The following is a 286,508-nucleotide window of genomic DNA, read 5'->3' as shown; positions in this document are numbered from 1 at the left end:
ACTAGAATAACAAACAATTTTTTGAAAAGAATAAAATGGGAGGATTTTGAGTCCATCATATAGCTATGGTAATCAAAACCATAGTATTGCCAGAGAGATACTACACGTAGATCCATGGAACAGAATAGAGCACCAGACTTATACTCACACCAGTACAGCCAAGTGAATGTTTTTGCAGAGGTGAAGGAGCACCGCACAAGTAGGAAGAAGAGTCTTTTCAACAAATGGTACCAAAGCAATTGGATATCCACGGGGGGGGGGGGGGGGAGACAGAGAGAGAGAGAGGAACCAGCCTCAGCCTAAATTTCATACCTTACACAAAAATCAAATCACAGTGTATCATAGCTTTAGATGTAAAATGTAAGTGTAAAACTTTTAGGATAAAATGTAGGAAAAAAAATCTTTGGGATCCAGGGCTTGGTGAAGAGTTCTTAGACGTGACACAAAACTCATGATTTATAAAAGAAAAAAATTGACATGTTGGACTTCATCAAAATGAAAAACCTTTACTCTGTGAATGCATCTATTACGAGGATACAAAAAACTCCAAACTATAGCCTGGGAGAAAAGATTTGCAAACCATATATCTAGTGAAGGACTTGTGATGTACAGAATATGTAAAGAACTTTCAAAACTCAAGTAAGAATAGAATTGAGAGTCCAGAAGTAAGTTCTTACATTTATGATCTATTGATTTTTGACAAGAGTGCCAAGACAATTCAGTGGGAGAAAGGACAATCTTTTCAACAAGTGGTGCTAAGACAACTGGGTATTCATATGCAAAAAAGTGAAGTTGAACTCCTTTCTTACACCATACATAAAAATTAACTCCAAGTGGATCATAATCTAAATGTAAGAGCTACAACTACAAAACTCTCAGAAGAAAAAACAGGAGTAAATCTTCATGACCTTGCATTAGGCAAAGGCTTCTTAGATACTACACCAAAAGCACAAATAAGAAAAGAAAAAAATAGATAAATTGTATGTCATCAAAATTAAAAACCTTTGTGCTTCAAAGTACACTATTAAGAAAGTGAAAAGACAACCCATAGGATGGGAGAAGATATTTGCAAAGCATATATCTGATAAGGGACTTGTATCTACAATATGTAAAGAACTCTTACAACTCAATAATAAAAACAAATCATCCAATTTAAAAGTGGGCAAAGGATATGAATAGACATTTCTTCAAAGACGATATACGAATGGCCAGTGAGTGCAGGAAACGATGCTCAACATCATTAGCCATCAGGGAAATGCAAATCAAAACCACAATGAGATACTACTTCACATCCACTAGGATGGCTATAATCAAAAAGACAGAAATTAACTAATGTTGGCCAGGATGTGGAGAAATTGGAACCCTCGTGCTTTGCTGATGGGAATGTAAAATAGTGCAGCCACTGTGGAAAAGTCTGACCTTTCCTCAAAAGATTAAACATAGAGTTACCATATGACCCACCAATTCTACTCCTAGGTGTGTACTCAAGAGAATTGAAAACTTATGTCCGCACGAAAAAACCACACAATTTTTCATAGAGGCATTATTCATCATAGCCAAAAAGTGGAAACAATGCAAATATCCACCAACTGATAAATGCATGAATAGCATGTGGTATATCTGTATATTGAAATGGAAAGGAATGAAGTACTGATACATGCTACAATATGGATGAGAAAAAAAGTCAGTCACAAAAAGCCGTATGTTGTATAATTCCATTTATATGAAATGTTCAGAGGAGGCAAATCCATAGAGGCAAAAGTAGATTAGTGGTTACCACAGCCTGGGGGAAGGGGAAATGACTGTTAACGGGCACAAGGATCTCTTTTCAGGGTGGTAAATATATTCTAGAATTAGTGGTGATGGTTGCACAACTTTGTAACTATACTAAAAACTACTGAATTGTACACTTTAAAAGGATGAATCTTATGAAACGTGAATTATATCTCAGTTTTAACAAAACAAATCTCAACAGCAAAATAAAAAACTAACTAGAAAATAGGCAAAAGACATGCAGAGACATTTTACCAAAGAGGATATGGGGATGGTAAATAAGCCCATGAAAAGATTTCCAATATCAGTATCCATGAAGGAAATGCAAATTAAGGCCATAATGAGATATCAGTACACACCTATTACAAAAACTAAAATAAAAAATAGTGACAACACCAAATACTGGCAAGGACGTAGAGAAACTGGATCTCTCTTACATGGCAGGTGGGAGTTGAAACGGTACAGCCACTCTGGAAAATAGTTTGGCAGTTTCTTAAAAAACTAAACATACATTTACCATACTATCTAGCAATTGCATTCCTCAGCATTTATCCCAGAGAAATGAAAATTTATGTGCACATAAAATCCTGTACATGAATGCTCATAGCAGCTTTATTTCTTTTTTTTCTTTTTTTTGTATTTATTTATTTTTATTTATTTATTTTTTTAATTTTTTGTTTATTGCAGTAACATTGGTTTATAACATTGTAAAAATTTCAGGTGTACATCATTGTACTTCTATTTCTGCATAGATTACATCAGCAGCTTTATTTCTAATGTCCCCAAACCTGTAAACAATCAAAATTCCTTTCAATAGGTGACAGTTAGACAAACTGATACATCTACACCATAGAATACTACTCGGCCAATAAAAAGGAATGATCTACTAATATACACAACTTGGATGGATCTCAAGGGCATTAAGCTGAGTGGAAAAGAAAATGAATGATTTCATTTGTATACCTTCTCAGAATGACTAATCATAGGCATGGAGAACAAATTAGTGGTTACCAGGGGTTAAGAATGTGGTAGGGACAGGGAGTGGGTTTGACTATAATGGGGCAGCACGAGGAACATCTTTGTGGTGAAGGGATAGTTTTATATCTTGATTACAGTTGTTTTTACACAAATCTACACATGTGGTAGAACTAGACACACACATTGTATCATGTCAGTATCCTGATTTTGATAACTGTACTACAGTTGAAGAGACTACAGTTATATATATATATATACACATATGTAGCCATGGGGGGGAAATGGGTGAAGGGCGCATGGGATCTCTCTGTACTGTATTTGCAACTTCCCATGAATCTATAATCATTTCACAAATTTAAAAGAGCAAGGGAATGATAACCACAGAATTCAGAAAGTTTACTTCGAGAAGTGAAGAAGGAAAATAAGCACGGGCAAGAGAATCAGAAACACTCCTTTCGAAGCTGGGTGATGGTTCCTGGATGTTCATGGTAGTATTATGCTTCCCTATGTTATATGTTCTGTAGGTCTCAAATACTACGTGTTAAGACTATAAAGACCGTTAAATTGGTAAAATTTCCAGGTTTTATTCCTCTGTGGGAGAAATTGTATGGTTAGGGCTGTTTGTGGATTCGGGGGATGGTCCTAACGCCCAGGACAGCCCTCATGAATCATCATACCTGGTGCACCGGTGAGGCTGGTGTTCCTCTAAGTGGATGAGCCTAAGGATACTTGAGGTTTCAAAGAATGTTTCACCTTAAAATCCCAAAGCCACATCTGGGAGTTCACTCTGGTTCACGTGTGAAAAGCAGCTCCTGATCCTGGATTCCATACATTCGTTTGGGGGCAGCATCGTTACACAGTGACTCAGATTCAACTGAGAAGTCAAAATTTATGCTGCTGTGAAGCAAAGTCTCCCACAATCCCACGGTTTTTTCGATCACTTTTTCCATGTAAATTCAGAATCTTATCTTTTCAATTTCAATTTCTTTTATTTGACTAGCCTACCAAACTCCTGGTCTTTCATAGATTGCATTTGGGTAAAATATTAATTAATTTTTCATAGTTCAGTGTCGTGGAAATTTGATTATCACACTACCAACCGTTTTATCCATATCTTTCATGAATGTAACTAGATATTTTCATGAGTGTTATAAATGAGAGTCAAGTCCAGAACTTCCAGCACCCTCATTGTAGTTTGGAATTAGCTCATTAAAACCTTTTTCTGAATTCAACCATTTTCAAATCTACCAAGGAATTGTCATTCATCCTGTGTTTCTGTAATTTGTCCACAAATATATTATGAGTAGTTGATGACATTAAGTTATGAATTATGAATGCAAGATATTTTCCTTAAATAACCTTTATGAAAATATCATTCTAAACATATTTTAAAAACCCAGGGAACATCCAACTAGATATCAGAAAGGAGCACACCCTGCCCTCTAACCAGCACTCACCGTTGTCATAGTGATCACGGGGGACCTGACACTCTCAAACTTGAATTTTCAGTGGAATTATTTTTTCCATCCATTCAGGAACATTTATTTATTTACTCATTATTATAGAAATAAAAATTCAAACTATGCAGAAGGCTGAAAAGTAGAAAGTAAAAGTCCCCTGAATTTCCACCGTTTCCACACCCAAAGGATAACCGCTAACATATAACAGTTTCTTTTGCATCCGCCCAAACCTTTCCTACAGCATGAGCTGCATCAGGCAGATTCTTCCTGCTGCGGGCAGTTCAGATGAGCTCCACCATGAACACGAAGAACAGCACATTGGCTCAGGTAGTTGAGACACCCAGAGGCAGGGCTTATTCTGTGTGAGGCCTCATCTGGATGCTCAGGACTCTCACCAAGACCAGCATTCTCTTCCTCTTCCTGCTCTGCTCTCGATGGGGTTGTCATCTCATCTCGTGTAGCTGCCCCTGAGGCCATGTGTCTCCTTACTCATGTCCAGCAGGAAAGAGAGAGCACTTTTTTGTCCAGCATTTCCAGCAGATGCCCTGAAATTCACTCGGGTTGGACTGGCCAAGGTCACAACCCCCAAATCATTATATAAGTGGATTTGTGCTGCGCATGGATTCTGTCGCTTGCTTTTCTATTTAATCTACCTTGGACATCTTCAGCCCATATAGCTCCACAACGTGAGCTCTGGAATATGAAGACACAGGGAGAAAATGTCTAAGATAACAGTGTTAAGTTAGACTGCACGAGCCAGTGGGCAGTTTACTGGGCTGGGAGCTATGGCTTCCCGTCTTGAGTGTGCTTATAAACCGGGCAACCCTCTGTACCTTGGTTTCTCAGGTGCAAAATGAAGGAATTGTTGGACCACATGATTCCAGCTCATCTGTCTCTTAGAAGAGAGAAATTGTTTGGGGCATGGGCTAGAGTAATAAATCATAATAACTATGTCGTAAACTAGACGGTGGTCCTCAACTCTGAGTTATTTTACTCAAACACACAGTTCCCAATGGTCCAGGTGCCCTCTGGTTAGGCAAGGGACTTGATATCTTTCCTTTTCAAGGACTGAGATGTTGTCAGAATGTCTCACTTGATCCTTCAGCCCCTCTTGGGTTTAATTTCTATCCTGAAGTAAATGTTTTTCCCTCAGGACTTCTTGACCCTCATCACAAAGTAGTTTGTTTTATTTATAATCCAGGATTTAAAGCCGTTGACCTCAGGCTCACACAGTCCAATACATGGATCCGATTCTAACTGCTTGGGAAACAAGGCGTGTACAATCCTAGAACACATTTGCCCCACAGTCTCTCCCTCTCTATCCATTTTAGAGTTATAAGAGCCAATTGCAAAAGATCTGTGGAAATGGCTCTTTCCTTGGGAGGAGGAAGAGAACCAGTTCAATGAGTTCCAGGAGGAAAAGGGTAGTCTGAGATAGATGGTACGAGAACACCAAGAAGGCAGGAGGAGCATAAGTTTGAGGGCACCTTCCTCGAAAATACCCAGCCCAAAGAGCTAGGAATTGGTTTTAAAGGAAGTTCATGCTCATTAAGGATGAATTAAGAGAAAACAAGGAAGTTGAGGAGCAGCACATGAGCGGCAAATGGCCAAGATAGCTTACCAGGACCATGTTTTGTCACACGGGCCCATTTCATTATTGGTTCTCTAGGACAGTCCCTTAAATATAAGTGTGGGATAGTGGAAAGAACATGGATTTTGAAGCCAGGAGGTTATAGGTTCAAGTCCTGTTTTTGGAATTCGATAACTTTGTTACCTTCTGCAGATAATTTAACTGAGGTTCAGAGAGGTTAAGCAAGTTGCCCCAGGTCACACAGCTAGAAAGAAAACTGGAGAGGTGTGACTGGGACTCTGGTTTGTCTCACCCTCAAACCCATGGTCTTCACATAGAATGTTTGGCTATACCAGCCCGGGTGTACATTAACATTCTACACCTGTAATAATATCACAACAATTGGAGTTTCTTTGGTGACAACTATAATAAATAGTTACTGACTCAAGTATTTATATTAATGTCTGCAAATTTACTTGAAACACCATACATAAAAGCACCAAGACTGAATCTGTGTATACTTAGGGTGACATACAAAGAAGAAACTTCATTTTTTGTGCATGAAGCTTTATGTAAATATATCTGAAACATAAATCAGTTACATGCTATTGGCTGCAGTTAACAGAAAACCTAATTTGGATTTGTTTAAACCAAAAAAGAAATGTGAGAATACTCAAGTCACTGGCCGTCTAGATTTATGGTTGACCCCAGAGTGAGTGGGCTTAACCCAGGGGTTCCAGCTTCATGCCTCTTGGCTCTCAGCTGTGCTGTTTTGTGTGTTGGTTTCAGTCAACATCCAAAGGAGGAGAGAATGTCTCTTTTGGAACGTCCTTCCCGGTAGACACACAGCACACCTCCACTTGTGCCCATGGGTCTGGCTCTGTCACAGCCAGGGGGAAAAGAAGCAGTTCACCTCACCCCACCAGGGAGAGGTTGGAAGACGAGGCGCCTGACCAGGGACTTGGCCCTTCTTGACCCATTGCTGTGGCCAGGGAATGCCACGCATTGATTGGCTGAGGCAAAGGGGACGGGATTAGCCAATATCACCTCCTGGAGTCAACCTCTCCTGTGGTAGACAGGCTGAATCTGGAGGGGAGGCTTCTGAAAGAAGATGAGGTGCTGCAAGGCAGGGTTGAGAGAGGGTGTACGCTGAGCACACAGCACACCAACTGTGTCCTCCCCAGACGTGGGATTCTAGTGGAGGGTAGATGCCTGTGGAGAGGCATAAAGATGCTCTCTATTTCAAGCCACTTGGTAAATGGTTAATGCAACTTTTTTTGTGAACTGTGACAAGAACAAAATTAAAGAACAAATCTTGGGGAGGTTTTAGAAACTTTTTTTTTTTTTTTTTTTTTTTGCTGAGGAAGACTGGACCTGAGCTAACATCCATTGCCTCTTTTTGCTTGAGGAAGATTGGCCCTGGGCTAACGCCTGTGCCAATTTTCCTCTATTTTGTATGTGGGACACGCCACAGCATGGCTTGATGAGTGGTGTGTAGGCTGCGCCTGAGATCTGAACCCGTGAACCCCAGGCAGGGGAAGTGGAGCATGTGAACTTAACCACTATGCCACCAGGCTGGCCCTGAACCTATTTTCAATTGAATCTGATGTTGCTTTGTAATTTGGCCCCCATACTCACAGAGGGCAAGGAGAGACCAAAGAAAGAGGCAGCCCACTCCAGATTGGTAGATGGCAGGTTTAATAAGTAAGGGAACTTACTTACAAGGTTGGTCTTGGGCGGCTGCAAGATGAGTAGATCCCACATCCACCTGCCAGAATCTTAAAAGTTTAATATAGGACTTAACTGGGTTCAGCCACATACACAGTCCAGATGGTCTCAACAACACCTTGCTCTCTCAAGGCTATGTCCTTGGATCAGCCCCCACTGTGGGAATGGTAGGCATAGCATACATTCCAAGGAGAGGGAGGGAGTGAGGAGCCTCCAATTGCCCGGTCCAGCGCAAGGGTCAACCGGCAGTCATGTCCTCTTGATTACCTCCTCCAACATCTTGATCGTTATATTCTATAATCCACTCATTATACTGAGTGTGGTTGTGCTGGTCACTGGGGACACAGAGATGAGCAACACGTGGTTCCTGCCCCCCAGGAGTCTACACTCAAGTCAGCAGGATCCTTGCTTCTATACGACACATGCGGGATAGTAGCACCAGCTTCCTGCATAGGCAGTCCCTCTGTTTGTGGGAGGCTCTGAGCTACAGTGGACCCAGTTAGGACCCAGTTGCCTAGGTGCTAAGTTACCTACCGCTTACCAGCTGTGTGACTCTAGGCAAGTTACTTAACTTCTCTGTTATTTGTTTCTCTTGTTGTATATATATGTGTACACACATACTAAAAATAATACTAGAACCTTCTTCATAAGGTTGTTGTTGTGACTAAACGTGTTAATAAAAGTGTTTGGAACAGTGAGTGACATTTAGTAAGTTCTCATTAAATGTTACTGTTTGTTGTTGTTATCATCATCATTATTATAATTTTATCATTATCAATGAAGGAATTCTTTATTCAGTGAGACCAAGCAAGATCTCTGGTTTCAGCACTGGTAGAACTACCACGTAGAGAGGGTGGCTTGGCCAAGTGGTTCTTGCTCTGCCTCCCATAAAGTTCATCTTCCTGTTGAGTGGGGATGTGTGTGTGTGTGTGTGTCTCTCTCTTTTATTGTAGTAAAATATACATAACATAGAATTTACCCTTTCAACCATTTTTAAGTGTACAGCTAAGCGGCATTAAGTACCTTGACAATGTTGTGCAACCATCACCACCAACCATCTTAGAACTTTTTCATCTTCCCAAGCTGAGACTTGTCACCATTAAACACTAACCCCCCCGTCTCCCCTCCCCCCAGCCCCTGGAAACCTCTAACCTACTTTCTGTCTCTACTAATTTGCCTATTCTAGGTGTCCCATATAAGTGGAATCAGACAATATTCGTCCTCTGTCTCTGGCTTATTTCACTTAGCATAATGTTTACAAGGCTCATCCATATTGTAGCATATGTCAGAATTTCATTCTGCTTTAAGGCTGGGGTGAATACATACATTTTACATTGTATGTGTAGACTACATTTTGTTTATCCATTCATCTGTTGATGGACACTTGGGTTGTTTCTACATTTTGGCTATTGTGAATAGTGCTGCTTTGAACATGGGTGTTTACATATCTATTTGTCCCTGATTTCCATTCTTTTGAGGGTATACCCACAAGTGGAATTACTGGATTATATGGTAATTCTATGTTTAATTTTTGGAGGAACCGACAAACTGTTTTCTCTAGTGGCTGCACCATTTTCCATCCCTACCAACGATGCACAAGGATTTCAATTTCTCCACGTCCTCACCAACACTTGTTATTTTCCTTTTTTTTTGATAATAGCCTTCCTAAAGGGTGTGAAGTGGTATTTCTCTTTTTTATTATGCTGCTTCCACACTCCAGCCCTCACCTTTTATTTTCAATACTATACTTTTTATTAAATATCAAAAAGTTTTACATATGCTAATTCTTTTGAAAGTGTTTTTTTGCCTCATAAAAAATGTAAAGCAATCCTTTTCTCCCCAGCTTTATTGAGATATAATCGACATATAACATGTAAGTTTAAGGGGTGCAATGTGTTGATTTGATACATTTATATATTGCAAAATGATTACCACAATAGCATTAGCCAACACCTCCATCCGTCCATTAAGTACCATTTCTTTTTTGTGGTGAGAACATTTAAGATCTACTCTTTGGCAACCTTCAAGTATAACACAATATTATTAGCTATAATCACCATGCTGTACATTAGCTCCCCAGAACGTGATAATCTTATAGCTGGAAGTTTGCACCCTTTGACCAACATCTCCCCATTTCCCCCGGCCCCTGGTCACCACCACTCTACTCTGCTTCTCTGAGCTCGAGTTTTTTAGATTCGACATATAAGTGAGATCATACTATATTTGTCTTTCTCTGTCTGACCTATCTCACTTAGCATAATGCCTTCAAGGTCCATCCAAGTTTTCACAAATGACGGGATTTCCTTCTTTCTCATGGCTGAGTGATATTCCATTGTATATATATATACCGCATCTTCTTTATCCATTCATCCATTGATGGACACTTAGGTTGTTCCATGTCTTGGCTATTGTGAATAATGCTGCAATGAATATGGGGGTGCAGATCTCCCCTCAAGATTTATTACTACCCATTTAAAGCTAGGGCCCAAGTTTGATTTCCCATAGCATAGCCAAAGTAGGATGGAGTTTTCAAAAAAACCTTGTTACATATCAAGGAGAACAGAAGAGAAAAACATGAATGTACAAGAAGTAGAAAAAGAGTTCAGTTTACAAAAGGTCTTAGTTTAGCAGATTTGCTTAGGACACAGGCCCTGTGCCATTCACTTCTTTCCTCCCCAGCCCCAAGAGGCTAGCATGGCTAGACAGACTGTTGACATGGGTTCCTATTTCCCTGCTCCTGGCCCGTGTCCACACGGAAGACATCACCAACGGCCCACAGCTCAGCATCTTGGGCACGCTGAGTCGCTCATCGCCTGGCCAAGATAATGATCCTGCTTTATGTGCCCTGAGGCCTTTCCATTTGGTTCTTGTTTCTGGTTTGATAGACTTTTCTCAGTCCCCAGACAACAGGCAAAACTTCAATAACTGACACAATGAATTATCTCACTCTTCAAGTAAGACTCAGTCCACAGGATAAAAGTGCAACAGGTAATGATACCTACCCATGTGCTGCCCACAGCATCCACACAGTAGACATTATAAGCGCATCACAGTTGTAAGATGAGATGTTGGCATTCTGCAAACATCTGGGAGAAACGTGAGCCTGCTGGGTTTATTCTCCCCAGTGTTCTCCACTGTGTTTCAGTTATCTGTGGCTGCGTAACAAACCGAAAACAGTGGGCTAAAAAGCAGCAGCCGTTTATTTTACCCATGAGTCTGGGAGTTGACTGCAGCCGCTGGCTAGTCTTTGCTTGAGGTCTCTTATGAGGTGGTAGGCACTTGGTGACTGGAGCTGGAGTTGTCTTGAAAGCCTCTTTAGTCACATGTCTGACACCTGGGCTGGGAAAATTGAACAACTGGGGCTCCTCAGGCATCTCTCTGGCTCTGTCTCCCTCTCGTCTTTCCACAAGTGGTCTCTCCAGCATGGCAGTCTCAGTGTAGCCAGACTTCTTATATGGCCACTGAGGTCTCCCTTCACTGGTGGTTGTGACTCTCTGCATTTCCTATTCAATACCACCACTTGGGGATGAAGGAAAACTGCTAATACTCGGATAAATAGTGTGCAATAAAGACCATAGCAGTTTAAAATCTGTATAATTAGGAAGAGAAAGTTCAATGAGACATTCAGTATGTAAGATGCAGCCAGTCTTTGATTGTCTATCAAGATTTTAATGTTGCTGCTTTACTTCCTGAGGCATGAGCCAAGGACTTGTCCTGGCAGGGCCACAAGGGGGGAAATCTGGGCCTCCTGAGTATTCAGGAGCTGGCAATGACCACAATGGGAGGTAGGAGAGCAGGGCGGTGTGATTTGGACTCCAGCTGCCTGAACTTAACTCCCAGCTCAACCCCATACGCTGTGGGCTCTCAAGCAAGTTTCTCAAATCCCTCTCAGCCTCCTTCTCCTCCTCTGAAAAATGAGGATCATAGTAGCACCTACCTCATAGCTTTTGGGAGAAGAGATTAGATATTTCACCAAAAGCACTTAGAATGGTGTCTATCACAGAGTAATGTTCAAAAAACAGTTAGCTATTATTAGATTCATATAAGATTCATATATGATCCTAGAACTTTTTCCAAAAAGCATAGGATTTTTATTGACAACTTTTGGCCTGATGTCCCCCACTCTCAGAAAACATTGATGCACATACACATGAGTAGACATAAATAGAAAGAAAAATGAAAATGTTCAGACAGGTTTGACACAAAAATTCTCTTTTGGCAATTATGAAGCTATAAAAAGAATGGAAGCAGCATCAGTCTTCTCAACACATTTCCAAAACCACAAGGTTCAATGAGAAATCACAGTGCAGACAAGTACTAAGAACACTGGAAGCTCCTTTGCACGGCCCTCTGAAAGTTTTGGGGCTGAATGCGTTTTGGGGCAGCAAGAAAATTTGTCTGGCAGGATTGTGCAAGTTGGAGTTGCCAAGACTGAAACAAGAAACAAACACACTTCACCATTTTGAGGAGGCATCAAGGTTGAGCTTTGCAGCTGTTGTCCTGTATGAAAGAAAATACAGGCCCCTGGCTAGAAAATAATGGAATGTAATTACGTTATGATGAGCTGGGAGAAAACGGCAAAGAAAAATTGTAATGCAAAGCATGATGGATGCTGCTTGTCAGTGGGAACTGCTGGAATGCAGCGGTGGAGCGAAGCGGCATGATCACTCGTTTTCTCTGCCAATCTAGCAAGCAGAAATGTAGCAGCGTACCACATCTTTTTGTTTTGTATTTTTTCTCTACAATATTATGTCAGGTTTGTAGAAGGGATTGTAGAGTCATCGATAGCGAAAATAAAGCGCATATACCACTTTGAGGCACGAAGCTGTAATTCCGTTGAGTAGAAATTTCCTTTGCTTATTTATATTTTAAAAATTACGTAGGAGTCTTCTCTTAGGGTCATTTACGTGATCACAAACTATCCGTCTTTGAATACATGGCTACCAGGTAGTGTGGATTTTCTATACATCGAGACGGTGCTAATCACATTTAAATCATGATTTATGTCACAGTCGGGCAGACCCAACTTAAATTATTAATCAAGGTGACTCAATTTACTGTTTGTTTCTTCTGCAAAGGGTGCAGTCTAGTGGTTTGGTTTGGTGGTAAGTTAACGTTTTTCACAGAAGTAGAAGGTGTATTCTGTTTTAATGCAGTATTTTAATTTCATATATTTTCAGATTAATTTTATAACTAAATAAAAAAATAAGTGATGATTCAGGTATTTTAGCTCAACCAAATTATTCAAAGTGTATTCTTTTAATTTATTTACAGGGAAATTAATAATTTCTAATTTAACAGAATAACCATGGATATACAGAGAATATATTTGCTATGCCATATTAAAGAAAAACAGTTAATATATGAACCATGTAATCAACCATTTTGTTTAACAGAAATAACAAACGTATATTAAACGTGCAGGTGTATGTTTTAAAAAGAAACTTTGGAGTCCAACATGTGGGGTGAATTGGCGGCTGAAAAACTGGAGGCCCAGAAACCAGTTAGGACATTATTTCAATAGTACGGGAAGGAAGCAAGGAGTGCCTGGCCCCAGGCATCGGCGGTCAGTTGGGAGCCGTGGGACAGCCTGGTGGACAAAGAGGAGAGGCCTCTGAGTGGAGCGGATGAGGAGCACTGGTACAAGTCGTGTGACGTGAGGCTGGATAGGATCTTTCACACACGACAGCAGTCAGACTAAAGTCTTGTTTCCAATATAATTTTTCTTCACTAGGAGTTGCTACTGTGCTTACAAGTCAAATCACGGGGCTGGCCCCGGGGCATAGCGGTTAAGTGCACATGCTCCACTGCTGGCGGCCCGGGTTCGGATCCCCGGCACACACCCATGCACCGCTTGTCAAGCCATGCTGTGGCAGCGTCCCATATAAAGTTGAGGAAGATAGGCATGGATTTAGCCCAGGGCCAGTCTTCCTCAGCAAAAAGAGGAGGATTGGCATGGGTGTTATCTCAGGGCTGATCTTCCTCACACACACACAAAAAAAGTCAAATCACCATCATTATAGTACTTAAAGATTCTAAGTGTCCAGTGGCCTTTATTAATATAGTGTTTAGTGAGTGCTTCCCCTCTCTGTGCTGGGTCTCTTATCAGTTCATCTAGAAGTCTATAATTTTTAAAAAATCACATAATCCTAGTTTTGTTGACTATTTGCATATAAATCATTCACATTTTATATGTATATGAAATATATTTGCATACAAAACATTATTGGGAGAAATTAAAGACCTAAATAAGGGGAGAAATATACCATGATTATAAACTGGAGGAATTGATTTAGTTAAAATGTAAAATCTCCCAAAATTGATCTATAGATTTAATCTGGTCCCAATCAAAAGCCCAGCAGACTCTTGGCAAAAATTGATAAATGGATTCTAATATGAAGTGCAAAGAACATAGAGTAGCCAAAACAATCTTGAAAAAGTATAGCAAAGCTGAAATATTCACACAGTCTGATTTCAGGACTTACTATAAAGCTAAAGTAATCAAGAGACAGCATGGTATTGGTGTAAGAATGGACAAAGGAATCAGTGGAATAGAACAGAGAGACCAGAAATAGACTCACACACAGTCAATTGATTTTTTAGCAAATGGCACTGGAACCCAATTTTTAAAAATGGGCAAAAGACTTAAACAGATACTTCAAAAAGAAGAAATACAGCCGACAGGCACGTGAAGAGACACTCACATCTTAGTCACCAGAGAAATGCAATTTGACACCAAAATGAGGGCCCATTATATGCCCAACAGAATGGCTAATATTAAAAAGACTGACAATATCAAGTGTTGGCAAAGATGTAGAGCAACTAAAACTCTCATGTGTTACTTGTGGGCATATAAAATGGTACAACCACTTTGGAAACTGGTGTTTTCCTATAAAGTTATGTATACAACTGCCCAGAAATCCCACTTCTAGGTTTTTAACCCAAGTGAAACAAAAACATATGTTCACGAGAAGACACACAGAAAAAGGAGTAAAAAACTGGAAACAACATAAATGTCTAGCAATAGGAGAAAACAATTTGCAGCATAGCCATACAATGGAATACTAACCAGTAATAAAAAGGGACAAACTACTGTATGTACAACAGCATGAATGAATCTCAAAAATATTATGGTGAAGAGAAGAAGCTAGATACAAGAGTATACACTGTATGATTCCATTTATATGAAGTTCTAGAGTGGGCAAAATAGTCTACAGTGACAAAAATCAGAGCAGTGGTGGAGAGGGACATCAGCCTCATAGTAGAGTAAATTGTTCCCTTTGTCTCTCCCCTCTAAGTTACAACCAGTCAGACATCCACTGACCAAAAATAATTCTCTGCATGGCACACCAGAATGCCTGAGCGATCCATGCATCTATACATCTGAAGTGGGTGGACTGGATCTCTGGGAGGCAGTGGAACTAGGGGAGTAGCCCCCTCCCACTCCCCTAGTCGTGGCAGTCCAAAACATGGATGCTCACACCAGCACACATGCCAGCGACTGCAGGCTGCAAGGGCGAACACAGCACTTGTAGCTTGGCTCCTGCCCCCTCAGCAGTGGTGATGGGTGGTGCACTCGTCTTGAGGCTTTGGGACACAGAGTGGAGATGGCAAGCCATTCCCCTCCTCCTCCCCTGGCAGTGGTGCCAGTCTTTCCAGCAGTGGGGACAGCAACCAAAACACAGATTTCCCTGGCAGGAGCAGGGTGCCATGACCTGAGGTCTCAAAAAGCATGCACCAGTGGCAAGAGGCTGCAGGACCAGGAACAACACTTGCAGCTTAGCCCCTGCCTCTCCCCCAGCAGTGGCAGGTGGTACCTGTGACCTGAGGATTAAGGGACCACAGCAGAACTCATGACCCAGCCCCCAGTGGCGGCACCTCTGACACCAGCTCTACTAGCTAGGGGCTGCATATGAGAACCCAGGCCCCTGGCAACAACAGTGACACCCATGAACCCAAATGCCCCTGGCAGCAATGCTACTAGCACTCCCAGATAACCCAGGAGCAGCAGTGCAGGTGGTGCATGGGGAAGCAGCATCTGAGCCTGTGCAGAGCTCAAGGAGAACCAGTGGGGTAACAAGAGACCTAGGTGACCCCGGAAGCAGCAGAAGTGCTCACAGCCTGGTGAACCAGTGGCGACACCTCAGACTGAAGCAACTTGATAAGCAATAAGGCACCAGCAACCTCAGAGGTATGAGTGGCACAAGGAAGGCACTGATCATGTCTCTAGCAGAGGTAGTGGAGGGTGGAAAGTACAGGCTCTCAAACACAACCAGCTCAGAACCAAAGTAACCAAAGCTGTAGGCAAATAAGAAAGGTGGTTACTACCACGAATTTACTGTCAGAGGATCAATTCATCAAGTACCATGAAGAACCACAGTAAAACTGCAGAACAGAAAGAGAATGATAACTCTCCAAAAACCAAACTTGAAGTTACAGAAGATCACAATCCAACTGACAAGAGAATTCAAAATAGCTGTCATGAAGAAACTGAACGAGTTACAAGAAAACTCAGAATGACAGTTCAATGAACTCAGGAATAAAACTAACGAACAGAAGGAGTACTTCACCAAAGAGATTGAAACTCTAAAATAAAAAAATCAAACAGAAATACTGGAGATAAAGAACACAATAAATGAGATGAAAAATAAAGTAGAAAGCATGAAAAATAGAGCAGACCATATGGAAGAGAGAATTAGTGAGCTCAAAGATAGAAATCTAGAAATGATTCAGGTGGAAGAGGAGAGAGAATTAAGAGTTTTTCAAAATTAAGAAATTCTTTGAGAAATATCTGATTCAATTAGGAAAAGCAACAGAATGATAATAGGTATCCCAACAGGAGAAGAGAGGGAGAAAGGAACAGAAAGCTTATTTAAGGAAATAATAGCTGAGGACTTCCCAAACCTGAGGAAGGAACTGGACGCGCAAGTACATGAAGCTGATAGAACTCCTAATTACCTCAATGCAAAAAAGACCTTCCCCAAGGTCTTTTTGGGGAAGTACATGCCTTCCCCAAGGCATATACTATCAAAAGTTAATGACAAAGAAAGCATATTAAGAGCAGCCAGAGAGAAGAAAATAACCTACAAAGGAACCCCCATCATCCTTTCAGTGGATTTCTCAGCAGAAACTACAGGCTAGGAGAGAGTAGAATGATATATTCAAAATACCGAAAGACAAAACTATCAGCCAAGAATACTCTATCCAGTGAAATTTTCCTTCAAATGTGACAGAGAAATAAAAGCTTTCGCAGACACACAAAAGCTGAGGAAGTTCCTTGCCACTAGACCTGCCCTACAAGAAATGTTGAAGGGAGCCCTCCTACTTGAAAAAATAAAAAAGGCAAAGGTTTACAAAACCTTTGAGCAGGGAGGTAAATAGACAGAACCAGAAAAACACAGCTCTATATCAGAATAGGTTAGTAAACACTTGATTATAACATAAAGACTAAAGGGAAAGAAAGCATGAAAAATAACTATGACTACATCAATTTGGTCACAAACTCACAACACAAAAAAGAATAATTTGTGACAACAAAAACATAGAAGGGAAAGAGGAAAAGGGTAAAACCTGCATAGGCTAATGGAGATAAGATTCTGTCAGAAAAGGGACTATCTCATCTATGAGATCTTTTATACAAACCTCATGGTAACCACAAAACAAACAATCAGAGCAGAGTCACAAATCATAAATAAAGAGAAAACTGAGAAAAACATCACAGGAAACCACCAAAATGAAATGGCAGACAGGAATATATGGAAAAAGAAACTATGGAAATATAGAACAACCGGAAACAGAAGACAAAAGGGCAGTATTAAGCCCTCGTATAGCAATAAACACTCTAAAGGTAAATGGATTGAAAAAAGACACAGAGTAGCTAGATGGATTAAAAAACAAGACCCAACAATGTGCTGCCTCCAGGAAACACATCTCAGCTCTAAAGACAAACATAGGCTCAGAATGAAGGGATGGAAGATGATACTCCAACCAAATAGCAACCAGAAAGTGGGTGTAGCTATACTTCTATGTGACAAAGCAGACTTCAAGACAGAAACGATAACAAGAGACAAAGATGGGCATTATGTAACAATAAAACTGTGCAGCCACTATGGAAAACAGTATGGAGATTTCTCAAAAAAGTAAAAATAGACATGCCATATGATCCAGCTATCCCACTACTGGGTATTCATCCAAAGGACATGAAATCGCTAATTCAGAAAGATATACGCACCCCTATGTTCATTGCAGCATTATTCACAATAGCCGAGACGTGGAAGCAACCCAAGTGCCCATCAATGGAGGAATGGATAAAAAAGATATAAAAGCCATAAAAAAGACAAAATTGTGCCATTTGCGACAACAGAGATGGACCTTGAGGGTATTACGTTAAGCAAAATAAGTGAGACAGAGAAAGACAAACACCATATGATTTCACTCATACATGGAAGATAAACAAACACATAGATAAGAACAGATTGGTGGTTACCAGAGGGGAATGAGGTGGGTGAAGGGCAAAAGGGGAAAAGGGGCACGTATGCATGGTGACGGACAAAAACTAGACTATTGGGAGTAAGCATGATGCAGTCTATGCAGAAAATGAAATATAATAATGTACACCTGAAATTTACACAATGTTATAAGCCAATATGACCTCAGTAAAATAATTTTTAAAAAAAAGAAAGAGGAAAAAAATGAGAGCAGTGGTTGCTTGAAGTGGGGAGGGTTGATTAGAAGTGGGTATAAGAGAACTTTCTAGGGTGGTAGAGATGATATCTTGATTGAGTGTTGGTTACACGGGAGTAGATATTTTTTGAAATGTATTGAATTGTACACTAAGATCTATGTATTTCACTGTATGTAAATTTTACTTCAATAAAAAATTTAAAAATCCCCAAAGAATAATGGTTTCATCTAATATTTACATATGAAAGGTCTTTAGAAGTTTTCTGATGTAGATCTCACATTAATAATTTAGGAAGCACTAATCATTACAGTTCCACATATCAAAACTAAGAAAACATGGATGTGACCAAAAGTGTTTCAATTGGTAAATTTTATTATCAAACACTTGTAACTATATGTCAGTATCTTCAATGTCACCCCATCCTCTCATTTGCTGGTAAAAAGGTCTAAAAACCTGCTTTCTCCGGGCATTATTTCCAGGGTTTAGTAAAGGGGGAGGAATTATAATTCTCTTGATACTCCTGACTTTAAGTCTCTGCTTCCACTGATTTTGTGGTCTGTATCCTGGATTTTGCTTCCTGTGCTCTTTGCACACTGCTTCTCTTCTTGGGACGACATCCATAAACCAGTGCAATGTTTTCACTATCCCAAGCACCACTGATTTAAGGTTGCGTGTAGAGCCTATTTGACTGAAATTTTGAAGTTATGGAGCAGTTTAAAATCACAATATAGCACATCAAATGATAAATATGCTTCGGTGGATCTTTCGTCGGTCATTTTTCACATTTGACATCCGGTGTCTGACCATATTCTGGGCTTTCTCCTTTCTGCTTCTAATATTTTCTCATCTCCTCTCGAGCTTGCTGTAATCCCCAACACTCCTTCTCATTCTGTAGTTTCTCTCCTCACCAGTCTAGGCAAGACTCTTGTCTAACTTTTGACACGTCAAACAGTCCACTACAGCATTTTACTGAGATCCTTGAAAAGGATTTTAAACTAATGAATATCCTCCCCTTCACCTACTTCCACACAAGGAAATACAGAAAATTCTCACAAATATCCTCCCATTTGAAGAAAAGTAGATGGAGAATGTGACTGTGCAGCCCCAGGAAAGAGCAAAGGAAAACCTTGAGAGTGGGAAATCTTACCTGTCACCACCAGATCACAGAGGAGACCAGAAGCGGCATGTTCCAGGATTCTTTGCTGTGTGGAGAAAATGGCTCAAAGCCCACAGGCATGGGACACACCTTTGTGAGGGTGAGCACCCCAGACACAAGACGCTGAATGAGTGATCAGAAGAGAGAGCAGCATTCAGTGCCCCGGTAAGGGCTTCAAACAACTCCAGGTGGCTCAGCATTGCCCCCCACCCACACCATACATGCCTTCAAGTCACACAAAATTTATATATAAAACAACTCTTAGGCTACAGATTGTGACTCAGAGGGGAAGAAAAGTGAGTGTCAGATCAGGTGGTAAAATATCAAGGAAGACCTAGCCACATGATAGCAGAGCAAATAGAAGATCTGGGCAGATGGGTACCATCATAAGCATGTGCAAGATGAAAAGAAATAACATGCAGCTATGCAAGTTCATAACAACAAAAATGCACAAAATATTGCATGGAGATAACAGTCAAAGAACCCAATCTGCAGGAAAACATAATCTAAGGAACAGAAGAAAACTTCCAGAGGTGTTTCATGATATGGAAGAACTGAAAAAAGGATATGAACCTGATAAAACTACCTCAATGCTCGGGTAATAATAAACAGAGGAAAAGGAAAGAGATAAGGAAAACCAATGAGACTCCAAACACTATTACAGATTTAATAAATAATTTAGATAGAGCAATAAATTGACTAGACATATCTGGAAATCAAATTCCTAATCAAATGATATAGAAAAAAGCTTTGAAATAATCACAGTAATTTCAGAGGAATAATACAAAGCGACTAAAGCAATTAAGAAGAAGGTGATAGATTTGAAGGAATGACAAAATGAACAAACAGGATAACTAGAGTCTCTCAAATACAGAACCCAAGACATTGAATACAAAGAATATTCATAAATATAATACAGCAAAAGAGCCTTGTAATGGAGGAACAACAAAATCTTCTGCTTATAGGGGCACATAGTGTTTAGGGGGATATTTATCCAGTTAAACACCTTAGACTTTGTTAAATTATTGAACTTCAAGACTAAAGACACAATTATTCTTCAGGCATCCGGATGGATAAACAAGTCATTTATAAGGGAGGAAATCAGCCTGTGGATTTCTCTACAGCAGCATTGCCAGTAAACATTGCAGTGGAGAAATTCTGGTAATGTTCTGAGGGGAGGAAACAGGGACCCAAGACAACCATAGCCAGACAGAGTTCTCCAAGTAGAAAGAAAACAGCAAGTCATACTCAAACATGAAAGAATCCAAGAAATATTGCATATGGCACTTCTTGTAAAAAAAATGACATGGGGCTGGCACGGTGGCATAGGGTTAGGTTCCCACCCTCCGTTTTGGTGGCCCAGGGTTCGCAGGTTCGGATCCCGGGCACGGACCAACGCACCTCTTGTCAAGCCATGCTGTGGCAGGCATCCCAGATACAAAGTAGAGGAAGATGGGCATGGATGTCAGCCCAGGGCCAATCTTCCTCAGCAAAAAGAGGAAGACTGGCATCGGATGTTAGCTCAGGGCTAATTTTCCTCACACACGCAAAAAAATGACTTGACAATAAATAGAACCAAGGATGAGATTTAAAAAAATTTTTTTAAACTTTATGTAGTAAAAAAGGAAAAGGTCAGTGTTATGTGTTAAATTCATATAAACACAGACTAAAACTAACAACTGGAGAAATGTTTACGGAACTAAATGTAAATGTTATAACACTTGACCAAATAAAATGAAAATATAGCTAACAAAATGTTGGTGGAGAAAGAGTTGTAAGAATACAAATCTTCTCATATTTCATAGCAAGGAATCAATAGTTTTTATCCAAAATTGAGACACATAGGTAAAAACATATAATAAATCCAAGTTTCTAATTGTTTTATAACCTTAGAGAAATCTTTTAGGGACATCTTATGAAAAATTTTTTTTCTGAAGTTCAACAATTCCTTCAATTTCACACAAATTTGCATTCTTTTGTTAAAGTCAAATATTAAATACAAATCTTTCAATCTGTATATGTCTCTAGACATATGTCTGGAATGATATTCACCCCAAATTTAACACAGTTTTCTTTTTCTGCTTGGTGGGATTTGGGGCAATTTTTTGGTTTTTGGTTTTGTGTTTTTTTTGCTTTCTTTTAAAATGTTTTCCATATTTCTTAAATTACTTAATTTTTATTTTTCATTTTATGAAAACTTTAATAATTTTTTGAAATAAATATGGGAATGACCAATGCAATTTAGAAAAGACAACAGCAAAGAGAAGTGACTTGCCTTATCAAATACTGAAACACTGTAAGGCCACTACAGAAATTAAAACAATGTGGTACTGAACAAAGAAGAGGTAACTATTTCATTGCAATAGAATGGCGTCCATAAACTGACTCATATGGGAATTTGGTGTCTGTTAGATGTGGCATATTAAATCAATGGAATTATTTAATAAATTCTGTTAGAAAAACAATTCTAGATATTTGAAGAATAAGTTAAAACACTATCTCATAACATATAACACAATAAGTCCTTAATACTTTAAAATTTTAAGAATTTAAAAAAGGAAAAATAATTCAAAAAAAGAAGAAATTGTAGGTGATTTCTGGGTAAGGTAGGACTTTATCATTATGATACCTAAAGAAGAAGAAACAAACAAAAATGGTGATAAGATTGACTACTTGAACTTTTAAATGTTTGTATGTGAAGAACCACACAAAAATGATTAAAATCAAATGTGAACTTGGGAAAAATTTTGCATCATATTTATATATATGTAATAGACAACTAATTAATATCTTTAATATATAAAGAATTTCTACAATTCAATAAGAAAATGAATGAATGACATGAACAGATCAGTCACAAAAAGAAAAAACCAAAAAAAGTCAAAAATGAAGCAAATATTTCATTGTACTTGTAGACAAATAAGTGCAATTTTAAAACTGTGGGATTTTTTTTTATATATCAAGTGGGAATTTTTTAAGTTGGATAAAACTCAACATAGATAAAGTTTCAGGTAATGGATACTTTTCTACGCTCTTAGTGGAACTACAAAATATACAATTTTTTTTTAGGGCAACTTGGCAGTATATTGTATCAAAACCTTAAAAATATACAGACAATTTTACTTTTAGGAATTTATTCTAAAGAAATAATTGAATATTGTGCAAAAAAATGTTGCAGCATGTTCACAATTATTGAGAACTTCTCCCCAACTGCTTCATGGAAATTCTTCAACCTAACCCAACTGACTGCCCACCATGAGAGATGGGGAAATTTACATCTTTACTCTTTTCCCTCTGTTTATCTCTTGCCATATAATTTTGTGTAAGTCCTATTATTTTTAGATTGCCAAGGTTTATATTATTTACATCTATTTATAATTGTGAATGTCTTCCATGCTCTGATTATAAAAATTGAAAACCGATAAACATCATTTACCACATGATGATTACGTAAGTATTCCTTCTAGAATTAAGAATAAGCTCCATGGGCAGAGATCTTCATCTGTTTTGACATGGATACAGCCCAAAAGCCTAGAAGAGAGCAGTGCCTTGGTACACAGTAGGCATTCAATAAATATCTGAATGAATATTGTTAAATACATGAAAATACTAAGTGGTATGATTGGATTCCTAGAAACGCAAATGTAATTCTTTGTCATCAAAATTGCTGCTGGAGAGATGTCAGAATCTAGTGCAATTCCTCTAAGTGAAGTTAGAGAATGACCTGGAAGCTCATCTAAAACGTAGCTTCCTCCCTGGGCTACTCCACCAGCCTCTCGAAAGAGCACATGGGAATTTGCATTTTTAATCTGCACCAAATGTGATTCTTCCACACATTAAAGATTGAGAACCATCATTCCGTTGGATCCTTTTATTTTCATTCTGGCCTCATTCATTTCTTCTGGGTCACATACAGCTGCCACAATTTGTTTTATCCCATGTGGTCTTTTTATTAGAGCATTTTTGTTTGTTTTGCTAGATTACATCGATTTTTTTTTAATATGAGGAATGAACTCTGAGTTCTTGTCTTTTTAGATGTCTTTCTCTTACCTTCACATTGATATAAGGTGTGGGTGAGTCTAGAATTCTAGGTTCCAAATTCTTCACCCCAGAACTTTGAAACATGGGTCCACTGTCACCTTGTGTCTAGTGTTGCCTGTGAAAAGTTTGGTGGAAAAGTCTAATTCCCTTACCTTCTAGAAAACCTGTTCTATCTCTCTGAGGTTTTTAGCATCTTGTCTTTACCTTTTTGTTCTAAAGTTTCACCAGGGTATGTCTGCTTGTGAGTTTCCACACACACACACATAAAAATCTTGCCTGGCCCTCAGCACTCTTTGGTTTGAAGACCTTCCTCATTAGAGCACTGGGCCAAAGGGAAAGTTGTGATGTACCACAACTTCTAGGCCAAAGATTGGCAAACTTTTTCTGAAAAAGTGAGTATTTTCGATAGTGAATGTTTTAGGCTCTGCCGGCCACACCACTGGCCAGAGAGTCTCTGTTGCAACTCCTCAACTCTGCCGTTGCAGCATGTAAATGAATGAGCAGTGCTGTGATCCAATCACACTTTACTTATGGGCACTGAAATTTGAATTTCATATGTTTTCACATGTCACAAAATGTTATTTTGATCTTTTCCAACCAGTGAAGAGCCATTCACAGCTTGCAGACTATACAAAACGAGGCAGAGAGTTGGATTTGGTCCACAGACCTTATTTTGTCCGCTTCTGCTCTAGGCCAACAGAGAAAGCACAATACAGCATTTTTTCCAGTTTGAGAGGCTCTCTTCAATGTATTTATTTTGTTTGCTTTGCATGTCCTTTTTTCTGCCATTAACATCCTCTTTCCTGCCCAGAGGTCCTTTGATTCTCAGAAAGTAGACTGTGTTTCAAAGGATAAGCAAGCTTGAGATTGTATATGGGTTATTTTGGTAACTCCAAGGGAGGAGCTTTATATGAATATGGATCCAACCCAGGCAGGCCAAGGCACTCCCATTTTACAAAATTATACAAACAATTACAATGAACAAAAGAAGATAAAGATCTAACCATATGCTGATCTTAGGTAATAGATTGCTATATCAGAAACACTTTTCCACAGAGTCTATATTTTAATGATGAAGTTGACTCGGTTAGCACTCCCACTTCCAATATGTTACCCATGGGCTGAACAGTATATACATTTATTATTTTGAAAATTATTTTCTCTATGTCATTGTTTCTTTCCTTTCCTTCTGGAATTCCTAATGGTTGAATATTGAACCTTAAATCTATCTTCTGTGCCTCTTAATTTTTTCTCTCATCTTTTCCATCTCTGTGTTTATGCTCTACATCTAGAGAGATTTAGTTGATTATATTTTCCATATCATTAACTTGGTATTCCTCCATGCCCATTATGTTCTCTGTGCCCACTGAATGTCTTATTTCAGTACACATATTCTAATTTCTACAAACTTTTGGGTTCAGATTATTCCTTTTACACAGCAGTAAATAATGCTGTGCACATTAATTAGAATGGATTATATCGCAAGTATGTCCATACTGTGGTCTCTAAATACCATTTCACACAAAAGGGAAACAAGGCTCCTCGGAGGAAAGGCTGATTCCAGGTCTGGAGCAGGAACTATGCAAGGTGAACCTGCAACAGCTCGTCAGACCAAACAGCAAGGAGAGCCACAATGATGACAGAGGTTATGTCTAAAGGACTCGGGAGCCAACCTGGAGAGCTCTCACTGACCAAAGATGGGACGAGTGGAGCATGAAGAAGGACAATAACTATGATGGATTGAAACACAAAATATGCTATAAAGAAATGAGTTCATAATAGTAAGAATATAACATCCTCCTTTGGAATATCCTAGGCAACCAATCATTTTTAAAGTGGCAGTAGAGGAAAAGAACCAAACATTTATCTTGCCTTTGCTATACAAACTGCACTTCCACTTAACCGAATAGTGACGAGGGGAAGTTTCTCGTCATAGATGTATTCCAGCAAATAAATGAAGAAGGGATGATAGAATTTGAAAGGTATCATTTTGCAACATCTAATGTATCAATGGGCTTTGTCAATGATCATCAATAGCTGCCGACATCACAAAAATAAAGACAACCAGACATGATGTGCCTATTGAAGGACGTAGACAACACTCCCTACGAAGTCGTGTTGCCCCCCACCAAATCAAATCCAAATCTGATAATGCCTCTAAATCTAGCTATCAATTTACAGAAAATACAGAGGACAGAGGAACATGTTAAAAGACACCATGGAGAGGCACTCAGAAATATCCAGACTATGGGAAATTCTGCCTGACCAACAACCCAATTAATTCTTCAAAAGTTAATTTCAAGAGAAAAAGTGACAGAGGCTGAACCTATAGATTAAAAGGAACTTAAGGGACATATCAACTAATCACGATGTATGTTCAGGAAAATTTGAACACGTATTGATTATTAGACAATATTAAGGAAATATTGTTAATTTTGCATATGTGATAATGGTGATTAAGTTTTTTAAAAGAGAGATACTAAGAGAATCTTTTACAGATACCTACTGGACTATTTATGGATGAAAGCTATGAGGACTAGAATTTGCTTTAAAATAATCTGGGGTGGGAGTGAGTGGGATTATTGAGGGAGTAAGATCAGCCACGTGTTGGTAACTGTTGAAGTTGAGTGATGGGTACATGGGGTTCATTATATAATCTCTCTACTTATGATAACGTTTGAAATTTTCCAAAAAAGTTAAAAAGCAAAGTCAAAAGACAATTGATAAATTTGGGAAAATACTTGCATTGCATATCATAGACAAAGGGCTAATCTGGTTAATGTATGGATTGCCTAGAAATCTAGAACAAAAAGAGGTAACAACTCAATTTTTTAAATTGCCAATTAACAGAAACAGAAATACAAATGGCCCTAAAATATATGAAATATGTTCACCTCACATAAGAGAAATGAGCATTAAATTATATAAAGAAAGCATTCCTCACATATCAGATTGGCAAAAATCCAAAGTACTGACAACATACTCTGTTGTCTAGGCTGTGGGGCAACAAGTCCTCTCATACAATGCTGGGGGAAGTGCAAAATGACATAGGAGAGCAATCTGGCAATATCCATCAGAATTACAAATTCATTTACCCTTTGACCATGCAATCCCATATGTATCCCATATCATACCAATATGCCCGACACACCTATGCAATTAAGCTTAATTTGTAATAGTGACAGACTGAAAAAGCAACCCAAGTGTTCATTTATAGAGGGTGGTCAAATACACTATAGTACATCCTCTGAATGAAGTAGTGTACAGCCATAAAAGAATGAAAAAACTGTCTATGTATTAATATGGGAAAAGCTCCAGGAGTATATTACTAAGTGAAAAAAATAATGGTATTATAGTGTAATGGGTTGAATTGTGTTCCCTCAAAATTCACATGTTGAAGTCCTAACCCGTAGTACCTCAGTTGTGTCTTTATTTGGAGATAGACTCTTTAAAGGGGTAACCAAGTGAAAATGAGTTCATTAGGGTGGGCCCTAACCCAATATAACTGGTATCCTTAAAAAAATGGGAAATTTGGAGACAGACTCACATACAGGGAGTATGCCATGTGAACATGAAGACAGCCATCAACAAGCCAAGGAGAGAGGCCTGGAACAGATTCTTCCTTCATGGCCCTCGGAAGGAACCAACCCACCAAATCCTTAATCTCAGATTTAGAGCCCACAGAACTATGAGACAATGGATTTCCATTGTTTAAACCACCCAGTTTGTAGTATTTTGTTACTCAGCCCTAGCAAACTAATACATATAGTATGCTATGTTTTGTGTAAACCAGGAAGGAAAATAAGTAAATTTTTTCATATTTGCTTGCAAAACTAATAAAACTGATAAAAGTGATTACCTATGGGGTGGGGAGGAGCGAGGTTGGGAGGCAAGGGTGGGAGCGAGACTTCTCAATATATCTCTTTTTATTTTTACTTTTCTATTTGTTTGATATCTTCAGTATTTTTAATGATTTTAGTACTTCCATTGAAGGAAGGAATGTAAAAATATTTTTCACGAATGAAGGGCAAAAACAAAAGTTAGATGCCTGGATGAGCAAATATCTCTTTTTATTTTCCTCTGATTTTTGAATCATGCAAGTATAGCACAGATTTTTAAAACTAAAATATATTTTAAAAATTTTAAATTAATTTAATTTAAAAATGAAAAATGAAAGTAAATTTAAGATTTATATTGTGTTTTCCTTTAGCATCCTGAATCATCTCTGATTCCTTCAGGCTCAGTTGTTTGGTTCAAGTTTCTCTCCGTCTTTCTCTTGCTTGGTGGAGGTTTTCCTCAAATGTCTGGTGACCATTGGTTGCCATGTGTGTTTACTAAGGAAGAACGATCCTAGTCAGTGTTGGTTCCTCTGCTGTGGGGCTCTTTCCCCCAATGCCAGATCCCTTGAAGGCTTGTTCTGTGTGAACAAGGAGTGGGAGCCCAGGGCGGGCAGAGGTCTTCTTTGTGGTATAGGTCCGGGAGCCAGTTGGCTGACTGGAGACCCTCACAGGTGCCACAGCAAGAAGGGTAGTGTTGTGGTATATCCCAGCCCTTGGCTGAGCTGACTCACCTTTTTCTGCCTGTATCCTTCCCCTGTGTCTGCCTGCATTCTGCTCTGCTTCTCTCCTTGAGAGCCTCACCTGGAGCCCTCCCCTGTCTTTGGAGCTCCTTTGCTGCCGGCAACTATGTTTACAGAGGAAAGAGAGAGGGATTCTGATGTTCCCACCAGTTCTGGATGCAGCTTAGATGCCCAAGAGTGGCTCACTCCTGCCCTCTGTACCTGTTGATATCTATTAAAGGGTTTCTCCCAGGCTCCCTTGGGAAGAATGCCTTTAAACCTCAGTGGGATCCATTGGACTCCAACTCCTTTCTCTCTTCCTAGAGTTCCCCTACATATCTGGTCTGCAGGGGGCACCCTTCGTTGTTTTCTAATGTTATTATAGCTCATAAATTAAAAAATAATTTTTTCTTCCTTCATTATGAAGTGATCTTGGGAAGCAGGGGTGGCAGGTGGGTGTGCTCCTTAAACAGGTCCCATGACTTCACCGTTACAGCATCCTGATTATCTCCACTCATCAAAGGTACACGTGTTCTTTATGTTCATTTGAGAAGACAGGGAAATGTAATATATTTAAGCAAGGTGTCAGAATCAATCAGTATTTAAGAAAAAAAAATTGATCTACGTATTTCAAGCAGAGAGGCTGAATGAAGGAAATGAGTTTTCAGTTAAGGAAGGGCTGGAGGTGCATCAAGGGAGTATCCGTTGGTGCCCAGAGACCAGGGAGTGAATGAAGATGCTGCCGCCCCATCAGTGTCCAGCGTGAGGTCTCTGTGGTGTTTGGGGGTGCCTGCTGGTTGTCTCTGCAGAAACTGAGGCTCCCCTTGCTGCTGCAAATGGCTGGCACCTGCCTTTGGTGTTTGGGTCATATGAGTGCCTCCTGCTGGAGAGACCCAGCTGGATCCCTGCTATCAGGGACATCTGGACACTGGGGCTTCTTGCCTCCTTCCACCCCTACAGTATAAGGGAGAAAAAGAAAGGCTAAAGTTGAAAGACCAAAAAGGACGGACTCCCCTGAAGCAACTAAGTTGCGTGTGGAATTGATAACAAGACATTAACAAGTGGATTGCACTGGGGGGTTCACCAAATAGCTCAGAAGCCAGACTGCCTGGTTCAATCTCTGACTCTCAGTAGTGCAGAGATCACTGTGCCTCAGTTTCCCCACTGGAGCAGTGGTAAGAGTAACACCTCCTAGGTGGTAGTAAGGATAAATGACTTAATTCATGCATGATCCTTAGAACAGTGCCTGGAACATTCATTCTTTTGATTACTCTGTCAACAATAGGGCATTCAGAGAAGTAATCCCATTTAAAAACCTTTCTTTTCTCATTTGGTGGTACTTGATTTTATAGAAGAATATTTTAATACCCTCTAGTGAAGTAGCTCATGTTTTTAAAGTCCATAAACTCCTGGGAAGTTTCTCTGAACAGAGAGCCACGTGATGTGAAACGTATATGACTGAATTATACCATAGACCTCTAGCTTTAACCATTTTGAGTATTATTTTTCCTTAAACATTTTTTTCTTACAAAAACTCTTAAAATAATAGAAATGGTAAGAAATTTTAAATTAATTTTTACCTATATCCTTCTCTCAAGAAATGGAAAATACTATGGATTAAGAAAAAAAGAAAGAAACAGAGACAAGGGTGAAGGTTTTATGACAGCTGACTATGTGGTAGAGAATGAACGTTGACCTTGGAACTAGAAAACTTGGATCCAAGTCTCAGGCTTGCCTTATACTGACTGTGTAACTTTAAGTCACTGAAATGTTGCCTAGTTTTATCTTCTTTCAGCATACAGTGGGAGGAGAATTGGACCAGGTGATTCCCACAGCTCTCCCAGCCCTGTTAGGTTGAGGTTAAACAGTTATATATTGAGATCTAAGTGATTTGTCAGGGAAGAAGGAGAATCCCCCTCTGCCCTTTCCCTTAAGGTTTTTATGGCTGGTCAAATAATAAAAAGACAGGTTATCAGGAGAAAATAATACCAAGTTTAATAACATGTATACATGGGAGAAACCAAGGAAACTGAGTTTCTCAACACAATGGCAGAGATTCTCGTCCTAAATACTATCTTCAGCTAAAGACAAAGGAGGATATTGGGGGTGGGGAGGGAGACAGAAGGGAGAAATTACAGTAATCAAGGGTATGCAGATTTAAGTCCTCTCCTTCTGTACTGATAAGAGTTTCCACAGATGAGGCCATCCCTGCCCCCCTTCTCAATACAGAGAAAGAGACACCTTTACAAATGGAGATTTCCCTTATAAATGTAAATGCTTGTCTGGCAACTCTTTGCAGGGCCACCTAGACAATGTGGCCTGGGAGAGACAGAATTTTTCGTAAGATGGGCTTGTTGGTGCCTTTACTAGTGTAACATCTATTTTACATTATATTAAAGCCATCATATAATAGTGGCTCCTTCCTGAAACAGGTCTTCTATGTTAAATTCTTTAGGCAGTTTGAGGGAGGTCAAATTTCCATCAGAGAAAATAATCAAGGTAAAGAGACATATTTCAGGGTGGCCAATTTTGATCTCCCATAGACTCAACCCAGAGATACAACCCCATGCATATGCATAATCAAGTTGCCCACTGATGAAATAAAGACCATTTGAGGGAAAGGGGTCTTGACTGGAGTTTCAAAGTCACTAACAGTACAAATGTTACCCCCTAGTTGTCTCCTGTGCTATGAACCACATCGTCTCCTGACCTGAGATGCTCAGCTGCTGAGAACTGTCTGCAAACAGGGTTGGTTTCATAATTAGCATGCCTTACTTTAAGAGGTCAAAGTGATGTGGGGCCACTGAGTCGTGAGTTGAAAGAGAATTTTCAGACACAAGCCACTCGTTCGTTCATGCACCTTTATTTTGTGTTCAGCATGGGGACAGGACCCATGGGCAGTAGAGAGCTGCATGGGGACAGGATCCATGGGCAGTAGAGAGCTGCGTGGGGGCAGGACCCATGGGCAGCAGAGAGCTGCATGGGGACAGGACCCATGGGCAGCAGAGAGCTGCATGGGGGCAGGACCCATGGGCAGCAGAGAGCTGCATGGGAGCAGGACCCATGGGCAGCAGAGAGCTGCATGGGAACAGGACCCATGGGCAGTAGAGAGCTGCTGCGTGGAAGAGTCTGTGCGGGGCCATTATATACGATTTTTAGCTATTTTACTATGCTATAGAAATGTCAAAAGAGAAAGTATTAGGTGGTCTGGTTAGTCTCAAAGATTAGGACATGGAGGCAGATGAATGAGATGTGTCCTCACATTCCAAGGTAAAGTTTGCCTCAAGAAACACGTAGACAGGAGATTAAAGTCATTGATTACCTCCTGAGGTAAATTCCTCTGCTCCTCTGCGATTGAGTGATGCAAGACTGAATGAAGTCTCATGGAAAGAATTGGAATTTGTAAAACGAGTCATAAACAAGGTTTCAGCCATGTCAAAGGTACAGGATATATTTCCAAATTTGAAATGAAAAAAAAAATTAAAGATTTTCAGTATAAAACAATTTTTTATTTCCAAAAAGATCTCTATATGGTTTTGTAAATTTCAAAATCTCCTGAGAATTTTTGTAAAGTATTTGAAACATGAAATGATTTACACACAGCTTTTCAGGAGGACTTACAGATCTCTGCTGCTTTGAGAATAGAATTCAAACCTCTTAGCATAACATAAAAGATAAGGCCATAATCTGGCCTCTGTTCTCCATCTCTTATCCTCATCCATCCTTCCCCTACCTCCAAAACTTCCCATTCTGGCCGTTATGGCTACCCCTAAGGACTGTTTCTTAGCGTCCTCTGTATCCGCATTGTCTAGCACATGGGAAACGCTCAACAAATGTTTGTTAAATGGACATCTCAAATTTGCTTCGACCTAAATTCAAAAGATAAATCCATGTTCCAAAGAGAGTGGTGAAATTCACAGGCTAGAGGGCTTTGGGAGACTAGTGTTATTGCCAGGGGCTGCCAGGTAACTTTAAATGATAAGAGTTCTTCAGGGAGCAATGTATTTGTTACCCTACAGACGTTCCAGGCTCGGAGGGGGAGGAGGCAGCCTGACCCAGTGGGCAGAGGGAAGTGCATTGGATTGGGGACAGGTGTCACTGCACAAGTGTTTAACACCTCATCAATAACTGGCACAGCAGGGACACTTGAGCAGGGTCCTGGGAGCTCCTGTCCACATCTGCTTGGAGTGTTAACCTATAGATTTTCCCCCAGCATTTTATTATGAAAATGTTTAAACATACAGGAAAGTTGAAAGAATTTTACAGCAAACTCCTGTATATTTATCACCTAGACTCTTTACTATATACTTGCCTTATCAGTGATCTATCCATCTACCCACACCTCTAAACATCAATCAAATCCAGCTCACAGTGATGCATTTCAGAGTAGGCTGCAGACATCGGTGCTTTACCCCTAAGCACTTCAGCATGAACATCATTAACTAGAGTTCCATATTTTTTTACTCTTTTCTTTTGAAGTAAGTTTACATACGATGAAACACCCCAATTTCAGGCGTATGATTCATGAGTTCTGACTAATGTACCTACCTATGTAACCAAGACCCTTATCAAGGGTACCATCACCCCAGAAATTCCTCCTTACTGTTCCCAGTCAAGCCTTGCCCCCACCACCACCCTCCAGAGGCGACCACTGTCCTGATTTTTGCACCATTGATTAGTTTTGCCTGTTCTGGAACTTCTTGTCGATGGAATTGTGCGGTATGTACTTTTTTGCCTAAGGCTTATTTCTCTCACCATAATGCATGTGACAGTCATCCACATTGTTGCATGTGGCAGGAGTCTGTTCCCTTTTCCTGCCAGGCAGAGTTCCGTTGTACGAGTGCACCACAGCTTGTGTATCCAGTCCACTGAGGGACACTGGGTAGTTTCCGGTTTGGAGCTATTATGAATAGGGCTGCCGTGAACATTCTTGCACAAGTCTTTGTGTGGACGTATGCTTCCATTCTCTTAGGCAAACCCAGGTGTGATATTGCTGGGCCATGGGTGAGGTGTATGTTTTGTGTTAGAAGACATTGTCAGACATTTTTTCAAAGTAGTTGTGCCGTTTTACACTCTGACCAACCAGTGTGTGTGAGTTTCAGTCATCCTATACCCTAACTAGCATTAGGTGCTGTCAGTATTTTAAATTTTAGCCATTTCTGTGGATAGGCCTGTAGGTTTTGGGTCTTGATGATGTCTGGAAGGTTCTAGGGGAGGAGACAGGGTAGCTTGGATGGGGTGGGCCCTTGGAGGGCTCAGGGAAACAGCTATTTACTACCTAATACAGAAGGAGTGACCACCGTGATCTGACTGTACCGGTGGGTCCCGTCCCAGCTAAAGATCAGCTCCATTTGGAGTTGAACAACCACAGATTTTTATCCTTGCCCTTTTACCAACTTGGGGTGTGACCTTGAGACTTTCCTGTAGTTGAACTCCAGTTCCCTTTCTGATATGTGAGAGGATGGAAATAGATGATTTCCAAGGTTCTTGGCTGCCTTTAAATTTAATAGATATACCATAACCAGAAGAACACAGTGGTTGTGGGGTACAGACTTCCTGAGTGAGAAGTTCCTGGGGAGAATGCATCCCAAAGCACCTGCCCCAAACTTCATGGGAAATTTGCCAGTGCCCAGGTTGGATTTGGTTTTAATCTGACCTAAATATTCAATGGAAATACTATTGAATGTAAATTTTTGGTACCAGGTCTTCATATTTCATTCAAGTTGCAAATCTGGTCTCTTTTAAAATTTTATAAGGAGCAAAGACTAAGAAATATACTGTTGAATTTCATGGGAGAAAGGACCTTATTTAATTTTTTTTGCCTTAAATTTGCCAGTTAGCATGGATTTAACTTACCATAAGACAACTCCAAATATTAGGCAATACTCTATTTTCCCAATGACAGGGTAAAAATAAGAAGTTTCACTTTTGTTAATTTGAATATATAAGCTTTTAGGGATGTATATTAATTAGTCAATGGCCTACTTATATAGTTTATTAATTCAGTTACACACACATTTAAAATCACATATTATCTAATATATTAATTTTGAAATTCTATTTTTCTACTCTCTCATTTTATGAAAACAATTTTATTCAAACATTCCACATGCATCTTTGACATCAGCATCTTTTTTGCTTTAATGTTGCTTCTTGTTATCTAAAGCAGATTTCCAAAAGCACATCATCTTTACATAATTTGTTTGAATAGCTCCTCCTGAATCCATGCAGAGTGCTGGGACTAGAAAACCTTCAAATGTTTTAGAAACTTATACTGGAAATTTTGAACATACCTAAAAGAAGAGAGAATAAATAATTACTAGCTTCACCAATTATAAATCAATGGTCTCTGGTGTTTTACCTGTACCTCCCCCCATCTTGGGACAGATTATTTTAAAGTAAGTCTCCAACATCCTATCATTCAACCCATCAACATCATCAGATAGCCCATGTTCATATTACTCTCATTGACTAATAAATATTTTTTACATTTAGTTTATGTGAACCAGGATCCATATATTCACACAGTGAATTTGGTTGATATGCCTCTTAGATCTCTTTTAATTTATGGATTCTCCTTCTGACTTTTTCATTTTTTTCTTGCAATTGATTTCTTGCAATGGGGATCCAGAGGACATTAAGAAATGGTCCTTAAGGGTTGCCTTAATGGCCAGAATGGGAAGTTTTGGAGGTGGAGGGGGGATGGATGAGGAGAGGGGATGGAGAACAGAGGCCAGGTCATGACCTTATTGCAACTTCTTGCAATTGAGGAAATCAGATCTCTCGTCCCATAGAGTTTCTCACGTCCCATATTCTGTTGATTACACACACTTGACTTCACCATGTTCTTCCATCACCTTTATTTCTGGTCAACTGGTAGTTCAATCAAGAGGATTTGGAGTGTCAGCCTGAACCATCAAGTTCACCGTTACTGTGTGTCCTTCCTGTCTTAGTAGTTACAATGATCTTTGCCCAGATCTATTAGGTGATAAGGAGCGGCAAAACGGTGAGGTTTTAATTCTCTCGCTCCTTCTTGATTTATTTGCTGGAATTTTTCCACAAGATTTTTCTCTCATTAACTATATGGTTATCTTAAGGCAGAGTTCCTACACATGTCTGATTTTTTCTATTTACCAGTTTTCAGAATAATGAATTAGTTCCCAAACATTCTCCAAAGATGACAAATGAGATCTTTTACATCAGTTTCATTTTGAACCCATAGGTTTTAAAATATGTTTGATGAGCTTCATCCAATTATTCTTTCTGATGATTTCTGGTATTTCTGATGATCAAATTGCTCCATTTTTGACTAGTGTGGGCCTCTTCAAGCTGGATCCTGAGTCTTTTTGACGGGACCTTAGGTATGACAAGATGTTGCAGGTTCATCTTCTATATTTCCTGTCCCAGATCTGGAATGAGCTGATTTCCAAAAATCCTTGGTCATCTCCTAGTAGGGAATGGCATTTAGAAACCACAGCCTGGGTACTAGGGGTATTCATAGTTACTAGGTTGGTCATTGTTTTTAGACATTGCTGGGAAATACTTTATTCTTTATAAGAGTAAATATGTTATGAGTTTATAATGATATTTTCCATTCAAATTAAGGATTACGGAGTTTTTCCTTAAATTGTTAGGTACTCTATATTTGTATATATATATATTATTATTATTTTTTTTTTTTGGTGAGGAAGACTGGCCCTGAGCTAACATCTGTTGCCAATCCTCCTCTTTTTGCTTGAGGAAGATTGTCCCTGAGCTAACATCTGTGCCAATCTTCCTCTACTTTGTGTGTGGGTCACCACCACAGCATGGCTTGATGAGTGGTGTAGGTCCACACCTGGGATCTGAACCTGCAAACCCCAGGCCACCAAAGAGAAGCACACTGAACTTTTAACCACTACACCACTGGGCTGGTCCCAGATATTATATTTTTTAACAAAAAAAGCTTGGTTTCTAGTTACATTTGTGGCACAGTTCTTATTTACTATGTGTGTACATACAGTATATATATGTATGTATATATGTGTGTGTATGTTTCAGAATTACACTACCAATATTATTACCAGCTCTATGATTATTGAAAACACTTTGAAGATTTCTTTGCACTTCTTTTATCATTAGAGCATCTCCCAGTGGGGGTGCAAATTACAGTTTCAAAGTCAAATCTCAAAACCAGATGTATGTCTAACTTCCATTCCTGTCCCTTCCAACTCATGTTGCCCCTACTTCATAGATAACCTGTTAGCTTTTGGGTTATTCTCTCATTTTTTTTTTTAATATATGTAATACAAGCACATATTTATATTCCCCATTTCTTAGATAAAAGGCATCTGATCTGCTATATATAGTGTTCTGTCCCTTATTGTTTTCAGTTAACATGATATCCTGGAGATGGCTCTGTTGCAGAAGCAGAGATGATTCTCATTCCTGTTTATAGGTGCATAGCACCCATCGTGTGGATCTACTCTAGTTTGTTCAACTAGTTCTGCTTCATGAGCATTTGGGTCGTTTACATTCTTTGCATGACAAGTAGAGCTGTGAAGGCCAGCCTGTGCACACGCCTCATTGGATGCAATGCATCTTCAGTAGAGACTCTGAGAAGCAGTGATACTGGTCAAAAGCTATATGATTTTCCCAGCTATTGCCAGATTCCCTCCATGGGGTAGTACCATTTTGCATTCACACCAGTGATGTACGAGAAGGCCTGTCTCCCCACAGCCTCATCAACAGAATACATTGGTTTCCTAGTGTAGTTTTAATTTGCACCTCTCATATCATACAGCAAGGTCGAGGTCTCAGAACATTTTTCTGGTGGCTTTTTAGAGCACTTTAGATTCAGACAGGAAGTATTATTTACTCCAACAGGGTGTCAGCTTGGCCTAATGCGATGGCTTGTAGGTGGGGCTCTGCAGTCCAGTGTGCAGGGGAGTAATACTTGGACATTTTGGAGTCACAGAAGATTATGGTTTTTTCATGCTGCCTTTTGGGGAGTGGGCTGGAATGTTTTTGCTTTTTCTTCCCCTCTCACCATGAACAAGTCCTCCACATCCTTTGAGGCACGGCTCAACCGTCACTCCATTAAAACTGACTTTATCTCTTCCCGCACACAAGGCACTCCACCTTGACCTTTCTTAGGGCACTTACCATTTTCCCTGTGGCGTCTCCTTTTCCGGACACGTTTTGTGTCCATTGGCCGTGAGCTCCTGTGAGGGCAGGCTCCTACCCTTTGCGTCCTCGGATCTTCCACAGCACCTTGCAGGAGGCAGGAGCTGCAAGTTGTCAGGGCAGGGATGAAGACTTGTGTGGGAAGGCTGAGGGGTCACAAATATGTGTGTCTGGGGAAGGCCCTGATCAGTCAGAGCTGTTGAGAGCTGCATTTCAGGCGCACGCCTATTCTCCTGAGCTGTTAGCACATCCACTAAAGAAGCGTTTCATCAATCTGCAGAGGAAGCTACTCAGGAACGCTCAGAAAGCCACCTGCTGAGAACATCACACTGAACAGGGGTGTTCAAAGGGTAAGTGTTAGGAATATGGGAATCAGAAATCTGGTCCATATGGAAAATAGCAACTCATTAGCATGTGTGAAGTATGGACGGGGGCGGGGGGGGGGGGGGAGGCAATGAGCTTTTCAATACCCCTGAGGGTTCTGGGCGTGGGGCAGGAGTGGCTCCAGCTACAGAGTGACACGCTCTCCGCCTTCTCATCCACGGGTCCTCAGCCTCTTGTTCTCTAAAATCAGATTCACCAAGACCATCTCTGATTTCTACTGTTTTCTAAGCAAGCTTCTCTGCTGGGAAGAAAATTGTACAACCCACTGACATGAATACTGCAGTACACTTGGCAATTATGGTTAGTTTAAAAAAATAGTGCCTATTTTTTCAATTATAAAAATAACACATGCTTATAATAGAAAATTGGGAAGTATTAAAAACTAGAAAGGAAGACATAATTATCCATGATTTTACTGCCGAGAACACCTACCGTTAACATTTTAGTGGATTTCCTTTCAGTCATTTTCTATGAATATTTATATAGCTGGATCCATTTTCTGTGCACACTCTTTTATCTTGCACTTTTAACTTAAAGTTATAACACGAGAATTTGTCCATTATGCATAAATATTGTAGATATTTACTATCTAGCTCTTTACTTAAACTTTTCATAAACATCAGTAAAATTAAAAGTATATATATTTTTCTGTTCACCACAGCAATAGAAGCTCATTGTAACAAAAAAATTAAAGATGACAGGAATATGTAATTTGGAAAGAGAAAATTCCTTATACTACATTTCCTCAGATATAATCACCAAGATTGGTTGAATTTTTTAGGCATATATTAATATTTGTATATTTTTATACACATACAATTTTTAATTTTTATTACTTAATCAGTACATTGTGAAGTGATCAGAAGAGAGGTGAGTATGCAGAACAAATGTGAATAGTTCCCGCCTGCCCTGCCTCAGCCCCACCCCCTCCTTAGAGGTGATAACAGTTCAGGATTTTAAGAACTGGATTTCTTCCAGTTCTTTCCCTAAGCGTTTATATAGATGTGTACATATTTGTTTACATATTGTTGATGGCTGCTTTTGCACTAGAGTGGCAGAATTGAGTTTGTGTGACAGAGATGGTATGCCTCCCAAAGCCACGTGACCTTCACCACTTGGTGTTACACCTATGAATATGTTCCTTTGCTTGGCAAAGGGGCTTTGCAGATGTAATTAAGGTTACTAATCAGTTGACCTTAGAATAAGGAAGTTATCCTGGATTATCTGGATGGGCCCAGTGTAAGCACACGGGCCTTAAAAGCAGAAGAGGAAAGTAGAGAGAGATTGGAGGCACAAGAGGGCTTGAAAATAGAGGGGGCCCCATGGCCAGAAATGGGGCCTTCTGTCCTAGACCACAAGGAACTGGATTCTGCCAGCATCCCAGATGAATGGAAGTAGGTTCTTCCCCAGAGACTCCAGATAAGAGGCCGGCATGATTGATTTTGGGAACGTGAGCTGTGAGCAGAGAATCCAGTCATGCTGTGCCAGTCTTCTAACCCACAGAGCTGAGAGCCAATAAACGGGTGTTGTTTTAAGTCACTACATCTGTGATCATTTGTTTTGCAGCCTAGAAAACGAACCCAGATACGTTTTGTATTGTAGACATTCACCATCTGGCTCTTTGCAGAAAAAATTTGCTGCCCTTGTACTGAAAAGCCCCCATTTCTCTTTCTCCATCCGAATTTCCCTTCACCTTCACCTCTTCTGGATGATTATCTTGGTGTGTGCCTCCAGATTCCTAAATAACATTCTCATATTTCTCTTTCTTGTTTTTTCAGTTTTCTTCCGTATCTAGTGATCCCCACTCTGAAACTCGAGTTTGGCCCTGCTTCCTCCTCTGGCCCATCCCCCTCCCTCCCATTGTTGTTTTAGCTTGATTTTGGTTAAACTGATTATCAGTATTCACATTATCAGGGCTACGGAAATACTATTCGCAGCTATGAAACTGCCAAATGTAGTAAACTCTAATTAAATTTTCTTTTCCTGCACAATTTTTGTTTTCCTTGGAGTTAATAATTGTCTTCTATTTTCATGTGCTTGGTTTTCCATGAACTTATTGCTAATTCCATCCCAAACTCTTTACCTATTGTCTGTATTTCCTCACTATACAGTCACACGCAGCAGACATACTGTCAGTTCATCTTCCCAAGGAAGTCTCTTCTGGAATCTTCCGAACCACTCCAATCTGGACTGCTTCACAGCTGTCCTTCTGGAATGTCTCCTAACATCATCCTGCTGATACTCTTCCCTTTGTCCCCACATTGGATCCACTATTTCCTGTATCCTCAATGCTTTCTCTTTCATGATTGAGTCATTTGTTTGAAAACATCCTCCAGGAGCTTTGAGAGAGGATGTGTGGGAGGTCAATTTTTTGAGAACTCGCATCTGAAAATGTCTTTACTTTACCGTCATACTTGGTTGATAGTTAGTCTGAGGAGAGAAACCTTCCAGGCGGGAAATAGTTTTCTGCAGGATGGAGAGGGCTGCTCCCCTGCCAGCTAGGCTCCAGTGCAGCTCTTTAGAAGTCCAGTGCTATGGTGGGCAGAAAAACGCCCCCACCCCAAAGACACCCAGGCCATACTCCCTGGAACCTGTGAGCCTGTTACTTTACATGACAAAAGGGACTTTGCAGGTGTGATTAAATTAAACATTTTGAAACAGGGAGATTATCCTGATGGGTTCAATATAATCACAAGGGTCCTCATAAGAGGGAGGCAGGAGAGGCAGAGAAGGAGATGTGAGGGTGGAAGCAGAGGTCAGAGTGGTGAGGAGCAGAGAGAGAGAGAGAGACTCAAAAATGCTATGCTGCTGGCTTTGAAGATCGAGGAGCCACGAGCCAAGGAATGCAGGCGACCCCTAGAAGCTGGAAAAGGCAAAGAAACAGGTTCTCCCCTCTGCGTCTCCAGAAGGAAGGCAGCCCAGCCTACACCTTGACTTCAGCCCAGTAAGATCCATTTGGGATTTCTGACCTCCAGCACTGCGAGATACTACATGTGTGTTGTTAAAAGTCATTAGATTTGTGGCTGTTTTTATGGCAGCAATGGGAAACTATAGCAGCCATGCTGTCAGTCTGCTTCTTCACCTTTTCTTCTCAGGCTTTCTCTGTCTCTAGAAGCTTGTAGGGTCTTTTCTGTCTCCAGCATCCTAAGGTTTCGAGATGGTGTGGCTCACTGGGCACTTGGTGGGTCCTTACAACGTGAAAACTCATCTTCTGGGGAGTTTCTTAGACCCCTCCCCCATCTCCCCCTACCCACCCCCTGTCTCCCCTGCTCTCTTTTTTCCCAACTCCTATTATTTGAACACTTAGCCTCATGGACCACTCCTATAATTTTCTTAAGTTTTCTCCTTTATTTTCCAAGTGTCTTTTTGTCTACTTTCTGTTCTTACTTTTATCTTCTAACCCTTCTACTGAGCTTTTCATTCCAGCCATCAGGATTTTAATTTCCAAGAATTCTTTTCTGTTCTCTGAATGTTAATTTTTATTACGTCCTGTCTGTTTCATGGTTGCAATATCTTCTTTTATCTTTCTGAGGATATTAATGATCTTTATTTTTTAGGTATTCTTCTTCTTGCAAAAATCTCTGTTTTCTCCAGATCACCATTCTCTATTTGTCTCCATCTTGGTCCGTCTCCACCTGCATTTTGGTCTCCATCTTTCATGTTAGAGCTTCTCCTCTGATGTTGTTCTCTTCACATTCAGAAATGGAACACTAAAATGCAGATTGGAAACCAAGGGCATGGCGGGGTCTGTCAACTTTGAGCTTCACTGCAGGGTGGTGTGGCTAGGTCATTTAGTCAAGGACGTCCCAGTGTCACCCTCAGATTCCATCCAGAAAGATCCACCAGTCTCCTGCCTCAAGGGGAAGACTTCTGGCAACTGTCAGGAAGAGGGCTGGGGATTTCAGCACCCACAAGACAAAATCTTTTCATTTTTTCAATATGACAACATTGACTTCAATTGTGCCTGCTGTCCCCCAGTCCAGAAGACTCACTTATTTATCCTTCAGCACAAATAAATCTCTTGTCTTTTGCTGGGTTGGGAGAAGGGCAATCACCACGCAGAGTAGGGAGAAGGTCTGAGCATCTGACTCTCCTCAAATCCTCCTCATCTCTGTCATCGTCACCCCTACTTCCAGAGGCGTCTAGTGCCTCCCAGTCCTGGGCTTTCGGGGATTCTGCAGGGTAAATCTGGTTGAGTTCTTCCATCTGTGCTCCAGCTTCCAAAGTTGTGTTTCAGTTGTCTCCTTTCCTGTCTCCTCTCCCTGCACTTTGTGACTTTAAAGACACTCTTTTATTATCATCTAAAAGGGGATTTGGAAGGAAGCAAAATAGATGTCTGTGCTCGTCCACTGCCTCTACCTGGCATACCTAACATGAGAGGCCCTCAAAAGAATACCTTTTTTAACATCTCTCTCTTTATACAACAAAATTCTTTCCAATAATAATCATGAAATAATAATAATAATAATTAAGAAAGAGCGTCTAGAAGAGAAATGCTGCAGACAGCGAAAATTTTCTTTTATTGAACTTTGTATATAAAATCATGTCAGCACACACACATACAAAAAACGAAAAAGCAATGGTTACTAGTTTTAATTACATTAATTTTAAAGGGGGAATGTATACTGCATTCACATTTGATTTCAGTGTTTTCAATTTTAAACAGAAATAAAACTCCAAGTCATCACATAAAAGAACAACAGAACTGAAGTAGACCAAGTTCCCTTTCTTCCTCTGTAAAATCACTGTGCCAGCATTGTTTACTTCGAATCTACTGTTTAAAACCAGGAACGTGTAGTACCCATGTCACAGACAGGCTGCAGATAGAAACCTAAAGACAGTGTAAATGATTCCAACTCCAGCGAATGGATGGGTCCTCCTGTTTGCCTATGGATCTTCCTGTATTGGTGCCAATTGTTTAACAGCGAGTTCTCCAAAGTAACTTCCATATGGAAAATAAAGTGTGTGTGTGTGTGTATATATATATATATATATATACACACACACACATATATATATATATAACGTCTCCATCGACATATGTCACATTCTAGAAGTTTCTTAAGTTATTTTTAATGTAAAATTTGTTGGCTACCTACTATACTCAAGATATTGCTAGTTGGAAAGCTGAGAGCTTTCACCTGTGTTTTCTTAATATATATATTTTTTATTTGAGTCCTCTTTGGATCATTTTGGCAATCAATGTTCACTGCTACTAGATCAGGCAATTCTACGTCATCTGCACCTGCAGTTAATCCCTGAAATGGGAAGTCCTCTCTAATGAAGCTGAATTGTGGGTTACTCCATCATCCAGCTGCATGAGAGTAAACGATTTCTACAAACAAATGGAAAAATAAAGGGAAAGATTTCAAATCCCCCCAGAGGCCTTTGCATTCTTTGGTTCTTCCAGCTCCTCCCACCTCCAGCAGCCAGAATCCTGACTTGTTGTCATCGGCCGCTTGATGGCTTTTGATCTCACTGGTGGAAATTCAAGTTTGTGTGAACATATTTTACAAGACAGCTGTCCACTTACTTTTCTGCCTCAGCTTCTGAACTTTATTTTATGTGCTATTATCAGTGACAAACCTGATGATGTCCACAAGGGAGGGGTGAAGCTGACAGCTCTCTCTTTCCTTCTGCTTCATCGACTGCCCACTGACAGTGCTGGGCCCACTGTGAGCAAGGGACCCTTGTGTTATGCACTGAATGTTTGTGTGCCACCAAATTCATATGTCGAAACCTAGTTACCCATGTGATGATTTTAGGAGGTAGGGCCTTTGAGAGGTGATTAGGCGATGAGAGTGGAGCCTCATGAACAGGATTAGAGCCCTTATAAAAGGACCCCGGAGAGTGAGCTTGTTACAGAGCAAGGGCTCAATCTGCTCGCCACAAGATAAAAGGCCAAGCAGGTGGTGGTAGAGGAAGAAATTTAATAAGTGATAAGCTAGCAAATCAGAAGATGGTGGACTATTGTCCTAAAAAAACATCGTAAAGGGGAACTGATTTGGAAATGACTTATATAAGGCAAATGGGGTTGAGAAGGGGGCTCAGGAGTGTCAGGGGACGCATGACCACAGAATGTTGGGCACCTCTCCTTAGCGAATCTGCTGAATGCAACATTTCTGAGGAATCTAAGAAAACCTTAGTTACTTCCTTATCTGGGACAGAAGGGACAGTTTGGGCAGAGGACACAAAGTTTCTGCTAACAAGTTATTCTTTCTACCGGTTACAGATTGGCTTGCATGCGTGTAGTTCTAAGCGTTTTTCCAAAGCACATTGTGAGAATAAGACGGGGAGGGGAGCATGTGGCCTTGGGGCTGAAGTTCTAAGAGTCTTCTGTTCAGGGGCAACTGGCTTTCATATTTCTTCATGGGTCACATGTGCAAATTCCAGGGGGTTCTATGTGTTGCATGCGGTGGATGCATGTCACAGGTCTGTGACCTGTGAATCTTACAATCAGTCATTTTAGCTCCTCAATGCACCTGCACGATGCTTAGTCAGACTGGGGGGCTGTCAGCAAGCTGCTCTTGTATCAGCCTGGTGTTCTGCGAAACAAGCTCAGAAACTTTGGTTACTTTGTTATCTTTGTGGGTACAGGCACGGTTTCACCCTAATCCAGGGAAACCAACTCCTTCGTCCTGGGTTTCAAGCTCACTCTCTTTCCTTGTGAGGACACAATGAAATGTCAGCCATCTGCAGCCCAAAGAGGGCACTCAGCAGAATCCCACTGTGCCGGCACCCTGACCTCGCACTTCCAGCCTCCGGAGCTGTGAGAAATAAATTTCTGTGGTTTATAAGCCACCCCGTCTATGGTACTTTGTTATAGCAGCCCAAATGGACTAAGACACCTCGCTTTTTTCTTTTTTTATGTAAATATTATATTTATTTTCTACATTGTCACTGGAAGAAGCAACAGATCAGCAGGATCCAGAAGCTCTCTTGAATATATTGCCTTCAGTTAACCCTCTTATATGTAATTCAGATTCTTTCCCTTCATAACATCTTATGTTATCCTTTATGGATTTCTTTGATAGAACATTTAATCAAATATTTGCATTCATTTGTTATGCTTATTCATCTCCTTTAAGCTAGACTAGTTCCTCTTCCTTTGTGTGTGCATGTGTATGTGTGTGTGTTTTATGACATCGACATTTCTAGAGTCCAGGCCAGTTGTTTTCCAGAATATTTCTCGATTTGAGTTTGTCTGATGTTTCTTCATGACTAAATTCAGGTCATGTGTTTTTTGGAAGGAATATCATAGAAGTGATGCTCCGTCCCCAATGCAACACAACAGGTGGCACACGATGTCACTTTGTCCCTTTATTACTCATGGTGGATTGATCACTCGGTTAAGATTTCTTGTAAAGACGCCCTCATCTCTTTACAAGAAACCAGGTTTTGAAATCCTTTCTTGAGGTGTGGTTTCTATCCTGACAGTTGATGTCCTGAACTAGAAGGAAAGCAAGCAGGTGTTGAGTTCCCTCTGTGGGTCACATAGAGTATCCCATTTAATTTGGCAAGAAGAATCATCATTATCCCCATTTTACAGATGAGGTAGTTAAAGCCAAGAAAAATAAGTGATCTGTTCCAAGTAGCACCCTAAGCGATATACTGGGATTCAGACTCAAGACAGTGAAAGTTGACATCTGCCTCATTTCCCTGCCCCCCATCCCCCTGCCTAGAAGTCTACTCCATCTCCTTAGTCTGGGGCAGTGGAAATGTGCTCATGACTTGCTTCTATATACTTGGGCAACCTGGATGCAGTGGAGCTCTTAAAACTTTGGCAGGCCAGAGATGTTAGAAAGTGTCCTGTAAGATAATGTCCGAAATTGTGCTTACAAAGCACATGTGATTGGGTCTGTACTTGTTTGTTACTTGCTGGCATTGAGTAACCTCTCACATCCTAACAATTCTAGTTTTGAGAAATCAAAAAATCACTATCAAGCCAGCATGTCAGAATAAATCAAGCAGAAAATGCAAGCCTGTTACATCACTTTTTCCCAAAGGCATTCGAGAGATCACTGGTACCACGTGCAATGGCAGAGGCAGCTAAGGGCTCCCAGTCTCCACTCTCCCCTTTTTTCTCATGGAAATAGGACCTCCCACTTTAACCTTGGCAGATGGCTGCCCATATGGCTGCCCAGAACAAGAACTACATTTCCCAGGCTTCCTTGCAGCAGCTAGGTCTATCATGTCATTATGCCACGTGAGTAATAGGTGCAAATTCCAAGTTGTACCCTTAGGGGGAAGAGACTGGTCCTCCCCTTTGCCCTTCCAGCCAGAATACAGAGTGTGAATATGTAAAAGTGGTAGGGGTGAATGGAGAGTGCACTGTGACTGTAGGTAGGGTAGAATTCAGAGGTGGTAAGGGTAGAATGTAGACAGGCAGGGTGAGCCCTGTTGGACCATGTGGCCAAGGGCCAAGCCCTGGGCAGTGCGGGCACCAAGCTGGAAAGACCCTGGGTCTCTGACACTGAGAAGTCTTCCTGCCAGCCTTGGACTGCTCATGCCCATACTACTATGTGAGAGGGAAATAAACATCTTTATTTTTAAAGCCACTTATATTTGGGGACATTTGTTTTTGAGGACAGGTGAACCTATGTCCAACTAACCCTCAAGGCCACAACCTACTTCATCTCTACCCCTGCTTTCCTTCCTCCTCTCACACTGCGGTTCTCTGAGGACACCCTGTGCTTCCACATGCTTGCTTTTGCGTGTGAGGTTTTTGTGTGCTGCTTCCTCTGCCTGAATCCCCGCCCTCCCCTCTTCTGCCTGGTAAACTCCTCCTCGCCCTTTGATACGCCACTCAAATACCCTCTCCTCCAGGAGCCTTCCCTGACTCTTCTCTCTTGCCAGGCAGGATTCATTATTTTCTCTTCTTTGAGCCCATAATAAAGCGTCCAAACCTCTGTTAGCACTTACTACGTGGTACCACAGTTATTTGCCCACGTGTTGATCTCTCAAACTAGACTGTAGTTTTCTTCAAGTCAGGGACCATATTTTGTTAATTTTTGCATCCCCAACACTGAATTTCTAAAAGGCACTACTAGATCTTTGGTGAACGGATGAATGAACACAGATGATATAATTACATGTATACCCATACAAATCCTCACTCTTCAAAAACGTGTTTCTTTCTTTACTAAGACACCACTTGTGAATAGCACACCCATTCCACCTACAGAAACTCAACGAGCATAAATTTGCTCTTGTATAATTTATCAACCATGGACTGATTACTCATTGCCTGAACACTTGCATTATAGGTTAGTCAGTTGTCCTTAGCTAAACAGTCCTGTTGACGGGCCCCCTGCCTTGGGATTGCAGCCACGGCAGAATTTTAAATCAAAGCCTCTGCTCAGTTTGTTTCCGTCTCCTTTCAGCTCAGAGCAGGCGATCTGGGCTGCAGCACCAGCAGTTTCCAGAAAATGCTCAGGCGTGCTCAGAGCTAACAAAGAGACGGGCGCATCCTCCTGCCCTGGAACGCGGTGGAGTTCAGGGCTTTTTAGGCTAGCGGGTTCTGTTCCAGGGGGGTCAGGTTTTGCTTTTCTTTCATTCTCTGCCAAATATCATACCAACTCTAGCAAGGCTGCAGGTGCATTTTGTACTACTTTTGTACCAGTGCTAATACTGGTATTAAAAGTTATTTTTTTCCTCTCTAGAAATATAATTTTAGCATTTTCTAGGTTTCGACTTGCAACATGTGTGACAAGTCTTGAAGCTGTCCCGCGTCAATGGCACTGTGCTGGGACTGAATCTACCCCCATTCTGAACGCTCCTTTAGGTGGTGGCCCAGATATTTATCTTGAATATCCTTAATTTGTAAAAAAACCTTAAATTATTCTACGAAAAAAATTCCACTGCCCAGCTTTATCCCCTAAGCTGTGGGTTTTAAAAATTGAGAGCATAGATTCCCTTCTCTGAGCATGCAATAATAAAGGATATAGGATACATATATATACTTATGTACTTCTCTGCTCATTTGCTGTCCCTACAGACAGAACATGAGCTCCAGGAGGAGAGGCGTCTTGTCCATTTTGCTCTGGCTGTCTCCTGGCACGTGGCACACGGGAGGGCTCAACTGGTCTGCGCAGCGACTGAAGGAAGGGTGTCTCCTCTGCAGACGTACTTGCTGCATTGCCAGTTGCTCCGAGTGGGGCATGCCTGGACTAATCTGGAAAGTAGAGACTTGTTCTCAGTGCTCGTCCCCTGGCTCTCTTCACTCCTGTCCTGTCCTCATCAGGCATGTGGCACCTCTCTGGGCCCCAGGCCTTTGCTCTCAGCTGCTGTGTGTGATGCACGCTGGCTTGTTTGTTTTTCTTTCCATTTCTTCCAGGTGTTGTCTCAGGTTAATTAGACTAACTAATTTGTCCATAAGATGGGCCATTCAAAACGCACCAACTATTTTGGAAAAGAATTAAGGTTATTTTCAGAAGATAGCATTTTAAAAATGTTTTAAAACCTAAGCAGGAAGGGGCTAAATCAGGACAGAGGCTTAAGTAAACAGACCAGGAAGGTTGTCAGTTTCTATGTAATGATGATATCTGGGGCAAGGAACTGCCAGTGGCGGGGCGGGGGGTGGGGGGGTACGAAGCGGGAAGGGAGGTTGAGGGCAGAGGGAGAGACTGCACATGGCTAAATTTTCAACTGAACACAGAGTCTCGTTTGTTCAAAGCCCTCACCATGTGCCAGGTGCTATTCCAGATACCAGGACGAGACTGACAAAGTCTCTATTCTCGTGGAATGTTCATCCCAGATCACCACTGTCCAGTGGAAATGGAATGAGAATCACAGGTGCAAGCCACATGTGGAATTTTAAATTTTCTAGTAGACACATTGACAAAGTAAAAAGAAGCAAATGAAAATAATTTCAATAATAAATTGTAGTTAACTCAAAAAATTGGGTTAATCCAAAATATTGTTTCAACATGTAATTAATATAAAAATTATTAATGAGACAGTTTACACTCTTTTATTAAAAAAATAAGCTACGTCTTCAAAATCCGGTGTGTATTTTGCATTTTCAGCACACTTCAATTCAGACTAGCCCTACTCCAAGTGCTCAATGGCCACAGGTGGCTGGTGGCTAGTGGCTACCGAGTTGGATAGTGTCATTCTAGACAATAAACAAGAAAATAAACAAAGTTGTAGTATATAATAAGTATGTTTGTAAATAATACAATTATTACAACATACACGTAACAGTAAGGGTGTCATGAGGAAAACTAAAGCAGGACAAGTGATAGAGGCTAAGGGAGCTGTTTGGCCAGGGTGGTCAGAGCAGGCCTCTCTGTGGACCGGACACTTGAGTGGAGACTGGAGGGAATGAGGGACAGAGCCACGCCAAGGCTGCAGAGAGAGCTTCCCAGGTGGAGGGCCCAGCAAGAGCAAAGGCCCTGGGTCAGGGCCCAGCGTGGAGCGGTCAAGCCATGGCAAGATGGTGCGTGTGGCTGGAGCAATGGAAGGGTGAGACTGGGGGAGCCATCAGGGTTAGGGCCGGCCCAGTGGAACCTCGCAGGCCAGGCAAGGAGTTTGGCCTACCGTGCCCACATCCTGTCTTCAGAGGACATGAATCCATGCTCCTGTTTCCTAGATGTTTCATTTTCTTCCATGTTGAAGGGTAAAAAGTCTAACAGCCTTTCCCTCATGCCGTCTTAGGGCATTCACACTTTAAGTGTGGTTTGTTGGCATGTCTTCTCTTTGGGTGTCCCTAAGGGTTTCTATATTACAGTGCCTGTCGTGGGTCCGCTGTGCTCTGGACACGTGGATACCACGTCTGGGGCTGGGAGGGGATCACACGCCAATGCACGCCACTGAAGGGCATTTCTCCCCGCAGAGTGTCACAAGTCACTAGCACGCCGTTTGAACACCTTTATTTTGCACATATCAGAGTCACGCTTAGAAAGAGGGTTATAAGTGCATTATCAGCTTTTCTCTGGGATCAGACGTTTGTCCTTTCCCTTAACCAAGGAAGCCTGACTTAACCACATCTTCTTTGTGCTGCTGATCAACTCCAGTCCCCATACTCTTGGAGCACTCCCTGGCATTTGCAGTGCTCCCCGAGAGCAGGGACCACGAGAAGCTACCCACAAAGCTGTGCATCAAGCGAGCATCAGCTGGCACTTGTGGGCTGGAGTGCGTGTCCCTGGGAGGCTGACTTCTGGGAGTGTCCCCTTCTGCTTCTTTCTACAGACTTCCGTGGTCTATTACAGATGCGTCTCCATCGCCCCTCACCTCCTCCTCTCCCTTTCCCAGCGCCTTCTCTTGTAATGCCGTTCCCCTCAGCCCGTAAGCTCTGAGCTTGCTCTCTGGCATCCCGGGGTCGGGAGGTCCATGTGGTGTGACCACCACGTCCACTTCCTGCTGCCGAGCAAGTTCTCATCTGTCTTCAGGCTGTCGGCCAAGTCATGCTCATCACTCTCCAAAAACGAGAGAATGTTTGAGGGTTCCTAGCCCAATGCTTGGAGATGACAGAAGCTTTATAAATGTTGGTTAAATGCGCATTTTTTTCTAGTAGTTTCAGAGTGACTGGGCCACGTGCTCCCCTACCTGAGGGGAGAGCCAGGATTCCTATTACAACAGACCTGGGGCTGCTGGGCTATGTGAAGACAACTTCTTTTAACCCAAAAAAGGAAATCCCAAATGTTACTACCCTGTACTAGCTTGGCCTGACTAGTGGCCCCCTTCCTACCCAGGCCACCATCTCCTCATGATCTGACATGGCTGTGCTACTTTGTTTCAGTACCATTTTTGGGACGCTTGCAATGCTCCCTACTGTTCTGGTTTAATTTGTAAATAAACATAGGAGTGTTTTAACTTAGAGGTAGAACCACACATTAATTCAAACTTTTTTTTTTTTTTTGTGAGGAGATCAGCCCTGTGCTAACATCTGCCAATCCTTCTTTTTTTTTTTATTTTTTTGCTGAGGAAGACTGGCCCTGGGCTAACATCCATGCCCATCTTCCTCTACTTTATATGGGACGCCGCCACAGCACGGCTTGCCAAGCAGTGAGTTGGTGCGTGCCCGGGATCCAAACCAGCGAACCCCGGGCCGCCGCAGTGGAGCGTGCGCACTTATCCACTTGCGCCACCAGGCCGGCCCCTAATTCAAACATTTTTGCACTTGGCCTTCATGATCTGCTTCAGGTGCCAGAATTTAAAGAACTTTGTCTCTTCCGGCGTTTTGTTCTCTTTGTCCCATGGCCAGGTCCCCCCTCTTTTCTTATGTCTCCTGAGCCTGGAGAGGCAGCAGCCTAGATGTGGGTTGCTACACATCTATTCATCTTCAGATTTGCATGTTCCTGTGTTGACATATCACATATGTACTGAGGCAGGAAAGAACTAAAAGATTTTAAAGGGCTGAAAGGGTTTCCTACTGGGATAGTAACAGGTCAAACATCATATTAGTCAGAACAAGTAATGTGAGCTGCTGTATGAGATAAAACCCAAATCTCAGCGGCTTAACACAATAAGAGGTTATTTCTCATTTGTTTCACAGCCCAGTGCAAGTGGGTGGTGGGGTTCTCTGCTCCATGCAGTCAGGAACCCAGGCTCTTTCCCTTGTGTGCCTCCACATCATCTTCTAGGTATCCTCCACTCTTTACCTGGCTGGCAGACAGGGCAGGAGAGAGGTTTTGTAGGTTAGGCCTGGCCGCGGCACAAATGACTTTCCTCCACATTCTCTTGGCCAGAATGCAGCTTTATGAGCCCCCTGAGCCGCAAGAGTGTCTGGGAAATGTAGTGTAGCAGTATGCCCAGGGGGAGGTGTGCTGGCAGTCTCTGCCGCAAATATGGCTTTAGGACATCATGTACATCACAGTGTCATCCCACGCTGCACAGGTAGGCGAGCCAGAAATGGTTTGACATCCATAATGTACTTGTTCTCAGGGGGACACTCTGCCTTAAGCTACTTTGTGGGAGGGTTGTTAAAATCCCAGCATCTGAGAGTCGGAAGGCACCTGAGGGCTCCTTGATACCAGTGGTTTTCTAGTAGTTGTATGGTTCTGTTTTTTACATTGAGATCCCTGATCCCTTTGGAATCTGTTCTTGGGTAAGGTGTAAGCTGTGGATTTAGTGTATCTTTTCCCAAACAACTAACAAGTTGTCCAGGGCTATTTGTTAAAAAGTCCATCTTTGCGCAGTGATTTGAGATGCCACCTTTATCAAATACCAAACTCCTAGATGTGCCTGGGTCTATTTTTGGACTGTCTGTTCTTTTCCACTGGTCTGTTAGTCTATTTCCGTGCCAGTACCACACTGTCTAAAAAGGTATGCTTTAATGTCTGGTGAGCCATTCTTGCCTCACCAGACATTAAATACTATTCTTGCATTTTTAAAATTAAGAGCTTTAGTATCAATTGTCTAACCCCACGAAGAAGCTTGTTGCTATTTTTATTGGGATTGTTTCAACTTCATAAATTAATTTAAGGAAAACTGGCATCTTTATGATGTTGTTATTCTATCCAAGAACAAGGAATGTCTTTCCATTTGTTTGCATCTTTTTTCTGTGCTGGGAGGGTGACTCACCCAGCTCCACGGGCACAGAAGCTCCGGCACTCGGGACGCTCCCAGACCTCACCCTATGTATCTCCTCATCTGGCTGTTCATCTGTATCCTTTATCATATCCTTTAGTAACCTGGTAAACATAAGTAAGTGTTTCCCTGAGTTCTGTGAGCTGTTCTAGCAAATTAATAGAACCTGAGGAGGGGGTCATGGGAACCTCCAATTACAAATAACTATAATAATAATATAGCTCACAGGTAAAGCATTTGCTATATGCCAAGCGTTCTAAGCACTGTAATGTACTAATTCATTTAATCTTCACAACAATTCTATCAAGTGGATACTATTAATACCTCCATTTTACTGCTGAGGAAACTGAGGCACAGAGAGGCTAAGTAACTTGCTCAAGGTCACACAGCTTGTAAGTTCAAAGGCTGATTCAGACCCCAGGGTCTGTGCCCTCAACAAGCATGCCTCATGGCCTCTCTGACCAAAACCAGCCAATTAAAAACAGACCAGGAAAAAAAAAATGCTATTGTTTAGAAAAGCTGTGTAGTGTGCTTTTTCTCCCCACTTAACCTTGCCTAGATTATCTGGAAATATCTGTACATATGTAGCAGTTTCTACATAGTTACTCAACCCATCATTGGACTTTCCCTGCCTGAACATAACCTCCACCTTATTTGCCTTCAAAACCCAGAACACAGCATTAGGTCAGTGGCATCTATTTCCAAAGAAGTCGAAAAAATTTTCTTCAAACAGCAAAGCAGAAAGATACACGTGTGACCCACTACTGTTACTTGCTAGCAGAGTCCATTTTATTTGTGCTTATAATGACCTCAACGGAATATTTTTCAGCGTGTATAACTTTTAACTGCTCCATTAACCAGATTAGCCAGCGGGAGAATTTCTCCTTTACCGCTGAGTGCAAATCTCGTTATAGTGATTGGGCCCAGTTACTAACTGCTGACATTTTGGACTTGCCAAACGCTTTTAAAGAAGGTGGCATGTGGGTGGGGACCTGTATTTTCATCTTTGTAGATTTGATTGTCCTTAATGGCCTTTCCCAACAGGCCTGGCCCTGGTGCTTAAATACAAAGCAAAAATAGCCATCCATAGAACGACTGTCTCTGAGAGCGGGAAAGGACCCTCGGGGACCACCTGGGCCAGTCTTTCTCCCGGCCAATCACGGGAAGCTGAAACCCAGAAGCGAAGCATCAGGCTGGTGTGAAAGGAGCCTGAACAGGCAGGTGTGGTGGGCACGCTGGAGGAAGAGCAGGGGAGGGAAGGGGCCACATCGACACCCAGCTCTCCCCCCAGGGCTCTTCCCTGGGTGTCCCCAACCTCATTTATGGCCACATCACTGACACTATGACTTTGCCATATCTATGCCGCACATGCTCTGTTATTTACTTAATATCTTCTTTAAATCAACTCATGTTTTAAACTTCATTTATTTTAAACGGAAAATGAATGCTTGCCACAAATTTAAGCCAACCTTACAAATATAATGAAGGAAAACACAGCCAAGTGGTTAACCTCTAGGGACATGAGGTTGCCTTTGTTAAGAAGGAAGACAGCGAGCTTGACTGTCTTCATTGGAGAGTGTCATCGGCATGTACAAGCCTAATCAAGACCTTGCTTTTTACTAATCAGAAAGATGAAAGAGAACTGAAGAGGGACTTTCTCACAAGGAAGCCGGGAATTATTGAATTCCCCAGGTGTCGAACACCGACGTCCACCTTCCCCAGCGGCCTTGGTCCACACACCAGTCTAAAGGACAGGAGAGAACATCGGAGGGGCACAGTCAGATTCAAAGGTTCTGCCACTTCCCCACATATGGCCGTGGGCAAGTAAGAGACTGTGCTGGTTCCTCAGCTCTCAATTCCACGTCAGAGGCCACTCACAGGGTCGTCTGTGACAATGGTGGCAGCATTGGCACTGGGACTTAACAATTTACCTCCCTGTTTTGATTCCAACTGATGCGACTTCTGTACGAATCACACTAAAAGGATTTAAAATTCACTCTCTTGTTTTTCCTGCATGACTCTTAGCGGTCAAGGAAAAGAAGGAAAGTGCCTTTGACCGCCACACCTGCCCTTCTGGTATAAAAGCTCCCAGTGACACTGACAACTGTGTCCTCACGGAAGAGGAAAGTGGAGGGCCGAGGCAGCTCTCCGGGGCCATTCTGCACCCACACACGTTAGAACTTCAGCTCACATTTAACAGCCAGCAGTTCTTTCCCAACCATGGGCAGTAGTGGCCCCAAATCTCCTATGCAGGAAGAATTTATAAAGAAGGAACTTAAGACTTCAGGGGAAAAACCGGGAAAAGGGGTCAAGGCAGAAATAATTTGGGGAAAATTTTTATATACATTTCAGTAAGATAGAACAACAGAATTAACATACCCTATCATAAGAATATTTATGACCTCTTTAGTTACAGCATTGGGTTCATCCTAATAATTTATTTGCTCTGCCTGCCATTTATAAATTCTTTTTTGTAGATATTGTGTATAATACAAAGTATTTCTTTTTTCCTTTCTCTCTGTTTTGGAAAAACCGAGTAGTCTTCCTGAGTAGGGAAAACCCCAGTTCTGCCCTCCTCTGTCTTTCTCCTTTACTTTTACACAGAACACTTCACTTCTGACACTTCTGTCACCAAATGTGTGTGGGTTTTCCCCACACCAAGCACTTCTCTGTGACACCAGCTGGATGTCCACGATTTAACTCAGTTTTAACACTGTCTACCGGAGATAGCGTCAGATCCCGCAGGTGAGGGGCTCGGGCCCACAAGACTGCCCCCACTTCAGATGCCAGTCACAAGTAGTAGGTCCCCAGGTTACCCACAACCTCTGCCCCACATGGCTACAAATCAGAGGTTCCCATGACTTACTAACCCTTGGATTCGATTAATTTGCAAGAACAGCTCATAGAACTCAGGGAAACACTTATGTTTACCAGGTTATTAAAGGATGTGATAAAGGATACAGATGAACAGCCAGATGAGGAGATACGTAGAGTGAGGTCTGGGAGGGTCCTGAGTGCAGGAGCTTCTGTCCCGGGGGAGCTGGGTGTGTCACCCTCCCAGCACAGGGAGGTGTTCACCCGTCCAGAAGCCCTCTGAACCCCAGACTATTGGGGTTTTATGGAGGCTTCCTCACTAGGCATGACCAATTATTAACTCCATTTCCAGCCCCTCTCCCCTCTCTGGAGGATGGGGAGGGGTCGGGCTAAAAATCTCAAGCTTCTAATCGTGGCTGGGTCTTTCTAGTGACCAGCCCCCATTTGGTAGCCAGCCGGGAGCCCATTCAGCATTGCCTCAACAGAACAAAAGACGCTCCTAGTGTTCTTATCACTTAGGAATTTGCAAGAATTTCCGGAGCTCTGTGCCAGGAACTGGGGGCAGAGACTATATATATATATATATATTCTATTATCTCACATGCTTCCTCCAGCCAAATTTTCACTGATTTTTCAATTTTTTGCCTAGAACCATTGACTCCCACCTCCTGGGTCCCACAGTGATTATAGAGAAAGGATAACTTGAATGTGTAAGATGGCAAATGTCATGGGTGACCTGCTGCATCAGTTAGCTATTGCTGCATAACAAGCCACCCCAAAAACTTAGTGGCTTAAAACAACCACCATTTATTTACCTCATAATTCTGTGGGTCTGCAATTTGGGGCTGGGCTCAGCTGGGTGGTTCTTTCAGGGAAACCAGTCTCAGCTGGGTTCCCTGATGCATCTGCAGGCAGCTGCAGGTCAGCAGGGCAGATCTGCTTCTGGGGATCGGCTGCTTTTCTGCCAGAGAGCTTTGGCTTCCTCCATGTACCTTGGTCATTCTCCATCAAGCTAGCCAGGTTGGCTGACATAGCAGAGAAAAGTGAGAGAGAGAGGAAGCATGTGAGGCCTCTTGATGCCTAGGCTTGGAACAGGCATAGCATCATTTCCACCACACTCTATTGGGCAGAGCAAGTCACCAGGCCAGAGCAGATTCAAGATAGGGGAACTAGATTCCATCTCTTGATGGGAAAAGTTGCAAAGTCATAATGCAAAATGGCATGGGGACAGAGCAGCGATTGATATAACAAACCTCCACACCCTGCTGAGGAGATGTTTCCCAAGCTCTGTCCTTAAAATCCACACTCAACAGTTTGGTTCTGCCTCTTGAAGCAGCCCAGCAGTGTGGAGCCCCAAGAAATTCAGTTACTCCCACTCTCCTCCAACCTCAGAGCATCTCTAGAAGGTTATACAAGAACCTGTAGGGGTGGTTGCCTCTGGGGACAGGGACCAGGGCACAGGAGTGGGAAGGAGATCCACAATTTTCTCTTAACTTTTTGGTTCTCACTGGAATTTTTAACACATGCATATATTACCTTAAGTTAATAACAGTGAAATGTTATTGTGCCCTACGTACCATGTGTCAGGCATTGAGAAAATGCCAGTCCCATGACATAGACAGTATTCCTAATTTTCCTCATTTTGTAGAGGTATAAAGAAGATAAATCACCTGCCCAAGATTGCACAGTCAGCAGAGCTGGGATTTGAATCCAGGCTGTCTGGCTCCAAAATCCATAGACGTCGCCACTGTGCTCTACTGCCTCACAAACGACGTTCTTATCATTAAATCTATTGGACTCTTTTCAGTCCTTTTGATTGACTTCTGGACAGTGTTGGACTCCATTGGTCCTTCCTTCTTAGAACATGCTGTGCCTTTGGATTCTGTGAAATCACACCTTCTGCGTCGTCCTCCTCTGTCTCCATCACCTTTGCAAATTCTCCTCCTCCTCCTTCTCCTTCGCCTCCTCACAAGGATCTCTCCTAGGCCCGCTCCTCCCTCCAGTCCACATTTCCTGGGCAATCTAATCCATTCCCATGACATCAATTACCAATTACTTCTAAACCTTCACCTCCATCCTGAATCTCATACTGCACCTGCTACTGCCCATCAGGCCTCTACTTGGATGTCCCAGAGAACTCAAAACTACCAGAATTACATGTCATGCCTTGCCTACCACCATCAAAACCTACCTCCCCCTTCATGTTCCAACCCAGTAAAACAAACCAGAAACCTGAGGGTAAGCGCTTTGGAAGGCAGCACAGCAGAAGGGAGGGCAGATGGCCAGATGTCTGCACCCCTTGATGGGGGCAGCCTCCCCCTATCTGCAGTGCAGACCACCACCAGGCCCAAACGTGGCCCCATGCTGCCAGCCTTTGGCCTTTCAAAGGATACTCAGAAACCAGCACTATCATGGGAAATGTCCTGATTTTTAAATGTTGGGTACTAATTCAAATATTTTGAAAGCACTGTACAGACCAAGCCAAATCTCCTGCTGACCAGATGCATTGCACAGGCTGCCAAGTCACACCTCTACCTGCTCACTCTCCGGAGGTGAACACATTCTCTCCCACAGATGGAGGGGCTATTTCTAGGCCACTCCTATGTCTCCAGCCTGACCTCTCTCTTTGGGTCCTGACCCACAAATCCAGCTGCCTTACAGGCACCTCGTGCTCAGCACACCCAACATCGTGGCACCAAATGACCACATCCCTCTGTGATTCAAGTGAAGCTGGGAATCTGGATTTGCATGCAAACCCACCAATTTTTAAAATTCGTATTAAAAAATTTTCAGATGAAAAAGTACTTTTTTCTTGGGTCAGATTTGACATCAGGGCCACCAGGCTGTCACGCCTGACTTAGTGCAAGCTGACTGCCCACCCGGCACCGTGCTGAGTGCTCCACAGACACGCTGTCAACTGACCTTCACCCCAGCTCCGAGGGGTGTTCACATTCCTCCCTTCCAGGTGAGGAGGCAGGGTCAGCGAGGTAGAGCAACTTGCCGGGAAGTCACACAGCTAGTCATGGAGCTTATTTCTGAGGCTTATGTATTTTTGCTCGGTTTTCTTTTCTCCTAAGTTTGTTGTATAAAGTCTTACTTCCCTGTCATTCACTTTAAGTACCATCTCTATTCCCAACCTCTATTTCTCTCTCACCAGGAGTGATTTACAATTGAAGTATATAACAATCAAAATTCTTGTGTTTGCAAAAAGCTGTAGATATTCATTCACGCACACTAAACTTGCTAATGAGAGAAACTCTTGCTTTTCTTACTGTCTCCTAGTTTCCTCTTTCTCCCTTTCTCCTCGCAGGTATTTCAGCATGTTCCACTCTCCTCAAGCCTCAGAGCATCTCTGGAAGGCCACACAAGAACTCTTGTGGGGGCAGAAAGATGCCACTTTTACTTGAATTGCCACCCTGCCTTTTCATCCTAGGCTTAGAGGCAGATCCCGCCAACCAGCACTTTTATGGGAGATCACTGTATCCAGAGTGATCCTGTCTAGAGAAACTGGGCCCTGATGTCTCTGTGGGCACATAGGCAGGCAGAGATGTGGTGATTTCACTACTGAAATAAACATCCAGATACAGGACTTCTGCATCTGCAAAGGCGGAGGAGATGTGATTTTCCCTAATCCTCCCACTAAGTACAACTAAAAGACCTGGATATTATATATAAAACAAACATAAGGAGACTCTGAGAGGTTAAGAGAAAAGGCAGACTCCCTAGGGAACTTGGGACCCAAGGAATGACATGGTGGGTTTTTGTTTTGCCTCATATATTCCAGACTTGGAGCTGAGAAAGCCAGCAACCCAGAAATGCCATGGGCACTGACCAAATAATACTCAACAAAAGCTTGCTCTTTCTAGCCAAAAGGCCAGGAGAGGGAAAGCGGACCAGGCCAGAAAACTTTCAGACATTAAACTTTCTACATCAGTCAAACATCACAGAAAGAAAACATGGCCCACACCCACAAAGGCTGAGTGGGAAACCTGGGCTTCTACTTCCACTGGGAAATAATGAGGCACCTGGCCCGCCCCGCTCCCCATCAACTTCCAGCCTGGAGCAGTGTCAGAGAAAGCCGGCTAAAACAGAAGGTTTAAATCAGATCCAGAGTATCACAACATAATACAAAAATGTCCAAGTTTCAACAGAAAATAAGACATCCTACTAAGAACTAGAGAGATTTAAAATGGAATGAAAAAGACAATTAATAGATGCCAACCAAACAAACAGAGATTTTAAAGCAGCCATGATAAAAATGCCTCAATAAGCAATTATGAACATGCCTGAAACTAATTAAAAATAAAAAATCTCAGCAGAGAAATCCAAGATGTAAAGAAGAACCAAGTGGAAATTTTCGAACTGAAAAATATAATAATCGAAATAAAAAACTCAGTGGATGGGTTCAAGGGCAGAATGGAGGGGACAGAGGAAAGAATCAGTTAACTGGAAGATAGGACACTAGAATTACACAATCTGGACAATAGAGAGAAAATAGACTGGGAAACAAATGAACAGAGCTCAGGGACCTATGGGACTACAATGAAAGATCTGACATTCGTATCATCAGAGTCCCAGAGGGAGAGGAAAAAAGATGGTGGAGCTGAAAACATACTTGAAGAAATAATGGCTGAAAATGTCCTAGATTTGGCAAGAGACATAAATGTGCAGATCCAAGAAGCTGAACAAACCTCAAATGGTGTAAGCTCAAAGAAATCCCTGCCAAGACACATCATAGTCAAACTTCTGAAAACTAAAGACAAGGAAAAATTTTGAAAGTAGCGAGAGAGAAATGACATGTTACCTATAAAAGAAAAACAATTCAAACGACAGTGTATATCTCATCAGATGCCATGAGGCCAGAAGGAAGTGGCAAAACATGTTTCGAGCGCTGAAAGAAAAGAACTGCTAACCAGAATTCCATATCCAGTGAAGATAGCCTTCAGGAATGAAGGGGAAATCAGGACATTCTCAGACAAAGGAAAATTAAGAGAATTTTTGCCAGTAGACTTACCCTCAAAAAATGGCTAAAGGAAGTTATCTAAATAGAAAGGAAATGATAAAAGGAACCTTGGAATACCAGGATAAAAGAAAGAACACAATGAGAAAAAATATGGGCAAATAAAATAGGCTTTCCTTCTCCTCTTGAGTTTTCTAAATTATATTTGATAGCCAAAGCAAAAATTGTAACACAGTCTAATGTGATTCTCAATGTATGCAGAAGATATGTTTAAGACAATTATAGTATAAATGGGGTATAGTGAAGGGACATAAAAGGGTGTTAGGTTTCTATAATTCACTAGAACTAGTAAAATGACACCAGTAAGCTATGATACATAAAATTCAATACCTAGAGCAACCACTAAAAAGTCTATACAGAGATACACTCAAACACGGTATAGATAAATAAAAATGGAGTTCTAAACAGTCCTATTCAAGTAACCCACAGGAAGGCATGAAAACGAAAACTTTTATAGGAAAAACAGAGCTAACAGAAAACAAAAAACGAAATGGTGGACTTAAGCCCTAACATAATAATCATTACAATAAATGTAAATGGTCTAAATACACCAATCAAAAGACAGAGATTGGCAGAATGGATTTTTTTAAATGACCCAACTATATATTGTGTACAAGAAACTCACTTCAAATATAATGATGATCTATATAGAAAATCTCAAGGAAGCTACAAAACCAAGAACCACAAACCAAGCCACAACAAGAAAACAGCCTCCTACATCTGATAAGTGAGCTCAGCAAGGTCAGGAGACGGAAGAGCAACACACAAACATACACCATGTTTCCACCTGCTAGAGGCCAACACGTGGAGCTGAAATTACAAATGCATCACATGTACAATCATTGAAAAAGGAAAGGTGTAAGTCTGACAAAACACGGACAGAATCTGTGCTGAAAACTAGATAACACTGGTGAAAGAAATCAAAGATCTAAATGACTGAATCGGCACACCGTGAGTATGCATTACAAGACTCAACATAGTAAAAATACCAATCCTCAGCAAGTTGATATACATGTTTAACACAATTCCTATAAAAATCCCAGTAAGGTTCTTTGTAGATATAGACAATAATATTCTAAAATTTATATTGAAAGGTGAAGGAACTAGAAGAACTAAAACAATTTTGTAAAATAAGCATAAAGTTGGGGGAACCAGTCTATCTAATTTGAAGATTTATTAGATAGTGACAATAATCAAGACACTGTGGTATTGATGAAGAAATAGATAACATGGATCAATGGAACAGAATAGAGAATTCAGAAGTAGATCTAACAAGTTTCGCAAACTGAATTTTGACAAAGGTGCAAAAGCAATTCAATGGAGAAAAGAAAGCCTTTTCAAAAAACTGTGCTGGAGCAATTGGACATCCATAGACAAACAAAATGAACCCTGATCTAAATCTCACACCTTACACATAGGTTAACTCAGAATAAATCACAGACTTAAATGTAAATTATAAACTGTATAATCTTTAAAGAGAAAAAAATAGGAGAAAATCTTTAGATGTAGAACTAGGCAAAGAGATCTTAGACTTGACACCAAAAGCACAACCCATAAAAGAAAAAATAGATCAACTGTATCTCATCAAAATTAAAAACTTTTCCTCCGCTAAAGACCATGTTAAGAGGATGAAAAGACAAGCTACAGAATGGGAGAAAATATTAGCAAATTACATATCCAACAAAGGACTAGTATCTAGAATATATAAAGAACTCTCAAGACTTAACAGTAAAAAAACCCAAAAAATCCAATTAGAAAATGGTCAAAAGATATGAAGAGACATTTCACCAAATAGGATATACAGATGGGAAATAAGTACATAAAAGATATTCAACAACATTAGCCATTAGGCAAATGCAAACCACAATGAGATATCACCACATATGTAACAGAATCGCTAAAATAAAAAAAAAATAGTGACAACACTAAATGCTGATAAGGATGCAGAGAAACTGGATCTCTCATACATTCCTGGTGGGAATGTAAAATAGCACAACCACTCTGGAATACATTTTAGCAGTCTCAAAAAAAAAAAACCAAACCTGTAGTTTCCATATGGCCCAGCAATTGCACTCCTGGGCATTTATCCCAGAGAAATGAAGACCTTTTTTCACACAAAAACCTGTAGATGAATGTTTACAGCAGCTTTATACATAATAGGCAAAAACTGGAAACAACCCAGAAGTCCTTCACCTGGTGAATTACTAAACAAACTGTGGTCTATCCATACGGTGGAATGCTACACACAACCTGGAAACACTGAATGAAAAAGGCGAATCCGAAAAGGTTACATACTGTATGATTCAACTTACATAGCATTCTTGAAATGCCAAAATTTTAGAAATGGAGAACAAATTAGTGGTCGTCAGGGGACCTGGGGTGAATGGGGATGGGAGGGAAATGGATGTGGCTACAAAAGGGCAACACGAGGGGTCTTTGTGGCAATGGAATGTTCTGCATCTTTATTGTATCAGTGTCAATATCCTGGTTGTGATGTGGTCCCATTGTTTTGCAAGAAGTTACCATTGGAGTAAAGGGTGCACTCCATCTCTCTATTATTTCTTACAGCTGCATGTGAATCTACAATTATCTCAAAATAAAAAGTTCAGTTTAAAACAAAAGGCAGATACAGAATAGCACAATCCCAATCTCTTAACCCCTGGGTTCCCAGCCTGCTGACACCCACCACACTCTCGTTTACCTAGGTGACCAAACGAGAAGGAACTTCAAGCTCTCAACCACCATTTCCATGGGGCTCCACTGCCAACTCTAGCGAAATCTGTCCTCGAAACTTGCACACTATATTTAAAATCATGAAATGTTGGAGCTGGGAAAATTTGAAACAACTGCTGCATAAAAAGGTGGCTTGGTGGGCTTTGGGCCCCCCAAACACCCCCTGGACCCCCAACTGCTCCCCTTGAATAAATTACAATCCAAGTAAACACAGTGTGCTTAGCACAGCCAGCTGGAAGGCCATCCCCCAGCTCCCCGTTCCGATGCATATGGTAAAGCTGCCTCTGCCTCCAAGAGCAGTGAGCTAGCCACCCCTTCTCTGTCTGAGGCCTGGTGACTTGCCTGAGACCAGAGAGCAGGCCTGGGAGCCACTCTCAGGCTCACAACCCAAGCTGCTTCTCGAAGGCTATTGTTAAGTTAGATCACAGGCTCTGGGCAGCCTGGGCCTCCCTGTACAGAGACAGAGTAACATGGGGACAGAGGTGCCCTCTGCCCCCCAGCTTTTCATGTGTGTGTCTGACTGTGTCTCTGTGTGGGTGTGAGTGTGTCTGTATGTGTGTGGTATTAGTGTGTCTGCCCATATGTGTGTGTCATGTGTGTATGCCTGAATAAGTCCATGTGTGTCTCTGTGTGTCTGAGTCCGTGTGTGTCTGTATGTGTGTGTTCCTTTTTCTGTGTGTCTATGTGGGCTTGTGTGTCTCTCCGGATATCATGTCTGTCTTTGTGTACTGAGTGTGTATGTGTCTGTGTTTGTGTGTGTAGTGTGTTGTTTGTATGTCTGTGTGTGTAGTGGCCACATGTGTGTGTGTCTCTGTGCGGAGGTCTCTGTGCATGCCTGTGGTGTGTGTGTGTGTGCATTTGATATTTGTGTGTGTCTGCGTCCCTGTGTACATGTCATGTCTGTATGTACGTGTGTGACCCTATGTGTTGTCTACGTCTGTACCTGTGATATCTGTGTGAGTCTGTGCAAGCGTGCATGTGTTATCTGTGTGCGTGTAAAGTCTGTGTGTGTGGTGTGCATGTGCGTCCCTATGTGTGTCTGTGTGTGGGTCGGTGTGCGCGCATGGTGTGTGTGTGCGTGGGTGTGGCTTGTCCTACCGCTGAGACTCCTGAGAGCACAGCTCATTCACGGCCGGGTCAGTACCCCGGCAGCCACCCCGGGGCGCGGCCGCCCGTGATGCCGGGCGGGGAGGAGCGCGTGGCCGGGTCCCGGGCTGCGCCCCTGCTCCTCCCCGCGGGCCGGGCACACGTGGGGCCCCGGGCGCCGCCTCCCCGCGCCGCCCGCCTGTCCTGCGCGTCCCCACCCACCTCGGGCCGCCCCTGCCGCCGAGCCGGCCGGGGGATAAAGTGGCGGCGCAGACGCCGCGCCCTGTCGCCGCGGAGCCGGCGGCGCGCAGCTCGACCCGGCCCTGGCCCGCCGCAGACGAGGACCCGCGGCTCTCGGGGAACGCGATAGCGGCGCTCGTGGCCCCGGTAACTGCCTCCCGGTCCCCGCCCCAGCCTGCGTGCCGTCACCAGGGGTGGGCAGCAGCCTCGGGGGTCCCTGGCACGCTCGGCGTGGGCTCCCGCGCCCCCTTGTGCGCGTGTGTGTGCACGAGTGTGTGTGCGCGCGTGGCTGTGTGTGCGCGCACACCCTCCCCTGCTCCCTCACACCAGCCCCCAAACCAACTTGTCCCCATCAACTCCATCTTCCCGGTCCCTGCCGTCCCCGTGCAGAGACGTCGGGCGAAGTCTCTTGGTTTTTCCTGTGGCATTTCCAATGACAGCTGAGGGGCTCCATTCCCTGCGCTGTCGGAGACAGGCAGGGAGCAAAGTTTGTCCGGAGCTTCGGGGGTGACTGTGCCTCGGGGACCCACATTTGTGCCTCAGTGTGCGCGGAGCCAGTTTCCAGTTTCCCCGGGCAGTGGGGTGCCGGGCGCCCGAGCCCCTCCCTTCTCCGAGCCCCTCCCGTGATTTGTTTAGGAAAAGTGATGACATGAACTAGTAGTGGAGAATCGCAGGAGCCTGTTCCCCGCCCTGGGGAGGGAGGAGAGACCCGGAGAGCTTGTCAGTGAGAGCTGGAAGCAGGCTCCAGCTCGGCACCATTAAAGCCCAAACGGCAGGATCTGGGGGGCAGGGCGCCGGGTGGGGGCCCGGGGCTCGGAAACAGCTCGGATGCCGCACTATAAGCCCGAGATGAGGGATCAGCCCTTATTTGCCTGGCTCTGATGCTCCAGGCTGTCGTGGGTGTGGAATGCAAAAGCCAGGACATGATGGAAACAGGTTTGTCACAGCATCTTTGGAATTTCAGAGGAGGAATTAATCGGAGTATCAACCACCTTATTATTGTGCCCCTTTGAAACTTCCTTGGGGATTTTAAGATAGATGGGGCTTGTTGCAGCTGGGTCTTTATGCCCACAGAGCTGACTATAATTTCCACTTGATTACAGCTAAAATAGTCTTTAAGATGAAGTTTCCTGAAATGATTTAAAATAAACACAGATGGGAAGGGGGAAAAAGCTATAATGAGGCACTTAAAAAATAAAGTGAGCATTTTCTTTAGAACAAATGGGATTTTTCAGTCTTGGAGAGATTGCAAGAAATATGTGTTTTTAAAAAATCTTTGAAATGGAGGTTTTTTTTTTTTAACTGCTTTTTTAAAAAAATATTACTGACTCTGAACAAGACTTTCCTCTCCTCTCTGTGTTTTTGCTGTATTTCTAACTTTGGAATATGTCCTCATTTCTTTCAAGGACTTGAAGATCCTCTCAGAATGCCAGAGGAAAGTTCTCTCAGGCGGACCCCACAGAGCGTTCCATACCGGGACCTCCCTCACCTGGTCAACGCTGACGGACAGTACCTCTTCTGCAGGTACTGGAAACCCACGGGCACACCCAAGTAAGTTTCCTCTGGAGGGCTGCCCCAGATGCACCAGAGCGTTCACACCTGCCTCTCTCCTTCATTCCTGGAGTGTCTCCTGCAGGGCTGCTTTCTCATGACCTACTTCGCATGCCATTTTAACGTTGGGCACAGCAGTGCTAACAAGCAGAGATTTATACTTCATCATTTTTTTAAAATTAAGAAGCAGGAGTTCTATTTTCATTATAACAATTAGGATACGGATTCTACCGTATGGCAGTTTTCAAAAACTCCACATGACTTTATTTTTCATCCTAGAGTTGATTTCCTGTTGTACAGGTGTTCCTTTATAATCAAACCCAACAATTACAGAAAACCACCTAATCGGATAAGAAAAATCAAAATAATATATATGTATAGTAACCTTTGTTCGCTTTTGCTGTTTATGAGCTTCAGAAGGTGTCATATGTGTGTAATGAGGAAGAAAGGGGTCTAGGTATTTCCTTCTGATTTCTTGCCAGCTCAATTACTTTGTACATTTTCCATCAAGGATTTGTCTTGCTATTAGAAATTGCCGTTGGGACTACACACAATAAGACAGCTGGTCTCCTGCTGCTCCCCTCCTCTTGTATGAAACTGGGAAAACCCTGCTTGCTTGTGTTGTTCGGGGAAAGAAATTTTTTGTGGTAACCGATCGGCCTAGTGAGGAGTGGACATTTCACCTGTTTCACAGGCCTCTTGTCTCTGGGGACGTGGTGTGTTGTGGATTATGGCTCCCTTTATGTTTCAGAAATCACCCAACCCCAGCACAGCTATAAAATCTCTCCTACATTTTCAACAAGGTGTATATAATCCAGGTAGCAACATATTAAAAAAAATATAGAGAGATACAGACTTTTTAAAGACCTGGCTTAAAATCATAGCTTTAGAGCAGCTACACAAACTGGCTGTCATAAAGGGCTGTTAATAGTTCCTACCAGTTCTGGCAATGTCTTTCTTAAAGATTTCCTCCAGAGACGAGTGGGTATGTCTATATGTGCATATGTGTCAGATGGAGGGAACAGGGGGCGGGAGGGAGTGGGAGAGGGAGAGAGGGGGAGAGAGAGAGGGGGGAGGGAGAGAGAGAGAGAGAGAGAGAGAGAGAGAGGGAGAGAGAGAGAGAGAGAGGGTTGTCAGGCGTTATCGTTAGTTCTCCATTCTGACTTATTCTCCACTCTGACTTAACTGGCTATAGAATTACAGAGTCTTGGTTTAATTTCTAACAACTTTGTAGTGTACCATGTGTTATTTGGTTAATATACAAAAAGAAGACAAAGAAATGAAAGTAGAAGTTTTTGATGTCCGGGTCTCAGACTTGGGTGCTTTCTCGGCCGAGTGGGGAGGCTGTCCTAGCTGGAGGCCAGTGAAAGAAAGAGGGCCTGCAGTCCTCCAGTGGGGCAGGGCGGTGGCTGAGGAGGCCAGATCGGCTCCTCAGCCCTCCTTGGGCTGTGCCGGCTTTCACAATCTCCACGCTGACATTGCGTTGTGGGGAGCTCTCTCTGCTCCTTCGCTTATGCTCCAGTTAGAGATGGCAACCCCCCAGTAGTTGAAACTGAGCTGTTTCTGGTTTGCTTCATGGATGCCGACGGGAATGAGAATGGGGGTGGATGGTTGAGGCACTTGGGCCCTGGGCTTCGGAAGAGAAACGTGGTGGGGAGGCCACCTGCCTATCTACTCTGCCTCCAGCCCCTGGACGTGATGCAGATCAATAAACTCCCTTTTGGGGTTGGAGCCCTCCCTCTGTCAGGGGTGATCTTTAAAACATTTCACAACAAGCCTTGACCAAGCCAAAAGTCCTGGAGGCCCCCTGCAGTGACAGACGTTAACCCTCTGGTTGCTGCATGTTGGGAAGGCCTAGGGCCCTGAGGAGGGATCCTAGCAGCTAGAGTGGCAGGGAGGCAGTGGGGGCTTCAGGGCAGAGGTTTATGCCAGCTGGTCCGGAAGCACGTCCATATCTTCATAACTGAGACCTGCCACTCTGTTCCCTGCTGCCTCCGTGCCTGGTCTGGGACATCTCTGCTGTTTCGTTTCAACATTGCTGCCTGCTGCTTTTAGGAAGGGGGAGAGGGCCTCAGTTTATCCCCCCAGGGACTGTCCTCCAGGCCCTTTTTTGCCTAATTCAGCTGGGAGTCTTCCCTACTCTACATGCGCAGGGAAAACACCAGCCAATGTCACCTTCTCTCCACTCTGTTCTGGTTTTTTTCAATCTTTCTCAGAGAGGCGCTTGAGACCTCAGATACCACCCCGGGGGCTGTGTCTGTGCCTGCCTCTGTTAGTTGGCACTGGTTGGGTTGGTGTTCTGGTCAGCAAGTTGCCTCCAGCTCCTAGGGCCGGCCCAGAGCACCTGCTGGAACACTCTGCCCTCAGAAGACTTGTTGGGCTCCCACAGCAGCTCTGCAGGTGGCTCAGAGCAACACTGGGTCACAGGTGTCAGCCATAGCTGGGAAACCAGCTTAACCTGCTCATGGAAACAAATTATGTCAATAAATGCCAGCCTCATCAGACTGGGCCCTAAGAAAGAAGAAAGAAGAAAGCATTTCTTGGCACAGTGCTTTCAATGTGTCCATCCCAACACAGTGCAGCTTTAATATAGCGGACCAGCGGCTCAGGCTTTAATCATTATGAACCAGAGATTTTGAACCAACATTAGGCAGTGCCGAAGCAGGTTCACGCTCATCTAGTAGTCTTTACGGTAATAATGAACGTTACAGTTAAGGTATAGCAGAAATATCTCATATTAACTGAGTATCGAGTGTGTTCTGGAGTGTGAACTAGACTCTGTACAGACATGATCTCATTTTGTCTTCACATCATCTTGTGAGACAAATATTATCATTATTATTCCCATTTAACAGATGAGAAAAGAAGCTCATGATGACCCAGCCAGCAGTCACTGGGTTTGGTCCGATTCCTCTGGCTCCAAGTCAGTTGCTCTTCTCAACAAACCACAGAGCAAGACAGACTTTTGTCTTTTTAAGTAGGAGTGTCTTCCTGTTAAATTCTTATGTTTTTTGTTGGTGAAGAGTAATGGAATAATTAGTTCCCCCTAATTATTTACTCATAATATATTAATAGTGGGAAATAGATTGAAGATATGTATCCATTCTGAAACAAAAAATCTTACCATGCCCTGGGGGACTGGCTGCCTTATCCAGACTCAGTATCTTAGAATTTCAAAATACTGGTTCTTCAGCAAATTTCCGCCCATGGTATCACAGGGTAATGGAGACTGGCCCATAAACGGGGGTTGAGTTGCCTGTGGGTTCTTGTGCTGTTGAACAATACTTAGCACCTTTGAATTAAGCCCTCCAAGTGCCCCTCAGTCCATTTAAAGGATGACTTGAAATTAACTTCTGTTACTTAGCCGTTCTCAGAACAGTGAAGGTACTCCTGCCCCATGTGATGAATGACTGACTGCATACCATTGTTGGGCGGAGGCTGGGGTGGTCTGAAACGATACTCAGTTTGATGACTTAGACTCCAAAAAAGTCCTCCTTTGATTCCATGTGACCAGGCAGGCTGGAGAGCGTGCTGTAATTATGTGATTACACAGCTGCAACCCCCACCAGACGGTTAGTTCAGGCGTGGACCAGACAGATCACGTTCCTCTGTTTATCGGCTGGGCCAACGTGAAGTAGATAACATGTTGAATGAGTACTTCGGCCTCTTCATCTTTCTCTAAAGCTGATACTTCCCTCATGCTGTGTGCGCTTGGTCCGTGGGTAGCCCCTTCAACTCTGAAGAGCTGACAAGCTTTCCTTTCTGTAGTTTCTGTTGCGATAACAACTGGCGTTTTGAGGGAGCTGTTTCAAACTGTGATTGTCCCTCCACTTGCAGATGCCCTGATGCAAACCCCTAGGAGGTGAGCCCTCCCACCCTGCCTGGAGAATCGCTGGAATTCACAAGGGACTCATCTTTGAAAGTTCCATTTAGCATTTTGTTCCAAATTCCCCTACATTTGCAGAGACCTTGCAGAACATAAGCCCCTGGGGTTCCTTCTCCAGACTTTGTTGCCTTTACCCTCTTTTCCTTTCTTGCCTCTGACTTCAGTAACCTGGCCTCTCTCTCCAGTAACCCTGCGACAATACCCTCATCATGGATGCCTCCTCTCCGGCTCAGGTCCAGCAGTCTGAGCTGCCCTGAGGCAGTCTGTGGCGGTGTGGTTTTCAGGATTTTCCTCTTGGTGACATGGAGTTGGGGCTGGGAGCGGGACACATGGCAGGGGATGGACTGACAAGGCTGATGTAGCATCATTTCTGGAGCCTCCTCAAGTTCTCAGAGCCGAGCTGTTGTCACTGGCTCTAGAACCAATAACCAAGCCCCCCACCCCCTCCCTCCTTCTTCCTGATTCCCCGGAGTGGAGCTCACCTGATGGCCCCTACCTCTGCCCTGTGCTATCCTGGGTCACATTGATCCCTTTCTCTGTGAAGCCTTCACAGTCGGCAGTTTTGGGCAACGCTGTCTTAGGACACTTCCTCCCACCTATGCAAATTTACCTGGAGAAGAAGCCATTCCCCAAAGCTGGGATATATTTAAATGTTAGAAAACATTCTCCCTTCCTGCCACCCTCATTGTGTCCTCCTCACATCAGCCACCAGCCACTTGGGTGTAGCACCTGTGGCTCCGGAAGATAAGGGCCCCTTCCAGCCAACTAGATACAGACCATGGGGATGCAGAGTCTTCACCCTCTGCCTGGACATAATTTTGATCCCCACTGCCTTCTGGAAATTGTGTTCTCATGGATCAGACTGGCGTTTCCCTGTTCTCCCCTCCCCTGAGGCTTTCTAGTCAGGGTGTAAGTCAGTTATGTTGTGCCTCTCTTTCTGTGGTCTAGGGTGGTGGTTCAGTTCCGGGCAAAGATTGGCGGGTCCTACTCACATCTTTGAGTGTTTCTGCCTCCCCGTGCGGCCCCTGCTCACTCCTGCAGCCCTCATGGCCTCTTCCCCTCTGAACTCTGCCCACCTGTGACTGGGTGTTACCACATCATTACCTTTGGTTGATACATCCCCAGGGTTGACCAAATGGCATCTCTTGTTTGTCCCTAAAAGTAGCTGTTTTGAGCTCCAGCCTGTTGTCCCCACGGGTCAACAGCTCCAGCCGAGCTGCCCCCAAGCCCAGCCCCTGGGCCCTTCCCCGACTGTGAGGAGCTGGGGTAGGTCCTGGCTCCCCAGAGCCTCTGTGGCAGGATGGGCTCTGGGCCTCACCTCTGCAGCGTCCCTGCTGCTCAGCCTCGCCGTGCTCCCCGTCAACCAGTCAGCACAGCAGACGCTTATTTATTGAAGGCTATGTGTTCCGGACATTGTGTTGGGCACCAGGGTGGGGAGAGAGTGGCAAAGACCACTTTGGTTGATGAAGAGGCGGAGGTATACGAACACATGGGTAATTATAATACGATGTGGCAAGTCCCTAGAGATAGGACTGAGACTCAGCCATGCAGAGCCTTTGTGCAAATTAGAAAAAGGAGACCATCCAGGTAGACACAGCCTCGCAGGTGCGTGGCTTGATGAGCAGAGTGTGGGCTGGATTTCAGCTCCTACTCACTCTTTCAGCCAGTGCCCTTAAATGGTATTGCACCTGCAGGAAGGGCATGCGAGGGGAGGGAACCGAGACACAAAAGCGTGAGCTGCACGAGGAGTTTCAGAGCTGCAGCAGCGTGGTATTACTGGGGCACAAAGCACAGGGCAAAGTGGCAGGAGACAAATGAAACTAGAGAGGCAAGAGGAGGCCAGGCCCTGGGGGGTCCTGCAGGCCAAGCTACAGGCTTGGGTTTGAACCTTCAGTGGGTAGGGAGCCCTGGACAGGTTCTAAGCCACGAAGTGGTGTAGTCAGACTTGTAACTTGGAGAACCAGCGGTTGGGGGTGTTTGCAGTAATCCAGGTGACAGGTGAAGAGGGCTGAGTCTTGGCATAGTAGTGGCACCGTGTGGCAGAGGCAGACAGAGACATTACAGTTGACCTGGCCCGGTGAGGATGGGCGGTGGAGTGAGAAGATGGCTCCTAGGCATCACCCCGAACGATGGGCAAACATGAGGGTCTCCTTCCCAGCACACAGCTTGCGATTGTTCTCTGCTGCGAAGATGCCCAAGCTGCTTTCTGACAGTGAGGACGGGTGGGGCCACCGAATATTGTGGGACTCTTCACTGCAGCAGCCTTGAAACAAACCAGTAGGAGAGATGGAGGAAAGGAAGCATGGCCAAGCAAACCGAATTACCAATAAAATATTAATGACAGGGACACTTTCATTTTCGTGAAGGTAAGGAAGGAATCGTGTCTTACATTGTCTCCCCACAAGGAGGAATCAAAAAGTAAGCACCTTTGAATCATATCAGTTGTTTCATGAAGTTTACACTTAAACTCTGAGAAAAATGGACCTTACTATGCATTTGGAGCAATGACATTATTTTTAATCAGATTATTTGTTTTTCAGCAGCACCTCGATTTTCTTTTGCCTATTTCAAGAATTTCCAAAAGTTTCTTTGTCTTGTATGAAGCTGTTATTTCTCCTCTCGATGCTTCTGCCTTTGTAACAGCATAGCAAACTGCCTTATTTTTAAATAGGGCATCTCTTCTGGGCTTTTTTTTAAAGACTCTCCAAATAGCAAAGATCCTTTGATGGCAAGAGGAGAAGCCGGCTGCTATTGCTGCCGTTGATTTTTCCAACAGCTTCCTTAAGGGATAATTTCCTCCAGTTGCTATAAGACTGTTCTGCAGATACAAATCTGTCTTTGTTTTGCAGTGGAGTCTAAGAAAAAAAATAGCAAAATAAGCTGCTTCCTGAATAGCGACTGTTGTCCACCATTGTCTATTTATGGGCACCTTGGAGGTTTCGAGCTTAATCCCAGATGCACTTGGTCCACCAATGCAAACCAAACTATCGGTTATTGCATGCATGGAGGAAATGGTCTTTAGTGGTGTGAATTTTTACAGCTGAGATTACAAGACGACCCTTGTCCCATATTTTAGGGTCATCCAAGGTTCTTGTTGGTAGGAGATTCTTTTCATTTCACACAGCCTTGTTCATTAGGGGATGGGGGTGGGGATGCTGATGCTGGTCACCGAGTGGGTCTGGGGGTGACATTGTTCTCTGTGTCTGAGGGCCTGACCCAGTCCAGCAGAGGGCTGTGTAACTAGCAGGCTGCAAGAGGAGCACTCTATTGGCAGCAGCCCTGATTTAACATTCACGGCCGCCTCCTAACATGCCTCTCTCCTGTGCCATGCTGACCATTTGTTTCTGCTCTTGGTATCCAACGCATCCTCCAGTGTGCAGTGGTCAAAAGGCACACCTCACCTGTCTCCAGAATTTTCAAACACGCCATTTCTTGTGGGGTCACAGCTCCATCAATATTTTGGAAGGAAGGAAGGAAGGGTTTAAACCACAAGTTAGCCTCTCCCAGTAAGATTTTATACAAATGTCCAGTTGGGGGCAGGGCTTGTAGAGGTCTCATTTGCCAGCTCCCTCCCAGAAGCTGTTTGACCACATCTCCATTTTGATGGTTCTGTTTTCAGTGGTGAGAAGTTTAGCACCAGGTGATGCCCAAGGAGGCTGAGTAATAGGGGTAGATGGACTTCAGAAAGACAGCAGAAGACTGACTTAGAGGACCCAAGAGATGGGGTGGGAGGAAGGGGATACATTGTAGGAGGAAGAGAAGCCCAGGAGGCCTCTAGGAAAGTAAGAGAAGAATGTAGCAGAAGACATAAGGGGCCCCAAATAAAGAGGAGGGGGGAAGGAGGGAAAAAAGAATGGAAAGAGAAAGAGGTTGAAGGCAAGGAGAAAACTGCCGATCTGGCTGGACATAGGCTCTGGCTCTGGTTCATCTCTCCTTGTCAAAGCAGATCAGTTTCCCCAGGTTGTTTTCAGCCTGCCGGATCAGAGGTGAAAGGCCCCAGGGTGAAGTTGCTACCTGTCGACATTTCAGAACTTCCACTCCAGTTACCCTGTTCAGTTGATCTTAAAGAGACATGTTTTGGAAAACTGATCTCTCTGGGTAAGAGAAAGCAGATCTCTCTGGGAAGCAAAGCAGGATGGTGCAGCGGAGAACAATGTAGGCCCTTGAGCCAGACCGCCGGGACCAGAGCAGGTCCGTGTGGATGCGGTGTGGGGCTGTGGATCCGTTACTTGACCAGTCTTGCACTGGTTTCTCATCTTTAAAATGGAGAATACTGGCACCTTTCCCCCAGGGCAGTATGGGTTAGATGTAAGCGTCGGAGTCAGTGGCTGGCATGTGGTAAGTGAGATGGGAGTGCTGGCTCTTATTACTTCGTCTGACCTCTTTGGCTCCCTCCACCATCAGTCTGGTAGGCTCTGAGGACCAGGTGTTGTGCTTCTTTGTTACCCACCACTATCCCTTACTTTCTGCCACCCTCATGGCCAACATCAGTCCTATCAGCCCTAGAGTGAAGGCAAGAGGATCTTCGTAAATCTCGCCTTTACTGCTCTCTCCCACAGCACCAGGCTGCGTGCTGTCCTCCAGTCTTCAGGTTATTTACTTTTTTCTTTCTTAACAGTTAAAACTCGGTTCCATTTCAGTGAGATTGCAAACTCCCTGATAAACTCCTACTGTGCTAAGTGTACAAAGTAAACGAAACAAGAAAGCTGTGAGGAAGCAGTTGGTGGTGAAATTCTTTTTGAGATAACATGTAGTTAGGGTAATTAGACACTTTTCTTTTATCTCATATAAAACTTCTGTGCCAGTATTTGAAGTCTGACTCTTGACTGGCAGGAGAACCAGACAGCCGCAGCGAGGAAGGCTGGGCATCGGTGCAGGCAAACCTTGGGAAAAGCAGCCAAGCCGTTTTCAGTGGTCTGGGTCTTATTTCAGTCTTTGGCATGTGTTTCTCCTTTGGTCTTGATTGTGCGTCAGGGTTGTGCGGAAATGTTGGTGCTGCAAGGAATGAGGTTGTTGCGACGAATGCCACCCTGCCGTTTACTGCCTCCGCAGTGGGCAGGTAGTCTGGCAATATTTATTTAGCTCACAATTCTGTGGGTTGGCAGTTTGTCCTGGGCTCAGCTGGGCAGTTCTTCTGCTGATCTTGCTGGGCTCCCTCAGTGTCTGTGGTCAGCCGCTGCCTCTGCAGGCACTGGCCGGCCAGAGTGGGGCTGGCTGGTCTCGAGTGGCTTTCCTCACCCGTCTGGTGTTGGCAGCCTGTTGGCAGGAGCACCTCAGTTCTTCTCCACGTGGTATCTCATCCTTTGTCGGGCTACTCAGATTTGTTCTTAGGGTGGCAACGTTTCAAGAGCAACACGAGAGCAAACCCCAGCATGCTAGTGCTTTTCAAGTCTCTGCTTGTATCAAGTTTATGAATGTCCTGCTGTCAGAGCAAGCCAGCCCAGAGGCGGTGTGAGGGCACATCCAAGGAGCAAGGATGACGGGAGAGAATATTTTGTGGCCACTTTTGAAATCTACCCCGTGGGGAAAAGATCTTTGTGCTAAGAGCTGAGAAACCAGGGTTGAAGTTTTATTTCTGCCTCCACCTCTGAGTGACTTCAGACAAAGTATCATCTCTTAGACCTTCCAGCAAATTCGTGGTTCATGTTTACATTCTATATAACTCAGGGGTAGTTTGCACCTCATGGTGGTAGAACAACCTGTGAGCATCTCCGGGCAGAGTTCATGGTTAATTTTATTCTTTCTACTCCATTGCTTGCTTCTTGTAGAGCTTCATGCCTGGCACAAAATAAGGGATCTAAACATGTTTATTGAATCAATGAATGAACTTCCCATATTTAGAGTGAGGTGATTGGGCTGGATGATTCCCCAAAGTCCCCTCTGGCATGGTTTGCTAGGAAAAGAACAGAAGCGTTTCCGTTGAATGTAGATCAAAGGGGCTAACTTTTTCTGCGGGAAATGGAGCACCTACATCCAGAAGTCTCAATGAAGGAGTTGGTAACACCTAGAGTAAGAACACTCCCTGCGGGGAATCCCCGGAGAGACTAGGTGGCTGTGTTTTAGCCAATTTAACTTTGAAGTAAAATTCTATACGTGGAAATGCGCCTACGAGTGGAAACTGCAGGACAGCAGAGAGCGTTTTCCACCTTAGCACAGAAGTCAGCATGGACACCAGAATCTGGAGAGGAGGTCTGCTTCCTTTTTGATGCGGGGGGATATTCAACAGGTATTAACTGAGCTCCAGATGTAAACTCAGCACCCTGTGACACGGCAGTGAAGGGTCCACAAAACAGCATGGAGACTCGGGGCCTGTTTGAGTGCAGACCTCCGGTCGCACGCGTTCTCTCTGAACACCCTTTATGCGCCGTATCTCATTCTGGTTTGGAGAAACAGAAATGAAGTGGCTCTGTCTCTGCCTCTGAAGATGTCTCTGCACATTCATGGGGGAGGCAGTTCCAAGCACTGTGGAGTTTGCTTGTGAACACCGTGCATTCTGTGTCGGAGTTTCAGAGAAAAGCTTAGATGACTTTAAGCTGGGTGTTGAAGGTGGAAAGGGGCGTTCTAGGCAGGGGGAACACTTTCACACAGACATGAGGGTATGTCCTGAAAACGACAGGAATTCTTGCAAACTATAGTCTAAAGTACATGGCAGAAGATGGGTTTGGAATGGCTGGTTCAGGAGCCTGAATTTGAACGGCCATTGTATTAGTCTGCAAGGGCTTCCATAATAAAATACCACAGACCAGGTGGCTTAAAGAACAGAAATTTATTTTCTCACAGTCCTGGAGGCTGGAAGTCTAAGACCAAGGTGCTGGAAGGGTTGGTTTCTGCCGAGAGCCCTCTTCCTGGCTTGAAGACGGCTGTCTTCTCGCTGTGTCCTTGTATGGCCTTTCCTCTGTGTATGCGGGCTCCTAGTGTCTCTTCCTCTTTTTCTAAGGACACTAGTCCTATTGGATTAGGGCCCCATCCTTATAATCTCATTTAACCTGAATTACCTCCTTAAAGGCCCATCTCTAAATAGAGTCTTATTGGGGGTTAGGGCTTCAATGTATGAATTTGTTGGGGGGACACAATTCAGTCTGTAGCAAGTGTTTTTGATGTGCTAAGGGATTTGGGCCTTATTGTGTAGGCTGTGTGGGAACCTATGTAGAGTCAGGGGTCAGGTGGGATTGGTTATTGTTTACAGTTTAGTACTTTTGAAGCAACTGGGAAAATCTTCCATGGCTGAACTTGGATGAGGATCCTGACTTGTCACATTTGTGCTTCTCTGTGGTTTTATGGTGGATGCCCCAACCCCTCTGAAGTTGCTGTGGATTTACCATTTGCTTTGATGTCTTGTGTCTAAGACCATCTAATCTCAGCAGATTCCATTGGCCAGCTGGCCCAGGGGCAGCATCAGACACAAGAGTGGGAGCATGCCAGGGATAAATTCTGTCTTTGTGGAGTCAGAGCACTGGACCCAGTCCTTGCCTTTTCTGTAGTTATTCCCCCTTCTTTCTGACTGATCTTTGTCCCGAGGGATGCGACTATGATTGGTTTTAATCAGATGTGACTAGTCTATTCTTATTTCCCAGTGTCATTTGCAGCTAGATCTGGCTGTAGGACCAGTCCTCCACCTTAAGACAGCAGAAAAATAAGAGCAAATTAAACCTAAAGCGAGCAGAAGGAATGAAATAATAAAGATTAGGGCAGAAATTAATGAAACAGAGAATAGAAAAACAATAGAGAAAATAAATGAATCCAAGAGTTGGTTGTTCAAAAAGATCAACAAAATTGACAAATCTTTAGCTAGATTGATCAAGAAAAAAAGAGAGAAGACTCAATTTACTAGAATCAGAAATGAAAGAGGGAACATTATTACCAATATTTCATAAATAAAAAGCATTATAAAGAAATACTGTGAACAATTGTATGCCAATAAATTAGATAACTTAGATGAAATGGACAAATTTCTAGAAAGATACAAACTAACAAAACTGACTTGAAAAAATATAGAAAATCTGAATAAACTTATAACAAGTAAAGAGATTGAATTAGTAAGCAAAAAACTACTCCCAAAGAAAAGCTCAGGCCCAGGCAGCTTCACTGTTGAAATCTACCAAACATGGGAAGAGGAATTAATACCAATTCCTCACAAATCTTTCTAAAAAAAGAGAAAAGGGAACATTTCCCAACTCATTCTAAGTGACCAGTATTACCTGGATACCAAAAGCAAACAAAGACACGCAAGAAAAGAAAGCTACAGACAAATATTTCTTATAAACATTAATGCAAAAATCCTCATAAAATACTAGCAAACTGAATCCAACAACATAAAAAAGAATTATACACCATTACCAAGTGAGATTTATCCTAGTAATGCAAGAGTGGTCTCATATCTGAAAATCAATTACTGCAACACACCATATTGGTAGAATAAAAACCAAACACGCAATCATCTCAGTGATCTATGTGTAGAAACAGGATTTGACGAAATCCAACACACTTTCATGATAAAAACACTCAACAAACTAGGAATAGAAGGGACTTTCCTCAGCTTTCTAAAGGGTAATGACAAAAAACTCAAGCTAACGTTGTACTTAATGATGAAAGACTGGATGCTTTTCTCCTAAGACCGGGAACAAGACAAGGATGTCCATCGCACCACTGCTACTCAACATTGTACTGGAGGTTCTAGTCAGGGCAATTAGGCAAAAAAAAAAAAAAAGAAATAAAAGGCATCCAGATTGGAAAGGAAGAAGTAAAACTATCTCTATTTGCAGATGACATAATCTTGTATATAGAAAATCCTAAATAATTCACTGAAAAACTATTAGAACTAATAAATAAATTCAACAAGATTGCAAGATACAAGATGAATATACAAAAATAATTGTATTTCTGTATACTTGCAGTGAACAATCTGAAAATGAAATTAAGGAAACAATTCCATTTGCAAAAGCATCAAAGAGAGTAGAAATACTTAGGAATAAATTTTAAAAAAGAAATGCAAACTTATACTCTGAAAACTGCAAAACATTGCTGAGAGAAATTAAAGAAAATCCAAATGAGTGGAAAGACATCCCATGTTCATGGATTGGAAGACTTAATATTGTTAAGATGGTAATACTCCCCACACTGATCTACGGATTTAATGCAATCCCTATCAGAATCCCAGATGGCTTCTTTCTAGAAATTGACAAGCTGTTCCTAAAATTCATGTGGAACAAGGGGCCTAGAAAAGCCAAACAATCTTAAAAAAGAAGAACAAAGTTTGAGGACTCACATTTTCCAACTTCAAAATGTACTACAAAACAACAATAATCAAGACAGTGTGGAACAGTGTGCTACTGGCATAAAGATGGAAAAGGATTGAGAGTCCAGAAAACCCCAAATATCTATGATCAATTGATTTTTGACAAGAACGCCAAGATAATTTAACAGGAAAATAATAGTCTTTTCAACAAATGATGCTGGGACGATTGGACATCTCATGCAAAAGAATGAAGTTGAACCTCTTCCTCACACCATACCATATACAAAAATAAACTCAAAACCCTAAATGTAAGAACTAAAACTATAAAACTCTCAGAAGACGACATCGGAGTAAATCTCCATGACCTTGGATTTGACAATGATTTCTCAGATCTGACACCAAAAGCACAAGTAACAAAAGAAAAAGTTGATAAATTGGACTTCATCAGAATTAAAAACTTTTGTGCTTCAAAGTATACTTCTAAGAAAGTGAAAATACAATTCACAGAGTGGGAGAAAATATTTTCAAATCATCTATCTGATAAGGAAATTGTACCTATAATCTAAAAAGGATGCTTACAACTCAATGATAAAAAGACAACCCAATCCCAAAATGGCAAAAGACCTGAATTCTCGGAAGAAGATATACAAATAGCCAGTGAACACATGAAGAGATGCTCAACATCAATTGTTATAAGGGAAATGCAAATCAAAACCACAATGAGATACCACTTCACATCCACTAGAATGGCTATAATCAGAAAGACAGACAATAACAAGTATTGGCAAGGATGTCTATCAACTGGTGAATGGATAAATAAAACGTGGCATATCTATACAATGGAATATTATTTTGGTATACAAAGGAATGAAATACTGATACATGCTACAGCACTGATGAACCTGAAACCATTATGCTAAGTGCAAGAAGCCAGACACAAAAGATCACATATTTATATGGTTCCATTTATATGAAATATCCAGCATAGGCAAACCTGTTGCAACAGAAAGTAGATTAGTAATTGCCTAGGGCTGAGTGGAGGTTGGAGAAGTTATGGGGTGAGAGCTAATGTGTATAGGCTTTCTTTTTGGAGTGATGAAAATATTCTAAAATTGATGATGGTGATGATTGTACTACTCTTGAATATACTAAAAACCATTGAATTGTACACTTTAAAAGGGCGAATTGTATGGTCTGTGAATTATATCTCAATAAAGCTGTTACCAAAAAATGCAAATACCTAGGGAAATGTGTTAAGGAGTATTATTCAAACATTTTAAATAGATGTTTACAAAAGAAGTCTAATGACACAGAAGGTTGTTTGGGATATAATGGTACATAGGAGAAACAATATAAAACTGTGATCTCAACCATATTAAAAATGGAATCACGGAAAAAAGACTAGAAATACAAATAGTGGTCATTTCTAGCTTGTGGAATTGTGATGGGTAATTTTCATTTTATTCTTTAGATTTTTCTGTTTTTCCCACATTTTCTAAAAGAAGAAGTTTGGGGGAAGCCTTTGGAGTATTTTATACCTGACCCAGCTCTGAAGGATGGTGGGATGTGAACAGAAAGGGAGTGTGTTCCAGGCAGAAGGATTTGATAGCATCAGAAGGCAGGTGGGGACAGAGCGAATGGCTGGAGCACGGGGGGATGAGGCTGGGAAGGCAGGTGGGTGTCTAGCTAGAAAGGCCCTTGTGTACCTTGTTTGGATTTTAACTTGTGGGCAGTGGGGAGGCCTCTGAGACTCCTTTGGTGGGAGTCTGTGGGAGTTAATACAGGGAGGAGAGCAGAGATCCCGTTGCTGAAATCAACAGCAGATTCAGGATCAGGAAGTGTGTAAAGGAGTGACCAAAAGTAGTAGGTAGAGTAGAGGGAGCACCAGGAGACAACATGGGCACAGAAGGAACAACGGGGCTGTCAGAGCCGGCTCCTGTGGACAAGAACTGGCCTTGGAGTCTCCCCTCCCTGACTTGGGTGGTCTCAGCTACAGAGCAGGAGCACTCCTTCATATAGCTCTTCCCAAAACGATTTAGGGACCCCTTGAAGAGAGAAGGGTGTTGGATGTCAACAGGCCCCAACTTCCAGGCCCCAAGAAGAGAAAGCCTGGATGTCCTATAGCTTTGCGAGGGAAGAGACAAATGTGTAGCTATAACCTCCCATCCATGCATCTACCTACCCATCCACTCATCCATCCATCCATCCATCTTTTCACTCACCCATCCATCCACCTACCCATCTACCCATCCATCCATCCATCCATCCATCCATCCATCCACCTTCCCATCCATCCATCCATCCACCCACCCATCCATCTACATACCCGTCTATCCATCCATCCACCCACCTATCCATCCATCCATTAGTTTCATTCAACAAATATTTACTGAACACCAACTCTATGCCAGGCCTTGTGCTGGGCCTTGGGATGTAGAGAAATCATTGAGACCCAATAGCATCTGCCTTTTGAGGGTCACAGTGCAAAGAGAAAGGCAGGCAGCCAAGCCACCTGTGAATGTGCCTGGATGCAGTGGGGTCTGGGGTCTAGGCCAGGTGTTTTGTCTGGAGAGGCTAGAGAGCTTCACTGAGTGTCCCCTCCTCGCAGTCCCATCCTCACACCCTGCCTGACCATTTGGTGCATTCAGAGTTCCACACACCAGACCAAAGATGGGCATTGTCAGGCTCCGTCTCCACTGAGGCATCAACCGAGAGTTGAGGAGAGAGCCTGGCTGATCTCCATGGCTGAACCTCGAAAGGCAGCAAAGAAGCCAGGCTTCCTTGAGTATATGCCTGTATCATCTTTGGAAAGGGGAAGGAAATAAATTTTCAGGAAGGCCCAAGCCTGAGTCTGACACCTTGCTAGATACTTCTTTGGCTTTACCTCCCTGAGTCTCACAATGCCATGAGGTGGTTAGCATCATTCTTGCTATTTTATTGACATAGAAACCAAGTCTCAGAGAGCCATAGTCTACTAAATGGCAAAGACAGGATTTGAACCCACATCTGTTTGCTTTAAAAGCACTGTTCTCTTCCCAACCCTGCCTCTGCCTCATGAAACACTGATAGAGCCATTCATATAATCCAGCTCTGCGCACAGATGCTATTTAATGCTCACAACAACCTGTGGAGGTAGGGATGATAACTCCATTTTACAGACCAGAAGACTGAGGCTCAGAAAGGCACAGTGGCCTTGATGAGGTCCGGTGGTGGAATGACAGGTTTGTGGTGTAAGCCCATGGTCTGTGGGCCATCCACCCTCCACAGGTGTCCAACTCCAGCATCTGCTCTGATTATGCCAGCCTGGCTGCAGCTGGCCATTAGAGCCTCGTAAGAGGGCTCAGAGGACCTATTGTGCCCGTAAACTTGTGACCATTTCCCTTAAATTCAGCACTCTATGCTCATCTCACCTCTCCTGCATTCTCAATAAATTCCTGATCGTTTATTGCCATCCGTTTGGCATTTCACCACCCAGAAGAACTTAAAGCCATCTGCAGACTTGGAAAGTTCAGGCTGTTCTCCTTCCAGGAAGAAAAATTTCATGTTACATAAGCTGGAACCCAGCACATTCTTATAGGAAGGTTGGGAGCCGCTTCTCTGACTCCAGAAACTTCCTGTCGTCTCTGCCCGTTGTTTCCTGTTTTGTCCAGGTCCAAAATCGCATTGCAGCTACCTTTGTAAACATTCTTCCTCGTGAGGCCTTTAGGAAGAATCTAAATGTTACTCCCAGATCTGCGTGGAGTTGCCTGTCTCCAGGGTCTCCCGGGCTCTGTGAGGAGAGCTTCCTCCTGAGCACTCGGGTGGCCTTCCTCCCGGCAGTCGCTGCTGGCCGCCTTGTCCTTTGTCCTTTGGGTGGGAATGGTGGTTGTCTCCAGAGACTGAGGGTCGCCATGGACCCTCAGCCACTTCCTCCTAGAGCCTCTCTGGGGCGCCTGGCCTGGCCTGACGGTTGCCATTTCTCTCTTGGCTCTACAGATGGGGAAACTGAGGCATGGAGGAGTTAGGGTCCTTCATTCCCTGGTAGAGATCTAGTGGCAGCAGCAGGAGCTGGGAGTCTGAGCCAAGTGAGCCGAGGGTCCCATCCCCAGGAAGCCCTAAGTCCACAGGCAAGCAAGAAAATAATTGAGGGATAGGTGACGGGCGGGGGGATGTGGGACAGGTGACAAGTGAGCAGAGGCGATCTGCTGCCTCTGCCAGGGCGGTCGGCACGGCTTTGAGCCAAGGTGACGTTCGAGCTGGGTGGGGACGGGAGCCCGCTGGCCAGTGCCAGAGGCAGGCCTGAGCTCCACGTCCGCCTGCCGCCCAGTGCTCTGCTGTTCACAGCTCGCTCTGGTGCTTGCCTCGCTGACAATGAGGCTTTCTGGCTCCTCGTCCTCTGAGGCCGTTTTGGAGGTTTGCCTCCTAACCGACCAGCTCTCATTCAGGTAATTTCTGTCCCATGGCTCCCTCCTCCATCTCTACTCTTGAGTGAGTCTCAAGTGCTTCCCAAGGGCCACAGGGGGCACCCAGCAGTGGGAGGGGCTGGTGACCCCCACCAGTCAGAGTTTTTTTGGCCCATCATGGGGGAAGACCCTGCATGTCCTCGTTAAGTCCGTTTTCCCCACACCTCAGTTGTTCATGTGCCGCCTGTGTGCTTTTCACTGTAGCTATTTGAATTGAGTATTATTTTTTCATAGTTTTCTTTGGCCAATTCACTTTCTTTTTCACTTTAAATCTATTTTAAGAGGAAACGTTATTCTAACTCTGGAAATGGGAAACCAGTATCAGATGCCATCAATAGAAGGTGACCACAGGAGAAAGAAACCCACAGTGCCCTGAAAGCCCTGAGCCTGTGGCTTCTCTGTCTGTGTCCTGAAAATGGAAATTGGCTAGTGTTCAAGAGGTGTTTAAGACAGATCAGCACCTCTCTGGGACCCTCCCTTACATACTCAGAGATCAGAATGGGGTGGACTAAGGGGTAAGTAACATTCCCCTTGTGTGTCGTAAGGTTATCTAATGCCGTGTCACAGAACCTCCATAATTCATCCTGAGCTCCACCACCATGGGAATCTTGCAGGCTGAGAGCCTGTAAGATGGGAGTTCTGCACCCCCACGATTTGTCATACCAGAGAGTCACTGTTGAGGATTTGCACCGTCCCTCCAAGAGACTGATAGTCTAGCTCTCTTCAATGTTTTTTCCCTCCTGGTATATACACACATCTGCATTTGAAAGTCACCCTCTCAGTGAGTGTGCTGTTCTCTTCCTATGGAATTTGCCTGTACAGCAAAAGCATCCCAGATGGTGTGAGCTCGCCTGCATCAGCTGTTGCTGCGAGACTGTCGGCACCTGGGAGGATGCAGGGGAGCTGCTGGGGGGCAGAGCACTCCTCTCTGTACCTTCAGGTGGCCTGCAGGTGTGCACCCCACTGTTGGGAACAAGAGCAAACACAGATTTTCTTCTACTCAGCAAAAAAGAGACTCGGGCTTGGAAAACAGAGCTCAGAGCTCTTTCTCACAGGGGCCAAGTCAGTCACACCAACATCTGGCCCCTCGGCTTTCCTTTTCCAGAGTCTTGGAACAGCTGTGAAGCTCTTCATTAATGGACCATCCTAAAAGTCATGCCATGTGCCTTCCACAAACCATTAATGATTTCCCAGAAGGCCAGTTCCAAATATCGATCTGGATGGCTGCCCCTGAGGAGCCCTTTGACACGAGAACGTTTTCAGAGCTGGCCAGGGCCTTGGCTGCCAGAAGAGGCCTCTGAAGAGATTACGGGTGTTAATGAAGGGTCTTAATCTCTTGGCCTCTTTCGGTGCAAAACTGCTTTGCAATTAAAAGTAAATCCTTCCTGGAGGTTGCGTAGGAAATTTTTTTGAGGCAGGACATATCTGACGTTGGAGGGATCATAATGTCCGTAGAAGTTTCCACTTAGTTTATGTGAGGCAGTTATCCATCTCACTTCCCTGGAGCTGACAGATGTCGGCCCCTCTAGGAGACCGCGGGAAGGAGGGACACGTGGGGGAGGCTAAGTAAGTTTCCTCAGGGCATCCAGGGTGTCACTTTTACTCATTGGTACATCTTGGGCACTAGAACTGCCGGTGCCTTGGCAGGCCCCCATATTTGGTTGTTTTTGCATTTTATTGGCAGCAAGAAGGCATGCGCTTAAGTTAGTGAAGTTCTCTCTGATCAAATTCTATTTGTTGTTGTATCCAGTTTTATTGAGATATAGTTGCCACACGGCATTGTATGAGTGTAAGGTGTACAGCATAATGATTTGACTTACATATATTGTGAAATGATTACCAAAGTAAGTTTAGTAAACCTCCATCATCTCATACAGATATGAAAAAAAAGAAAAAAACGTTTTTTTCCTTGTAATGAGAACTTAGGATTCACTCTCTTGACAGCTTTTTACATCTCATACAGTATGTTAACCATAGTCGTCCTGTTGTACGTCACATCCCTAGCACTTATTTATCTTACAACTGGAAGTTTGTATCTTTTGACTGCCTGCCTCCAGTTCCCCCTCCCCCCAACCCTGCACCTCTGGTAACCACAAATCTGATCTCCTTCTCTATGGGTTTAGTTTTTTCTTTTTTTTAGATTCCACATAGACGTGAAATCATGCAGTATTTGTCTTTCTCTGCCTGACTTATTGCACTTAGCATAATGCCCTCAAGGTCCGTCCATGTTGTCACAAATGGCAGGATTTCCTTGTTTTTTTATGGCTGAGTAATATTCCATTGTATACATGTACCACAACTTCTTTATCCATTCATCCATTGATGGACACTTAGGTCATTTTCACATCTCAGCTGTTGTGAATAATTCTGCAGTGAACATGGGGGTGCAGATGTCTCTTCAACACAGTGTTTTCGTTTCCTTTGGATATAGTCCCAGCAGTGGAATTGCTGGATCATATGGTAGTTCTATTTTTAATCTTTTGAGGAACCTCTATACTGTTTTCCATAGTGTCTACACCAATTTACAGTCCCACCAACAGTGCACAAGTGTTCCCTTTTCTCTACGTCCTCACCAGCATTTGTCATCTCTGTCTTCTTGATGACAGCCATTCTAACAGGCGTGAGGTGATAGCTCATTGTGGTTTTGATTTGCATTTCCCTGATGATTAGTGATGTTGACCATCTTTTCATGTTCCTGTTGGCAATTCATATATCCTCTTTGGAAAATGTCTGACTAAAGTCTTGCACCTAGTAGCTCTAGTATGTCTAGGACTATAGGAAGCAGTTCTGTGTTGTGAAGGACAGAGCAGAATACCCCTCTGTCCCCCGCCCCTGACTATGTTTCTCCATAGTGCTTAACACAACCGGGCATATATGTATTGCTGCTTGTTCTGGCTCTGACCCTAGACTGGAAGCTTTGTAAGGTAGGGACTTAATCTAATTCAGATGTGTCCCCAGAGCCTAAACAAGTGCCTGGCCCAGACAAAGCATTCAGCAACTGTCTGTTAACAAAGAGATGAAGGGCTGAGAGCAGGGTGGGCATCAGGCTGGTGAAGGCAGTCCTGCTGCTCCTTCATGTCATGTTGTGGGTGTAATCATAGCAGCCTCCAGCCTCTCTCATGGGGCTTCATATTTTCTTGAAAAAAAATTTTATTTATTTACTTGTATGTATATATATAGTATTATCTATATGTTTAAAGGAAATAGACGCTTTGGGAAATATTCCAAAACCTCGACTGCGTCTGAACTTTTCTCTGCAGTTCTTACTGCCGTGCTTGTTAGGGATCTTGCAGTAAAATGGATGTGAGGACAGTAAAATCCGTTGCAGCAGGAAGACAATAGCTAACCACATAGGGGACCAACATAAAAGCTACTTCCTCTGGCACAGGATGACTGACACAGGGTCACCTGGCTGGGGCTCTCCTGGCAGGAAGATGTTTGATAGGATGATGATAACAACAACCAGCTTTGCTGTGTGTATTCTGTGTCGTTTAATTCTCACTGCAGGTCCTGTTGTCATCCCCATTTCACAGATGAGGAAACAGAAGTTCAGCAACTTGCCCAAAGTCACAGAGTTAGGAAGTAACAGAGCCTAGATCTGAACCCAAGTCAACTTGTTCCTCCACATGTGAGGGATCTTATTAATGCAAGTCTGCATTTGTTAAGGTATAGGCTGACTGTTGTAAAAAAGAGACCCCAAAATTTAGTTGCTTATATAAGATAGAAGTCTGTTTCTCTCTCCCTTACCAGTCCAGAGTGAGTCAAGGTTGGCGTGGCCACTCTGCTCCATGCAGTCATTCAGGGGCCCAGCTTCCTCCCATCTTGTTGCCCCACCACCTGTGGTCCAATGAGCAAAGCTGGGTCATTGCCATTTCTGTGTTCCAGACCACGGAAAGGAGAAAGAGAGCAAAGCAAGCAAATTGTTTTCAAGAGGGTGTTGTGGAAATTGCATACCTCACTTGTGCTCATATTCTGTTGGCATAAATTAGTCGTGTGGCTTCACCCGGCTGCAAGGAAAGCTTGGGAATATGGTCTCTGTCTGGGCAGCCATGTCCAAGTAAAATTCTGTTACTCTGGAGGGAGAGAGAACGGAGTTTGGGGCCGTCAATTAGCAGTCTGCCGTGAAAACCGTCTCCTCTTTCATGAATGTTAATGTTAGTCTCTCACAAGTAATGTGCTATATGTGTTCATTATTATCATGCAGGCATGTGGTCATTTACTCATTTAATAAATATTACAAAGGCTTTCTTTGGCAGGCAGCTCTGTGGTGAGCAGTTTGGGGGCCCCCAAGGAGCCCTATTCACATCTCTGCCGGTGACATAGCTGGGAGATGAGACATTGGCCGTGAAATAGGAAAGAGTAAAGAGAGTTGATTCATGATTTCATTCATTCGTTCACTCTTATTTGTTTACACGTCTCATTCTAAGAAGGGGCTTGAGGTAGTGTAATTGTAATAATATACAGTTGACAAAATGCTGTTCACATGCATAATCTCTTCCATCTTCTCGCCCATCCTGAGAGAAGCAGAGTAGATTCAGAGAAGTTGCATAAGCACCAGAAATCACGGGGCTGGTGAGGGATGGAGCAGGACGAGGGGTGAGGTCTCTCGAGGGTTGCAGTGGAATGGGCAAAGCACAGATTCAGAGTCAGGTGCATCTGCATTCTAGTTCCAACTCTTCTGAGGACCGGCGAACAACCTCGCCCTTTTGAGTCTCAGTTTCCTCATCTGTAAAACTGGTGCTAAGGTTACTCATGTCAGAGGGCTACTAGGAAGAATCTACTGGGAGAATGGATTAGTCTTTGGGTAAGTGGACGCTCCCTGGTATGTGTTTCCTTCCCCTCTGGCTTCTTCGGAGCTCTTGGTCTCTGACAATTTGTCCTGCACGTTTGATGATGTTGGAGGTAGCCATGCCCATCCCTTCGAGTCCTCCCTTCCTCGGTCTGCTCCACCCCTGATTTCTCTCGGGTGCTCCTTGGCTTGGCCACGTCATCCGTGGCCTCAGCTCATTGTGGACACCCTGACCACCCACGGTGCCACCGGGGTCCCAGTGCCCAGAGCACTCTGGGAAGGCCCTAGAGCAGAGCCTCCTAGGATGGGAAACTTCACAGAGGATGGGCAGGACGCTCTAGGCAGTGGAGAGGGCCGAGCAAAGGTGTGGGGCTGAGAATGAGTCAGATGTAGGAGCAGAGCCATGGACAACTTTTGGCTGTCGACACAGTGGAAAGCTGGGCCTTGTGTCAGCACAGATTTGAGTGGGAGGGGCTGGGGGCAGAGTGTCGAGCGGGGGGGCTGCTATAATCATCGAGGTCTGAGGTAATAAGGGCTGGGGGTGGTAGCAGAGGGAATGGAGAGAGCAAATGTGAGAGAGGTGAGCACTAGGCAAAGGCCTATGTGGGGGCGTTAGTCCTGGGCTCAGTGTCCAGAGGCCGTCTGCAGGAGCACAGGCATGGTCACAGAGGCGGGAACCAGGCGGGAGTCCAAACCGGGCAGTAGGAGCTGGAGGAGCCCCAGGACTGGGGGATCAAAGCAAAGCAGAGGCTGAACGCCAGAGGATGGCACCTCGAGAGTCCCCGTGTGCTGGTCTGATGCAGAGACTGTGAGGAGTCCACGCCTGTCTTTTTATCTCAATCCAAACTTCTTTTCTACCTAAACCCAAACTGCTCTCTGCTGGAAAGAGTGAGTTTTTCTCTAAACCTGATGAAATCCATCAACAAACATAATGAGCAGCTGCTCTGGGCCAGGCATTGTTCTGAGTGATGGAAACGAGGGAAAATAAGGGAGACTGTCATTTACTGGCAGAAACAGCAAGGAAACAGGTTATTCCAGCCCAGGGTGAGCAAGAACTGTGACACGGCCAAGCCCAGGGGTGTGAGAACCCAGAGGGAAGCGTGACTAATTCTGGCTGGGAGAACTGGAAGGACGCTGTCCCCCTAGAAGGTTCCACTTGAACTGGGTGTTGCAGAATGAGCAGGAGCTCACCAGGCAGAGAGGAAAGTATACTCCAGAATGTACACAGTCATGGCAGCACAAGACAGCACAGCCCACAGGCTCATCATGTACCAGGAGGCACTCAACCTCATTGATAATCAGGGAAACAGGAATGAAAACCACAATGAGACTCCATTTCATACCCATTCAACTGGCAAATGCAAAGTCTAACATCACCAAGTGTTGGTAAGGATGTGGGCAAAAGAGTGCTTATCTGCTAGAGGCAGGAGTATGAACTGGACCAAGCTCTTTGGAAGACAATTTGTCACCACCTGGTAGAGCTGTATGTCTTCATGCCCTATCCAGTGGCTCTCCTACTAGATGTACATCATAGAGACACTCTTGCCCATGAGCACCAGGAGACATACACAAGAATGTCCATAGCAGCATCACTTGTAACATACTCAAACTGGAAGCAATCCAAATGTCCATCTGTAGGAGAATGGATAAATAATTATAGAATATTCTCACAGTGGAATACTATACAGTAGTGAAAAACACACTACTGCTACACATATCCATGTGGATGAGTCCCCAAAGCATACTGAAGAAGGAAGTAAGACTCAGAAAACCCATTAGGATGAGTCTATTGACATAAAAGTTCAAACACAGGCAAAACCAGACAGATCCTTGTTTACCTATCTGCGTAGGTGGTTAAACTATGAAGAAAAGCAAGGAAGTGATTATCATAAGAGTCAGGACAAGTGATGACTTCTTGGGGGGCAAAGGAGGTCCACACGTGCTTCCACAGTGCCAGTGGTGTTCTGTACGTGGGTGTCCACTTCATTGCGATTATTTAACCGACACAAATTCGCAATGAGCTGTCACACAAACCTTGCCAGCCTGGCAGCACTGCCCTTGGTGTAATCAGCATTGATGCTGATGAGGCTGGAGACGAGGGTTGGGAGCACGCTGGGAAGGCTCTCCTGTGCTATATAAAGAATTTTGATTTTATGTTGTTTTTGATTTTACATTGTTTTTCTAATCTGAAATATTTCAGGATGTTAGTGATATTCAGACTATATAAAATCTTAGGCACATAAATAAGGAGTTATGGGCAGCCATAATAAAAGGATTGTGCTAGATCTCAATGTTTTTGCCCTGGGTGTCTGCTTTCAGAGGCCTTCCAGCTCAGAAAATAGGCTATATGCAGAGCAAGACTAGATTGAGCCTTGAAAGGTCAAGAGGGAATATTGTTTAGAAGATATGGTATCTCTTGCATCGTGGAGACATTTTTCTTTTCCTGCAAAAAGCGAGGCCACGGGCTGAGGAGGGGCCTTGGCCTTGCTTTGCTGTGCCCACGTCGTCTTGGGGACAGCAACATGGAAGAGAAGAGCGAGAGGAGCCAGCAAAGGAGAGGCTGGCGGAGATCCGGGAATGAATGTCCCAAAAGCTGAATGGAGAGCAGTCCTGGACGTGTCCTCTGCAGAGAAACAAGGGGGACAGTGGTGGTGGGGGGCGATGTTGACATGGTCACGCAGCCCACAGTGACAGGCATGTGGGTGGCACACATGTCCTCCTGTGCCTGGTGACAGTGTGGCATCGCGTGCTTCTGTTCTGCCAGCCCTGCCTGCAGGCACGCCAGTTGATCTCAGGCTCCCATGAGGCTCTGCAGAGTGGGTAAGGCGTCGCCTTCCAGAACCTCTCGGCTTAGCGGGCTAGATAAGGCAGGCATCCTGGTGGCCCAGGGGGCTGCAATAAGCGCCCAAAGAGAGATGTTAGCAGTGCGATAACTGAGGTGTTAAAATGCATCAGACTGTCTATTCCCCTCTGTTTCAGGCTGGTTGATGCTGGATTTGCTTTTGCACATTTATATGGAAATGCATCTTTGCTGTGGCTTGCAATTTTCTAGTTGAATAACTTCAGGGCAGGCCCACTTTGGAATTTAATTATCCTTATACTGGGAGGGCTTTACTAAGGTTCAGTGCTCAGAAGACTGGATGACTGCAGACATCTTGGGACACTTATCATGGGGCACCTTGGCTTCAGTATATTGCTGTTTTGAGGGTTGTATGATAACATTCTTTTGATGGCCCAGGAATGAAGATGGACTGGTCTCAAACTAAATTCTGCCCTGTTGCTAATCATGCAGCAGGGAAGCTGCCCATCTGCTGAAAACCTAACTAGAGGTTTTGAAGCCAGACCCTGATTTTGGCAGCCTGAATGCATTAGCTCCACAGTGCTATTTAGTGAAGGTTCAAGCTAAATGTAAAAGATCTAACTGCAGATTCATTGAATGCAAGAGGCTTGATGCTCCAGGTAGTGGTGACATCATCCTAGGGGGAAATTGGGAGTTCAAGCTACTCAGAATCAGCCTTTTCAAAACCACAGCCCAGCACGGGTATGTAATATGTGGCTGTCTAGAGCGTGGTGCTGAAAAAGGCTTAGAGGCTTCCTGGGATTCAGCAGAACAGGGAACTGTGATTGATTAGTAATGTCTGCTCTGAGTTCAGGAGGGGGTATAGTGGCCCAAGTGCCACACGTTTGTCATCTACCCATTTCCTAGCTACCTCCCAGGTGCTGGGCACTGTGCTGGGGGCTTTTTCAGATGTTCTCCCCATTCACTCTCTTGGTGCTCGTCTCATGGGAATGTGTTCATGGAAAGATGTTCAGGAATTGAAAATAGGATCCAGGGCCAGCTTTGTGGCCTAGTGGTTAAGTTTGGCATGCTCTGCTTTGGCAGCCTGGGTTTGGTTCCTGGGCGCAGACCTACACCACTCATCAGCAGCTGTGCTGTGGTGGCATCCCACATACAAAATAGAGGAAGATGGGCACAGATGTTAGCTCAGGGCCAATCTTGCTCAACAACAACAACAAAAAAGCAGGATCCAAAATGAAACATATAATGTGATTATAGTTATAAATTATAATTACAATTGTAGGTTGTAATTATAAATTTATAATTAAATTATAATAATTATAAACAAATTGTAATATATATGGAGAGGAAGAACGTGGAAGGAAATATACTGTTATATTGTTCATAATGTTCATATTGATTATCACTGGGTGGTGAGAGTGTGGATGGATTTTATTTTTTCTTTATGCTTGTCTATATTTTTCCGTTTTTCAAAATGACCCACATTCCTTTTTCAAACGTACATAACTGAGTGTGGTCACGGACGTGTGCGTTGTTTTCACATTATATAATAAGGATTTGGTGGCATGCCTTTTCGCTTCATAAGTTCACCAGGAATGTTAATTATTCCTCCTTCATGTAATTCTTAGTAGCTACTTAAAGTAGTTCTAAACCTTTTGCTTCATCTGGACTGAAAGATTTGGGCAGGAACCCTTACAACCACGTCCCAATTTCTAATACTGGACAAATCTTGACCTTCTTCTGAAAGGATGAGCAAAAGATGAAAAATCACCAGAAATCCAAGCGGTTTAGCAGCCCAGAGCAGGGCATCTGCTGAGGACTCACAGAGCATCTTCTTTTGGAGTAGTCTTGCTGTGAGAAATTTAGAAACTTTCCAATAACCTCCGACAGGATCCAGGCAGACGTGGCTTCTGTGAATAAAGAACGGGCACTTATGAAGAGGGAATCCACTGACATCTGAAAAGATTCCTTGGGATCTAGAGCTTTTCCAGTCAGGGAGATGGGACTGTGCACACAGAGCACCTAGCCCGGCACCTGCCACAGAGGCACTCAAACAGGTGGTGGTTATAATTTTTAAAATAAAATTATATTTATGTTATAAACTACAGACCCATACACACACTACCTATTTTTCTAATGTTTTAATAACTTTGGTTTATTAGGAGTTATGCTAAGTGAGGTTTTTGAAACCATCCAGTTTGTGCAAATCTGCCAAACCACGTTCTTCTCTTCCTCCCCGTAGACACACGTGGGCTGCAGACAGAGACCTGAGCGTGGCAGGGAGAGCTGAGCCAGCTGAGGCCCAGGGCGGCTGTCATCCTGCCAAATGCCTGCTTCCACTGGGATTGCTCTGTTCCTCTGGTGGGAGCCATTGTAGTTAGCATGTTGGAGCTGGGAAGAGTTCCATCTGGCTCGCAGCCAGGGGGAATACAGAATTCCTTCAGATGTAGGTAGGCTGACAATCACCATCACTGCTCCCAAATAAAAATATTTCAAGTCATGACCGCCGGGCAGGGTTAGGCCCATCCATTTTTGGCACAGATAGGTGTCCGCTTTATGTGAGTGGGATATAGGAAACCCCAGATACACAGACCGGAAAACCAGGAGGTGACCTGCCATGTAACTAAATGGTTATCTGGAGCAGTTTTCAAAGTGCAAGCGTCCTTTGCATGTTCTCAGATGACTTGACTTATACAATCCTGACATGCGCGTGAGGAGAACAGGAAGCCACGTACTACGTGGCAGGTGTGATTCTGGCCATCGTGAGAATGTTGTGGTTCAATCTTCCAAACCCCTCTGCGAGGCAGGGCCTCTTATTCCTCTTTGACAGGTAAGGCACCCGAGGCTGTGAGCACTTTCCCAAACACCAGAGGCAAGGTTCCAGTCCGGGTAGAGCTGAGTTTTAAAGCTTCCCCTTTTCCATTACTCCAGGTTTTCTCTAATCCCTTTCCCTCAAATCTTATAGATACATGTTTATGGACCACAGCCATGTTTTTCTGTTGTATCATTCGTCTGTGAGATAAAACTGAAGTGAATGAGTTGATTTAACACAAGCATCTTAAAGTCAGATCAATGGTTATAGGTCTGCATAGAGAGAGATCTAGATACATAGATTTGGGCCTAGTGAGCGGCCTCCAGGGGCTGGCATGGGGCATGTTAAAGGAGAGGGACCCGTACTTCTCCTTCCCACGAGGACAGAACAAAAGCAAACGGAGCCAGTTGCGGTAGGAAGAATTTCCATGAAAGGTGAGGGAGAAACGCCCGGCCTCAGGAGTTCAGTATTGGGAGTACTGGCTTTGAGTGTCCTGGTCCTGGTCCTGGGAGGAGGCTGGGGGTGGGATAATCAGGCAGCTCATTCAACAGCATAACGTGTGTAAAGCACCTACCTCAACAAATAAGAATTTCTCCGTTTTTGCGTAATGGGGTAGCTAAGAGATGCACAGATACTTCAGCATAAATACGAAAATAACCCACTGCAACTGTGTGGAATAGTTAGGATGTGAAATCTGGACTGTGGCTGGGCCGTGGCTACCCTGGGGGCTGCAGATTCTTCCCAGAGTGCTTTAAAATACGGGGCTCGCAGACAAACAAGAAAAAGAGAAGGGTGGCTGTCTAGCACCTGGGGCAGGAGGGTGTGCAGGATGAGCTTTCAAATGATCTGGAAGCAGCTCACAATGACAGGTAAAGCTCAGAACATGGCGAATGTGGGAGAAGTCTCGGGGGCCTTCGCTGGCGCCTGTCTTCCTTGTCTTCTATTTCTGGGAGCATTGTGGTCTGGGAGAGGGGGCACGTGTGCCTCACCAGGTGCATGGCTGGCCACGCCCTAAGCGTGTACTTTGGGGACCCAGCAGTGCTCTCCAATGGGGAAGGGAGGAGCGGGCAGCACGGAGGACCAGGGCCTCATCCAGCCGGGCTGGGTAAACCCTGGATCACGTCAGAGTGGAGGCAGCTGCTCTCATACCCACGGTGGGTCCAGGGGTAATGGGCAGTGGAGGGAGCACATATGGGAGAAGGAGTCCAGGCTCCTAGACCAGGGTGCTACAAGAAGCGGGCAGGCAGACAGGTGTGGGACTGAGTTAGGGACACTGAACTAGAAGGCCAGGCATTCACTCTGGGGGGTGGCAAGAAGCTGCAGGAAGGGGTGGGATGGGAACCTTAGATGCCTTGACATGTGGTAAGTCTAGTAAATCACTCATTCAATCAGTGATGAATGAATGAATGAGTCAGTGCATTCATTTCAGGATTGTAGAATAGAAGCGGACCTTCCGTAGATAATCTCTAGCTAATGGGATGGTGACTGATGCCCTCTGTGAAGACCCTGTCCCACACAGGAGCTATTCACTGTCCATCATCCCTCCCTCTCACCCCTCGGGAACACAAAGAGCCCTGCGTGCCAATTTCCCTCTCCTATGAGATCATCCAAATTTAATGTACTGGTTAAAAAAGAGGGTCCTTGAACCAAATTTCCCTCCTTCAGAACTTGGCACATGTGTGATTTTGTCTGAATATTTAACATCTCTGTGCCTGTGTCTTAAATTTGTAAAATGGCATAAAATAGTAACACTTAGCTCACGCCTGGCAAGGTAACATTAGCTCACGTGGGTTGAGCACTCACCAGCTGCTAGGCGATGAGCTCAGGTCTTCACATTACTGACCCATCCTCGTGACTCGCAGGGGGAGGTACTGCGACTGGTGCCCATTCTACAGATAAGGAAACTGAGACACTGGTCCGAGGCCTGTGGCTGGTGAGGGGCAGACCCTGATTCCAGCCCAGCAAGTGACCCTAGGGCCGGCCCCCCGGGTGCTGCTATGCAACGTGTCAGCACTGTTGTCGTTAATCAGGGTCATTGTCGGCTGATCTACTTTTAATGATCTTTACTGAATGTCTTATCTGGGCTTAGCCAAAGTCTTCTCTTTTATAGTGTTTTTTATGATAATAAAAACAATATAGGGCTGGCCTGGTGGCGTAGTGGCTAAAATCGGCACACTCTGCTTTGGTGGTCCAGGTTTGCAGGTTCGGATCCCTGGTACGGACCTACACCACTCGTCAGCCATGCTGTGGTGGCGACCCACATACAAAATAGAGGAAGATGGGCACAGATGTTAGCTCAGGGTGAATCTTCCTAGCAAAAAAAAAAAAAAAAAATATATATATATATATATATCTGGGGGTGGACAGCAACATTTGAGGTAAAATATGCTGGATGCAAAGCTGTTCTGGGTTTGGGTTGTGCACATTTTGAGAGGTGTATTAAATGAAAGAATGCTTAAGGCAACTTTCACCGTGACCTTTTAAAAATTGGTTTTAATTTTGTTTTCTCCTTGGAAAATGCCTCCATTGAAGATCTGCCTTTTAAAAAAACCTAAGATTGGGTTGGGGTTCAGAGATGATTAGTGTAATTCCTGTTCTGTTTCTGGATCTTGCATTTCCCTTCCAGCCCCTCTGCCTTGTCACATCCTAGCCCAGAAGCCATGGCACCTGCGAACCCTGGAGAATGTAATCAGCAGTTCTGTTCCTGCACCTGGGGCTCTGCCCTCTGGCTCCTCTTCCCCACAGCTGAGCTCTGCTCCCTCTCGTGTCAAGTGTCCTCCCTCCTCCAGCCACCCCGATTCCTCAGAGCTCCCCACCCACCTCCTCAGTCGCCTTGACTGCCCTTTACGGGTCCTCCTCCCCTGTCCTCGCTCTCCACTTCCTATGGGCCCAAAGCAGTCCCGACCTCTCGTTGGACATTCGGTGTCAGTGATAGACAGCAGAAGCCTCGCTAGCCAGGCAGAGTGAAAGGGGATTTAATAGGGGAATTAGGTGCTTTCAGAATAGCTGGAGGGGCTGCGGGAGTGGTCTATAGGCCTCCAGGAATTCTCTCTTGACTGTTCCAGCCCACCGTTGTCTCTGTCTTCTCTGAGCCAATTCATTCATTCATTCATTCGTTCATTCAGCACTTATGGAGCAGAAGTTTTGCTAGCTGCTAAGGACAGGACAGCAGGACAAATAAGTAAAACATGGTCCTTGTCCTCAGAGAACTCGTGGTCTACTTACAACAGATTATGGTGGGTACTGGATAGAGAGATGGGAACCAAGTGTTACAGGGCTCCAGGAGGGAGCGGTTAACTCAGCCTGGAAGCTGGGAAAGACCTTGTCGAGGAGAAGAGTCGAATCTGTGCCAAATCGCGGGGCATGGGAAGAGGCGGCGTGTTGAGGAACTAGAGGCGACGTGCCGATGTCATTCTTTGATTGGGGTCCGGGGTGGGAGAAGGGGTGGGCTGGGGCAGGAGGCCAGAGTGATAAGCTGGTCAGGGCGAGGGGGCTTTGGGACACCTCTTGACCACACACAGTGACATACTTACATGGAATCTTCCTCTTATTATATAACCACTGTGTGGTCAGGGGTGTAGTCTGGAGAGCCAGCCAGGCTGGGTTCAAGTTCTGCTGAGTTCTAAACCTACTCGCTGTGTGACCTCAGGCAAGCTGTTGAGCCTCTCACTTTTCTCATCCGTAAAATGGAGAAAATAGCTATCCCCCCTCGTGAGGTTGTCGTGAGGGTTGAATGAGTTAGCACATAACACACTTGGACCAGTATCTGGCCTAACTAAATATCAGCTGTTAGCATTGGCTGTTATGTAATGCCTGACTCTGCACCAAGCATCCTGCTGGGTTATTTTCCATAAATTCTCTCAATCAGTCCTCGCAAAGACCCTGGGAGATAGGCATTATTGATCTGTTTTACAAATGAGAAGTCTATTTCTAGTTCCCTCTGTGAAATTTTAGACCCCTCCACGGGCTTTGTTCTATTTCCGTCCCCGCCACACGCTATCTGTGCTGCGGGAGCTGGGCCAGGGAGAGAGAGGAACGAAATGCTCCTGGAACTCTGAAAGAGGAGGGGAAACAGTTAAATGTGGATTCCAGCAAAGCCAATCATGTTCCTGCTTTAGTTATGGGAAAGGGGTCCAACTCAGCCCCACAGTCCCACTCGCAGGCCCCGTGACAGACGTGCCGGGTGAATTTAAATTTTAAAGTCATGAAATCTGGCGGTAAGGAGCCTGGTGGATGTGGATGAGGAAGCGAGCCATCCAGCTGCCTGAGTGGGATGCCTTGGAAATAAGCAAGATGCAACAGCACATACTGCCCTGGAAGAGGTGGGCTACACCCTCCCGCCCCCTTCATTTGAGGACACCATCAGGGTCCTTCCCCAACCCGGGTCAGATGACCCCACCTCGCCACCTGAGCTGCTGCCTACAGGTAGGAACGTCCACTGTGCCCCTGTGACCATTAGTTTCCTCCAACAAATTGTTAGTTTTCTGAATTTTTCATAATAAAATTACAGGACATTTCTTCAGTTGGGCATTCAGCTCCTCCTTAGATGAAGGCTGGCACTGCTGGGAAAAGGGCAGGCAGGAAGGAGACCACTGTTTCCTGCTTGGTGCCAGGCCGTGCTCATTTAATTTTCCCGACGGCCTTGTGATCTCTGCTCTACAGATGTGCGGGTAGAGGTGGGAGCAGGTCCCAGCCAAGTCCCAAGTCCTCTAGGAAACAGTGAGGGCCTCTTTGGAGGAGTGAATTCTTTTCATCCCAGCACTGGTCTCTGTCTTTCAAGGCACTGGTGGATGCCGGCCTATTTCCCGCCCATCCTTCCAGAGGACCCTGCACAGTGTGGATCCACGAGTGGGCCTTGCCGTCTGGGCAGTGAGCGAGGCAGAGTGGATGACTGGAAAGGCAGAGGCCTCAGTCCTGAGCTGCAGGGCCCTTCAGCACACTTTCTTGTATATTCTCTCATTTCATCTAAAACCCCGGTGAGGAGGTGCCAGTGTCTCAGGAACACTGGGGACTGTTCAGATCCAAGAACCAGCTCACGGGAGGACCAGAGCATAAACCCAGGCCTCCAGACTGCAGTGGACCATCTGTCTGTGCATCAGAGAAAACCGCCCCACAGTGGACAGTCACAGAGTGCTTTCTCTGTGGGGCAAGACCCAGAGTGTTCCAAACGCATTTTCTCAGTCACTCACAATGCCCTCGGAGGCTGGTGGTGTTAGGATTATCCCTATTTTACAGGTGAGCAAACCGAGACCCAGAGAGGTTAATCACTTAAACAACAAATAAGCAAAGGATGTGAAGGGAGAATTAATTTTTTGGTGGAGGGGAAATTCTACTTCGTCAAACCTGGGCATGGATATGCCAGCCAGGCTTATAAATTCTGAGAAGTTCTGCAGTGTGTTCATCTCAAGGGTTGCATATGCTTTATTGGGAGCTGCCCCACCTCCCGGGGCTGGATGCCAGGCAGGCCATCTGCTCCTGGGCTGGGCCTCCCCCTGACAGTCAGCGCCTTCTCCCGGAATGACTGGCTCCCTACTGGCTGCAGCCGTTGAAGAAATTCCAGGAAAAAGATCTTCACCAGCCTCCTCTGCAACCTAATTTCTGCCCCTGTGGGTACTGCCTTGTCTGCATAAATGGCCCTGCTAATTTTCTACTGCTGTTCTTTGTTGAGGTTGTAGAATGCCGAGGGAGGGAGGGAGCCGCTTCCCTTGCTACCTGCGAAGCGCTTGCCTGTGCAGGTTCTTTGACAAACATCATCTCCTGTCTCCCCACTCCGTTGTCGACAGCGGCCAGGCAAGCTTCGAACAGTCTGAGCAGGTCACTGCTCTCCTCAGTACCATCGTCTGTGCAGAGAAATCCCCAGCCCCTGCCACCCCCAGGCCCTGCAGGCTCTGGCTGCCTCACCTCCAAGGCCTTCCGTCTGTGCCTAGGACAGGCACACCTGTGTTGGCCTGGGCGGGACCCTGCACCCGGACAGCTGTCATCTGTGCCCATGACTCATGTCTTTCTCAGCCTGCGGTTCTCGGCGTAAACACACTGAGAGGCCTTCCCTGGCCACTCCCTCCCATCCAAATAAGGCTCCGGGCCGTCCCCTCTCTTGGTGTTCATGGCCGTTCTCACAATACACACGTACAGGTGTGTTCTCTGCTGAGTGTCTGTCTTTCCTGCTAGACTGTCAGCCGTGTGAGGGCTGGGACAATGCTGTTTGTCCATCTCTGTGTTCCGGGGGCCTGGCACGTGCTAAGCCTGGAGTCAATATTTCTGGACAAGCAGAGTCGAAGGACCACCCTGCCGCCATCCTGTGAGTGCAGGCTCAGAGTAGCCAGGTGACTTGCCCAGGGTCACGCATGGTGACACTGGGAATCAAACCAAGTTGTCTGGCTTCAGAGTTTGCTCTCTGTTCACAGCCTCCCAGCAATGGCGGTGTTTGTGTTCTCAATGTTGTGGTTCCTTAGTGCTGTGGGTTTTCAGGGCAGAAATGTAATCACAGTGTCTTGGGAAACCCCAAAGGAGAAGTTCCAAGTGGTGACCAGGTCCAGCGGTGAATGTGGAAGTCCCATCAGGAAGCCCCGTGCTGGGGGTTTCCCCTTCCCCAGAGAGACACCGTAAACACACACAGCTAGGGACATGCTGCATGTATTCATGGCAACAGGGTGGGGGAGGTGGAGGGTGGGAACCTGGCGGTGGGCCCAGCGACCGAGGAGCAGAGGGAGCTGGGGACAGCCCGGCTTCAGGTTTAGACTGTGGCTTCGCCTACAGCAAGTGTGTGGGGAGGGAGGGAGGGAGGAAGGTCTGACAAGGCGAGGTAGGGGGACAAAGCAATGGAAAACCCCAATGCCAGCGGCTTCTTGAGGCCTCTGCCTCTGGCCCTGAGCGCCGAGCCTGGGGCCTGCAGTGGGCAGAGGGATCCAGGCCCCAGGGGCCATATAGTCCATCAACAAATCCTTACTAAGCTCCCACTATGCACCAGCCTTTTTCTCAGCGGTGAATATAGTAGTAAGTGAGGCAGGTGAGACCTCTGCCCTCGTGGAGTGCATTCGAGAGGAGGCAAGAAAATATAGAGACGGATACAAATTTCAGACAGTGACCACTGCTGCGGAGACGCTTCAGCTAAGTGGCCAGAAAAAGCCTGAAAGCCGAACGACAGTCAAAGCCAGCACGCAAAGTGAGGGGGTCCCCAGCAAAGGCCTTAGCAGGGACAGAGGCCCCGAGGTGGGAACAGGCTGGTCAGGCATGTGCTGAGCTGGCTGGGACTGGCTCACAGAGCTGATCTGCACACCTTTTCTCAACTCCGTGCTCCGTGACGTCACGTTAATAACTTGCAATCAGCCATGCTGAGAACATTTACACTCGGGAAACTGGCAAACGCTACAAATCAGGATCACCCCCTCCCCCCAGCAGTTGTTCAGCATTTACCAGCACACTCCGACTGGCACATCTGAGCATCGGGGAGGAGGCCACGGCCCTGGGGAGGAGGAGGCAGGAGATCACCACAGAGGCGGCAGGCTTTGTCCTGTTGCAGCGGGAAGTCTCGAAGGGTTTAACGCAGAGGTAACACGATTTGATTTTCACTTTGCCAGACGATTCCACAAAACACTCAGGTCCAGGGGGCTAGTAAGTATAGGGAAGGGGAGGGAAACTGATGATCAGAATTGGGGTCCAGGCGATAGCCGAGTCCAGGCACTAAGGAGAGCCCCACTCATGGCAGCAACCGGCTTAAGACCAGAGTGAGGCCAGTTGTCAGAGTGTGTGTCTGCTGAGATGCCCGACCTGGGTCTGGGCGGAGAGGGGCTGAGTCTGCAGCTGCTGCCCCTCCTGTGCGGGGAAGGGCGGCACGTCAGTCTGCTTTGTTTCCAAAGGGATGGCAGCAGCAAGCTCCGGGAGCCTCAGCATCTCCACAGATGTAGCCCGTGGTTTCCCCAGCATGTCCCTCAGGGAGAAGAGTGGCCCCAAAGTGGCTGTAAGTCTCCCCGCCGCAATGGCTGCCCTCTCGCCGGTGGTGAGTTCTGTGTGGCCTCTGAGCAGCGTCGTTGCCCAGGCTGCACACTGTGAGGAGAGCAGGTGCTTCTCCACCTCGGCGGCACATCAGAACCACTGAGGGGCTCTTCCCACCCCAGACCCATTAAACCCTGAGGTTCCTCGAGGGCTGGGGCCCAGCCTCAGCGTTTTTGAGAGCTCTCCAGGTGATTTCAAGGTGTAGCCAAAGTTGAAAACTGGCAGAATTGGATTAGAAGAGATTTCTGCAGAGGAGCAGCCAAGTATTTCTCTACATATTGCCTCAGGGTTGGAATCTATTAACAGGCAATTCCAGGCACAGTGACAGTGCCTTGTGCCACTCCTTTGGAGGCTAAGTGACGCCCTGAAGTCCTCCTCCTTGGCCGAGTTAGTTGGACCCTGACCACAGTGAGAGGCTGACCCGGCCTGATCACTTGCCTGTCTGCATCAGCTGTGGGCTGCATTAGTACAGCAGCTGCCACATTCCCAAAGGGTGTTCAAGTGCTTGAGCCGCCCTTCTGGAAGCGCAGCCCCCTCTGCAGATGAGAGACGATGACCATGCAGAGGTTCCAGCCATGCTCCTCAGTAGCTGAGAGAAATCCCATCAGCCAACCCAGAAGTGTCAGGTGGGCAAGTGTAATCTGCCCAAATTGACCTCTGATCAAGCAGAGGTGGCTGGGCATTCCACGGAGCAATGAAGAGGGTATGAAATGTTTCTCTTGTAATTTTAGGAAGCAGGCGGGGAGGACAGATGCCAAAGGAAAAAGAGGTTAATGCTGGTACTTTGTGCTATTCTGCTCAAAGAATAAAGTGTGTGGCATGGCAAAACATACTGATGCCACTCTGCCCCTACAGCCCGGCAGAGAGGAGCTGTAGAAAGCACACAGGCTTTTGAACAAGGCGTTTATTCGTGCAGCACATGTTTGCCGGTCCCTGCTCAGTGCCACTAGCCTGGGGCGAAGGTCTGGGGTTCTGCCGGCAGCAAAGTGGACGAGGCTCCTGGCCTCTTCCTGGAAGTGGAGGAGAGAGCCAGGAACCAAGCAAGCAAGGGAATGAGCAAAACAACAGCAAACTCTGATGTGCGGTGAGGGGCCAGTGCAGGTCAGAAAGGCCCGAGGGAGGGAGGCCACCCTAGGTGGGATGGAGGAGAGGCCTTTCCGCGGTGACGTCTGTCCTGAGACCTGTTCACGAGGAGCAGCCGTGGAGGATCTAGGGAAGAGAGTTCCAGGGAGAAGGGTTGGCAAGGCCAGAGGCCCCGCAGTGGGAAGGACCAGGTGCTGCTGGAGAATGGCGGGAAGCCCCTCGTGGGGCCGGGGAGGTGCGCTGGGGAGGTGGCCAGGAGTGGCGAGGCAGGCAAGAGACGGGATGGCTTGTATTCAGAGCCCACTGGTGGCCCGTTGGGGACTTGAAAGCCAGTGGTGACATGCTCTTATCTACATTTTACTGACTTGCTCTGTGACAGGCAATTAACGTCTTTGATCTTCACTCTCAGCTGTAAGGAAGATAAAGTGTACGATGATTATGAGGACTAGAGCTCTTGAATGTGGAGTTAACAGAGGAACCGTCGCATAGTAAATGCTCAGTGAAGTGGCAGCTGTGTCACTGCCCTCCTTCTCATTATTGGCAGAAGTGGGGTGAGTGTGGCTCACAGCAGTCGCTGCTTGCCTGAAGGGGACTCCAGCCCCCACGGGTCTTATGCTAAGAATATGAATCTTGACTATTGTACATTTAAGAATCTCAGGGCCCTCTCAGGAGCCCGCACTGCTGGGCTGACTGGCTCGTGTGGAGGCGGTGTGCGCCCTGGTGCATGGGTGCTGTTGGCGTCCCAGAGTGGCCGGGCCACATGGAAGGGTCTCCTGGTGACTAAGCGCCTGGCCAAGCTCTGCTTCCAGCCCCTGAGGCTTCTTCTCCACAGATCTTAGGTGCGAAATATAGCTGTTTATTTTCAAACGTTACAACCTTCGTCTTCATTCATTCATTCATTCATTCAAACAGCATTTGCGGAGTGCCCACCATGAGTTCAAAACGGTGCTGGCCACCGAAGAAAAAGTGAGGGAGAAGTCTGTGTGTCCTCAAGAAGGTTATAACGAGTGGTGCAGGTGGGCAGAAAGCAGCTGTTGCCCCTGCAGTGACAGCGAGATTAAAAAGGGCTACCGAAGCCCAGAGGAGAGAGGAGACCTAGCAGAGCCTTTTGGAAGCTGTAACATCTTTCTCAAAGGAGGAGAACCTTAAGGCTGGATCTTGAAGGACGGGGAGGAGTTTGCCAGATGGAGAAAGAGGGGAACAGAATAAAAGGCGCACACATAATACAAATGCCAGTAGCCTGTGGAAGAATGATACAGAAGTACAATTATTGCTCTCAGAAACGGGAAGACCTGCATGTCAGTTAGGGTTCTTCTTGTTGCCAGTGACAGAAAGCCCAATGACCTCAACAATACAACAAAAGGCGAGGGTGGGGGCTTCAGGTGCAGCAGGATTCAGGTCCAGCTGGATTCAGGGCTCAAACAATACACTTAGGACTTGGTGTCCCTCCTTCACGTGGCTCTCCTCTGTTGGAGAAAACTCATCCACAGTTTTGGCCGGACGGCTGGGGCCACTCTAGCCCAACAGCTTCCGCACCTCCCATCTGGCGGGAAAATGAAAATGTCTTCTGGCTACTTTGACCAAAGCTCTGGGGTCACCTCTGATTGGACCTGGTCAGTTTGGCTTGAGTCGCATGCCTGTCCCTGAGCCAATCACTGTGGCCTCGACCACAGAGTGCCCTAATTGGCTAGGTCTGGGCCCCCTGGGTAGCCTCGTTAGGCAGAAACCATCACCCATGGAGGACGTGCCAGCACTGTGCCTGGTGCCTGGGCATAAATTAGTGCCTGGGACCCTCACCACTCCCCTGGAGTTAACTGTTACTACTATTTTACAGGTGAAGGAATGAAGCTTCGTGGGATGGGTGCTTTGCCTGACAGCTCACAGGAGAGCCAGGATTTGGGCTCCATCTTGTGCGACCCTGAAGCCCAGCCCTCTCACTAAGGCATTAGATCATGACTTAGTCTCTGACTTGGTGCTGATGCCATGAGGCCCCGTACTGCTCCAGCTGCAGCCTCCGTGGTCTGCCGCCTTCCTGACCAGGCTCTCCTCTCGTCCCTGCAGGGCCCTTGTCTTTGTGTCCCACGGAGCCGGGGAACACTGCGGCCGCTATGATGAGCTGGCTCAGATGCTGGTGGGGCTGCAGCTGCTGGTGTTCGCCCACGACCACGGTGAGTACCCCCAGGGCTGCCGGAGGGCAGGGGCCAGGCTGCTGGCCAGTGCCTGACAATTTGGGGAGCCCTCTTTCTAGTCCCTTTCACCGCCATCCTTCTTCCTCCTATTCTCTTCTGATTCCTGCAGTGAAACTGGGAAAAGACTTTCTCCACGGGATGTTTCTAAGTAAAAAAAATGTAGTTATATAAACAAAAAATATGTCTGACCAGCACTTTCTGTTGTGTCTGGGATTGAATACAGGCTGATTAGAAACCTCAACTGAAAAATCCAGTTGGAATCTGTTTACATAAAAATTTGCCCCAGGCCGAGTAATCTTCTCTTCCATTTACAAAGCGCTTTCTGTACAAAATGGGCCCTGGTTTTCTCCCAAGGGACTCCAGAGGGATGTGGCGTCCTCAATACAGTTGAAACCCCAGGACGACCACGAGGAGTTTACAAAACATTTCAGACCAGGAGAATGGTAAACATCTCAGGAGGCCCTTGCTCACAAGAGAACCCCCAACACAGACACCTCACACATGCACACGCATACACACATATACATGCATGCACACATGTCCCCAGGCCCAGTCTTTGATTCTTTGTTGTGTAATAAAATCCACAATAACTATCAAAATGCAGTGTTCGTTGCCTAAGTCAATGTGAGGTTCCTTGTTTCTGGGACTTTCTCCATGGCTGGGCAGGCTCCCAACTTAGACCTTTTTTTGCCTAACAGTCTTTAAAAGAAGAGTTCTCTGTGACTGAACATGGTGATCACCACAGCTTCAGTGCAGAAATCTATTATCCTGGCCCAGATCCAGAAATGTTGCTTCTGTTTTATCTGATTTTAAAATAGGTAATTAAGTGATGTTGTGAAAAGAGGGAGCGGGGAGCAGTGATGGGGCCTGGGAGTCCTTGTAACAGGAAGGGAAAGCTGTATGGGTACAGAGAGATGCTAATGCGGGGCAGAAAAAGCTTGCTGGGGCATTTTCTACATAAAGCACTAAAATCTGGTTTACCAAGAGCCCTTTTTAAGCCGGATATGTGCAAGCATCCTTGTAATTGAGAGTATTGACTAAATTCTTTCTTCTTATGGTTGTAATGTTCTTTACTGATTTGCAAAGGGTGCCAGTAATAATTGTGAGACTGCGTGAGAAATAACATTCGAGGATTATCCTGATTTTCTCTGTGAGGACTGTGTCATTATTAACTTTGGCACTTTTCATTTTATGTGAAGGCCCAAGATAGGAATGATTTTTCTTCTGTTGCGTTCGTCTCCATTAAAATGTGTTGCACTCCATCTTTGAACTGAGAGATATAGGGACATCCTGAGAGAAGTCTCTGATTTGAATCTTGGCGTCAATTACCTTCTTATCAGATATCCTTGGCCAGATCTGTGGGAGCAAGTACCTGTTGCCTTATTCATTTTGTCTGACTGTGGAAATTTGGAAAACAATTTTAAAAGGCTTCTTTTTTAGAGGAAAGGGAGAAAAGAGGCAGCCCCCTTTTGACGTTTCCGGAATCACATCTAAAGCAGAGGTGCAGCTCCGTGATCTTCTCAGTGCAGTTGGAAGCCCGTTGTCTGTTAAGTTACTTCATCTATTGGTTTCTTCCAGTGACTCACCGGTAATCTCTCTGGCAGGTGCCTAAGGGGCGTATTTTATTCCAGAAACGAACCCAGTTCAATGTGTGTGACTTTCGTTGTCTATAGGTAAAGCTGACCGTGCCTTACTTAGTAGGAAAAAGTGGGTGAGTGGCTGTGTTGCGGGGTCTTGTGCAGGGTGGAGAGGCAGATATTGGTGATGATCTGTGCTTTATTTCCTTCTTGCTGAGAAATGCGAGAGTGAGTGGAGAAGGAGGGATTTGAACCCAGGACTGCTGGTTCTAAAGCCTGGCCTCCTTTATCACTGATGATTCCGTATTCATACCAGGCGTGAACACACACAGAGACATAGGCAGACATCATTCTTTCCAACATAGCTTCAAATTTAAATAAAGCATAGATGGGAGAATGTCAGGGTGTTTATTGGGCCAGTTGGAGGTACACATAGGATTAAAAACACAGGGCTAACGGTGACATAGCGATTAAGTTCACAGGCTCCACTTCGGTGGCCCAGGGTTCACAGGTTCGAGGGTTTGGATCCCGGCACAGACCTACGCACCGCTCATCAAGCCATGCTGTGGTGGTGTCCCATATAAAGTAGAGGAGGATTGGCAACAGATGTTAGCTCAGGGCTGATCTTCCTCACACACACACACACACACACACACACACACACACACAAACACAGGGCTAAAAACACCTGCTCAAGGGCCTATAGCCCCTCCAGTGCTGTCCTGGCCCAAACCTCCCCCATCTCAGTCATGTTGTCATCCTGCACTCGTGTGTGTGGTCAGAGGCCTGCTGCTGGAACCTTCATCTCAGACAGCAAAAGGGCTCAGGTACAAACACACCTGGGTCCAAGGCCCCACTCGACTGTAGTTCTGAGCTGTGCAATCTCGGGGACCCAGTGTAACCATTCCAAGCGCTAGTTTTTTTGTCTGCCAAATGGGCTGTCATCTCCCAAATGCTGTGATGTAGTGAGGATTGTGGTGAGATAATGCATACAGAGGGCCCAGCAGAGTGGGGGCCTTCTTCCCTTTCCCTCGGCCCTTCCCAGACGCCCTCCGGCCACGATGCAGACCAGCTGGTGTGCTGAGTACCCGATCAAGGGACTGCAAGGCTCTGAGTGGGACCAGTGAAGCCGAGGCCGGGAGTCAGGGGAGCTGGGCTCTCGAGTGGGCCTTGCTGCCCGGGTGGGGTGGTGGGTGGGGCCTGCAGAGCTGCTGTGGAGACAGAATGAAACCATAGACGTGAAAGTGCTTCACAAAGGAACAGAGCTCCCGACGTGGTGCCATTAGCACAGTTTATAGAGACACGGCTTTCTATACATCTGATGCTACCTCGATTTGAAGTTAAATGTCGTTGTTCCACCGTGATACAGGATTTCGTAGTTTAGACAGAGATCTCAAGATACGTGGTTGTGGCGGTCTGGCCGTGTCCCTCAGCACGCCGGGGGACTGGCCTGCACAGAGCAGTGCTCAATCAGTATCTCATTTAACTTTGTTTTCTGGTTTAACCTTAGAATTTTACAGGATGACCTCCTAGGTATGAACAGCTTGCCAGCAATGAGAATTATGATTCTGCCATTTATTGAGTGCCGACTGCATGCCAGGCCCTGGAGTAGGCACTTTTTGTATACCATCTGTAATTCCTCATGATGATTAATGTTATTGCCCCATTTTAGAGGGGAGGATTCTGAGGATGTATAGCTAAGGGAGCCCATTCTCATTGCACCAGAGCACACGCACCAGTCGGAGGCCGGTTTGACTGCACGTGACAGAACCTGACCATCGGAGCTTCACAAATAAAAGTTCATTTTTCTCCCATGCCACACAGAGCCTGCGGCAGGAAGGGGGTGCAGGAAGCAGCACAGACGAAGGGGCTGGGCTCATATCAGGAAAGCAAACCTTAGGGCTCCCTGGCGGATTCCAGCTGCGTCTTGTTGGCCAGCTCTGCATCACATGGCTACCCCCAGCTGCGGGGGGGCAGGGAGTATAATTTAACTATCCAAACAGAACAGGGTTCTATGAGTAAGAAAGAAGCAGAGAATGGACATTGCCAGTAGCCTCTCATCCTGTGCCACACCGTACTCCAGGTTTATTATTTGAGACAGCACTTCTCAACCATTCCTACTTTATATATTTTCTGGGTGTAAGAGTGTCACCTTCTGTCTCACCATCCCTATATTCTTTCATAAAGTTTTGATGTGAAAGTTATTACTAGCATCATCAATAAGTAGTGGTTAAAGTGCCTAATTGTGCACCAGCCTGAATTAGGTGTTGTACAAGGAGAAATGTGGACACGGTGACTGTCGTCCTAACAGTAGGGTGCTGTCCTCCCCAGAAAAGCTAAGCAGCCCACCTTAAGTGCTCAGCTTCGTGATAATATTTATTCTCCTGTGTGGCAACTATTCTTCTGTGATGGAGGCGGCAAGCTCCTGGCAGACAGAGACTGTGTCTTATTGTGTCCTGTGCTAGCTCCTCGCTCTGCCCCCACAACCTCCTCACCTGCTCTGTGGAGCCCAGGACTGAGGAGAGAGTAGAGGCATCTCCAGTGTTTGTTGAATGAATGAAGGAGTTATGATCCAGCATAGATCAGACCAGAAGTGTCTTCAATTTCAACAGTAGAACAGCCACATGAAAGTGTCCACATTGGCAGGGCACTGCTGAGTCTCATCCTTGTGGAGAGGACCCAACAGAGTGGCCGCTGGACCTCTGAGTCTGGTGGCCAAGGTTGGGGCAGGGCAGCTGTCCAGTGGAACCTGAAAGTGATGTGGATGAGGCCGGAGCAGAGGAGCCACAAGGCTTATAACTCGCGTGTGCCAAGGTGGGGCACAGCCCCTCAGAGGTACGCGGGCCTCCCTAGTGCTTGGAGGGCTGGCAAGGTGGCTGAGTCTTGGGTGAGTAGGAGCGTGCCAGGAGAAGAAAGGGAGGGGAGAGAGGCACTGATCATTGAGAGCCGAGGTTCTTGCCCTGGCTGCCGGTTGAAATCACCGGGGAGCCTTGAAAAATACTGATGCCTGGGTCCTCTCTCCCTGGAGACTTGGAGTCTTCGGTCTGCCCAGGGCATTGAGACTTTTAAAATCACCCTGAGTGATTCCAATGTGCAGCCAGGTTGAGAACCACCGTCCCAGGCAGAGGAGACCATACAGGCAAAAAACAGATACACGCTGCCACATGCTTATGTCCTGTTCTGGTAGAAATCCCGGCCCAAGGGTTTAGCTGGACCTTGAAGCTTAGCAGCAGGAACGGAGCAGACGACCCTCTGGCTGCGAAGCTCAGGGCTCTGTAGGGAGCCCCTCGGGGGACTTGGAGCTCACAGAGGAATTTAAGCAGGAGTGATAGGGTGGTTGTTGGAAGCAGGGAGGGCCACCTGGAGACTCTGGGAGCTGTCAGAAGACAGGGCCCCGGCAGGACCCAGCGAGGGGGAGGTGCAGCCGGCAGAAGCGGGGGAGCTGCCGGGACGTCTGAGTGGGTGGCAACCCCGGAGGACGGGCTTTTCTGTGCCGTTCCAAACATAGCACGGAGAAAGCCGGGGCTCCCGTTCAGGCGGTCCCTCGGTCACCAGCTGCTTGCGGTGACTCACTGGAAACCCCTTGGCCTTCTACTCAGGCAGAAGCAGCGGTGTGACCACGAGAGGGGCGAGGAGGCAGGGCGGGCGCCCCAGACGCACCTGGAGGTGCCGCCGGTGGTGGCCGTGGGAGGGTGAAGCTGGCTGCATCCTGGAAGGCGGCATCGCCACAGTGGGTGACAAGGCTGCGAGCAAGGCCGCCCTTCCCATAAGCAGCCTCCTAACTCTGTGTCATGACACGTTGAAAAATACATTTGCTGGGGCCGGGGATGCTCCCTCTTTATTTACAAAGTATACGAGAACTACTCTCAACTGATTAACAGTGCATTAATTATCTGCAAATATTTGAGGGAAAGTGTTGAAGGGAGTTTTTTTCACTGAGCTGGGCTATGTGCGAAGAGGAAGTTCTGAGGGAAGGTTTGTGGGTGGCAGTTATGCTGCTTCTCTTGGGGGCAGGGCCTGCTCAGTCGGAAGAAGGGTATTTAGGAAACTCAGGGGAAAAAAGATGATACCTGTGTGTTTTCCACACAGGAGACAGATTTGAGTTAAGGTCTCTTGCTGTATCTATTCTAAAATAGACTGCTATCAGTTACAGGAATATATTTTTGTTTGAAATGTTTGAAAAATGTGTTAGTTTTTCTTGCCTTAGTAAGTATGAGAGTGAAAATAATAGAGTGAGTTGCCTTTTGAGGCTTGGAGAGTCCACGGCCCCCCCATTGAGCGTGAGCGTGGGTGTTCAGTCATGGACTCCCTGCAAAGGCACCGGCTGTCGGAGTGCTGCCCCCGTAGCCCTCGGAGATCTTGCAGTCCGTTCCTCCTCCTCCTTCTTTATTCACAGTAATTTAGTGTACCCAAACCTTCCCTCTTGGATACAAATCTCTGGCATGAGTTTATTTGGTCACTTGCCTCTTCCTTGAATAAAACAAAGACTTCCATGAGCCCCAGTTTGCTCATCTGTAAAATGAGGATAGTAATAATAATAACGAGGTTACATTGTGGTTGTGGATAAAATGAGAGAAAGCAGGGTTCTCAAACCCCAGCAGCATCCGTGTCCGGAAAGGCTGTGGAAACCCAGAGGGCTGGGCCCCACCCCAGATTTTCAGATTCAATTGGGCACATTCCACGGAGAAGGGGGCCAGGGTCCCCACAGGTGTTTGTTGTGTGGGATTTACTTTAAATAAAGTGCAGTGTAGATGTAGTTAAATTGGAAACATACTATTTGCAACAAACAGATTCAGTATCTCATATAACAGATATTGTGTGAGGACCTCCTGTGTGCTGGGTCTGTCCTGGGTGTGGGGATGTGGAAGTGCACAGACCCGGTTACTGCCTCCAAGAACCCCAGTGCAACGAGGGAGACAGACATGCTCTAGGAGAACGTGAGTGGAGGCTGTATTACGGGCTCTGGCGAGAGTGTGCCTGGGGATAAAGGGAGTCGACCTTGGGGAGTGTTCATGGCGACAATCTTCCCAGGACATGACACTCGTGACCTTGGACAAGTCACTGAACCTCACTGAGCCTCAGTTTCCCCACCTGTGACTGAGTTGAGGACCCACGTGGTGAGGACCACATGAATGTGGTAGCTGCTGGCATGACCTAGGCGCTCAATAACTGCCGTGCTGACCTCCCCCGCACAGACCCCTCTCTCTTCACCACACGTTAGACAGTCCTTAAGAAGAAAAACTTTTATGTTCAGTTCCCTCTGATTAAGTGGACTTTCCATCTTTTCTGCAGCAAGTTGCTCACACTTCTCGTTTTATTTAATCCGAAAGCGATTCAGCCACGATGGGACCGCTGTTGCAGGGCATCACTGTCGCAGAAGCAGCCTCTTCATCAGCTTCCGGGGGTTTCCCCTTGGTGGTGTCTGCTGGAGTCATCTCTGGTCTTTCACCCACTGGTGATTTCATTGAAGAGAAATTTAGAATGTGATTGCTGTGGAAGACACACAGAGCACTGAGTCATCCACATGTGGACCAGGCATGTCGTTCACTTGGCCGTGTTGAAGTGACAGAACAGGCCGTCCCTCTGAGGACCATAGGCAAGTGTGTAATTGAATCTTGAGTCACCAGTTAGTGTAAGGGGCTTTGAGAACCACATGGATGCTTCCGGAAATCCAGTGCCATCTTTTCTCGTTTCGGTGCTTGACTTGCCTGATAATTTGCCACCTGGTTATCTTTCAAAAGGAATTTACCCCAAGGGAGTGTTCATCCATTCGAGATTATTCATATGGTCCCCGAGATGGAAATATTTAAGGTTTTCTGGTAAGGAGAAAACAGACATCACTCTACTTCTGTGAAAGGAGCAGTTTCTGAAGTGTTCAAATGAGTCACTTGTTGGAGGAGAAAAAAAGTCAAATTACTTACATGTGATGCTGTGTTAAAAAGAAAGGCCAAGTGATTCTAGGAAAGGAAATTCTTGGCATCGTGGATGCTCTTTGCCATGGTTCAGAAACTGATAAAAGATGTACCTAGTTATAACGTATACATAGGGTATATTTGGAAGTAGAGCAAAAAGATAGAACTTGGCGTCTGAAAGACCCAGGTTTGAGTCAGTTCAACCACTCACTTCCTGTGTGACCCTGGGTAACTTAACCTAACCTCTCTGAACCTCAGTTTTCTCATCTACGGCAAGAGAAGAATTAAAATCTCTACCTACTCCATAGAGTTAGTGGGAGGATTAAATGAGGTAATCCATGTAGAGTGCCTGGCTCACAGTAAATACCCCATAAATATTGGCTATGATGGGGTGACTACTTATTGGCCTTGGAAAAACCTGAGTTTGACACCAGTTGCAGATTCATACTAGTGTGGTTTCCAAATTCGAAAAGTAGATGTTAATATTACTTATCTCATGGAGTATTTATGAGTTCTCACAGGGTGAGATGATATTTATATTTAATGAATATTTATTAATATTTATTGTACTCCTGGGCCAGCCCCGGTGGTCTAGTGGTTAAGATTAGGCGCTCTCGCCACCACGGCCCAGGTTCACTTCCCAGTCAGGGGACCCCACCACCCACCTGTCGGTTACACTGTGGCGGCTGCGTGTTGCTGGGATGCTGAAAGCTGTGCCACCGGGATTTCAAACACCAGCAGGGTGACCCACGGTGGACAGGTTTCAGTGGAGCTTCCAGACTAGACAGACGAGGAAGAAGGACCCGGCCCCCCACTTCCGAAGAAATGGGCCATGAAAACCCTATGAACAGCAGTGGAGCATAGTGTGATACAGCGCCGGAAGGTGAGAGGAGGGCACAAAAAGACCAGGCAGTGTTCCACTCTGCTGTACACAGGGTTGCTAGGAGTCAGAATTGACTCGACAGCACTAACAACGACAAAATTGTACCCCTGACTGTCCACGAAAACAGCTTTTCAAACGTTGCCTTGTTTGACCCCATGACCCCCTTGAAGTCGGTACAGTTATTATACAGAGGAGGAGGGCTCATGTGCACCCCTACATGCACGCCTCCCCTTGCGCACCAGTAGTCACCTCCGCAGTTACCATTCTGAGCCCTCACTCTGGGCCAGGACTCTCCCGGGCAGTCCCCACCCTTCATCTCGCCTGGCCGCACAGCAGATCTGGAGCCTAGACATTCGTATGCCCATTCTGCAGACAGGGAGGCGGAGGAGGGGCACACAGGGGACAGGAGGCTGTCTGGCCTTCCTTCTACTCCAGGCCTGCAGCCCAGTCTCCCTCTTCTCTGCCCCCCACAGGCAGCTTCCCCCACGAATGCCACGGAGCTGCTCTTTCTCCTTGGGCTTCGTTGAGTCCAAGGAGTCTGCTGCGTGGCCAGCTGTTCGTAAGGGAACGTGTGTTCTCCCCAGTCCCTCCCTCATCATGTCGGAGCTGGGTTCTTGCATCTGGGAAGAGAGGGGAGGACATCTGGCCTGGGGGAGCAGTATTCAGTTACCTCAGCAAACAGGCGTGGGGGCCACCTGGGAGGCCCTGTGCAAGGACTGGAGGTCTAAACCCAGATGGGCCCTCCCCCTGCTCGAGGCACAGGTCATCAGGGTGGGGCTGGGTGACACTACAAACTCCAGGAGAAGCTGGGTGGCATTCAAGATGGCCAGGAGGGAGGAAAATTGGAGAGAGGGGAGGGTGCCAGAAGTCCTTACAGAGAAGGCCCCATGTGAGCTGAGCCTTGAACTACAACTGGGATGTCCCAGACACAGCGGGGTGGAAGAGAGGGCATCCTGGGCCCCGGGAACGGCCCGGGCAAAGGTGCAGAGGCTAGGGCAGGACAGGGGAATGAGCTTCCATGTCCCAGGCCAAGCACCATAGGGGTGTCCTCCCATGTTAAAGATGAGAATACTGAGCTTTGTAGAAGCGGAAGGCCGGGTCACATGGGGGGAAGGCCACAATGGATTCCCTGCACTGTCCACGACATGGGTGGTTGAGGAGCCACAATCTGGTCAGAGTGGCCAAAGCCTGGGACTTAGTAACCAAGTGTGGGCGGGAGTTTGGAGATGACCGTCCAGCCACTCGGGGAGGAGGAGCAATGTGCTGCTGCAGAGAGCCGTGCAGACAGCCCAGACCAGGGCTGCAAGGCAGGGCTTAGCTGCTGTTGAGTTAATCAGCTCCTGGATTCATTCCTATCACCATCTTCACACATCTTAGTATTGCCCACAGTGGCCCTGGGAGCATCAGCCATCTCCCAACATGCAGCTTTGTGCAGACGCTGGACCGATGGCTGTGCCCGCGGCTGGGCTGCCCAGATCCATGGCACAGGGGCCTGCCGATGCTGGCCAACCGCAGCGTGCGGCCCCAGCTCACACCTTCCGGCAGCTTTTCCTTCCCTCCTAGTCCTCCGTGCTCCTGGAGCATCTTTCCCTGACTTGAGCGTGGCGCTTCTCCCACTGTGTATTTTTAGTCGTCTGTTCACATGTTTGCTTCCCCTGCTGGACTTTCAGCTGCTCCAGCACTGGAACTGTGTCTTTTTTTTTTTTTTTCCTGTATCCCTAGCACAGCTGAGATTCTGGTCACTCCCTGAGAAGGAGGTGTGATGACTGTAAAATAAACAAGCTTAGTAGCTCCCTGACGACAATGTCCATCTTCCGCCTCCAGTAGGGGTTCCATCTCGAGAGAGTTGCAGGATGGGGGAGCACTAGGAAGGAGAGAGGGGTAGGGAGGCAGCAGGAGGGAAGCTGGAAGAGCCTCCACAGAGGGCGGGGCATGATGGCAGAGCTCAGAGCAGAGGAGGAAGCCCACACCAGCCGGGGTCTGGACAGGCTCAGCAGCAGGCAGGCCTGGTGCTTGGGCAGCAGAGGTCCCCCCGGGGGTCAGGCAGGGGCCCCGATCAGGCCGCCCTGGCCGAGGCAGGCCCCTTGGGAAGCCGAGGGCACGCTGCCGGGCACCTGGAGGCCTTCAGCGTGTCCTGGAGTCTCCTGTGCGGGCCGAGTCGGAGCTGGCCTTGAGCTTGAGTTGCCCACGCTCCCACAGTGACTGGGTGCTGGCCAGGCGTTTTTAGTTTCCAGCACGGCCTCGTGGCATCGGGAGGGCTGATGCTTTCGGCCGTCATTCTGTAGCATGCTCGGCCGGTGTTCCAGCAGGTGCCCTCGCTGTGTCTGACAAGCCCGCCGTGGAGACGCTGGCCCTCTGGAGCCTTTTCTTCCCGGCACGCCTGTTCCTGGCTGCTGTGTCCGCGCAGGCAAGTCTAGCAGCCCGCCACGCACTGAGCACGTGCCCTGCAGCGCGCTCCGTGAGGCCGGCTCCTCCCCGCCACGCGCCAGACACCTTCTGAATTTAAACAGCCTGCACACGGCTTAGGTAACAATCACCTGGATTATTTTTTTCCTGTCTGCAAATACTGAGTATTTTCCCAAAGACATTCAAGTCGGGTGGATCAGGCATCTGTCCCCAGTCAGTATTAGGGACACACAGACTCTTCCAGCTCACGATGAGGCCAAGGGCAGGAGAGCGACCTAACATTGCTGCCCAGGGTGAGAGGCCGATTCTGGAGAGACCGCCTGGGTTCGGATCCCAGCTCCTCCACTCCCCAGCCTCAAGGCATGGGCGAGGACCCAACCCCGGGGCCCCATTTCCTCACCTGTGAGGTGCAGATGGTGGCAATGTACCTACACGTAGAGCTCCTGAGAGTTACCGTCTTTAGAGCCCTCAGAGCTGGACTGGCCCAGAGGAGCATGTCGGCAAATGGTGCCTATTACATGCATACTCATAACTGAAGCTAAAATCATGATCATAATTACAGTCATTTATGGGTCACCGACAAAGCGGCAGGCCACAGTGAACCTGCAAGAAAGGCCTGTCTTCTCTTCTAGGGGCGCGGGAGGGGCGGGCTTCAAGTTCCCGCCAGCAAACGGCGGGTTTGGGCTAGGACTCCAGGTTCCCGGGACCAGGTCCTTGTGTGTCTCCCAGGCTTGGAAATTGCCGCTGCCGCCCGTCTGTAAATTAACATTCAAAGTAACGCTGGCTGTAGAAGGACCAGAAAAAGGAGCTACTCCGAGAAATTTTAAAACAAGTAGGGCCAGGGCTGGCTGCATTTAAACATGTCCCTGGGGGAGGCCACATGGCTCTGTCGGGCCCACGCTGAGTGCCTCAGGCCGCCATGGGGGCTGCCTGGGGGAGGGGGCATTGTCTCTGTTTTGTGAGCTGGAGCCTTTCTGAAGTGGGAGCTCAAACAGCATGTGACTGGGAAACGGCCGGCCCACCGAGAACTAAAAATAAATGGCTGAGACGGTGCCAACTGCCAGGGCACGCCGGGAGAACACAGGCTAGGGGAGCAGCCCAGGGTCCTCCTCAAACCGGAGAAAGAACCTCACTATGGCAGGCGAGGGGCTTCATAAGCCTTTGGTGGCAATTTTAAAATGCGCATGTTACCAACTTGGACGTAATAAATAACTGGCTGCCTTCCATGGCACCCTTCCCGAGGGTCTTCATCGACTTTGCTTAATTTCATTTCTACAAGTCGCTTCCAAGGCAGGCAGAGCGATTGTTGCCTTTGTTTCACAGATGAGGGAACGGGCCAGGAGCGGGAGGGCTGGGATCAGAATTCCTACTCACAGCTCTGTGAGGTCGCACTCTCAGTGCCTTGATTTCTCTCCTATTAGTGGTAAAAGGAAAAATTGAAAGGCCACCCGAGGACCCCAGCCTTGCCTGGGACACTCAGACGCAGTCGCATCTCATTGGCAAGGCCCCTGGGGTGCTGTGCGTACTCAGTGCTCAACTGGACACTCAAGAATGAAGACTCTGCATATGAAGGCTGGGCAAGTCCGAGCCTGGAGAGCTGGGCTCCCAAGGGCCAGGCCGGTGAAGTGAATGGGCAGGACATGCGGGGACCGAGGCGGCTGGAGTGGCTGTGTTGTGAGTTCTGGAGCTGAGCCCGGCTCTGCCCAAGGCAGGCTGTGTTGTATGCCTGACCTCTCTGAGCCTCTGTTTCCTCATCTGCAAAAGATGAGACCAACGATACCTCCGACGTGGACTGTTGTAGCCGAGTGACTTATTAGAACACGTGTACACACGAAAGCACTTGCAATGGAGCTTGAAAAGCAGTGTGCAGTTTCTGCTCCAGGCCATTCCCCGTAGCTGAGGCTGCAGATGGGTGTCTGTGGTCTCCTCCATGATTCTGGAAGCAGTAATTGGGCAGCAGGTGGCACTGGCTGCTGGAGAAGGAGGAGCCCTGAAAAGACATCCCCCTCCCTCACACCATCTCACCCACACCCTGAACCAAGCCAGCAACCCCAACACAGAGGCTCTAATGAGACGCAGCACAGGGAAGAGCCCGTGTGCCTGGGGAGTCCAGAAGCAGGGCAGTCTGGTCATTGCCTCCCCGGTGCTCCCTCCCACACTGCAGGTCCCTCTCTCAGCATGATCTCTACAAAACACCCCCCAACTGTAAGTGCTCTGAGAATAGCGACTGAGGCTTGCTCATCTCCGCATTCCACCTGGTACCTAGCACATGATAGCTGCTCGGTGGAGGTCTACTGAATTACAAGGCATTTGATTAAAAAGGATGGTTTTTCTGGGTTTGCCCAAGTTCAGACTCATGAATCATGTGTGTGCATGAATTTGGACTGGAGGATGGGCCCTGTTTAAAGAAAATCAAATAGCGCTTTCCTGCCTGGGAAGATCCCTCAGTTCTGTGCTAGTGATTTTTTCCATGGGTCAGCCCATTTAATCCTTGCAGCAATGTGGCGAGGCAGGCAATGTGCCCATTAAGGAAGCAAGCTCAGAGGTGTAGAGTAATTTGCCCAAGGTTACGCAGCCATCAGGTGGTAAAGGTGGATTCAAATCCCCCACTCTTTCACCTTGCTAGGATTTTAACTTTTAGAAAACTGCAGTGGGGTTGGGGGGCTGCAGCCTCTGTCCGACCAGCGATGCCTCTCTTGGTGCTGTGCCTCTGAGGAGCTGGCCTGGAGTGCAGTCCCCCAGCAAGTGGCCCTGGGGTTTCTGCACCATCCGACAGAAGTGTCGGGGTGGCTCCAGGAAGAGCTTGTGACGTGCAGTCTGTTGGGGGTGCAGTGCCAGCTCCCCAGCATGCGCCTTCTGCCAAGTCTCTGCACAGAGATGCTCTGACTCCCTAAGGTGGCACCCAAGCCCAGCCGAGGGATGGACACAGTGTCAGCGGTCAAATCCAGGAGTGGAAACATGATCCTTTCACCCCAATTCCTCAGCTCCCACCCTGGCAGAGCCAGCGCTGCGTGCCCCGCGCTAACTACATTCTGTGAGCAACACACAGGGGTCGGGTCCCTGTCTTCAGCTTGAGCTCAGCCCAGGACATTTTCTTATGTGACTCTCCTGGATGGAGGCAGAGGGACTCGGGCGCAGGGCCAGGGCCACTGTTTCTGGCTGTGTGGCTGGGACTAGTCAGTTTACCTCTCTGAGCCTCAGTTTTCCCACCTGCATGGTGGCCTGAGGCTTCCCCTGAAAACCTTAAATGATAGAACCCAGCACAATGTCCGCGCACAATAAATGTTGGCTCCTTTGCCCTTATGATTCTATCCCTTTCCTTCTCTCTGCATTCATGTGAAAGGCTGCACTCACATGGGACAGCCCTCTCCACCGTGCCACTAGCTTCCTTTCTTCAACGCAGAAAACCAAGCCGGCCAGGCAGGGCCTGCCAGCCAGACTGTCAGCCTGAGAGGCAGGGGCCAGCTGTCTCTCTCCCCAGAGTCGAGGACGAGGGCTGGGTCACTCAGGCACCACAAGGATAATTCTTTCTTTCCCCGGTTATTGTGCAGATGTGACCAGATTGGAAAAGTCGCTTAGAGAGTTTGTTCAGTGGAAACTTTCTCTTTTACCGAAAAAGGAGAGGAATCGTCTGCGGTACTTCATCTGAAGGCCAAAGGGACAGATTCCAAGGCCCCTGGGTGGAGTGAGGGAGGCGGAGCCGGGCTGATCTGAGGCAGGTCAGGCCTCTCCTTCCTCCCAGCTGGCCCACGAACCAACAGTCCCTGAGGTCATCAGGCTCCCCGCATGACTCCAAGTATCTCGATAAAATGGCACCATGTCTATAAACTAAAGCCTGTCCAAGCAGAAGGTGCAGTGAGAAATGAGAACACGCCTGTGGCTAAGATTTCTAAACAATTGCAGGTGGACACAGACACCCAAAAGGGAGGTGAACTGACCTTCACTGAACACCTACTGTGTGCCAGGCACCACGCTGAGAGCTTTGTCCCACATCCATGTGTGGCACAGGGACAAAGAGGGGGGTGAGAACAGGTTGGAAAGGTTCGAAACATTGGCCAGTCACCCAGTGGCAGAGCGGCAGGTGCAGACCCGCCTGACCCCGTGCGTTCCAGCGGCTGCAGTCGCAGAAGAGGGGAGCTGGTTATAACCAAGGGGACTGTTTGAACTAGCTGTCGGGAACCTCCTGGATCGTCCTCACCTGCAAGGATACCGTTTACAACTTACAGCTAGTGTATTTCTGCACATCTTCAACAATGACATTTCCCCTTTAGCAATAGCTTCTCATTGACATGATAAATCGACTGGCTTTCCTATGAAATATATCTAATTTTTAAAGGCCTTTTTCTTCAAAAAGAGAGAGCAAGAGAGAAAAGAAAATTGTAAGTGACTCCCTGTTCTCCTCCCTCCACACAACAGAAGTGTTAAGACGTTGAGCCTTGGTCTTTCAGAGCCAACAGTGGAGCAGGCCGCAGAGCCGTGCGGCCGCCGGTTACTTCCATGAGGTGGCCTGGGCCGTGTGAGGGCAGGGCAGATCTGGCTTCAGCTTGCTCAGAAAGCTTCTTCCTATTGACATTTTGCATTTCCTTCACATCTCTGAGCCTCCCTCAGTCCTTCCTTCCTCCCTTCCTTCCTTCGTTTGCTCTCTAGTTTCTCGAGCATCTGCCATGGGCGGGGCCTGGTCCTAAGCACAGGAAGTACAGCTGTGAACGAGGCAGACAGAAATCTGTGCCCTGGTCAGACCGTGAGCAGGAATGAATGACTTCAGAGAACAGAAGTTGGAGATAAGTGTCATGGAGGAAAATAAAATGGGGGGAGGGGAGGGCAGGGCAGGGCAGTGGGGGCGGGTGCCATTCTAAATAGCCTCTGAGAAAGTGGCAAAGGAGCCAAGACCTGGAGGAGGGGGAGCCAGGCAGTAATTGGGGGGAGAAGGAACAGCCAGTGCAAAGGTCCTAAGTTGGAGGGCGCCTGGCTCAGGAGCGGAGCAGTCAGGACACCAGGAGGCGAGGTGCAGGGAGAGACAAGAGAGTGGCGGATGAGACAGACGTGACAGGGAGCAGGCCGTGTAGGGCACAGTGAACCTCGGTTTTCTCATCCGTAAACTAGAAATAAAGGCCCTCACGCAGCTGTCACAGAGATTTGATGGGATATCGTGTACCAAAACTGCCTGCACCTACGGCAGGCGCTCCACGATGGTAAGCCAAATGTGCGTGCCTTCCCACTTCACCCTTGCAGGTGATCAACACTCCACTCCCAGCAGTCAGTGAGACGTGGTGGAAGGCAGCTGCGCAGGGTGGGCTTGGGGTCAGAGCCACCCCGATGGGCATCAAGGAGCGCTCTCTCATTAGCAGGTCCCCCCAGCTTTACGATACTGTCACAGCTTCCTTAGTTGTCCCCAAGGCTCCGCAGGGACTCTGTCTTTTAGGGAGTTCAGTGAAGAGTTTCTTTCTGTGGTGGAGTCAATTCATCTGGGGACCGATGATACAGTTCCTGCTGGAGCTTGCAACTGGGCATCAAGCCAAGCTCGATGGTCTTTGAAAGTGGAGAGTTCCAAAGCTAAGACATAAAATCCTTGAGGCTAGGAACCATGTCACTAATTTTGTGTGTGTGTGTATTGTGCATTATGTATTACATATTTTATATATGTATTTATATACGCATTGGGATATGCCTAGTACAGTTTCTAACAAACAGTAGGAAATCAATAAATATTTGTAGATTGCTCTTTTCTGACTGCATCAGTCAGCAGTTGCCACAATCATGCTGCATAACAACGTCCCCCAAAACTCATTAGCTTAAGACAACACTCCCTTTGTTTTTCTCGTGTATCTGCAGGTCAGCTGATTCAGGCTGGGCTGGGCTGGGCTTAGTTCTAAGCCTCAGACTGGGTCCAGTCCTCTCCTCGTGTCTCTCATCCTCCTTGGGCCAGTGAGTAGCTGAGTCATGTTCTTTCCTGAGTGATGTCAGAAGCACAAGAGGAAGGTAGAATCTTGTGATGCTTTTTAAATCTAGGCTCAGACTGCCCCATCATCACTTCCGCCCATATTCCACTGGCAAGAGCAAGTCACATGGCCAAGCCCAGCATTCACAGTTTGGGAACATATGTTCCTCACCTGGCGGGAGGGCCCACAGTGACATGTGGCAAAGAGCATGGGTGGAGGAGATCACCCTGGAAAAGACCTAAGGCCCATCCCGCCACTGACCTAGGCCTCGGCCATCAAGGGTGGGACCCAAGGTGATTCTAAATAGTACATAGGAATCACTTTTTGTGTTAGAAGATATGTATTTATTTTGTGATTTCTATATCAGTTAGGAATTAAGTTTGGCTGCTGGAACAGAGATTGGTCATAGCCGTAGATTAAACAAGAAAAAGTTAACTTCTCTCTCCCTGAAAAGAAGTCTGGAGATATTCTGGGCCTGTGTTTTAAAATGTAGGTTTTATTATTACTCAGGTATGGTGAGGCCAACAGATCAGGAGATGCCTGCCACTGAAAAGATAGTACACCCCACCATGCAGGACCACACGGCCACACCGCCAGGGGCGTTCAGGAGGCAGAGGGACTGTGGACAGGAGCCTTTGTGGTGGTCTCCGTGGGAAGGATGGGTGAGGCAGGGTAAGCAGGTTTAGGATTGGCTAGTTTGGATAATTTCAGCAGACTCTGGGGCATAGGGACTGTTCCTAGTTGTTGGTACCTAACCCTAGGGTGCTTAGGGCAGGGGGCTATTGGCCTGGAGTGTGAGAGCCTGACAGAGAAGATGGGGAGCACGTGGGCTCTGGATTGGTTAGCTTGCATATGAAAGGTGCCCTCCAAGGCCAGTTGTTTGGTTTCTCTAGGAATTGGCTAACCCTGGGGGGGCAGTTTCCCCAGGGTCAGTAAGGCCCCAGATGTCAAAATGTCAGAATGAAAAGACGTACGTAATATACCCTGGGATGATGGCTCGGTTGTATTAGCAAGAAACTAGCTTTCTTCTGTCTGCTCTGCCACCCTTAGAGCATCCAGCCTCAAGTTTCCCTCTTAGTCTGAGAGGGCTGCTAGAGTTCCAGCCATCATTTCACATTTATATTTCAGACATCAGAAATGACACCTATCTTTTTATGAGGAAGGCTTTCTGGAAGTTCCATCTAACAACTTTCTCTTATATCTTAATGACTAGAACTTAGTCACATGGCCACACCTGATTGCCAGGGAGGCTGGGAGAGAGAGTACATTAGCTGGGAACATTGCCAATCTGAATAAATCAGGTTAAAGTTTCTAAGAAGAAGGGAGAGAATGGATATTGGATGAGCAAATAGCAATCTCTGCTAGCTACTCTCTGTCTATGGGAAGTGACTTTGGTTTTCCATTAACAGTAATGATAGAAAGTGTCTTTGATAAAGACATTGATATAAAAAAATGAATACATGTAATAAAGAAATACATTAGGTAAATAGTAATAGAGTCAGTGTGTGGCCAGGACAAAATTGTGAACGTGGTACCCTGGGATGGAGATTGGGTGACTCTGACTCCTATGGGAGAGGTTTGGGGGCACAGAAGGTTTGATGCCTTCTCTGAGGCCCACAGTGGATCCCCCTTGCTCTGGGTTCAGAGCACCAGTGACACATGTCCATTCAAATCCACCAGTGTCCAGCGGCACCAAGTCACACTGCCGTCTGGTGGCTGCCCTCCCCACCCACACGCATTCAGAAGCAGGCTTCTGTTTGCACTTGTCATTAAATATCCTTTGATGTACACCTGGCATTCAGTGTTAGTCCCATGTGGGGAGACTGTCATGGGGGTGGTGGGAAGGGGGCTGAGACACAGGAAGATGGGCTGTGTGGGAGAGGCACCTTATCCTTTACACAGTTGAGAGCAAACACTTAAACCTTTTAAAGTTTTTTAAACAACCTCTTCCCTCTTTCACAAAGAGCAGAGTATAGCTAACGTGAACACAGTTTTAACTTTGGTTTTTCCCTTGTTCCCAGGTCACAGTGGCTCATGAGAAGTGAAATTGTTTGAATTAAGGTTTTTGTTCTGCTTTTCCTTGTGAGGTTGAGCAATGTCTGGGGCATCGGCATGCAGATGAGGCCGTGCAGGCTGGAAGGGCAGCCCTGCTGTCGGGGCCCTGTCTCTAGCACAGACCCTCCCAGAAGCCACAGCTGGGTGATGACCCAAGCCAAGTGCCATTGCCCAAAAGTCTGAGGATGCCAAAAAATACTCATAAAAACCAACACAAACACCCCACCGGCTTGTCAGTCATTGCATTCCTCCTACACAATCCCTTCACTTGGGCTCAACGTGAGTTTTTAAAACAGAATGCACACAGTGGAGGGAATGTTATCGTCTAAAGGGCGTGGGGTATGCCAATGTGAGTACACACATGTAAAAATGCATCTTACAGGATGCCTACCCAAAACCCCCCTTTCACTTTGACAATCCCTTCTCCCCGTGGTTGGTTTCCTCGGCTGCTGAGTGGGAGGGGGCATGAGGAGGCGGCTGGGAGCCTCTGCAGGGAGGCTGGGCGACAAAGCACAGCCTTCCCTCGCCTCCTAAGCCAAGGCCAGGCCTGTGCTCCGGTCCTCAGAGAAGGCCATGCCTCCCCCTCCCGGGCCTCCAGGACCCTTGCTTCCTGGCCTGCAGGGTGGCCTGCTAGGCACCTACTAGGACTAAGAGCCTAAGGTGGTCGGAGCAGAGCCAGCCAGTCTAGGAACCTCCTTTTCTTGCTCAGTCTAGGAACCTCCTTCTTTCATGGGGGTCTGGGGAGCTGGAGTGAAGTGGTGGGAATGTGAGCGGCCGGGCCTGCCGGTCATGGGATCAGAGGTCAGCCTGGGGGCCTCTCGCAGGCTGTGGGCTGAGTTCACAGAAGGAAGCTCACGCAGGAGAAGGAAGCTCAGAAAAGCAGAGTGACACCAGGGCCTGGGTAGGCAGGAGAGTGTGGTCTGCTCTCCACGGTGCACCGTCGGCCCCCACGCGCTGCAACAGCCAGTGGCCAGAAGTGACCCAACAGAACCACGTGTACGTGGAAGTGGGGCCTGCAGAAACAAGGACGGTAGCTGAGGAGTGCTGGGGTGCCCAGATTCATGAAGGCTGTGATGCAGCTGGTGGCAAGAAGTGCCGCCCAAGGGAAGACAGGGCTCATGAGATACCGGCCAGTCCAGGCTGGTCCACCTTAGCATGCCAAGTCAGAGGCCGAGATGCAGCAGGGGTGGAAATGGAGACCCAGCACCACGGACAAGGTGTCAGGGGCCCCTGCTGGGGGTGGTGAGCCCCGCGTGTCCCTGTAGACCAGGTGCCTTTGCCATCTTGTAACCTGTGGCCTTGATGAAGTCCTCGGGCTGCTTCTGAGGCTCCTCTTATTTGGAGAAGGAACTTCCATCTTCGCAGACTCTATGCTGCTCTCATTATTGTTGCCACTTTCAACGAGGAAAGTGATGGTCAAAGAGGTTACGGCATTTGCGCACAGCTGTCCGATGGCAGAGGCAAAACTCAGGCCCAGAAATGTCTGGCGCTGATTCAGTGAAGCAGCGCTGCAGACGCACCCAGCCCCGTAGCTGACGCTGGGAGAATCAGTGGAATGTGACTGCGGGGAACAAAGAGCCCTGCCAACCTGGAAAACCCGTGGTCTAGGGCCATTTTATGTGGGGGCAAATAGCCTCACACCTAACCCCGAGAATGTCACCAGGGCAGAGGTACATGACCTTTAGCATCATCAGCTCCGGGTGTGGGCGGGGCTCCACCCGCACAGCCCGCAGCCCTCACCTTCCTGATTCCTTGCCGCCTCCCTTGGCAGCAGGAGCTGTTGTGGGACAGGCTCCTGGAGACCAGGGCCAGGATGCTCTGCACCTCCTCACTGCTCTGTTACCTCTCTTCTTCTTTTCTTTTCGGGTTTCTTTTCTACTTACTCCTGTGAGTATTGTGTCTCCCATTTTCATAGTGATTCCTTTGATAGTCTTCTTCCCTTAAGAATCGAGTGTTTATTTTATAATGCAACAGGAGAAAATCTTTCTTTTTTATGCAAGACCATTGACTAAGAAAACAAATCAATCAAGGGCACAGGGTGAGTAAATGGAGGGCAGTGTTTTCCCCTCTTAGACAAATACAGCAACTTCAGTGCACATGCTTTTTAGATTAAGGCTGGAAAGAGAAAACTGTGTTTGAGGAGAGTCCCGTGATCTGTACACTGAAGGCTGTGGGAGGAGAGGAAAGGGAGGGAGCCCGGGAGAGGAGGGGGTGACAGAAACCAGAAAGAGCAGGGCAGGGGATGCTTGGCTGGTTTTTCAGAAAGGGTTGGTTCATTGGTCCATGGATTTTGGAAAGTCTCCATCTGCCACTGTCTTCCCTTTAAAATGCTCATTTGACCAGTGATTCCACATTTTGGTTTCCACCCTTGAGGGACCTGGCAGGTGTGCACAGAGAGAACAACTTTGTTCTAGTGACAAGTCAGGAGCAGCCCACGTGCCCCCAGCAGAGAGCAGTTACACAGACTGGGGAGGGCCCACTCATACCTTGTGGTTAAAAAGAAGGAACGAGAGCTGATTGTAGCTCTGGAAAGATCTCCAAGACATATCATGAAGGGAAAAAATAGAGTACTGTTTATGGAAAGAAAAAGATCATAACCAAAATTGTAGGGAGGTACAGACATATGAGTGAATGTGTAGAAAAAGTTCTAGAAGAAGACACGCCAAAGTGATAGGCTTGGCAAATCGGAGATTACAGTCATGTTTTTTGTAATTTAAAATAAATGCAATTTTAAAATCAATAGATGCAGTGCTTGTTGACCAAGTTATGATTTGTGGCTCTTCCCCTGCCATAGAGCTTGATCTCTGAAAGGCCCCCCTGTGTACTGGGAGACCCCAGATGTCCATCACAGGAGAAGGATTCTCTCGGCCAGAGCCTTTTGGTCTAAAACAATTCTCTGAGGGCCAGTTTAAGTTGAGCCAAGGTTTTCTCACCCAGGGACATTTGTGACAGTAATCAGTTAATCAGCTATGTTAGCTGTGTAACAAACCACCCCAAACAGAGTGACTTAAGACAACAGCTGTTTAGGTAGCTCACAATCCTGCGAGCCAGTGAGTTAGTCAGGGCTCAGCTGCAGGTTGGCAAGGCAGCCCCGGTCTGGGGATCAGCTGGCAGTTGGCTGGGGTGACGGAGGTTGTGGAGGTGACTGGGCTGGTCTCTGTCATCTAGCAGGTCAGCAGGGTTTCCAGAAGCTGCGAGATCTTTCAAGCCTAGGCTCAGACCTGGCCAAATGTCACCTTTGCTGCCTGGCTTCAGTGAGAGAGAGCCCCGAGCGTGGCTTCAGGCCTGGCGGGAGGAGCAGCGGGGGCTCATGAGAGGGGGAAGGACTGCAGCCATTTTGCAGTCAGCTGACCAAGTGATCAAGATAAGCTTCCAGGTGTTTCCAAGAAGGCAAAGATGGCAGAAAAGAATGAAAAGTGTTTCTTGGAGCTATTTCTGATAATTGCTTTTTCCTATCCCAGGGTGTCATGGCGGCGGTTAGGGAATTTTCTTGATGGCTCTGATCCAGGCTAGCCGAAGCATCATTGCCCTATTAAAGGGCTCTTCAGACGGATTGTCATTGTTCCCACCCACTCCACACTCAGCTCGTTTATTTTCGTGTTCTCAGCACCTGGCCGCGTCCCTGGCACCTTGGTTTAATGTATGAATGCCCTGACTCCAATTACAGTCATTCTCAAGAGCAGATGATTTGTAGGCTGATTGCAGAGCTGGGTGATTTTATTTTTGTGCTTTATGTATCTGTACATATGTGATTAAAAAAAATAAAACAACCTTTATTTTTTTCCCCTTATGACAAAATACCAATTCATTATGGAAATTTTGGAAAATACAAAAAAAGGATAAAAAAATTAAAATAACCTTAATCCCATTACCGAAAGACAACCAGTACCTGTTTTGTGGTGTAGCCTTTCAGCTGTGTGTGTGTATCTGTCTATGTGTGTGTACGTGTGTGTCTGTGTGTGTTTATGTGTGTGTGTGTCTGTGTGTCTCTATGTGTGTGTGCATGTGTCTGTCGTATGTGTGTCTGTGTGTGTGTGTGTAAATGACTGACACCAGTGGCTTTGCCAGCAGAATCCACAGATGTTCCCTTATGAGTCACCTGGGGTCCAGCCTCCTCTTGCTGTTTGGGGCATCTCTGTTTCCTTCACCTGGTACTGTCTTTCTCATTTTTTGTACTCCCCTCCACTTTTTTTTAAATTGCTTCTGAAATTGGAAAATGAAAGCACAGCACTTTGACGCTTGGTGGGATCTGATATGGAGACCATCTACTTAACTGCACAGTTGAAGAAGTGAAGGCCCAGAGAGGGCAAGTGTCTTGCTCAGGGCCACCCAGCGGGTGGGGGGCAAAATGGGGACTCTTGATTCCTAGCCCATTGTCCCGACCGCCTTATGTGGCCTCCTTGTCACTCAGATGCCTTTTCTACAGCAAACCCAGAGGTAAAAAGGGCCCTGAATTCCACCAGGAAGCCAACTGGACAGGGTGGTAGCTCCTCAGCAGGGAGCCTCAGTCCCCACCCCAACCCTTGCCCCACAGTCTATTCCCCACGAGGAATCCCTCCTCCCCCTGCATGATCTGGCCCTGTCCCCTCCCGACCCCCAGGCTCCAGATCACTGGCCTCCTCTCGGCTCCGCACCCACCGGGCCCCCGTGTGGAGCCGCCACACTTGCTGTTCCCTCTGCCATGGGAACATGTGTCCCCAGATGTCTGAATGGCTTCTTCTGTCACCTGCTTCTCATCCTTACTGAGACATCACCTTCTCATGAAGCCTTCTCTAACACTTCAGCCCCCCAACATACACAAACGCGCACACACACACACGTGAACTCCCTGTTCACCGCCTTGCTCTGTTTTCTGCAGACCTGCTCTGATTCTGCTGGAGTGACAAAGGTCTGTATGGGGCGGGGGCGTGGGGGTGCTCTTTGCAGGTCTTGTCCACTGCTGACTGCTGGACCCCTCCCCCCAGCACACAGCAAGTGCTCAGTAAACATCCCGATGAATAAAAAGGGAGTGGACTTTGAAATGAAGGAGGGCCGGAGAGAAAGGACTGTAGGAGGCCACCCTGCGCTGTTCTTTTTACAGTGGACGTTATCTGAATCGATGCATTCTGAAGGCATCATAGCAGGAGAGCTCTTTGAAACGTTTGCTTCGGTCCTGTTCAATTAGGGAATGGTCGTGAGCCTGGTGTCGGGGGCTCAGACTTGACACCAGATAACAGGCATCTCAACAGATTGCCGTTTGCAGGCTGCAAAGCATAATGGGGGCTGTAGACATAGAGATGAGGGAGCAGCTCCCTGCGGAGGGGGCAGAGGGTGAGGCAAGCTGCGTGGAGGAGGTGACGTCTACAGAGCAATTTGATGGGTGAGTAGAATTTGTGAGGTGGGCAGAGGAGGGTGCCTTCCAAGCAAAGAGAACTGCATTTGCAAAAGAACAGAGTCCCAGAACAGTGAGATGGATGGAGAGAACCGCAGACCTCTTGCGGTTGGAGCGTAAAGGAAAGGACGCCGTGCGCATCAGTCTGTTCTGGCCGCTGTGGCAGAGACCACAGGGGCGGCTTACACAGCAGACGTGTTCCTCACAGCTCTGCAGTCTGGGAGTCGGAGATCAAGGTGTCGGCAGGGCTGGTTCCCTCTGAGGCCTCTCTCCTTTGCTTGTAGATGCCGTCTTCTCCCTGTGTCCTCACAGGGTCCTTGCTGTGTGTGTGTCTGTGTCCTGATCTCCTCTTCTTATAAGGACACTAGCCCTATTGGACTAGGACCCACCCGTATGACCTCGTTTTAACTTAACTACCTCTTGAAAGGCCTGTCTTCAAATACAGTAACATTCTGAGGTACTGGAGGTTAGAGCTTCAACATATGAACTTGGGGGAACACAACGCAGCCCCTAGCACCGTGATAGGAAATGAATCGGGTGAGGCGTGGAAGGCTCTGAGTGCTGTGGCCAGGAGTTATCGAGGAAGGAACAATGTCGACAGAGTGTGACGTACAGCCCTGAATTCAGAAGAACTCGGATTTAGCTCGGATGTTGCTTTGAGTGCCAGTTGCCTCTTCTTTGGTATAGAGGGAAACCCTCTGTGGCCATGGTAGGTGGACATGCTTTTATGGAAAAACCTAAAACCACCCTCCGTATACTGTACTGGTGGAATCCACAAAGTATTGTCAAAAGTTGTTTGATATTTGTTTACAATTGCTTTTGTGTGTGTGTGTGTGAGGAAGATCGGCCCTGAGCTAGCATCTGCCAATCCTCCTCTTTTTGCTGAGGAAGACTGGCCCTGGGCTAACATCCGTACCCACCCTCCTCCACTTTATATGGGACGCCGCCACAGCACGGCTTGACAAGCGGTGCGTCGATGCGCGCCCAGGGTCTGGGCCGGCGAACCCTGGGCCGCCGCAGCGGAGCGCGAGCACTTAACCGCTTGCACCACTGGGCCGGCCCCGTTTACAATTGCTTTTGACACTTGTGATTTCGCAGAAAACTCTGAACCTTCTTGCTAATTACTTTTTACTCTATGTAACACCTCTGGGGCCCCTTCCCTCGTGAAATCCTAAGTGGACTCGAGAAGAGAGAGCATCTGGTCCTGTCTGGCCGGTTTTCGATGTCAGGTCCCAGAGTGCCAGGGCTGCGGCCGAACCCTGCTCCTGTGGGGGGGCCTCCCTTCCTGTGCTGTGACTGCCACTTGCTGGTGAAAGCTCGGGAGTCTGTACGCCGTCCCACGGGTGCGGAACGCGGTTCCAGCTCCAACCACGGTTTCTAAGTAGTTCCTTCCCGACAGTCTTTGGGGAGCTCAGGTAGGTGTGCCGGCAGAAGCCCGCATCCTGAGGGATCCTGAGATCTTATTTCAAAGTGTTTGGACAGCCACTTGATGGAAACTCTGTGACTCTCCCCAGTCGGGGCTGGCTGGACCTGAGACCCTGCAGTCAATTCCCGGTGAGCCTATTGGTTGACCTGGAGCGAACCTCTTGTTTGTGACCCAATAAACCACAACCTCTGGTTCTCGTTGGTTTGGTCATTCTTGAGAATTTGCTGTAGGCCTGGCACTTTCTAGATGCTGGAGATAGAAAGATAAGGCATCCAGCCCGAGGAGCACATAGTCTCGGGAGTGTGTTCTACAGTGTAGAGTGTGATTACACTGTGTGTGCCAGCCCTAGAGTTGGGGACCCCGGGTGTACAGGGAGAAGTTAGGGGAGGCCTCCTGGGGGAGAGACAAGATGAGCAGATCTCCACAAGCAGTGAGGAAAGCGTTCCTGATGGAGCAAGAGCCTGTGCAAGGCCCAGGGATGTGCGAGTGTGGCAGCTCAGCGTGTGGCCCCTGGTGCCTGGGGAGGACAGATGGCAGAAGCCTGGGACGGTGGCCTTGGGTGCTGTTCCTTCCTCCAAGCCCCAGGCCATCGAAGGGCAGGAGCTGAAGACGTGCCCAAGGAGCTTCCCGTTCCCACTGAGTAGGCGGGACAGACAGCATGAGAGAGAGAACTTTCTAACACATGGTGATCCCACTACCTAGGATAGGGCCAAGCAGATTAGTAGACCCCCTTCCCTGTGGAAAATGAGGAGAGAGGAGAGAGGGGCAGGAGCATGTCCTCCCCAGGCCCCCAGACGGGGGGTTTTGTGGAGACTGCCGGGCTGCAGAGCGTGGGGGCAGGAGGGCAAAGGAAGAGTGGAGAACGATCCTGTGGTTCCACCACCAGCAAAGATAAGGAACACAGCAGTGCCAGGGCCAGGCTGGGAGGGCACATGAAGGGACTAGTTTTAAGCAGGTGGAAAACATGGGGATGGGACCTGGAAGCCAAACAAGACAGGAAAACAGCCCAGGCATCCCTCGGGGCAGCTCAGGTGCTCAGTGTGGTGGGGCCCCCAGGGCAGGTAGAGAGAAAAGGGAGGGCAGGATGGATGATGGAGGGGCCGGGAGAGGGGCCAGGAGAGAGGAGAGTTTCATGAGTGGAAGGAGGTGGCACCGACTGCACAGGGATGTGAGTGGCTTGGAGAGACTTGGAGAAATGTAGGAACAGCCATGTGTGCAGCCGCCATGTTAGAAAACTCGATGGAAGCGGCTGTGCTTTCTTGCTTTGCTTTCTTCCCTGACGGAGAGTTGAGACGACGTGCTTTCCCGTCTCAGCCGGCTCTGCTCCATTTCTGCAGCCCTGAGAGACCCCGCTGTCCTCCAAGCTGCTGGCGGGACTGTCTCTTTCACTTCCTCCCCCCTTGTTTCCATCGGGCCACCCCTCTCCCAGCCTCCTGGCTGCTGGGTCTCCATTCCATCCAAACTCGGTTCTTTCGTTTGCTTCGGAAAAGTCAAAATCACTTTTGTTAACACAGTGGGCAGAAATAGGACATTTCCCTGCCGGTCTGGTAGGGGTTGGTGGGGTCAGCCTTCTCCTCCCATCCTCCAGGGCCATCTGCCCCACCACAGGGACAGCTCGTGACGACAGTCGGGAAGGGGGCACTTGCTCTGGGCGCAGCCACTGCAGAGCCTTGTTGGCCTGACAGGGAAAGGAGGGTGAACAGACACCTTGCCACGCACTCCAGCGTCCTAAAACAGGCTTTCCCTTCCTGGAGTACTGCCCGCGGGAAGGAAACGCCAAGGGTGGAAGAAGGAAGAGGAGCGTTTGCGGGGCATAGACTGTGTGACAGCTGCCTTCACCTGCTGTCTCATTCAATCCTTTCAGCAGCATGCGAGCTAAATGCAGTTGTCCCGATGGCGATTTTAACCGATGGGAGAACCAGGATCATAGCAGGGAGGGAGCCCGCCCAGGTCACACAGCTGAAAAGCAGCAGGCAGGGTTTGAACCCGGACCTGATGCCAAAGCCCGTGTTCCGTCTTCCAGAAACTCTGCCAGTGAGTGGGTTTGTGGTGTGGAGGCAAATACATGTCCAAATGGAGCCTATTTTCTAACAAAAATGAAGATAATCTAAAGGACAGGAGAAAGTAGTTTAAAAATGAAGTATTCTGTAAAATCCGGGTCAGGTCAGGAATTTGCCTAATTTTGCATGTTGTTGCCCATCTGTTTGACGTTTCCCCTTTATTTGGTTCTAAGTACATGAGGACTTTTTTTATATTAAATATTTTTCTGAAGTTTCAAACCCTGAGGATTGCTGATCTCGTGGAGTTCTGTAATTTGCCTCAGGCCTTATTTGGAATTTGCAGAGCATCCTGTTATTTTTGTTACAGACTTTTTATTCCTTGATTTCCTTGCTTCCTGGAAGTTTCTGGTAGTGAACGCCTCGCCCCACCCCACAGCTGTTGCCTGTTTATAAGCCAGAGGCACTTTCTGTATATTCAACTTTTATTGGAAAGATCTGTGTGAAAGGTCTGGCATTTCTGGATGTTTCTGGCTAACTCAGAATCACCCCGACCCCCACCAGTTCATGAGACAGAATGGCCCCACAGCCATGACACGTGGGAACATGATCAATAATCCTGCAGCGGGCACCAGCCCTACTCCGTCCTCCAAAACCAGATCGTCATGCTGCAGCGGGATACAAAAGGAAGATCATCTTGTGAGATGCCAAGAACCATAGTTATGACACTTTCTGTCATGCTGTTTCCTTTTATTTATACAGTGGAGAGTGGGATGTTTTCAAATAAACCCTCTAAATATGAAATCCTGAGCATGCATTATTTCTAAAACGCCGCACCGTTAACAGCCTTTTAGCTGGTTACATTATAAAGCATGTTGTAACAGCTTTAAAAAAAAAATCTGAGCCTAAATGTGTTTCCATAGCCCATATGCTGGTTTCTGGCATCTTTATACCTTTTTCAATCTGTTGTCAATTAGTAAAGAAATTAATTTCTGTCTTTACGTCCTTTGTAAAACTGGGCTCCTGCTCAGGTGCTGCGGAGAGCTACGAAGGGAGACACGTTCCTGCGGCCGGAGGCACCCGAGTGCAGCGGTGGCTGGGGAGACGAAAACGTGTTGTTCCAGTGTCCACGGATGGAGGTTTGGACCATCAGCAAACAGAAGAGGGGAAATGGCTTTTGTTGAGGGAAACAAACTGTTTTCCAGGCCAACAAGCTGTGATCTTGGACTTTTTGCCATATGCATGTTTTTTTAAAAGAGAGAGACAGAAGCAGAGCCTCCCTCATCATCCGATATTCCTTGCCCGCGTGGCAGCACGCCGTCCTCGTCTAACCTGGATCAAATCGCTGCTGTAGTGCCTTCGGCCTGGGCCTGTGAGTCTCCCTTTGTCCCCACACTCTCTGCTCTTGGAACCTAACAAGGACATTTTTAGCGTTAGTGGAATATGTCGGCTGATGGCCCAACATATTTTTTTGGTGGCAGCAAGTGGACATATGACCTTTTATCTTAAGGATGCAATTCCCTTACTTTTAATTTGTTATTTGTCTAATGTCCTTACACTTTGGTATAGAATGCCCTTGCTAATGGGATTTCTGCTATTGGTTGTCACAGAAGCACAGAAAACAAACCAGACCTTTGTTAGAAAACAGAGTTTGAAACTGTGATATCTAAATTTTAAGTAGCATAATCACGTTGTAGCCTAAAGGCAGGAAGGAAATATGGGGATGCTGGCATCCTCCTTCCAATAAAGCATGGAGGTCAAAGGCTGGAATCAGAACATACAAAACAATCACGGAGAAGTCTGCTGGAACCGGGAGACCGCGGTCTGATGCGGCCACTCAGTGAGTTTTCTGTCACATCCCTTTTGGGTGCATTTGACATGGCTCAAGCAGTCACACAGCTTCTGCCTGCAATCAGGATTTCCAAATCAGTCAGCCCAAAGCCTGGACTGCTTTATGACCCATTGTTTGGGTCGCATGTGTACATTCTATGGCTCTCTCTCTACCAAAGGTGGAGAAAGGCGTTACCTTACAAAAAGGAGAGAAAAACATAGGACTTAAGCTACATGTTCTTCAGACCAAAACAATAGCTTTCTATTGGGTGTTCATCTGGAAACCAAGCACCATAATGGAAAGCAGGTGGGTTTGCCACGTCCTGTATAATAAACAGAGACTTAACTCCCTGTGCTGACAAGGATGTGATGAAATTCAAATTTTGCTGGGGACAATGAAAGTTGTTAAGTTGGAAACTATTTTTGGTTCAGTGAATTAAGACTCACAAAAATATTCCTATGTTTTGATCGAGAAATCCCATTGTGGCAAGTTTATCCTAACAATTCTGTAAACATCTGTAAAAAGATGTTCATCTCAGTGTTATTTATAGTAGCAAAGATTGAGGGCAATCTCAGTGCTTGCCATTAGAAGTAAAGTGAGTCTTGATTTATCCCCCTGATGAGATATCATGCAGTCGCTATAAATCACAAGTACAAATTCTGTAACAATGTAGGGAAATATTCATATATCATACATTTTAAGTTCAAAATCAACTGTGGGTCCCCAGCACCTAGCCAAGACCTGACACACAACAGGTATGTAGGAGATGTTTGTTCCGGTGAAAATGACCTGCTTTCCCCATCTTCCTGCAGCAGCCCTGAGAGAGAAAGTCCTTGTCCAGTTGGAGGACTGACTTTCTCCCCACCCCATGCCCTTGCACATAACCCTCAGGACCACCATGAGATAATGGGTGTTGAGGAGCAAGGAGTCAAATTACACTCTCTAGCTGTTCTTGCTGGAAGGCACATTCGTGGCCACCTCTATCTAAACCTTCTGCCCCTTCGTCGCCTGCCCACATGTCATGGTGTCCCAGCATGAGCCTCGTGCCTGACAAAGGCAGAGTAAACGCACACCAGGCAGCTTCGTCTTCTCTGGGGGAGCTTGGCTGGCTGAGAAGGGCCTGAGATGGCCACGGATGATGTTGTGGTTTTTGAAAACCTAAGTGGTGAGCTATGTAGGCATCATTCCGCAATTTGAGTTTCTTCTCTCAACCATGTGTCTTAGAGGTCTTCCCAGGTCTGCTCATGTAGCTCATGTTGGCAAACCATTGAAATGAGACCAAACTTTAATAATACTTATTTCTGGTTGGCAAGGGCAGGAGTGGTTTGTTTTGTTGTTGTTGTTTAATTTTTCATTTCTACAACTAATATTTACTGACCACTTCCTCTGTGCCCAGCGCTGATGGAGCACTTTGCGTAGATTATCTCAGTTAATCTTACCAACAATCCAAGGAACAAGGGACTCTTTTTTTTCCAGTGCACTTCCCCGGTGACTCAGCTCCTCCATCCTGGCTTCTCTGAAGAATCTCCCTCCCCTCTCTGTCTGCCTTCTCTGCTTTTCCTTTCCCATTCAAAGCAACTATTGCCTTTTGACTTACACTAATTCCTTTCTCCCTATGTGTGTCTCGGCTTCTGCCATGTTCTAGTGACTATGTCCCAGGAGGGACTACTGTCATCCCCACTTTGCAGATGAGGAGACTGTGGCCCAAAGAAGGTGAAAAGCTTGCCTGGGGCCTCACCATGATGGAGCCAGACTGGATCTGAGGAGGTCTAACTCCAGAGCCCCGCCTAACCCATCTAGCTCAGTGGTGCTTCCATGCTTTCTGTTTTCACCCGAGTATCCACCTTGAACATGTGTTACTTCTACAAGCAGAGCAAGAACGCAGGGTGTATTATTTAAAACACAGGCAAATGGATACAGGTGTTTTTCTTCAGTCCACATGGTACCTCCTGAGTAGAAAGCATTTTCAACGCTGCTAGTAGGATGTTCTGTGATGATGGACATGTTCTATATCTGCCCTGCCCAATATGGCAGCCACCCCTCGTGTGTGGCTGTTGAACGCTTGAAATGTGGCTGGGGAGAATGAGCAATGAAGTTTTCATTTTAGTTAATTTAAATTTAAGTTTAACTGACCCACGTGGCTGGTGGCTACCATACTGGACAGTGCAGTTTGGTGCCGCACCTTCCTCAGTCACACTGCCTGATGGCATGAAGGACTCGGTGCCCTGCTAGCAGAAGCCAGGCCACCACCCGGTCTGCTCGGTCTACTTGGGAGTGCTCCCTCCCCCAGGGGACGGGGCTGGTAGCTGCAGGACCGTGCTCTGTCCCTCTGTGCTGGGAGAGGAGCAGCATGCCCAGATGGCGAGGGTAGGCAGAGAGGGCCAGATGGCCCGTCTCTAACCTCTTCTCAGGCAGGGCTGGGAGGGGTCGGGGCTCAAGCTAGCAGGACGCCCACGGCCCTGGCAGATGGCTTCTGCCAAAGGCCTCTCTTTGCCTTGTCTGTTATTCTGACAAGACTGAGTGGGTGTAGAATGCCTGAGGCCTCATTCCAGGCCCCCAGCCTCCACCCCTCCACCATCATCATGCTGGGACCCCCACACAACTCCTTATGAAGTAGACATTTGATTCAGGAAACAAGACATCCTGGGGTATAGCTTGCTCCTGCATTTGCTTGAGGAATCAACAGGAAAGATCTAGATCACCATTTCCAAACTTCCAGGAATCGCGAGCCCTTCTGACATTATTCTCACGTACTAACATGATATTACCATGTGCCGTGTGTTAGTGAGTAGTGATGCCAGTTTCAAGGAGCAGTAGATGATCGCCCTGTTTCCTGGAGGTCGTCAGTGATGTCCTGGAATTGAAAAGGATCTGGCAGATGTTCCGGTGCAAAGAATGCAGGCTGCTCTGGTCCCGTAATAAGCTAATAACAGCAGTGAGCGTTCACTGAGCGCTTACCCAGCGCTACACACGGTGCCGACCACCTGACACTCACACGCACAGTCAGTTCTCACAGCACCTGTGGAGTGGGCTTCGTGAGTGCCCCTTCCTGCCCGTGAGGAAGTTGAGCCTTCCAGAGGTGAAGTCACCTGCCCAGGGTTGCTCAGACGTAGAGCTGAGACTGCAGACCTCCTCCTAACCCCGGTCCTGTCTTTCCCACCGTTCTCTGGCTTTCGTCTCCTATCTTGAAACCGGATGGTGACTCCTCCATCCAGGTTTGGGTGGTTGTTATCAAGCAAGAGGAGTGGCAGGCCCAGGGGCTGGCCCATGCGGCAAGTGCTCAACCAGTGAGTCTCTTCTTTCACCTCGGCACCTTGTAGGCGAGTCTGAATTTGCAGCAGTGTTTGTTCACTCGTCCGTTCATGGAGTGAATGTGTAAGGGCGCTCACCCCGCCACCCTGCCCGGGCACAAATGCAGGAGCCGTGCCTTCCTTGGAGGGAAGTTTGAACTCTCGAGGGCAGAGCAGCGTTTCTCATGCCCGGTTCGCTCTGCGGTCATGTCCATTGACTCGCTGTGGTCGAGGAGATGCTGGCCCACCCGCTGCCCTTCCTGACCTCTTGGGGATCCTGACTCCAGCTGCTTTTAGTTGCTTGTGTCGCCAAGGTTTTCAGAAAGTTCCACTCCTTAAATATTAAAAATATAACAGTCTCACATCCTAGAGAAATGAATCTGCACTTCTTTTTAAAGAAATTCATTTTACCACTTGCAAGCTCCTTTGTTTTTTAAAAGTAGCATTGTTACAGTTTCAGCAGAAGTTAAACTTGGGTGGCAGAGTTTCTGTGTTTTCATCCAGTTTTATCAACCCCAAGCTCCAAACAACTGTAACAGCTCTACCTGGGAGCTTCTATAATCTATGGAGGACACAGCAGATCTAACTTAATGTTTTTGAAGAGGAAAAAAAGGCCTGTCACATGTTAAACCTGGGAATTGTTAGTTTGAAGGAAACTGAGCTGAAAGGTAATCTAATGCTTCAAGTACAAGAAAGCCATGATTGCACTGAGGATGCAGACCAACTGTCCTCTGTCTCTTTGGAGAGCCGAACACGAGGAAATCCTTTTATGAGTGAGAAATACAGGTTAGACATATAGAAGAATCTCTGACAGGGAAGAATGCTGAACACCAAGATAACTAATGAATTTCTCCTCTGAAAAGGGGGTGGTAGTTAGCGCTGGTTGAAGACCCATGACATGCTGGGTAAGTTATGTGATTTCATTTCCCCTCCCACCAACTTTATGAGATGAGTAGATGCCACAGACAGGCAATGACCAGAGGTAACTGCTGTCTTCAAATTGTGTTTCATTCCCTAGCTTTTTTATTTTATGCTTTTATCACATCGGTATGGCTCTTTAAAAAATATATTGTTTGCTTTTGCTTGTTTTTTGTTTTTGCTGAGGAAAATTTGCCCTGAGCTAACATCTGTTGCCAGTCTTTCTCCATTTTGAATGTGGGTCGCCGCTACAGCATGGCCACCGACGGGTGTAGGTCCACGCCCTGGAACTGAACCCGGGCCGCCGAAGCAGAGCGCGCCAGACTTAACCACTAGGCCACGGGGCTGCTCCCTGCTTTGCTTGTTTTCCAGCTTTACGTAAAATGGCTAAACTGCCTACTCACGGTCTTCCATGACTTGCTTTATATTTTGTTTCTAAGCTTCATCCATGTCGCTGCAGGTAGCTTCAGTTGATCCATTTTTCCCTACTGTAGAATAACCCCTTTTGCTACAGTGTGTCCATTCTCTAGCTGTGACACAGGCTGCCATGGACACTCATGCCTTTTTCCTGGTGCATGTGTGCGCACCAGGAACTTCTCTCGGTCGTAGGTGTGCCTGGGAGTGGAACTGCTGGGTTGTAAAGTAGGGAATTTCAACCTTACAAGATGCCAAACTGTTTTCCAAAGTGGTTGTACCAGTGTCTCTCTCCTGCAACATATATGAGTTGTGGCTCCCTTTAAATTGAGAAGTGAAGGCTTAATCAGGTCCCCCTGCCTGCTCTGTGTTCCACTCTGGTGCTCATCCACAAGTGGCTGTCATTCTCCCTTTGGGTTTGAGTAGCCGTGACTCCCACATCTGGCTCCTGCCAGTCCTGTGGTTCTAGAAGCCAGAGACTCCACAGTGACTGTCTGTCTCGGCCTGAACCACACGTCCTGTAAGAGTACCCCTCCTGGTACTAGCTGACCTCCTGTGGGCTGGCCAGGAGTGCAGGCCCGATACCCTAACTGTCCTCTCACCTGTCAGATGTCCCCAGGAAACCAAAGCCCCGTGCACCTCCCGTGGCTGCCTTACTCACGGCAGGAAAGATCCCCTGGAAAATCAAGAAGGAGGAACTGGCTGGGCTGCTGTGAATAAATACAGCAGCCTGCTAACGAGCTGATTGCCCTTGGATCTCTCTACTGGGGTGTCGGTGTCATGGAGTTGGGACAAAGCCACGACCAGTGCCCTTTTTCTAAATTAGTTCTTTCGTCTTTTAACAGAGTTGGTTTCTTTGGCAGGCTGAGCAGATCTTTCAGGGTCACCTGTGTGGCCTGAGGGAGGGTGGCCACCTTGGAAGGTCTGGAAGCACTGTCTGGTTGACACCTCCAAAGGAGCACAGGAGAAATGAGAAGAGATTTCTGTTTGTACAGAAACCCCCAGTGGAGAGCATGTGGGTTAGGAGTAAGGAAAACTGAAACTGTGGGCCCCTGCTGCAGACCCATCACCAGAGAGCTGATGGCCATGCTTTCACAGTGAAGATGCCGAAATTGGGAGCCAGGCGCCCTGGCGTCTTGTGGAACCCATCTCAACAGTCTAGGCTTGCCTCGCTGACTTGCGTCTTTCAGAAGATAGAGGAGCTGATGAGGGAAAGTTCTGGTCTGATGTTACACCTGTGTTCATTTTCCTGCATTTTAACTAATTCATGCCACATCTTTCCCCTGATTATACAAGTCAGGCATGGCTTACCGCTCCACCACTGGAGGTGGGGTTTTCAACTTATTTGCGCCTCAGTCCCCTTGTCTGCAAGGAAAGTAGACAATGCTGCAGGCCCTCCTTTGAGTTGATGGCTGTACTCCTCTGTGTGGCTCACTCATTGGAGGCGAGAGGAGAGAGGGTTTCCTCAGCCACCGCGTCCTTCTGCATCTAGAATCTTCTGTGACGTGCTGTGTGTTCACCCCGCCTCACCCCAGGGGGCAGCTCCACACTCCTAAACTCCCTCCCTCCACTCAGAGGCAAAGCTTCCCCTCCTAACTCCTGGTAGCCAGAGCAAAGGCCGCTTTGGGGTCCTTATACCCAGGGAGATGTAGATATAGTTGATAGACAAAGCTTTGGACAAGCCTTTCCGTGATGATCTTGTGGCAAAAGTGATAAAATGAGGCCAATTTTTTAAAAATGCAAATTTCACTCTTGTGCCTAAACTCCTCCTCTGTCCCCCAACTTTCTGAGTAGAGGCCACACTCAGACTGTGGCCCTGGACCCAAGGCACCACACTTTCTCCCACCTGGGATCTTTGTCCACTGTGTCCCCAGGTCTGAGGCATGCTCGCCTCACCCCTCTGTGGACCTGGCCACTCTTCCCAGCGCGGCTCAGACGGCACTTCCTCAAGGAAGCCCTGGGCCTGGGAAGCTGCTGAACCTCCCAGGGGCCAGGCTTCTTATCCGTAAGCTCACACGTGTGCCCATGGAGTGTGCCGCAGGGAACATCTTTGATCACGGGAGCTCATAGACGTGAGGTCTTCAGTGAACGTCTGCTGTTATTTGCTGTGGTTAATTCCAGTGTCGTTCTCTGCCCAGCCCTTATGCTCCCGCCGTACCCTGCCCTTAAGTATTTGTGAAGCCTCCAAAAGAACGCTTCCCGGTGGCCTCCGCGTTTGCACATCTGCAGACGCTAAAGAGCACAGCCACGTGGCAAGGGTGACCCATCTCCACATGAGACGGCCGCCGGATCACTCACAGGACTCGCCTCGGGTGTGAGCAGCTCCTGACACAAGCTGGGAGAGAAGGTGCCAGCTGTGTGTGTTCACAGCGGGTTCTTTATCCTATTGGAAAGGGCTTTTCTTTTCATTCCATCCGTCCCTCAACCTCCTGTTTCCTGCTCACGTTTTGCACTGAGCTGTGACAGTAAAAGCACTGGATTTGGAGTCCGAAACCTGCACTCGAGCCCTGCCCAACCTCTGATGCACTGGGAGGCTGAGCGCCAGCCAGTTTACCTGAGGCTCAGTTTTCTCAGCTAGAAAATGGGGGAAAGAATCCCTAACTCAGGGCCGGCCCCGTGGCTTAGCGGTTAAGTGCGCGCCTCCGCTGCTGGCGGCCCCGGGTTCCGGTCCCGGGCTCGCACCGACGCACCACTTCTCCGGCCATGCTGAGGCTGTGTCCCACATGCAGCGAGTAGAAGGATGTGCAGCTATGACACACAACTATCTACTGGGGCTTTGGGGGGGAAAATAAATAAAATTATAAAAAAAAAAAAGAATCCCTAACTCAGAGTGTGAGGATCAAACGAAATAAACTCTGGGAAAAGGACTTTGTAAATTGTAAACTGCTGTGCAAATATCAGGTGTTGTTATTTACTGCTTTTTGAATGCTTAATCTCTCTTTCCTTACTCCAGGCTGTATTTGACCAGCTTTTTCTTTTGTAAGAAGAGGGATACTAAGTAGAACTGGTTCCCTAAGAAAAGGGAAGTGGAATGTTCATTTCTTCCTGTTCTAGCATTAATAGGATCATCAGCTTCTGGATACTTCCCAGTGATCTCTCTTTTGCACACAGCAGTAGCATGGAAAATTATTTTCAGGTAGAAACATTTAATATGAGACAGAGACTAGGATTATGTAATCATTCAACAAAGAATTATTGAGTGTTTATTTTGCATCGAGTATAGTGCTAGTGGGTTTTAAGGGTACCTGGGATTTGTTTTAATCAGGTATGGTAAGAAACACAGACACAGAAATGACTGTCATGGAGGAAGACTTTATTATACTCACAGGTCCCTGGAAACAGGAAACATGGCCACACCAGGGCCACATGGGGAAGCACCGAGTGGTCAGGAGGGGGACGAGGTGGGGGTGATGTGGGCAGGAAAGGCTCAGGACTGGCTGGTTCGAATAATTTCAGGACTCTGGAATGTCAAGCTGTCCCAAGTTGTCTGGTACCTGCCCTGGGTGATTAGGGCAGTGGCCCTGAGTGTGAGAGCTCAGTGGAGGAGGTGGTTGAGGGTGTGGACACTGGATTGGTTGGTTTGCATATGAAAGGCTAGCTCACAGGCAAGTCCTTTCCCATCTCTAGAAATTAGCTAACCGGGGGAGGGATAGTCCCTCCAGGGTCAGCTTTACCTAGATGTTAAAGGATCAAAGTACAGAAAATAAAAAATATAGTTAGTACATAGCAGAATCAGGGTAAACAAAACTAAAACTACGTGGGATTAAGGTCTGTGGCACAGGATTCTTTCTTTTAAAAAAATACAAGGAAAAGAAGAATTTTAATTTCATATGCAGAACTGCTGCTCAGTAGACTCAGTTTCCATGGTGGGAAGAGAAATGTATCATATCAGCCATTGTTGGAGTAACGGAGCTGACTCTCTTTGGTGAGTGGCCATTTTGGAAATCCCACCTACAATGCATTTCAAGAGATGTGTATCAAGTGTCTACCCTCTGCCAGGCCTGTGCAAGACCCTGAGGAACATGCAGGTGAATAAAGTACAATCCTTGCTCTCAAGGACAGCCCTGGCAAATATGAGGCACACACATGCCCACCCTCCTCCCCCAGTCCCTGGCAGACATTACTAATTGCGTGGTAGACATCACTGATCACGTGGCAGACATCACTAACCGCATGACAGACATCACTGGTTGCTCACAGCTCTCTCTTCTGCCCAGTCCAGCCAGACTCGCCATAGAATCCTCCACGGCACAGGGCAGCCGGGGGCCTCCAACCACCAATCAGAGCTGTTTGTCGCCCTGGCTCTAGGGACCCTCAGTCCATGGGGGAGGGGTGGTGCTGGAGGAGAGAGAGAGGGAACTCTCATCAACTCAAGTGTGATAGAGACAAGAGGTGCTGTGTGGGTGTGGAAGGGGAAAAAGTCACACCTGTGTTGAGGGAAGTGACTCCATGGGAGTAACAGGATTTGAGACCCGCCTTAGGGGACTTAACTCCTGGCCTGCTGCAGGGGTGAGGGCACCACAGCAGAGGGGCAGTTCAGTGAGAGGCACAGGCAGGAGAGTGTGGACGTGCTGGAGGAACAGTGGGCAGATGGGTGTGGATGTGGCTTGAACGTGCTTTCTCGCGAGGCAGAAGGACCAGGAGGACCTTTTTGTGGGGGCCCCAGTGCTGGGCTGGACTGCGTTCTGAAACAGTGGGGGGAGTCTGACCACTACAAGATCAGAGCAGCTTCTGGAAGAGGAGGCGGGACAGTGCAGAGTGGGTCAGAGCAGGGAGAGCTTGGGGCGGGCAGGGAGACTGGTTAGGGAGCTATCGCCAGTTAAATGGCAACAAGCATCTCACCCCCTGTGAGTGACATAGGAGTGCAAAGAAGGTGACTGATTCAGGAGGCTGTGGATCTAGAAATCTAGAAGGATTTGGGGACCAGCTGGATGGAAGAATACAATTAACGTCAAAGACAACAGCCCTGTTTTGAGCCTGGATGATCCAGGAGGATGATGACCACCGTGTGGAACCCAGGAGGAGAGCCAGTTTGGAAGCAGTTTGAGGAGCCATGGGACAGCCAGGGGAATCTTTCTCACTAGGAGTTGGCGACGTGGATCTGCAGAGCCAGAGACAGTGTAGCTAGGGGACACTACATCAAGAGGAGAGTCATCGCAGGCCAGCCCGGTGGCACAAGCGGTTAAGGGCGCGTGCTCCGCTGCGGCGGCCCGGGGTTCACCGGTTCGGATCCCGGGCACGCACGGATGCACCGCTTGGCAAGCCATGCTGTGGCGGTGTCCCATATAAAGTAGAGGAAGATGGGCATGGATGTTAGCCCAGGGCCGGTCTTCCTCAGCAAAAAAAGAAGAGGATTGGCAGATGTTAGCACAGGGCTGATCTTCCTCACAAAAAAAAAAAAAGGGGAGAGTCATCGCATGGGAGCAATGGGCATGAACAAGGGAGAGCTTGCAGGACCAGGGGCCTCCTGCGCATGATACATAGACAAGAGAGGCAGATGCTACCAAGCCTTAGTAATAGGGGCTGATTCATGAATAAGCAGACCAGCAGAAGTGAGCGGAAATCCAAAAATAGACTAGACTCAACTGAAAAAGGAACTTGCCTATATGATAAGGATGACATCACAATTCAGTGAACTAATGAAGGACTTTTTCATAAATTCTCTTCTAAGACTCATCTGCATTTTGGAACTTGATGGAGGAGGTAGCTGATCATTGTGAATGTACTAAATGCCACTGAATTGGTATTTTACAATGGTTAATTTTACGTTATGTGACTTTCACCTCAATTAAAAAAAAAAAGAGAACCATCGGGAAAGAGATCCCTGTGTCACACCATATACCAAGATAAACTGCAAATGGATCAGATTAAAATGTAAAAAATGAGATCTTATCTGGCGATGGATGGTGGTGATGGCTGCACAACAATGTGAAGGTACTTAATGCCACTGAACTGGACACTTACAAATGGTTGAGAAGGTAAATTTTATGTTATGTGTATGTCACCACACAAAAAGAAATGAAACCATAAAAGAACTCACAGAAAATAGGACTGACTTTCTTTATAACCCTGGAGTGGAGAAGGCCTTTGTAACTAAGAATCAAAATTCAGAAGCCATAAAGAGAAAAGATTGATAATTTGACTATTTAAAAATAAAAATCCTCTGCATAGCTAAACACAACATAAACAAAGTCAAAAGGCAAACGACCAACTAATGTACAAAGAGTTCTTAAATATCAAGAAGAAACATAAAACCCTGATGGGAAAAATAAGCAAAGACATGAAATTTCAGTTTACCAAAAACGAAATGCAAATGACTCTTAAAATATGAGAAGATGCTCAACCTACGCTTTCTCTCCTGTCATATGGGCAAAAATCCAAACATCAACCAGCACATGCTATTGATAAGCTGAGGGAAACAGGTCATCCCCCAGGCCTTGCTGGAGGAGACTGTATGTCCCACATGAAGGGGATTGAGCAACATCTACCGAAATGACGTATGCACATACATACCTTTCAACCCAGTAACCCTGCATCTAGGCATGTACCCTGAAGATACACCTTCACAAGGATGGAATGAAATATTCCCTGGTTATTCATTACACCCACATGTTTAATAAGAGATTGGATGTAGAACAAATGTTTTTCAGTAAGAGACTGCTTGAATAACTAGTTCACCCACGCAAAGAAGCACTATGCAGTAGTAAAACCGAATGGAGAGGCACTCTGTGGCCTGGCCTGTTTGTGATACAAAGTGATCGGTCTCCAGAATAGGTTAAAAGTGAAGAAAACCTGGTGTAGAGTAGGATAGATATGTGTCGTGCTACCTTTTATGTAGGAAAGTAGGGAAAATAAGAATAGATAGATAGGTAATTTTCTCATTTTTGCAAGAAAAAAAAATGCTTCAAGGAAAAAACCAGAAAATAATTAAAATGGTTAACCACAGGGAAGAAGAGGGATGGGGGGAGGAACTAGGAAGAGAAGCAAGACTTCACTGGACGAACCTTTTACAAATTTCTGACTGTGGTACCAGGTAAATGTTCACATTTTCAGAATAGAAAATTAAATTAAAAAGCAAAAAAGCTAAACCTATAATTGAAACAAATTTAATTTTAAATTAATGAACCTAACAGTATATTAAATTAGTAACATAGCATGTAGAGAAAATAATTATTACATACTTGTAATAATTTGACCTTTGAACACAGTACTCTGGCCATATCATTATTGAACTATATTCTAGGACTAGGGGAGAGGGGAATGGGGGGTCATTGTTGAATGGGTGTTAAGAGTCTGCTTAGGCAGCCATAACAAAGTACCATGGGCTTAAACAACAGAAATTTATTGTCTCCCAGTTCTGGAGGCTGGAAGTCCGAGATCAAGGTGTCGGCAGGGTTGGTTTCTTCTGAAGCCTCTCTGCTTGTCTGGTAGACAGCTGTCTTCCCTCTGTATCCTCACACGGTTGTCCCTCTGTGCGTGTCTATGTCTTATTCTTAGAAGGACACCAGTCAGATTGGATAGCGCCCGCCCCTATGACCTCATTTTTACTTAATTATCTCTTTAAAGACCCTATCTCCAAATACAGTCACATTCTGAGCTACAGGGGTTTAGGACTTCGACACTTGTGAATTTGGAGGGGCGTGGGACACAATTGAGCCTTAACAACGAGTTTGGAGTTTCAGTTTGGACACATGAAAAAGTTCTGGAGACGGGTGGTGGTAATGGTTGTAGAACAGTGTGAATCTATTTAATACTTCTGAACTGTACACTAAAAAATGGTTAAGATGGTCAAATTTGTGTTATGTATATTTTGCCACAATAAAAAATAAAAATAAATTTAAGAAGGGAAAACATCCTCACTGGGGAAGGGAAACGAGGGTGCTGCTGAGAGGGCGCCGGGACTGTGGGCTGTGGGCTTCGTGTGATGGCCAGAGAGGCGGGTGGGGCTGGGCAGTGGGAGAGTGGGGACGCAAGGGGGACAGGACAGGAGGAAACAGGAGCTTGTGGGGTGACCATGATGAGGGTTTCCAAGTTTGAGGTCTGGGCAGCCAGTCAGTTCGAGGCGCTGACAAGTCCTCACCCTTTCCATCTGTGAAATGAGTCACTGTTGTTGCTACCGTCACAGTTTCCCTGCAGAGGCGGCAGGCAGGGTCCGGGCAGCTACTCTCGCTGTGTGGTCCCTGCTTTCTGGGCGCTCTTTCTTCTTTGCAGTTTTCAAACTATCAGCTGCTCTCGGCCTGAATAAGGAAGCCAGATCGTTGTTTCTACAGTGACCGATGTCCTTCAGAGAGAGAAGACGTGCAGAGACCCCAAGAAAAGAATAAGGGAAATGGAAGCACGGATACGTGACAGATAATAAAATCCAGGACGGGCAGACCCTGACCTAGTTTTATTGCTGCTTCGTTGAGATTTCTGGCGAGCACATGTGACTATTTAATTTTATTTGATGTTTGTCTTATTATTGTCACCAAAAGCTGTAAAGTGAGGTGACAGGATGCAACACTTTACCTGGTGAAAGGCTGACATTGAAACACAACCGTGAGGGTTAAGGAACAGGGAAAACCCGGGAGGATTCCACACCTGTCTTACTCCTGCCCGCTGGGCAGAAAACCAGGCTCTTGGACACTCTCTGTGTGCCTGTCCTTTCTTTCTTCCGTGGAAACGGCCACAAGGAAGGCATCCTGGCTGCGTGGACAGGCTTTGCGATATTTACATCCCGATTCGTCACTTTCTGGCTGTGTGATCTTGGGCAAGTTGCTTAACCACTCTATGCTTCAGGTTCCTAATCTGTGAAATGGGGGGAGAAGAACTCCCACGTTCAAGAGTGGTTGGAAAGGGTTCAAGGAGATGATACGTTCAGGTCCTTGATAAGGAGTGCCTGGTAATTTTGGTGAGGAAACCGCTGAGCTTGGGCAGGGGTCAACCTCCTGGTAACTGCAGTTCTCCCGTCTCCCGTTCCCTTCCAGTTGGCCACGGACAGAGCGAAGGGGAGAGGATGGTAGTGTCTGACTTCCACGTTTTCGTCAGGGACGTGCTACAGCACGTGGATATGGTGCAGAAAGACTACCCGGAGCTTCCTGTCTTCCTTCTGGGCCACTCCATGGTAAGTAGACCACAGAGGACCCGGTCCCAATCAAGCCGGGTCTCCAGCCTCACACTGGATGGGAGGTGTGAGTACCCAGCGATGGAGAAAGGGCGGCCCTGCCTCCCTGCCCACCCGCATCCTGCCTGCTGGCACGTCCCCTTCTGCATGCCCCGCACTTGGAGTTCCCAGGCTCCGAGTTGTGGAGACAGCCCCAGAGGGGCTCGCAGGGGCCCATCCTTCCCCTCAGGGCCCAAGGCGCCCGCAGGTGCCCGCCAGGCCTTACGGAGGAGCTCAGGTGTGGGGCCTCTTGGGAAACAGATCTTTTCTTCAAACTCCGTTGGCCCTTCGGTACCATTTCATAGGGAGGCTCCCAAGGGCACCTCTCCTCCCTGCAGAGCCCCTTGTCGGAGCAGGGATGGCTCTGCAGTAGGTGAGAAGCACACGGGATGTGCCAAAACACTGCCTGCCTGTTTCGGAGTCGTGCCGTGCTCGTGGGAACCAGGGACAAAGGCTCCCCGTGGAGACGGTTCCTTAAAGATCATTCAGAATCCTTTTCACCTTTTAAATTTATAAAATTCTTTAAGAATAAACCAAGTATAATCTTTAAATCGGGGTCTTCCAACTGGCAGTGCCCAGGCCAACTCTACCTCCAGACCACCTGACAGGTTGGCTGGCAGAGAATTGTGAACTGCTTAAATTTGAATGCCAGGGGGCCAGGGTCTTCGCCCCCTTCATCACAGCCTGGCTCTGTTCCTACACACCTCTCACCTGCCTGACCTGTAAGCATTAGGGATTTCAACCCTGGGTTCACATCACCTTCAGCTTCAGCAGCCCATGCCTCCTGCCTTCAGCACCATCCACCTTCATTAAGTACTTTTCTTGGAAACTAAATTTCTGGGACCTTTACTGAACCAGGGAAAAAAGTGTAGCAATCTCTTATTATCACCAGATTACCAAAAAAAAAAAAAAAAAATCGCGTATTAAGCCTGACGGAATGGATGAATTGGGGGTCTGCCAGCTTTGGGCTTGAAAGGAAGTAGGAATGTGTTATTGTTTAACTTGCAGCCCACAGGCAGGAACCTTATTTATATCTCTCTTGAAATGTTTGCTCTTAGAGAACCCAGAGAAACAACATGCATAATAAAATAATTGCAGATCCGGTTTATCCAACATTTGATGGGGTCTATTCCACGGTAGGCCTCCTGAGGGCTCTGGGCCAGTCCTCCAGCTTAGGAGGAGTTCATTGATGATGCTCATTAGAAATACACGTCCTCCTGGTAGCCAGCACGCAGCAACTCTGCTCATTTTGCATTGCAGGGAGGTGCCATCGCCATCCTCACAGCAGCAGAGAGGCCAGGCCACTTCGCTGGCATGGTTCTGATTTCGCCTTTGGTTCTTGCCAGTCCTGAGTCTGCAACAACTTTCAAGGTAAACAGACTTCGGGTTCTGTGCAACTCCTGCAGCTTCCCCGGGACCCGAAGCGTCCACTTACAGCTAGAGTCTGGATAAAAGGGCCAACGTCTGTTCTCGGACTTCATGCACTATTGTGTGAAGGTTTGGACAAATATCAAACATTGTTGCCACCAGCGTTCCATAATTTCTAAAGTCAGGTACATTTTTTCCCAAAGACAAAACAAAAATGACTTCCTGTTTGTGCATATTTTATTGGTGAATGTTAAAGGGAGAAAAGGTTACACGAATTAGGAATCCAGCAAAGTAACCTTTGTTAACAAGTCACATGCAAGGCTCGAGCTGATTTTTCGCTGACTATTTGCCAAGTTCAGCCAGAAGAGCATAGTCAGTGGAATTGTAGGCAATTTGTAATTGCAACACAGAGTGGTACTCACTGTAGCTCTCCTCCATCCCTGATTCTAAGGGACCCATCGTTTTGTTTTTCTGACTATAATGTTACACAATGGCACACTGAGTGGTGCATACTTTGAGCTGAGGCTTTGAGCTATTTTGACAAGGCAAATGAGCCAACAAATACCACCTCCCTGAGAAAGGAGATGAAACCGGTGGGCTCTGCAGGCTGCTTAATTGTGGGTGTGGGTTGACATATTAGGGACCTGAACTTGAGGGGCATGAGGTTTAAGAGAGATACGTAACCCAGAGAAAGAGAATCCCAACCCTGCGTATCCCCAAGGAATGTTCAATCTCTCCCCAGTGCTCGGTGGGTCTGCTGCCTCCCGAGCCAGTTCTCAGGACTCTCAAAGGAGCATGAGGGGTGAGGTGATGGGTCACAGGGCCGTGGGGCACTGGGCAGCCATCAGCTTACCCTACTTTCCCTGGCCTCACCGTCAAATGACAGTGGGCCCGTTTAAATAATTGCCTGGGCTCTGCTGCCTTTGGCTTCTTATGAGGACCCAAAAAATGGAACACAGGACAGGGGGTGGCACCTTATAAAAATGTCCTCAAAACGTTTCCTCCAGCCACAGCCACAGACTTAACCCTGGCCCTAGAGCTGGCAGGCAGGTCCTGTGTGTGGGTTTCCAGTTAGATATAGACAGTCTAACCAATCTGAACGGGGGCCAGGCTGAGCAAAAGAGAAACCTGGAACTCTCCAATGGTTTAATCAGAGAACAATGATTTATTTAATCCACTGAAGAAGGGAGATGGCTAGCTCTTTTTGATTTTACTCCATTTTGAGGAAATCACCACTGACTCATTGAAATCAACTATCCTTAGTAAATTTCAGTGCTGTATGGGACAACAGTGGAGGCGGAGCTGTCCTGCCTCTGCTGCGGAAAGATAAGGGTCATTCACAGAATCAGGTAACGCGCAGACGGGCTACTTCTTGGTCATTTAAACGTGCAAGAGGAGGCAGGACCTCCTGAACAGCTCCCATCATGACTGGGCTTATACCCTGTGAGGTCAAATCAGTGAAGAGTTCTTGTCCAAATAGAATCAGCAAGACCAGGATCACGGAGCGGAGGGGACTTGGATTCATGATTCACTCCGGTCAGTGAGCGCCCAGCACACACCATGCTTTCATGTGCAATATCGCGCTCAGCTCCCATCATCCCCCTAGGCAGAGGTCACGACCTGTGTTTTATGGACAGGAACACTGAGGCTTCAGCAGGATGAGTGACTCGCCAGGATCACACAACTTGTGTGATGCATGTGAATCCAGAGTTGCTTCCCCAAAGAAGAAAGTGGACGCTTTCCCCTAGAGAAAAGGCAGGAACCGTGGGGCTTTTCAGATAAAGTGCGTGAGGGAGGGCAGGGCAGCCGGGCTTGGGGTGGAGCCAGCCAGATTTCCTCCCAGAGTCGCTGGTGGAGGTGGGACTTCTGGGCAAGGCCACCAACGTGACCTTTCAGAGCCTTGTGCTAATAGATCACCTCGTCATATCAGGAGCCAGCTGTCCCTGGGGGATGCATGTCTTCGTTTATTAACCAAGACAAATTAGATCTCCTGTTGTCCCCAGACCTGAGGACACGTCCTCCCCACCATGAAATCTGTTGCTGGCCCTGGGTCTTGGGCAATTTTGACTGACAGTCTAGGATTCATTTGTCTACCTGCCCCCTCACGACTAGATTACCCTCCATGCATCTGGTCTTGTCTGAAAACCTTCCTGAAGAGTCTCACAGAATCTTTGTTTAAAATTGAATGTAAACATTTTTAGAATGATACATTTATACAGTTCAAAATCTGAACGATAAAAAGAGGGCATACGGTGACAAGTCTCCCTCCCGGGTGGAGGTGGGCAGCCGGTTAGCAGAGAGTTTCTGCATCTGCTGTGGGTGCCCACGCACTCCATTTGTTCCTGTGTTTTACACAAACGGGAACATGCTCTCTGCACTTTTTTGTTTGTTTTGTTCTAGTTGGCTTGTTTGTTTTTGTGGGGTTTAATTTGGTCATTTTGCTTAGCGATACCTCCTGGCGCTCCTTCCCCATCAGGACTAACAAGGGTCCCACTGTCGGGATGGGTTCTGGATTAGTTGCTGGCCAACTTTTGGGTCATTTCCAGTTGGTTGCTCTTACAGACCCCAAGGATGGACAGATTCCTAGCGACGACCTCTGGCTGAGAAAGCTGAGACTAAGGAGGGGGCCTCTCCTGGGTGGAGTCGCACTGTCAGGGGGCCGCAGAGAGCAGAGCAGAGCCGAGGCCTGGCCTCGTGACTCCTTGGCCACAGCTCAGCTCATCAACGGTTCAACCGTTTGTTTCATGGCACCGAGTTCCTGCTAGAGAAATTCCCGCAATCATCAAAGCAGGCAGCATGAGCTACCTAAGCCTTTGAGCACAGACAGGCATGTGGAAGATGACAGCCCCTCCCGGAAACATGAGGACACCAGATCCCCCTAAATCTCGAGTACATCTGCTTCTTACCTTGATGCTCCATTTTCAACAAGCTGGGGTATATTTAGCCTGGAGAAGAGACAGGAGAACAGGGGCTTCTGGCCCCAAACACTGTCTGTGCTAAGAATGTGGTTGCACAAGGGACGTGACAGCAGGAGAAATTTAGAAACAAAAATCCAGTGCATCAGAACAAGTCTCAGCTGCTTATGAGGCCATTTCGTGGAGATTTTCTCTGTCCCATGCACTTGGGGAAGGCAGGGCTGGAGTAATTCCCCAGTACAGTGGGGAACACTTGCTGCCCAGGTAGTAGGGTGTCAGACTCTGCCCTGGACTCAGGCCTCCTCACCTGGACTTGTTCTGGGATAATACTCAGGAACGTGCTGCGGGGGGAGGGGAGCAAAACCGGAAATCCCCCTGAGCAGAGCCTGTGGTCAGGGTGGGTGCTCAGCCTGCCAGGAGGGTAATCTTCTAAATGACCTTCTCTGCCTGTTGCCTGGAGGTTGTCCCCTGGGGTCCAGGGTCAGAGATGCAGGAGCCAGCCCAGTGCTTCCAGATGCTTCCACTGCTGGTCAACAAGGGCACCTGCCATGTAGGGAGAAGCGAGTGGCCACTTATGAACCTAGCCCTCTGTGCGTGACATGCATCGTCTCATTTCCTCTCCATCACCACCCTGTAAGGAGGGAAAATTATTCCCAACTTACAGACAAGGAAATGAGGCCAATTATCTCACTCAAGGTCAGCCTGAGCACCAGCTCGGGCAGCAAATGTGGCAGGATGCTCCCTTTCACCCTGAAATGTGCCCAAGATCAGCTTCCCTGGACTTTAGCCTACTTCTCATCTGAATGTTACTCCTCTATTTTCAGTCACCAGAATCCAGAAGGCCCTTGGGGCAGTGGGGGCGGGGGGGTTTGGGGGAGATGGGTGGGAGTGTGGGGAGTTACCACTCTTTCAAACTTCAGGTAAAGTTAGACCCAGGATTCTGGGACTTAGCTGTGATCATGAACTGGCCCATTTGGCAGCAGCAATGTGCTGTGAGGAGTGGGTACCTCTGATACCAAACCTCTTAATCTCAAGTTCACGTGCCTGACGCCCAGCAAGCCAAACACTGAGACATCGGTGCTTGGAGATGGAGAAAGCTTACTTCGAATTGGCCAAAAGGAGTAGGCGGCAGCCTGGGTTCACTCAGATCCACCTTCCCAACAATAGAAAGCAGAGGAGTTTATAGAGCTAAGGGGCTTGGCAGGATGAGCTTCGGGGAGACAAAGGGGTCACTCCCGATAAGCCCCTGGGCAATCTGACTTCTGGGCTTTGTCTGCTGCTGGGGGCCGGCCATCCGTGATCACAGCCTCCCCAAAGGCATTCTCTTTCTCTTGCAAAACAAGCTCACAAATCCTCTAGCAAACAAGCTCACAAATCCTCAAGACCCCTAAGTCACCCCTCAAGTCACACGGGAAGACATCGAATTGGTTCACTATCTACACTATGCCTCAGGGACCCAGCTTCACCCCTGTCCTGCAGGTTCTAGCTCTCTAATAGCTGAGGGTTCGGACTAAGTCACCCCACACACATCTGCGGGGGTCTCCTGCTATGTGTCTGGCACTAGGCGTGCAGCAGCAAGCATTACCGCATGAAAGTGGGGTACTCTTGCCCGACGCGCAGAAAAATTGATTACGGCGTCTGCTTTTGAGGGAGAAATCAGCTTTATTCTGCAAGACAATCTGCACGGGGCGTGTGCTCTCAGATCTGTCTCACCGATTCAGGATTTGGGGTGAAATTTAAGACATTAGGGGCCGGCCCCGTGGCTTAGCGGTTAAGTGCACGCGCTCCGCTGCTGGCGGCCCGGGTTCGGATCCCGGGCACGCACCGACGCACCGCTTCTCCGGCCATGCTGAGGCCGCGTCCCACATACAGCAACTAGAAGGATGTGCAGCTGTGACATACAACTATCTACTGGGGCTTGGGGGAAAAAAAAAGGAGGAGGACTGGCAATAGATGTTAGCTCAGAGCTGGTCTTCCTCAGCAAAAAGAGGAGGATTAGCTCAGGGCTGATCTTCCTCACAAAAAAAAAAAAAAAAAGACATTAGGGAGAACAGGCTGGCACGTGGAAACGCTGGTGGGACAGGTTTCAATGGTGGGCTTCAAGTATTTATGGTAAGGTTTTAAACATTTATGACAGGGTTCTATACATTTAAGATGAGATTCTAAACTTTTATGATAGGGTTCTAAACATTTTTGATGAGGTGAGGAAGGAATTTTAACATGAGAGCTTCCTGAATGAGGGAGCCCTCTCTTCTGATGAAAGTCCAGCTTTCAAGTTCTGGTCATGTCCTGGGCCTTGAGTTCCGTGGGAAGAAGGATCTTTGGTTCTGCGGTCATTTCAGGTCAAGATTTCTTCTTCTGCCCATGCTCTGGCTGCATGACTGCACATTTTCTGAAAAGCAATTCTTAATCACTCTGTTGATAAGAGATGGGGTCAGTTGAACTGTCCTGGAGAGCCCGCGGTTACACAAGTGTCCCGTCCTTTCCAGCCTGCTTACCAGGAAAGGCTCAGGGCGCTTTCTCTTGTTGTCTGCCTGAGGGTGCACTTTCCATCCCGAGAGGAGACCCTGGCATCCTGTGACCTCGTGAGATGCCGCCACTATAGAAGGCGTGCAGTTCTAGCCTCCTCCTGACAGGCCAACTCGCTGGAGCCACTTTAGAAGATAGCAGTTGTAATTCCCTCCCTCGTGTCAAGTCTTTCACTGGCGGAAGCTTAAAAATGATCTTAAGGACCCATTAAAACCTTTTGGATCAATAAAGGCATTTGTGCAAGTCGCCAGTATTTAAAGTGATGGGCCTGCAGCGAACCCAGCAATGCCCCAAGGGCACGTCGAGGCTGAGGGACACATTCTGGTCTCTTGCTCTTCGGGAGCTGGAGCTCACTCCTGAGAGAGTTGTCCCCTTTCGTGAGTGAAGTAACTGGGGGTTCTACGTGTGACCATGACACTTGTTGCACAGCCGCAGGTCACACCCTTTTCCTGAAGCCTCCACTCTGAGTATCGTCAGCCTGTGCTCACTCATTTGGTCAGCGGACCCTTATTTGTTGAGTGGCTTCTTGGGGCCAGAAGCCAGAAAGGCAGACAGGGAGGAGCTCTGTGGGAATCAGGTCTCACGTAACCTTCACAGCTACCCTGCGAGTATCATTTTATTATCTCCACTTTAGAGATGAGGGAACTGAGGATCACAGACTTTCTCGGGGATTCAGAAGCAGAGTTTGAATCCACATTTGCCTGGCTCTGAGGCTCTGGGTCCGATTCCTCCACTTCACGGCCTACCTCTTCCTGGGCTGGGGTCCAGCAACCAGGAGTCCATTCATCATGGGTCTCAGCTCCCCAGATTATCCTCAGGCCTTGAGACCTTGGATCCTGTTGAGTCGGCATCGCTGGGAGCTCTCTGGTTGCACCAGCCTGACTTAGCCTGTCGGGGTCCTGATGAGGGTGAGGGTCTTACCTCAAGGGAGGCCCATCTGGGGTCTCCCCCTCCTGAGCTGGATCCGAGGCTCTCTCCACACTCCTGCAGGATTATCCGAAGAGTTTGGTGAAAATGGCAACAAGAATTGTAATCTCTTCAATTCCGCTTCCTTTATGGGTGAGCCGCCTCCTTCCCTCACACCTCTGCCGGCTTCCTTGGTCTTCCCTTGGAAATGGGTAGAGGGGCTCTCACCGTTGCTGGTGGAGGCTGAGGTAAGTTATGACGGGAAACAGCAGCAGCCTCTTGGGCAACCTGGACAAAACTGATCTTTCTGGGTGTGGGGTCTGCCAGGCTCTCTCTGTCCTCCTCCTCATGTGACCTCAAGACCCCCTTCTCAAGCCTTCTGTCTTCCTCCATGGCTCCAGTGAACCCACTGCCTCTGCTGGCTCTTTCTCCCCCATCCCACCCTTTCCTCCTCCATTAGCCGTCAGGCGTGTGAAGTAAACCCCAGAAGACCAGGGGAAGGGAATATCTTTTGCAGCCGTTCAGAGCGTCCTGCCACTGCATGATACCTTCTTCTGCTTCTCAGAAGGGGCCAAGCACCTCGTTTTTTTTAAGCCATGATGTTATTGTCATTGAAAGATTTACCTCTACCCAACTGGGTCTGTTGGAAACGTGGTTTGGGATTTGCTGTGCAGGTTTAGAAGGAGAGCTGAGGGTCAGGGCCATCCCAACATCTCTTATGGTGGCCCCTTCAAAAGGGTGGCTTGCCCTTCAGGGACACCGTGGCCGGGCCCTAAGCATACATTCTGTGCTAGCTGCACGTCGCAATCGCCTCTGGAGCTTTAAACACCACCCCGATGCCGGAGCCCCACCTTAGACCAGCTCAATCGGAATCTCTCGGGGGGACCTGGGAAGAGGCGTTTGTGACACTTCTCTGAGCCACACAGGCTGCCAGCCCCTCAGCCTTCACAGCGCCACGACTGCCCTGGGGGTCCTGTTCCGATGGGGGCATCCCCAGGAGCTGCTCGTGCTGCTGGTCTGAGGGCCACACACGAGAAGGAAAGCCACAGCACATCAGGAAGGGATGGGCCGGACGGGCGTGCCGCCTCCCTACCGATATGCTAACCGGGTGGAGGAAGAGAGCACTCAAACGAGCTGCTGTCTTTCTGGGAAGACAGGGAGCCACAGGTCACTTCAGGAAGTCTCTCCCTGTACCTGTCCCGTGAACAGTGTGTCTGCCTGGGGCCTCTCCATGGCCTCCCTCTGGCGTTAACTCACACCCAGGGCTTTAGCAACTGTCTACACACGGAGACCCTTGTGTTCTCGGGGTGACATCCTGCAGGTTTGGTGCCAGGACACAGTGGTGCAGAGCGGAGAAACATCTGCAGTCTCTGTACCTGCATTCCTGGAGGTCTGAGCCTCATCTGTGTCTGTGGGAGAACCACCAGCTCTTGGTGTTCGGACACCAGGATCTTCCAGGACGTGGGCAGCCACTTGAGTTTATTGTTGTGAGCTGGTCCTCTTAGGCGCATTCCTCCATCCTGAACCCGTCAGCACCAGCTCCCTTAGAGGAGCAAGAACAGCAGCTGCCCATGGATCCCTGTGGTGGGAAGCGTACAGCTGCCCAGCCACTGCCACACCCAGGCCTCCCCATGATGCGTCCTGGCCACGCCTCCTCCTGTGTGCCCTGGCAATGGGTCATTGGCAGTGGCAGGAGGGAGAGTCCTCACCAGGACTTGGCTTATTGTCTTGGGAAGGGGGGAAGTAGGTGGTCAACTGAACTACCATTATTTAGTTCCCTCCAGGGACCAAACCCTTGCGCTGTTCCTTCTGTAAAGCAAATACTTCTCCAGAATTGGCCCTCCTCTTATTTTTCTTGTGAAGCTCTTTTCCTAAAAGCTTCTTTTAGCTGCAGAAAGTTCCCCTGTTAAGAGGAAGAAAAGACTGTTCACTCAGAGAGAGCACAGAGCAAGTTTTCCTGTAATTCTCTCCTGGAGATAGAGTCCTCCCTGGCTCTCTAGTCCCCCTCCCCACCTCCTGTGAAACTAGAGGGTATTTGAGCCACAGCGCTGCCTTCTCCAATCCTGGTCAAGCCTACACTGCTAGCGTCTTCTCTGGAAAGTAGAGGCCTTCGCACTTTGAGGTATAAATATTTTGGTTTAAGAAGTGCCAGTGGCAGGGGCATAGATTCCAAGACCAAGGTAAGTTTGTCTCTTCACCAGTGGCCAGCACCGGTGTGCCCAGGTCCACACAGAATCAGGTGATGGGCAAGAAAACATAAATTGTTGGCAGACGAGAAGTCTGGTGGTGGGCTCAGGAGAGATGGAATGGAGCTTCGTAGTCTCTCTCCTTCACTTCTGTGCAGGCAGGTGCCAAGGTGGTACTCTCCCTGGGACTTTTCCTGGCTCCCAGCCATCTAACCTGGGAATGGGTAGGAAGCTGGATTGCAGAAAAACAGCCGTGTCCTTGAGAAGGCAGTGCCAGACAGGCAGGCAGACAGACCACAGTGGGCAGCAGTGTCTGGAGACTGGCATTGTGCAAGCTCCTATCACACACAGCCTCCTGGTGATTCCTGGGCGTGGCAGGTCACGCGTGGAGTCAACGCCTGACCCTGTGTCCTTTCAGGGAGCCGTGGCAAGAGTCATCAAGAACAGCAGAATATCTAGAAGTCAGTTCCACAAACTCCGGGATGCACATTCAGTCCTTTTCCTAATAATGTTGTCCTTGAGCTCCTCTTGCTGGAGGAGCTAGCTCCTGAAGTCCACCCTCCGGACACAGTTGGAGCCCAGGGAAGGCCACAGGGCCGAAGTCCCTCACCTCTCTGCACACCAGCCATGCACTTCTGATCTGCTGTATTTTCTCTTCATTTAAAATGTTAACGTTTGAAAGCATAGATCCCAACTCCTGACTTTGGGTTCCCGGAGGAGCCCCCAATTCCTGGAGTTCACAGACATTTGATCGGTGTTTGGAAACACTCCGATCAATTCCTTTCGTAGAGCTCCCAGAATTCTGAGCCCTTCCAGTCCTGTGCTTGTCTGTGGAGCAGGCCCCCAAGCCCACCTTGAGTCTTGAACCTACCCAACAGATCATGTCCATCCCATGAGGCTTCGGATTGTGTGCCTGACTCAAGGCGCTAACGTAGTGCTCCAAGTTGGATTTCCTTTTATTTCTGCGCTAGACTGTCGCAGGTCAGCCCAGGGCTCGTAGCGCCCGGCACATCGATGACAGCAAGTCAGCATGAATGGGGTTTGCTTGTTGGACACCAAGCTTGGGGTGCAATGAGCTACGACAGTCTTAGAGGCAGGGGCTGCCGTGCTTGCACTGAAAAATGGAGAGGTGACAGTGTGGGTCTCAGAATAGGTTCACGCACATGTGATCCTTTAGAAGCAAAGCCCTTTTCTGTTCTCTGCCTGATGGCTGGCAGCCTGAGAAACAGCTGTGGTGTGAGGTTACATCTTTGCCGCCCGGGGAATAGGACGCTTTATAGCTGTGAGTGAGCGAGAGATTTGGGGAAGGACAGCGATGTGCCACCGTGGAGAGTAACAGTGGCATCCACAGGAAAGGCTAGGCCTCCAGTTGATTCATATAAAGGGAGAATAAGGAAGGCTGTGGCATGAAGGGAAAGGACGGCCTCCCCCAGACCCTTGCCGCCTTCCAGCAGACTGTGTGGTGGCACTGAGCCTCTGTTTTCTCATTAAATCCGGATAAACCCTTACCTCATGGCACTGTTGTCAGGATTAAAGACGGGGCACCTACAACTGTGCCTGACACACTGAAAGATTGCTACTCGGCAGACGTTCGTGCCCTCACCTCCCACCAGCGGGACCGAGGGGACGTGATGTCTTAGCTCTATGATGTGCGCTCTCCACACGGACCGAGAATTCACTGCTCGCCACCTTCCATGTGATTCTAATTTCAGCATTTCACAGCTCACTTTTGAAATAGCATCTTTCATCCCCAAGTGTCTGTGCACAGTGCAAAAATGAGAACAGCCCCCGTCTGCAGGCAGAAGTGTTCGGTCCAGGGTCATGCTTTTCCTGGGTAAACACCGGATCCAGCAGGAGAGATGGGGTGGGGTAGGAAGGCTTGTACCTGCATCAGGTTCAAGTTCAAGGAGCGTGGACTGAGCACTTACTGTGTGTCTGGTACTTCTGCACACAGTGGTCCTCTGGAGGGTGCCAAGGTCCCCGTTGGCAGCTAAGGAAGCGGAGACTCAGTGATGCTCAGATGTCCTGTCTCAGTGCACGAGGCAGCAGAGCCAGGAGTCAACCAGTCTCCTTTCCTCTGCCACACGTCTGCTAGTTGGGCTGGTGGCTGTTTCTGTTTCCTTCTGAGAGAAACCAAGACAATCAACAGATTCTTTCTGATCAGAGCTGCTCCTTTGGGGCCTGCTGAGCTATCCCACTTCACTCTCTGCTGACCTGGGTGATTCTGCTCCTGCTGTGAATTTTTAGGGTCCCCTGAGAAGTGGCTTGTGCACAAGAGCTCAAGTGGGCAGCTCTTGCAAGTAATTCAAAATTACAACCGATGAGTGATTTCGGGGAGGGCAACCACACAGAAGCTGGAGCAGGCAAAAAATAGGCATGGCGTCCCTGCCGCCCGCCGCAGCGGCCCGCCTCTGGCCCGGCTCACCCACGGCGGATCTGAGCCAGACTAGCTGGAGGCTGTCTGAATCAGAGCAGGCAGAGTCCTGGGTGTTCAGCCTTGGAAACAAACCTGGCCGATGTTCAGCTTGGGTGTCACTTTCTTTAATTTACTGTAAACTGTCCCGTGGGCAGAGCTGGGCGTGGGTCCCGCTGCACTCACACCCTTTGTTTTCCCTCCCCGGGTAGGTCTTTGCTGCGAAAGTTCTCAACTTTGTCCTGCCAAACATGTCCCTGGGCCCGATTGACACCAGCATGCTCTCTCGGAATAAGACAGAGGTAAGAATCTTTCCGAAAACCTGGGGTCGCTGGGGGCAGGTGAGAGAGTGAGGGCAGCAGCCCTAGTGGGAAATCCACGTTTTAGCTCTGTCCACGGCATTGTGCTGCCCTTTCACCAAGGCCCTGCGCAAGCGATGGGGACAAGAAGACGTGTGAGACGTCGCTCGGCTTCAGAATTGGGTGGGAAGGGATGAGTGGTTGTGATGCCTGAGCTGTGTCCTAAATATGCAAAGGAGCTAACCAGATGAAGTTGTGTGTGTATCAGCCAAGTCTCTTGGTTGCAAGTGACAGAAACCCAACTCAAAGTGATATAAGCAAAAAGAGGGATTTATTGATGAATGTAACTAAAGGTTTCAGGCATGGCTGGATCCAGGGGCTCAGAAGTCTTGTTCACCATCTCCTCTCCCCAGCCCTCATATCCCCTGGTTTAGCTTCATTCCCAGCCAAACTTTCCCCAAGTGGAGACAAAGCTGGCCACCAGCAGCTTTACCTGAGCAGCTCCAGCGGAAAGATAGCACCTCTTTCCAACAAAAGCCTCAGGGCTGAATCTTATTGGCTGACTTCCAGGAAAGGGGGCAGTGTCAACCCCACCCAACCTCATAGACTGAGAGTAGAGAAGGGCAATCCCCAGGAAGGGGGGCTGGGAATTGGGATAGTGGTAGCAGAGGACGGAAGAATGCATTCAGGCCAGGGCAAAAGTCATATGTCCACGGGTTGGTGGGGGCCCGTGCCGGAGCAGAAGGGGGGTCAGAGGGAGAGGGTTCCCTGCCGGGGAACAGCACTGGTACAGACCTGGCATGAAGAGAGGACAGCCTATTTGCAGAACTGCCAGTAGTTTGGTTCCACCACAATATAGAGGGCAGCAGGTGAGTGGTGAGGGGTGATCTGAGGTCAGATCATAAGGCACCCTGTGAACCCTGTCTCCCAGGAGCCACTGCCCTGCCAGGAAGATGTCACAGCCTGTACTGCCTTCTATAAAGGCAGAACCAGCTGAAAGAAGCTCAGAAAAAAGAGGCAAGGTGGCGCTGGAGAGAGGCTGGGAGGTCGTGCCCTCCAGTTGGCGTCACGGCCTCTGGGAGCAGGCACCAAGAGCAGCATGGACAAAGGGTCAGGGTGAATTCCTGTGCCTGGGACTGGGCCTGAGCAGAGTCCACAAGCCTGGAGACTGCTCAGCGAGCCCACCCACTTCCCATTTGTTGAAAGGCCAGCACCGTCCCTCCCTTTGACTGGGCCCTTATGCTCTGTGCCAGGCCGGGCGCGGCACGCTCCTCCACGCACAGCAGCCCCATATTTTGGATGAGCAGACTGAGGCTCTGCAAGGTGAGAGGACTTGCCTAGGGTCACCCGCTGGCGGGGCTAACCTGAGAACTCAGTGGGTGTGGTCCAGCCCGGCTCTGTCTGTGGGGGCAGCAGCCTCCTGCAGGCTTGGGGCTAGCTGGTGAGAGGCAACCCTGGGCATTGGGAAGATACTGGATTAGCTTCAGCATTAAGCAAATCATTTTGCCATTTTTCTGCCTCAGTTTCCCCTCTTGCCTTAGGAATTTGGAATCACGGAATTGTTGGCTCCCTGAGGACCTGGGCAATGGAGTGGGGTGCTCTGGCATTCTGCTGGCTTTCTCGGATTTCCGGGACTTGAGCAGTTGGATTCTAGCTTCATTATAAAATGTGACCTCCTGGCCTCTGAGTCACTCAGAGAGTGGGCAGCTAAACAAGAGTCATCCCTATTGTGTAGGAAGGAGACATCCTTGATCAGGGGTCAAAACTCCCAGGCCTCCCAGACTCAGCTGTTTATGAACCAGGCTGGTGAGACACTCTAGGGAGCGGTGGGGCCTGTGGGAGCCAGAGGGTATCTGATCCATCCAAGTCATCACATTCAATTAAAATTCTTTAATTTAATTTTTAGAACCCATAGTGCCTCCCAAACCCACATCTTGGGGCCAAATTTGACCCACTAGGACCCAGAAAGGCCCAACATATGCTGTTTGATTTAATCCTGAGGTGAATGAGATCGACGTTAACCCCATTTCACAGATGAGGAAATTGAGGCTCAGAAGTTAAATAATTTGTCCAAGCTTGCACAACCAGTCAGGGGCAGAGCTAGAATTTGAACCCACTGGAGTAAAGGTCCATGGTTGGGTGCCTCCTTCTAGCTGGCTTTTATAATCATTAAGCTCATTTTCCTGTTGTACAGTGACTGGTCCACAAAGCCTGTGGCGGGGGCCATTGCTCTGTGTGCAGGATTCACTTTGTGAGGAGACCTCAGTGCGGTACAGGGCCTCCCCCACCTGCCAGCGTCCTGAAGAATGGTTCTGGTTTAAATGTGCAGTGTGTGGTGACACCAATTATCTTTGTGGCAGCTGTGCTAGGATGACAATGGGCTGGGGCGGGGGGGGGGGGGACTTCCCTTTGAGATCTTTGAGAGGAAAGATCCAGGTGTAAATCCGAGTTGTTTATCTTACCACCTGAAAACACGTAGGCGAGGAGGAAGGAAAAAAGAGATAATGAAATGATTCCAAACCCTCTTTGTTTAAAAGTAGCTAATTGTAGAGCTTTATTCTCATTTTTGAAAAAATGGAAAATTCCACTGAAGGCCTTATAAAAAAGGGAAGAGCCTGGTGTGGACACACAGCATGCAGGCTCTCCCTTCTCTGCTCGTCCCCGCCGCACCCACAGCTGCACACTGTCATGGACCGGGTTTCTGACTAGTCGGGTGAATGGGATGATTCTTTAGAAACACTAATAAATTTCCCTGCTGGGAAGACTCGGAGGAAGGGAGGTGGCTGCTCCCCCGTTGGAATAAATAAGGAGCAAGAGTTGCCATCCCTCAGCGGAGAGAATTAGCCCCTTACCTGTCGCCACTCTGAGTCTCCCTTTGAACATTCTGGGGAGCTTTAAAAATAGCAGCGCCCGGGAGGAAATGTGTTCAGAAGAGGACCGCCCGGTCTCACATCGGGGTGTCTCCAGGCACATCTTTAGCTAAGAGATTTCCCACAGAACCCTGCAGCTGTAAAAGCCTCAGAAAGAAACGTTTGCGTACCATGTTCACTAAAGCAGGTCCGGGGGCGGGGCCGCAGGGTGCGGGCGGGTCAGGGAGCCTGCAGGGATTTGGAAGTCTGGCTCTAGGGAAGCCGGCTGGCTTTGTCGTTCGCATGACAAAAGCAGGATGTTTGTTTGGTGTTTGCTGTGGCTAGTGTTCTCACAACCCACCCAGGACTGTCAGCGTGACACCCTTCACCAGCATCACTCCATAGCTGCCAGCCCACAGAGGCACGTTCTCTCGGCACGCGTGGAGCCTCCAGGAGTAAAGGCAGAGAGTGCCTTGTTTCCTGCACCATCCAGCGCACGACTGTCGTGCCCCTCTTCTTTGTCAGACACACTAGCCCTTCCATCTCGCCACAGCTCCGGGAAGTCAGTCTCACTACCAGTATTTGCAGTTGTTGCAGCTTGGGCCCAGACAGGGCAAGTCACCTACCCAAGGACACACGGCTATTAAGTAAGGATTTGAGCCCAGATCTCTCTACTCTGAGCCAAGTGCTCTTGGCACTAAAATCCCGGGAACAAAGAAGTTGCTACTCAGGTTTTTTTAATGTTTGTCCACACTTTTAGAGTCCCTGCTCAGAACACTGGAGTACTGGCATATTCATCATTCCACCCTCAACAATGGGTTGTTCAGAATGCGATGAATCCCTCCTACTCTGAAAAGCCTTGAATCCCTCCTACTCTGAAAAGCCTTGAATATTCTAAATAGTTCTCCGGCCAAGGACACAGGGGGAAGACATGAGGAGGAGAGGTTGCTGAGGGTCTCCTCAGGCCCTCAACCAACAACAACCATCGGATTACTCACAGAGTGTGCTGCTCTCTCTCCGTGCTCCATCGTTCGGCCCTGTGGACTGGGCAGAAGCCGGGAGGAGAGACGCTGCCATTCTGAGTGCTCCTTCTACTAGAGACATGCACTGTTTATATACTGGGGCAATTTGTCTTCTAGAACAAGTCTCTGTTCTCTATAAATACACTGGGATGCCTCCAGGCGCATCCTGGCTAGTTTATATTCGTGCTGGCAGGCCATATGGTGAGTTCTGGGTGCCTGGAGAGCTGTGCAGAGTGGCCAGCTCTGCTTCCTTTCATGTTTGTGGGCGGCCACCACTTCAGACCCCCTCCCAGCATTCCAGATGTGCCCAGCATTAAGGATTAGGCCCCCCACCCCCCCCCGTTCCCGGTGTGTCTTCTACCCACACTGCTGGGAGGCCATGTCTGCCCACGGCCCTCGGAAGGCTCCTGCCAGGTCTTGGAAAGCCCAGCTGTACTGAGGCTTTTGACTAATTGTAACCACAGCTAAAGATAGGCCACGGCCTCCCACTCTGTCCCCAGGACACAGCCTCCCACCCAAGTCCCCTCCGAGAACCGGTTATTAACTTTCCAGTACGCCAGGTTTAGTTAGCTGAGTGTATTTTGTAACTCTCCATCATTCTTATCTTATAGTCCCCACAGAAGACTTGTCTATTTGAGGCAGCTAATAATTTAGCAATACCTTACGGAAAAAATGATGAGCCATTAGAACATCTCTTGGCGTGTATAGCTCTGTATGGGGGCAGCTGGCGGGGGAACATGTGAATGGATCTACCTGCTCTTGTGTCCTGTACACGTGAGGTCTGTTGATTTACCTGCCCTCCCTTGGATGTTCTTGCTCCCAACCCTCCTCCCGCCACTGACTCTGGGAGAAGCAGACCTGAGTGCTTGAGAGGCAGGTCCCTGAGGTCAGCAGCCTTAATGGCAGCAGAAAAGCCAGTCATTCCTTAGAGACTGTCGGGGTAGTCCCAGCTGCCAGCCAGACCCAAGACAAAATGAGATGTTCCCTGGGCCCCTCAGGCCCAGCTAAGCTTCTCTGCCAGTACCTTCGTGCGGTCAAAGAAGAAAGTGGCCCGCTCGGCTGGGCTCACACAGGAACACAGCGTAGGCAAAGCTCTCCCAGACACCATCGGTCACCTTGCAGCAGTCCGGGAGCCAAGGGTTGAACCTCCCTTTGCATGAGGATTGCATGCAACTGACTTGCCAAGGCTTGGGAGAGGTGGCTGAGCCAGACACCAGTCCAAATAGAGACTCTGACCACAGGGGTCTTCCTGCCCCAAGCCTGCCCAAGGGACGGGTGGCTCCTGCTGGCAAAGGGAATCAAAATAAAGAATGTGAAAACTGAGCTTGTGGGGAAAGGAGAGGTCAAAGTCACTTACCAGCTTTTTTCTCCAATTTTAGTTATGGAAATTTTCAAATCTACAGAAAAGTTGACATGGGAGTACAACGCACACCCATGTCTACCTCCCCAAGATTCACCAATTGGAAATATTCTGCCATACTTTATCTATGCTTAGATATGAAGATATGAGTATGGATATATATATTAAATATTTTAAAATTTATTGTGGTAAGATATACAGAACATAAGATTTGCCATCTTAATAATTTTTAAGTGTCCTGTTCAGTGGCATTAAGTACATTCACATTGTTGTGCAGCCATCTCCAGAACTCTTTCATCTTCCCAGACTCAAACTCTGTCCCATTAAACACTACTCTCCATTTCCCCTCCCCCAGCCCCTGGCAATCCCCATTCTACTTTCTGTCTCTAGGAGTATGACTACTCTAGGTGCCTCACATAAGTGGAATCACACGGTATTCATCCTTTTGTGACTGGCTTATTTCACTTGATATAATGTCCTCAAGGTTCATCCATGTTGTAGCGTGTGTCAGAATTTCCTTCCTTTTCAAGACTGTATAATATTCCATTGCATGTACAGACCATATTTTGTTTATCCATTCATCTGTCACTGGATGCTGGGATTCTTCCATCTCTTGGTTATTGTGAATAATACTGCTGTGAATATGGGTGTGCAAATATCTCTTCAAGACCCTGCTTTCAATTCTTTTGGGTTTATACCCAGAAGTGGGATTGCCAGATCATTTTGATTTGTGTTTCCCTAGTGATTAATGATGTTGAGCATCTTTTCATGTGCTTATTAGCCATTTGTATATCTTCTTTGGAGAAATGTCTCTTCAAGTACTTTGTCCATTTTTTACTCAGGTTGTTTTTTTGTTGTTGAGTTGTGGGCGTTCATTATATATTCAGGATATTAACCCCTTTGCAAATATTTTCTCACATTCTGTGAGTTGCCACACTAGTTCTTTGATTCACAAAAGGTTTTCATTTTGATGTAATTCAATTTATCTGTTTTTTTCTTTTGTTGCCTGTGCTTTTGGTGTCATATTCAAGAAATCATTGCCAAATCCAATGTCATGAAGTGGATACATTGTTTTGGCTGAACTTTTTGAAAGTAAGTTGCAGACACCATGATCCTAACCCCTGAATACTTCAGCCTGTGTTGCCTAAACGAAGGACCCAGAATAAAGACATTTACACATAACCCTATACCATATCACACTTTGGAAAATAACGATAGCTCCCTATCATCCTTTTCTCTCTGGTCCGGATTCTGATTCCTTAGTTGTCACCAACTGTTGATCTTAAGACTTAAGACTACATGATCTTGCTGATTTGTGACCAGCAATTATGAAAGTGGTCCTGCAAGATCCCGGGGATTCTTTGTTGTTTCTCTTATGATTTATTCAATCCCTGGGCCTGTGAAGAGGTGGCCATGGATGGTGTGATTGGGTGGTGAATGTGGTGGCTGCTTTTTCCCTTCCCCTGGGGACCACTCAGGAGCTATGTCTGGGTCTAGGGTCACACTTCAGGAACCTCCACTTCAAAGGAGCAAGTGATGACCTTCTGCATCACTTCTGGCTGTGAAGACCCTCAGCCCTCCAGAAGGAGGCCCCAGTGCCCTGTGGTGGGTTTGTGCAAACTGCCTGTGCCCACGTGCCCAGGGCCGTGATTAGCCGGCCCAGCTCATTGCTCAAAAAACCAGATACCAGGATGTCCAGGAGTTCGAGCTTTAATAGCAAAAAGTAATTCTTGGGAAAAAATATTCAGTAATTCACATACCCTTGGTTCAGGGGCAATTCATACATGTAGGCTAATCCTGGTTAATCCTCTTCACATCAAAATGGAACTGTGGCGTCCTTATTTCCAGTGGTTCTTGTCTGGCTCAGAAATTTCAGCCACTGAGTTGGGCGCCTGCTCCGGCGGTCCTAGCGGAAACTCGGGCCTCCTGGTAAGCAGGGCTTGCTTTGGTCCAGTGGGTCGAGGAGGCTTTCTGCCAAGTCAGGCGGGGCCCTCATCTACCCTCTGCATCGTGCAGGCGGCACACCATGTTCACTAACTCGGGTGGAGCTCCCACTTCGGGCCAGGCCCTGGGCTAGAGGCCAGGACTTCTGATAAGTCACAGTCGGGGGAAAGCGCATCACTGGCTCTGTTACAGAGGACAGAGGCGGGCGGAGGGCTGGATGCGATGTGCATGAGCCCCCCAGCAGAAAGGCCCGAGGCTGGACCCAGCTCTCCCGCTCCGGCTCTTTGCGCCACAGTGTGACCTTGGAAACCACACTCTGTGTTGCTGATCCTCGGGTCCCCTGGGGTTCCGCACAGCGGCCTGGCACAGCATGGACACCCGGGTAGACAGGGGCTCTTGTTATCATGGCTGTTTTTAAAGAGGTGTCGGCGAAGATACAGTGGCCCAGGGGAGAGAAGCGCAGTTTCACCGATGGTGTCTGGGCACCTATGGATGGGAGGAAACACTTGAATTGGGCCTGGAAGAGGGGACAGGGGTTTGCCGGCAGACAGGAGGAAGGGCGTGGGAAAGCGGCCATCTGGAAACAGGAAACATCAGGGGCAGCTCCCAGTCTTAGGTGCAGAAGATGAGCACATGAAGACAGCCTGGGAAGGAGTGGAGATGGGGAGGGCGCACATGGTGCCCCTGGGGAGGGGCGCTTCCTGGAGGAAGGGGCACCTGAACTGAGTGTCGAAAGAGAAGAGGAACTCTATAGGCAGCCAAAGCTGAGAGGACAGCCATGCAAGGGCCCAGAGGTGCAGGGGGGCCAAGAGGGTTGAGGGCGGGGGTGGAGGGGTGGCTGGAGCCCCATCACACATGGCCTCCCAAGCCGCGGGAGGAGTTTGGACTTGGCCCTGCGTGGTGAGAAGCGTGGCAGGGTTCTCAGGGGCAGGGGTCCTGGGGGAGTCTGGGCACAGCGTGTGGGCGGTCGAGTGCGGTAAGCCCGCTGGAGGAGACTGGTCAGGCCCAAGGGGAGGGGACGTGTGCAGAGAGGCAGCGTGTGCTGGCCACGGACATGCCTGCGCTCCGTACGTTCTGTATTGAGACCAGGTTCCATGGTGAGTACTTATTTGCACTTAGAATATTCCACGAGCCTCGCATTGGTGAGGACACAGCCCGTGAGCCGCAGGGAAAGCAGGGCGGCAGCTCCACAGACCTGATCTCCGGGGTTCCCTCCTTCGCGCCCACTCGTGCTCTGTTGAGTGCAGGGATGAGGGACTTTTCCTCTGAGGCGCTGAGTGTCTTTCCAGCTGTGACAGCCCTTTGCCAGCTGTGAGCTAGCGACCCGGGGTTCCCAGCTGCCGTCGGGTCTGCACCGGGCCCTCCTCGGGCTGGGTTAGAGCAAGGCTGGCTCGTCCACTCCTGCAGCCAATGCTGACCAAGGCCTCCTGCGCCCGGACACGGCCAGCAGGACAGGCAGACCCTGCCCTAGGGGCGACACTCGAGTGGGGACTGACAGGGGCACAAAGCCCTGATCAAGGAGCGGCGTGAGTGTGGGGCCACAGAAGGACCGCTAGCCATGAGAGCCTGTGAGGGGTCTCGAAGGCCTCCCTGGAGGGGGGATGTCTGAGCCGAGGCCTGAAAGAGGAGTGGATGTTAATTAGCCTAAGAGTGATGGGCTGAGAAAACCACGTGAGGTGGGAGATGGAAGTCACTGTGCACAGGAGAGGATTTTCTTTCTCCAACTCTTTCTATAACAAATCGTGTCTCCTGCCATTCAAGATGGGGGCGGGGGTGGGAATGAAGAGATTGTCTCCGCAAAGACCTGCCAATTCATTTTAGGGTTCCCACAAGTTTCTAGATTTCACAGAGATCACTTGGGTCAAGTTGCTGTGCACCTTCTCTCCAGTATGCCAGAGAAGGCTATCTGATTTCCCTGTGGTGAAAATGGATGGATTAAGAGAGATCTAAACAATAGAGGAAGGAGGTGGGAATCCTGGGATAAGCTCTAAAGCACAAGTGGAAGGGTGAGGCTTCCACAGGAAAAGGGAGGGGGCTGGAGGGAAGGAGGGTAAAGAAAACCCAGCTGTAGACATATCTGTGCGTACCTGAGGGGAACTGCTGGAGATTAGGCCTGCTGGGCTGTATTGCTCTGTGAGGTGGGAAGCAATGTCATTTGGGGTGGGCACGTCTGTCTGTGCCCAGAAGGGCGCCCCCATCCCCTGTGGCACTCTGTGATGAAGGGGGGCGCCCTCTGGGACCCACTGAGTCACTTCACTCTCCGTCAGGCCCAGGTATTTATCGTCCTCACCAGGGACCCACCAGTTTCTTTTCTGAGGAGCGCCACCTCCACATCCTGGCTGTCCCGTGAGTCCGCAGGCCCCACCTTTACTTTCTCTTCTCTAGGCAGGTAGCATAGCATGGTGGGTGGTTAACAGTGCTGAGGGGGGAGCCCGACTGCCTAGGGTCGTACCCTGGCTCTCCCCCTTACTTGCTGTGTAACCTTGGGTGAGTCGCCTAGCCTCACTGAGCCTCCGTCTCCTCATGCGTCAAATGGTGATGATAATGATAGTCCCTACATAGGGGTGCTGCGAAGATTTGATGAGCAAGCACAAGTGCTTTAACACAGCACCTGGCGCAGAGTTAAGGGCTCACTGTGTTAGTTACTTTTAATATTATTCTAATTAAAAATGTAATTTTGCAATCCATCATGGAACAGATTTTTTAAAAATAGGTCAAGAGATTTGACTGCAGGGGTGGGGCCTGGATTTTGCTCAACCAAAAGTTTAAGAAAACTTCTGGCTGTGGATTGCACCTCTATTTACTGTGCAAAGTTTCTTCCCCCAGGGAGACAGTGTTCAAAAGTCAGAAGCCCCAGTTGGCATATTCCTGGGTGTCAAGTTCAACCTTGCTGACAGCTCTCAGAGCCCCAGGAAACAGGGAAGGGACTAGAGGATCACTGACACCCCACAGGAGGCCGGGAAAATATTCACAGCTTTGAAACTTCAAACCCAAGAGGAACCTTCCAGGTCCCCTCAATGGGAAAACTGAGGCCCAGGGAGGAGTAGGGCTCACCCAAGGTCGTGTGGCTTGAGGTCTCTGGGTAGAAAGGCCTCAAGCAGAGTGTCTTTCCTCCCCTTGCCTCCCGGCATCAGATCCAGATGCAACCCACACATCCTCGACGCTGCTGTGGGCCAGGCCCTGGGCCTGACGCTGGGGCTCTTTCTTTTCACTGGATCTCCCCACGTCCTCTGAGGTGCTTCCACCATCAGCCCCATTCCACAGATCAGCAAACTGAGTCTTGGAGAGAAAAGCCTTGCCTGGATCACACAGCCCCTCACACAAATGTCAGGGCTGGATGGTCCTCACTCCTCCAGTCTTCGTCACATCGTTCAGAGGAGCCCCCAAGAAAAAAGGCTCCAAGTCTCAGCCAGTGGAGGCACCCCCAGAGGTCGGTCATCTGGAGCAAAGGTGCGGTCACTTTGACCCAGATCCACAGCCTGCAGCTGGTACGCCCCCAGCAGACACTGTTCTCAGCTGGCAGGAGCAGTCGTGGTCCAAAAAATGAGGGGGGCAGGGTGCGTGGAGATGTGAGAGAGAGTGCCGAAGACTGGGTCTTTGTCAGGGGTTTTTAATTAAACTTTTTATTTTGAGACAATTGTGACTCTTATGCAGTCATGGGAAATACTACAGAGGGATCCCAAGTACCCTTTATCCAGCTCCTCCCCGTGGTGACATCCTGCAAAACTCTAGGACAACATCACACCCAGGACACTGACATGGATGCTGTCCATCCCATCACCACAGAGACCCCTTGTGCTGCCCTTTTATAGCCACACCCACTTCCTTCCCACCCCCACCTCCTTAGCCCTGACAACCACTAACCTGTCTTCCGTTTCTCTAATTCTGTTGTCTCAAGAATGTCATAGAAGTGGAGTCAGACTGTGTCGTCTTTGGGGACTGACGTTTTGGTCTTTGGTTTTGAATGGGCTTGTTCTGCTGACTGGTGCTCTGGGCTGGGGCCTGGTCTAGAGGGAGAGCCCTGACTGTGTCCTTCCTGGGGGCGACAGGAAACACCCTCCCGGCAAGGAGGACTTTTGGTGGATTTAGATCTTAAGCTTTGAAAAAACAAAGGCCGCCATGATTGGGCCAGAATGGTTACTTGAGGGGAGGGTTTGGGCCCTCTGAACCTCAGTTTCCCTACGTGGTATGGCCCTCCTCTTCCCTCCTGGTCCATTTCCCTCTGCTCCTCGCCTCCTGCCCCGGCTATGGCTTGCACTGGGGGCCTGCCCTCTCCCCCACACATCTGGCAGCTCCTTCCCCAGGCCCAAAATAGGCCATTGTGTAAACAGGGCCTACGTGATCAAGACAGGGAAAATGAAGCCAAGAGGGGGAAGCCACGTGGGCCGTCAGAGCAATTGAACCCGGGAGCAGACTCCCCGAGGGGCCTTACATGCCTGGGACACGCCGGGTCAGCAAGGCAAAGTGGAGGCTGCTTCAGGAGGGAGGTGGTCTAACGGGATCTGGCCCTGTGCACTCATCAGGACACGTACCCCACAGCCAGCGTCGAATGGGCTCTGGAGCCTGGGTCCGTTTGGGATGTAGACCCCGGACAACAGCGGCTTCAACAGGAGAGAAGCTTATTTCTCTGTATGGTGACGTCTCAGCATCAATGACACCCATGTTTTTGCTCACTGTTTCCGGGGTGCAGCCCTCTTCCGTGTGGCCCCGACTCTCTCCCTACTCGGCCCAGTGTTTTGGCCAGTGGGAGGAGGGAAAGCGGCGAAGGCAGGACAAGCCCTTGACCGAGGGTACACAGGGCACTGCTGCTTACTTCCTATTGGTCAGAACCTGGTCACGTGACCACGCCTGGCTGCCAGGAAGGCTGGGAAATGTAGTCTTTATTCAGGTGATTGTGTTCCAAAGGAAACATCCGGGGTTCTATAGGGGAGAACAGGAACTGGGGTAACTAATAACAGGCAGGTTCCTCCTCTGTAAAACAGGGATAGTGAGAGCCATCCCTCATACAGCGTGCTTATGAAGGCTAAACGTGTTGAATACTTAGTGCCAGGCATGTCAGGAGAGCTCAGAAATATTAGCTATGCTTATTTCTTTTTGCTAAATGAGATCCTGCACGTGATGCCCTGGCACCATGCTGGGCATGAAGTCTGTGCCGGTCAGTGGTGCCGCAGTGCCATTGCCCTTGTCGTTAGTGTCAGTTCTCCACTGACTCCAGGCTCAGGGCTCTCTCGTGGGCCCCACAGCCCTCTTTCCAAACAGGGCTTCCTGCAGACCCTGAGTGAGCCCCTGCTGCAGCCACGCACTGCCCCTGCACTGCCCCTGCCAGCACCTTGTCCTCTCAGCCCCCCAAACAGATGGCCTGGCCCTGCAGGATTCGTGCCAGTTCAGCTGCAGGAAGTGGCTAATCCGTCTCATGTGGCTTTTCACAAATGGTCTCGTTTGCTGTGCATGGTCCCCAGCATGGGAAGAATCAGGGATGGCAGGAGTGACCAAGGACAGCCTGTCCCCTCTCAGCACGCATCCAGAATTCTGGCCGAGGCCTTGTAGGCGGTGGCAACAGAAGGGGAGATGTAGCCCCCCACCCTTGGAGAATCAGAGTTGAAACACAGTGGACACTCTGGCAGCCTCACAGGGCAGCTGTCTCTGCGCTCCTTGTCCCCGTGGCCCCTGTGCTCCCTTACCCAGTCCCGACACCATGTGGTACTTCTCCAACCAGCTGAGAACTCACTGGCAAGGATGAGGGAAGTGAGTGAAGATGAGTCATGGCCTCACACCCACCCATATGGGCCTGAGAGAGTTCTAGAAACTTCTCACCCAGATCCTGTGGGGCAGATGCCCCAGCTCGGCCATAGTAAGCAGGCAACTCATTGTCCCCTAGAGGCAAGAAGAATGAAGCCAGAAACGAAGGACAGGGTGCTGGGGTAGCCCCACAAAAGGCTGGGTCAGATTCTGAGCCACAGGCAGGGAGAGTGTGAGAGTCCGGTCCCTGGCAGGCTGATGGTTGCAGAGGGAGGCCCCAGCCTCCAGGCATGTCCCGAAGAGGAGCAGACATGGCCACAGCGCAGGACAGCAGCAGCCCTCCCTGTCAGAACGGCAGGCAGCCTTCTGCAGCCCAGAGGGCACGGAAACTGGGCACCTCCTGAAGCCCGTGGAGCAGTGCCCGCTCCTCACACTGGCCCCACGGGCCAGCATGGCCCCCACTGCTCCCGCACATTGTGTGTGCCCCTTACCCCCGTCAACAAGGCGGATGTTAAGTCAGGGGAGACAGAGAAAAAAACGTCCACTCAGACTAACGCCAAAACATCTTCAGAGCTCCTCCTGAGTGACGTCATCAGAGGAAACAACATGATGCTGCTCATATTTAAAAAAGAAAAACAATATTTGACCCTGTCTACGGGCACATGTATGAATGTGGGATGCATAGAACAAAGCCTGGAAGGAGAGAAAGCAGCCTGGGTCGGGTTTGTTGAGGGGCTGGCCGCGGAGCTGCTGGCTCTCGGCACCCGCTCCCCAGACAGAGCTGACTTGAATGGAATTGGCTCTTCCGGCCAGAGCAGAAGGAAGTACAAGAACTAGATCTGGGCCTCCGGAGGGGAGCCCCCGCCCCTGAGCTGATGGATCCCTCTCTCCCTTTCCTTCCAGGTTGACATTTATAACGCGGACCCCCTCATCTGCCGGGCGGGACTGAAAGTGTGCTTCGGCATCCAGCTCCTCAATGCCGTCTCGCGGGTAGAGCGGGCCCTCCCCAAGCTGACCTTGCCCTTCCTGCTGCTCCAGGGCTCTGCTGACCGCCTGTGCGACAGCAAAGGGGCCTATCTGCTCATGGAGTCCTCTAAGAGCCAGGACAAGACACTTAAGGTGAGCAGCTGCCCCCTTCCCCAAGGCCAGGGGAGGTGGCATCCCTTTGGGCACGTCTGCCCAGAGCCCCCAGGCCGCCCCCAGGCAAGGCACCTCGGGATAGGGGCCAGCCGGGCCGCTGGGAAGTAAGTACCAGGAATACGAGGCATCTGTAATTGTAAGAGAGTACACGAGTCCTTAGCTGATTGTCCACATGAATGAGCTCGAAAGGAAGAAAGAGAGAACACTCAGAAGATGTCATGGTCAAGAAAAGAAGCTGCAACTGGCCATTGAGCAAAAAGTCCCCCCGGAGAGTGTCTTCCGCTTTGTCGTGTCCCAGGTCCGGGGGCGTGTGTGGTGCCCGGCCTCCCTGGGTCGGCATCCTGCGCCGCTGTCATGGGCTCAGGGCGCACAGGTGCTGCTGGGACTTGTCAGGGTCTCATCTGCAAGGGAATCTGTGAGAGCGAGTCCCTCAGAGGGCGCAGGAACTGCGGCTTAGCCACGTGGCAAGTCAGATGCAAAAGACCGCAGTGGACGAACTCAGAGGGCCTTTTGAGATGGAAAATGTTGTTTTGGGGTCAAGAAGTTCCTGTTTTGTTTGTCTGATTGAACTGGGAAGAGCCCCAGCTGGAAGGATGGGGGGGTGGGGGGAGCAGAGCGCCTGCTGTGTACCATCCAGTGACAGCTGACCCTGAAGGTGGCTCTCTCTGGTCAGTCCGGCAGAGCACAGCCCCAGGGCACATTCATGAGGAGACATGTCTCCGGACTGTGCCGCCACAGCCTGTGCCATGGCTGTGTGGAGGCTCGGGGTCCAGGGCCACTTCCCACTCAGTTATAAAGAAAGCAGGCAGTCATTGCAGAGCCCACACCTACTGAGAGGCAAGGCTGGGATTTGAACTCAGATCCTCTGACCTGAGTACACTGTCTAGCTCGCTCCACACTGTGGTAACAAAGACTCTCATTTCTTTGCGAACCATCAAGTGCTTCCCTCATGCCATTATGAATTGCAGACCCTGGCCCACACAGCTACCAGATACGGACTCGTGGATGAACAGAATGATGGAGAAAAAGGAAAAGGAAAGCTGGATCTTATTAGTGCTAGAGACTGTGAACACGACGGACACTGCGGTTTTGGTGAAGGTGACACGGATCATGCCCTTCGCCAGCATGGAACCTTGTTGACCCTATGAAAGGAGTCCAGGAAGGACACTCATTTATTCATTCACTCACCATTCATTCATTTCTTCTTTCATTCAAGTATTCAGTAGACGCCTACTTTGTGCCAGGCCCAGAGAACAAGACAGGCCAAGTCCTGTCCTCCCATGCAGCCCATGTCCTAAGGGGATGAGTGGGAAACAAACAGCTGAACAGATGACGAGGGAGGGGTCTGTGCCCTGAGGGAAATGAAGCAGGGGGTTGAGTAGGGGCCAGAGGAAGGGTGAAGCGCCTACTTCAGACGGAGCAGGCAAGCCTGAGATCTGACAGTGACCGGAGTGGTGGAAGAACATTCCAGACCGAGGGAAGAGCAAGCGTGAAGACCCAAGACTGGATAGTTCCTGTGTATGCAAACAACCAAAAGAGCGTGTGGCAGTTTGCGGAGCGAGGGCAAGGCGGCGTGTGGCAGGGTGGGAGCCTCAGCAGCAGGAGAAAGCTGGACTTTTTCTCTGAGTGCGATGAAGAAGCCACAAGAGCACTTTGAGCCCAAGAGTGACATGCGCTGATGTCAGTTCTCAAAGCATCCTCCAGCTGCCATGTGGAGACAAGAGAGGAGGCAGGGAGATGGGGTGGACGATGGCGCTGTCGCCCAGGCCAAGAGGAGGGCTTGGGCTGGGGTGGGGCAACAAAGGCGGGGGAGACCTGGCAGACCAGGAGAAAGCATGAAATCAAAGTGATCAAGGATGAACCCTGGGGTCTGGGCTTGTGCTAATGAGGAGACCGTGACACCCTATTCTGAGATGGGTAGCAGTGGGGGAGAAGCAGATCTGGGGAATATCGAGAGCTCCATTTTGAGATACCTGTTAGAGAGTGCCATTAGAAATTTGGAAAAATGGAGGCCAGCCCAAGTGATGTAGCAGTTAAGTTTGTGCGTTCCCACTTTGGTGGCCTGGGTTTCGTGGGTTCAGATGCTGGGCACGGACCTACTCACCACTCATCAAGCCATGCTGAGGGGGCGTCCCACATAGAAGAACTAGAAGGACTACGACTAGGATATACAACTATGTACTGGGGCTTTGGGGAGGAAAAGGGGGAAGACAAGGAGGAAGATTGACAACGGATGTTAGCACAAGGCCAATCTTCCTCAAAAATGAAGGAAATTTGGAAAAATAATTGAAAGTAGGGTCTCGAACACCCGTTTGCAATGAACGGTGTGAACACCAGTGTTCATTGCAGCACTATTCACAATAGCCAAGAGGTGGAAGCAACCCAAGTGTCCATCGACAGGTTGAATGGATAAACAAAATGTGGTCTATCCAGACAATGGAATGTTACTCAGCCTTGAAAAGGAAGGAAGTCCTGACACCTGCTATAACATGGATGAACCTTGAGGACATTATGCTAAATGAAATGTGCCAGAAACAGAAAGACAAATACTGTATGATTCCACTCATATGAAATATCTAAAGTAGTCAAAAATCATAGAGGTAGAAAGCAGAATAGTAGTTGCCAAGGACTGGGGAGAGGGGAAGGAGGAGGGAGAATTGAAGGATACAGAGTTTGAGTTTTACAAGATGAAAAAGTTCTGGAGATCTGTTGCACAACTATGTGAATATTCTTAACACTACTGAAATGTACACTTAAAAATGGTTAAGATGGTAAATTTTGTGTGTTTTTTACAATGGTTTAATTTGGAGATACCTATTAGAAATTCAACTGGGAATGACAGTTGGATATACACATCTAGCATTCAGAGAGAGGTCTGGCTGGAGGTAGAAATTCCAAGTCATCAGCACATGGATGGTTTTTAAAGCCACAGGACTGGACGAGATTACTAGGGAGAGAGAGAGCGCATGGGGCCACAACCACGCCCTTAGGCCACACCAGCCTATAGAAGTCAATCAGGTGGTCCAGCCTAGACTGAGAAGGAGCTGGTAGCGAGGTAGGAAGAAGACCAGGAGAGTAGAAAGCCGTGGAAACCACAAGAGGAAAGTGTTTTTAGAAGGTTACACTGGTCAATTTTTGAATGATGCTGAGAAGCCACATCATACAAGAACAAAAGTGTTCCCTGGCTGTGGCAACTTGAAGGTCGTTGGAGCCTGTGCCAAAAACAGTTGCCGTGATCGGTGGGAGTGAGAGTCAGATTGGGATAAACTGAGGTCAAACGGAAGGCAAGGAAATGGAGACAGGAAATGGAAGTCACCCTTCTGAGATGGAGGCACAGCCCACATCCACAGCTGGGGGGAGAAGTGGAATCACGGCAAGGTGTGCATTTGATGTAAGAGAGGAAGTGCTAGAACATGTTGGGACATTTTCGTTTATTTGAACCATCATCTGATCAACAGGCATTGGTACCATGAAGATGGGGGTCCTGGGGTGTGGGGAGAGAGTCTGGAGGGCTCCATCCGCTGCCCATGGTCTCCCTCCCTTCACCTGTCACATCCTGTAGCCCTGACTTCTTGTCTCTCCTAATTGCAGATTTACGAAGGTGCCTACCACGTTCTCCACAAAGAGCTTCCTGAAGTAACCAACTCCGTCTTCCGTGAAATAAACATGTGGGTCTCTCAAAGGACCGTGGCGGCAGGGAGGGGGTCCCCGCCCTGAGTGCCCTGGCCCAGCAGCCATCCACGGTCAGGGAAGCAGGGAGAGGAAGGGCAGAAGCTAGCTTCTCAGATGTGGCTTGCCAAAAAAAAAAAAAAAACAAAACACAAATTGGAGGAACCCCTAGTGCAATTTACTTAAAGAAAAAAAAAAAGACATTCTTGTTGTGTTAGGCTGTCTGCCACGGGATCTACCTTAAGAAGTAGACGCTTTATGCAGATACATAGAAGGGTCACAGGCAGTCTTCTGGAGACAGAATGTGCCGAAATGTCCTGAGAACACAGCACAGCCTCTGCCTGCTTCTCCCAGCTCCCACAGGTTCCCAGGAGTTCTGGCGTTCCCGGAACACCTGACTGCAATAACTGGGGGGGGCCTCCCCTCTTGCCCCCCCCCAGCACCCCCCCAGTACCCCTCCCCCGTGGGCCTTGCTCAGTGGCTCTTCTTTGGCCATGGGTTGGGGTGGCCAGTGTTAGCTCCCCCGGGCAGACTCCTGTGCCCTCTGAGACCCAGAAAATGCCGAATACATCCTCAAAATGAGTAGCCACCCGTGACCCAAGGCAGTTCCTGTGGGCTGGGAGCTGGGCTTTGGGGCAAGATGAGGCCTGGCCCAGAAGGGGGACTAGGCAGGAGACCCCCTCCCCGCCTTCCTGCCAGGGGAGCTGGAGCCGCCCCGAGTGCTGTGTGTGTTCAGGGGCTGCCTTTCCGCCCGGGACAAATTCTACCTGACACGATGAGGGGACAGTTGTATTGACGATGAAATGTCTAATATATAATGTATATTCTAAAACAGAGACTATTTGGGTGGGTGCGACAAGGGGGGCCTGAAGGCACAGGAGCCCCTGGGAGGCAGGTGGGCAGCGCCAGCAGGGGCAGCGGCAGGCCTGTCCCTGGACCCCACCCACCTGGGCCACAGCCGCCCTGGGAGCCTCGGTGCTGGCAGCACAGCTACCTCTGGTGGCGGGAGAAGAGAGTCCCAACGCGGTGGCCTTGTCCAGAGCTGCCGGCTGGCTGAGGCCACAGCCGATGAGCCACCCTTTCCCAGCGAGGCCACAGCCACACCTGACCTTTCTCGGTGCCACCCCCAGTCCCGCCCGCCCTGGGCCCTCACTTAGCGGCAGCAATAAACGGGGAACACCACCACCGCGGAAGCGCTTCCACTTCAAGTGGACTCGCTGTGACCTCATGAGGCCCCTTAGTGCAGATGTGGCCGTGGGGGGGGCGGAGCCACTGGGGGACACCTGCCCAGCCGCAGGGAGGCCGCCAGGGGCCCTGAACCCCATGGAAGGTGCAGTCAGGGACCCGAAGGCCGTGGCGGCCACTCCCCCTGCCGGGCCCCTGACACGGAGGCGGGAAGTTGGGGCTCCCACCCCTCTTCCTCCAGCAGCGGGAACTCTGCCCCTGACCCACGCCTTGTTCTTCTGGGGCTTGTTCTCCCAGGGAGGGGAGCCCCTCTGCCCTCCCTGCAGAGACCCTGACCGCACCATGGTGGAGCCAGAGCTGGTCCCCTCGGGCGGGCGGCCCAGCCCGCAGCTGAAGGTCATGCCTGCACAGGGGCTAGGGTTTATGTTCTCCTGATCCTGCCCCTTGGGAGGGGCAAAGTGCCCAGGCGTCCACCCGGGGGCACAGGGCCCAGATCCCCACAGAAAGCGGCTTCCGTCACCCCATCTTGTTTCTCTGGCTTCTCTTTGGAGGAGAAAAATGTAAAAAATGCGCTGAGAAAGCAGGTGAGCCCCTGCCCGCTCAGCTGGGCAGCTGGGTGTGAATGTTTCTGCTCCTCAGCTAAGGAACAGCAGAAACTCTACCCACAAACCCCCAAACCTGCCAGACACTCCTGAGCCCAGATCTGGAAGCTGGAGCCTGGAGCTGTGATAGCACAGGTCACACAGAGTCCCCACCCCGCGGCCCCATCACCTCTCCCAGAAGCACGTGACGGCAATGCCATTTCCCAAATTAAATATCAGCCACATGCTTTGAGCGGGAATCTTTCTGATGCATGAATTTATTTATATGAAAGTTCTTACAGTCGTATTTACATATCTGGTTAAAGAATCGCCTATATTAAAAGAAAATAGTTACTTGAAACCGGGACAGTCTCCTAGTCTGGGAGAGGGGACAGGGGACATCACCATGCCACGCTCGCCTGCTGAATCAGGACCGGGCGCTGGAGGCAGACAGGAGCTGTGTCTGGAGTCTCCCACACAGCCACTCCGGGGCTTCCCGCCCCTCCTGTCCTTGGAAGGCTGTGCGAATCTTGACTTGAGTTCACCCTCAATGTTGACGGCTCCATGCTGATGTTCGGAGCTTCAAACTTGTGCCATCGCCGCCACGCAGAGGAGCTGGGTTTGGAAGGGAAGCTAGGTCATGCACTCTCTGGCCTTGAGAAGTGAGAGGAGGGCAAAGGCCAGGGAGGGGCTCCCGGAGACGCTGCTGAGCCAAACCCCTGGGGGCAGGGACAGGCTAGTTGGGACACTAGGCCTGAGCGCTGATGTGGACACAGCACCTTCCCCCATGACTCAGAGGTCATGCGGGCTGCACAGAAAGGGGTTTCATGAAAAGATGCCGCCTGCAGCCAGTGGGGGGTCCCAACCCCACCAGGCCCTGTTCCTTTGCAGGGATGGGCAGCCTCCCTCCTGTCCAGCGGCGCCCCAGCTTCACCCTTAGCTTCTGGGGCGCACTGGGGCTCATGGTGAGAGCAGTAAAGCATGCCGTGAGAACCCACCTGGCTCTGCTCAGCACCGCGAGGCAAGACCCCACGCTCGCTACCTTTTCTTTCTCTTGCTGATTGCTAACATAAACCCATTAGGATCACAATGATTTTCTGAGCAATTTACCGGTTTGTTATTGTCACTGCCGCTCAGCCACATCCCTACACGTGTACTGTGAGTGGGGACAGGCATATCAGTTTAGAACTGTTAAAGGAACCAATGTGCGCCACAGCTCATCCTAATAAACCAGATGTTTTCTGAATGGTGTTGTCTGTCTGTCTGTCTGACCGAGGACTACAGTGTTCCCTGCAGAGAGAACAGCAGGCCCTTTTGCAAGATAATGCTGAGAGTCTGGGCTGAGCCGGTCATCCAATACAAACCAACGTGTGTGGGTGTGATTCTCTCCTCCACGCCTGGGGACTGCCTGGGGAGCAGATTCCACTCGTACACTCTTCTCACAGCCTCCACCACGCTGGGTACCAGTGGAGCCCTGGCCGCCCAGCTCCGACTCCACTGCTAACCGTCTCCTCCACAGTCCCACGGATGCCCGACACGTCCAGAAACAAGCTCTGAGCTTCACCCCCACAGCAGCTCCACCTCGGCCTTGCCCTTCTCAGCATAGGGAACCCCAGCTTCCCTGCTGCTCAGGCCAAAAGTCTGGACATCCTCCTCCACTCCCCGGTCTCCCAACACACCTGACCCAGCAGCAGGTAGATCCTATCGGCTCTGCCTCCAAAGCACAGCCAGGAGTGGTGAGAGCAGCATCTTTAGGGTCTCCCCTGTCCCCCCTTCAGTCTTTCTCCACACAGCGGCCTGAGGGGCTGTTAGATGAGTCAGACGGTGGCTCCCGTCTCACTCAGATAGTGAGACGTGTCCCGAGCCGGCAGGCCCTGGGCCTGTGCCTCCCCACCTTTGCTCCCCCTTGCTCCTGTGCCCGCCAGCCCCCACAAGCCAGCCTCCCCACTGGCCACCTTCCCACCACCCTGTCTAAAGTCATCACACCCACCCTGGCCCCTTCCCTGCCTGCCTTTCCTCCAGCACACTCACTGCCCTCTGCCACGACCCCTGCTCTGCTTGACCACTGGGCAGCTCTCTGTCCCCGCACTGGAACTGAGCTGCAAGAGCCTGTGTGCTGCGTTAGACCTCTGTGTGGTTTCGGGGGGCCCCCAGGACATATCTGTCCATGGAGGCAGGGTGGAAGGGAGAGACAGAGAGAGAGCCAGTTGGAGAATGAAGGAGGGACAGGGTTGGGAGCAGAACAGGGGGACAAATGTTCTCTCTGAGCCAGACCCTGAGCTTCACACTGGGGTGATGGACACGGTCAACTTCGTGGGCGTGCAACCCATGCAGTCACCCAGGGGCCCGCGTTAAAAGGGGCCCCCATTTGGTTTAGCGCACTGCTGCTGCTGTCGAAATCCTCAATCATACTTGGACAAGGCCCCACCTAGCCATTCCGCACGGGGCCCTGCACGTGGAGTGGAGCTGGCCTTGCCCTGGCCCTGCCCTCTGTGCAGAGGCCCCTCAGACAGTGCGTAGACCTGAAGGACAGTCTGCTCCCCCAGGTCTGTGTTCTACTTACAGCCGACCAAAGTCTACCCTGAGCCTAACTGAGTCAAACCTGGGCAGCGTCCTGCCTTTGTTGGCCTTTCCTGCCTCCTGTGAGTGTTCACGGACCATCAGAAGCTCCCTACTTGAGTGCCCATAATGTGCCAGGCGCCATGCCGACCTTGGGGCTGCCCAAGAGTGACACAAACTTGCCACTACAGTGCCTAACAGCGGTGGGGCAGGAAGAGGGGCTATGGGAGCGCGCAGTGGGCCAGCAGGCTCTCCAGAGGTGGCCCTGAGGGAGAGTGGGCAGATAGCAGGAGTGGGGTGCGCAGCCGAGAGGGCTCAAGGCAAGACTTGGGGGCGGAGAGAGCTCAGGTTGGTTCCAGAACTGGGACTTGCAGGGCAGCTGAAGGAAACCGAGGGCACCCTCAGTGCATCCATCCAAGGATAGTGTAATGAAGGGAGCCCACAGGATAGGTGCCATGCAGCACCAGCCACATGGGGGGAGCGGACAGCCTGACAGAGAGAGCTGCCCTGTGGGGGTGCTGCCCAGCAGGCTGTGGCCTCAGGCAGACACACCCATGACCAAAATGGAGGCTGGGGGTGGGCAGCCAGCGTCCTCCTCTCACCGCCTGGCAGCCTGGAGCACGTGGCTCCCGGCACATGGTCCAAAGTGGCTGCTCCGGCTCTTGCCACTGCGTCCTCGTTCCAGCCGATAGATGGGGCAGAAAGAAAAGAAAGGGGCAGGCGTGCACCTTTCAAGGAATAAACCGGAGATCACATCTAGTATTTCAGCTCATGTCTAGAACCTCACAATGGCCACAGCTAAATGCAAGGGAGGCTGGGAAATAAGCCAGGTGCCCACGTTACAGGACGGCTCAGGGAGCAGGGAGAGACATCAGGCTGCGCGCAGGAACCAAGTGTGCACACCAAGGCTTTCAAGGAGGGGAGACCCAGGCTCAGGATCCACCTGGAAGACACCAAGAAAGCAGGTGAGCATGAGCTGAAGGTAAGGCAGGGCCCTGACTAGGGATGGGACAGTGGGATGAAGAAGGGTAGACTGAACCAGTGGCCACTGAAGACACAAAATCAACGAGGTCTGGTGACCAACTACCTTTGAGGGCCAGGGAATCAGGAGAGAACATAAGGAACACGTGTGCATCTGCAAAACTCTGTAGATAAGGAAAAGTTACCAACTGTGCCCCAAATTGCACAAGTTCTATCTTCCAGGGAAGAATGGAAATTCACATTGAAATTCACGCTGGTTGAGCCCCTGCTGGTGCTGGGAGCTTCCTCACAGGCACCACATTTAATTTTCACATCAGCTTTGGGGTTGGTATTGTTGCTCCCATTTAGGCTGACAGTCAGCTGAGGCTCTCAGGGATTCAGTGATTCGCTCAAAGCCAGGAGGCGATGCTGAGCTCCAGCCCAGGTCTCCGGGGCCCACGTGCAGGACACCCTGCTGCCTCCCAGAGGAGGAAGGCGGGTGACTAAGCCCCAGGTGCAGAGTGACGATGCAAGTCTCGGATGGTGAACCCCGCAGGCACCGGTGTTGCTGAGGGCGCCGACCTGGCTCAGCGTGGCGCCTGCAGAATGTCTGCTGCAGGGACTAAGAGCAGGCCTCCCCACCTGGCGAGAGCACTCCCAGCTGCACGATGCCAGCGGCCAGATGGCAGCCTCATCCCTCCTTGGGTTCCTCAGCTGCTATAGCAGTGAGACGGGGCATTGAAGGCTATGTAGGAGTTCTTCAGGTAGAGAGAGCATATGTAAAGACTTCATTTTGTTTATTTTTTTTGGCAGGTGGGGAGGATAGCATAGGATGGGTGAAAAAATATTTTACATCATAGACATACTTCACGTAACGACTGGCTCAGTGGCCAGGACTAGGGTGAGGCAAGTGAGGACACAAAATTTAAGAGGGCACCAAAAATCTAAGTAATCAAGATCAGCAATATTTTAATGTAATATTTTTTAAAACACCACAATTAATGCAAAAACTTCGTGATGAACCAAATAACATCTTAAATAAAGATGGGCTCAGGATTACTGGTTCCCCTTTGCTTTCAGCTGCAGTGGGCTCAGCAGAGCGCCACACTGGCTTTGCCCCCCCTGCCCCTCACCGCCCCTCATCTTCAGGGGCGCCAGGCCAGCCCCACATCACATTTCATGCACCAGCTGTGACGACTTCCTTTCAATTGCTGCTTCTTTTGTCATTGTTCAGTTGATCTATTTTTCCATCTGTGAAAACTTGGGGGATGTCTTGAGTTGGGATAGAATGCATATAATATTTCCCCATCAAATGTATGGAAATATTTTTTCATTCAACAGTTTTTCTCTTAAAGGTAGGAACAAATTAAAGTTAAGTGAGAGAAAGATGTTTTCTTAATTCTAAAAGTAGTACAACCACCTATGAGAACTAAACACACGTCAGAGCACTCAACAGCTCACTCAGCAGCCCTCTTCAGAGCGACCCCGCACCCCCTGTGCAGACTGAAGCTGCGCTGACCATCCTCAGGGCCACAGGAAGCTCCGCCACATCCATTTACTCTAACTTCCTTTCACGCTGACCACTCACTGAGGCTGTCTGCGTTGTTTCCTGTTTATTTGCAACACCGCGCTGAACACCTTTGTCCATAAAGCCTTTCCCCACCTTAAGCTGAAAGCAGCTGTCAAAACGAGGACCAGGCACTGTGGTTCGGGAGTGCCTGCGGGCCTGGCTGTGGTTCGGGAGTGCCCTGGGCCCGGCTGCTGGGGGACCACAGTCTGGGGCCGTGACGCTGGGCTCCAGCTCCTCCTGGGCCGTGCACTTCGCCGTTCTGCCCTATCAGTGACCAGTAAGGCCTGGGTTCAACAGTGTTTTCCCTTAACCCCCTCACTTATGTTTTCACTTAAAATCTGCTATAAAACAAACTTCAGACGATTTCAAATAGTTCTGTAAAAAGATGGGTTTGATGTACTAATTCATTTTCCCCTAATACCTATTAAAAGAAATGCATAGCAATGAAAACAGTTTTTCATGTTTCAACCTCTCGTTGCACACCTTGGCACACGCAGGGTTAGCGTGTGGTCAGAGGTGGGACCTGGGCTCTCAGGCCACCGGACTGGCCCGTGCTTCCTGCCTGTGGGCCCCAGGGCAACTGGGGTGAACTCAAGGACGCAGTCAGCCCGTCACTCCCTGGGGCACCTCCCTCTGGGGGCCCAGCACGTCACAAACACACCAGGCTCACTCCAGCGGTGCTGTGCAGAGCACTTCACAAGTGGAAACTCAATAACTCAAGCAGGGAGGGAGTCACTACCGGAGCCATCCCCAATTTACAGACGGGCAAACCGAGGCACAGAGCAGTGACCAGGCAGCCAGGGTGGGAACTCGGGCCTCTGGCCCCAGACCTGGGCTCTGGGCGTGCTGACCCCTCCAGTGTCAGCTGGGGCTTTTTCAGGCTCCCAGGCCTGTGCACAAACCCTGCTCCCCACCCGACAGGCTCTCCCATGGCCCTCCCCCATGCCGATCACCCCTCCTCCCTGCCTGCAGCCAGCTTGTTCAACCAACACTCATCCTGGTCATTCGGACCTTACACCTTCCCCCACGTGACCAACACGCCAGCCCAACATGGATGAAATGCACGGGGGTGAGGGGCAGGTCCCCACAGTTCTGGAAAATGACAAGAGTAAACAGGCATGAAGGGCCATGGGACAGCTGGGGGGTGGCCCAGCCACCCGTAAAGGGCTGTGAAGGACAGTGAGGCCCCTCTCCTCCAGGGCTGTGCGCGCCTGATTTTAACGGCGCTGCTCCCAGGGCAGAATATAGCCAAGAGGGCTGCGGTACTGGCTGCCAGGGCCTCAGGGCCCAAGTGGGGGTGGCTGCAGGCCTGAAGGGCCTGAGAAAGCCACCTCTGACCTCCCCTAATAATATCACGGCCCCTGCAGGACAGGCCAAGAGGGTCCCCTCCAGGGAGGAGGCAGGCCCTGGGCTGAGGGAAGATGGAGCTTCAGTGCTCAGCCTCCTCCTAGGACGGGGCCCACCACAGCCAGCAGCCAATGGGGTGGGTGTGGAGGGAGGCGGGCTGGGGCTGGGGTCTCCGGGCCTCCTCCCAGCCCTTTCACGTCTCTGCACCCACTCCTCCCTGACCGTAGTCCTGCGGCTGCGGAGCAAGCTGCTGCCGGGCTGCCCGCTCCCCAGCCTCAGTCCCTGCACCTGCGAAATGCAGGGTGGTGAGGGCTACACGCCACAGCTGTACGAACAGCCTTTGGTATACAGCAGGTGCTCAGTGAGTGCTAGAAATATCTATGACTCAGAAGCCAGAGACCAGTCCTTACCTGGTGTGAGAGGGAAGCAGCTTCTGTGGCCACCCTGTCAGCCCTACCCTGCTAAACCTCCCCCAGGGCCAACGAGGGGGGCAGTGGGTCAGTCTGACTTCACCACGGGCAGCCCGTGGAGGGAGCTGTGCCTGAGGGGAGTCCCGCCATCGCCATCAGAAGGGCTGAGCCCAGCTGGGAGGTTTCAGGGCCTCTACAGAGAGGGGCTGCCTATTCAGACCCACAGACGCAGGGCACCTCCAACCCCAAAGGGGCCCCTGCTGGGCACCCAACCCCCGGCCTGGATGAGGGGCCCCAAGGCCAGAGCTCCTCCGCCTGCCCCTCCCCCACTCCTGCCCTGCGCCCACACAGGTTCAGGCTCCACAGTGAATTCAAGCTTTATTGCCACACAGACCCTCCTGCTCCCTCCTGGCTGCCTCTGTGCCCCGGAGAAGCCAGCTCAGCTCGGGGAAGCAAGGCGAGCCAGGGCCGGGAGACAGGGTGGGGTCGGGAGAGGTGCTGCGGGAGGGAACCCCTAAGAGACCCCCAACCCAGGTTTCCCTGAGTGGTGCCCAGCCCCAGGGCCTTGGGGGCTGGTTTGTGCAGTGGGGGAGGGGGCTCCTCCGAGGTGACCCTCCCCCAGGCCCCCAGGAACACTGGGGGAGGGGAGCCCCACTGAGCCCCCTCCTCAGGAGTACAAGGAGCAGAAAAAACAGCTGTGCACACGGGCGACCACACGTGCTGTCCACCGGGAGCCCCTGGCCTGGAAGAGCTCAGCAGTCCAGGCCGATGGACACCAGCAGGTCCTCGAGCGCCCGGAGCCGCTGCTGCGCCTCCTCGATGGCGCTGTACGTCTGCACTGTGCTGGCCACGTGGAAGCGGATATCGTCCACCAGCGGGATGGAGTCCGTCTCCTGCCGGGCCGCCACGGCCGCCGCCTCTTCCTTCACTGCCTCGGCGAAGTCCTCCCGCTCGACCAGCTGCGAACAGGCTGGCTCAGGGCTCGCCCGCCCCCGCCCCCGGCCTGCCCCGCCCACCAAGGCCCCCAGCGCACACCTTCTCGATGACCTTGGCCATGTACTCAGTGCACTGGTCCTCGAGGCGCGCCAGGCGGAAGAGCTTGGCCACGCGCCACACGCCCACCACGCTGTCCTCGTCCAGCAGCTGGGCCAGGCTGCGGCCGCACAGCCGCTTCAGGCCCGGCAGCAGGTACATGTCGGCCACACTCAGCACATCGTAGGCTGCCTCGGGGGGCAGCTGCAGTGAAAGACGCGGGGAGAGAGGGTGCGCCGAGTCACCAAGGCCTCTCGGGCCTGGCAGCAAGGCTGGGACCTGCCAGGAGAGGGTGGAGGCTTCGGGCAGAACTCCCTACCCACGCCCCCCGTGCTCGGCCCAGACCCCTGCAGGCGGCCACGGGACTGGAAGGGGCAGAGGAGACTGGGGTTCTCATGCCTGCGGCAGGGCCTTATGAGGAGAAAGCCTGAGCTCTGAATCACACAGACCTGGGCTCTGACACTCTAGCTGTGGGACCCTGGACGAGTCACTTCACCTCTGTGCCCCAGCGTCCTCCCTGTGAGGTGCAGACAAGCATACTTGCCTCAAAAGGCTGTCAGGGAAGTGAAGTTGCCCTTCAAAACCGAGGCAGGGACCCCACGAAGGATGGGTGAGCTCACTGTTTACCTGCTCCACCCCTCCAAAGAGGCTGTGGGATCTGGCACATACCCACAGTTGTACCCTGTGCTGGGAGAGACCCCGTGCTTAACCCTGTCCAGAGTCTGCAGGCAGAGTGGGCAGGACCTTCGGCAGCACATCACAGGCCACGCGCACTGTGCTGACTTGTGCCAGGCACTCCACCTGCTCCACCACCACGCACGGTCATCTGCCCAAGACTTGAGGAGGTAACAACTATGGATCCCATTTTCTAGAGGGGGAAACTGAGGCACGGAGCAGTTGAGTAACTAGCCCAAGATCACACAGCTTGTGAGGGGCTAACCTAGTGTCAAACCAGGTTTGGAGCCAAAGTCCATGCTCTGAGTCATTAAGAGGCTGCCCTCAGGGTGGCAAAGCTCCTTCTGGAGGGGTCAGGATGGGCCAAGGGGGATGCTAGGTGGCAGGGGCCAGAGAGGACTGTGTCGCGGGAGAAATGAAGCAAAGGAGGTGGAAGCAATAGAGGCCTGAGGACCCAGTGGGCAGCGAGGCCTGGGGAGGGAGCCCAAGCAGAGCGGCTGGCAGCAGCGGAGACTGTTACGAATAGGTGGCTACAGGAGGCGAGCGAGGGGCTCATGTCCCAGCCCAGCTTGTCCCCCATGCCTTCTCCCACAGCAAGAGAGGCCCAGCCAGAGACCACGTCTCCCTGCCTGCTTTGTAGGCAAGTGTGGCCACTGACCAAGTTCTCTCTCACAACATGAGAACGGGTGTGTGCAACTTCCACCGGGCCTCGCGCAAAGGAAGCTGCTTGCCCTGTCTTCCTCTTCCTCCTAAAGCATGAGTCAGCCTATACCCCAATCTCCTTGCGCAGAGGAGAACAACGCCCCAAGGTGGGGTGGGTCAACTATGGGCTGTGGGCCATACCTGGCCCTCGGCCTGTTTTTGTAAATAAAGTTTTACTGGAACGCAGCCACACCCATCATTTCTGTACTGTCTATGGCCGCTTTTGCACAATGGCAGAGCTAAGCAGCCTTACAGAGACCCTATGGCATGCAGTATTTACCACCTAGCCCTTCAGAGAAAAGGTTTGCTGACCCCTGCCCTAGGGCATGCCAGGGTGACAAGATGGAGATGAGAACTTGGGTGCCAGCAAGCCGCCTGCCCTGGGACACTCACCTCAGACACGAAGGAGAAACTACTCTCCTCTTTAAGTCACTGTATTTTGGGGGTCTCTTTATTACAGCCAGGTGACCTTTACACACACACACACACACACACACACACACCCCCGACACAGCACACCTTCGGCTCTAGCTGCTGCTGCCCACATCACCCTGTGTTAGGGGTGCCTTGGGGCAGCTGAAGACAGAGGGAGACAGAGAGGACAGGGGACAGGAGGATCCAGAACTCCAGGAATTTGCAGCAATCCAGAGGCAGGAGGCTCAGGGCTCCCCGCTGTTGTGGGAATTCAGGGTTACTGTCCCCACCCACCCTGTGGCTGGAGAAGTTAGAGACCCCACCAGGTGGCTGACACTATGTCCCCAAGAGTCACGTGCTCATGACGTGGGTCACTCATTCCTGCTCTGAAATCTATCAAGGCCCCATCTGCCTGAAAGAAAAATCCAAACGTGTCCCACACTCCCTCTCCAGCCTCCTGGGACACCTCTCCATAGTGCAATCAGGACCTGGGCACTCCGAAACCTCCACGTGTCCCTGTGCAAGCCTGTCCCGACGGTCATGCCCCACCCCGCCAGGTGCACACAGCGCACCTGAGTGCCGCACCTCTGTGTGGTCGCTGTACATGTAGTAGAGTATGTGGGTGAAGATGTCGGGCGAGATGCCGTGCAGGGTGATGGCCGGGAGGCCGCCTGAGGCCTCCAGCTCCTCATTCTCCCGAAAGTGGTCATCCAGCAGGGCCCGGAAGTAGTCACTGCGGCCGCAGAAGAAGGCCTGGGGAAGGCTGGGCTCAGGAAGGGCGAGGGCCAGGGCTTGTGCCCAGAGGAGCTGACCAGGGACTTATGGGAGGGAGCCAGGGACCGGGGGAGGGGACGGCACCTTGTGGCAGAGGAAGCTGCAGCCGTCGACCTGGAAGCAGACGTCAGGACAGCTGTTGAAGCCGTCGGGGCAAGGGAAGGGCAGCTCCCCAAGGTCACCCTGGGGACAGGAGAGGAGGTGCCATCAGGGCAGGCAGGAGAGGGGAGAGCGGCTGGCCCCACCAAAACCCTATTCTAGCTTGATGCAGGAGGGGTGGACCGCTGCCCCATCTGCAGATTTCAATACAAGACAGACAACAAAAAAAGTAAGCCACCAAGCTCAGGAAACAGAAGGGACTGGCTCCAGGTCACAACAAGGAACTGAACCCAAGTGTGCAGGGCTCGCCTATCATAGCCTGTCCCCAGACACCCCTCCTGCCCACCAGGCCCAGCCCCAGGCAGCCGTGCGCTTACGCGGAGCTCAGGGGGCAGGGCGCAGTCGGCCAGCAGGGCCATGTCCTCCCGGAGCCGGGGGTCTGCTGGGGGGGGCTCAATGGTCAGCACCTTCACGCACGTGCCTGGCTTGGATGCCACTGCAGAGGGGAGAGTGCAGCTTCAGGAGTCAGGTTGGCCCTGCCCTGCCAGTTCCCATCCAAGGCCCTGGACCCCCGAAGCCTGGACGCACCGAACTCGGACACCTTCTCGCACTTGGCCTCCAAGTCGCTGAGCAGGTCCCACAGCTGGCACTGCTTGGCCAGGCGCTCGCAGTCACTGACGTGCTCCACGCCAATGTCTAGGCGGCCTGGGTGCAGTATGGGAGGTTCAGGGTCTGATAGGGGTCCTCAGCTGTCCCCAAGCACAGAGTCTCCTAGAAGGTGGTCCTTCCCAGCCAGCCACTTGGCTGCAGGGCTGGGACTCCTGGGCCTACTTGCTGCCTTGGTTTCCCCATCACGAGCCACTGCCTGAATTCTACAGGCCCCAGGACAGAAGAGACAGTGCTCAGTTTGTAGGTGGGAAAACTCTTCCTTAGCAGACACACCAGTTCACTGTCTCACAACCCAACCCAGGAGGCAGCTGGAACAGACGAAGCACCCTTGGTAAAAGGCTGGCCCGAGGCTACACCTGGGTCTTCTGCTGGACAGAAACGTAGCCCCTCCCTGTCCACCCCACCCGGGCCTGGGGGTCACCTGTGTACAGGTACTGCAGCAGGGCCCCAAAAGCCACAGGGTTGATCTGTGGGCAGAGACAGCAGGGAGGTAAGATCAGAGGCAGCGGCCCAGCACAAGCCCCCTGCTGTCCCTCAGTCCCCACCCCCAGGGAGGGACAGACCAGGGGGTGCCTGAGGATCACAACACTCTTGCCCTTCCATTTGGTGTCCAGCATGTTAGCAAAGTAGGCACTTCGTGCACCCAGGATGCAGCGATGCGCCCGGAAGGGCTTCCCGTGCACCACGAAGACCACGTCGCTATGGAGGCCCTGCTCCAGAAGCCTGGGGAGGGGCAGGTGGAGGGGGTGCTCAGAAGAGCTCCTCCCCTCAGTCTCAGCACTCCGGTCCCCCATCCCACCCCAGCAGGAGAGCCCTCAGTCCCATGCAGGCCACACTCCCCGCAGACCCACTGGGCACCAGGCTGTGCGGTCCCCTGCACACTGCGCTTCATCTCACCGCTGCAGGAAGTCATCGTAGTAATCCCGCCTCCTGCAGGAGGCTGTCACCTGCTTGTAATCTCGCAGGGCCCGGCGGATGGCATCACTCAGCGCCCCATAGAGGCAGCGCTCGCCATCGAAGGTGTTGGCCTCGCAGCGGGCTCCTGGGGGCAGCAGGGCTCCCCAGTCAGCAGGGCCCTCGGGCTGGACACTGCAGCTGGGGAGGGACCTGCTGGAAATCCTGATCTCCGTCCCCGCTCCCCACACATGGCGCCCGTAAGCCCTGGAAACCCCTTCCCAAACCCTGGGCCCTCTCTGACCCCAGCATCCTCCCTGCCAGGGCCTAGGCACACCTGTGTACACTCACACACATACATATTCACTCACACATACCACAGACTACACAGAACAGCAGGCTCGAGGCTGGCCCTGTTCTATGCATCAGGGACACCGCCATAAACAGACAGACAAGTCTCTGGCCTCACTGAACTGAAACTCCGGTGGGGCAGAAGGACAATAAACAGCCTAACTGTTTGAATGTCAGGTGCTATGAAGAAAACAAAACAAAGAGTGACAGTGGTCGTGGCTGCCACACAGGGAGGTCATGGAAAGTCACTGTGGCAGTGACAATGTGCAGAGACCTGAATGAAGTGAGGGAGTTGGCCAAGCACAGAGCTGGGAAAGACCAGTCTAAGCTGGAGGAACAGCAAGTGCAAAGGCCCTGAGGCAGGAGCAAAGTTGGAGTGCTGGAGAGCCACAGGAGAGGCCAGTGTGGCTGGAACAGTGAGCACACGGGACAGCCAAAGGAGGCGAGGCCAGAAGGGAAGGAGGAGATCATGCAGAAGCTCACTAGCACGGCAAGCCATTCTGGTTCTATGCTAAATGCAGTGGGAAGTCGCTGGAGGATTTTAAGCAGATCAGACTTCTTGTGAGGACCACCTGGCTGCAACATGGAGAACAGACTGTCGTGGGGCAAAAGGGACAGCCACAAGACCAGAGAAGGGGCTGGCACTGCACCCAGGGAGAGATGCTGGAGCTGGGCTGGGTGGTGGCAGTGGAGATGGAGAAGTGGACAGAGCAGAGAATGGGTTCTGCAAGTAGAGCTGACAGTGCCTGCTGATTGGGTGTAGGGTGAGGGCAAGAGAGGACTCAAGGCTGCCTGCAAACGCGGACAAGCCGCTGAGCCACGCACACGTGCACACACACCACCCCTGCCCCTCCTCTCACCATTGGCCAGAAGGTAGAGTACCAGCTCCTCGTGCCCACAAAGGCAGGCATAGTACCTGGGGGAGGGAAGGAAGGAGTACTGGGAAGCAGTGGTCAGGACTGGAGGATCCAGCCCACCCACCCTGCCCACCCACCCGCCTGGCACTCACAAGGGGGTGCTGTCCCACTTATCCCGTACATTCACCTCCACGTCTCGCTGCTCCAGCAGGTACCTGGGCAGGGAGAAGGTCAGAGCCCGGGTCAGGAGAGGTTCACAGTCTAGGAGAGGAGACCCATAGAAGGGGAAGGAGGAAAGACACCCCTTTTGGCTGAAAGAAGCCTCCCCCAGGTGAGGGCAGGGGACAGGCAGCCCAGAGCAGGAAAGGCATTCCACACAAAAGCAGAGCGCAGACAGGGTGTGGAGGGGGCATAAGGCCGCCACGAGCATCAGAGGCCAGGCCCAGAGCTGAAGAGGCTGAGCCTCTAGCCTGAAAGCATTCGGGAGGGAGGAGCAGGAGGAGGTGATTCCGCCTCTGCTTCTGCGAGAGTCCGCCGGCTGCTAGGGGCAGCAGGTTGGCTGGGGCAGACTGGAGGTAGGGAGACCAAGGAGGAGGCTGCTGCGGGCATCCTGAGGGTGTGGAAGGGTGAAGAGAAGTGGACCGATTCCAGAAGGCATAAGTCAGGACACATGATAGCTGACGGGAAGTGGGAGATGAGGGGGGTCATCATGGATGGTGGTGAAGCCGTCCACGTTGCACGCGGGAGTGCTAAGTAGCATTCCGCTTTGGGGGTTATCAACTAACTCCGAGGTGGCACCTGATGCTGGGAAAGGACCCAAGGAAGCTGTGGGAGTAAGGAAGCCTGGGACTAGCCCAGGAGAGGTCCGAGTGGTGGGTCAAGACTAGGGAATATGGGAAGGAACAGCCACGGAGGAAAGGCACCCCACGTCCCAAAAGGGCACACCCTCCCTTCCCGTCTGGCCCACACAGTTGCCGATTTCAGCGCCAGGTTTGCTTCACTGCGTTTAGGAGTTTCCGAATCCCCGGGAACCAGAGGCCGATTGTGGGCTCTAGGTGTTCCCAGCGGCAGGTCCAGAGCGCATCAGAGACAGAGGCCGCGCCGGGAGGCCGGCCTCTCGGCCCCGAGCATTCAGAGAAAGACCCTCCTCTTCTCTCCGCCCACTTCTTCTCCAGCCTTCGCGGAGCAGTCCTCTTCTCCGGAAAGCCCCCCGGACCCCGGGAGGAAATCACCGCCAGCGCCCCTTCCCCGCCGCGGCCCCCTTCGGAAGGCTGCCGTGGCCACCGGCGCCGCCCGGGCGCCTGTCGGGCATCTGCGGTGCGTCGGGCGCCGGGGCCGAAACAGCCGGGGCCGGAGCGCTCCCAGGGTGCCCCTCCCGCGCCCCCCGGAGCTGCGGGGTCCTCACCGCACTCGGCCCACGTCCCCCTTCCTGCAGCTGGCGAAGAGGTCGCTGGTGTCCATGGCGCGGACGGCTCGGGCCCGGGCCGCACGACCTCCGGCGGCGCGCTCCGGCCGGATGTAAACACGCGCGGCCCCGCCCCGCCCGACAGCGGCGCCTGGCGCCCGGAAGACCCGGCCGCGCCGCCTCCCGCGCCCCCCCACCTCGGCGCCCGAGCAAGAACGAGTCGGGCAGGCGGACGGGCTGAGCCCGGCGTGGCTCCGGGCGGCTTTAATGGGGGTCCCGGGGCGCGAGAGCACCGGCCCTTCGGGGCGTCGGGTGGGAGAGGGGAGGGCTGTGCGACTGTTCTGCGAGTCGTTAGGAAGCGGGGGGGACCCCGCACCGAGGGCGGGACTGCGGGGGAGCGGCCGTCCGCTCCGGGCCGTCCTGCTCCTCCCGGCGCGGCGAAGGCGAGGCCGCGGGGTCGCAGCGGCCCGGAGCCGCCAGGCGGTGGGGGGGTGGGGGGGGCGCGCCCTCACAGGTGCGTGTCCTCCTCGAACACGTCCGAGTCCTCGGGGTCCCGCTTGCCCCCCGTGAGCGCGCTCCAGCCCCCCGGGCCGTTGACGGCCCCGCCTCCGTTCAGGCTGGGCTGCTTCTCCTGCATCTCCGACTGGCTGTCGCTGGCCACGTCCAGCGTGGGGTTGTCGTGGCAGCCGTTCTCCACGAAGCGCAGCTCCTCGCCGTGCGACTGCGGCGGTGGGAGAGGGCCGCTGGGCGAGCGCCGCCGGCCGGCCCCCACCAGCCCCAACAGCTTGCAAGCACGCGCCCGCTTGACCGGCCTGTGCCCTTGACCTTGAGGGAGTCACTTCATTGTTCCTTCCCTAGTCTGTAAAACCTTACACAGGGAATCCCCAGGGGACCCTCCACAGATGGCAGTGCCCTGCTGTTCTGTTCCCACAGCTCAACTCCTTGCTTAAAATAATTCTCCTGATCCTTTGCACTCAACAACCCTGTGGCCCCCCTGATATCTCTGATCCCTCCCAACAGCCCCCTTACAAAGAGACTCCAGGAGACTCCCAGGAAACGTGGCAGCTGTGCCCTGCCCCCTCCTTTGGGAGGAGCCTTCAGGCCGCTGGAGCCTCATCTTAACCCCTGGGGACCATCAACCCAGGGCCTGTCTCCGGGGAGACATCCAGATGATTCCAGGAGGAGCTGGTGCCATGGAGGGCCCCTGTGGGTGGGGCCAGCATCCCAGTCCCCTGCCTCCATCACCTATCATGGGGCCAGCACCCTGCAGGGAGGGGCAACTCCAGGGCAGGCCCCGCACAACTGGCTTCACCTGCAGTACTCCATCCCAGGACAATTCCTGCCACTCCACCTGCAGATGAGGACACTGAGTCTCCAGATGACTGAGCGTGCTGGGCACTGCCTTCTCCACTGGCACCACCCCCAGCCCAGGACCCCTTGCCCGACCTGCCCCCACACTCACCACATGTTTGAGCTTGGGCAGCCGGCGCTGCCAGCAGTTGTAGAGCAGGCCCAGCACAATGATGATGACACAGATGGCGCCAATGACCACCAGCACCACAAAGAGCGTCCCATAGTCGCTGCGCACCTGGCTTGCCCGTGCCTGGCAGCTGCTTGTTGTGGAGTAGTTCTGGATGCCAATCTAGGGGGGCAGGAGGGGCCACGCTCCTCAGCTGAGGTCCTGGGGCGCCAAGGCTCCCCAGGGGGCCTGTGGGGTTGGGGCTCAGGGACAAGGACAGGCTTTGAGAAGGAGCTGGCACACTTGGCTCCTGAGGCTGTCTCAGAGGCCTGGACCTGTGCTCTTCAGGGACTCTCTCTGCCCTACCCTCATCCTGTTCACCTGAGGGCAGCTCCAACCCTCTCCACCCCACACCTCCATTCCTGGCCTCCCCTCACATCCCCACCATGGCTCTGCCCTGGCCCTGACCCTGCTGGGGCAGAAGTCTGGCTCTATACCCACCTGGTTGTGGCCCTAACTCCCCACTGAGTCTGGCCTCCTGCTGCCAGTCACCATCCAAACTAGATAGAGTCCCCACCAGTCAAAAAAAGAAGAAAAGGGCAGCTGGGATACCTTCTCTACACATCCTCCCCCGCACAGCACATGAATCAGGCCCCGGAAACACAGCTGCCGCTTCAGGGGTGGCGCTATTCTGGCCGTTGTGGGCCAGAGGCAGTGCAGGGGGTCTTGGGGACGGCCCACATCGTGGGCCACCCCCAGCCTCCTAGCTTCCTCCCTTTTACCACTGGAGCTGTCACCAATGGTGTTCAGCGACCCAGCGCCCTCCCACACTGCAGGCTGTCTTGTGGGTCTGCCTTCTCTGGCCAAGAGGCTGCTATGCCGCTACCGGGCCTGGCAGATGCTCTCCTCACAAAGTAGCATCTCAGGCAGAGGGGAGTGAGGAAGGTGAGGTGCCATCCTCATCAGATGACAGGTGCCAGGGTGAAGGTGCTGTCTACTGGCTCCCAGTGCAGAGACTTGGGAGCCCCCTTTCTGCCTTGGGCCCCCTTTCTAAGGCCAGGTATTCAGCTCTTCCTTGGTTTCTGTGAACCACCTGTATATTTCCAGTACTTTTCTCTATTGACTTTTTAAGTTATCAAGGGTCAGGTTTTCTTGCTAGATTCACCCACCAATGAACCTGCTAAATTTGCCCACTAATATACTTCCAAAGGCCCAGCATGCCTTTTGGTCAAGTCAGTCTGAATGAAGTGTCCAGTAAAGCCAGATAACCAGGGCCAGAAGAGACAGGAGGATCTGTAAAAAAAGGTCACGGCCGGCCCAAGTTTCTACCAGCCCCCCAGTGTTCATGAACCCGGAATTTCACAACTGGAATGGCCTCCGGCCACCTGGGCAGTGTAGATACAGCACCACGGTGAAAAGCCCAGGCTCCTGAATCACTCAGGCCTGGTCCCAAGCCTGGCTTCACCACTACTAGCTGTGCAATCTCAGGCACGCCACTTCCCTTCTCTAGGCTTCAGCTCTCATCTTAAATGGGGAACCAACAGTACTCAGTAGGGTGCCTTATTTAATGCTCACAACCCCTCGGGTGGCAGGAAGGGCCCAGTGAGAACCCAGCGCAGTCTGGCACTCGGTAAGCATGCAATATGCTTATCAAAAACAAACCACCTCTCCGCGTTGCACGTACTAGATAAGGAGGCAGGGCCCAGTCATGCACAGCTCCTCTTTGCTGTCAAATAATGCAGAGCCCTTGAGAAGGAAGAGGACTGATGACAGGCCATTGGGTTTTATAGTGAGTGAAAGTGGTTTTGGTGGCTGTCCTCAAGAAGGGAGGTGAGGAACTGTAGGTGCACCCCTTCAGGGAAGGTGGAATGAGGAGCGGGAGGACCAAGGGGCACAGATACGGCAGGCTGCACAGGAGGAGGGGTTGGCCAGCCTGTGTCCTCAGCCCAGGTCTCCAGGACCAGTGAGGCAGCCAGCCGACCGCACTGGCTCAGGGGTACCTCTCAAGATGGCAGGGCTGTCTCCTGTGCCCTGAGCCCCATCCCTCACCCCACAGTGGGCCCCCAGCTGGCTGGCCGAACGCTGACCAACTCCCGTCGGGAGTTGCCTAGTTGATGGTTTCCGAAGCATTCCCACGCCCCTCGTGCTTTCTCTTGTGGTTTCTGGAACTGCATCACGCTCTCCCATTCCACCAGGCTTCTGCACAATCCCACTGTCTGCCCAGAAAATTCCCACCTACCCATCAAGATCCCCCTCAGAGGTCCCCTCCCCTCTGAGGCCTCCCCTGACCACCACCCCCTCTGCGGCCTTCTACCCCTGGCCATCGCGTGTACTCTGCAGTTGGTAGTTAAGTGCTCACACATTCCATCTCTCCCAAGGTAACTGTGTCTTAGGAGACTGAAAAGAGGCACTGCCCAGAGCATGAGTCCGTCTTTTGCTGCATGCACCCCATGGTGCAGGCCACCTCCCCGAGCTTGAAGGAGTGAGAGCATGTCCCCGTGCTCTTACCTCCACCAGACTCCTGCGGATGTCAGCCAGCATGGAAAGGACGTCTTGAGTGGGCACTACTCCTGGGGGGAGACACCATTGTTAGTACAGCCTTGGCCACTGCGGGCCCTGGCCCCTCAGACAGCATTGGCCGGAGCTTCCAGAGTCTCGCTCCCTGGCTCCTGACCACCCACAGACCTTGTGCCGCAAAAACTCCCACTCTCTCCTATACTTGCTCCCTACTGACTGACTTATTGAAAAGTATTTAGTGAATGCCCACTGTGTGACAGGTGTGACACTGGTGGTCACTTCCTCAGCCCCACACCACTGCACTCTGCTCCGCTCCATCCACCACACAGTGTACAGTGCCCATCTCAAGAACCTGTGCTGAAACCACACCTCTTCCCCCTCCCGTTCCCAATGTTCACACCTTCCTCCCCTTCTCCAGAACCCAAGCTTGTCTGTACTCCCTGACCCTAAACTAGGGCCTCTGACCAGTACCTCATCCTGCTACCCGAGAATTCCACGTCCAAAAGCCCTATCTGCACACTTCCCCATGGCTCCGAGGGAGACCTCGCACGGCCCCCTGGAAACGTGGCTGATTTAGCACTGCCTCCCACTCGCTCCCTTCCTGGGCCCCCTGCAGACACGCCAACACTCCCCCTCGGGTGCGTGGTCCCTGCTCACCCTGCTCGCCCACTAAGGTCATTAGAAGGTGCTGCTCCTTCTCGCTGGGCTTGCTCAGGGAGATGTGCCAGTCCCCATGGCGGCTGCTGCCGTGGCGGGGCAGCACCTCCTCCACCAGGGCCAGGAGCTGCAGCCCCCGGTGCTGCCGGAACACCTCCTACAAGGGCAGAAAGAGAGCCTCATGCTCAGGAGAGGGCTCTACTGACTCCCTGTCTCTAGACCTAGCCTCCATTCCAACCTCTGCCCAGCAGCCAAACGCTGGGAAAGGCCATCTGGCTCAGAGTGGGGCTGCTCTGGTAGCTCTGAGGACCGCTCGAGAGCTGTGAGCTTGGCCTTGGGCAGCACTGCGGGAACGCCAAGATACACATCCACTTGTTCCCTGCAGGCATCCAGGTGCTCCTTCCTGCCCTGGCCTCTCACCATGAGAAGGGCGTGGGGCCTGCCCAGGGACACTCACAGTTGAGCTGGGAGGACAGATACGCCCACATACAATGGCAAGTCCAGGAAGCGAGTGTGGAGAGTGTGAAAGACTACTGAAGACTGGTCATCATGCCTGAGTGTTCAAGTGTATAGTGCACGGGATGAATATACAGGGGGGCGGGTAATGGACCAAAAGATGTCCAAGGAGGAGAGGTGGAAAGCAGTCTAACCGCGCTCATCTCTTGCCTGTCACTGCAGAGATACGGCCCAAAGTTGGGGAGTCAAGTCTGAGTACTCTAATGGTGCTAGTGGTGACCAGAAGAACTAAAACACAGAGGGGTAACACGCTGACCCCCGGAAGCAGGCCTGGGAGCGTGGGAAGGGGTGTAAGGAGACTTCTTTCTCATCTGACACTGTCTTGTACTGTTTAGATTTTCCTGACCTTCTGTATATGTAATTATATAATTTAAAAACAAAAACAAGACACTGGCACTGGACAGGAACTCAATGAGTGTCAGGAGCCTAGGTAGGGGCCAGGATGCTCCCTCTGGCTCACAGCCTGCCACTGTCCCTACCTCGCTCCATCTGGGAAGAGACACGCCCTTGGCCCTGTTGCTGCTCCCCATCTTCCTCCACCTCCGACCCGGCTCCTCTCCAGCAGCCTTCTCCCTCCTGTACCTGGGAAGTCACCAATCCCCTGCTCCCAGCAGGACACTGCTCTCCCAGCTGCTCAGCTCTCTCTGTGCAGCTGCAAGTCAGGGCTGCACGTAAGGCCCAGGCATCACCAGGCTACCCCAGTGGATTCCTTGACACTCCTAGTCTCTTTTCTGCTAGAGCCCAAGCTAATGAGCCTTCCCTGGTTCTCATGCCAACCTAAAGGCCACCAGGGTGACTGAAGTGCTGGGCCTCTGTTCCTGGTTACCATGGCAAGTGCCAGGCACAGGCTTAAGTCTTGGCACTTAACTGGCCTAAGAGAAAGCCAATTCAGTTCTAAATCTGGAAGAAGACAGGTACCTGGTAATAGCCACATGCAGCTAGGAAAGCCTTAGTTCCTGAAATGGTTCTTACCTTCTTCACATGCATGTGTGCATGCATACATGCAAGCATGTGTGCATGCATGTGTGTAGGGAAGGGGTGCACACCCACACCTGCCTGAGCACGGTGCATGCGGCCCCACTGCTTGCAAAAGAAGCACTCTCCTGGGCCGGCCCCGTGGCTTAGCGGTTAAGTGCCCGCGCTCCGCTACTGGCGGCCCGGGTTTGGATCCCAAGCGTGCACGGATGCACCGCTTCTCCCGCCATGCTGAGGCCGCGTCCCACATACAGCAGCTAGAAGGATGTGCAGCTATGACATACAACTATCTACTGGGGCTTTGGGGAAAAAAAAGGAGGAGGATTGGCAATAGATGTTAGCTCAGGGCCCGTCTTCCTCAGCAGAAAGAGGAGGATTAGCATGGATGTTAGCTCAGGGCTGATCTTCCTCACAAAAAGAAAAGCAGCACTCTCCTGCCACAGGCAGTGCCTCCCCTCATGCCACAGCCCTGTGCTCCACCACATGTGTGTGCCCCACCTTTTCCTAGGTCCATATGTCTGCCTGGCTTAAGCCCACAGACCCACAATGTCAGTTCTGGGAGAGTCTGATGGCCATATATTTCATACTAATTATTTTATCGGTGGGAACTGAGCGTGAGTGGCACGAGAGAAAAAAGCCCTGGCTTTGAAATCAAGTAAATCTGGGTGCAAATCAGGATTTGAATGGTTCTGCCATTTATCAGCTCTGTGATACTCTGTGATACTTAGCAAAACACCACACCTCTCTGAGTCTCAGTTTCCCCATCTAAAAGTGTGGGGATTGGTGCTAACACCCTGCGCTGACCGTGAGGATTAAAAGAAAAGGACTTATTCGTCACAGGTGCTGGCCAACTGGATACCCCAGTGGAAAAGAAAAACGACGCACCGCTTCTCTGGCTATGCTGTGGCGGCTTCCCATATGAAGTAGAGGAAGGCTACTTCATGACCTTGGAGTATATGGTATACCACACATACCAAGTATATGTGGCAGCGGCCCATATAAAGTAGAGGAAGATGGGCACGGATGTTAGCCCAGGGCCAATCTTCCTCAGCAAAAAGAGGAGGATTGGCATTGGATGTTAGCTCAGGGCTGATCTTCCTCACAAAAAAAAAGAAACATGTCCATATGCTCACCAAAGAACACGTCCAGGAATGTCCAGAGCAGCATATTCACAACAGCCTGAAACTGGAAAAGTACTCAAGTGCCCCACAACAGTAGAATGGAGAAATAAATGAAACACTATACAGAATGAGAATGAACGAATTTCAATTACACCTAACTTTATAAAGGAATCTTAAAAACAGAATGTTGAGTGTAAAAAGCCAGACACAAATATTACATACTGAATGATTCCACTTATATAAAGTCTAAAAGCATGCAACATTAATTTATGGTGTTACAAGTCAATCAAGTGGCTCTCCTTGTGGGAAGAATGTCTGGCAGGGAGAAGGAGAAGGGCTCTGGGGGTGTGATCATGCTGTGTCTTGATGTGGGTGCTGATTATGTGGGTATGGTCCCTTTGCAACAATCCATCAAGCTGTACACTTATGATCTGTGTGCGTTTCTGGACATATACTGTAAGTCATTAGGACTTTTTTTAAGTGCAGTACACTCATGGTGTAAACTCGCTTCCCTGCTGAGTCCTGGGCGGGTGATCCTTCCCGCACATCACACTGTTCCCCCACTGCAGGGGCTCCAGCTCCACTGGTATCATCCTTATGGTGAACAGGAGGGAACACATGTCATTACCCATCATATCATTTTGAATTTTGGCAATACAGCAGATGGAGTTGATGAAAGTCCTGCTCTCCCACCTTGCGACAAACATATAGAAATACTGGATAAAATACAGCAAAACAACAAGATGTTCTAAAAGCATGTCCAAGCTCAAGCTCAAAGGAAACAGAAACAGAGGAAACCTAAAGCCAGAAGAGTAAGCAAAAGCCACAGCAATTCCTGGGGGTCAAGACCCAGATACAGGATCTAGGAGCTGGAGACTTGGCTTTCAATGCTCACATGGAGACAGGAAATGTGTTCTCAGCCCACACAAGGTGGAGCACTGAAGCACAGTACCCAGGATAGAGCCTGAAGCCTCAAAGAGCAGGCTTTTAAGTGAAATGGGGACTCAGAAAACTTCCCACTCCCCTGGAAGAGCCGTAAAGGGGTATGCCATCCGCCCGTGTCCATGGTAGGAGAAAAAAAGGTTACCTAAGATCACCTAAAATCCCAGGCTTGCACTTCACCTGGGTGTGGAGTCCCAATTGGCAATCCTTTGTGGTACAGAAATCCAAGCCAGGAAATTAAGATTAAAGGTGATCTAGGACAATTGGAACTCCAGAAGTTTCCCTGAAACCTTCAGGGAAGGTGGACACTCTGGTGTAATTCTTTAACAACCTGGGGTTGACGATGAGATCACAATAATAAATTATAAGCCATACAAGGGAATAAGGTAAAATGCAACAAATAGGAGAGCTGACATCCCAAGATGTGGTGTTACTAAAACAATATGAAAGAGATCATAAAATGTTTAAAATAATTAAAAAGATAAAGGAATAGAAACCATAATGAAAGAAGCGAACAAAATGAGAAAATAAGGGAGAGATTTGTAACCAAGTAGAAATTCTAAAAATATAAAACAGTTATCTATATTAAAGTCTCAAGGAATAGGTCAAACAAAAGATTAGACACAGCTAAAGAGAGCTATTAATTTGGAAGACAGAGCTAGGAAATCACTCAGAATGCACTAGAGAGATTTTAAAGAGAGAGAAAACATAAAAGCGTTAAGAGACATTACAGACAGAAAATTAAGGCCCAACAAACTTCTAGTAAGAATGAGAGAGAAATGGGAATTTGGCAATATCTAACAAACTGTATATGCAATCCCACTTCTAGGAATTTACTCTGAAGATACATCCCAACAACACAAAAATACATACGCACGAGGTTATTCATTACAGCATTGTAAGTAATTGCAGAACATTGGAAACCACCCAAATGCCCATACAAAGGAAATGTGACGAATAAACTATGGTATACATACATAATGGAGTATTATTCAGTTGTAAAAATAAAATGACTGAGAATGATGTCCATAAACTAACATAAAGTGATTTCCAGAAAATATACTGTTAAGTGAAAAAAGCAAAATGTAAAAAAGTATTGTTATGGACTGAGTTATGTCCCTCCAAAATTCGTATGTGGAAGTCCTAACCCCCAGTACCTCAGAACATGATGGTATTTGGAGACAGGGCTTTTAAAGAGGTAATTAAGTTACAATCAGGTCCTTAGGGTGGGCCCTATCCCATATGACTGGTCTTCTTACAAGAGGAGGAGATTAGGACACAGACGCAGACACAGGGAAGACCACGCGAAGACCCAGGGAGAAAACGGCTGTCCACAAGCCCAGGAGAGAGGCCTCAGAAGACACCAAACCTGCTGACACCTTCATCTTGTGCTTCCAGCCTCCAGAACTGTGAGAAAATAAATGTCTGCCTAGCTTCCCAGACTGTGGTACTTTGTTATGACAGAACTAGCAAACCATACAAATATAAACAGTATGCTACTTTTTCTGCAAGAAATAAAAGAAGAAATTATACATCTATCTGCTTATTTCTATAAAAAGAAACCCAGGAAGGATAAGCAGAAACTAATGAGATTGGCTACTGAGAGGAAGTAGGGTGGGAATGGAGTGAGAGAGATGGTGGGGAGAGTGGTATTTCTCTAAGTATGCATTTTTCCATGATTTATATATTGAGAACCACATTAACATTGTACATACTCAAAAAATATAATTAAATCAACAAAGATGAGGAAAAAACCTAAAATTGAATACAGAAACAAATAAACCTCACCATATTTCAAATGTACAACTACACCAAAAAGGGGAAAAGAGAACTAACTCAAGTAACTGCAGAGTCATCTAAAGATAAGAAGATAAAAAAACCTGCAAACAAATACTCAAGTTTACTTAATAGGTTTATATCTGCAGTAGTATGGATTAAAAATTGTGCAACTACTTGTGTATTCTAGAACTGAAGAGACGAGTAAACATATTGAGGATGTTGGGAGTCAGGCTTCTGTCAGTGAAGGAAGATACAAATACAGTAGAGATGGAGGCTAGGAAGAGGCCAATGGTGATGGACTGGGATCAGAAGTATTGAACTCCTCATTTTAAATATATGTGTGTACATATATAAACACATATAGGTGCACACGTATGTATATCTGTCTGTAGATGAAGAAATATAGATGTCTACCTCTCAGCTCCTCCTCTAAAAGGTTCTAGAAGCAATGACACCCCAGCAGCCATGAGCACACCTGGAGCCCAGATCTGGGTTTCTAAAAACGTTTTGTCATCAGAACGAACCAGGGCTCCTTGGAGGAAGGGCTAGTTCCTTTCTGGGAAAGTACAGGATATCCTGGAACACCTTCTTATACGCATGTGTGAAATGTGCACTGGACAACTCAGTAGGCTCAGATGAAGAGCTGACTCCTCACCTAGCTGCCTCTGTTTCCACACCTCGGAGACCCAGGCCTTTGTGCTGAAGCGCTCTTTCCGGGCTCCCAGGCAGGATGCTCAGCCTTTTCCTCCTGCTGCTCCTTGTGCTGCAGTGCTTCTCCCTGTCGTGCTGGGCAAAGGGTCAGAGCCCTGCATCTCTAGTACAAGAGCTTTCTTTTCCCTCCTGGAACTCAAAGACAAGACCTGTGATTTACTGCTTTACGTTTCTGCTGCTTCTCCCGGGTTTTCTTCGGCTTCCTTCCCATCTCCTCTGCGTGGATTACCTACGATACCTTAGGCAAAACAGGACAAGCTGGCGAGTCTGCACTGCGTTTTCCAGGTCTTAAGGATCGAATTCCTGGAACTGGAGCTCTACCTTGCAAGGCTTTCTCTGAGAGCCTGTCGGCATTTTCCCCTTTTGCTGAAAGTGTGTTCTCTGTTAGGCCCATCAGTTTTCACACACATTACTCCTATTACTCCTCAACCACGTCAAGGTCATTAAACACAAAGAAAGGCTGAGGAACTGTTCCAGATTAGAGACTAGAGAGACATGACAAGTAAATATAAGGCATGATCCTGGACTGGATCCTGAACCAGGAGGAAAAAAGCTATAAAGGACACTATTAGACCACTGGTGAAATCTAAATAAGGCCTATAGATTACAGTTTTGTATCAGTGTTAATATCCTGATTTTGATCACTGTACTGTGGTTATCTAAAAGAATATTCTTGTTCTGAGGAAATACACACTAATGTATTTAGGGGTAGGAGCCTTCAACTTACTCTCAAATGGTTTGAAAATATGCTAACGAGTAGTGAATCTGGATGAAGGATATATGGGATTTCTTTGTTCTATTCTTTCTGTAAGTTTGAAATTATATCAAAATAAAAAGTTACAAAAAAAGAACATGAGAAAATTAAAGACATTTTTAAAAAATAAAGACTGAGATATCCTTGCAGAAAGAGCTACTAAAAGATATATTTCAGGCCGGCCCTGTGGCTTAGCGGCTAAGTGCGTGCACTCGCTACTGGCAGCCCGGGTTCGGATCCCGGGTGCGCACCGACCCACCACTTCTCCGGCCATGCTGAGGCCACGTCCCACATACAGCAACTAGAAGGATGTGCAACTATGACATACAACTATCTACTGGGGCTTTGGGGAGAAAAAAAAAGGAGGAGGATTGGCAATAGATGTTAGTTCAGAGCTGGTCTTCCTCAGCAGAAAGAGGAGGATTAGCATGGATGTTAGCTCAGGGCTGATCTTCCTCACAAAATAAATAAATTAATTAATTAATTAATTAAAGCTGTTGTACACTTAAATAAATAAATAAATAAATAAAATAAAAGATATATTTCAGGAAGAGGAAGTTAAACTCAGAAGAAAGGAGTGGGGATGTGAGAAGAGATGTGAGCAAAGTAACTAATAAATATATTTTTTTGTGTGTGAGGAACATCAGCCCTGAGCTAACATCCATGCTAATCCTTTTTTTTTTTTTTTTGCTGAGGAAGATTGGCTCTGAGCTAACATCTATTGCCAATCCTCCTCCTTTTTTTCCCCCAAAGCCTCAGTAGATAGTTGTATGTCATAGTTGCACATCCTTCTAGTTGCTGTATGTGGGACGCGGCCCCAGCATGGCCGGAGAAGCGGCGCGTCGGTGCGCGCCCGGGATCTGAACCCAGGCTGCCAGTAGTGGAGTGCGCGCACTTAACTGCTAAGCCACTGGGCCAGCCCCTAATAAATATGTTGACAAAGCAAAATAAGCATTGATTGCTAATAATAATGACTAATGCTCAACATCACTAATCATTAGAAAAATGCAAATCAAACCAATAATAAGATTCCACCTCACACCCATTAGGATGGCCATTGTCAAAAAAACAGAAAATAACAAGAGTTGGTGAGGATGTGGAGAAATTGGAACCCTTGTCCACTACTGGTGGGAATGTAAAATGGTGCAGCCACTGTGGAAAACAGTATGGCAGCTCCTCAAAAAATTAAAAATAGAAATCACCATATGATCCAACAATTCCACTTCTGGATATATACCCAAAAGAACTGAAAGCAGGGTTTCAAAGAGATATTTGTACACCCACATTAATGGCAGCATTATTCACAATAGCCAAAAGGTGGAAGCAACCCAAATATCCATTGATGGATGAATGGATAAACAAAATGTGGTCTATACATATAATGGAATATTATTCAGCCTTAAAAAGGAAGAAATACTGACATATGCTACAACATGGTGAACCTTGAGAACGTTATGCTAAAGGAAAAAAGGCAGTCATAAACGTACAAATACTATATGATTCCACTTACATGAGGTCCCTAGAGTAGTCAAATTTATAGAGACAGAAAGTAGAATGAGGGTTGCCAAGGGCTGTGGGGAGGGGGAATGGAGAGTTAGTGTTTAATGGGGACAGGGTTGCAGTTTTATAAGATGAAAAGTTCTAGAGATGTGTTTCACAACAATGTAAATGTACTTAACACAACGGTGTACTTAAAAATGGTTAAGATGGTCAATTTCATGTTAGATGTTTTTTACCACAATAAGAAAATCCACCATAAAAAAATAATGACTAATTAGGTGGATATCAAATATTAAATGAGAATAACATACAAGACAAAAACAGGGAAAGAAGAACACAGCATTTTAATGTCTATGTGTTGTTTGGAAAGAGAAGAGAGACATTGCTTTAGACTTATGGTTCAAGTGTGCATACCCAGCATGGAAGGGTCCCAGGTACCCCTGTATTTTCCAATGAAAGCACTGAGGGCTCCTTGGAGAAATGTTGATTCCGGGTCTGGGGAGGGAATATACAAGATAAGCCTGGAACATCTTATTGCACCAGAAAGTGAGGAACCATCAAACACTAACAGGTTGGCCAAAAGGGCTCAGAATCCAACTCCAAGAGGCTTTCAATGGCCAAAGATGGGTATTTGAGCACCAATAAAAAAAAGAAAAACACATCAATTATGTTAAAACCCATCTGTTTATAATGATGCTGGGAAAAAGAAAACCTCATTGGTCACTTTTGGATTAAATTTATGTACGTACTTCTCTTTCCCTCAAACCCACTAAACAAGAGGAAAGAATTTTTTTAAGGTCTAAAACCACAGACAAAAACAGAACAAAACAGAAGAGGAGACAAGAGCAATAAAATCTGGACCCAGAAAGCAGATGGATGAGTTAGAACTTCCTGATTTAGCAAGCCCCAAAGAGCCGAAGCCTACGCCAAAATGGGCACAGCTGAGGAGAATCAGACTCACACTATCAAACTCGCAAAACGCTCTGGAATAAGCAGCACTGGCTACCTTTGGAAGGGGGGCTGAAAATGGTACTAAAAACAGGAAAACTGTTTGAAAGTCTGTTTAAGAAGCCGCTGGATCCCTAGTTCCTCTCCCCAACACTGCACAGCCGACAAATGTCCCTTCTCCTGGCAAAAGACTGAAAGTTTCTTCTTTAACGAGGGTAAAATAGGGGGTCTTTGACTTAGAGGACACCGGACACTGCTGTGGGAGGGGGTGAAAATGAATAGATCTATGCACATATATTTCTTTTTCTTTTTAATAATTTTATTTATTTATTTATTTTCCCCCAAAGCCCCAGTAGATAGTTGTATATCACAGCTGCACATCCTTCTAGTTGCTGTATGTGGGACGCGGCCTCAGCATGGCCGGAGAAGCGGTGCGTCGGTGCGCGCCCGGGATCCGAACCCGGGCCGCCAGCAGCGGAGCACGCGCACTTAACCGCTAAGCCATGGGGCCGGCCTGCACATATATTTCTAATACTGAGATGCCCAGCCCTCTCCCCACCCCGGCTCCCAGAACAGGGGCAACCAGCCCTTTACGCTCCCAGCAGGACAGAAGTTCCTTTTTCAAAGAATCTAATCACCCAGGAGGAAGGACCTAAAGATGCTTACATTAAAAATTTTCAAATGAAATGGCCCACCCAGACCACCCTCGTGAGAAGCCACAGTTAACAAAGCTCAAAGCTTCCAACCAGCTTTTCGATGGTCCTCCTTAAATAGCTCTGAACAAATGCCACCAGACATGTGAGGCAAACATGCGTGTGAAAAAACTGAGACCGACAACTAACAAACAGGGAAAGCAACATATACAGGGAGAAAATAACTTTTAGAAAACTATTTCAATGCTCAGAGAGGTAAGACGTTGCACACATGAACAAAATTATTCCTTTCAAGTAAAAATAGAGGGGGGCAAGAATGAAAGAGCCTTTAGAAATTTAAAAATATGAAAGCACTCTTTTCTTGGACGTTGGTGGGTGCTGGTTCATGCTAGCCCCTCTGACTCAAGGGCTAAGCCTTCCACCCTGTTCACTGCCCTGGGCCCTCCCTCTGCACCCCCCTGCCCGCCCGCCCCATCCTCCCCTGCACCCCAGCCTAGCTCTGCACTCACACAGTCTATGTTCTCTGTCATGTTCAGGATGATGTAGTTTTTCCCAGCCAGGTTGCTCCAGTCTTTGCAGATCACCTGTACGATGAAACAAAAAGAAGAGCACCAGTTACACAGGCATCAGAAACAGCACTGGGAGAGAGTGTGGGTGGAAACTCTGGGAGCAGCTGGAGGTGAGGGCCAGGTGTAGGTTGTGAGAGCTAGGTGGGAGCTGACAGTCTCTGCAAGGTGACAACCCAGGACCCTGCCCAAGGTTCACAAACCCAGATGTCTTCAGGGGCCAAGCAGATGTTTTCAGTGAGAGAAGGAGGCCAGGTGTGACACATGGGAAGTGGGGACCTGTGTCAAAGGGGTCAGACTGCAGACTGCTTGCCCCAGCCGGAGGCCTTTAATGGCAAACTTGTGGGTCATGTTCTGCAGGCCAAACGAAAACACGCCTGTGGCCCAGACACCCAGGCCCCTTTCCCCCTTGTGTTGGGGGTGTGGGCACTGACTTGGGCATGTGCGCATGAGCATGCTGAGCAGGGGGTGATGAGGGGAGCAGAGGGCCACTGCACATGTGGTGGTGGGCATGGAGATGGAGTGGGGAGAGCACAGGTCAGGGCCCCACTCTCGGTGGCTGTTGTATGCAGTCGGGAGGCCCAGGGTAGCAGCCGTAGCACCTGGATAAGCAGAAACTAGACCAGGGCACCGAGCTTTTCTGTGGCTTTCCATTTTGCATGTCGGTGTGGTGAGGACACCCACTGCTGGGCCATGAGGTGTGCATCCCCACAAGTTCTGCTGGGGTTCTACCTGCTGCAGAGGGGCCTCCACCCTCAGCCTGGCAAACCCTTGCAACACACTGTGCAGCGCGGGGACGGCTAGACGGCCTGCACGCGCCTCCACTTTACCTGAGTAGAATCCCAGGGTGTTCTGGACGGAGCTTCGGCGGCCTGCCCTTCCCGGGGCTGCTGGCTGAGCTCTTCCTGCCCCAAGGTAGCAGAGGAAGGTGTCAGTTCCATGTCTTGGGGGGCCAGTGGGAAAGACGCTGAGGCTCCAGGGTAAAGGGGGTCTTCATCTGGGGTCTCAGCCCCGCTGGGAGCTTCTGTTTGAGGGAATGAAGCCAAGGACGGCACCTCCCCTTGCCTGCCAGCCCACCCAGCTGCTCCCACAGTGGCCTCCTCATCTGCCTCCTGAGGGGCCTCCAACTCTACCCCACGCCCTGTGGCTGGCAGCACTGTGCTCCCTGCCTCCTGGCTGGTGAAGTCCTGACCCCCCAGGGTCACTGTACTTGGGGTGACTGAGGGCGGTGGCAGGCTGGGCTCCATGCTGCTCCCCACCTCCACACCCGAGGAGGCCTGGTCCCCAGAATCTTCATGCCTGTGTTTGGCAGCCCCTGGAGTCTGGCTGCTGCCGATGGAAGAAAAGTCATGGACCTGAGTTTGGGCTTCTTCTTGGGATCTGTTCACAGGCAGCAGCGCCTCCTCTTCTTCCTCCTCCTCTTCCTTCTCTACCTCCTCCTTCTCCCTCTCCTCCTCCTCCTCCTCCTCCTCCTCTCCAGGAGCCATATGCCAGGGTGGCTCCACCAGGTTCATCTTGGGCAAGGGAGAGGGGAGGCTCGGCACCTCTTGACCCTGGCTGGTGTCTTCTATGGGACCTGCCTTCTCAGTCAAGTCTGGAAAAACGTAATCTAAGGACAGAGAGAGAAGGTTCATTCACTAGTTTAATCATTCGTTACTGGTTCAGTATTCACTGGGCAGATGATATAAAAGAACCACGAGACCCTCAGGAGAGGGGAGGTCGTGTGGGAAAGGAGTGGGAAGTAGGCTGGCTAAGGGAGGGCAGACTGTCGGAGAAACATGGGGCAGGCTGGTCCTCATTTCCTTCACGATAATAAAAATGACACAAATCTGCTACTAAAATCCCATGAATACAGGAATGTACACAGTAAAAGTCTGTGTGACCACCCCCTCAGAGATAGCCATTGTTAACAGTTTGATGTATATCTTCTCTATTGTCTTTATAATGTGTTTCTGTTTCCTTATCTGGAGACTTCACCAAGATCCCTTTAGTCCCTTGTCTAATGGGTTGTTAGGAGGGTCTTCTTGGTGAAAGTCCAGATGGGGTCTGAGAACCCTCTTACAACAGGAGCAGATGAGACCCATATATTACAACCATTGTTCCTAAACTGTGCTCTGTTTCTATAATTTAGGCCTTGACAAGGAAATGATAAAGATGCAAGGAGAGCTAGACAGAGGCCAGGGGCTGAGCCCAGAGGTTTCTAGAGCCTTCCAGAACTTCCAGGGTCCCTGCTGGCAGTGGGAGAGGGGATTTTTCTTCTCCCTGCTATTCTGAGGAATTACATTTTGAAGCAGAGAACTTAGAGAACTCCTGGAGACCAGGACATTTTCTGGCTTTTCAATGAATGCTAGGCCTCTTCAGGATAATGACATATGAAAACCATAGACCTGTTTTGTTGGAAATTCATTCAAATGACAGATTTTTGTGTGTGTGTGAGGAAGATGAGCACTGAGCTAACATCTGTTACCAATCCTCCTCTCTTTGCTGAGGAAGATTGACCCTGGGCTAACATCTGTGCCCATCCTCCTCTACTTTATATGTGGGACACCTGCCACAGCATGGCCCGATAAGCGATGCACAGGTCCGTGCCCAGGATCTGAACCCATGAACCCCGGGCTGCCGAAGCAGAGCATGCGAACCCAACCACTACACCACCAGGCCGGCCCCTCAAATGACAGATTTCTTTTTTAACTGCCAAATGAAAGTTTAAAAGTTTAGACAAATTTCTGCGAATATGGAAAGCAGATGAGATCATAGGAACAGATAACCTCTCAGCCAAAAGAAGCACAGGAAAAGACAGGAGTGGAGGAGGGAGGCTCTCTTACCAGAGAGTTAAGGAGAAAGAACAACTACGGGGTTCAAGGACATAGAATATAGAAAATTCATGGAAAAGAAGATAATTTTTAAAATTCCACTTAGTATCCTCGGAAAGACTCAAAGATATCGCATCCCTAAAATAAGAACAGGTTATAAGAAAATCAAGTAATGTTTAAAAAAGAAAAAGTTCTTGGAAATTAAACTTCAGTTGTTGAAACGTGAAAACTCAATAGAACGGTTGGAAGAAACAGTCAAGGAAAAGTCTCCAGAGCAAAAGCAAGAAGACAAGAAAGAAAAGTTAACAGATATACAGGACCAGTGCAGGAGGTCTGATGTCGAGCTAATATGATTTCCAAAAAGACAGGACCAACAAAATGGAGAGAATAAATAGCCACACAAAGCAGAAAATGTCCCAGGCCTGGCAACATGAATCTTCATATTGAAAGGGTACATAATCAAAGGTGAATGATAAAAGACTCACACCTAGCCTCATTCTCATCACATTTCAGAATTCTAAGGAGCAAGAGAAGATCCCAAAAACTCTCAGAGAAAGAATAGGTTACCTACAAAGGATATCAAATTATCACCAAGCTTCTAATCAATAACACTAGACTGCAGGAAGGAAACTGAAAAATGCATTCAAAATTCTGAGGGAAGATTATTTTGAAGCTGGAATTCTATATCCAACTAAACTATCATTCACGTGTGATTACAAAATAAAGACATTTTCATATATGCAAGAACTTAAAAGTTTTACTATCCATAGCTTCTGAGAGAATTACTTAAAGAAGTTCTCCAAGAAATCCAAAGAAGAAGACATGAAAAGTCAAGAACCATGAGAGGAATGTGATGAAAACAAATCTCAGGATGGAAGCTATGCAGCAGGCCTAGAGAGCAAGCAGCTCAAATCAGGACGAGGATCCAGAGGGCTCTCAGAAGAACTATCACACAAAGAAAAACTGATCCCCGTAAGAAAAAGCATGATTTTTAGCAGCTGAATAATCTTAGTGATAACTGAAAGTCCACTATAATATTTAAATAAATAAGTAGAATAGTCCGCCCAGCCCATTTTTGTTCATTGTACTTTTTGAGTAGCAGAGACTTAGTAACTGAAGCTCTTCTGTCCCCCTGCACCCACTCTGCAGGGAAGCTGACCTATCTCCACACACAGCAGTCAGGCACGACTCTCCAGGGAGAGGCCTGCTGGTAGGACAGTGACCCCAGAACTGCTGAGGAAACCCACGCCAGCCTCTAATAACTGAGCAATCTAGTACACCTTTATAAATATGAAATAATGAGCAAGATTCATAGGACATTTGAGGAAAGCCAGCCTCACGAAGAAGCATAAGGGAGAGAAAGCATGAGGGCGACCTCCGAGAAAAGAGTTACTCTAGTAAACAAGAGAGAACTTAGAAAAATTTCTCATTAACATCTTCAGACAGATTCAAGAAGAAATTATACCCATAAAACAAGAATAGAAGGGGGCTGGCCTGGTGGCGCAAGTGGTTAAGTGCACACACTCCGCTGCGGCGGCCCGGGGTTCACCAGTTTGGATCCCGGGCGCGCACCAACGCACCGCTTGGCAAGCCATGCTGTGGCGGCGTCCCATATAAAGTAGAGGAAGATGGGCATGGATGTTAGCTCAGGGCCAGTCTTCCTCAGCAAAAAGAGGAAGATTGGCAGATGTTAGCTCAGGGCCGATCTTCCTCACAAAAAAAAATAAAAAACAAGTATAGAAGAATAGAATATATAAAAGAATAAAAATATTTTACTTCAATAGAAGAACTTTATAATAGATAGATCTGTTTAAAATTAATATGCAATGCATTAAAACATAATTGAAGTGGGCTAGATGACCACCTGACAGGAATACTACATAACAGAATGTCAGATGGGTGCTTGGGAAATACAACATACAAAATCTCTTACAATCATACGATTTCATGACTAGAAGATTAATCTGACAGCAATAAGAATTAGATGAAGGAGAAGATGAATAAAAGCAGAGAAAAGAGTTAGGGGGCTCGTTGCAATGGTTCAGGAGAGATAAATGAAGGTGATAACATTAGAAATGATAAGAGAAGAAGGGATTCAAGAGATGGCCCTGAGGTAGAATTGATAAAATGTGTGAGTTGGCTAACAGGAAGAAGTTAGCACTCTGGCTGACTGTGGGAGTAGCCACACCATTCACAGAGATGGTGAACTCTAGAGGAAAAGTGCACTGGAAACCCTCAAGAAGCACTTGAAATAGCCAACAGATGAGAATGTGGCAGGAAGATGGTGGATGGGGACGCACTCCCTGGCAGAACCCCACTTGGGTAGGGGAGTTCCCTAGAAGGCAAGCTGACCAAAACAACTTGTCTACTCAGTTTGACGCTGTCTTTCCAAAAGTCTGAGTCTCTATACCTCCAGAGAAAGCCTGGCTCCCAAGAGAATTCCCTACACTGTTTACATCCTCCTCTAAGATGGCCAATAATAGCAGTCATGCTCTTGGTGACATGATCTGGAAGCTAGAAGACTTAGCCACCAACTTACTTGTCTAAGCAACGGTCAGTCCCCTGGCTTCTTGGGGCTTCAGTTTTTCGTATGACAAATGAGGATGCTGGTATATGTGATTTCTAAGATTCTTTCTAGCACTAATATTCTAAGCCTTAGTTTCGATAAATGTGTCTTATACACCATTGGCATTCAAAACAACAACTCCTCTACTGTCCTAAATAAGAATTAAATGTAATTCACTAGATTATAAGCCCCTTTTGACAAGCAAGGTGATTTTCTTCGTGTCTGTATTCCCAGCACCTAACACAGCGCCTGGTCCAGAGCAGAAAGGAGAGCAATGCGTGGTGTTGAACGCTTGACTCCCATCTTCTGCCTCCTTCTGTCCTTCTAGGGAGAGAAAAAAGCCTCCAATCACAGTGCAGACTTCCCCTGCACTATTTCCATTAGCGCCTCCTCCGCCTCCTTCCGTGTGATCACTTCCAAACAGCCAGCCCTTGACTCAGCATTTCTGCATGTCTTTCTCCACGAGGTCACTGATTCCAAAGATGTGATCTATTGTCTCTGTGCTACCAAATCTCCATTTCGCACCAAGCCTCCCCCATCCAGCTTCTCCTCTCCAGTGACCTGACAGGCCACTGAGCGATGCTCACTGGCACTCGGAAGCAGCAGGATTTTTCCTACTTCTTTACCACCTCTCAGCACCAAAAATTATTCCTTTTCCTTTTCCTGCATGATCTCAGTATATCAACTGACATACTATGATATTCCTGCCTTGGACATGTTACTTAACCTCTACGTGTCTCCTTTTCCTTATATGTAAAATAATAATAGTACCTAGCACATAGGGCTGTGGTCAGGACACAATGAGATTAAACGTGGGTACAGCCCATGGTACAGAGCATATTCCTCCACCACCTCCTGCCCCATTATTGTCATTAAAGGAATTTTTATATTGTAAAATCATAATAGGAAAAGTAGCACTATTCTGGAAGTCCACTCCCCAGGATGAGGAGCAGGATCAGCACTTGAGTGATAAGTCAGAGAGAATCCAGGAGAGAGGGCAGGGCAGGAGAGGATTGATCGTCTATTGACAAGTCTAAATAACGATGTGAATATGAAACGTCTCTGACACCAGAAACAAGAATTTAACGGGAAGCCTAATGGGAGCACAGACTGTGAAGCAGAGGTGTAACAGGAAGCCAGCCATGAGCAGCTGTGGGACAGACCCGATGGGATGAAAACGGGGGTCCCAGGCAGTGGGTAGTAGGCTTGGACCCAAATATGAATGTAGACTAGTGAGTAAAGAAACCAAGCTTTATCCAAGAGTAGAACCATGCTATGATCGACCAAGAAAGATACAATAGCACTTCTATGATATTCCTGCCAAAGACAGAGAACCTCAATCTAATCGTGGGGAAACATTAGGCAACCAAAATTGAGGGGTATTCTACAAAATAACTGGCCTGTTGCCTTCAAAAGTGTCAAGGTCATGAAAGACAAAGAAAAACTGGAGAATGTTCCAGAATAAAAGAGACATGACAACTAAATGCAGTAAATGATTCTGGACTGGACAGTGGACTGGAAAAAGTAATGTTTTTTCTTTTGCTATAAAGGACAGTACTGAGAAAACTGGCCAAGTCTGAATAAAATTTGTAATTATATAATACTATCGTATCAATGTCAATTTCCTGATTTTGATCACTGTACTGTTGTTTTGTAAAAGAATGTCTTTGTTCTTAAGAAATACACACTTAAGTTTTTAAGGGTAAAGGAATATCATGTCTGCAACTTACTGTCAGTTTAGAAAAAATGACATGTCTAAATGTCTACAAACACATACACAGAATAATAAAGCAAATGTGGCAAAACGTTAACAAGAGGAGAATCTGAGTGAAGGGTACATGGGAATTATTCTTTCTGTAAATTTGAAAATTTTTTTTCAGTAAGGAGTTAGAGAGCATCACTTTAATTACTGGCTAATGAACATGCCTGAGCCACCAGGAGAGGAGAGAATGGAGGCAGGGACAGGGCAGGCCGTCCTGGGCTAAGAGCTCTAGAGCGCTCCGGGAGGGGACACAGCTGCATGAGACAGGTGAACAGTCCTGGTGGACAGGGAGGAGAGGGCTTCTCCCACGCAGGCTCCAGGGAAGGAAGACCAGGCCTCCAGGGGCTCGAGACACTGAGAGGGGAGGGGAAGCCTCAGCACACTGTGGAGAGGAAAAAGGAGTAAACTTGCAACGGAGGAAGAGAAAAGAAGCAGTGAGCTAGAGCAGGCAAAGGAGCGGGGTGGAGATCAGAGACTGAAGAAGGGAAGAGGAGAGGACAGCACAGGCTAGGGGCAAGAGGGCGAGGAGGCATGGTCCCCTCTCCAGGTAAGGCAGCCTGCTCCCAGCCCTGCTGCCATGGAGCGCTGCGACTCCACACAGGGAGAGCCGGCCTGCTCAGTGCCCAAGGTCCTGCCTTCCTAGTCCCCTACTTCAGGCATCCGGAGTTGGCACAGTAGGTCCCCCCGAAAGCCTGTCTGGGACGAAGACGGACCTGCAGAGCACTCCCCACACGCCCCACACCTGGACACTGGTGTGAACAAGCAGAGACGCCCAGGAATCTCGTTCGAGACAGCACGAAAGCCAGTCAAAGCCTGTCCCTGTCCCCAAGAGGGTAGTGACAGCTACGGCACCAAAGAGGTATGAAGGGTTCCCCATAGCTCAGGCCCTCTGGGGGAGGCTCCAGCTTGGCCTCAAAGCATGGAAGGTCAAGGAGTGGCTAAGCTGCAAGAAGAAGACAGCTAGCGCAGTCCTTCACTGTCCGGGAGATACCCGAGGACCACCTAGACTCATTAACTCTCCTCCCCGAAACACCAGGCAACAGCGCTGTGAAGCTGCAGTACCCCCTGGTGGCTGTCGTTGGAAACTACACCTTCCCCAGGGCCCTGGGGAAAATCCAGTTTCCCAGTCTCAGACTTAGTACTTTACAGGTCAATAGGGGCCCTGCGAGATCAAAGGGCCCACTGCCCTCCTTTTACAGATGAGGAAACAAAAGCTTGGAGAGGGAAGGATGCTTGCTCTAAGTTGTGAAGTTAGACTTGTCATAGCTGTAAAGTTGTCAAACTCAGCCTCATGTGTTAGGCCAGTGCCCAGACTTGGCTTCAAATGTGGAGAGGACCACACTGACAGCAGTCGCTTCTCCTCTCCCAGTCCATCTGCACCAGTCCCTTTAAAGCTGGGCCTGAATCACCAGACTGGTGGACACGTAAGAGCCAAGGCCAAGCTTCAGATTTCTACAGGCAGGGGAAGGAATTCCGGATGCCCCTTGGCTTAGCAAAGGACCCTGGCTTCTAGGCTGGGCACACCCACTCTTCTGGGACATGAGGCTAAGATGAATGCAAAACACCTGGCCCGAGGAAGGCATTCTTTTCTCCCCAAGGCGATCTCTTAAAGTCACACTACGTCTTACACTCCTTTGAGCTTTCCACAGGACCCAGCTCCCAGTAGGTATACCTGCGGGCAGGTCTTATTGTAACAGGACTCCAAGGAGCTGAGGGTCCTAAGATAGAAGGGACCTAGGTGGTTATCTGATGGCCTCAGCCCTCTGGCAAGTGACTGGTGAGTCTAGGATGGATGGGCTGGCAATCCTTTTCAAGAGCATGTCTTGGCCTCCTCAGAAAGGCAGTTCTGTGTTGTTGGCTTTTTTTTTCCTCCCTAATTTCCTTAAACCCAATTGTGATGGTTTGGTTACAACTGAAGCCCATTTCTGTTTTATCAACTAAGTGAGGAGCACCCGGAAAGCAGCTCCCTCTGGGAAAAAAACCCTCATATTCTCTTAGTTGTCCCAATTTAGCCTTCTTTTTCTGGGGCTAAACGACCATAATTATTCCTTGTTCTCAACCCCACTGTCATTATTCTTCTCTTGCAAAAACTCTGGATTCGCCACAGTTTTTAAGAGCGGTTACAAAATCAAGAGTAGGTACACAATAATATTTGCTGAATGAATTGCTGAAAACTGAACAAGACTAACTAGAGGCTAACTGAAGCAAAATATAGAGTCCGAGTCTTGACTCCTGCAACATCATTTCAATTGATCACAACATTTAAGCTGCCTTCTCCCTAGGTGACTGATACGGCGGCTCAGAGGCAGCTGGAGGTCCCCTTGAAGTTCCAGGTCTCGACAACATGGATTCTCCAGGCTCTTTTTTTCTTTTAATCTCACTGTGGTGCTGGCCTTTGTTACCTGAATCACGTTGCATTTTTTCCCTCTTATATTTCATCACAGTTTTGTAGGTCTCTTCTCCCAATCTATCAAGGTCACACTGGACTTTTTCTGCCTTCCAGGGTAGCCATAGTCTTATGGATGACCTTCGGCATCAGCTGAAATATTAATGAACTGATTCGTCTGTCTAAGACACGGAATTAAAACAGGCATGAGGGCCAGTGGCCTTGAAAGATCACTTTAAATGTCCCTTTAGGTTAATGTCAAATCACAGAAAATTGTCCCCTGAGTGCAACAGTAAAGCCAGTTACTCAAGCGAGTGAATAAAAAAACACTCAAAAAATTCACAATAGATTTGTATAAAACAGAGGTGCAAGGCAAGAAGCTTTTGGTGTAATTTAAAATGACTTTTTAATAGTCAATCTCAGTAGTCATCAAAGAAATGTAAATTAAACAAGATGATAAATTTCTTGGACTACCGACTTGACAATGTATGTATATATTTAAAGATAATACCTGGTGTTGGATCAATGCAGAAAACAGGAACTCAATCTGTGCTGATGTGAGTGGAAATCAGGCCACATTTGGGGGGTGGGGGGCAATATGAATGAAAAGCTTTAAAAACAAACATTTTGAACCTACATTTCACTTCTAGAGATGCACCCTAAGGAAACAATTAAGGATGATCATAAAGACTTGGTTTTAAGGATTCCCATCACAGCACAGTTCATGTAACAGACTGGACACAATCCAGCTTCCACACAGCAGGGGGCCAACTAAAGAAATGGTAGCCCATCCACACTCGGGATACTACTTCAGCCTTACAACTGAGGCTGGAGAGCTCTGTTTGGTAAGTGAAACAGCAAGATCTGTACACTATAATTACATTTTTTATAAAAGCATATTTTATGTATTTCCCATATGGGAAAAACGTCCAGAAAGATATACGCCAAAATGTTAACATTCGCAAACTCTGGGTGATGGGATCATGAGTGGTTTTTATCTTCTTTTAACTTGTTTGCATTTTCTAATTTTCCTATATTTATTACCAGCTTAAAATAAAAACACACGGCTTTTTTTCTTGGTGTCTAAGTGAAAGTGCTTCTGTCAGCTGGCCCTCCTCTTAGTAAACGTGCCTAAGTGCCAGCAGTGACCCACAAGGTCCAATCATTCTATAGCAGATACGATCTCAGCAACGATTTGCTGCAGAGAAGCCGTGTCCAGGTCCCGGCAGACAGCTGCTTTGATGATCTGGTTTCTAGAAAATTCATTACAGGCAATAGTAATAAAAGTAGTCTAACAGATGATTTCATTACAAATCTCTTCTCTATAAAAGGAGCAGATCTGGAAGCAGAAACTCAGATTTGAGATTTAGCTCCGCCACTTATTATCTACGTAATTTAGTGCCACTTTTAAACCTCTCTAAGCCAGTTTCCTTAGCTATAAAACAGTGATACTAATCATGCCTGCTTTTACAGATTTCATTGGGTTGCTTTGAGGTAAAAAACATCATGTGAAAATAATTTATAAAATACAAGCACTTGAGGAATCTTCCTTACTCAAGTGCAAATACCCAACCATCACTTCATTCCCCTCTTTCTGTTAATGGCACCTCAATTCTCCTTTGGGGGGAACTCCTCCCCCTTCTTGGTCCAGGAGTGTGGGGCCCTGGCCCTGGCTTCAGACCCAGTCTGGCCCAGTCAGAGAATTCCATCCCCATGCCCTTAGCATTGGTTCCAAGATGGGCTCATGACCCAGACCAGACTAACCAGCCTCCATGCTGAGACTTTTCCAGAAGTGCTGGGGCAGCAGAGTTCTCTCTCTGCTGGCGTCGCAAAGTGAAAGAAGGACGAGCCCTAACCCCAACCCTAACTGGAGTGACTGGCGGCTCTCAGCCCCACAGGAGCAGCCTGCCCAGGAATGAAGCCAACGAGGGAAGGCAAAGCACAGAGGAGCAAGGCAGCTTCTGAAGCCGTTTCAACACCTGGACCACACTGGCCTGGAGCTGGAAACCTATCCCTGTGCCTGCAGGTACTGAGCCAATAAACGCCCTATTTTCACACAGGCCTGTGAGACTGTTTGAGCTGGGTTTTTAGAACTTGCCAAACCCAAAAAGTTATCTCTTTTCTTGTAGAACACTAATTAGCTTGTTCAATAGGAAAATTAAAAATGCATGCGGAGAATTTTATTAAGGAGACTGAAAAATGAAAGGGGTGGAGAGTGACCACAGGGACGGTCTTGGGATGAACAGGTAACCCAGGAAAGTATTCTTAATCATTAACAATTTTGCATAAATTAACTGACCAGGCTTTAAGTTGGCTTGATGCTAGCTGGTGGAGTGGCGATTTACATTCCATTTCTTTTTCCCTACTTTGTTGAGAACACTCTTTTCACCTGAAATGTCAGAGAATCATATTATTTTAAAGCTGGAAAAGACTTCTATCTATCATTCCCATGGTCTCACTTACAGGTGGAGACTGAAGCCTCGGTTAGAAAAGGAATCCACTCAAGGTCACACCACTCCTCACCGGGCAAGCAGAAACTCCGCCAGCTGTTCTTACCATCAGACCCCTGAGGGTCACTGCCACAGAAGGAGAAGGAAGGCACCATCTCTGGTTCTTCTAGGCCCAACAAACCAGAAGTGAGATGTATAACAAAGTACTAGTAACAATAAAACGTACTGGTTTCCTCTCTAACACATAGCATCCACGTGCTCCCATGGCAAGAACCCAGGTGCAGAGGCATCACTGCTCAGGAGACACCAATTCTAGACTCAGCTCTGCCACAAACAAGCTGTGTGACCTTGGTCAAAGCTCTTAACCTCTCTTGGCCTCAGTTTCATCATTTGTGAAGCAAAGACAATAACTGCTGCCTTGATGACCTCACAGAGTGGTTGTGAAGTTCAAATGAGCTAACCAAAGAGAAATTCTATGAAATAATGGTGATAAGTACTCTACAAAACATTAGACATTATTGTTAGTCTCTAGTCAAGTTATTTAGCTGAAAGGCCACATAAGAGAGCCATGGCTTTGGAGTATGACAACTTGGGTTTGAATCCTGGTTCCTACACTTATTAGCTGGGCTGTTATCCAACCTCCCCAAACCTCAGTTTGTCCACTGGTCAAATGGGAATAACAATACATACCTAAATGTTTTTGTGAAGATTAAATGAGATAATATACTAAAACACCCAACCCAGTGCGTGGCAGTCTCGTGTCCAATACATGGGTAGACACCATAATTACTGAAAGGGTACCTGATCTGAGACTGGGCCCATCTGCAGCATGGCTCTCAGCAGTCATTGCTACTGCTGCAAGGAGCTATCCATGTCCCCCGTGGCCATGTTAGGATGGCACTTAGCATGTCACCCTGAACTATGGATGGACTCCTTACCCAGGCGGGCCCTTTAAAGGTTCCTTTGGTCCCCTCCAATCTGAGGAGCAAACCCCAAGAGGCGATGACCTCCTTCCTTCCAGAGAACTCGTAGATGGAAGTCTCTGATTTTAGGGTCAGGAGCAGAAGAGGGCAGTGGGGAGTGGCACACACTGTCCTCTCTGGGCTGCCTCCCCATACAAATCAGCCTAACACCCTGAACACCTGTCTCTGTCATGTCCTAATAGCGTATTATCAAGGTGCTGTGAGAAAACAGAAGCAGGAATGACTAGCTTAACTTCAGGGCCAATGTCAGCACACAGAGATGTCCCCTCTGGGCAGATGAATTATAAAAATGTGCTCCTTCCATCCAGCCCACGGCCTGACAAGTAACATAGACTGGACTTCAGCCCCAGCTCACGTGCTCAGTGAGGCACCCCTGGACGGGGCACCAGCAGAATGACCATCCATAGTGGTCCTGCTCACCGGGTAGAGCTGAAAAAGCCCTCTCAGAGGCTATGTCTTTTGAGCCAGGTGTTGAAGGATGAATACAAGTCCAGTAGGCAGGTGGGATGGAAAAGAGCACCCCAAGCAGACAGGACAGGAGTATGGGCATCACAGCTTTGGGAACTGGCCAAGCCACTATTACTAAGAAGACACTGATTCTCCACCCAGCTCCATCCCATACAAGGCGTGACCTTGCGCAAAGCACTTAACTTCCCTGTGCATCAGCTCCACGTGTGCCAAGGAGGGATAAGAACAGGCTAATTACATGACGCATGTTGGAGAAGGGAAGGAGGTGAGGCCAGAGGAGAGGCTAGGCCCAGACTGTTGAGAGCATTTTCTGCAACACTAAGGCCTTTAGCCTTCATTCTGCGGGTACTATTTTTTCACAAATCGCCTTGGCGGTGCATGGAGAAGAGACTGGCCTGAGGAACAGTAAGGGCTGTGGGCAAGCAGACCAGTCAGAAGATGAGCAAGGAGGGAGCCTGGACAGAAGCAGCTCTCCCTCCATCCCCTCCTCTGTACCTCTTGCCACTCCCCTTGTAGGACACTCATGTCCCTGCCTCAGTGGATCAGGTATGTATAGCAGAGGTGAGGAAACAGAGCCTGCTGTGGGGCCAGGTGAGGAGGAGGAAGAACGTCTGCAAAGTGCCTATCACGGAGATTGCAGTCAATGAATGACAGCTATTTTTATCATTAAGAGACCTAGAGAAGCCAATGGGAGAAGAGAGATGAAATGAGAGAAAAAGAAGGGGAAATGAAACGAATGGGGTGAGGCAGGGAGCAAATCCGAGTTTATCAAAGCCTGAGGGCCGTCCCACCGTAACCCTGAGGAGGTCCCAGGCCACACCTGCTGCTTTCTGACTGAGGCTCCCTGAGTAGCCTGCTTGTCAGACTAGAGTCTCTAGAGTCTGAACAAAAGGAAAAGCCCAGAGAAAGACCCAAGTACCTATAACTGTCCGGCACAAGGTAAAAGTGGATTTCTTTTCAGTGGTGAGAGGATAGATTCATCAATGGATGCTGCTACAGCGACAGGTTATCTGTACAGGGGAAGTCAATTAGATCCCTATCTCACGCCACACACCAAAATAAATTACAGCTAGAAAAAGGACTTAAATGTAAAAATTTAAACTGAAAAAGAATAGAAAAAATAAAGGTGCATATATCTCAGGGAGGGAAGGCTTTTCTAAATATAAAGCAAGAAAAACACAGAAACATTTCAAAGGAAAGACTGTCCAAGCTTATAAAAAATATATTTATGTATGTCAAAAATTACTATAATAAAAACAAAAGTAATTGATAAACCGGAAAAAGGTTTTCTGTATGTCAGAGAAAAGGTTGGTATCCTTTTTACAGGAAGATTTGTACAGTGCTAAGAAAAAATTAAAGCCTCAACAGAAAAAAATGGAAAAGTAATAATAACAGCTAATATTCACAGAGTCCTTATGATGTACCAACACTGTGCTAGGCACTTTAAATGTATTATTGCGTTTCAACCTCACAACCCTCTGATACTATTCCCTACATGAGAAAACTGAGGCTGTTACTCGCCAAAACCCCACAGCTGACTCTGGAATCTGCCCGACTCCAAAGGCTGCTCTTAATTACACTCTGCTTCAAATAAAAAAGAAGAACTATAAATGGTCAGAATATATATATATTCAGTATATAGACAGATTCATCAATGTGTGTGTGTGTATATATATATATGTACATATATACCTTAAAATTTACTAGTAATCAAAGACCATTATAATTTTGCCTATCAGATTGACAAAGTTTTCTAAATGACAAAATCCAGTGGTGGGAAGGGGTCCATAAACTGGCATTCATCCCACCTCTGGTGGGTGTGCAAATTGGAACAACCCTTCTAGGTGCTAATTTGGAAATATTTAACAAAAGCCTGTGGAAAGATTCACATCCTTTGTGTCAGACATGCTCCACCCCCTCCATATCCACTCTCCACCTTTCTCTACCCTGCCCTCTCGGGAGACTAACCCAGTGAATTACATCAACAGGCCACATCCCTGCTTCCTAACAGGACTCCTGGACAGAGGCAGGGGAAGGGAGAATGGTGGGGACCCTGGCAGGAGACGAGAGGAGTGGAGGCACGGGATTTACTCTCCTGGTTTCCCCCTTGTCGGGTCACTGCTCTCGTCAGGGCCACCTGCTCTCCACCACTCTATCTCTGCAGGTTCCTTTCATCCATCCCACCCTGTGTCCCTCTGGGTGTAGGGGTGCTGAGTGCTCTGCTGCCGCTGGCCCTGGATTCCTCTGTGGTTCGCTTGTCCCCTGCACATACCTTTGTAAATTCATGCCCTATAAATAAACCCTCCTTGGATTATCTTAATTTGATTGTGTCTTCTGTTTCTGGGTGGGATGTTGATTGATACATCTTCAGACCTAGCAATTTCATTCTAGAAATTTATCCTAAGGAAACAATCAAAAAAGTGCAAAAATATATAAGGATATTTGTAGCAGCATTAAAACTGGAAACAACCTAAATATTCAATAACAGGGAATTGGTTTCATACATATGATGATCCACATGATGAAATACTACATAGTCATTAAAAATCAGGTTATAAAAGAATATTTAATGATGTAGAAATACATTTATGAAATATTTTAAGTGAAAACATTATGTCCCCTATGATTCTAATTTTGCATACAAAAGTCACCTCAGGGATGTATCCCAAGCTATTAGCAGTAATTATCTTTTAGTTGTGAGATCATGGGTGGATTTTATTTTTTTCTTTGTATTGTTTTTGTATTTTTCATATTTTCTACAATTTTCATGTATTATTTTTATAATTACAGAACATAAATACAAAATATTATATATTTTAAAAAGAAAAATTAGGGTTAAATTCTGTAACACCCCACTCCCGTGTGCGCGTGCATGCACACATACAATCTGACAGCTTAACATTTACAGATGGGCTCCTGCTGGCGGAGAACATGTGCACAGCTGCTGTAGTGAGAAGCACCGTGAGCACACTCTGTCGCATCTGTGACCAGCCCCTGCTCTGCACATTCTGGCTGAGTGTCAGCCTCAGGCTTGCTTTGGGCCACACATGTTCGTCAGGCATGCTCTGAGACCCAGAAACCAGCTCTGGTGCATGACTGAGGGAAGGGCAATTAGAATGCCTTGATCGGCGGTCAGAGAGACCTAAGGAGGGACACAGGATCTGCTGACCTCCAGGAACCTTCAACAGAGACAATACAGCACAGGAGGGGAAAAACCAACCAAATAAAACCCTAGACCTCGGAATGATCTAGGCTTGAATCATGAGTGAATGTCTGAACAGCTGTGTGACCTTAGGCATGCTTTAACCTCTCTAAGCTTCAGTTTTCTCATGTTTAAAATGGGGATAATATTATTTATCTCACAGGCTATCAGCATTATACTGAATTATATGAGCACAGAATACTCAGTAAACAGGGGTGAATATTAAAGAGAAAAGGGCCTCCTTAGCCAATCAGACACTGGGAGTCCCGGAGACTTGGCTCTGCTGTGCATGGACAGCCACAGGGTCAGAGCTGGGGGTGGCAGGGGGGGAGGATGTGACTCGAAACACCAGCTGCAATCAGCACATACTCTCAGGTTCTCAGGTGAGAAGAGCTACCTGCAGTGGGTCCCAGGTCCAGACTTGAGTCATTTAGCTCCTCCTCCTCTTCCCAGAAGTACTGTGGCGGCTGCAGAATGCGGGACTCTTCGCTCTCTTCGCTGGAGAAGCCCGAGCCAGGGGCTCCCAGGCCAGCTCCCAGCCCCATGGCCTCACTGGGCTCCTCCGAGTCCAGCGGCTCCAGGCCAGTGGGCAGCAGGAGGTCCAGTAGGGAGGTGGAGGTGAGGCCCTCTGGGCCAGGCTCATCAGACCCAGCTGTGCATGTGCCCAGGGACACTCCTGCACAGACACAAAAGCCAGAAGGTTAGGAGAAGCTGGAGGGAACAGAACGGCACAGAGTTAAGACGTGTCTCCAACAACAAAGAACCCAGGGTTGGGGGTGGGGGCTTCAGGGGATGCTCTCAACACCGAGGGGCTGCAAGGGGATTCTGAGATGCCGTTCTCATTTCAAAAAGGCCAAGCTGCTTTGCCCTGCCTGTGGCAGGGGAAAAGGGGAGACAGAGAGAGACAGCCAGGAGAGAGTGAGAATTGACCAACTCAGCATCCGCTGGGCATTTGCCCACTCAGAAACGTCGACTGAGTACTCATTCTTCACCACAACTGTGCTAGGTGCTGGGGGCACAAATGCAGTAAAGACGAGCTCCCTGCTTTTAAGGACCTTGTGTAGACACTGTTCCCCAGGCTTCTATCCTCGGCTGAAAATTTTCCAAAACTGCATTAAGAACATGATTTGTATTTCAGCAATTCAGGATCCTAAACACAGTCTTTAAAAACCACGTGAGGTCACAGGTCAAACTCATCCAGTGTTGGTAATAACATGTTTGTTTACAATCTTGGATCCCTCTCTCCTAATTTCAAACAAATAAACAGAAACAAATTAAACAGCATCTTTTTATCCTCCCTCCCACTCCCATTCACTAAGAATAGGAATACAGCCCTATTTGCAGGTTTCACAACTTAGTTTACTAACTTAATTACACGAATATTACCAACTTGCTATATGTCCTCCTGAAAGTTGCCTCTGGGTCTCAGTCTCCTCATCTGAAACATGAGGAAGGTGGATGAAATGACCTCCAAATTTTCTTTTCCAAGACTAACATTTGATGAAGCAGGAAAGAGGGAACTTCAGGGGTTACTTCCTGCTCTACCCATGCCGTGCACTGTGACCTGGCTTGACAGTAGTTCATGAAAACTTCAGTGATGTTTATAATAAAAATAAGAGCTAACATTATTGGTGCCATGTGCTAAACGCTTTGCAAGCTTTATATGAATTTTAATCCTTACAACCACCTCATGAAGTATCAGGCCATTGGTTTGGCGTGTGCCAGCACAGCGACTGGCCCTGAAGAAAACAGGGGCATTGCAGACTCAGAAATGAGTTCTATGAGAAATGGAGTGACTGTCCAGAGGGTGACGGAGTCTTTGCACACTATGCTCCAGTCGGACACGAATACGAACGTCTAGTAGTGAGGAAAGCACTCTGGGGTAGAGTGAAAGGGGCTTCACAAAGTAAAAAGTGTGCAGAAGAGAATAAACAGGTCTTGAAATCAGACACAGAAGGATGTTCTAGTAGAGAGAACCTGGCGCCAGGGAAGCAGATTTACGTTGGTTGTAATTAGCTGGTTTCTCCTCACAAAAAGGTCTTGCAGATGCTCCATGAAGAAAGATTGGAAACCTATTACTTGCTGGGCTGGGTACCCCTTCCCCAAAGGATTCGTAAAGGCAGAGAATATCCAAGATAGCCTAATACTTCATGGGATTTAAGAAGCAAGGAAAGAAGCCAGAGTTGAAGACTTAAGAGACACCCCCTTTCTTCTAGCACCCTGCTCAGGGTCCCCACGGCAAACCTAAACAATACAGTGGCTCAGAGTGCAGGAATCGCTCCTTCTCTTGCAAAAGACCTCAGTCAGTAAAGTGGCTCCCTACATGTTCACCAAGAACCTCCTTTATTTATATTTCTGCCTGGATCCTATGTTTAGAAATATTTCATATATAAACTGTACTCATTTAATAGTTACTTTCCAATTTTTTAAAAGTTACTCAGAATCATATATACGTACTGCCAGTCAGATATGACGCCTACCAGAATCAAACTTTGGTTTTAGGTAGGCTGAGCGTCCTCCTGGAGGTAAAATCTGCAGGAGATTTGCAGTTACACAGAAGAATATGGTCCCCCCGAGCTCCTAGTCTGTGCCACATATTGCGCCAGGCCCTCCTTGGGAGACACAAAGATGAACAGGAGACAACCTCTGCCCTCTGGGAAACAACTGTTGTTTGGGAAACGTAATATAAGTTTTATATAAGATACCAGCCGATATCACAGCCCTACTTTGCAGAAGTGGCACCCTCAGGGCTGCGCAAACCAAACACGAGAAACTAATCCGGAAAAGCTCACGAAGTTCCGGGAGAAAAACAGTCAATTGATGAGAAATGTCTGTAGTAATTAAATAACAAAAATTTTACAGGTTCTCAGGCCACCTGAGCAGCCAATCGTGAGAGGGCCATGAGGTGAAGAGCTTTATCTACATGCTCCAGTCTCTAGCAGGTATGCTGGGAAAGACACTACTTCAGCCTTTTTAGAAAAGTACAAACTGAGTTTCTTTAAGAATTCTTGGGGTTTTACCCTCTACAAAACCATTGGAGGATCAAACATGTATTGCTTCTTCCAAACCTTCGAGCTGTGTCTCAGAGCTGAACTGTGGCATAGTGGGAGAGAAGCCACCGCCATCTCCACCTCAGTCCGGCTCTCCAGAACAACCTGGGTCTTGAGAAAACCACATCTGCCCTCGGGAGCAAAGTCTGACCAGCAGTCCTACTGATCTCCCACCTCTGGGGATAAAATGCTTTTGAGTCAGTGAAGCTCTTTGTGCAGTGGTCTGCGGAGGGCGTTGGGTCTATTCCCTGCCATTTCCACAACTCAGGCAAGTTCCTCCGTTCTCTGCACCTCTCTCCTCCACCTGTCAAGCGGAGGAGCCACAGTCTCTCCCTCCTTGTCTGCCTTTCCCAACGGTCTGATAGGAATTAACAGAGATCTTGATAACCTTGCTGAAAAGCTGCGTGTGAACAAAGCAATCTGGTTTTTCATTCCTTTTCCAGTAAACAGTTCCATTTTCTTCAAGTTATTTTTTCCTTTGATGACTATTTTTTCTTTATATAGACCTTGATATTTTCAAAAGCCTTGGCAATGGGTAATTATTTAGGTAATTACGAGAGACTACTTATTTTCAATCTTGCCCACCAAAATAGTAGCTGAGACCTAGCCATTCTGTGTATAATTACTTTTGCACTTAATAATCTGCCTTAATTGAGACCCCACCTGATTTAAAATATCAGAATTACACTCTTTGTGACTGATTTTCCTTTTTTCTCTAACACCTCATTTTACTTCATCACTCCCAACAGAGAGAGGGAGAGAAAAAAAAGGCACATGGAAAGGATTCGGGGAACAGCCTAAAAGAATTGAAAATGTGACACAAACAAACTCAGAAAAACACACAAACGAAGGAGGCTTTTATCTCGGGGGGTGGGGGTTGTGAAAAAAACAAGGCCCTAGTAATCCCCATGTTTTATCTTCCCTGCAATCTGCTCCTGATCCAAACATCCTTTTCTGATTTCCACCATCAGTCACACCCCCACCCTGCCCCTAATCAGCAGCTTTGAAGTCCAGATCTCCTGAGCCCTTGCCAGACACCAATCCGGGAGCTGCCCAGCAGCATCTGTCACACAGCCCCCACACCCGTGAGTGTCAGCTACAACAGAAATTGTCTAGCACTGTCACACTACCACACACACACTTACACTTGTGTGCATGTCTGTATGTGTCTGAGAAACAATGCTGAAGGGTCCTTGCAGGGTTTCCATACAAAGATGTGTGAGAAAGAGACACAGCGCTACACATGCACATGTCATCCAAGCTCAGGGGTAATAATGTGCACCATGAGGAGCCTGTACAGGGGAGGAGGAGGAGGCAGAGAGAGCGGAGGGAGCGAAGCTGCTGATGTTAATCCACGGCTAGCCACAGAGGGGTACAGGCAGTTACAGGCTGGGCATGGGTCCTGACAGATTCTGCTGGCCAGTTCTGGTGTGGCTGTCGCACAAAGAAACAGCAGACTAATCAACATTTAATTTAATTGTGGAATCTCACCTTCTCCCAAGGATGGTTTAAGGCACGCAAGAATAGAGGCAGGTGTGTGTGAGTGTCTGAGACAAACACTGAGGAGCATTTTTTCTGTGCACACCACTTAGGTCCTTATCCATCCCTGGATTGACAGTGGAGAAAATGTACCCTCACTGAACTGAGCCTTCCTGGGACATGCATGGAAGCGAGTGGCCCCTTTTCCCTCCCAGCCATTTTCCCTGGGATTCTGTCACTAGGACCCCACAGCAGTGGCCCATCTCAGTGCCACCATCAAGCAAAGACTGCTCCTCCTCTCAAGTAGAGACCCTTCACAAGTTTCTCCTTCACTCACAAACATGCACACAATGTGCCCATGTCTTTGTGGGTTAACTGCCTGGGAAGTGCCTAGTAGCCAGGGGCCCATGTACACTCCTACATACACATGCACACATGTTATACTCCTGGGTGTCCACTGGAAGTGGAGTCACTTAAGGTTATCTGATAAGCCCACATGTATACACACACATACACACTCATCCCAGTACCTCTCTCCACCAACACCAATTACCAATCACACCTTAACATGTGTACTCACGTCCATCCTCTCCCCTCCGCTATGCCGGCTGCCTGGAGAAGCTGTTCAGCTGTGTCCTTATTTGACCCACCCTTGCAAACAGCTCTTCTCCCTACCCCTATTCTGTGGTGGTGGCCTGTCTCATAGGCTGTCACATACCTCATGCCTACCCCCACGCACACACCTAAATCTCGTGTCTGCCACTCGGAAGCTGTTCAGCAGGTCTGTCTCTTTCTTTCTCACAAGCACATCCATTTCACATCTGCCCACCACCCCCAAGCGTGTCATCACCCGGAAACATCCCCATGCCCTTGTGTAGCTGCTGAATGGAAACCACATCTCAGGGGTCTCTCATGCACCTCCCCGCGTGTCAGCTGCGCAGGAGCTATCCAGCAGTGTCACTGTCACAGAGACCTTCCCGGTGCTCCCAAACCTCTTTTTATCAGCTCCTAACAAAGTTGCCCAGCACAGTCTAGTACACGCATTCACAACGACACCGTCCCCTCCCCGTCCAGCAGCACCCCACACACATACACGCACCCCCACTGTCGCCGCAGCCGTGTGTAGACACTCTCTGGCAGTTTCCCCCTGGCAGCCGCAGACGCCCCACGCTCAGGTAGTGGCGCCACGAGACCTTTAAATGCTGTGTCCCCAGCCCTGTGTGCTGTCACGGGGGTTGGAGGGCAGGTCGCTCCCTCTCCCACCCGCGCTCCCCGCCCTCCCCGACGCCCCCAGTGCAGGGCCCCAGGGGCGTGTGCAGGCGCCGCGGCCACGCTCCTGGCTCACTCTCGTGTGTATGTGCGTGTGTGTCGCGCTCACGCGCACGGGACCGCTCACACCGGGGCACACGCGGCCGCCCCACGCCCCCTCGCCCCGTGAGCGCGCGTGTGGGGACGCGCAGCCGCCCAGCCCGCCCGCGCTCCCGCGCCCCGCCCCGACCCTTTGTTGGCGCTGGGAGCTGTCCAGCGCCGCGGCCCGCCCCGCGCCGCCGCCCGGCCCCGCCGCCCGCCCGCGCGGCCGCACTCACCCCCGGCCAGCAGCAGCAGCAGCAGCAGCAGCGGCAGCAGCAGTGGCGACGGCAGCAGTGGCCGCAGCCGGGCGGGCCGCAGCACCCGGCCCATGGTACAGCCGTCGCCGCCCGCAGCCGCAGCGCGCGGCGCCTCGGCCGGCGTCAGGGGCCGCGCGGGCGGTGGCGGCGGCGCGCGCCCGCCCCATTGGCCCGTGCGGCCGTCACTCACCCCGGCCCCTCCCGGCCGCGTGCCACGGGCGCGCCCCCGCGGAGAGGAGGCGGGCGCGCGGGCAAACGCCCCTCCGTTACAACCCCGCGTCCCGCCGGCCAATCGGCGCCCCGGAGGCCCGGAGCGGGCGGGGCCACGACGGACACCGCCTGGAGGCCGGAGCGTCGCGCCTCGCGCCTCCGGACCTCAGCCGCCTGCCGGGGCCCGGCGACGGAGGAGAGCGCTGGAGCCACCCGGTCACCCGTACACTGGGAACACTCCTGCGCGTCCCAGAGGCGCAGAGTGGTCCACTGCATCCACTGAGATTGGTGAGAGGACGGAGGAGAGGACACTGGCGCTGACGACGGGGAGAGCGTGGCTAACCGTCCATCAAGAGGTCGAACGGGGGCCGTGGGAGGAGTGGGGTCAGGAAACGCTCCTGAGGGGCGCTTGAGCTGGGTGGCCTGAGGGCCAAGGTAAGAGGACTAGGCGAAGGCCTGGGCCACGAGGGAGCAAAGAAGCAGACTTGGGGGCAGGCAGTCCCGTGAGCGTCTTTACTTCAAATTGGCTCGGAAACCTTGAGCGAATCTCTTTTCACTTCTGGGCCCGGGAGCCTCATCTGTTAAATGAGGGCTTTGGGTTAGTAGGGCAGTGTTTCTTAACTCTTGTTAGGTGCTGTGTCCCGTTTGTCAACTAAAGTTCACCCATGTGCCAAGCACGATGGTAGCGAACAAAACAGGCACAACCTCCGGCCTCATAGTTTAGTCCAGTGGAGAAGACAGACTCAAAAGCAACACAACGCAGATATGATCGCGTAATTACAATTGTCGTGAGGTCTGTTAAGCAGTGTAAGGGGCTATGAGACAGTGTAGAAGCGAAGCCTTACACTTGCCTTCCTGAAGAAACGACATCTAAGCTGGCACCTGGACGGGTGAATGGGTATTAGAGAGGAGGTTGGGTCAGGGAGAGAACGTCTGGTTGCAGAGAGAAAAGCACACCTGTAATTTCTGAGTTAGCAAGGAGCTCAGCCTCTTTAAGGAACATAGAAAAGTCCCGACCCTTTTGGAATTACTGCTATTTAAATATCTCCAGCAGTCATAATTTTGTGGAATTTTACTTTATATACAGTATATTTGGAAAACACTTCTTTAAAGTAAATTATTATATTGAATCTGCTTTTTAAAACCATATCCTCACCCCTCTATCCAGGGGTGTATTATTAGACATTGTATATGATCTCAAAGGACTCTCCAGGGCTAATTACTTAGGAGAAATAGGAGGTGGGGTGGAGGAGGATAGGGCGGAAATGGGTCCCAGACAAAGGAAAGAATAAGAGCAAAATGTAGCACAGTATGACAGTACATGGCATGTCGTATTTAGGGGGATGATGAGTTTCATGATTAGGATGGGGGCAGAAGACAAGCTTAGAAAGATAGATGACTTACTAGCTAAATACCTTAATGAATTATTGGTTAATCTGTACAAAATAGTAAGCCCTTCTATTAAAAATGGGGAAATGAAACACAAGGAAGAAGTGACTAAGAACATCATGAAAAGCAGTATCATAGAATTAGAATTTTTAGGTAAAGATGTTCTTATTTTATTCACAGAACTACATCATTTCGTTTAGCCTGTGGTCAGTTTAAACTCCACAGCCCATTTTATTTGATGGACATTATGGGTTCTAGAAAGGTAGTGAGGACCTGGCAGTAAAGGGGTCATGATGAGAAGTTTGGACTTCATCCTCAAGAAATTCATTTCTTATATAGAAATCATGGCATGATTAGGTCTGTATTTTAGACAGACAATTCTGAGGGCAATAGGGAGGAAGAATGAGCAGAGCAGCCAGTGGAGAGATTGCAGCAGCAGTCCCAGGGGTGGATGGTGAAAGTCGGACCTGGGGCTGGCACATTCGATCTGAGAAAACACTCCAGAGACAGAACTAACAGGACTCGGAGAATGACTGAATTGAGTCATGCTGACTGTGTTTTTTGGTGCTATTCTCTATGCAAGTACAAATTAGAGGAGACCTAGTTCATAACAGTTCACACGCAAAGCCCTCGGATAGGTAATGTCTACAAAGTGCAAAGCAGTTTTGGACTTAAAATGAACACAGTGTCCAGAACAAGGAAGCTAATAGTCCTGCTGTTCCGAACTGTTTGAACTTCGTCAACATTATGTTTTTAGAGTAACCTTTTTTTTTTTTTTTTTTAGGAAGGACCAAGTAATAGAGGAAAAATCCAGGAAGATGTTATGAAAAACAACTGTTAAAGGTGAGAATATCTGGCTAGAAAGAGAAAACAAGCGTGGATGTAGACCCACCATCTGTCTCCTTCTTTCCTCTCTTACCATGAAGGAGGCATCCCTTCTTTATCACAGGCCTCCACTTGGGCTCATCATTGCATTATTTGTCTCCTTTTCAAGGACTTCCATTTGAGGGTATCTCTTTTCTGACAGTATCAGTCTCTCTCTCTTCTGGATCATTCTCATTAGATACAAACATGATCCAGAATCTCTCACCTTAAAAAAAAAAAAAAGAGGGAGATGAGATCTTGCTGCTGGTACCCTGAGTCCATGTGCCTGCTTTCCCCTTCTGCCCTTCACTTCTAGAAATGATAGGAAAGATACATACACACACATAAGTCCAAGACAGCACTAGAAAACAAAATGGGATCAACTGGTGTGTCTAAAATGATGAAGAATCACTTGAAAGATAAAAAGCAAATGAGATTTAATTGATGGAGGAAATCACAGCCCCAAATGCATGCCCTTCTAAGTAACTCTTGGGTTAAAAGAGTAAATCACAGGGTCGGCCCCGTGGCTTGGTGGTTAAGTGAGCGCGCTCCACTGCTGGCGACCCGGGTTCGGATCCCGGGCTCGCACCGACGCGCTGCTTCTCCGGCCATGCTGAGGCCACGTCCCACATACAGCAACTAGAAGGATGTACAGCTATGACACACAACTATCTACTGGGGCTTTCGGGGGAAAAAATAAATAAATAAAATCTTAAAAAAAAAAAAAAAAGAGTAAATCACAATATAAATTTTAGTCTATTCAGAAATTAATGACAGTGTGAGAACGTTGTATATCAAAATACATGGGATGCAGCCAACAGTTCACAGAGGAGATTTTATAGCCGCAAATCCATTTATTAGGGGAAAAAATGACATTAACAGTAAATGAACTAAGCATTCAATTTAAGAAGCTTTAAACCACATACAAACGCACATGTACACATGAATCAATAAATTTCTATTGTTGTTAAAATAACAACAAAACCCAGTGGAACTGATTGCTAAAAGTCTGTTATTTGAAGAGATGAATGAAGCAGTCAAACCTTTAGTATCAAGATAAAAGAGAGATGACATAAGTAAATACCATTATGAGTTAAGAAGGGAACAAAACTACAAATAAGAAGATTTTAAAATTATAAGCAAAACTTGACGTATAATTTATTAACAAAATTTAAAATTTTGTTGAAATGAATACTTTTAAATAAAACACAAATTAATGAAATTGATTCAAGTCGTAGAAGAGCTAAACAAAAAAATAACAATGGGGAAAATAAAAAGATAGTAAAAATCTACCCTTAAAAAGACATAAGGCCCATTTGGAATGAGTGTATTCTATCAAACCTTAAATATAAAAACTCTTCCAGAGCAAAGTTAGAAAGCTTCCCAATCCATTATATAAGGCTAGTGTAACCCTGATAGCAAAACAACTAAGAAGAATACAAATAGAAAAAACCCTAAGTCAATCTTACTGAGCACAAATGCAATTTTCATAAGAAAATATGAGCAGGTTGATTGCAGCAATATATTAAAAATATTAATATATCATAATTAAGTAGGGCTTATCCTAGGGATGCAAGATTGGTTGAGTATTAGAAAAACCCACTAATTTAGTTCTCTGCATTAAGAGAATTAATTTAAAAAGTATTTCTCAAGAAATACCTGCCAAAAAAGGGCATGCAATGAAACTTAGCATCTACTCCTATTAAAAGGAATGAAAACATTAGAAGCAAACAGGAAGTAGAAGGAAACCTCCTTAATTCAATAAAGAATATCTCCCAGAAACCTACAGCAGTCATCATACTTAATGAAGAAACATTAGAAGCATTCCCATCTAAATGAGAAACAAGAAAAGAATAATCATTACCCCACAAATATTGAATATTCTGTAAGAGACAATGCAATAAGGCATGATAAAGGAAATGGATCTGAAATATTGTGGAAAACTTGGTAAAACTATTTGCAAGTGTACGTAGAAGATTCAAGACAATCAACTGACAGACTAACTGAAAACTAATGAGTTCAGCAAGATTGCTGGATAAAAGATAACATACAGACATCAATAACTTTTGTATGTATCATCAATAACCAATCAGAAAAATCCCATTCACAACAGCAACTATTAAAGCCAGGAATAAACCAAATTAGATGTATAAGATCTAAATGAAGAAAACTCTAAAGCTTCATATAATACCAGAACAAAGGGGAAAATGTATCTTGTCCTTGGATAGGAAGATTCAATATTGTAAAAATGTCAATTCTTCCCAGCTTAATCAACAAATTCAATGCAATGCCAACAAAAAATCCTAATGGAATATTTTATGGAATTTGACAAGATGATTTAAAAACTCGTCCAGAAGAGAACATGTTCAAGAAAAGCCAAGGAAATTTTTATCAAAACACAGTATAAAATATAGAAATTAAAATAGTATGGTATTGAATCTGGAATAGATGCATAAATCAATGAAATAAAAGAGAGGTCAGAAATGTACCCCTGTACACATGAAAATTTATGATAAAGGAAGCTTTTCAAAGTAGTTAGGAATGGATACTCAATAAATGGTGTGTCAATTATATTTGAAAATATAAATTTCATTCCATACTTCACATCATCATACCAGTTAGACTGAAGAACTAAACATAATTTTAAAAAGCTATTTTAAATAAAGGGAAGTAATATAGGAAATATATTAACCAAACACAAAAGGCATAAAGGAAATGATTGAGATATACAATTATATAAAAATGAACACCAGGCATTTAAAGAAGAACCAAAAGCAAATTCTTCACAAACTCTTCCAAAAAACAGAAGAGCAAGGAACACTTCCCAACTCATTACATAAGGCCAACATTACTGTAATACCAAAACCAGATACAGATGTTGTAAGAAAAAAAAACTACAGACCAATATCTCTTGTGAATATAGATGCAAAAATGCTCAACAAAGTACCAGCAAACCAAATCCAGCAACATATAAAAAGAATTTTACAGCATGACCAAGTGAGATTTATCCCAGAAATGCAATGTTAATTTAACATCTGAAAATCAATTAATGTAATACATCGTATCGATAGAATAAAGGCCAAAACCCACATGCTCATCTCAATAGATGCAGAAAAAGTATCTGACACAATTCAACACCGCTTCGTGATGAAAACACTTAAGAAACTAGGAATAGAAGGGAAACTTCTTCAACCTGATAAAGGGCATCTACAAAAATCCCACAGCTAACACCATGCTTAATGGTGAAACACTGAAAGCTTTCCCCCCAAATCAGGAACAAGACAAGGATGTCCATTCTTGCCACTTCTAATTAATATTGTACTAGAGGTTCTAGCCAATTAGGCAAGAAAATAAAATAAAAGGCATTCAGATTGGAAAGGAAGAAGTAAAACTATCTCCATTTGTAGATGACACAAGTCTTGTATATAGAAAATCCTAAGGATTCATCCACTAAAAAATGATTAGAGCTAATTAATGAATTCAGGAAGATTGCAGGATATAAGATCAACATACAAAAATCAAGTGTATTTCTGTGCACTTGCTCCCAAAGATGTCCCTATCCTAAGCTCCAGAACCTGTGAATATGTTACCTTATATAACAAAAGGGACCTTGCAAATGTGATTAAGTTAAAGATATGAGAGGGGAGAGAATCCTGGATCCAGGTGGGCCCAATGTAATCACAAGTGTCCTTACAATTGAAAGAGAGAGGAAGGCGAGTCAGAGTCAGAGGAGATGTGACTATGGAAGCAGAGCTCAGAGTGATGCAATTGCTAGCTTTGAAAATGGAGGAGGGGACCATGAGTCAAGGAATGCAGGCAACCTCTAGAAGCTGGAAAAGGCGAGGAAATAAATTTTCCCCTAGAGCCTCGAGAAGGAGTGCAGCCCTACTGACACCTTAATTTTAGCTCAGTGAGGCCCATTTCAGACTTCTGACCTCCAAAACTGTAAGATAATAAATTTGTGTTATTTTAAGCAAGTAAGTTTGTAATAATTTTTTAAGGCAGCAATAGGAAACTAATACAAATTGCAATGAAATTAAGAAAACAATTCCATTTACAACACCATTGAGAAGTATAAAATACTTAGGAATAAATCTAGTAAAATAAGTACAAAACTTACTCTGAAAACCACAAACATTGTTGAAAGACATTAAGGAAGACCTAAGTAAGTGGAAAGACATTCCATTTTCATGGATCAGAAGACTTAAAATTGTTAAAGTAGCAATCACCAAATTGATCTTCACATTCAACACAATCTTCATCAAAATTCCTGCTGGTTTCTTTGCAGAAACTGACAAGCTGATTCTAAAATTCATATGGAAATTCAAGAAATCCAGAATATCTGAAACCATCTTGAGAAAGAAAAACAAATTTGGCACTGACACAAGGGTAGTCATATCCTTGGAATAATGAGAGTTCAGAAATAAACCCTCACATTTATGGTCAATTGATTTTTGACAAGAGTGCCAAGCCAATTCATTGGGGAAAGAATAATCTCTTCAACAAATGGTGCTGGGACAACTGGATATCCACATGCAAAAGAATGAAATTGGACCCCTACCTCACACCATATACAAAAATCAACTCCAAATGGATCAAAGACCTAAATGTAAGAGCTAAAACTATAAAACTGTTTAGAAGAAAACATGCGAGTATATCGTCTTGATCTCAGGTTAGGCAATGGTTTCTGAGATGATACCAAAAGCACAAGCAACAAAAGAAAATATATATAAGTTGGAGATCAAGAAAATTAAAAACTTTTGTGCTTCAAAGGATTAGCATCCAGGAAGTGAAGACAACTCACAGAATGGGAAAAAATATTTGGAAACCATAAATCTGATAAAGGACTTGAATATATAAAGAACTCAATAAGAAGACAACTCAATTAAAAAATGGGCAAAAATCTGAATAGACTTTTCTCCAAAGAAGATACACAAATGGCCAATAAGCACATGAAAAGATGCTTAACCTCATTAGCCATCAGGAAAATGCAAATCAAAATCACAATGAGAGGGGGCCGGCCCAGGGGTATAGTAGTGGTTGAGTTCGTGTGCTCCGCTTCTGCAACCTGGGGTTCGTGGTTCAGATCCTGGGAGCAGACCTGTGCACTGCCCATCAGGCCATGCTGTGGCAGCATCCCATATGCAAGGTAGAGGAAGATGGGCACAGATGTTGACTCAAGGCTAATCTTCCTCAGTGAAAAGAGGAAGATTGGCAAGGGATGTTAGCTCAGGGTCACTCTTCCTCACACACACATACACACACACGCGCACACACACACACACACGCAAATACACACACATAAATCGCAATGAGAAGCCGCTTCACATGCACTAAGATGGTTAAAATCAAAAAGAAAGATAATGTGTTATACAGGATGTGGAGAAATCAGAATCCTCATGCACTGATAATGGGAATGCAAAATGGTGCAGCTGCTTTGGAAAACAGTCTCGTGGTTCCTCGAAAGATTTAACATAAGTTGCCATATGACCCAGCAATTCCACTCCTAGGTACATATCTAAGAGACCAGAAAACATATGTCCACACAAAAACTTGTTACAGGAATATTTATAGCAGCATTATTCATAATAGTCAAAAGGTGGAAACAGCCTAAATGCTCATCAACTGGATGAGTGGATAAATAAAATGTTACATATCCATACAATGGAATGTTATTAAACAATAAAAAGAAGTGAAGTACTGACACATACTACAACACAGATGAACCTTAAAAAGTATGCTAAGTGAAAGAAGCCCATCATAAAACACCACATATTGTATGATTCCATTTATGTGAAATGTCCAGAATAGGCAAATCTATAGAGATAGAAAGTACATTTGTGGTTTCCTAGGGCTGGTGGTGGGAGGTGGAGGAAGGAAGGGGAGTGACTGTTAATGGGTATGGGTTTTTTGAGGGGGTGATGAAAATGTTCTAAAATTGATTGTGATGATGGTTGCACAACTCTGAATATGCTAAGACCATTGAATTGTACATTTTAAATCATATGGTATGTAAATTATATCTCAATAAACCTGTTATTTAAAAAAACACAAGAATACACAAGCATACATTTTATATTATCTTTAACATACATACATGCTTATACATACACATAAACAGGATGCAGTATCAGTATATTTTAAATTTTTATATATATCATTTCACGTATTTTGGCAACTTATTTTTTCACTCACAGTTATCTTTCAGATTAATCCATGAATAAACTCTGTTTCATGAATAAAAACTTTAATTGTCCAATCCTAAAATAAACACCAAAGGAAAAGCCTTCCCTTGATCCTATCCACGTTGCCAGCTGTCTCATTTCACTGCTCCCCCTCAGAATCAAACTTCTCAAGAGTTTTCTACATATACAATGTCTACTTCCTTACCTCCCTCCCCTTTATTGTACTCACGTTGCACTGAAACTGCTCATCAAGGTCACCACCAATATCCACATCACCACAAATACCATATTTCAACTTAAGATGCACATTTAAAACAATTTTCTAACATCTCCAAACTGAGATGTCTTATGGTTGATGATATCTAGTCCTTCTAAATGTTAGCATTTTTGTCTTAGTAGCACATAAAATAGTGGAGATTCTAATAATAGATGGCATCTTATATTCAATAAACATGGTACAGTAGGCAGGTTTGTCATTTTACTGATCTTTCAGCTACGTTGGCCCCAACTGACCTCAACCTTCTTGACACTTTTTCTTCTCCTGGCCTCCATAAACACCCCCTCCCCTAGTTTTCCTCCTGCCTTTGGCCCACTCCCAGGTGTCCTCTGCTGGTTCAAATGATGGGCACTCAAGTCTCCTTCAGCAACCATTCCTCCCGCTACACTCTGCTAGGTGATTACACCCAGTCCCACGGTGACAGCTGTCACATGGTTAAGCTTATGCCCAAACCTCTACTCAGCAGTCCAGACTCAAATCCGCCTGCAAAGTTCACATTTCTACTCTGTCTAAAAGGCATTTCTAGCCAACGTGACTAAAATAAAGTGCCTGGTTCTCCCTGCTAAACCTCAACCTATTTCTCAAGCCAGAAACTTGGTCATCATCCATGGTTTCTTCTTTTTCTCCCACTTCTTATTTGTCGTTAAATCTTGTCTAATGTACCTGCAAAATACATCTAAAATATGTCCACTTTCCCCCATCCCCCTGGTCCAGACCCCCACCATCTCTAGACTACACCGCATCCTCCCACTCAACTCTTCCACTCTTTTCTCCCTTCAGCACAATTGACGGTGGCCAGATGGGATGTCCCTGTAAAATACACTGGGCCATGTCACTCTCCTGTTTACAGCCCTCAAGAGCCATCTAGTGTAGTCAGACTGAAGGCTTTATTTGTCCTGTGTGATATTGTGATATAATAAGAAATATATATTTTGGTCTTCATCCAGAGCTCCCAACACCCTTGTAATGTTACCAAACACAAACACAGTTTCTTTTACCCACTGCACAGTAGGACCAATAACTGAAATGACAGGCTTGTGGCAAGGAAAGAGGGTTTATTATTATCAAAAGGCAGCCAGATGAGAAGATGGGGGTTAGAACTCAGATCCACCTCCTCGAAGGGAAAAAGGTAGGGGTTTTTATCTGGGGTTTCAGGTAGGGGAGGGGTAGCAGTGGCTGGAGTTTTAGGTAGGGGAGGGGGAGCATGTGCTGGGGTTTTAGGTAGGGGAGGGGTAGCAGTGGCTGGGGTTTTAGGTAGGGGAGGGGGAGCATGTGCTGGGGTTTTAGGTAGGGGAGGGGGAGGATTGCTGGGGTTTTAGGTAGGCGAGGGGGAGGGTGTGTTGGGGTTTTAGGTAGGAGATGGAGAGCATGTGGCCTTGCTGGTTGGCATCTTCCCACCAGCCTGTTTGGCGTTGAAGACTGAATTTCTTTTCCTTGACTGTCTGGACTTTTCTGGTTAGTTTTCATCTTCAGCCTGCGGTGGCCTTGTGAGGCTGAATCTTGACGTCTGGACCTTGACTTCCTGGGAAAGGCAGCTCACTCAAATACTAAGGAGGGACAGAAAGACCTGGTAGTTTTAAACAACAGTTGATTATGCTGAATATGCACAGCTGCAGTTAGCAAAGCTTATCTCAAAGTTTCTGTTCTCTTCTAGCCCAGGGAAGACTTTTTAACCTCTCATACCCAGTTTCAGTAATTTCCTAAGTATAAGAGCCATAGCAGCATCTTTTGTTGTAATACTTGGGTTTTATCCCCAGCTCCTGAAACAGCTCTGGAGTAATAAAGGTGAAAAGAGCATCTTTTGTTATTTGTAACAAGCCCCTTTCCACCACACCTGAGTTATGTTAAGGAGGTGACTTTTGGAAAGCCCCTAAGGATGGGGGCTGGTTGCCAGGAGAACCAACCATGTGATTAGAGGGTTGGAACTTTCAGCCCCAGCCCCTGACCTCTGGGAAGGGGAGAGGGGAAAGAGGTTGAGCTAATCACTAATGGCCAATGATTTAATCAATCATTCCTACATAATGAAGCCTCCATAAAAACCCTAACCCAAGGGGTTCAGAGAGCTTCTGGGTTGGTGAACAAGAACACATCCACGTGCCTGGAGGGTAGTGCACCCCAGACTCCCTAGACAGAGAAGCTCCTGTGATGGAGACCCTTCTGGACCTCACCCTATGTATCTCTTAATCTGGCTGTTCCTTTGTATCCGTTAATATATCCTTTGTAATACATCAGTAATAGTAAGTGACCTCTTTCCCTGGGTTCTGTGAGCCAGATAGCAAATTATCAAACCTGAGGAGGGGGTCATAGGAACCTCTGATTTGTAGCCAAGTCAGATGGAAGTGTGGGTAACCTGGGGACCCACTACTCGTGACTGGTGTCTGAAGCAGGAGCAGTGTTGTGTGACTGAGCCCTTAACCTTTGGGGTCTGCGCTAACTCCAGGTAACCACCGTGGCAGAGCTAAGTTAAACCGCAGGACATTGTCTGTCCGTAGAGAATGAAATCACTTGATGTGGAAAACCCACACATCTGGTGTCAGAAGTGTCCTGTGTGTAGAAGTAAAAGTTTTCCTTGCAAGTCTGCAAAACCTACCTGGTCTGGTTACTCTGCCCTCGGCTCTTGCCACCCCCCACCCCAACCCATGCTTCAGCCACACTCACTCTTTCCTTGTTGCCGGCTCCTTCCCATTCTTCCTTGTAAAGAGCTCACCTTTAATGCCCCAGTTCAGTCCCAGTACTTGATTGCTTCCTCTTAGCTCTCCCTTCCCTTTCCTGCTGGAATCTTATCCCCACACCCCCATCCCCCACCTCCCCAACCCCACCAGGCAGAGATCACATCTGATTTGTTCCTGTCAGGGTCTGCAGCTTATCAGACTCTCAAGGATTTGTAAAAGGAACTGAATGAGGGAATCAGACATCCTAGTTTCATCAGATATCTGCAGGGCTGTCACAGGAAGCACACATCTTGGAAAGTTCCAGAAGGGAAAACTTGGACAAGAGAGAAGATGCAAGGAGACATTTCTGCTAAATCTCAGGAAAGAAACACTAAGAATTGTAGATGTCCACCCATCCCCAAGGCAGCTGATCAAAGCTTTGCATTTCCAGGTAGAGGCTGGATGGCAATGCTGGAAAGATGAACAGTGTTGCTCCATTTGGAGGCAGGGCCAGATTACTTCCAGCCCCTCCTGGTGTACAAGTGTGTCTATGGTACCCATGGATTCCACACAGGGATCAAACAGACAGCAACTGCTAACTGAATTCCCTAGGGAGAGTCACTGTTTTTTTGCTTTCTCCACATCCACAAATAAAACAGCTCTTCTAGCCTGATGTACCTCCTACAGAACACCAAAGGCAGAGATAGAAGACGCCTTCAAGGGAAGTCCAGGAAAGCCTGAGTTATGATATTAACAGAATTGAGACCAAGAGATATTAGTATTTAGATTTTATTTTATTAAAAATTAACCACAGAAACAAAAATTAAATGTACAAACAATGAGGATGGGGAAATGGCTAGGTAGGAGAAAACAGATCAACATGGCAATGGTGATGGACAGTCCTGGCTAGGGGACAGTCCCTATTACCATACTGTTACCACACCAACCCCTCCAACCCCTCCCACCCGGGGGAAGCCAAGCCTGCTGCGCCACCACGAAGGGCAAAGGGGCTGTGCTGACAACTGTGCGCTCTTCTGTCCACAGAGTGGAGAAAACCTGCAGGACAGAGTTCAGAAAAACACTAAAAATAACTCCAACTTGCTCTTTGGCCAATGTGACAGAAGCTGCCAGGTCACGGAAGCCATGACAAGAGGGCTACAGTGTTCATAACACCCTGTTGTGCTCAGTCACCTAAAACAGACCGCACGCATCCTGAACACAAGTGACCCTAATCCAAGGAACTGAGTGGAGGCAGACCTCCTGGAGGTGATGGGCTGTTGGGCAGTTGAAAAAGAAACCCTGGCAAAGCATGCCCACCCCCGGCAGTGACAGAAGCAGAAAGTGGAACCAAAGAAATAAACACCATCATTCCCAGCCACAGCCTGAGCCCAGGAGACTGGAGAAAGTCAGACAGTGCAGCTGCAAGCCCCGGCCCACCACACTTTGGGTCCCTCAGGGGTTTGGTTTTGTGTCCGTGAAGCAGAGTGGAGTGAGCACTGGGTCTGACTTCCCAGCCAGCATCCCAGAGCGCTACTGTGGATGCTCAGAACTGCTGCAGGATCATCTTCCGTTTCAGGTCATGGCTGAACTTGTTCATCCTAAAGAGCTCACTGTCATAAAAAGCGGAGAGGCTGTGGATGTTGATCTGACGAGCCTAAGAGGAAGAAACATCAAGTGAACCGTGAGAAGGAGCTCCAGCACACCCACACTGCACCTTCTAAGGCCTCTTCATGCAGGCAGGGTGAGTCACATCTCCATTACATGGGAAACAGCAAACGGTCAGAGGCTGACTCAGGAAGGGTCTGGAGCTAAACACAGGGCTTGACATCCTGGCTCCGCCCACTGCCCGTGAACTTGCACAAGCTCCTTGGTTGTCCTGTGCCTGTCTCCCCTGCAGGATGGATGAAAACAACAGGACTACCTCGTTCGCTGCTATTAAGATTCAGGTGCACGGAACGGTGCTGAGCACGTTATAAACACCCAATAAGTGGCTCTCATCCAAGGCCCATCCACTTAATGACAGAACAAGTACTTTTTCCCCTCAAAGATGACTGACGGCCCCCCAGGAAGCAAACCCCACCCCCCCCTCCCATCCATGCCCATACCTTGTCCACCAAGTCCTTCTCAGGCACTTCAATAGTGTCCTGCTGGGCCCCAAAGCGGTTGCGTTGATATGTCACCTGCTCTGCCACTAACTGCTTCAGTATAAAGAGCAACAGCTCATTGTTATCACGGCGGAATGAAAGGTAGCGGGCGAAAGTCTGTGTGAGAGAAGAGCCAAGGTCAACACCGCTCCCTACCAGGCCTGTCAGAGTGACTACAGGATGACCAGTTGACCAGTCCCCACTCCTGCCACGCTCCCTTCAGCACCCGATCAAGGAGCCACTGCAGCCAGGTAGGACGGCAGAGCCCGGGGTCCGGCCCGAGCCTCGAGATGCCCATCTGTGGCCTTCTGTGCTGAGCTGGCCCTTCAGGCCGTGCTCCAACGGGCCCCACACCCCGCTCACACCCACCTTCCGCATGCTGCGCATGACGCTGAACTTCTGCGTGTCGATGAAGCTCTCCAGCATCACACGGATGGCCATGTTGACGTCGTCCTCCATCACGTAGTCCCGCAAGTGGATGCGCGCGTGGGCCTCTGCCATGCGGATCATGGACTCGATGTGCCGCACCGTGATGGGGATGCTGCCTGTTGCCTGGGGAAAAGGACAGTGTCAGGTCTTCTCAGGCAGAAGAGAGAGAGGCAAGGAAAATGGAGACGCAGCACTGCTGGCGGCCCGTACCCAGAGGGCTCATCTAACAGTCCTGTGGCAGAAGTGCTCCCCAGAGCCACCAGGTGAACACACACTTTCGCTTCCTTCTCGAAGTGTGACGGTGCCGGGTGGATGCCGAATGCTCATGCTTGCCACTATTATGCCTGCACATTCTGCTCCAACCAGCTCACTCGTATGCACCCGAGTCCATTATATCTGTGGCCAGCTGTACTTGTTACTGTCATGTACTAAGTACTGCACAGTCCAGTGCAACATAACTGAGAAAATAAAGCTGTTTTTATGAAAACTAAGTTGAATGCTCTCAAAAAGACTTGATAAAGTTAAAAGGTAAAAGAAAAGAAACTGCTCTCTTGATTAGTTGGGAGAGATGGACCAATCTACGAGAATTCTGCATTTCAATTGTTTGCAAACTGCCTTTAAATTCTTGCTCTGCTATGAAAGAACTGAAACTAGTTCACACCACATGTTCATCTGGGTGAGATTCATGCAAAGTCAACATGGAACTTAATCAGTGGCCAAAAATGAAAAGATCCTGGCCCTATACTAAGATAGACAAATGCATGCACATTTAAGTTCCCTCTAAAACAAAATGGTTAAGGTATGTAAAGTTTCATGTTTTTAAGGCCTTGCTGTGCTCGCACTTTCTGAATTAACTGACCACACAGATGCTTCCCTCTCTGCGCCCCGCCTCGCCCTCCTGGCTCCAGCCTGGGCCCTCACCATGGACTCTTTCCTCAGGTCACTGTACATCTTGGCCACCTTGTCCTGGTCCATCTGGTTGAGCTTTGGGTGGACCTTCTCCTTAGCGTAGATGATGTACTTCTTCAGGACCTCCTGGGGCAGGGGCTCCACACCGTATGTGTTGGGCATGGCGGGCTCCAGGGTGCCGCTGCCCAGCCCCTCCTCCTCCTTGTTGCTGGGGTGGTGTCTGACGTGGCTGCCGACCACAAAGCGGGCCAGCATCTCATCCTAAGACGAGACGGGAGAGGGCAGGCAGCAGGGTGAGTCTGGTGAGCTGGCCAGAGTAAGTCAGCACACTGGAAGAAGTGAAGGCTGTGAGTACTATGAGAACGACGTTGTCTCAACAACACGCACCCTGTGCCTGCCATGTGCCAGGAGACAGCAGCAACCCTGACAACCCTCACAGGGCTCTCCTCCCAGCAAGGGGAGGGGAGATGCACAGGTGTTACAAAGAAACGTGGAACGTAACATACGCTAAGAAGAAAAACACGGCAGTGGGGTCGAGGGCCCAAGGCTCCTCCAGCTGAGGCTGCCAGAACACCTCAGACACGCGACAATCAGGAGTGCAGCGTTCCAGGAAGAGAAAGAGCGAGACTCAAGACCGAGGCCTGGCATCTGAGAGAGAGAGAGAGGGTGGCGTGGATCAAGTGAAGGGAGCAAGGAGACGGGTGGCAGCAACGGTGGATCTTCTGCTGGTTACAGTGGAAAGCTGCCAGCAGGTTTTTAAGGTGAGGCACGATCTGACTCATGCTTTCGAGGTGGTCTGGCTTCTAACTGGAGAAGGTCTAAATGGGCGAGAGTGGAAGCCAGGAGACCAATCTGACCCACAGTACCTCGGGGCAGAGCAAGAGAAGCTGGGTCTCGGGTTGTAGCAGAGAAGCGGCAAGAAGCGGGTGGACTCAGGACCTGCTGGCAGAGTGTGGATTATGTTGGGTGGGTGGGTGGCTGGGGAGGGGCCAGTGAAGGAAAGAGAAATCAAGGATGACTTCTGGACACTAGAACTAGAGTGGAAACCACACCGTGGTGCATGCGGAGCCCCGTTCCCTGTGCCTGGCACACCACAGGCCTGAGCTCACTCGAGGTCCCCGGGACTTACTGCACAGAACCCAGGACATGGGGCTGTGTACCTGGACTGGGTCCACTGTGTCCCTCACCACACACAGGACATCGAAGCGAGAAATGATGGGCTCCGTGAGGTCCACGTTTTCTGAGAAGGTCAGCGAGGGGTCGTAGCGGCCTCCTGTGAGACAAAGGCACCTCACAGTCAGGGCCCACACTCCCCCAGATCCTCTCTTCTTCTTAACCATAGAAAGTGCATTCCAACCCCAAGTTGCTTTAGTGACAGAAGGGGAAGAACACTTTGGAAGAGAACTCAGAAGACGGAGACTCAGAGCCCGCTGTCTGTCAGGCATGCCGGACAAGACAAGAGCTTTCCTCCAAGCAGCTGCCTGAAGCAGCCGTGAGACAGAAGGGCTGGACTGTCGCCCAGCGAGGGAAAACACGAACGGGATGGGTGAGCGCCTGGGCTCTCTAAGCACTTGCTGCGGGACCAACACTGATGCTGCCTTAGACAGTGCACAGATTCTTCTCCCGTCTCTGAGAAGAGCTGCCAAGGGTGGTTCTGAGGACACGGCTCAACAAAACCCAGGTGTCCCGAGTCCCACTTCCACCCCTCTCTCTGGCAGGAAATGCAAAAGAGAGGAGTGCTTTCTGTTGCTCGACTCTTTCCTCATCTGCGCCTGGCGAGGGGCGCCATGGCTCCTGATTCCCGAAGGTAGTGTCCATCTCTCTGGGTCTGTCTCCCTTTGGCAGGCCCCGAGCCCCCTGCTGGCCATCGTGCCTAATGTACCTATGGGGTTGGCTGCGGCGATGACGGTGCAGCGGGCCTGCAGGGAGGTGACGATGCCGGCTTTTGAGATAGAGATGCTCTGCTGCTCCATGGCCTCATGGATGCTTGTTCTGTCCTGGTCGTTCATCTGCAAGAGATTCAAATGCGTGACTCTGCCCCTACCACTGTCTTAGAATGAGGCCCCAACACTCCCCATGACCACTTGCTCCCCCACTGAGGCCTAAGCCTACACACCCGGAATCCCATCACTATGCGGCCCATGGACCCACCTTGTCAAATTCATCGATGAGACACACCCCTCGGTCAGCCAGAACCAGGGCTCCAGCCTCTAAGGTCCATTCCCTGCTGACGGGGTGCCGCTGGACATACGCTGTGAGGCCCACAGCTGACGCCCCCTGGCCAGTGGTGAAGATGGCTCGGCTAGACACTTTCTCAATATATTTGAGGAACTGGGACTTGGCTGTGCCAGGGTCTCCACACAAGAGCACGTTGATGTCGCCTCGCACCTTGTGCTTGCCACCTGGAGGAGACAGGGATGGGAGCAGAGGGAGTGGGACAAGAGGGAGGCAAGGGGTACAGGGCGCAGCTGGATTATCCCCAATTTCCTCTGCTTATTATGAACGGCAAAAAAATATTCTTTCTAGGAAGGGATGTAACACCCTAGGATCAGCTATCCCACTTCTGAACAGCGAACCCAGAGATATACAAGGAAGAGTGTATAAAGATGTTCTTTGTAAATGTAAAAAACTAGGAACAATGTACATGTTCTCCAACTAGAAGGAAAGCCAGATACACTCTGCCATATGGACCCTGATACAGTGACTTAAAGAATGGACTTGTTCTGTATGCACCAATACAAAAAGATGCCCAAGACGTACTGATGAGTGAGAAAAAGCAGGCTGGCTATTTTATGCGTGGTCACTTACACACAGGTACAGGAAGCCCTGCGTTTTCTGTACAAGTACACGTGTAAGTCTATGGGAACGTCCACAGTCTGCTCGTCTACCCACCACCGTGGTCAGAGGGGTAACCTACAGGGAGTTGACTAGGAGTAGAAAGGGTGGTCACTGGTGACTTTAGCCTTTCTGTGACTACGAACGACTTTAGAAGAGGATGTAGGGCCGGCCCTGTGGCTTGGTGGTTAAGTGCGCGCGCTGCGATGCTGGTGGCCCGGGTTCGGATCCCGGGTGCGCATCGAGGCACCACTTCTCCGTTCATCCTGAGGCCGAGTCCCGCATACAGCAACTAGAAGGATGTGCAGCTACGACATACAACTATCCACTGCGGCTTTGGGGGGAAAAAATAAAATAAATAAAATCTTTAAAAAAAAAAAAAAAAAAAAAGAAGAGGATGTAATATGAATATATAGTCATATATTCTTTTTATAGTTAAAACTGCCTAAGAGGCCACAGCCGTGGGCTATACTCTCCCTATGATGACCAAGCCACACATGGTCTGGCCATGTGTTCACATGTTCTTTCTCCCCAGGTGTCTGGACTTTAAAAGCAGAGTCCCACCTTGTCTGGGGCTGCTCACCTGGGTTTTTGGGCTCCCCTCCAAACAGAGCCAGTGCCAGGCCTCTCTTGATGTCTTCGTGCCCATAGATGGAAGGAGCAATACTGGCAAAGATCTGAAAGAAGGCAGAAGAGCCAATGGGAACAGGACCCTCTGCTCTCGAGTCTGGGCCAACCTGACCACACACAGCAGGTCACCCACGTGCTCCCAACTCAGGGACCCGGGACATCTCCAGCCCCACAGCACCCACTCCACGGCTGCCACAGTTCTACCAGGCCCCGCATCAAGCCCTGCCCTCTGACTCTGGGCCGTGTAATTAGTTGGCTCTTCCTGAGAATCACAGAACTTTAGAGCTTAACAGAACCTTGGTCCTACCCCTTTATTTTGTCCTATTTCAAAGGACTACCTCAAGGTTGCAGACCAACAGCAGAAAGGAGACAAAACGCAGGCCTGGGAGACAGGGCAGTGTGTGAGGAGAGGGTGGGCTTTGACAACACAGATGCAGGAAGGCCCCTCACACTGGCTCTGTGGCCTTGAGCCTTAGTTTCCTCAAATGGAAAAGAAAGATAACACCACCCACTTCAGGAGTATGTGAGGTCTAAGTGAGGTGTTTACACAAGCCCGGCTCCTGGCCCAGCTGTGATAAATATGATAAACACGGACAGCCTGGGAGATGTGTCTACCAGGAGGTCATTTCAACCGCTGAGTCATTGAAACATTTCTCCATTTCTGTGTGTGTGAGTGAGAGGGAGAATCTCTCAAAATCTGGACGAATTTTAAAGATAAAACCAGAGACATGAAAGAAATGTCCTGCTGGCAGGAAGCAGCTCCCCCTACCTGCGGCAGGCAGGTGCACTTTTACTGTTCTCAACCTCTCTGCCCTCTGTGCGGAAGGGCTCTGTAGAAGCACTGCACCCACACACTTCCCTCCTTACAGGTCAGGCCGAGGCGGCTTGGATAGCACCAGGCCACCGGGGTAAGGGGGCACCGAAGCAGGAAAATTGGGGCTGAGAGTGGTGAAGGAGACCCACCCGAATGCAGCTTGATCCGCTGTCCTGTCTGCACCACCAGCTGGGGGCAGAGTTGCTCCCTCTGGGTTCCCTGTGAGCGTGTAGATGGGAGAAATCTAATTCTTACACCTGGGGCCGGGGCCGCGGGTCAGCAGTTTATCCTGGGCATGGCCACTCTCCACAGCCGCCAGAGGGCAGTGTGACCAGCAGGTGCTTCTGGAAATGATCCCAGTACCAAGGGCACGGTGCCATTATTTTATGTAATACGTTAGGAGTGGAGGTCACTTTCCACAACATCACACCTTTGCTGATTCTTTCCTTGGCCCTAAAATTTACTGCAAAGCCCACACAAGGAGAGGCAGTACAGCACTGAACAGCTAACAGTGGTCCCAGCCCAGAGCACCTGAGTCTGACGTCTCTAGACACTATTTCCCACTGAAAGGAAATAATAGTTCCCACGGGGCTTTTTGAAGAAATAGCCAATTCCAGGTCTGGGGCAGGAAATGTGCAAGAGGAGCTTGCAATACCTTACACTAGAAAGCAAGAAAGCTATCGGAGGACGGGTCATGTCAAGAAGACTCAGGAGCCAACGTGAATAGCTTCACACTGGCAAAAAAAAAGTGGGGCACCAAGCACCACCCGGATGGGAACTGCGGTGCTGAAACCTCAAGAATGTCTAAGTCCATTAACTGTAACGATATTCAGTGGTCACCTTGGAAGGTGAACCGTTCATTACTTTGAAAACTGGTAAATAAAGGAAAATAAGCAGCATTATCCCTCTTCTCCTAGAGGAGCTCTACCTAGAGGTGGTCAAATAGTTAACGAAGAGAAGTTTATCTATATAGAAGCATTCTGGCAAATAAAAGAAGGATTTGGAATTAGAAGATCGTCATTTGGCAACCCCAATGAACGAATGGATTCAACTAAAGATCATCAATGGCGGCTCACATCACAGAGACAAGCCGACGTGATGTACCTCCTGGTCGAAGTGCACCTCTGAGGAGTCTGTGTGACCCCCACCCAAAAAGAAAAAAAGAATCAAAGTGGAGTCTGATTAAGCCTCTGTATCTGAATGCCAATTTACAGAAAACAGCTAACAAAGGAATATACTCAACAAGGACATAACTGGCAACATCTAGACTGTGGGAAACTCAACAGGACAGTTTGTTCCACAAAAAATTCCAAGAAAAAAAGAAGAGATGCTCAGGAGACCTAAAGATTACAAGGCTTAAGAGACAGAACAACGAATCACAATGCGTGGACCTTATCTGGATACTGACTCCAAGAAACTGCTTAAAAAAATAAGATGATCAGGGAAATGCACACACAAACCCAATAACTCATATTAAGGAACTGCGAATTATCTTAAGAGTGGCAGGGGCCAGCCCCGTGGCTTAGCAGTTAAGTGTGCGCGCTCTGCTACTGGCGGCCCGGGTTGGGATCCCGGGCACACACCGACGCACCGCTTCTCCGGACGCACCGCTTCTCTGGCCACGCTGAGGCCGCGTCCCACATACAGCAACTAGAAGGATGTGCAGCTATGACACACAACTATCTACTGGGGCTTTGGGGAGAAAAAGGAGGAGGATTGGCAATAGATGTTAGCTCAGGGCCAGTCTTCCTCAGCAAAAAGAGGAGGATTGGCAAGGATGCTAGCTCAGGGCTGATCTTCCTCACAAAAAAAAAAAAAGAAAAAAGAGTGGCAGCGGTACTGTAGTCAGGTTTAGTGCAAAGGGAGCCTTGCAGACATACACACTGATATAGGCACAGGCGACGTGCTGTGTCTGGAATGTGCTTCAACATAGCTGAGGGGGAGTGGGTGCGAGCACAAAGGAAACTAGACTGGCCCCGGCTCGGCGACTGGAAGCCGGGGAAGGGTCTACAGGGCTCATCACACCATTCCACGGGGATGTCTGAAAGTTCCTGTCATGAAAAGTTTTAAAACACGAGCCAGAACTTGTGCTAGGGTGGCCCACGGATTCACAGCAACCAAATAAACTCACAAATGCATCCTCCCAACTGTGCTAACTGTGAGGAGAGGGAGCAGAGTGCAGTCCCTGGGAGCAGGGACTCTGGAGCCAGACAGCCTTGGGTGGGAATCCTGGCCCTGCCACTTACCAGTGACATGACCATGGGCATCTTACTTAACCCCTTGTGCCTCAGGTTACTCATCAATAAAATGGGCACAGATGACACTGACAGCGTAGGGTTGTTCTTATCTGCAAATTGCCTAGACGGTGCCTAGCGGATACTAAGTGCTCAGTACATGGAACGATTCTTTTATTAAACTCTATCTGTGTTGGGAAACAACCCTCTGTGGGCCTCCCACCCTCCTCTACATCTTGTGGGCGTGCAGGACGGCCAGTCCCCGACCTCTTCACCCAAACTGTTTCTCAGGGCTGTTTCTGTAGCGAGCACCCTTACAGGATGAGGTAATGTCTCCCTAGGACCAAACGCGGCAGGCCTGCTTCCCCCAGCTATGCAAGGCAGCTTCCCAGGCTCAGTCCCGCCTCCCTGCAAATGAACCGCTGTGTCCAGGAGGGCGTCCAGGCAGGCCACCCCGGGGGACTGGAGGGCAAGGGAGCAACCACGTGATGCCTGCGGTGCTCACTGCACCCTGTCACTGAGCCAGTTACTCCGCTTGTAATAGCCAACGTAATGTCTGGTAGGAAGGGTACCCCCCAGACCATGACCCGGGGCTCCCATGAATTATCTCACTCACCCTCATAATCAGAAGCTCAGGCTCTAATTCTCTATGTGCACTTACCCCAGAGCCCCTCAGAACGCCCACCTATAACACGGGACAAGCCCCCACCTACATGGCTACTGTGAGCAGGGGCGATGCGTGGGAAACATCTAATGGAGGGGCTCCTCTGCCCAGTTTCTGTATAAAGACTCTAACTTCTGTAACAACTGTGATGATAACAGCCGGCTGCTGCGCACTCCACATGAGCTCAGGTATGGAACCTTCGTGACAGCCCTACAAGTAGACACTATTGTCACTTCATCCTTACAGATGGGCAGTTCATCTGATCATCCTAGGGATTTAGGCCCAAATTCAAACACGAAGTCTGGCTTCAGACTGCATGAGTCTCCTGTTAGTTCTTGAAAATCTAAGTGTTAGGCATGACATTTATCCCTTGCCTATTTCACCCTATCGGCGGCGGGCCCACAAAATCAAACGTCCACAGAAAGCAAGCAGGGTCACAAACTCGAGTTAGTGAGGCTGGAGAGAAGACAGCAGCGGGTGGACAGACAAGCTGCAGGGAGCGCACCCCACCTGCAGGGGCAGCTGCCACTCAGCCTCAGTCAGGTGTTGCTGCAGACACACAGACCAAGCACTGATGGATACCTGGGTTGTCAAAAACCCGGGAATCCAGATTTTTATGTGAAATCTCCTGATCCCTAAAAGATGATAACTAATTCAAAAAGAAAAAAGAAAAATCAGAACCACATACCAACTGAACAAAAGCTGTCAGCAGGCTGGATGTGGCCAGGGGCCACCAATTTGCTTACCTCTGCTTACATGGTTCAAATGAGCCCGATCCTTTTTGATCTTACCCGTCATCCCTTCAATTTGTCCCCAAAATTGCTGAGCGTGCCTTCTACGTCTCTGTGCAAGTCACTGGTAAAGATATCCACCGCAGCAGGAGACTAAAGAGGTGAGGCTGGTACAGATCGCCCCTCCCTGTTACTGCCCAGTCTTCCTTTCCCCACGGGGCTCAGAAAGGCATCATGCAGAGATGTCATCCTCTCCACACAGATGCCCTCTAGAGCCTTCTAAAGGACTTCACTTTAGAAGTCATCTTCTCCAACCCGAATGGGTCATCGCGTAAGCGTGCAGGAATAGAACTGAAATTGAGCATCAAGACCACGCTATTAGCACGTCTGCCTGGGGAAGTCAGCTAGGTGGACAAGAAGGGAGAAGGGCTCTCAAGGCAGACAAAAATACAGGTATCAAGGCTTGGGGGTGTGGCAGAGCCTTCCACGCCTGGGCAACTACAAGTCTGGGGCAGAAGGCACACACAGGGCAGCCTCGTCCAACTCCTTGTTTACAGTCCAGGCATGTCGTGTCCACTACACTCCAGGTTTCCCAGTCTCCTCAATCGACAGTGGGAGATCAGGGGCTAAAAACCGCAGTGGGAGAAAGAGGGCACTAGGAAAGAGCTCTGGAAGGACTCTCCTCCTTCAGCACGCCAGGTGCACGTGCAGACAAGCTGACGCGTGCAGAGGACACGGGCAGGGCCAAGTCCACTGAGAGACTGGCTGAAACACTCCGCTGATTCTGAAACTGTGTCCATCATATTAGCACTGATTTTCCTCTGGGAGTGGTAAGCATAGAAAAGTGGGGAAGCAAAGAATCATTGGTCACAGCTTTTTCCCCGTGTTACTGGTTTCATGAAAAGATCCTGTTTCTTTCCTATTATCAGGAAACCCAATAAAATATGAGCCCCCTGAGGGCAAGGACTGTGTCAGACTTCCCCCAGGATTCTAGAACGTGGCCCTAGAAGGTATTCAAGGACTGAGTGTGCGCTGGCAGAACTCAAGTTCTCGTCCTCCCAAGGCTGGGGACACACCCTCCTCCCCAGTGGGTACCCCAGATCCCGGCAGACCAAGAAAGGTGGCAAGACCGAGGTGACAGAGGTGAGCACATCAGACTTGGCCCTGCCCACAGGGAGTTCACAGACTGCAAAGGGAAGGATCCCATTCCCTAAACCAGCCAACTGGAACCTGAACTGATTCACCTGAACTGAGGGCCTTGCTCATCAGAACCAGAAGAGCAGAGGCCAAAGAGACAGCTACACTGCTCTGCATTAAAAACCAAACAGGAAGTGGAGAGCTGAGGAAGAAAAAGAACAGAAGGAGGAGAACCACGAGCTTGAGAAGGACACCGAGCGACCTAGGGGTTGGGTGGCACCTGACAGTAGAAATGGCAGAGGGCTTTCATGAATAGAAATTTAACATTCTAGTTGTGACTGTATGTCTGCAATGCCAACCCCATCTCCCCAGCCTTCAGTAAAAATGTCTACATAAAAATGCCACAGGGGTGTGGCGTTCCCCCTGGAGAAATGACTCCTGGTAGGAGACTGACACCAGGGGACACTCACAAGAAACGACTTCCTCCTACTGCTCGGCCTCCATTTCGGTTTGGAGCCTGGGCTTGATGTGATCTGATGACTCCTCACCACAGCCCTGTCCTAACTGGGTGCGGACACAGGCTCAGAGAGGGAGATCCCTGACACCCACGCTTATGCTCTTTCCCTGGAGCACGGGGCCCTGCGTCAAGGCAAGTTTACTGAGCTGAAGCAGGGAATTAACACAATAAGAAAGGAGCACAGTTTCCAAGACAGAGGAATCAAGACCGAGGTTCCAGGGGCAGCCTGGAGAAGGCAAGGCCTGGCAGCAAGCCCTGGATGCCCACAAGCCTCACAGAGCGCAGCAGCCCTGCCCGCACTTCCACCTGCCTTCTCCCCAATCTGCTGGTCCTTGGAGAGGCTGATGATCGTCTTCACATCTTCGTCGGTCAGTTCCCCCACAGCAACCTTGTTGTCCTTCTTGGCCACGTGGTTGGCTAAGATGACAGTGGCAAAGATGGGGAAGCCATTGGCAGTATTGAGGGAGCCATCGTAGTTGTTGTGGTAGATGCCAGTCAGCTCCTGGGGAGAGGGGACAGACCACGTGGTCAGAAGGGGCAGCCCTGGGGGTAGAAGTGGGGGCTGGGTCCACCTCCATACTGACTTCACCCAATTTCTTCTCCTCCAAGTCCTCCACGCCACAGACACTAAATGAGAAACTCAGCAAAACTACTCTGAGCCCCAGCACTCCAACTGGCCAACCTACTACAGGAGAAAAAGTTCTTCACCCAGTGACTCAAGACCCATCTCAGCTGACCCCCTGCTACCTTCAACCCTCTCCCCACCAGAAATGGCCACACTCATTTCCTCAGCAGCTTGGCTCCCTCCCGGCCCGCTGCTGGCCACTCACGATCTCATCTCCTGGCTTGCAGCTGTCCACCAGATCAGCGAGGAGGATGGCGTCCTTGGAGCGGGGCAGCCGGCCGGCCGCCACTTTCCCGGGACTCTCCTGAATGCGGATGCGCTGGTAGTTCTGATAGACGGTCTGTGAGATGAACAGAAGGTCACAGGGGCCCATCCCTGCATGGCAGAGACTTCTCACTCCTCCAGCACTGACTTATTATGCCACCTGACCTTGACTTCGGCCCCATGAGGAGGGAGGGCAGGCAGTATTATTGTTCCCGTCTACTAACTAGAAAATGGAGAGTCAATGACAGCAGGAGTGAGTCCACCGTGACCAGCACATCAGCAGATGGTTCCTGCTCCTACCACCACCCCTCTGGAGGCCTAGACAGCTGGATAGCCGAGCCCTTGTGTGTCTGGACGCCGGAGTCAGGCTGCCTAGGTTCAAATCCTGGCTCTGTGGCTTAAGCTATGTGATCCTGGGCAAGTGACTTCCCCTCTCTGTACCTTCTCTGCAGAGTGGGGACGCTAATACTGCAACTGCAATCTTACAGGAGGATTAAATCAAGTCATACACACACAGCATTTAAACCAATGCCCTACAAACAGCGAAGCACAGGAAGTGTGGGCTCTTGCTGTCAACTATCGGGTGCCAGCATCGTGCTGTGCAATTTAATGTCCGTTATCTCACTTACCGTCTAGAAAAGAGACCACATAAATCAGCAGTTAAAAGCGTGCACTCTGGGTCAAATGCCTTCGTTTTAATCCTTTGGGCTACTTTCGGGCTCGGTGACCAGAGAGTTTCTTCACTGGAAAAATGGGGTCAGTAATAGTACCTGCTTTAGGGGGTGTGATGAAGACTAATATATGACCCATCACCGGGCTCCTGGCGAGTACTCCAGGAACGTCAGCTATAACTGCTAACCCTCGCCCAGTTCTTCCTGCCTCAGGGTCCCTAGAAGCAGAGCCTGAGCCTGCTCCTCTCCTCCCAGGCAAGAACCTCTGGCGCAGGTGCACTCTGTGAAGGAGGGATGCTAGACAAGGAGGGAGACTCTGCGCAAAGGCACGGGCTCAGCAACGTCCCGCCTGCAGCTGTCCCTCCCCATGGCAAGACGCACTTGAACTTTTAAAGAGGTCCGTCTTTGGCCATGGGCTGCCACAAGTGTGGCCTCTCACATGCGCTCTGCTGCTGGCGGCCCGGGTTCGCATCCCGGGCGCGCACCAAGGCACCGCTTGTCAGGCCATGCTGTGGCGGTATCCCACATAAAGTGGAGGAAGATGGGCACGGATGTTAGCCCAGGGCCAGTCTTCCTCAGCAAAAAGAGGAGGACTGGCATGGATGTTAGCTCAGGGCCAATCTTCCTCACAAAAAAATAAAAATTAAAAAAAATAAAAATTAAAAAAAAGTGTGGCCTCCCAGCTGCTTCGTGGCAAGGCGGCTCCAGCTAGGCCCCTTCTCAGAAGCACAGAGCAGCGAGAAGTTAGCAGCCAACACACACAGCAGCCAAGAAAGAAAAGGGGGTCTGGGCGTCCACCACAGATACTGTGATGACCCCCACTTTACAGATGAGGTCATTCCAGTACACAGGCACATATGACTAGCCTGAGGTCTGAAAGCCCAGAGGCTTTCGGGAGCGTCTCCTGAATATGGCACAGTGGTGTCTAAGGTGGTCACCTAAGGAAGTGTCTAAGGGGCCCCCAACGAAAGGCCCTCAGAGAGGGAGGTACCAGACACGTCAGGAGGAAGTCGCGATGGGACTGCTGGCACCCACGGGAGTGACGGGCTGGAAAGCAGGTGTCCTGCTAAGAGGGCTAGTGGGAAAGAAGGGGGCCCAATTTTGCCAGATCTTCCCATTTTTCAAGAGAAGCCGTAAAATTCAATGTTTTAAACAAAATCATCTGATTTTTTAAATACTGGCTTGAATTCCTGAAAACATGGTGTGTGCCAAACGAAACGGGCTGGCCAGAAGACCCCATTAGCCCCAGGGTGTGGCCAACACACAACTCCATCATTGGAGTTGCCCAGGCTGGGCTTCCAAACAGCCTGAGAGATCAGCCCTGTGTATTCGGGACCCTCCAAGACAGGAAGGACAGCCGGCAGCAGGCGCTGTGTGCCCTCTCACCTCTTCCATGTTGACTTCAAAGGGGCCAGCTGACTGGCACTCGGGACAGGAGCCCGGCTTGACCTCCTGGTTCTGGGACTGACAGAAAGGCCCTAGCACGAAGCTACACTTGTTGCAGTTGTACTTGACCATGCTGAGCTGGGGAAGGACACCTGTGCAGCTGGTCACCACCCCGCTGGTGCGGATCAGCTGGTTCAGATGCAGCTGCCTGAGGAGATAAGAGGGCATATCAGAGGCCTGGGGCCCCGACGCTTGACCCATGCCCTCCAGAGAGGCCAGGGCTACACATGAGGGTGTTCCAACACAAGATCCCAAAAATCTGGGGCCTGGCCGCCACCACATCCATCACACAGCAGCCCTGTCAAGCCAGAACTCACGGGCTGAGGGCTCTCCTTGGCTGCAGCCAGCCACCCCACACCACCACCGCCCTGTTAGAGCTCTCTGGAATGAGGCCTGAGCCACGAGGTGCCAAGGACCCAGACGCTTGACTCCCGCCCTGCCCTCAGCTCACCTCAGCGAGCGCAGTTCCTCCACTAGAGGCAGATGGGAGATGCGCACGTGGATGTGGCTGGCTATGCGGTCGTACTTGGGGTACATGGCCAGCACAACTTCCAGGGCAGCCTCATCGAAGATCTGCAGCAGCTCCGCCGGTGCCTCTGGCAGGAAGTAGGCCAGGACGTGCTCCCTGGCCGCCAGGTCCTCATAGTTCACCACCAGGCTCTCGCGGTTCTCTAGAGGCAGGTGAGGTGGGAAGAGAAACTAAGCATCAGGGGCCAGCCCCGTGGCGTAGCAGTTAAGTGCACATGCTCCGCTGCTGGCGGCCCGGGTTTGGATCCTGGGTGCGCACTGATGCACTGCTTGTCAGCCATGCTGTGGCAGCATCCCATATAAAGTAGAGGAAGATGGGCACGGATGTTAGCCCAGGGCCAGTCTTCCTCAGCAAAAAGAGGAGGCTTGGCATGGATGTTAGCTCAGGGCTGATCTTCCTCACAAACAAAAAATAAAACAAACAAAAAAAAGAAACTAAGCATCAAGCCTGGCAGGGGACAAAGGAGGCAATTTGTCTCCCTGTTGGAGGAGGAGCCTGCCTATCCAAATCCTTGACTTCAAGCCAGAACGCCCGGCTCTTGCTTCTAAGTCCAGCAGGCTTTAACCATGCGACTTAGATAAGTGAATATCCTAAGCCTCAACTTCCCAATCGGTGAAATGGGGATGTCACAAAGCAGACAAGGCTGCCGAGGGAGTTAAGTGAAATAGTATGTGCCAACTCCCCACAAGGGGCAAGAAGGAAACCTACGAATAAACTATGTCAAACATAAGACAAAGGGAATCGAGGGGACTGCAGGAAACCAAGATTTGCATGCCCCCTTTAAAATCCTTTCCTGTCAACAGAAATGTGCTGCTACTTTCTGATCAAAGTAGTAATCCAGATTTTTACAAAAAGTCTGCCAAAAGACACTTCTGTGGTCTAGAGGTGCTCCCTGCACAGTCAGCTGGAGCATCCTAGTGCAGACACTCAATACTTTTTGCTTTTGTCTGAAAGACATCTCAGGCTTCACATCTAGCTCCTGTCTAGCTACAGGCAATTCGCTTGATACTCCCTGCACCTCACGCTCTGTCAAATGTGCCGTTACAAAGCCAAAACAAACAACCCACAGGAGGATTGCGCAAGGCGGGCGGTGGTGAGCTGAGAGGCGGGGGGCGGATGTGCAGAGGGCGCACCTTTGCACATGTCACTGATGCGCTCCTTGAAGACGTTGTGGCCATGGCCGTCCACGTGGGTGCGCAGGAAGTTCTTGAAGCGGTGGTGGATCTCCAGCCGGGGGCCCGCCATGCTCACCCACTCGCGCACAGAGTGGCCCTTGAGGTCTTCCAGGTTCTCGATGCTCTCGATCATCTCCTCGTCCTCCTCGCCGTCCTCCGTGGCCCGCTCCACCTGGCGGCGCTTCCGGGTGGGGCGCTCCTCGTCCTCTTCATCGCTGTCTGGGGGCAAAGGGACACCCTCGAGTGAAGCCTTTCCAGCACCTTCTCTCCGCCTTCCCCAGCACTCCTTCTTCCCAGCTCCCCGAGGCTCCGGAAGCCAGATCAGCCCCTCAAGGGTGCAGACATCTCAACCTACCATACAGGAGCCCACGGCGCATGCGGCCCAGGCCCCGGCCAGCCTCCCGGTCGCGCTGCCGCATGACGCGCTCGGCCGCCTCTCTCTGACTGGCTGTCAGCTCCTCTACATCCTCGTCATCCAGGGCCAGTCCCTCGGCCTCGTAGGTGTCCAGCTCTGGGATGGCACGGTAGTCCCTGAGGGAGCCCCCAAATGGACCCTGTTAGTACCCAAAAACACCCACCCAGGAACTGGGCCTGCTCCAGAAGGCTCAGGAGCCCCAGCCCAGGCAGGCCCGCAGTGTCCAGGCCAGAAATACAAAAGCCTCAAAAAGGATCTCCAGTGGATAAACCAAGTGTGGTCTACTCATGCAATGGAATATTAGTCCTCAAAAGGAAAGAGAGTCTGACTCACGCTACAACATGGGTGAACCTCAAGGACACTGTGCTCAGTGACATAAGCTGGTCACAAAAGGACAAATACTGTATGACTCAGTTTGGGAAGATGAAAAGTTCTGGAACTAGATGGTGGTGATGGTCACACAACAACATGAATGTATTTGGTACTACTGAAGTGTGCACTTAAGGTTAAGACGGGAAATTTTATGTTATGTGTATTTTTCCACAATAAAAAAACGGGGGAGGGGATCTCAAGACAGCTTTGAACACCCAACAGGAATTGAGGGAACCACAAAACTGTCAGGCAGAAAGGCCTTCAGAGAGCCAACCCCAGCTCCCTCACAGGGCAGAAACTCTCCCTGCATCTTCCCCGTCTCAGACAACGCCGCCTCAACCCCCTGAGGTCCTGGGAAGGTCATCCACACATCAGCCACGCTGGCCTCTCTGAAACGCCTGCCCACCGGCTCCACCCTCTAAGCTACTCCGAGACCTTCAAGGACTCATTTTCCACAATGTCATCTAGCAGATAGCTGAAGGGGAATGACGCCTTAACAAGGAACCCACTGAGAGTAAAGCACTCTCCTCCCTGCAATTCTGGGAGGCAGACAAGGCTCTGTCTGACAGACGCAGAAACCAAGGATTAGAGGGGCGATGTGCTTTTTGCCAATGGGTCACTCAGAAGAGCCGGGTGTCGAAATATGGTTCAACCACAAATCATACACTCTTTGCCTGACACCACGCTGCCTCCCCAAGACAATCCTCTGAGTTTGCCCTTTTGTCAGGGTAAGTGGTGATTAAGGGAACTATAGTATTATTATTATTATTTTTTGCAGTGAACTCTGTCAGACTACACTTTCAGAACAAATAATGCTACACTGCTGATGCCAGAAACAGAAACCAAAGCCAGTAAATTTCTGGGCTGATCCAGTTCTGAATTCTTAAAAGTTCTCAGGGAAAAGATATCTGACTCTTCAAGAATTTTAAGTCAGATCCAGCAATTCCACTTCTGGGAATGTATGTGAAGGAAATGAAAACATTATGTCAAAAAGACATCTGCACCCCCATGATCATAGCAGCATTCTTCACAACAGCCAAGACATGGAAACAACCTAAGTGTCCATCGGTGGATGAATGGATAAAGAAGTTGTGGATATATATACAATGGAATATTATTCAGCCATGAAAAATAAGGAACTCCTGCCATTTGCTACAACATGGATGGGCCTTGAGGGCATTATGCTAAGTGAAATAAGTCAGACAGAGAAAGACAAGTACTGTATGATCTCAATTATATGTGCAATCTAAAGAACAAAAAACCAAACTCACAGAGAAAGAGATCAGCTTTGTGGTTACCAGAGGCAAGGGTGGGGGAAGGAGGCCCTGGATGAAGGAGGTCAAAAGGCACAAACTTCCAGTTATAAGACAAATTAAGTACTACAAATGTAATGTACAACATGACGACTATAGTTAGCACTGCTGTGTGTTAGATATGAAAGTCGCTGAGAGGAAATCCCGAGAGTTCTTATCACAAGGAAAAACACATATTTTTCTTTTACTTTTTTTTGTATTTATATGAAATATGGATGTGAACTAAATGTGGTAATCATGTCACAATATATGTAAGTCAAATCATTATGCTATACACCTTCAACTTATAGAGTGCTGTATGTCAACTACATCTCAATAAAAGTGGGGGAAGAAAAAGAATTTTAAGTCATATGAAATGCCCTCAGCGAAATTCGAATTGGTTTGTTAAAAAAACTGATAAATTTGATTTCATCAAAAGTAAAATTTTTTTTTTTTGTGAGATCAGCGCTGTGCTAACATCTGCCACTCCTCTTCTTTTTTTTTTTTTTTTTGCTGAGGAAGACTCACCCTGGGCTGACATCCGTGCCCATCTTCCTCCACTTTATATGGGACACCGCCACAGCATGGCTTGCCAAGCGGTGCGTCGGTGCGTGCCTGGGATCCGAACCAGCGAACCCGGGGCCACCGCAGAGGTGGAGCGCGTGCACTTAACCGCTTGCGCCACCAGGCCGGCCCCAAAAGTAAAAATTTTTGTGCGTCGAAAAATACACCATTAAAAAAGTAAAAAAGATGAGCCACAAACTGAGGAGAAAATATTTGCAAATCACCTATCTGATAAAGGACTTGTATCCAGAATAAATAAACTCTTACAACTCAATAATAAAAAGTCAAGCAACCCAATTATAAAATGGGCAAAGGATCTGAATAGACATTTCTCCAGAGAAGATATACAAATGGCCAATAAGTATATGAAAAGATGCTCCACATCATTAATCACTAGAGAAATGCAAATCAAAACCCCAATGAGACACCACCTCATACCCGTTAGGATAACTGTTATCAGAAACTAGAAAACAAGTGTTGGCAAGTATGTGGAGAAATTGGAACCCTCATACACCACTTGTAGGAATGTAAAATGGTGCAGCTGATTTGGAAAACACCCTGGCAGTTCCTCAAAAGATTAAAGAGAATTACCATATGATCCAGCAATTCCACTGCTAGGTACATGTCCATGAGAATTGAAAACATAACGTCCACAGAAAAACTTCATAGCAACATTATTCATAAGAGCCAAAAAGTGCAAAGAAACAAATGTCCACCAACTTATGAATAGATAAAAATGGCGTGTCCATACAATGGAATATTATTCAGCCACAAAAAGGATTGACTGAAGTACTGATAAAAGCTACAACACGGATGGACCTTGAAAACCACACTAAGTAAAAGAAGCCTGTCGCAAAAGGCCACATAGTATCAACTCCATTTGTATGAAATGGCCAGAATCGCAAATCTAAAATGACAGTAGATTATTGGTTGCCTAGGAGCTGGGACGGGAATGGGCATTAACTGTAAACAAGCACAAGAAATCTTACTGGGATGATAAAAATGTCTAAAACTGGATTGTGGTGATGGTTGCACAACTCAGGAAATTTACTAAAAAGCACTGAACTGTATTCTTACAAGGACTGAGTTTTATAATATAGAAATTACAGCTTAATAAAGTTGTTCTTAAAAAAGCCACAGAAACAAAATCCAATTGGGCCCAGCTCGCCCCCAGATACCTCTACCCAGAGGCCCCTGCAAAGAGCCTGTCCTTCTCTGGAGGGAGAAGCAAAGGGGAGTGGAAACAGAGGGCAGCTGGCAGGGGAGGGGCACCCTGCCTGAACAACTCCACAACGCACAACAGGGCTGGTTCTTCCAAAAACTCCTCATTCCTTCCACAGTCTGGCATGCGCTGCACACCCAGTCTCATCACTTGGGGTGGTGGTGCTTAAGGCAAAGATCCAAATGGTCCAGAGTGCCCCTGAAAGTCCCTCGGATGGCCCTGGACTGTGGGATGGCCTGTAAGTCCTCTCATGCACACCAAGTCTGGAACCCCAAGTCAGAGGACAGAAAGGCCCAAAAGGAGACTCTCCATGAGGCTCCTGGGCATTCCCACAATTCCACTACGAATGTAGCTGCCACATCCTGGTTGTAAACACACGGAAAGGCCGCAGCAGAGAGGTAACCCTGCTCACTTGCAGAGCTGACTCCACTATCTTAGCATTAAGTGTCGATATGTGTTAATATGCGTTTGTACGAAACTATCTAACACAGGGCCTGCTACGGATGAGGCACAACAAATGTTTGCTGGACTGAATCTAAATCTTGATTAATCACCCCTCCCCCAACTGTTTCTTTGCAGTTACAGAAAAACACTTGGCTGTCTGCTTCTTGTCCTTCCCGGCTGGTGTCCCTGACGCGCGCCCCTCTCCCCCAGATTAGGGACCCCTTGCACCCATCCCCTGGGGTGCCCTTCTCATGGAGTTAGGGCGTACCCAGGCCTCAGGGTCTAGTGTAAGTTAGACAACATCCGTCGCGGCTCCATGAAGCTGTCTCCCCCCAGACCCTGGACCAAGACTCGCTCAAGCGCAAGGAAGCTCTGATCCATCTGCTTCCTCAGCACCCAAAACAAGGTCGCCAGACACACAGCGGGCTCCCTGCAAAACTATCAGCTGAGTGCAGGGCCTTGAGTGAAAATACCTCTCCATGCCATCTCCAATAAGCTCCTCTCCATCCTCTTCCTCTTCCTCCAGGGGCCCGTCTGTGCCTAGTAGCCCCTCCGACTCATCCTCAAAGGGAGGAAGGTCCCGGCCAGGACTGGAGGTCAGGGCATCAGTGCGCCGGGAGCTTCGCCCAGGGCTGGAGGTGAGAGGATCATTGCTTCGCCGACGCCCAGCTGGGCTGGATGCCATGGTGAAGGACTCAGATGATTCCTGCAACAGGAGATGGAGGAGGTGAGGGCTGAGGTAGCTTTCTGTACTGTGGCCCTCCCCACCCGTAAGGCCTCCCTCTCCACAGCCACCCTGTCCGCCAACGCTCCAAACCCATTCCAGCCTCAAGACTTGCGCTTGCTGTTCCCTCTGCCTGGCAGGCTCTCCTCTGAGCTCTCTGAGCCAATGGCTTCTCCGCACAGGGGGACCAGCCCAAATAACACTTCCTCAAATGCTGTCACTCATATTACCCTGTTTTCTCCATGAGAAATCACTGAGGGTACATCATTTGTCTGTTTACCTGTATATCGTCTATTCCTCCCCTATAAGCATGCATTCTCACCCATTTGAGCACCTACAGTGTGCCAGGCACTGTGACTGGACACGGGCTACAAAAGCGACCAAAACATAAGAGGTCTGGAACTTACAGAATGGTGGAGCGGACAGATAGTAAACAAGACAAAGGGACAAAAAATGTTACAGTAAGTGCATGAAGACGCAGGACTTGTCTGTCTCGTATACACACAGCGCCGGGCATACAGAGAGCACCCAACAAGCATGTGCGGAGTGAATCAACGATAATGGCCGGGCGGGCTGGGCTCGGCCTAGGGAGTCCAGCGCTCCCAGGTTGGCGCGGGGGAGGCGGCATCACCAGGCAGACTGAAGCGGTGCGGGGCCCGCTGGTTTTGCAGGCCCCACACGAGGGGAGTAAAGGAGAGAAATCAGCTCCATATGGAGCCCAGGGACCCGACCTCGTCCGGAGCACCGATCCGGGGCGGCGCGAGGGCGAGAGAACCAAAAGCTCGCAGCCCCCGCACCCTTGTTCCCGGCGCGCGCTCTGCACCGCCTGCCCGCGCCCCAGGCCGCGCAGAGGCGCAGGCCGCGGGGACCACCCGCGCCCCCGGCCGGCGCAGACGTGCAGCGTCGCAGGGACCACCCGCCGGCCCCCACACCCGCGCCCCCCGCATGGCAGACACGCAGGCCCGCAGGGACCACCGGCGCGCTCACCGCCATCGCAGCGCCCCGAACCTCTCTGCTTCTCCAGCAACTACCAGTTTTCGCGCGAAAATTGGCCCACGTGACCCGGCCGAGCCCGGGAAGAGTCTGAAGGAATACGACGTCATGACGTCGGTGTCCCTTTGCGTCAAGCCGGCGCGCAGAGGGCGGGCCGGAGGGGGCTCCGCCCACGCCACCCCGCGGTCTCGCCCACGCTCCCCGAGGCGCACCCCCACGTGCTGGACGGCGGGCGGCCTGTGCTCTGCGCTGTCCTGACCAGGAAAGGTGTGGGAGCGGAAGCTGCGGGTTGGGGCAGCGAGGACCAGTCCCACCTGCTGTTTGCGTGACCTTGGTCACGGTATGGTTGTTTTACAGACGGCTGAGAGTCTTGTTTTCTGAGGTCGTCTTACTGTGTCATGAACGGACAGCCCCTTTCCACTTCCCTAAAAGCTCTCAGGCTGGACGCTTGGAGCACCAAAACGCTCTGAGATTGTAGGAGGCCACATGTGGTGTTCTACTAAATTGTCTTCACCGAGGGGAGCAGAGATGCAGGGAGGACACCAGATAGAAAGAACGTCGTCTGGAGTTCTGGTTAAAGAGCTTGTGATGCTCAGGAAGGGGCAAGGCTTGAGATCAGAGAGCCCAGGTCGCTTCAGATCTCCAAGTCTTTCTGGGGAGTTTTAGCTTTATCCTGAGGGCAGTGGAGAGGTGCAGAAAGATTTTAAGCAGGGTGAGAGGAGAGCCAGTGTGGGCTTTAGGAGAATTCCTCAGGCTGCCCCCGGTGGAGGTGGAGGTGGATTGCTGCGGGTCTTCCTAGTTACAGGCAGCTTGGGCTAGGGTGGGTTGCTCGGTGAGCAGGGCAGGGCTGGATCTCCGCCCTCTTCGCCTGGTGCTTTTGTGCGGTGAACAGGCATCTCTGGATAGACCCTGGGATAGGGGGAGGAGTGATGTTGAGGACTGGAAATATCCGAGAGATATTTAGGAGATATAGTCTATTGGCCTTGGGGATGGAGGACATTAAAAGGGAGGCAGCCAGGAGAACAGTAGGATTCTGGTTCAGGAGTCTAGGCAGATGATGGCACTACAGATGAGGAAGGCAAGAGGAAGACAAGAAAGTTTGGGGGGAAAGAGGGTGAGTTTGTTTCTGGCTGTGTTGAATGTGGCCCCTGAGTAGAGATGTCCAAGAGGCCAGAGATATCCTGGATGTTCAGGTCTGGGGCTCGAGAGGAAGTTTGGGCTGCAGCCGCCACTGGGGAGTGGCTGGCTAATCCAGAGAGCGAGTTCAGTGAGAAGAGAAGGCCTAGGCCTAGGACCCGGAAAACCCCAACAGTTAAGTGGCACCAACAAAGGATGCTGGGCAGGAGCTGGGATGCTGGGAGCTGCTGAGGGAGAAGCCAGAGCAGAGATTGTGGGTGGGGTTGTATTAATTAGCCATTGTCGCCTAGCAAATTATCCTGCAATCTAGCAGTTTCAAACCGTTACCATGTATTCTCTCCGTGTCTGTGGGTCCAGGATCCAGGCCTGGTTCAGGTGGGCGCCTCTGCCTCACTGTCTTGCACAGTGCTGCACTCAAGGTGCTGGCCCGGGCTGCAGGCCCATTTGAATGCTCAGCTCAAGGAGGACCTGCTTCCAAGCTCCCTCATGGGGCGGGATTCAGTTCCCCCCAGGCTGCTGGACAAGGACCGTTTCACACTGGCTCTTGGGTGGGGGTCTCCTCAGTTCCTTGTTATGTGGGCCTCGCCATAGCGCAGCTCACAACATGGCAGCTGGCTTTGCTCAGAGGAAGTGAATGAGGGTGAGAGAGGCCATACAAGCCAGAAGCCATGGGCCAGAAGTGACATCCCCTCACTTTTACCATCTTCTGTTTGTTAGAAGCAAGTCGCTAGGTCTAGCCCACATCAAGGGCAGGGGTTCATTGGGGGCCATCTCAGAGGCTGCCCACCAGGGTAGATGGGGTCAGCAGGTGACAAGCTGCCAAGAGGTCAAGTTTGGTAAGGACTAGGGGCCATTGGTGTCTCTGGCTGTGCGGGATTGGTGTCGGACACCACGTTGGAGTGTGTTGAGGAGTCGGGTGCAGGGAGTGAGAAGGTGACTGTGGACAAATCTGTGGAGAAGCTGAGCTGTGGGAGGTGGGGCAGTGACTGGGGAGGGATGCGGGGCTGGGGAAGGACTGTTTTTGAGATGACATACCTGGGCATGTTTAAATGCGAATGGGAGGGAGGCTAGGAGAAATGGTAAGGTGGAAGAGGGTGGGGTGCAGCCTCTCTTATGGCCCCCAATGTTCCCTGCCCTCTGGTATTCACACCTTTTTATAATCTCCTTCCCATTGTACCAGAGTTGGTCTGTGTGACCAATAGCATCCGACAGAAGTGATTAGATGTCACTTCAGATTAAGTGATTAGGTGATTCACCAGATCACTCACTCTGAGGGAAGCCAGCTGCCATGTCCTGAGGACACACAACCAGCCCTGTGACAGGCCCACGGAGTGAGGAAGCCAGGACCCCAGCCAATAGCCATGTTGGACCCACTCTGGGTGCACGTCACCCTGGGGATTTTTCTCACATCAGTAGGCATCCAGCACTGAACATCATCAAGGATGAGTCTGCTTCCCAACTTCTGCTTCCACCATCTGCAGCCTGTGGCTTTCATCCCTGAGGTCTCCACACGGCTGCTTCCCCTCCAGGCCTTGCCTCTGACCCACAGAATGAGCCAGCTCATCTCTGAGCAAGCTCAGCCTCCCCCTCCTTTGTCAGCTGTCTCAGGGACCTGCCAGTCAGCCATAGGTGTGAATGAGGGAGAGGCACTAGTGTGACAGTGGTAGATGACGTGGATCTGCCATGGATCGCTTACCGTCATGCTGTGGGTGGCTGCTGGGCCCACACGAATTTACAACTGGGCCTGATAGAACCCAGTTCATGAGGGGCAGCTCTGGCCTCCTGGTCACTTGATGCTCCCTAGTCATCTCTGCCAGGGTCCAGTAGCCTGGTGGAGTTGTTCTTTGGATTTGTGTGTAGTTTGCTGTAGAAGGCCTAGCCTCGCTCTAGAACCCTGGGGAGCGACATTGTGGTTTTCCCAGGAGGGCTTGCTCTGACTTTTACACAGCATCTTTTCCTCCCACCATTAGAGGGCTTCTCATATCATAGGGTGTGAGGGGCCTGTGGCCTCTGGGACAGCCTTTCCTGCTGTGAGCCTCACTCAAAGCTGGAAGCCTTTTATGTCACCCAGAGATGTATGGGTCAGAGCAGCATTTCCAGGTGTGGAATATGCTGCCTCCAGAACCCAAAGAGTGGATTCTGGCGTTGTGCTTCCTTTCTTGTGATGGGGTATGCAAGATGCAGTCATTTGTCCTTTACTTTGGAGAGGATGTCCTGCTATGCCCCAGACCACTAGACCCCTATAAACTTCACCGATGTGCCAAGCCCCCAAATCTTCATAGAGTTCATCTTCCACCCTTTGGAGCACGTATGTCTCATCAAGGTCTTCATTTGCTTGTTCCTTCTTGTTCGTCCAGCAAGATTAGCAGGATGTCATCAATATAATAAACCGATGCACTGTTCTGCAGAACGTTCAGATGGCCAGGGCCCTTCAGACTATGTATACTGTGACAGAGGGTGAGAGAGTGACCGTAGGCCTGGGGCAAGACCATAAATGTAAACTGCTGTCCCTCCCTGTGAATGATAGGGGTGGCATCCTGATAGGGACAGTCATCGCAGGCGGCCCACTGCTACCTGAGCCACGTTGATCTGTGCTAGCAGTGACAGCAACACAGCAGCTGCCATTGGGCTACTACTTGGTTGGGTTTGCAGCAACCTGCTCCTATTCTCTGTATGTTTTAAAGGCCAGACTGATGAATTAAATAGGGATACGGTGGGGTCCACCTCCCCATATGCTTTAGGTCTTCGAGGGAGGCCCTGATCTCTGCTGTTTTCCCTGGTATGTGATATTGTTTTTTTTTTTTTTTTTTTTTAAAGATTTTATTTATTTTATTTTTTCCCCCCAAAGCCCCAGTGGATAGTTGTGTGTCGTAGCTGCACATCCTTCTAGTTGCTGCATGTGGGACTCGGCCTCAGGACGAACGGAGAAGTGGTGCCTCGATGCGCACCCGGGATCCGAACCCGGGCCGCCAGCATCGCAGCGCGCACACTTAACCACCAAGCCACAGGGCCGGCCCTGATATTGTTTTTTATTTACTATCTTGGCTGAGGCAGGTGGGGGGAGAGGACATTTCAGGGGCTTTTACTTGACCTTCACCTCTGTGAAAACTCGCATCACCCAGACAAAGGAACCAGTGTTGGCGTTCTGCCGCCTACTGACTCTGTCCATCCAGTGACCTATTCCACCTTCCTGGCTGCTCCTTTGACCTCGATGGTTGCATGACGATTGTACCCACTTTGCTTCTCACGGCTGAGCACTGCCATCTCATCTCTATTACTTTGGGATCCCCAGTTCTGTAGCAGCATCTCCTGTTGTCAGCATGGCCTAGAGAGGATGGCCACCCCGAGCCTGGTGTAGGGCAAAGAACAGAACTTGTGTTTATTAAACTACCATTCATTGAACTTGGCTGATGCCACACTCTGTCCTGTGTGTAAGGGATACTGCAGTGAATAAGTCACTACCCTGCCTTGAAGGGGAGGGGTGAAGTAGATACCCTCAGTTATTCTACAAATGAAATCCCACAGAAGGCTACATGTGGGGCCCAAAACTCAGAGTAGAAAATGCAGAATTGTGCATTGCAATAGTAATAGCCAACTTTTTCCCCCCTAGGAAGTCTGTACTGTCTCAAAAAACATGAAAATAAAGATGAAGGGTGATCACTCAGCCTGGTCACAGATTCTGCATTTCTCCTCCTCCTCAGCACATGGTAGGAGGGAAGTGTCCTGTCCCTGGAGGTTAGGAGTGGCCTGTGATGGGGCCGGCCCTGTGGCGTAGCAGTTAAGTGTGCATACTCCGCTGCTGGTGGCCCGGGTTCGGATCCCAGGCGTGCACCGATGCACCGCTTGTCAGGCCATGCTGTGGCGGCGTCCCATAAAAAGTGGAGGAAGGTGGGCACAGATGTTAGCCCAGGGCCGGTCTTCCTCAGCAAAAAAAAAAAAGAGGAGGATTGGCATGGATGTTAGCTCAGGGCTGATCTTCCTCACACACACAAAAAGACCAAAAAAACAAAACAAGAAAAAGGAGTGGCCTGTGACTTGTTTAAGCCAACTGAATGTGAGCAGGGGTGATTCTTCCTGGCAGAAACTAACTCTAGGAGCTGATCCTGACTCCCCACGGCCAATTCATGCAGGCACACATCAGGCTGGAGCCCAGCCTCTTCTAGGTAGTACAGAAACTGCACCTTGACCACGGTCCAGGCTGGGAAAGTCCCAGATAAACCAAGTCTCAGATGGTCACAGGTGGTTACTTCCTAACCTTCCCCTTTTTAGAGCAGGAGTCAGTCTCATTCCAGCCCAAGTGTGAAGCAACTGTGTCATCACAGGGTGTGTATCTTGGGGTTACTGTGATAAGCAGGTGTCTACAATTTGCACCAGGCACTAAGCCTCAGGACATTGCAGGGAATGTGACAAGCATGACTCTGTCCTCATGACACTGACATTCTAGTAGGGGGAGGCTGATGACTAACTAGGAAGCTAGTAAATGAATATAATCAGGTTAGAGAGTGATGGTGCTCTGAAGGAAATAAAAGGGCATTATGTGACAGAGACTGGACAGGTACTTCAGCTAGGGTGTCAAGGAGGAGGTCACGTGACAAGGAGCAGCCGGGCAGGGGACAGACACGGAGACCAGCAGGCAGGAACAAGCTTGGTATATTTAAGAGAAACAGAAACCAGTGTGGCTTGAGCATGCTGAATGAGGAGGGGGTGGGTGGGAGATGAGGACCTAGAGGCAGGAGGGGCCAGACCATGGAGTGCTAGCAGGAGAAGGGCTAGGCGTGAACACAGCATAGATGTCAGGAGGAGCAAGGACGGGGCAATCAGGGAAGGCTTCCCAGTGGAAGTTGCCTGAATTGTTGACGTTAGAGATGGGGGAGGGGCAATTCAAACTCGGGCGTCTTGGCTTTGTCACTTCCCAGTTGTTTGCTTTGGGCAAGTTATTTAACCTCTCTAAGGCTCAGACTCCTTCTCTGTAAAATGCGACTAATCATAACCGTCCTGCACGGTTGTCGTGAAAATTAGTGCCTGAAACCTGGACGGTGCTCAATGCCAGGGCACTTTGATGGTGGACATCCAGGCGGCGGGGCACGCTGGTGGAAACGCGTCGTTCCGGGGAAGGGGTTGTCCCGATCCTCCCTTCCTCACCCAGGTGATCAGAGGTCACCCGGCCGGACTGCCGCTGCGGGGCGCCTGGGGCGGTGGCACGCGAGGGGGCGGTCCGCGGAGGCTCCTCCCTGAACGGTCAGGCCGCAGCCCGGGCAGGAGGAAGAGCGCTGGCTAGAGCGAGCTGGTCCGTTGACAGCTGCTGACAGCCGGCAGGCGTGGGGGCCGAGAGGTGGCAGCGTCCTCTGCTCCTGGGTCCGCGATCCGGGCCGCCTTCCGGGTGAGAAGCGCAACTTCGCTTCCCCGCCACGGCTTCTCGTGCCCCAGTGCCTGCGTGCTGTCTCTTTAAGAGGTCAGCGGCCGCCGCGCCTCTTGGGGATCTGATTGGCTCCTTCCGCTGCTTGCGCCCTCTTTTTGGTCTAGCTCTATTTCTATAGGCGACTGGGGGCTGGGGGGCGGTCCTGAGTGCGACAAGTAGGGACTGTGGCTGTTTTTGCAGTTGTGGCTGAAGGAAAAGGACGCTCCTGCCTTCCGGGTCGCCGCTGCCAGGAAGGGTGCCAGGCGTCCTGGGGGCCAGTGGGCCCGGCGCGCTGACCGCGTCTCGCCTCCCCTCCTACCCTCCATGTCCGCGGAGCCGGCCGCCCGCGGCTCTTGCGCGACGCTCCCCAGCCCCGGCCGCCTGCCCAGGCGCTGAGGGCCCGAGTCCCGCGGCCTGTGCCGGGTCCGCGCCCCGCGGCGGATGGGCGGCTCGGGCCCTCAGGTAAGGAGGAGACCCGCCGCCCCCGCCTGCACTGCCGGAGGGCGGCCCGTCCCGCGCGGCTGGGGCCCTGCCGGGGGCTGGGACCGACGCCCCGGCGGGAGCCCCGGAGCCGGTGCCGCTGGGGTCGGCCCGCGCGGCTGCGCGGAGCCCCGAGCTGATGCCCGCCCCGCCCCCACGGCGGGCCCGCCCCTTCCTCCTGACCCCTTCCCGCTCAGGGCGCAGCCGCGGAGGGCCGCCCGGGGAGGTTGCGGAGGACCCGGGGCCCGGCGTGAGGACTCGGAGGGAGAGCGCCCGCGCCGGGCCGGGCCGGGGCTCGGGGCGCGCAGGGTGGCCGCACGCGGCTGCACAGGCCGGGCTGCGGCGGGGGAGCGGGGCCGCTGGACCCCGCCTGAGGCTGCGCAGCAAGCGATCCGGGCCTGTGGGCACCCGCAGACCGCGGGACCGGGCGCCTGCGGCCGCGCCGAGTCCTCCGCGCCGGAGAGGGGTAGGGGAGAGTGTCTGCGCGGAGGCTGCAGCCCCGTCGTCCCGGTTTCCCTGTGAGCGCATCTCCGTGCCTCAGACTCCGCTTCCACTGGACTCGGAGAAGGAGGGTGTGGAGTGACTTGACCTTCCAGCTCGGCGGTGGGGATGGGTGGTGATGGACCCTTGTCCCACTACGCAGGAGGGCTTGGCTACCCTGTGCTGGAGGTTCATCTGTCCACATCGTGACATTTTGCGGAGAACTTATTCTGGGCCGGGTGCTGTTCCAGGGGATTGGGTCGTCAGCATGCTTGGGTGGACAGCCAATAAACACATGAACACACAGCCAGGGGCACTGCAGACAGAGGCTAAGCACTGCAAAGAAAACACAGTGGGGGCTAGCTGTGGCTTCTGTGAGGATGTGGCCTGCATGATGAGACAATGCTGGGAGAAGAGCAAGCACCAAGGCCCTGAGGTAGGCATAAGCTTAGCAGCTTGGAGAGCAAGCTGGGGCTGGAGAGTGGAAAGGAATGAGGCAGAGCAGTAGGCGGGGGTCAGATCAGCTGGGGCCTGGAAGGCCGAGGGGGCTTCCTCCTGGGGCTCCTGCCTGGGCTGCTGACTGTGCTAGGAGTGGCCTCTCTCGGACAATGTCCGCTTCCCCCCATCTCCAAGGATGAAGGATAAGGCGGGTGGCCTGTGTCCTGTGGAGCCTTCCTCATCCTGTTTTGGTTCCAGGGTTTAAAAGCCCAACAAGCTGCTAGGAGTGGGAAGCACTGAGGGGCGTCACAGCCACTGTGAAGAAGTATGGCCTCCCTTCTGCTCAGGGCTCTCCGTGGTCCCCAGGGTTTCCCATCCAGTAGCTCTGGGTGAGGTGGGTCAGTCCCACTGCACAGATGAGATGGGAAAGCTGAGGCCCAGAGAGGGGAAGGCCCTGTCTGGGAGCTCGTGGCATGTCCAGCCCTGCATGACCTAGCTGAGCGGGTATCCTGCCCCTCAGTCTGGCCAATGGAGGGAGGGTGGGAAGTGGAGGCCCAAGACATAGGTGGAAAAATTGCCTCTGAAATGTTAATGAGGGGCCAGCCCTGTGGCGTAGTGGTTAGGTTGAGTGCTCACGCTCTGCTGCTGGCGGCCTGGGATCGGATCCCGGGCGCGCACTGAGCCACCGCTTGTCAGGCCATGCTATGGCTGCGTCCCACATAAAGTGGAGGAAGATGGACACAGATGTTAGCCCAGGGCCAGTCTTCCGCAGCAAAGAGGAGGATTGGCATGGATGTTAGCTCAGGGTTGATCTCTCTCACAAAAAAAAGAAAAAAAAAATAGAAAATGTTAATGAGGTCAGGAGAGTCCCTCCCAGGTAGAAGAAACAGTCTGTCTCAGTTTCCCTGGTCCTGAGAGGCCTGGGGTTGCCCTGGGCCCTCAGCTTCCAGGACCTTCTCCTCTGAGAATCCCCTGACCCATCCCTCCAGTCTGGGCCCCACCCTGCCCCCCTGCCCACAGCCAGCCTTCCTACCATCTGTTCCCTGGGGCTGCAGACCCCTTCCTTCTCTGTCACTCCCCGGGCTTCTGCCCCCAAGGCCAGGAGCTCACTCCTGGGGGGAGGAGAATGTGGGGCTACTGACTTAACCCCTCTGTGCCTCTCCTTTCCCCCTCTGTACAAGGGGAGAGGCCGGTGTGATGCGGTAAAGCACTCTGCTCTGTGTCTGCACACAGTGTGCATGGGTGTATCTTTTTTATCATTGCTTCAGTTATTTTGTAAGCGCTGACACATAGTGGCAGTTTTGGTATGGCCCGCAGCCTCCATGACGCAAGTGTGGCTCTGGGAGCACCACCTGAGAGTGTGTTAGAAATGCACTCTCAGCCCCCCGGCCTGGGGAGCCAGGATCTGCATGTTCACAACACTAGAGTCATCCTCCGGTGGAGAAACCCAGCAAGTTGCCGCAGGGGGCCGGGGCCCTGGAGACAGACAGCCGGGGTTGCAGGCCCAGCAGGTGGCTGCCCGGCTCTGAGCTCTAGAGTGGGGATAATGTAAGTCCTTCCCTCGTAGGGTGGGAGGGCTCAGTGAGTGTTCCCTGCTGTCGTTACAGAATTAGCAGGGAAATTGGTGGAGGGAGACCAACTGACACTCTCCTTTCTCACCTCAGACCCCAGAGCAAGTGGGGCTTCAAAAGGGGCCTTTGGACCTGGGTACCAAATCCTTACCCCCTCCGTGCCCCCAGCTCCTCCTGTGGGAGGAAAAGCAGCAGTTACTTTTGTGTGTGTGACCTTTTGTAGACGTTTACTTCTCTGGTCTTTTTTGGTCTTTGCAGCAACCTTGTTAGGTCGGTGTTATTGTCCCTGTGACGTGCATAGAGGGGAAATGACTCACCTAAGACACACGTCAAGTATGTGGCAGAGCCAAAAGCACAACCCAGGTCTGCCCAACTCCATAACCTATGTTAGCCGGAAGTTTTTCAGTGGTAAATTAGAGAAATCAGACTCAAACCAGCCTAGCAGAAAAGGGAATTTGTTAGATTTTATAACAGAAAAGTCCAGGAGTGTAAGGCTAGCTTCAGGTGTCGCTGGATCGGGGGGCTGACATGAGGATCTATGTCCAGGATCTATTTCCATCTGCCTCCCAGCTGTATGTTCCTCTGTGTTGGCTTTATTCTCACATGGGTCTCCATGTGTGCAGTCACAGTTGTACAGCTCTGGCTTAGTGTTCTTAGTAGTGTAAGTAATTATAGCCGAAGTCTCAGGGCTGATTCTCATTGGCCAGGACAATGGAGCATCCTGATTGGCCAGGCTTAGATCACAAGCACATTCCCTGGAGTTGTGGAGGGGGAGAGTCAGCCATACCTAAACCTCATGGACGAAGACTGGGGGAGCTGAGGTTCCCCTCAAGAAAATGGGGTGCTGGACAGGGAAAGCCAAGAGAAGCCCCCCAATCCCTCCAGGCCCCGGACGCTCGGTCCTGCTGCTCTGGCTCCTGGCCCCTGTGCATCCTCATTGGCTCCTCTTTGCCACAGGGGCCTCTCAGCTTCCTGTGCCTGCCAGGTGCTTGGCCTGCACCCCAGCCCTGCCCCTGCTGGGGCTGCTTGGTGCCCTGTCCTGGGCCAGAGCCGGTGCTGGGCCAGAGCTGGTGCAGGGTTGCTAGGACCAGAAGTTTGCTCCGTGGGGAGTGGGGAGTGGGGCAGAGGGGGCTGTGGGATCTTCTCCACCTCACAGCCACTTCCCAGTCATTCTGGCAGGTCTGGGAAGTCTTGAGGGAGGCAGCACACCCCGCCGGCTGTAAGCTGCCTGCCCATGCTGGTGCGTGGCGGTTGGCCTGGTCCGTGCTGCGGCCTGCCGGCTGCAGTTCATTCCTCCTGCGGGCTCGGCCGGTCAGGGAGGGAGACACGCAGGAGACTTCTCCGCATGGCGTCGCACATCCCTGCCAAAGCGGCTGCCCTTCTTGACTGACCCGAGCTGCCCTGCAGGGCCCTGCTGGTAAAGGAAGGAGGTGAACTGTCCCACGCGTCCCTGGACTGCTGGCAGCCCTGGACCCGGCCGCCCGCAGCCTGTGCGCCGCTGAGGGGCCCAGTGCTGCTCCGCCCTGCCCCAGCTCAAAGCCGCTGGCTTACACGAAGTGAGATGCAGCTTCTGGTGCTGTGGAGGCCCCCGCCCTGAACGCAGGGCAGCGTCCCTCTCCAAGGGGGTGCTCCTGCCATGGCCTAGGGTTGGAACGCAGCGAGCAGGAAGGGGGCGGTGTCTGCTGGGGCCGCCTCACTGCTGCAGGGTATCCAGTGGCTCAGGCCAGAAACCATGAGGTCGCCTGCCGTGCTCCCTTCCCTCCCTGCGTGTCTGTGGGCAGGTCTTGTTGGCCTCCCTCCCCGACTCCCCATGCCACCCCACTGCTGCCACTAGCCGAGCCACTGTCTTCTCACCTGGACTGGCAAAGTAGCTCCTCGGCCTCCCTGCCTCCACTCTATCCCTGCTTCAGTCCATGCTCCGTGGTGCCAGAGCAATCCTCTCCACGTGGAAATGGGACCCTGTCACCTGCCCTCGTAACACCCTTCTCGTGGATTCAGCATGAAATCACCTTGCACGTGGTCACACAGCCCCATCTGACCTGGCCCCGCCGACTTTTCTGCTCTCACCTCCAGCCACACTGGCCTGCTTCTTGCCCTTTGAACCTGTTTCTACCTCAGGGCCTTTGCATTTGCCATTCTTTCCCTGGTATGCTCTGTCCAGATTGTTCCAAGTCTGGCTCCTTCTCAGTTATTTAGATCTCAGCTCAAATGTCACCTTGTCTGACAACCCAATCTTAAGGAGCACCCCTTTTCTCTGGGATTCAGGCTTAGCTGTTGCCACAAAGGCCAAAAGAATAAGATAGAAGATTATTTCTGTCTGTTGTATGATAGTCGGTGTGCAAGCTGTCCAGGACATGCATGGGGGCCCCGTTGTGTCTGGAAACCAGACACCTTTCTTACTGCTCTGTTATCCTCAATATGCGGCTTCTGTCTCATGGCCTAAGATGGCTGCTCTTGCTCGCACCACCACATCCATGTTCCAGCTAATGGGAAGGGAGAAGGGTACAACTTGAAATTGGCAAACCTCACTGCTCATGTCCGACTGAATAAAACTGAGTCACATGGCCACAGCCAGGGACAAGGGAAGATGGGAAAGTAGCCATTGTTCTGGGAAGCCATGGGCGAGCTAAAATCCATGGGCTTTAGTACTAAAGGGAAGGGTGGGTGTTGGGGACCCAGCAGCCTCTACTCTGTTTCCCGTCGTTTGGTCCACTCCTGTTTTCTTCTCTACGTAGCACTTATATCTAGGAGACAATACGGATTTTCATGCTGGCTGTCGGCCTCACCTCCCAGGATGAAGGCCCTGTGAGGACAGGTGTGTCCCAGCACCGGGACTGCCTGGCCCACCGCAGGTGCTTGCGGGGCCTGCGAGGTGGAGGAATGCGTGAATGAAGGAGGGTGGGCTGGCCGCCTCTCCCATCAGTAGGGAGCAGGGGAGGAGCCAGCTTCTTTCTTTGGACCTACTGTGTGTCATATGTTCTCCTCTTGAACACTCCCCGTCACCCTGGCGGTTGTTGGGATATCCTCGGGTTTCAGTGGGGGCAGGTTCCAGATCCAGTGAGTGGCCTGTTGGAGAGAAGGATGGAGGGGCCTGAGCCCCAGGTCCTGGCCCCCCCCTTCGGAGACTTCTTTCAGCCAGAGGCGGCTGCGTCTTACGGCTGGGACAAGCAGTGAGAATGTCCCCGCGCCCCGTCCCGGCCTCAGCGTGGGCCTGCTGCTGTTCAGGGCTAGTGTTCGTGACAGCACAGCACGGGTTCCTGTTGCATTGCTGCAAATCCTTCTTGCCAACAGGGCACTATGAATCCTGGACTGCTCCTTGCTGAATGGGAGACCTGTGCCCTTGACGTGTAAACAGAACATCTTTTAAATTTTTAAAAATTGACTGAGGTGCAAGACAGACAGAAACGTGCGGGAAGCATAGGTACGTGGCTCAATGAATTTGGGCGCAGTGAATATGCCTGTGTGCCCAGCACCCAGATCAAGCACCCAGACGCTGGTGTGCCCCCCTCAGCACTGTGCCCTCCATCCTCCGCAAAGCTGACCCTCAGCTGGATCTGTGTGTGGGGTCAGACCGCACGTCCGCTCCTGTGCCTGGCTCTGTCGGCATCGGAGTGTGAGGTCTTCTCGCGTTGCTGCTGTAGCGGTGGTCCATTCTCTTCCTCACTGCATAGGGCTCCACTGTTGACGTGAACGCCCCCATTTATGTGTGCGTTCGCTGATGGCAGGCCTTGGAGCTGCTCCTGGCCTGGGGCTGCTGTGAACGTCCCAGGAAGTGGGGACACGCTTATAGCACCCAGTCTGCCTGTCGTCACTCGAAATGCTGGCATCTGTTATGTCCTGGTGCCCGGGCCGCGCCTGGCTCACCCTGCCTTGTGCCCCCCAAGTGCCCCCCAAGCTCCCTGCAGAAGTCCCTGCTGCTGTCCCCAAGAGTCCTGTGACACGGGGTTGTCCAAGGTGGCTTCAGGACCCCAGACCACCAACTCTCCTGGCTTCCAGGCTGGACTCTTGATCTCTCATTCTCAGATCGTCAGTGGGCGCTCGGCTGGTGGCCCCCTCGACTCCGGCTCCTCCAGCCCCCAGCCCTTGCAGACACAGCTCCCCCCCCCCCCCATAGTGCCTCCTCTTCCCTAGCACGGCTCCACTTGGAGACCTCCTCTGCATCTTCTGGGCACAGAGCACTGTCCCCTCCACTTGCATCTGCCTTTCCAGGGTGGCAACAGAGGGAGACGAGGGCTTGAGGTCCTTCCTAGGGGTGTACGGTGCCTGGCTCTGGCACTCTGCGGCTGCGTGGCCGCACACACGGTCACTCAGAGCGCAGCTCGCGGTTCCCGAGAAAGCCACGTGTGCAGGCTGTCGGCGACGCTTGATGTCACTCATTAGTGCTCCCCACGACCTCACAGGGGCCCGACACTGTTGTTACCCCCATTCCAGGGGCAGGGGAACTGAGGCACAGAGAGGACAGGAAGTAAGGGGCAGGCCGGGACGTGAACCCTGGCTCGTAGCTGCTCTGCTCCCTGTCTCTCCTCTGGCCCCCCAGGATTGGAAGGACTGAATGGGGTGATGCCAAGTTCTCGCGTTGCTGTGTGGCACGCCGACAGGCTCAATCACAGGGGGTGGCATTTATTGTTTGGGGGTCACGAGACAGAGCCTGAGACAGGGATGGGCCCCTGCCCAGGGCTTGGGTCACGACGTGTGTGGCAGCACCACACCTCACCTCCCGCCTGGGGCTGGGGGAGTGGCCCACAGGCCCACAGCAGGCGGCCACTGGGAGCCTGAGACCCGGAGGCCCAGGGCCCACAGCCCCTGCACTGCTCATGCAGTGGCTCTTACTCCCCTAGGGCGGTTGCTGGGGGGATGGACACCCTGGAGGAGGTGATTTGGGCCAATGGGAGCACAGCACTGCCCCCACCCCTGGCACCCAACATCAGTGTGCCGCATCGCTGTCTGCTGCTGCTCTATGAGGACATCGGCACCTCTAGGTGAGGCAGTCACAGCCCTGTTGGGCAGGCTGGCTGTGTGTGAGTAGGTTTTCCTGGTGCCTGTGTGTGTGTGTGAGACAGGTGGGGTGGGGTGCAGACACCTCACCAGTGAGCTGTTTTCTCTACCCATCTGCTAGGGTCCGGTACTGGGACCTCTTGCTGCTCATCCCCAACGTGCTCTTCTTCATCTTCCTGCTCTGGAAGCTTCCATTTGCTCGGGCCAAGATCTGCATCACTTCCAGCCCCATTTTTATCACCTTCTATATCCTGGTGAGTTCACTCCAACTGGTGATAGAAAACCCAACTCCAACTGGCTTAAGCAAAAAAAGGAATTATTAACTGCCTCTGTAATGAAAAAACAGCTTCAGGTATAGCTGGATCCAGGGAATTAACTGATGTCATCAGGACTCTGTCTCTCTCTGTATCTCTCTTCCTCTCTGACCTCATCTCAGATGAGTTCTCCCTATATGGTGTCAAAGATAGCCAAGAAGAGCTTTGAGCTAATATCCTGCCTCCCTGCCAACTCCAGCAGAAGAGTACCTCTTTCCTGGTGGTGCCAGTATAGACCTGGAATTCCCTCTGATTGGCCCACCTTGGATCCCATGTTCATCCCTGAGCCAATCACTGTGACTAGTAGGGAAAGGGGCATTTTGGAGCTGGGAGGGTGGAGTCAGCTCAGCCAGACTATATGGACTGAGGAGAGTGGTGGTTCCTGGAAGAAAACTGGGCAACCTTTACTAGAGGGAAGGAGAATGGATGCTGGGGGGGAAGAATGCCCACTGCAGCCTCCATGCATCCATCTGTCCATCCATCCACACATTCTGCCAGACCTCTTTGGAGCAGAATTCCTGTCTGTTGGGAGACCCTGCATTCTCTTCACTTAGTGGTCCTGGTGTGTGTTGCCTGGGAAGAGGTAGCAGGGCTGTAGTTGAGAAGGTGGCTCCAGGTGCGGGCTTCAGGTGCAGGCTGCCTGGCTCCCTTCCTTCAGGGCCCAGACCTGACTGGCTGGAGTCCTCCCCTCTCTGTGCCTCTTAACTACCACTACCTGAGAGCTCGGTGGGTCCCTGGTCTCCCTGTTTGTGGCCCGGCTCAGAACTTCGCAGTCAGAGGAGTGGGCAGTGGGCAGGCAAAGACGCAAGGGAGGCCACGGGGAACCCTGGAGGCCATTGGAGGCCCCAGAGGCTGTGAGCCAACTGGAGCCCCCTCCCTGTGAGGTGGAGGTGGGCAGGGGTAGGGATAGAGGCCTCCTTTCTTCTCTGCTGTCTCTCACTGCCTCTCTGACCATTTACTTGTTTGTGTATTTATTCAACAGATATTAAGCACCTACTGTATGTCAGGCAGATGCCCTTTCTGGGAGAGTGGGCAGGGAAAAGGGGCCCAGGGCTGATGCCCAAGAGCATGAGGCAGGGCAGGGGTGTCAGCACTGCCCTGCCCTCCTACTCCTGGAGATTTTGTTCTAGAGAGCCCAGGAGGCAGCGGTACGAGTGTACTCCGGCAGACCCCAGCTGTGCTGAATGACCTTGGGCCAGTGGCTTGCCCTCTCTGTGCCCCAGTGCCTTCCTACGTGATGTGTGTTGAATCTGGATCTGCTTTAGCTTGTGGCACTCCTGTGAGCACCAAATGAGACAGTGTGCATAGCTCCAGTGCAGTAGGGGCTTGGCATACAGTAGGCATGCGGCAGTGTGTTGCTTCTGCAGCCTGCCCTGCTGAGTGCTGTCAGCCTCCCCAAGGCTTGGACGTGGTTGTCATGGCACAAAGGATGGAGTGTGCATGAATCTGGGCTCTTTTGTTTTTATGGGTCAGAAAACCAAACTTAAACTCACAGAAGCTGAAGAGAAAGTCTTCACTGAGAAACTGACAAGCCCCAGGGCTTCAGGCACAGCTGGATGCCGTCGGGACACCATCTCTGCCTCCCTCTCAGCTTGGCATCTCTCTGATGGCCCTGTCTCCAGCAGTCTCCGCCCTCGCGGCAGCCAGGCAGCCCCAGCAACTCCAGGCTTCCTTTCCCAGCGGCTGCACCTGATGTCCTGGGTGTGACTTTCAGTAGACTCCCTTTGGTCCCGCCCCATCCCCAAACCAGGGGAATGGCATACGCTGAACGGCCAGCCCTAGGTCACAGACCTGTCCCTGAAGCCAGGAGGGGTGGGGTCAGCCCCTCTTGAACCACGTGAGAGAGGAGGGAGAGGAACGGGGCTGTTGCCAGAAGAAGGGGGTGGACCCTGGGCTGACAAGAGCCGCAGATGCTGAGCATGGGCACTTTTGCAAAACCTGCTGCACGGCAGCCTTCCCCAGGGTCTTTGGCACCTCTTCCGTGCAGCCTCCTCTTCCCAGTCCCCATGTCTCGGGATTAAGACCATAAACACAACAACACGAATGGCAGATGTGTACCTAGCCCTGACTGGGTGCCAGGCACGCGCTGCTACCTTTATTTACCCGTTCGATCTTCCCAAAATCAAATGCAGTAGGTGCTATTTTTATCCCATTTCACAGGTGAGGAAACTGAGGCACGGAGGTGCAGTTACTTGCCTGAGGTCACAGAGACAGGAAGTAGCAGAGCTGGGATTTGAATCCAGGCAGTCTGGCTCCACCATGTCACCCTACTAACTTCAGAGCCTGTCAGTGTAGCCAGGAAGCTGAGGCCCGAGAAGGGAGGGCCAGGCCTGAGGTCACCAGTGGTGGAGGGGCTCCCCACCTCCCTGATCCCACCCCAACTTGGTTTGTGTGAATCCTTCCATTCTTGAGGAATCGAAGGCTCCTGCAAATGCAAGTGTGGGTTTGCAGTCCCTGTGGTTCCCCGAGGTCTTGTTCCCCGGCCCCACCACCCCGCCCCCTCTCGCCCACCAGGTGTTCGTGGTGGCGCTGGTGGGCATCGCCCGGGCTGTAGTGTCCATGACGGTCAGCACCTCAGACGCTGCGACTGTTGCTGATAAGGTGTGGCTGGGCCAGCCGACCAGGGGGCGGGTGCTGGGTGCCGGGGAGAGGGGCGGCTGGGCCCTAGGCTGACGCTCTGCCCACTCTGTGTCCAGATCCTGTGGGAGATTACCCGCTTCTTCCTGTTGGCCATCGAGCTGAGTGTGGTCATCCTGGGCCTTGCCTTTGGTGCGTGTCCTGCTGGGGCCAACGCTCTCCCTGCCCCTCCCTGGCGGGGGCCGACCCCACCACAGTCACCTGGCTGGCTCCCACTGAGTGGCCGGCACGTTTCTTCCAGGTCACCTGGAGAGCAAGTCAAGCATCAAGCGGGTGCTGGCCATCACCACGGTGCTGTCCCTGGCCTATTCTGTCACCCAGGTAAGGGGGGGTGGGGCAGGGCAGCCCTGGGGGCTCCCCGGAGGAGGTGGGGGTCAGTGAGGGCCCGGCATCCACTGCCTCCTGGTGCTGGGTCAGGCGTTGAATGTTATCAGATGCAGCATTCCCAAACTTTAAATGCACCTAAGGAGTCACGTGGGATGCGTGTTAACAAGCCGTGCTCCAGGGCTTCTGCAGGTTCTGATCCAGTAGGCCGGCATGGGGAGGTGCGAATGCCCAGCAGCTGCGGTGTGAACCAGCAGCCCAGGGTGGGGAGAGTGCAGGTCTGCAGACTGCACTGAGAGCCGTCCAGCCATAGACTGGACAGGGGCCGCCCCTTGCCCAGCCCCCCCCCCCCCCCCCCCCCCCCCCGGAGCTAGATGGGCAGGACGTGGCCAGAGAGCAGGCTGGGGTAGGGAACTCGGAGGGCCAGGCCGAGGGGGTGGGCGTGGTGTGGTGGAGAGCTTCGGGGGCTTTGTCTCAGGGGAAGGGTACAGTACGGGGACTTTCTCGGTGGCTGAGCCTGTGAGACCCTCCCTGCCCGCCCTGCAGGGGACGCTGGAGATCCTGTACCCTGACGCCCACCTCTCAGCTGAGGACTTCAACATCTACGGGCACGGGGGCCGCCAGTTCTGGCTGGTCAGCTCCTGCTTCTTCTTCCTGGTGAGGCGGAGGGGGGCACCCTGGGGTGGTGGGAGCCTCCAGCCTGAGGCAGAGGCGGGGATTCTTGGCACTGGGTTTCGCTCTGGGCCTGGTGCTCCCCAGCATCCTCCTCAGGTCCGCTCTGGCTCCACAGGTCTACTCTCTGGTGGTCGTCCTCCCCAAGACTCCGCTG

At 48.9% G+C, this 286,508-nt stretch overlaps 5 protein-coding genes across 17 annotated transcripts in view; 2 read left to right on the top strand and 3 right to left on the bottom strand.

Annotated features, from left to right (window-relative positions):
- The first annotated feature begins 65,342 nt into the window (after positions 1-65,342).
- MGLL (monoglyceride lipase) lies at positions 65,343-178,635 on the top strand. The gene is made up of 7 exons (XM_087431637.1): positions 65,343-65,473; positions 104,574-104,680; positions 147,687-147,823; positions 149,123-149,233; positions 160,392-160,481; positions 174,296-174,511; positions 178,124-178,635. Exons 1-7 carry the CDS (start codon positions 65,349-65,351, stop codon positions 178,247-178,249), a joined length of 912 nt encoding a protein of 303 aa, XP_087287763.1. The 5' UTR covers positions 65,343-65,348; the 3' UTR covers positions 178,250-178,635.
- Positions 178,636-187,174: 8,539 nt separating this feature from the next.
- Positions 187,175-194,797, bottom strand: ABTB1 (ankyrin repeat and BTB domain containing 1). 8 transcript variants are annotated; one of them, XM_087431629.1, is made up of 12 exons: positions 194,686-194,797; positions 193,433-193,495; positions 193,284-193,339; positions 192,076-192,220; positions 191,742-191,901; positions 191,600-191,645; positions 191,098-191,214; positions 190,887-191,005; positions 190,495-190,593; positions 190,222-190,389; positions 187,849-188,124; positions 187,175-187,772 (listed from the first exon to the last, which is right to left on the bottom strand). In XM_087431629.1, the coding sequence occupies exons 1-12, from the start codon at positions 194,739-194,741 to the stop codon at positions 187,566-187,568; spliced, it is 1,512 nt and encodes a 503-aa protein (XP_087287755.1). In that variant the 5' UTR covers positions 194,742-194,797; the 3' UTR covers positions 187,175-187,565. The 8 variants fall into 8 exon arrangements, with proteins under 8 accessions (XP_087287755.1, XP_004442492.1, XP_087287757.1 ...); XM_004442435.3 differs by having other exon boundaries at positions 187,849-188,049; XM_087431631.1 differs by having other exon boundaries at positions 190,495-190,524.
- A 123-nt stretch (positions 194,798-194,920) lies between these two features.
- Positions 194,921-232,666, bottom strand: PODXL2 (podocalyxin like 2). 2 transcript variants are annotated; one of them, XM_087431628.1, is made up of 9 exons: positions 232,529-232,666; positions 226,811-227,089; positions 211,043-211,392; positions 210,614-210,688; positions 209,727-209,801; positions 199,319-199,475; positions 198,653-198,714; positions 196,148-196,327; positions 194,921-195,406 (listed from the first exon to the last, which is right to left on the bottom strand). In XM_087431628.1, exons 1-9 carry the CDS (start codon positions 232,620-232,622, stop codon positions 195,194-195,196), a joined length of 1,485 nt encoding a protein of 494 aa, XP_087287754.1. In that variant the 5' UTR covers positions 232,623-232,666; the 3' UTR covers positions 194,921-195,193. The 2 variants fall into 2 exon arrangements, with proteins under 2 accessions (XP_087287754.1, XP_087287753.1); XM_087431627.1 differs by having other exon boundaries at positions 210,614-211,392.
- Positions 232,667-244,900: 12,234 nt separating this feature from the next.
- MCM2 (minichromosome maintenance complex component 2) lies at positions 244,901-267,993 on the bottom strand. Its single transcript, XM_004442434.3, has 16 exons — positions 267,900-267,993; positions 266,662-266,894; positions 262,235-262,410; positions 261,838-262,098; positions 260,627-260,846; positions 260,116-260,323; positions 258,000-258,134; positions 257,480-257,671; positions 251,026-251,119; positions 249,759-250,009; positions 249,490-249,616; positions 248,768-248,880; positions 247,620-247,868; positions 246,639-246,821; positions 246,231-246,386; positions 244,901-245,779 (listed from the first exon to the last, which is right to left on the bottom strand). The coding sequence occupies exons 1-16, from the start codon at positions 267,903-267,905 to the stop codon at positions 245,669-245,671; spliced, it is 2,715 nt and encodes a 904-aa protein (XP_004442491.1). The 5' UTR covers positions 267,906-267,993; the 3' UTR covers positions 244,901-245,668.
- Positions 267,994-274,273: 6,280 nt separating this feature from the next.
- Positions 274,274-286,508, top strand: part of TPRA1 (transmembrane protein adipocyte associated 1) — a 15,275-nt gene continuing 3,040 nt past the window's right edge. The window contains exons 1-8 of one of the 5 annotated variants that reach the window (XM_014796784.2): positions 274,274-274,422; positions 282,248-282,388; positions 282,526-282,658; positions 285,233-285,319; positions 285,415-285,487; positions 285,597-285,676; positions 286,226-286,336; positions 286,470-286,508. The exon at positions 286,470-286,508 is cut by the window's right edge and continues 22 nt beyond it. In XM_014796784.2, coding sequence (XP_014652270.1) covers positions 282,264-282,388; positions 282,526-282,658; positions 285,233-285,319; positions 285,415-285,487; positions 285,597-285,676; positions 286,226-286,336; positions 286,470-286,508 — 648 coding nt within the window. In that variant the 5' untranslated portion in view covers positions 274,274-274,422; positions 282,248-282,263. Of the gene's footprint in view, positions 274,495-274,605; positions 274,903-275,547; positions 275,837-278,565; positions 280,831-282,247; positions 282,389-282,525; positions 282,659-285,232; positions 285,320-285,414; positions 285,488-285,596; positions 285,677-286,225; positions 286,337-286,469 lie in introns of those variants that run through there. The other 4 variants (XM_014796786.2, XM_087431623.1, XM_087431626.1 and 1 more) reach the window with 4 other exon arrangements.

This window comes from Ceratotherium simum, chromosome 5 (genome assembly GCF_057802395.1).
Source record: "Ceratotherium simum simum isolate JZ-2026a chromosome 5, ASM5780239v1, whole genome shotgun sequence".
Taxonomy (NCBI): domain Eukaryota; kingdom Metazoa; phylum Chordata; class Mammalia; order Perissodactyla; family Rhinocerotidae; genus Ceratotherium; species Ceratotherium simum.
The sequence above is the reverse complement of the archived record's forward strand: the minus strand, read 5'-3'. Positions and strand labels throughout refer to the sequence as shown.

Excerpts from the sequence above, each read along its gene's own strand:
- ABTB1 (XM_087431629.1), bottom strand. The coding sequence starts at position 194,741 with ATGGACACCAGCGACCTCTTCGCCAGCTGCAGGAAGGGGGACGTGGGC. Across the intron at positions 190,390-190,494 it reads GCAGCTTCCTCTGCCACAAG|GCCTTCTTCTGCGGCCGCAG; the intron begins GTGCCGTCCCCT and ends AGCCTTCCCCAG. Across the intron at positions 188,125-190,221 it reads TGTACAGCGACCACACAGAG|GTCCCAGCCTTGCTGCCAGG; the intron begins GTGCGGCACTCA and ends CTCTCCTGGCAG.
- MGLL (XM_087431637.1), top strand. The coding sequence starts at position 65,349 with ATGCCAGAGGAAAGTTCTCTCAGGCGGACCCCACAGAGCGTTCCATAC. Across the intron at positions 65,474-104,573 it reads AAACCCACGGGCACACCCAA|GGCCCTTGTCTTTGTGTCCC; the intron begins GTAAGTTTCCTC and ends TCGTCCCTGCAG. Across the intron at positions 149,234-160,391 it reads AGTCTGCAACAACTTTCAAG|GTCTTTGCTGCGAAAGTTCT; the intron begins GTAAACAGACTT and ends CTCCCCGGGTAG.
- MCM2 (XM_004442434.3), bottom strand. Across the intron at positions 260,847-261,837 it reads CATCAGTGACATGTGCAAAG|AGAACCGCGAGAGCCTGGTG; the intron begins GTGCGCCCTCTG and ends ACCTGCCTCTAG. Across the intron at positions 245,780-246,230 it reads AGAAGGACTTGGTGGACAAG|GCTCGTCAGATCAACATCCA; the intron begins GTATGGGCATGG and ends TCTTCCTCTTAG.
- PODXL2 (XM_087431627.1), bottom strand. The coding sequence starts at position 232,622 with ATGGGCCGGGTGCTGCGGCCCGCCCGGCTGCGGCCACTGCTGCCGTCG. Across the intron at positions 227,090-232,528 it reads GCTGCTGCTGCTGGCCGGGG|GAGTGTCCCTGGGCACATGC; the intron begins GTGAGTGCGGCC and ends GTGTCTGTGCAG. Across the intron at positions 211,393-226,810 it reads GGACCTGGGACCCACTGCAG|ATTACGTTTTTCCAGACTTG; the intron begins GTAGCTCTTCTC and ends CTCTGTCCTTAG.